Here is a 288358-nt window from a genome sequence, read left to right as displayed (position 1 = left end):
CAGCTCACCTGGGCCAAACAGTCAGGTATCAAGGGAATTTTGGGGACAGAAGTATCATTGACCAGCCCTACCTGCACTCCTCTTCCAAATTCATGGTACCAAGCTTAATGGTGGGTACAGAGTGGGAGTAGAATAAATATTGGGTGACAGAATGAACTTGGCATGGGAAGACCTTCTGAGTAAAGAGACAATGAGAACTTTCTGGGCCCTGGGTCTGAGAGGGATAATCAATTTCTTCTGGTCCAAAATCAGTGAACTAAAAATAACTTGATAAGAATCTAGACCCCTTGAAGTCCTGGTGATAATGAACTAAGGGATGCTATGTTAAAATAAAATCCTGTCCCAGATCTCCATTGGGAGAAGCCTGTGTTTTCTCCCTTGTGAGGTGTGATCACAGCAACATTTGGTATTTCTGCATTAGTATTAGAGTCACACCAGGCTTTTATAATGTTATTTTGCCAATGGAATAAAAGTGTTTTTATAAACTTATAAAGTAGTCAATGTGCTATCTAGAAAATAACATGAAAAGAACTCAAAGTTAGGAGAGAAAGCTACCAGCCTCGGAGAGGAAACTCACATGGGATATGGGAGTTCTGCCAAGCTGGGGCAAGATGCCTGGCTGCCCTGGGCAGGTTTGGATTGCCCATTGTGGTCCAGCCATGACCTTAGGCTGCATCCATGTGTTATTATTCTCCAGACACTGGGGTACTTCAGTCCATCAACAATCGATCAATGAGCATTTATTAAGTACCCACTGTGTACACAGCATTGAGTGCCTTTGACAGACATACAATTCAATTCATCAAAAATAAAGGGGGTTGTCTGGTGTTTAAAGCAGGAATGCTTGATAAGTGAGATCTAAACTGTTCCTGTTTGTATTTCTTTGCAGGAATTCTCTGATTGGTTGACTCTGAAATGGAGTTAAATGAATAGAGTGGGAAATTCACTAGGCTCATTGCTATCTGTGAGACCTGGGGTATGGATCTCTTAGGCCTCAGTTTCCTGATCTGAAGAATGAAATACATGTTTGTAATAGCAATCAATTTGGGTGTCTTTGATTGAGTCTTATCAGGTGCTAACCCCTGGCCCAGACCCCTGTCTACTAGGGGCTAAGCCTATGTGGGCGTGAAGCCTGCAGGGGCTTCAGGGGAGTTGTTAAGACCAGAGCCAATAGCAGGAGCCTGAGTTTTGGTGGCTCAGACGACTTTCCTTAGTAAAGCAGATCAAAAGAACCTGTGCTTGCATTTGGGCTTGCGTTGGTTTTTCACCCCCACAACAGCTGCTAGCCGAATTGTTACAACAATCTTTCAAGGCAGCATAGTTTAGTGAATGCAGTCCCGGACTTGAAGGCTGGAAGGTCTGAGTTAAATTTTGCCTCAGACACTTACTGGAAGTGTGACAAGGAACAAGTCACTTATCTTCTTTTGCCTTCAGTTTCTTTATTCATAAAATGAGGTGGTGGCTCCAGCGCCCTCTATGGTCTCTTCTACTTTTCAATTTATAATCCTGCAATAACTAAGAGGACTTCCAGCTCCACACCCCAGGACTGAGCAATACCTGCCTTTAGAGCTCTCCCTGTCTCTGTCTCTCTTTCCTTTCCTCCAGTTGCCCCCTTCCCATTTTCTCTCTCTCTCTCTCTGTCTCTCTGACTATCTCTGTCTCTGTCTCTGTTTCCTTTCCTCCAGTTGCCCCTTTCCCATTTCCTCTCTCTCCCTCTCTGTCTCTCTGACCGTCTCTGTCTCTGTCTCTCTTTCTCACATATTTATGCACATAGGTATGAGTTTATAGGGACTGGGGAAAATATCTTCCCTATTTTTCTTCTTCCTGAGGCTGATTAGATGTAAACTTTACTGTCCCATCTCTGATGGGTGTTGTCTGTGTCACCCTGGGCTAGTCACCTTACCTCTCAGCAACCCAGGCAAATCTCTAAGACAAGAGATTCTAGAGACGATGCTGGCTTGCCTTGGGAGAGGGAGAAGATCAATTGGAGCTTCCTACAATGATGAAATCATAGGTCCGCAGGACCAGTTCCTATCCCAATCTAGGTCTCTAGGTGGCGCAAGAAGTTGTTGAGCCGGGACTTGAGAAGACTTGAGCTGAAACCCAACCTCAGACACTTACTAGCTGTGTGACACCGGGCAAGTGTCCCTAACCTCTCTTTATCTCCATTTGCTCTTCTGTGAAAGGGAGATATTAGCACCTATCAGGGGAGTTTGAGGATCAGATGGAAGAACATGTACAACTCGCTTTGCACAGTTTATCTCACATAGTAGGCACTTAATACATGCACATTCCCTTCCCCCTTTTTCTTTTATGCTTAGCTCTATCCCTATTATTTTAGAAACAGTGCTTGTGATGATAGCACAATAGAACGGAGGCTGAGCAGAGCCTTGCAGGCTATCTGCTCTCACTCCATCATGTTAAAGATGAGGAAACTGAGTCAGCCACAAAGCTGGAACTAGAATGAGTCTCCTGACTGCCAGCCCCAAACTCCTTCCACTAAAAGCTCAAGTTGAGATAACGTATGTTTAAATGCAAGGCCTTGCTACTGTTAAGAACAGTCATTCCTCATGGTATTGCTGTTATTCAGATATTAAAACCCAAGGAGGCAAGAATTACAAAAACAAGGAAAGTTCCCCAATCAATGAGGAAACTGTTTCCTACGGTTCTGTCTACAAATGCTGGGGTTGAACTCAACTCAATTCCAGTTGGTTTTCAGGGAAGAGAGTATCATTTACTAGAATCAAAAGAACTTGGGAAAGTAACGCAATAAGCCAGCAAGGTATTGATTTTGTCATGGTTATTGTTTGTTTTCTTTTTTGTTCTTTCTTTTCTTTTTTAAAGCTTATCTGCACTGTGTGTATTTCCTGGTCTTATTCAGTCTTTTCCTAAACATGATGAAATGGATGGTAGCCACAGCACAGATCTGTGATCTCATTAGTATGGATGGTTCCTCTAGTGGGGCAGATCACAGTCTAATTACAGTTTCTCATCTGGTCCAACTCTGGGCTACATCCATGCGCACATTGTCCCCTTCTCCAGATCTCTCGAAGATGCCTAGGTATCAGTGGAGCAAGTCCAGGAGCTAGTCTGTGGCTTTTCCTACCAAGAGGATCTCTGCTTTGAGTCACAATCACCAGCCACCCCTCAGCATCCGTATCACCCCTCTCAAGTCATGTGATGGAGAGGGACAGATGAGGTTTATCTTACCACTAAAAGCTGCCCAGTAGGAATGACTTACCTCTTCACCCGACTCTCCTGACTACTGTGCCATCAGCCTTCATGGCTTCAGCCTGGGCAATTTTGGTACTGAGTAACAGCAAGTACCCAATCAACTGTTACTTCCTATTTTCTGCGGTTACTAAACAATTTCCTTCATTTCCTTTAAATCCTATGATTCACAATCACCTTCTGTTCCTTTTCCAACTCAGTTCTAATCTTCTCCAGTGTCTAGAATCCTCTTCTCTCCCTGCTGTTCCTTCCTGCTCCCAACTTGAATTATGTTACTAAGTCAACAAGTCAAAGCGAGTCAATGGGGTATTTAGCAAGCACATGGGGGGCAAAGTGGCAAACAACAACAACCACCCCAAAGACTTCTATAGAACACTTAATCCTGTGCCAGGTACTGTGCTACGTACTTTACAATGATTATCTCAGCTGATCCTCACAAAAACCCTGGGAGGCAGGTGCTGTGCACATCCCCATTTTACAGAGGAGGAAACTCATCTGTAGGCAGGCAGAGGTTAAGAGACTTGCCCAGGGTCACACAGCTAGTAAGACTGCTGAACTTGCAGTTAGGAAGACCTGAGTTCAAATCTGGCCTCAGACATACACACATATGTGTATATATAATCTACAAAATATAACATATATCATATTAATATGTATAATGTTATGTGTCATATATACATAAACATACGCATGTGTGTGTTTGTATCACTGTGTGCCAGGCATTGTGCTAAGTAACAGATATAAATACAAGGAAGAAGGACAGTCCCTTTCCTCTTAGATCTATTGGTCTAATGTCTTCCAGTGGCAGGATGTCATGAGAGAAACAATACCGACTTTGGAGTAAGAGGCCCTGAGTTTGAATCTTGGCTCTGCTACTTATTACCTATATAGCCCGGGCTAAGCCAATTGACATCTCTGGGCCTCAGTTTATTCATCTGTAAATTAAGCAGATTGTACCCAGGGGTCTAGAGGTCCTTTCCCGCTCTAGGCCTATGGTCCAAATAGCCTATAGTGCAAATTGCACTCAGGGCATCTCTACCTGCTCCAAGCCATGAGATAATAAACATTTTTGGAGAACGTTGTGCGACTGAGCCAACTGGATTCACCACAAATTCAGGTTATTGAAACTCAACCACACCCTTTCTGCCACATGGCAATCTTTTATTTTGCCTTAATTGACTCTTTCTGATATCTCCCTCACAGGAGCGGTTTTAATTATTTTCCTTCTCACTTCACACCTTTCTCTTTCCATAGATGACTATGGCTTCACCTATTTCACTGTTGAAAAAAAAAGAGTCTATCCCTCATCATCATCACCACAGTCTGTTCCTCTACTTCATCCGTTAAGACTCACCTCTATCTCCACCCATTCTCTCCTTTGATCCAGTCTCTGGAGAAGAAGGATATGGCGAGCCCTCTACTTGCTTCCTTGACCAAAATCCATCCCATTTCCTCCAGAAGCTTGACCCATCCATCATTACTTTGTTCTCTCATCTTCAATTCTATTTATTGAGACCTTTTCTCCATACCCCACCCCCCAACACGTGCTCTGCTCTCCACTATCCTCCAAAGCTTTCACTCTAGTCTGCCATCCTACAAACCATCAGCCTGTTCCAATCTCCTTTTTTCCTGCCAAACTCCTAGAAAGAGTTGCCTGCTCTCCCCATCTCTCCTTCCTTACTAACCACCCACACTGTCCTCTGCAATCTGGCTTCAGACCTCGTTGTCCAATGAAAACTCCTTCCTCAAAAGTGATTAATGATTTCCTAATTGGCAGATCCCCTCATCTCTTCTTTAGTCTGTGTCTTCCTCGACAACTCTGTTTTTGATGTTCAAAGCCCTTCATAACCAGGTTCCTGCTACTTTTCCAGTGTTCTTAAACCTTACTCCTCAATATGTACCTTTTTAATCCTGTGATATTGATCTCTTTTATCTTCCACAAACAAGCTCTAGAGAATTCTCTCTGGCTATCCCACCCCACCTGGAATGCCCTCCCTCCTCTGCAACAACTACTGACCTCCCTGGCTTCTGGTAAGTCCCAACTAAAAGCCTACCTTCTGTAGGAAGCATTCCTCGATGCCCTCAATTCCAGTACCTTACATCTGCTAATTAGTTCTGATTTATGCTGTACAGAGTTTCCTTTGTATATATTTATTTGTATGTTTTCTCCCCTATTAGATTGTGAGCTCCTTGAGGGTAGGGACTGTCTTTTGTCTATTGCAAGTATTTAAATGTTAATCAAATGAATGAATGAATGAATGACTGTCAAAGGTATATCTGTATGGTGGCATACTTCTTTTTGTTACATGGACAAGAGAAAAAAGAACTAATTTTTAATACAGTTTGGAAGAAATATCTATCTGGTGTTCTTTTTTCTTATTTTTACCTCTCTAAATGTAGCTGTCATGTGAGCTTTCTCTCCATGGAAATTTGAAATGGGAAAGTTTCCCAAATAATTTTAGATCAATCATAGCATCATATGGTTTTGACATCACAACTCTTGTCATGTTACCATGCCAACAGTCACTGAGGAGCTAAAAGCTTACCAAAGATATGGAAAATTACCGACTTAGATGGAATTCTATCTTCTGTCGGGTGAACAATGACAATATTGCAAAGCTAGAAATAATGAGGGTTACCACATCAACCTTTCTTACTCGTCCTCCCTCACTTTCATTCATCAAGAACTGAAAATTTTCTGTTCCGAAAATAAAATATCAAGATCCATCTACTAATGGATGTCTATAATGGCGACTCACAGCAACTCCTTCCTACTATTCTTGGTACAATTTAGGGTTTTTACACTCAGTGTAGTATTGAGGAGGCTGCCATCATCATCACTACCATCATCTGCATCACCATCAAGACCACCAGTTGTTCGAAGCCTTCCTGCTTCATTGTACTTGGCAATCCCATAATTATCATCAGATACCTTACCAACTACCTACATGGAATGGGGGCAAAGTAACTTACTCTTTGCCATTTCTTTTCAAACAGCTTGGAAAAACAAAGAATAATGGACTGCATGACCCACCTGGAGAAAGGTGATTTATGGTAGTTAAAAGGGCAGGAACTCCTTAATTCAGAACTAACTTGAAAAAGGCAACTCTTCTACAATCCCTTAGATAATAAACAACATTTGGAAAGTATGAGTTCATTCCCAATGTTCACAGAGGGCTGAGCAGTATAGATGCTTTAGCAAGAGTGAATATGATTGTACTCTACCTGGATAGAGTGGGAGCAATGGGAGATTTAAAGATGGCTATCTTCTAATTCTCATTTTCATTATCTCTCTGTTTCTGTCTCTGTCTCTCTGTCTCTTTCACTCTGGGTCTCTCTCTGTCTGTCTTTCTCTGTCTTTTTCTGCTTCTCTGTTTCTATCTCTGTGTCTCTGTGTTTCTTTCTGTATCTCTGTATCACAACAATCTCTCTGTGTCTCCCTCTCCGTCTCCTTCCCCCCCCTCCCCTCTCTCTCTCTGTCTCTCTCTCTCTCTTCACCAGACAAGCATCTTACAACACCCAGTTAAAAGATCTTGAGTGGATGTAGAGTCTAAAACGGCTGACTGGTCTTAACGTACAAGCAATGATGCCATCATTATACATATTTCCAGCATGGACCTCTCTCCCTCACTTCCAAGTTCATATGTGTTATGTATGCTTCCATATTTCTGGAGTCTCCTTATTTCAGCTACAAGAACGTTCCTTTTAGTAACTGAGATCAAGATCTCTTTGTGAAGACCTGATATGTTTGGCCATCACCCAATGGCCAACTTTTCTGATGAGCCATCATCAGACATACTCCATTGTTATGACCCTAACAGAAACATTGACACCTTGGTTGGCCCTACCAGGGTTAGTTCTCTCCTAGCAGAGCCTTTGAGCTCCCAGGGTCACACCCACACTGTGATGAAGGCAATGGAGAAAGTGGTTAGTGGAGAATGTTTCTTTATACAACTAAAAATGTTGGGCTTGAGACTAATGCCTTGGAGCTCCCTTCTGTGTTTGGAGGGGCAGGCATAGTCACTTGTCTGTGGGAGACAGGAACTCTGGGGATTGCAAAGTCATAAGCTATTGAATTTTAGAGCAAGAAAGGACTTGTAAGAAAGACAATGGTGGATATGGGTGATACCTTTAGCCCTGACACAGTGAAAGGACTGAGGTCCTAGGTCCATGAAAATCTGGGAGATCTAAATTCATTGTACTTTTTTGTTGATTATCTACCTCATGCCTAATAAAATTTTTATGGTAGACACATATTTCACACTGATGGAGGAATTTTTTTTCACATTTGCTATCACCTACATTTGCAATTTTTAAAAACTAGTGTATGATTGAAGGCTCACTAGGAACTGATGGTAGCAGTCCAAATTGAAAAGGATTTACACTGCATCCATGCAATCAGTGCGTATTTATTAAGTAACATACAGGGTACTATGTTGAGCACTGTAGTGAATACCAAAAATATAATGCACCTGCCCTCAAGGAGCTTATAATCTAAGATCATAAAAGGAAATGAACAATGGCTTACAAACTCTAGTGTCAGCTAAGTTAGACTCACATCACGTCTCTGGCTCCCAATACCTGATGAATTTTGTATAATAGGGAACATTTAGATAGTCTCTTAAAAGTTACAGAGTGCTTTACAAATAGCATCTCATTTTATGCTCACAATAACCCCGGGAGGCAGTGTTCTTGTTATGTTCACTTTACTTATTAAGAACCTGAGGCTGCCAGAGGTCAAGCCTATGGTCACACAGGTAGTGTCTTGAGGCACATTTGAACTCAGTTCTTCTTGACTCCACTTATTCTGCTGCCTCCCTCAGCCTCAGTTTTCTGATCTCTAAAATGGGTGGGCTTAATTTAATGGCCCCTGAAGACTCTTCTCATTCCAGTTCTATGATGCTCTTCAGGAAATGGGATGGATCGCTCTGAAGTTGGAAATTGAGCTTGGTTTCAGCCATGTTGGATTCAAGTAGATACGATCAGTAAGAAGACTAATGGGTAACTGGCACACATCACATGATCCTGCTGTTTTCTGAATATGCATATTGTTCTAGGTTGTTGTCTGTGTATAGATAAACCCGGGCCTCTCTAATTTTCCAAACTCATTAGGGAATGAGGGTTTTATTTCATTGTAAATCTGCATTGAGATGGAAGACACCTTTAATGTCACCCTCTCCACTTCCCTCATTTTTACAAATAAGGAAAGTGATGTGTGATATGGCTAAGTCACTTACCCAATATTATAAAGGTAATAGGCCATAGAGTCAGGATTTGAATCCAGTCCTCTGACTCCACACTCAATATTCTTCCACTGTACCATGATATGGTGTCCCGTATTTTGAAGATCAGATACAAGTTTTGGTCATATGACTGATTCCCTGACAGCAGAACTTACTTCTTCCAGTTATGCTGTCTCCTTTTAATGTAGGGGAAGCTCCTTGGTGCAGTGGAGAGAATGCTGGACCTGAAGTCAGGAAGACTCATCTTCCTGAGTTCAAATCTGGTCACAGACACTTACTAGCTGTGTGACCCTGGGCAAGTCACTTAACTCTGTTTCCTTCAGTTCCTCATCTGGACAATGATCCGGAGAAGGAAATGGTAAACCATTCCAGTATCTTTGCCAAGAAAACCCCAAATGGGGTCATGGACAGTCAGACATGACAGAAATGACTGAACAAGAAGCACAAGCCTTTAATGTACCTAGAATATTCTGTTATCATCATTCTATTTGCCTAAACAGAAGCAAGTAAGAGCAAGTGAACTGAGGAAATTTGGGGTTATTTTTTAGCATAGAAAGTGGGAGCAAAATCTCATTGTCCTCGTAGCTATTAAACCTCTGTTGCTTGGAACATAGCTATAGGGTCAAGATTGATGTTAAATGTCTCTACTTGATCCAGAGAAAACACATACAACCAGCAAAAAGATACACATAATTCTTGGAAACACTTAACACTTCATAAGGAGACATTCAGAATTGCCTAATCACTACATCAACTCTTGAAAAAGTTGGCAGGATTGCTAAGGCTGGCATATGATTAAATCTGGCTGCACATACGCTATCATGTTAAACACGGGATGGATGGATAAAGGTTAGGAGAAAGTTTGGGTCTTCCTTAAGGGAGTAATGAAGCTGATACTGGAGGGACTAAGTATCCTCTACTCTCGACTTCTTCACATCTCTTATTGTGAAAAGGGTATCCAAGTATAAATGGCTGGGCTTTCTAAAACCAATATAACTATGAACTGTGTAGGTTTCCTTTAAAAAAAAAAAAAAAGATCAGGTCCAGGAATAAAGCCAAAAATCTTTAGCTCAAAGACCTGTTTTGCTATTAAGTGTTTCCATTAATCTTGGAACAAAATAGAAATAATGCTTTCCAATTGGCCCATCACCTAGAGTTTTTCCCAAACTTCAATAGTTTTTGTTGCCACATCTCTAAGCCTTATCCATCCAAGGGTTACCTCCATTTTATATATATTTTTGCACTCAGATTTCACATTTAGCTTTGAGGAAAGGATTAAAGGATCTCAAATTGCTTTATAACACTAATTTACAGGAGCCCACAACAATCCAGCAACTGCTGCCACCTATTATTATCGTACCTAATACCTGGCAGAATGGAAAACCTGATTGCAAATGAGAGGGCTTCACAAATTGAAAGCAGATGTGGTTAAGCTAGGACTCAATTTGAAAACTTCTTTCCAAAAGAAGGAAAAGGGACAGCAATGGCTGCCTGGGTTCCTACAGGACTTTTCATAAAAGGTTTACTTTGGAGAAGTAGATGTGTTTGAGATGGATGTGCAAGTGGGAGACGTTTAAAAAATTGTTGCTGAAGTTTGTTATTCAGTTGCATCTGACACTTCAAGACCTCAATTGGGCTTTCCTTGGCAAAGATACTAGAACGGTTTGCTATTTGGAGGGTGTACGGATAAGAATGATTTATGTCAATGCGTTTCATCAAATTATGTTTAAACATATACCAGTTCCAAAGCATCCTGTTTTTGTTAGAGTTGAATAGATAGAAAATACATTCAAAAAGCTAGCCATCCTCCAAACTGTGACATAGCAGTCATCGAATTGAGGGGCTAAGAAAGAATTGTAGTGGTTTTCCAGTTCAGTGATTTCAGAACTCATCTGGGTTGGTCACAAACCTTTAGGACAATGGAGTTAAATTCAAATATATATGGATTCCAGCTGGCCACATTCAGACTTAGAAAAGCACAAATTAACAGTATGTTGTATTTTTCATTATTGTGTTAAGGACTTGGAGTCATGCTTGGGAGTTTTGCTGGCAGCAATTTGACACTTCTCTTTTAATACAAAAGTTAATAATTTGGATATGGGAACTTTAAAAATAATGATAAGTGTATTTAATTATTAGTTTTCTTTGTAATCATATGAATTTCTTTTTATGCATTTAAAAACATGATTCTGAGAAGTGGTCCATAGGCTTTACCAAACTGCCAAAAGGGTCCAGGATGTAAAAAAGTTTAAGAAGCCTGGAGATATCTATCTATCTATTTGTGTATGTACACACACACAGATATGTATGTATGTATGTATGTATGTATGTATGTGTGTGTGTATAACAAAAGCAGTTTTCCCTTTGTCCAGAGGAATGCATAACTGGTTTAACATTACCTTATAAAGAGGAGTGAATATTTAGGTAATAGTAGTTCAAACCGATATACCCTCAATTCTTTACTGATCTTGTGTCACCCTCTCAGACAATGGGGTTACTACATTTGGAGACTAACATGCCATATGCTATTTAAGAAAGTAAAAATGACACTCAAGAGCATTGTCAGGAGGACAGATGGACCTCACAAAATACACACAGTGAAATCTGTGCTCGAGATGACACAGTTTTCGGGGATCAACTTTTAAGATCCCTTAAACGGGAAGGAAGACTAAACAACAATGAGCATTCATGCACAACAGGAGGGTCTTAATATGTGGTTATTAGTATATTGGTTGATGATGTTCAACAACAACAACAAAACAAGTTAACTACTACCCTACAGACATGTTCTCTAATGTTTGTAAAGAGTTTTACGAGAATGATCTATGTACACATCGAGAGCCTCCTTGATGGAAAATAATGAGTCAATATAGAAGCTCACATATCTGCAATCATAACTAATAAGTTTTTATTACATAGAGAACCTCACTGTGTTTACTGTTTGTAAACTGCCCAGTAGAACAAAACACAGGCTTTAAGCTTCCTTCAGCAAGGTTTTTCCCATGAATATCCAGGTGGTTTCCAAGACTAGACCCAACAGTCCAAATGTGATCTAAGCCAAAATTGCAGGCTACCAAAAGGGCAAGGAAAAGATGCATGGTGGGCATAAATAGGGTACAGCTGATTACCAATAGTGACCCCAGTGTGGAAAATGGTATGAAAGACTTCTCCAAAGATGTGTATAAAGCAAGGGGATAGGCAATGATGCAGCAAGACCAAGCAAATGAAAGGGGAAAGCTTACTGTTGCAATGGTGCCCATTAAATAAACACAAGGCACAGAGGAATGCATTCAGTAAAATGGGCAGATTCCTTCTGGACCATTTGTAGAAGAACACGGACAAGAACAGTTTAAGATGAGGATGACATTCTTAAAGGGACTTTCCCCTTCCAACAGGGTCATGAATCCAGGGAAAGAATGAATCTATGGAAAATAGCTTAGGGATATAAATTGAAAACAAATTTGAAAGCTGTGTTTGAGCCCACTGATTGCTAGTCCTTTGCTCGATTTTCATCCATAAGGAGATTATGTACCAGATAAGCAAAGGGAATTTCTTGGGTCTCGCAGCAAGTCAGTGGCAAAACTTGGATCAGAATCCAAGTGTCCCAACTCACTGATTGGCAGATGAAACTGATCTCATCAGCACTGCCTCTTACTCATCTATATCGGGGATACTGTCACTGTGTCTTAGGATTCCGTTCCAGCATTATTACTCTTCAGGGGCTGCTGCCTAGTTATTCCCTACAAGAGGTGAGCTGATCAAGGTTTAAGTTATTAGTCTGCCCAAAGTATGGATCCCTTTTAGCAAGAAATTCAAGAAATCTGGGAATTAATTGATTAATGAAACATGACTTCTCAAGCCTTGGTGTTGCTAAAGGCAACTTGGAGTCAAGTGTTCACCTCTGATATATACTGGCTGGGTGACCTTGAGTAATTCTCTAGATAATGCTTCAAAGTTATAAGTTTCAGGTAAGGTTGACAGCCTGAGGTTCTTGAGGAGACGTCCTCATATCTCTTCGTACATTAGTAAAATCACCAAGTCAGTCCTACTGCTCTAACCCTATGTGCCAAGCATTGCAATTCACATGGAGTATTCAAATATAAAAAGGATGAGAGTACCTGCCCTCAAAGAACTTACCTTTTATTAGCAGTAGGCAGGGACAGCTAAGTAGTGCAGCTAGGTGGTGCAGTGAGTAGAGCACCAGCCCTGGAGTCAGGAGGAACTGAGTTCAAACTTGGTCTCAGGCACTTGACACACTTACTAGCGGTGTGACCTTGGGCAAGTCACTTAACTCCAATTGCCCTGTCCTCCCCCTCAAAAAAAATAAAAGAAATAGGAGTAGGCAGCACATATAGCCCAGTGTAGGACAAAGTTATTTTGCTTTTGAAAAGATGCTCCCTATCTAGGAGCAATGGAAATAATGATTTCATTAAAGCTTCAGATCTAGAATGGCAAATAGGTGGCGATACACTCGAGGATGTTTTGAAAAGGTGGTCAAGCAAGGGAGTGCCACATGGCTGGGAGCTCCAAGGTATTGTGGGCCAGTGAAGCACTGTGGTTGTTGTTGTGGACTCAAGTCTGTAGCAAACCCATTTGAGGTTTTCTTGGTAGAGACACTGGAATGGTTTGCCGTTTCCTAATCTATCTCATTTTATAGTTGAGGAAACTGAGGCAAGCAGGGTTTAGTGACTGGCTCAGGCTCACACAGCTAGTAAGTATCTGAGGCCAGACTTGAAATCTGGAAGATGAGTTATCCTGATTCCAGGTCCAGCCCTCTATTCCCTTTGCCACTTGACTAAGGCAGTTAACCATCGGGATACCTAAAACTCGTGTCAGGAGTTCCAGAACTGAAAGGGTTAAATCCTCCACTTTGTGGCCTCTTAAGGACCATCTTGAGTGATGGACTGACACCTTTAACCATTGTTTATTTTTTTTTCCATCTTTAACAGTCTGGTGAGTCCTAAAGATTCCTTCTCCATAAAATAAAACACATAATATTACAAAGGAAAACAAATTACGTTGAAATCCAATTAACCTTTTTTAAAAAAATTATAGATCCCTGTTAAGAGCCCCTGTCAGAGAGGATCTTAGGATCATAAATTTAAAGGTGGAAAAGATTTCAGAAGTTATCTAATTCAATCTTCTCTTTTTTTTTACAGATGAAGAAAGTACCCGAGGCCTTATAAACCTTATGGGTCATACAGGTAGGTGGGATTTTAACCGACGTTCTCTCACTACAAATCAAATGTTCGGTCATCTGTAAACCACCATCTCATATAACCTAAAATCTTTCCCCTCCTCCCTCTATGCTCATCCCCAATCTAGAGCAGTGCTATTTCAGGCTCTCTGACAGGTGGTGGGGAAGTTAGTTTTGAATTAGAGTCTCTGCCCAGCATTTCTCAAACAGTAACCAGTGAGGGAGGCAACCAAGTACTCTGCCTACTCATAAGCCTGGTGCTGTTCACCCAAGACAAGAACATTCTGACAACAATAATATTACAGCTTTACGTGGAGTATGTGCTCTTGAAAAATGTCAGACTGTAGAAAAGATTGGTTTTTTACTGCATCCTCAAATCTAATCAACATTATTACATCTCAGCTAGTCAAAAACACAAAGGCATATCAGAATGCCCAACTTTTGTTCACTGATCAGGATTTCCACTAAGACCAGAGGGAGCAGGAAGTGAATGAACCAGGATATAGGAGAGGGAGAATTCTTGTCATGTTTAGTGTTCTTGTTATCACTAGCTAAGGGTTAAAGGTGTAAGAAGTCAACAAAGGAATGTCCATTAGACCTACCTTCCTAAGCGTGAAGCACCAGTTAATTTAACTCTAGATATCTGACGATTTCTTTTGAATGTATTTCTGTGACTTGGGGGAAAAATTGAAAGAGAAGCCAGAAAATGGAAATCTATTTAGTCTTGACCCCTGATCTTTGTCAATGTCATTGGAAGATGTTGGATGAAGGTTTGTTCTAACCATCAGTGCCCCTTCTATGCAAATACTCACTGAATTAGCAGTCAAGAAGGCACAGAATGAAATTATATAAAGATATCTATTCATCTAGCAGTCATTATATTCATGCATTTACTGTATTTAGCACATGTTAATTCCATTACAAAAGTTTGAATTCTTTCAAAACTCTGGCTGCTGAGTCATTAACCCAACAAATAGCCTGAGGGAATAAATTAGATGCAACTGAATAGACTAAGAAGAGGATAATGGCTGGAGAGAAAAAAAGATGAGAGAATAGAAGCTGTTTGAGAATGGAGAGATTTTGTTCCTTAGGGAAAGAAAAAATAAATTTGTTACCCAACACCCACCCTCAGCCCACTACCAAAAAAAAAATAGTTACTCCAGGACAATTCATAGGAGCTCTGTTCAAGAGGACAAAAAAGAGAAAGGCTACCATTATAGATCCAGAGGCACCAAATTAGGTGAATGGGGCTGGATAATAGTGTGGGCAACAAATTCACACACACACACACACACACACACACACACACACACACACACACGTGCAATATTCAAGTACCAGAAAGGTATATACTTAAAATATATGCGAGGGCCCCTACTCTCCATTGTCATGTAGACATAGGACAAATTGATGGTTTCTATTTCTTTTTTGAAGGGAAAGAAACATGAGGTTTTCATTAAGGAAATTCCACTAACCCAACATTCCAGTGAGAGAAGTTTGTCACTCTAGGAGTACATATTGAATTCCAGACTTATAATATTACCATAATGACTTAGAAGGGAAATCCAAGATAGGAAAGTAGGTGAGACAGGCAAGCTCCTGCCATTCTGGTGAGTCCTATTAACACCCCATATACCCACAGGTAACCAGCTTTATGGTAGTACTCTGAAGACTTGGATTTCCTTAAAAAAGAAGTGTTACCAAGTATTATCCATTCCCTGTCTTATTTAGCTTTAATTATAAGTTCTAAGAGGGCAGAGAGTATAGCTTATCAAAACCGGGCATCTCCCTCAATGCCTACCCAAATACTCTATATCATAGATGTTTGGTGACCATCTGCTGAATTGAATTGAATGACAAAATACCCCAATAATGCAAATTATTATTCAGGGTATCCCAGAAGTCTTAGGGCAGTTTTAAACTATCAATGATTGCAACTGAATGATGATTTTTTTGGAAAACATTGTATATGTAGAGGAAGTTTCTTTGTCTGGCAACTAATCGTATGAATGAAATCACAGGTCCAGTCCTTATCTCTATTATTTTTTTAGAGTTATTATAGTAAACAATGATTCTTGGCAAATCCAGCAATTTCCACTAAATTTTGTAAAGGAGTCATCTTGTTGTTCATTCTTTTTTGTTTGTTTTTCAACTTTGAAGCCCAACATGCTAAAACTTTTCGCTGGGTACACCTGCTAAAATGCGAAGAGTGGCATATTCATGAGTACGCATCATTAAACACCGTGTCAATGTTATAAAGCCATTACTAAGATTATAAAATCAGGCTATGCATGTCGCAGATGGGGATAGTGATAAAAAATTACAGAAAATGTTACAGACTTGAAGCCACCTTTGGAAAATGTTGACCTATATATGGCCGTAGCAGCCTATAAGGAATAGTAAGCATTCCTGAAATTCAGTAGCTTAGCATATGTCAAGGCTTACTTAATGTCACAAAGCCTGACAGGACAAGGTGGCATTTCATATCCCAATGCCATTCAACTTGACTTTCCCTTTGGTGCGTGCCCTCCCACAATATGTTCCAGGGAGCGGTTGTCACTTGCTTGCCACAAGATCGTGAACAGTCAGACAAATGAAAGTGACTCTTCAAGTACTAATACACATATCAACTTGAGCACAGTGCAAACTACTTAGAATTAACCACACTTTCAAAAAGTCATTCAATCTATAGCTACTTCATTCTCCCATATTCAAAAAGTCATAATTGAGTTGAGGTTTCTTCAGAGACCAACCTCACCTGCCAGTTAGTTTTGTAGCACGGGGGGCAAATGTCTAGCAGTACAGTCCAACTGCCCATATGCCTTGTTAAGCCATGGGTTCCATCCAGATGCTGACCACTGACTACAAGATGCTTTGAAAACTGATCCTGCCCAATGGCTGTCTGCTCATCAGGGGGAAGGAGAAACTGCAGCAGCTCCAATTCATTTTTCTACCCCCTGGTGATCTCTCAGATGATCTTAGATCTTCCTGCTACCTGAAAGATCATCTATTCACTTTATTTCCCTAAATCTCAGCTTCCTCATTGTTCTAATTAAGAGAGTGGACTAGATAATCTCTAATTTCACTTCCAGATTTATATCTCGTAATCCTTGACCAAAGGATGAATTCTTTCTACAATATTCTCCAATGGAATATAAGTTTCTTGAGGTCAGCTTACTTCTTTTTTGTCTTTGTACCAGAATGTCTACCCCAGGGGTGGGGAACCTGTGCCCTGGATGTTACACGTGGCCCTCTATGTCCTCAAGTGTGGCTCTTTGACTAAATCCAAGCTTCGAAGAGCAAATCCCCTTAATAAAAGTATTTGTTCTGTAAAATTTGGATTCAGTCAAAGGATCACACCCAAGGACCTAGTATGGCCTCAAGGTCACAAGTTCCCCACCCCTGGACTCTAGCCTATAGTAAAAATTTATTAAACACTTGTTGATTGATTATAATAGCAAGGATTCATAGAGTCTTGGAAGAACCTCAGTGGTCAGGCATTCAGTCCACCAGTGTGGCAAATCCATTCCATTTGTGACAGCTCTAATCATCAGGAAGTTCTTTACATTGAGCTAAAATCACACTCCTTGTGATGTTTACTCATTAAGCTTCTTCCCTGCTTTTCAACAATTCCAATCCCTCTTCCATGGAACAGTCTGATAGTCATTCAATGAAGGTAAGCTCTTTGAGGGCAGGCACTAGATGTCTTACTTATATGTTTGTAACATCAATTATATAGTTGAACTTGATTCTTCCTGACTCCAGATCCAGCTGTCTTTAAGATGGCCTTGAAGATCTCTTCCAGTTCAAAATAATAGGATCCTAGTTACCTTAGGAAGTAAATCAATTACCTTCCCTAGACCCTGGTTTTCTCATATCTAATATGACAGACTATGATATGGAAATGAAAAGAGAGATAGTTTTTGTCCTCATGATTATGATCCAAGAGATAAGCTGAAAAGAGGATTTGGGGGGAGAAAGCGCATGGCATGGGACATGATGGAGGAGTCCAAAGAAATCCAAATGCAGTTCAGCTAATGAGAAGTAGGGAGAAGACTGTGCTGGGCCTCCTCCTCCTTAAACAAAGGTGTTAGAGCTCATGGCTCTGCCCTCTAGTCAGAGGGTTCAGACAGAGGATATCCATATCTATATTTCTAATTAATATATACTCTATCATGTATATAATGTTATATACACATGTATTTTTATAGATGTAGTCATATCTATAAATCTATATGTACAAATACATTTATACATATATGTATGTGTATATATATATATATATATATACATATACATATTTGTGTGATTTTATAGACATGGACACACTATATTATACTATGTTATGTTACATTATGTTATATTTTGTTATGCTATGTTAGTTATGTTTTATTATATTATTTCCTGTGCCAGGCAGAGAGTTAGGAAGATGCATCTTCCTAAGTCCAAAGCTGGTCTCTCAGGCACTTACTAGTGGTGTAACCCTGGGCAAGTTACTTAACCCTATTTGCCTCAGTTTCCTCTTCTGTCAAATGAGCTGGAGAAGAAGGTGGCAAATCACTCCAGTATCTTTGACAAGAAAACTCCAAACAGAGTGATGAAGAGTTGGATACAAATGAAACAACTGAATAAGGAAAGGAAGAATCAGTTTCTGTATATGTGTATGTGTGAGAATGTAAAAACTGAATATTGATGGCCTTATCAATAAAGACTTTATGTAAATGCTTTACAATAAACAATCTATCATAAATGCCTCTTCAACAAAACACTTTCAACTTTTAATCCCACGTGCAATGTTGGAGAAACTGACATGAATGATCCCTGATGGGGACCTCCTGAGATCAATAATTTAGAAGCAAAACTCAAACATTATGCTCCAGTTTTCTGCACTTGGGTCCATGTGTTGAATGATTCATGTTCTTTAACCATCAGACTAAAACTCTCAAGTCATGTTTCTCATCGGCTGGGCACCTAGTTTTATTCTGAATTCTACTCTATTTGTAGCCTGTTGTTATTCTTCTCAAAAGCTCAGTTATGAGAAAGATAGATGGATGGGCTGTGAGAAAGATGGAGAAAGAGGAATAGAACAGAACATTAATCAGACAGGGGCCTGTTAGCTGCTGACATTTGCAATCCCATTCTTGGGAGGCTTAGGGATGAACTGTTCATATCACAGTGGTCAGTCTAATATACAAAGTAAAGAGATGTTTAATATTTACTCTGTCATTTAGAAGTGAACTCAGAGGAAATTCTTTGTTGTTTGTCCTTCATACTTGAAGAGGACTATGACATCAGGAAGGTGATATCATGACTTGCAAGTGAAATGGATTTACGTGAGGGAGGTTGTGCAAAGACATCAGCCTCACTCTCTCTTCCAGAGCCATCTGGGTCCAGGGGCAAGGTATAGATCAGGACAACTGGAGATGATTGACCCCAGATACAGCAAGAGACCTTGGCCTCTTTCGGCTAAATTCTTTCCCAGGTCTCAGATTGACTGAGGTAACACCCAATCAATGATTAAGGCTAGGCAAGAAATGAGGCAAAGAATGACCTCTTTTACCCAGTCAAAAAAAATATATCTGGGAGGAGTAGACCCTCAGGGTTTCTGGCCAAAACAGAAACAATTCCTATTTACACTCACTATGAGCTATCAAAGCCCAAAAATGACCGAGTGAGGCTAAGGTTGGGATGTATTGTTGGCCAATAAATGAAAACCAGAGAGATTTAGGTTTAAGGCATGGTTCTTGAAAAAAGAAATCTAGCCAATAAACCCCAACATATCTTGCAAGGTTTCAGCAATCAAAATTTATATTCCTTTGGACAGAATACCTGCCTGTAAGGGTATTATTCCCTATGGGAACAGATGAAGGAAGGGAGGAAGGAGCTATGTTACCCAACTGGAACTGGCTAGTTGGGTCCCCAGTGGAGCAGCTACTACAACTCACAGATTGTTATTTGTCCTTTGTTCTCTAAGAGGACCATGATGACATCAAGAAGATGATGTCATGACTTGCAAGTGAATTGGATTTAAGTAGTGCATAGTCACCAGCCTTACTCTGTCCTCCAGAACCATCTGCATCAAGTGGCAAGATATAGATCAGGTTGGCTGGAGATGTACCCCCCCACCTTAGAGGAAATAGGCATTTAGTGACAGAAGGTCCAGGAATCCTCCTGCTGTGGTTAGAGGTAAGGGGAGAAGAATACTGTCAGACTTATGCTGAAGGTCATGTCTACATATTGGAATTCTGGGGTGGGAGTGAGATTTCCCTTGACTTCTTATACACAGCTATACTTGGTGACAGGCTAAAGAAATACAAGCCTGAAAGAGTGGAATTAGAATTCTCACTGGAGTCAAAGGACCTGGATTCATATCTCACTTCTGATGCTATCCATGTGACCTCATATAAGTCACAAACTCTCTGTCCCCCAGCTTCCTTCTCCTTAAAATGAGGAGGTTGGACTTGATGGCCTCTGAAGTCCCTTTGAGCTCTACAACAATCAGTTTACAATCCTGATAGCTGTGTGGTGCAATCTTTTCCCAGGCCTTACTGAAGAGGCAGATGTGACAAACATGTTAAGAGCTCTTCCATTGCCCCTTCTCTATCATGCTGTTTGAATTCCTCACCATCTCAAATTGAGGCTCTGGTAATGGCTGTCATCCTCTAGGCCGCTTCAGATTTGTTCAATTTTTCAAATTGTGGGCACAAAACAATCCCATTCTATGATTACTGGGAGCTAGAATGGTCTTTTCTTACCTGAATTTTCCCTATTAGGTAATTGTCCAATTACAGAAAGCAAATAAAAATAATATTTTACTCCACTGCTGAAAACAAATAAAAGAATCCCAGAGTTGGAAGAGACCCAGGAAGTGATCTAGTCCAAACCCTCCTTCAATAGGAATCCCATCTTATACAATCCTGCCTGGTAGATCTCCAGTCTTGGTTTGGAGACCTCCAACTAAGACAAAACAACTATCTCCTGAGCCAACTTATTCCATTTTGATATAGGTATAATAATTATAAGGTGGGTGTTTTTTTTCTTACCTACAGAAGTAATATATTTTCTTTTGCTACCACCCATTTTGCCTCAATTTGTCCTTTGTCATGAAGCACATGGCCATGCTTGCTTGACATTATTTTTATCTCCCTTCTGTGTCCAAGTGGAACAAATCCTTCTTCCATGTCACAATGTGATGACCCTTCAGCTCCTTAAAGATAGTTATCCTGTTTGCCAAAGATGAGGATGATGATGATGATGATGATCATCATCATCATCATCATCTTCTCTTTCCTCCTCCTCCTCCTCCTCCTCCTCCTCCTCCTCCTCCTCCTCCTCCTCCTCCTCCTCCTTCTTCTTCTTCTTCTTCTTCTTCTTCTTCTTCTTCTTCTCTTCTTCTTCTTCTTCTTCTTCTTCTTCTTCTTCTTCTTCTCCTCCTCCTCCTCCTCCTCCTCCTCCTCCTCCTCCTCCTCCTCCTCCTCCTCCTTCCTCCTCCTCCTTCTTCTTCTTCTTCTTCTTCTTCTTCTTCTTCTTCTTCTTCTTCTTCTTCTTCTTCTTCTTCTTCTTCTTCTCCTTCTTCTTCTCCTTCTTCTCCTCTTCTTCTTCTTCTTCTCCTTCTTCTCCTCTTCTTCTTCACCCTTAAAATGTCCCTCAAGTTATCCTCACGTGGCATGGTCACTGGTCCCCTCACTATCTTGGTGATATACCTTGATATTCATTTCAATTGATCTTTAATCTTTCTAAAATATAACATCCACAATTACACCCAGGACTCCAGATACAGCCAAAGTAGGAGCCAGTGTCTTTTTGTATCTCTATTTCCATCTATATAGCCTCTCTAACTCTTATCTGTTATGCATGTATATGTGAGTATATGTACATATATACTATGTCCATACACATATACAAATATAGTGCCCTGAATATCATATTGCAGTTCAAACTTTAATAAGCTTACAATGCACTAAGACTTTTGGGACATGATGTATACATGCGTATGTGTAGCTACATACATACACATGATATCTATATCCAGAGGTATGCTAGTAAATGTTTAACAACTGGCTGTCTGGGGTACATGTGTTCAGTATATGTTTTTAAGTTTAATCTACATTATAAATGCTTTCTCCATCACTATCTAGAGTCTAGACAATCACCAAAACAATGAATCAAGCCCTGATTTCTAGTCTTTGCCAATTCCTGATGTAAACGCTAGCAATGAAAATTTAATAATTGGCTCTACGCAGTGTGAGCTGGCTCTGCATGCCACTTTCTATATTTATCTACAACTTTATATCTCTATCTATACATATATCTATGGACATATATCTATGTCTATCTGTATCTATAGCTATAGCTATTTATCTGTCTATCTATCTATCTATCTATATGTGTCTATACCTGTCTTTCTCTGTCTCTATATCTATATATACATGTTCTGTCATCTCCTGGAGGGAAGGGTCTGTTTCACTTTTCTCTTTGTATCCCAGTACTTAACACAGTGCCTGATACTTAGATGCTCAATAAACACTTGCTCGACATTTTGCCTATCTTGCATTATCATTTTGGGCAAACTCCTATTAAGGAGGATGTCATACTCCTATTAAGCTTGTAGGTCACTACCACCAGATCCTTTGCTTAGCCTTGAGGTTGAAATCATTCACTTGTTAAGTTGCTTTTTAGAATCAAATTGTAGAACTTCACCTGTAGGAATGCTAAATTGTATTTTGATTGGCAGCCCAAAGTTCTGTTCTTCTCTTCTCTTCTCTTCTCTTCTCTTCTCTTCTCTTCTCTTCTCTTCTCTTCTCTCTCACCTCTCTCTATCCTTCCTTCCATCCCTCCCTTCATCCCGCCTTCTCCCTCTCCCTTTCTCCTACATTTTAGACGTAGCACAGCATAATCAAAATCAGGATTTTCCCATGTTTGATGCCCTACGACCTTGAGCAAGGAGCAAGAGACTTAAATTCAAATGCCTGATTGCCGATTGCCAATTGTGACTTTCAGCCAAATGTCTGATGATTTCATTTTCACATACATATAAATCTTTATATAGATAGATATAGATATGTGGATATAGATGTATAGATCTATTGACTGGCCACTACGTGGCACTGCAGTGTGTGGGAGGCCTGGAGTCGGGAAGGCTCATCTTCAGGATGAGTTCCACCATCATAATTTCCTCATCTGTAAAATGAGCTGGAGAAGGAAATGGAAAACCACTCCAGTGTTTTTGCCAAGAAAACACCAACTGGAGTCACAAAGAATAGGAAATGATTGAACAAAATAATATATGCATATTGACATGTATCTATCTATATCTATTTATCTTTAGCTATATCTATCTAATGTATATCTATATCCATCTATCTATCTATATCTCTATATCTATCTATCTATCTACCTATAGACAGAGAGAGAGAAAAAGGGGGGGGGAGAGAGAGAGAGAGCGTTCAGTCTTGATTGCCTCTTCTGATTTTGTATCTATGAACCTATGATTTAGTTATAGAACCTTGGAGCAAAATGAGTGATGATGATACAGGCGAGGGTCCCCTTCCAGGAGAAATTGCATTAGTACATGTTCAGGATAATAGAATGGTGGCACATGTTTATCTTAGGGGCTGGACTGAGTGACTATATCATTTAGTGAGTCATCTCCCCACCATATGTGGCATCAGTGGTGATCTTAGTACAGACAAGTATCTCTTCCTTGGGATGTTCAGGGGTCAAGAGCATCCAATTTTTAGTGACCATTGCTCTGTAGCCACTGTTAATAAATTTTGAGTTGATGCCTTGTGATTTGGGACAGGAGAGGGAAACAAGGTGAGAGTGTAGCAGTAACACTGGCTTTGGAGTCAGAGTATTTGGGTTGAGATTCTGCTTCTAATGCCAATCACCAGAATGACCCTGAACACATCGCTGAACTTCTCTGGGCTTCAGATTTCTCATTTTTCAAACAAGAGGATTGGATTTAGATAGCCCAGAGGTCCTTTTTAGTTCTAGATTTATGATCTTATGATCAAAGGGATGGGGTGCTTGTGGTGGCACCACAGGGGAGGGGGTTTACATGGGTACCAATAAAAGGACAGGGGTAGTATTAAGTCATCCACTTGTTATTACAGGGTCAGCCTAGCTAGACATCTGCAATGGGCAAAAATTCAGACTAAAACTCCATTTTTGCAAAGGTAATCTTTCTTGAGGCTTTAAAAACTACATATTCATCCCCACTTCTTCTCCTAAACTCAGAGTTAAATATCATTTAACTGCAACTTTAGAAGTTTCCACTTAAAATGCCTGATGTTGATTTGCTGATTCTAAAGAGCCCTTTGGTAGAGATCAGCATAGGAAAGGAAAGGTCATTGCATTACCCTGTAATTACCGAATCGGGAGTTTCTGCAAATACTCGCTTGTCCTTGAGAGCATGGCAAGTTGTATTTCAAGCTTATGGGGCAGGAAAATGGCTCCCTACCATTCAGGGTTCAAAGCCAAGTCTTGCCTTTGCACTCAAGGTAAACAATGGCATTTTTCTCCCCAGGTGCGAACAGTTGCATTTTTATGGATCCAGTGGGCATACTGAAATTTTATTACACTACAACACAAGAAGAAAAAAGCTGGGAAATCAAAAAATCAATATGGTGTTTAAGGTCTTTGTTACCTTTAGAACCTCTGGTGGTCCTTGACATAACAACCAATCCATCAACCTTTTAACCTAGGCTGAATTCCTTTGGGCTTACTGAACATGGAGGGCAGGGATATTATAGGAGGAACTGGGAAGTGCTGCATCGGCAGTCAGATTACCAGAGTTTGAACTCCAGCTCCGCCATGTAGTACCTCTATGACCTTGGGTAAGTCACCTAAACTATCTTGGCCTCAGTTTCTTCACCTGCAAAATGAGGGAGTTGGACTAGATACTCTCCACCTCTAAATCTATGACCCTATGAATTCTTTAGAAACAGCTAGTTGATGAGATACTCTTCCTGTACGTTGTTGTGTTGTTGTTGTTGTTGTTGTTGTTGTTGTGGTGGTGGTGGTGGTGGTGGTGGTGGTGGTGGTGGTGGTGGTGTTGTAGAGTCACTTCGGTCATGTCCAATTCTTCATGAATCCATTTGGGGTTTTCTTGGCAAAGATACTAGAGTGATTCCCATTTTCTTCTCCTACTCATTTTACATTTGAGGCAGAGTTAAGTGACTTGCTTAGGGTCACAAAGCTAGAAAATATTTGGGACTGGTTTGAACCCAGAAAAATGAGTCTTCCTGATTCCAAGCCTGATGCTCTATCTGCTGCATCACCCAGCTGCCTTTCTTCTGTGCCTTGCTTTTCCTTAAACAGTGTGCTCTAACTCTTGACTCGATGGATTTTCATGGGATGCTCCTCATTCCTCATTTCTTCCTCCTGGCTTCCATCACTTCCTTCAAGTTTTAGCTAAATTCCCACTGTTTGCAAGAAGTCTTTCCGAGTCTTTAATCTGGGTGAGGTCTTTCTGAGATTTTTTCCAATTTGTCCTGTATTAATCTTGTTGCTGCAGAGTCATTTGTGTGTTGCCCCACACAGATAGACTATAAACTGCTTGTGAGCAGGCTGTTTTATTTTTATTTGGTGGTGGGGGGGGTTGCTTAGCACAGTACTGGTCAAATAGTAGGTGCTTAATAAATGATTTTAGACTGACTGTTAAAATACCAAGTATACAGGCAGTAGGGTGGCTATCAAAATACCTGCTCCCAAGTCCTGCTTTGCCCATTAACTTTATGGGTCATCTTAGACTACTGCTGGCTCTCTCTGGTCTAGGTTTCTGTAAAATGAAAATTGTGTACTGGAATTTTAGACCAAAAGACTTGGGTTCAATTTCCATCTCTGCCACTAACTGTGTGACTTTGGACAAGTCACTACCCTTTTCTGGGAGTGTTACCTCATCTGAAAAATGAACAGGTCAGACTCGATGGCCCCTAAGGTTCCTTCCAGATCTAAACCTATGATCTCACCAGCAAAAATGCAGGGACAAAGACACCCTTAAAGGTCCTTGTTACTCTGCATGTCTTTGTTACAGTGAATTGATGATGAAATAACTCAAAACGCTGCATGCGTTTGCAAACTCATACTTAATTATCCTGCGTCTCTAAGTAACAATAGCATGGCCAACCTATTCCAAAAGGGCAGTGCTCAAACTGATCCTTTTGGAAGTGCCTCAGTGTGGTTGTCTGAGTAATTTCCTATTCTAGTCAGGGCACTTACTGAGCAATTGTCTCTAGCAACTTCTTCCAGGGAGAAACTTTTCTCTTTAGTTCAGGTCTTTGAAATATACTTGGCCTACAATCACCGAGGTGGATTTACCAGTGATCACTTAAAAAATGGTAAATATAAAGGCTACAAGACAACTCCATCATTCTCCACATTGCAGCTCTGTCCCACACACTTCTTCAACACGGCCCGCTGGGGAGGTTTAATCCAGCCTCAGACCATTATAAACATGAATTAGTGCCATGGAGTCACTTTGAATATTCCACGTTAAAATTCAATGAGAAACAGGCCAGAGAAAGGAGCTCACCTCCTTATTAAGTACTGAACTTTACAGCTTGCTATATAACACACTGAGTACCATTCAGCGGCCGAAACAAATTGATATGGACTCAATCCCAACCAAGCGCCTGGAGGAAAATGCAAGTCGTTGCATGAAAAAAATATATGGCCTAGTGGAACGAGCCTTACCTTATTTAACATCGTCTTCCTAGATGAGAAGGCAAAGAGGGCAAATGCAGGCTAATGTCCAAAGTGTGAAGGAACCGGTGGAAACCTCCAGAATGATCATATTTATACTAATAACAAGCTAATGGATTAACTAGCCTTTGGAAAGCTGCCTGACACAATTGAAAGGGTGCAGCATTTGGAGTTAGAAGACCCAGATTCAAAGCTAGATGTGTCATTACGACTCAGGTTATCTTATGAAAGCACATCTCTCTGGGCCTCTGTTTTCTCACCTGTAAAACGGGAGGTTAGACTAGATAACTTCTGAGGTTGCTTCCAATTTTAGATATGATTCTATGAGTTCTTCCTGCCACCTTGTAGAATTGAGGCAGTTTAAGATCTGAACTATGAAGGCCCAGGTTGATCCCTGGTTTTATCTTGATGAAGGCACATGCCCTTCCAGGGGCTAAATTTCCTGATTTGATAAGAGACAGAGCTGTGCCTGATATTCAATAAGATACCTTCCAGCTCTAAGTACAAGATCCCTTGATCCTATGACCCTTCAAGCTTTAAATCAGATTCATAAGCATTTATTTGGGGATCTCTTTCCAGAGGTGATCAATGGCTTCTTTAAATGTCTATTTTGCCTTCTAGGTCTGGGATATCACGGGAGTTTTCCTTGCTAATTTTTATAAGATGCTGTCCAGGTCCTGCCTTGATTATGGCTTTCAGGTAATCCAATGATTCAGACATTATCTCTCCTGGATTCATTTTTCAGGTGAGTTGATATTGCCATGGGATATTTTACATTTTCTTCTATTTTTTTCATTCTTTTAAATTTGTTCAGTTCTTTCTTGATGTCTCATGTAGTCATTAGCTTCCACTTGTCCGATTCTGACTTTTAAGGAGTTGTTTTCTTCAATCAGCTTTTTAAAATTTTTGTTGCATAAATTAACCCATTTATTGTTGGACTATGTGCTACAGATATTTGATAAGAAGATTTTACTGGCCTTTCCATTCCTTCAGTCTTCTGATGGCAGATTTGACTGTGACTGCAGAGGTGGTATTGTAGGTCCATGCACCACCGGCTACTGTTTTCATACAGAATCCACAATGCCAGATACCCAAGCCTGTCTCTTTATTTTTCTCTTGTCACAGAAGGAGCAGGTATACTTGGCATGCTGGCTAATTAGAATTTTCTTCACCATTTTTCTAAGGGATACACCATAACATGTGCCATATTTACCAACAGTTCCAACCTTCTTGGCACATTTAGCCATGTTGCCAGTTGCTGGGCTGGAGCTCTCAATTAGCCTTTCTACTTCCTTTTCTATTTCGCCAATCACACGTTTTAAGGAGTTGGTTTCTTCAGTGTTTTTTTTTAATCTCCTTTTGCATCTGGCCAATTCTACTTTTTAAGCGATTATTTTCTTTTTCTATGCTGTTGACTCATTTTTCATAATTCTCTTGCATAGCTCTCAATTATTTTCCCAGTTTTTCTTCTACCTCTCTTATATGATCTTTGAGCTCCTTTCTGAGCTCTTCCATGCGTTCTTTCTGGGCCTGAGACCACTTCCTGTTTTTCTTTGGGGTTTTGCACATAGGTATTTGGACACTGTTGTCCTCTTCTGAGTTTTCATTTCTTTTTTTTCCTTTCTTTTAAATCTGAGCTCTGTTCCTGTGGCAGAAGGTGTACTGTCTCAGGCTTCTGGTGCTGGGGGCTGTGGGCTTTACTGCTGGTGCTTACCTGGTGCTGCATTGGCGTTTCCCTGAAGCCCGCAGGGGACCTTCACGTCTGATGCTGTGCAGAGAGGGTGTGGACGGCTAGTGTTGCTAGAAGCCCTAGGTGTCTGACAGTTGACCCAGTGTTGAGCCAGAGTCTAATGGCGGTGTCTGGCACGTGCTAAGGTCAATGGGGTATTTCCTCATTTCCCCGGGATACACTGGAAGCATCTGGTGGTCTGGCTGCTGGTAGTTGCCTATTTGACCAGTATTATGCTAAAACACATGGCAGAGATTCAGTGCTGGTGGTTGACTGCCTCTTTGTCTACCTGTTTGCCTGGGCCTATATTGAAGCACAAGTCTGCCCATTCCCCTGGCATTGGCTTTCGCCTACTCTACTGAACTAGGGCTCACAACCTAGCCCTGGTGTGTTGAGGTGGGGCTTGCTGCTTGCTTAATGAAACACTTCCTTTACTGGACTGGGCCCCTCTTTTACCCAAGTGAGACAGAACTTTCCCACCAATCTTTTAAGTTTCTTGGGTTCAAATATTGTTTCACTCCATCTTTTTGCTGGTTCTGCTGTTCCAGGATTTGTTTTGGGGCACTATTTTATAGTTGTCTGGAGACGAATATGGGAGTGTTAAATGGATTTTCTGCTTATTCCACCATCTTGGCTACCAGAAGGCCTCAATAAGAATTCATTAAACATGCTATTATGTGCCAGAAACTGTGCCAAGGGCTATGACCTGTCAGAAAAACCTCAATCACTTATTAAGCGCCTACTAATTTCCAGGCCTTGTCTATAACCCACATTGAGAGGAAGCTTGGTGGGATAATTAGATAATTTCATTTGGAATGGGAGGACCTTTGTATAAACTCCCCAGACTTTGAATATCTCTGAGATTCTGGGCAAGTTAATTAACCTCTATGTGTCTCAATTTCTTCATATGAAAAATAGGGATGGGGTGGACTTGATAATTTCTTTCCATCTCTAAACCTCTGACATACAATTTTATGACAGTCAGTGGTAATGTTTTTCACTACCAAATTTTGATTTTTTTATTCTTTCATTTTATGCTCAAGGTATAGAAACAGATTATTTCTAGGGCACCTTTATAGTCATAGATCCTAACATCTTCATATTGTAAGAGCCATTGGAGGTCCCCTAAAGCAACCCATACTTAATCAAAAAATACACTTGTCATCAAGGTATCAATCATAACTTAAACAAGCTGATGCTGAGTAATTGGGCTAGAAATATCAGTAAGAAATATCAAAAAGATCACTGATTGGATGACCAATTGATCTTTAGATGTATCTAGTAAGAGTTTGGAGGTACTACTCAAAAACTCATTCGTTAGCTCCCTAATTAGTCAGACAGCTCTGCAAAAGGTAATCCTCCCACTTGTTCCACATTTGCCTTGTCTCCACCTTGCCTGCCTCATGTTCATGTCTCTCCATAAATAGCTAGTCTCACTAGCTCCTCACACTTTAAAAATATTCCTTAGCCATGGTCCATCATAGCATAGGGTCACCTCTGCTTCCAAAGAAGCTTCTTTTGCATACCTTCCTAACTAAGCTATTGGGGCTGTATTGTGAGGTAAATATAATGACCAAATCATCTTGTTATTTCTAAGAATACTCTGATATTATAGAAGAATAGAGTCAAGACTAAGTATAAGGCTGAAGAATGGAGCCTGATGGTTAAAAATCTCATTTCTGCTACTTACAAGATTTCTTACTCCAGACAAGTCTCAAGGCCTCAAATTCAATGCACTGATTGAAGAGAATTTACTAAGCACCTACTATATTCCAGGCACTATGCTAGGCATTGGAGACACCAAGACAAAAAGGAAAGATTCCTTGCTGTGAAGGAGATTATATTCTATCAGGAAGAAAATGTGTATACATACCAATGAAATAGATTCAAGGTGTGTTGAGGTGACAATATTTTAGTTAAGGTAAATATTATGTGTTAAAATTAAACCTTAAATACTAATAATTTTAATTATACAAATAAATAATGTACTAAAATAAAGTATCTGTGCCTCATAAGTTTTTGTGAATATCAATGAATGCATGAATGAGGGTGTGTTTATTAAGAACTTAACATTTTCAAATGACTGTTACATACTAGGATTACAAAGAGCAAAATAAGATGACATTTGATCTCTAGGATTTCATACTCTATTGGGGGAAGAGAAAACATGCAGAAGAACTTCACCTTTTCATTTCAATGGAACATGTACTATAACTCTGAGGCACAATATAAGGGTAAGTCATAACTTGAACACTAATTAATCACAATGGGAGTAAACCAAGAAATGGACCTTTCTGGTTCTTGCTAAAGCACTAAACTAAAGATTTACTTAAATTATATATGTTGCTTTAAGATTTCCTCTGAAGCACAGGTTCTTAACTATTTGTGGATACATATGCACATATACACATCTATATCTACGTGTCTACATAATACACATTTGTATATATTTATTCAAATATATTCATGTAGATAAAAAATAAGTTTACAGACCCCAGGTTAAGAACCTTAACATGAATTTCTGTTCTGTATGTCAAATCCCATTTCTTTTCGGGCTTCTGTTTCAAAGTCATGGTGTGGTCTGTTTTATGTGGCCCAAGATCTAATAAAATCTCATTTAAAAATTCAGTGACATTTCACAAACTGAATTTAAAAGAAAATCACTTTGATAAATGACTATCCTATCACTGAAACAAACCTTCGAACACAACTTAAAGGCACCTCAAGGTTGTTGATATCTTTGTTGTTTTTAATTTGGTGTGATTGTATAAAAAAAAAGCAACAAAAAATTCAACAGCAATGAAGCTGACATATTAGACTGTTACCCAAGCAGACACTGCCTCGATTTCCTTTGGCAAACAAACCACTTCCTTTGGTTTCTCAAACTCTGGGGAACATTGGGGAACTTGCCAGCTTTGGAAAATGACCACACTGCTGTGAGCCATAAGGAATAGGACTCAGGGTGAAACCCCAAATGTTTCCAAGTGAAGCAGTAAATTAAAAATGGAGAAGGATGTGTTCATGAACACATACTGTATGGGGTCTGAAAATTTGGGGAGAAAACAGACTCAACCATACCCTACCAATAATAAGGCAAAAAAAACTACAGTCCTAGATTTCAAAATAATTTTGTATATGCTGATGCGTAATATCACATCGATTCAGGGATATCAATCAATGGCAGTTGATGGACAGATTTGAAATGATGCCCAAGGCATAGTGAATTACAAAAGTATTTTTTTCTTCAGAAAAGTACAAGTTCCATGGGAAAGAAGGCAATTCTTCTAAAGTTCAGATGAAAAGAAGTGTGATGCCAATGCTACAACACTGGATTCAGTGATTAATAAACCAGAAATGTCACATCTCTTGACTGTCTCATGAATAGTATATGTTCCCCAGGCAATTAGAAAAGTCCCCGCAAAACCCTCAGAGACTCAGAACCAATGAATTCTTCTTAAAGACAGTGTTTGGTCCTGAATTGGCTTCTAACTCAGAGGGCCATAATCGGATGCTGAGTTTGAAAGAAAGCATTTGAAGTCAGCTATCATGTCCCCCTTGAACCAAATATATGAGGATTAGAGAAGCATGACTTGTTCTGCCAAAGCAGTAACTAAGCATTTATTAAGCACCTTCTATATGCACTAAAGACTACAGATATAAATTAAGGCAAAGGAATTTCACACTATAATGGGGGAGACAGCATGCAAAAATTATGTACAAATGATATATATATATATATATATATATACATGTATATATATAGGATAATCCAATAAACACTAGATAATTATCGAGTTTGTTGTGTTCTGAATTCCATCTTCTATGAGAAGTCTTTCCTGATTCTTTTTAGTGCTAGTGCCTTTAATTTGTTGATCATAAATAGCTGTTTGCATCTTGTCTCCTCCATTCAAACTGAAGCCACTTTGGGCAGGGACTGTTTCTGCCTTCCTTTGTTTTCTCAGCTTTATCACAGTGGCTGGCACATAGTAAATGCTCAGTGACTTAACTTGACTAGAATTTGTGAAGAGGTAAATTTAGACTGGAGGTCAGAACAACTTCATAAGCACCAGAGCTGTCCAGCAGTGGAATGGTCTCACTAGAGCAACAGGCTCCCCCCTTACAGGAGACTTTCAAGATTTTCAATGCCAATTTACCTGGGATGTTCTTGAGCGGACACTCCTCCAATCTCAGGTTGTATTAGGCATCCTTTCAATGTCTTTTACAACTCTAAGCTTCTGTGAGATTCAGAGGAGTCTGATTGAAATCTGTCTTTGACGACAGCTGCATGGGGTTGGCGCTGAACTCAACTGCCCTAAAGGCTTCTTCCCTTTCCCTTTTCATTGCTTCCACACCCCCACCGGGGAAAACACAACAACAAACACTGCAAAAAACTTGGAGCATAGAGTTATGCTCTTATCTTTCTGACTCATCAGAGTTTGAAGCCATCTCCTAGGGGAATGTCTCAATTGCAGCCAAGTTTAGTTCAGTGGGGTTCCGATAAAGCAGGACTTTTTTGTCAGATGACCCATAATGAAAACAGGAAGGAGGATTTTTCAAGGATATTGAAAAAAATCTGCTTCATTAACACAGACTAACCTGATAAAAGTTAAGAGAGCCAGTCTGAGGGCAACTGATTTTTCCACTTTAAGGCCTAGCACTGATTTTTGTTCCACATCTTTACTGGGTTTAATAATTGTTGATAATTTCCCCACATGAACATGTATGTGCAGGGCATATGCGTGTGTGTGCACATGTGTTTTTTCCCATTTGTTGTATAAGTGATTGATGACCCAAGAACTATCAGGATCAAGATCAAAGTGAAGCAACTGTGTGATAACCACTGGCTCTAGAGGCAGAGATCAAGGTTCAGATCTGTCCATTGACACTTAGGTGACTAGGGACTTCGGGGAAATCATTTAACTTCCCTAGTCCATGATTTTGATGAGGAAGTTGGGGTAGATAGCCTATGGAATCTGTTCTTTGTCTAATTTGCCTTACCATTCAATGCACCTAGTTTTATAGGGCCTCAAACAACTCAAAGTCTATGCCTTATCAAACTGATCTGTCACTCTCCTGAAATAATTACTACCTTGCAATAAGCAAAGATAGGTAGCAAAACAGAAGTGATCACATGAAAGAATTCCATTCCAACATGGTGTCTGCTGAGGCATTGACCCATGGGCTCAGAAAGAGAAAAAATTATCATCTGTGTAAGGAGGCTCTGATCATCAGCATCTTTCAAGAGCCATGAGCAAATCTGCCTCTGTTTACCACTAGGTTAGAAGGTATTCAAAGACACTTAAGTTCTGGCTAAAAGGTTTTGCAATCTAAGAATAAAAACCCTTATTTTATCCCAGCTTTGGACTATATCAATCAAAGCACATCACATTCCAACTCCCATCTCCACACCTTTTAATGGATGTTCCTCTTTCCAAAATGTTCTCTCTTATTTCTTCTTCCTCCTCGTCTCATCTCCTAGCTTTCTTTAAGACTCATATCACATCACTCATACACGCATTGCCTTCCCTCTGGGATGATTCCCATCAATGCTGTATATCCTCTATGCACATAGTGATTTACATGCTGTCTCCTCCATTAGAAGGTAAGCTCCTTGAAGGCAAGGATTGTTTTAACTTTTCCTTTAACCTCATGCTTACCACAGCACCTGGCCCACAAATGCTTGTTCCCTGACTGATTGGCATGCTTAGACTTTCACTAGAATGTTGGGGCAGGCAATTGAGAGCCATTTAGGCACAAGAAAGCAACTACATGCTCCATGCCCTTGAGGGAGCTCACACTCTAATTGGGAATAGAGAACGAACATAGGACACCTGTAAGTGACAAAGCAAAGCATAATATGATGAAGTACTGATTAGTGTGGCACAGACTCGGTGTTTGCCACTTGTTGGAGAGACTACTCCAATCAATCTTCATGGAGGAGGGGAGGTGGTGGGGATTGTGCTGAGCCTTGAGAGATAAGTTGGTTCTTGATAGAGAGACAGAGGCAAGGAGAATATTACCATTTGGAAGAGCAATAATCAGAGAGCACAGAGTAGGGGAAATATATCACATAAGAGGTGAGCAGTCAGGAATACAGCCTGGCTATAAGGAAAGCTTCCCACTAACCAATACTGACACATATAATTGGGAGGAATGTGGACTGAGGTCAGATCATGGAGGGCTTTGAAATCCAGGCAAAAGAATTTAGTCTTGATTTAGTACACATGGTGAAGCAATCATAAAGCTGGAAGAGCCCAGTGTATCCATTCTACAGATGATGGAAATGAGACCAAGAATATTAACCGTCTTTCCCAGGGTCCTGTGTATATGTGTGTGTGTGTGTGTGTATGCATATGTGCATGTGTATGTATATGTATGTGTATGTGTATATGTATGTGTGTATGATCTACTAGTTTTCCCCAAGTCTTCTTAATTCCAAGTCCAGCTCCCTATCCACATGCCACTCCCTGTCAATGAATACAGTAAACAAAAAAGGAAATCTCTTAGGGAAATCATGCTAACAGTTGGGTAAAGGATCAAACGAAGTTAGGAAGACCAGTTAGATACATTGAGCATAATTTCAAGAGAACATATATTAGAACCTTTTTTTTTTTTTGCAGGAATTGCTTGGGCCATAATGACTTTGCCCTTTCTTAGGACACACTTTATAATTATCAGAATCTCCAAAGCACCCCTCCCCCTCCACCATTCACCAATTATGGTAATGATATGCAGGTAGCTAGGTGGCATTGTTCATAAAGCACCTTAGCTTCGAATGAGGAAGACTCAGCTTCTTGAGTTCAAATCCAGCCTCAGAAAGTGTGACCTGTGTGACCCTAGGCAAGTCACTCAACCCTGTTTGCATCAGTTTCAACATCTGTAAAATGAGTTGGAGAAGGAAATGGAAAACCACTCCAGTATCTTTGCCAAGAAAGCCTCACAGGGGGCCACAAAACATCAGACATGACTGAAACAACTCAACAAAAGCTAAGAAGTCTGGAACAATGGATGATGATGTTTCCAGGCTAAGGTGCTGACTTTTGGGGAAACCATTTGCGAAGGCTCTGTGAACATTTTCCCAAAATAAATCCTCAAATCAAAGCCTGTTTTAAAGCTAGCTGAGCCATCCACCTTCTCTCAAGATACCTTGCCTGTGCAGCACTACCCAAACACCTGTATGTGCCGGCTAAATGTTAATGTATTCTGTCAAAAACAGATTACCTTCCATGGCTAAATTACTCAATGCCATTATCTGGATCAGCCATCTGCAGGCCTAATCCCCTCGAGTTCTCAAATTCCAAGCACTTGCCGTGCTATTTTTGTTTTACATTCCCGCATAAATCTGTTAAGCACAATATGTTACAGAAAATTCCCAAAATCAAAGGCAATCTGCTGCCCTATAAAATGCGGGTTACTGAAAATCGAAGGGCATAATATGGTAGGAGTGCAAGCTGTCTGGAAGTAATCTCTGCAAGGAGCAGGTTCAGATACTGGCTGGCTGAGCTTCCTTGCAAATGCAGACTGTAAAATCGGCTATGTATTTTTGATACACTTTGTGGGCTTGAACCCATTCATGTATTTCATATCTAATAAAAATCTGAACAGTTGGTCTGATTGGATTTTAAGTGATGCAAATTTGAAAATCAAATAGGCAAAGTCCCTTTAGACTTCGTCTATTTAGACCATAATTGTAAAGAACTACAAATTACATTTATGCTACTGTTGAATTCCCCAGAGATTCAATATGAAATTTACCAGAAAGGGACAAATATTTGCAGGTGTCTGTTCATAAAGCCCAATTTCCTGCACATAGGATGCTGTATCCTGCTGGCACTAAATTTTCCTTGATATAAATACTAAATCATGTTTGATTTTATGAAGCCTTTATTTTAAGGCAAGCCATCAATGTTGATTGGTATACCAAAATCCTAGGTCAACATTTTAGTTTCAATTACAATTCTCTTCCATCAACTCTGAGCCCAGTTTTATTTGCCTTTATGTTTTTATTTTCATCCAGACTTATAAATAGATCAATTGAAGATATAATCCAGACTTTATCCACTGGGAAATGACATTCTTGTGAAAATGGAGAAAGAGGTGGGGAGAAAAAGTAAGCTATGATGACTACATTTGGTTTTTTTCCCATGACATGTGGATGGTCACACAAAAATGTGTATTAAAAGAAAAAAAATTCTTGAAGGTGATAAAAAGCTCACACTTCATAGTCATGTTTCTGTTACAATTATCAAATGTTTTCAAGGCTAACTCATGCCTCCTGGTTTATTTTAAATGAAAGTTATTATCGCAAAATCTGAACAGACACCAATTCTCAAAGTAAAATGGTCTTTCCAACACCACATATGTAGCATTCACAGTTCCAGGATAAAACAATCTGTCTAGAACTTTCATATTTCATCACTTGACAGTGGTTTGCACATTCACTGAAGCAATATACTCACCCATATTGTTCTCTGATCAAATCTAAACAAGACCTAGGGGCTATGATGCACTTGCAACTTATATCATGAAATATAAATGGCACCCTCCTGTGGCTGGAAATGCAAAGTAAAGATTCTCTAATTGAGCACATTGTGTCTTTGGTCCATCTGTATGGTACGCTCTATACGGTACCTTTCCCTTTCTTATATATCACCAAATATTTTCCCTAGATTTTGGAAACTATTTAATAGGAATGAACTACATGATGTATTCAATTAAACATATCCTAACTAATCAAAAGGATTGACCTAGGAGAAGCCATTCAATGTGTTCTTGGAACAGCAATGTGGATGATTGCCTGTTGGACATCATTTCTCATGCCTGGCCTCTGACTAACTGCAATCAGCAATGCCCACCACCAACTATCTCATCGTCTCCTTTAACATAAACAAGAGCCATTATATTTCATATATGAAGACTCTGTTTCCTAACACTGTTACTCCATTACCTCTTTTAGCTTGACGAGGACACTCCGTGATATAGTAGCTGGCATTTCTACCCTTCTACCCACAGCCATTTAGTACAACCAAAAAGGAATTCCCACTCCAGCCCAGCAGACAAGCGTCTCTTTAGCCTCTGCGTGTAGACCTCCGTTACCAAGGTCTCTACTACCTGCCGAGGGGTATAACTCCCTTTTTGCACAGCTCTCATTGTCATGACATTTCCCACACATCTTGCCTAAATCTGCCCCTTTACCACTTCCACCCATTGCTTCTGGTTCTGCCTTCAGAAGGGATACAGACTGTCTAATCTCTCTTACATGATGGCTCTTCAAGGAACTAAGTATAGTTATCATATTCTCCCAATTCTATTTGATAAGTATATAGTAACCACCTAGCATATGTACCTGGAGGGTACTATGATGGAGAAAAAAGAATTTAGAAATCAATCCTGTTCCCAAGGAGTCCATAATCTTGTTGGAGACATATGCCTGATATACATGTACTTGGAGAACAAGGGAGGAATACAAAATACTGAAGGAAATGAAATCAATAGCATATCAGTGGGGAAGGTAGTCAACGTGAGACCTCGGTATAATGCTGAATACTACCAGCAGAGCACATGCCATATCGCCGCATCATGAGGATATGACTGAACTAGGTAAGACCGAGTGATTTGGGTATTTGAGTAAATCATTGTCCATCATTTGGGATTCTGCTGTGCAGTGAATAGTAAATGATCAAAGATCATATCTGTCCTTCCCTCTAATGACTGGTCCACTTTCCATAGATATTTATTTCAAAACGTAAACTTGGGGAATCTAGTTTCTGCATCAAAATATTAATCTGTTTCTGGGGAATTTGTGGTGTAATCTTGAACAATTTTCTAATTTAGATATATTTTACCTTTAATAAGTTTCCTGTATACCTACATATCATACCTAAGAGGGAGAAAAAAGAGGCAAGGAGGGAAGGAGAAAGGGAAGAAGGGAGGGAGAGAGGGAGAGAGAGAGAGAAAGAGAGAGAGAGAGAGAGAGAGAGAGAGAGAGAGAGAGAGAGAGAGAGGACAGAAAGACAGACAGAGAGAAACACAGAGTTAGAGACACAGAGATAAAGACGCAGAGAGAGAGATGGTTAGAGACAGAGAGAGAAAGATATAGACTAGGAATGATATGTGGCTGGTTGGTTGTTGTCCTTCATTCTCAAAGAGGACCAATATAACACGACTATAATGGGGTCAATGTCCAGTGCATCCAACTGTGGCTGATCAGACCAATACAAGCCTGGAATACTTTACCCCAGGTCAGGCACAAATAGCACGTATGAACATTTGGAGTGGAGATAGCTCTAAATTTGTGCTCCTCATGTTTCTTTTGAAATACTGCAATTTCTTCATATTCCATATGTATGATACGTAGAGATGGGTTTAGAGTATTTTAGTATGGGAAAAAATAAGCATGCATACATGTATACATAATGATGAAGGTTGCCATCACTTGGGCAATATATATGTATGTATGTATTATGTACTATGTATATACATATGCCTATAGGTACATATGTGTGTATAGTTATATATGGCTATATGTATGTAGTTAGGTATCTATTTAGTTATATTGTACCAGCTATTTCTCCTCTAGCATCATGTGATTTTATTGCTGGTCACCATGGCAAAGTGAATTCTTGTCTGGAAGAGACATAGATGGCAGGATAGTTAAAAGAAAGAAACTGTTTCTGTTGTCTGTGCATTTAACAAAGGCAAAATCCCTCCTGTGTACAGAAGGAAGAATTAAGTCAATCCTCACCCATGCTGGAATATATTAATGTGGTACTAACAAATTTATAACTCATGCTGCTAAGTGTATTTATCCAAGAATCCAATTTGGGAGTCAAGAGACCTGTATTCTGGTCTTGGTTCAGGCACATGTTAGCTGTGTGACCTTGGGAAGATTATGTAACTTCTCTGTGTGTGGTGAAGTTGTCATTAATCTAAAAATGGTCAGAAATACTGGAGAGGTAAGGGAGCAGGGTGGAAAGAACACAGGATACGGAATCCAAAGCCATGGATTTGAGCCTTACATCTACTACATTCTGGCTGGGTGGACCGTGGAGAAGTCATCACTTCTTTGCAATTGAGTTTCCTCATTTGGACAAATGAAAGGATTGGACTAGAAAATGGTCTCTAAGGTTCTTTGAAAGTATAAATTCTGTGGGTCATTTCTGAAGTCCCTTGAGGCCCAAAGTTGTAGGATTGCATCTGAGCATGGAGTATTACCTTCGCAGCATCTCATTAATATACATTCTCCTCTCCTCTAAAATTGCTCCTACTGTTGCACCGTCTTTCCTCACCTCACACCTTGATTATTGTCATAATCTATTGGTGGGTCTGCCTGCTTCAAATTTCTCCCCACTTCAATCCATTCTTTATTTAGCCACTTTTCCTAACACCCAGGTCTGATCATGTCACACCCCTACTCAATTAATACCTTTGCTTCCTATTGTCTTCAAGGTGAAATACAAAGTGCTCTCTTTGGTCTTTCATAGCTTTGTCTGGTCCCACTTTTCCAGCCTTTTTACACCTCATTCCCCAACTCTTTGATCCAATTACACTGGCCTCCTGGCCTTTCCAATAATAAGATACTCCATCTCTTGGCCCCAGGCATTTTCTCTGGCTATCCCCCCATGCTTGGAATGTTCACCCTCCTCTGCTCTGACTACTCATCTTCCTGGCTTCCTTTATGTCCCAACTAAAATCCTACCTTCTAGAGAAAGCTTTCTCCAAGCCCTCTTAATTCCTTTTCTTTTCCTCTTTTGCTTATTTTCTATTTATCCTATACATAGCTTGCTTTGTATATGTTTGTTTGCATAATGTCTCCTCTATTAAATTGTAAGGTCCTCGAGATGAAGGACTGTATTCCCAGCACTAAGCACAGTGCTTGGCACATAGTAGGTGTTTAATAAAGGTTTATTGAATTAATGAACACACAATACAACATTAACTAAAACAGCCTTAAGAGAAGGTGGAAACACTAGCAATTTCATTTTGGAAAACAAAGGAGAAAAATTTCGGTTTGATGCTAATTCAAAGTCCCACTGGCAACTTTCATTCTTTCTCGGTTACCTTATCTCCCTTCTGCTGACTGTAAACAACAGGAAAAATTTCTCCCTATCAATATCCCTTATGTAATTATACAGGGCTAAATTGATGCACAAAGATCGAATTGCTCAGCCCACAGTCCCTCAAATGTCTCAGTATAACTGTACTGTATTTATGAAATGCTGATGAAAAAACTGAAAACAAAACTGAATGACAATAAGTAGTTTCTTCCTGCACCTTTTATTTTTCAAAGCTATTCCTATCTGAATGATGTAATAAGACATGACAATTGGAAGAGACAAGTAATGAGACGATAGGGACTAGATGGAGATTTCACTGGTATAAAAACCTCATATGTGAGGAGTTTCCTAATGAAAATCAGCAAAACTCAGAGTCTGAGAGAGATACCTAAAAAGTTAAGTGACTCTTCCAGGGTCATGTAGTCAGTATGTATTTGACACAGCATTTGAATTTAGGTTTTTCTGGACATGATGTAAGCCCTCTAGCCACTACAGCAGGTTCTCTCTATATTTAGAAGAGGTTAAGAAACAGACACCTTTGAGATTTTTTTTAAAAGATACTTTATACAAATTTAATTTACATACAACTGTTCAGGTGTATAGCTACTGGGTAAAATGAGGTCATATTCATTAAGGTCATAAGGCAATCACTGAAATCAGTAGAGACCAAGTCCATCACTCAGATCGCTAGAACAAACTGCCACTGTGGAAAAACAAAAACACTCCCCTTAAAAAAGATTTTTTCTTTTCATCCTTCAATAATTTTGCTTATTTTAGGAGAAGAAGATTGGATCCTCACTCCTTTCTTTATCTGCATCAGGAACTAGTAGTATTCTTTTAAAAATCCAATATGGATTCAGCACTATAGGGGTGTTTTAGGGGTAGCATACTTGGTGTTTACTTTGTTTGGTTAATCTCTGACTTATCAGAACTGTATTTGTATCCCTTAAAATCCAGGGTAACCAATTCAAAGCACTGGAAATTAAATGAGAAGCCCCAAGCTCCAATATTTAGAAAACATGGAAAATAAATCTTCTAGGACCAATTGGACACATAATCTATTCAAATCTAACTAAGAATTGTGGTCCATGTAAGTGTTTAAAAAAACAAACAAATAACTTTCTAATCATTATCAGGGGGTTTCAGTTTTTTGTTTGTTTGCTTTTTCTAAGAACATTACAAGTGTCAGATTGTCCTTTGGAAAGAAACTGGCCATTTTTTTTTTCTTGAAGTGACTGTTAACATACTAAATGTCACCCTAGAATTCTGAAAGAAAAAATGGCTTTACCAGATGCTGGAAATATCATAAAGGAATAAAAGCATTAGGTGTCTCCTTTTAATCTGGTGTGAAAAGATATGAGCTCTTACATGATAAAACTTCACTTTACTGCATTGTCATGAACTGGAAATCAAGTCAAATCAATATTCTTATCAAATAAAGAAAGGAGGTATTTCAAAGATCCTTTTAGTTAAAACTCCTATTTTGGGAAATTTTCCGTAAATATCTGAACCTTTGAACACTAGAATTTCCATAGACTTGGAGTTGAGGATATACCCAAAGGACAATGGAGCAGAACACAGAAAGTAATAGTATGTTAAAGCTTTTCCAAATAGATTTTGTATCCCCAGAGCTTGGGACACTGCCTGGTCCATCGTAAGTGATGAATGAATGCGTGTTGACTAATGTTATAGGCAGATAGTGACACAGTGGCTAGACAAGTCACTTAATGTCTCCCTGCCTCAGTTTCCTCAATTGTAAATTAGGAATTATAACAGCACCTACCTCCCATGGTTATTGTGAGGATCAAATATTCAGAAAATAATATTCAGAAAAAAGTTCTTAGCAAAGTGCCTTGTAAATAGTGTGCCCTATATAAATGATCATTCCCTTCTCTTCCCACTTAAGGTGCCAGCACGTTGGATGGACCCTGAGTTTTTAAGCTCAGTGAGGGCATGGACAAGAGTCACCAAAGAGGGATGGCCATGAATGAGTTGTCATATGCATTATTTGAGGGGAGCCATGAATGAAGGAGATTGTGGATCTAATGGAATTGCTAATAGAGCTTGGTAGGCTTGGGCTAGTAAACAGAAGTGAATCTCTCCTTGACGATTAGTAGTATCTGAAAGGCATTCCAACAATTATTCTCATTATTGACATAGAAAGTTAACAAAAGGACCAAGTTGAATGTATATGGATTCTATGACATAATTGGCAAATTCTGAATCGTTTTCTGAATAATTCTTTGATCATACAGCACAACTTAAGACTCGAAGTGAAGCAGTAATATTTTCTCTCCTTCTGTACATCTGTTTGTTGGGCACGACAATGCCTTCTGACCTATTGTCTTATTTTGCTGATATCCTTTCTGTCCTAAAAACAGTCTTACTGAAGGTATTGTACGTAGATGTTGAGAGAACATAATAGTTGAGAGCTGAATAACTGTACTGTTATTTTAGGTGATTTCTGGATATGTCCAGGATATGAATATATGTGTGTGTGTGTGTGTGTGTATGTGTGTGTGAATCTATATATATATATATATATATATATATATATGTATATATATATATATATATATGTGTGTGTGTGTGTATGAATATGTAGATATAAGTACATACACACATATGTGCACATACCCATGCACACATATAGACAACATAAGCCTATACATCTGTTTATACATACATATATATATGCATATGTCTTTACGTTCACACATACACATCTATATGCACGTGTGTTCACAAAGCAATATATATATATATATATACATATATGGATATATCTATATGCATATATGTGCATATGTATGAATCTGTAACAAATGAAACTTGAAACATTTCTATCACTTGGCAAACTGACAGATTAACTGTTCAGATCTAATAACACTCAATTTCATATGATGCCATCTCACGTTACAGAAATTCTTGTTTTATTCCAGAAATTAATTAAATAAATAGAAATATAATGCTGAAGAGACAACTAATAGTTCTATTATTACCTCACATGTGTTTGATAAATATAGGATATGAGATGAGTCAATGACAAATTTGGAATTGGCACATATTTAATATAAAGAGCAGATTCATGTGCATGTTTCCCCCTTTCTGAACACAGCAAAATCCTGAATCAGAGGCCTGCATACATCAAATACTGGGCCTTTCAAACAGGAAGTGTTCAACTAGGAGGTGATCAACAAAGATTGGCTAATCTTTGGCCAGGTTAATAAAATCCTCAAAACAAAGTATGTCTTCTAGGGGACTAGCATCACCCAAGCCCATTATCCAAAAAGGAGCCAGCTTGACAAGAAGGCTTCTACCCAATCAGTTAATGCCTACACATAACACTTTGTCACTCCCTTTGATTTTTCTCTATAAATGTTGCTTAAGATGTTCCTAATTCAAATTTGCACTCGTGAATTCACTTAATGATTGTTCTTTTGTTGTAAACATTTTCAGAGTTTGAATTTCCAAATGGCAATTTGCTGAATCATAGCGTCTCTGAATAGGAAAGTACCTTAGAGTTTGTCTAATCCGTCTAAAGCAAGCATCATGGAAGAATGAATGGAAGGATAACTAGCTGTGGATGAAGGCTGCAGATCTGGCCTTGCAATTATCAATATGATCTGGAGAAAGTTATTTAATCTCTCTTGGCCTCAGATTTCTTCTAAGTTTTCAAATCTTATAAAGCTTGAATCACCACTAAAACACTGCCAGGGGGGTTAATGGCAAAGATACTGGGGCATTTGGAACTATACAGTTTGCAATGGTTGCTGTATGTTTTGTTTTTTTCAGTCATTTTTCAGTCATGTCCGAATCTTTGTGACCCCATTTGTAAATTTTGGCAAAAATACCAGACAGTTTTGCAATTTCCTTCTCCAGCTCATTTTACAGATGAGCATAACATGTTTTATTAGTCTTTGGATAGTGAAATGTAAATGTAAATACATTAATTTGCAGATAGAGGGCCTGCCTGCCCCAGAGTCAGGAAGAACTGTGTTCCAGTCCCAACTCTGATGTGTAACCCTTGGAAAAATAAATCAAGCTCTCAGTGCTCCAGTGGAATATCTGTGGCTATAAAATAGAGAATATTTGCTGATTTAAACTGATAGCGGAGATTCCTTCATGGGGGCTTTCCTATATCAATGGAAACATAAGCCTCGAGCCCTCTTAAACTCCCTCCCAAACTCTTCCTCATCCAAAAATAATCATATAATTAACTTGTCTCAATGGATATATATCCTTTCAGGAAAGCCAGATGTCTAATGAGCAGAGTTCTGGACTCGGCCTCAGGAAGGACCAAGTTTGAACCTTGCCTCAGACACTGCTGTAGTCTCATGAAAGCATCTGAATAAACTATTTCAGTCTCTGTTTCCTCCTCTGTAAAATGAAGGGGCATGTGCCTTACAGAGCTGATGTAAGTATCAAAAGAGATCATGTATATAAAGTGTTTTACCAAATTTAAAGTATTATGTCAATGCTACTGTTTTTATTGTTACTGTTCGAGGGTGGGGCGATGCCTACATTAAGCGTGTCACTTAAAAATATAAATTTCCAGAGCCCATATTGAGTGGACTTATGCAGATCTCCACTTTCAATGAGTTAACGAAAAAAAAATAATTCCAAAGTTGCCAGACATGCTAGGAGAGAGAAAGAGGTGGGCAGTGTAGAGATCATGCAGGTCCCTTGAGCAGAGCAGGCCAAAGGTCAGAATAAAGGTGACCAAAGGAGACACTGAGAAGCTTATAGTTAAAAACTGTTGGAGTAGCCAGAAGGTGCAAAGATCAAGGTTTTCATTCAATGGGTTATGCAATAAGAGCTCGTTGCTCCTGCCTGCTGCCATAATGCAATGAGAGATTGTTGCTGGAAGGGACATTGAACCCCACTGCGTCTGAGCCCCTCCCATTACAGAAAACATCCTCAACATTTCCAGCCATGCCGCCGGCTCTCTTCTTGGAATGTCATTTCCATTTCCTCCTGACCTGAGAATGGGGCCTAATCTCCAAGGCACGTGGCTTTTCAAGGCCAACTTTGGCCTTATTTTGCTTGGTTCCAAGCATCCATCTATCACCCTTGCTAGTGATCTCCAGCCATGCTCCTCCCTGCCCCCAGCCTTTACAGCTCCCCTTTACCTGCCATCTTCCCCCATCAGAATGTGTGATCCCTGCAGGGACTATCTCCTGGTTGTTGTTGTTGCTGTTTTCCCAGGATACAAGAAATCTAAAGCCCTATTGATGTGGGGAGAGAAGGTGTTAAATATGCGCAAATAGAAAGAAGTTGAAATATAAAGTTCTGAAATGTGCTTCATAATTACCTCCTGATGATGACTTCGTAGACGTCAATGAACAACTGTGGAGTGATTATAGTGTGCACTGTCTTGGTGTGAGCCATAGGACCTCTATCCTGAATTCTACTCCAAGGGGATAGAGAAGGAATTCTCAGATAAAGGAAATCCTAACATCAAGGGGAGGGTTCACAGAGTTTATGGAAAATGGGAAGGTCCAATAAGAGACCTAACACTAGCCTGAGATGACATCGCTCAGATACAAATACTGAGCAGTTCTAAGATGAATAAGCTTCCATCATTAGAGTCAGAGCCACATTGGCAGTATGTGTTCTCTCTTTAAGACAGAGAACATTTTACCTTAGGATGGAAATTGGGTTTTTTCCAAATGAAAGGATTTCATTCCCTCCAGATCTTTTCATAAGCCAGTAGCTTCCCCCAGCTCTTTCTGTGGTCTGTAGGATTTAGCTCAGATCTTACCTTCAGCCTCCATAGACTGGCTGGCCCTGCATCTCCTTGAACTAACACCTGGCTCATGCCCCTTTTTCTTGTTGAATGAAACAGCTGTCACTACTTTGATATCTATTTTTGTCAATCACATCTCCAGCTTTAGTCCTCAACCATCTGTGACCCCAACTCAGCGTCTTCATTTCAACTCAATTTCCCTGTCTTCCTTCAAGACTCAGCTCAAATATTGCCTTCCTCAGGAGGCCTTTCCTGGTTCACAGATGCTAATGACTTTCCTTCTAAGGTCACCTTTCATCTACACTGTATATATCTTATAGGTGCCTCATTATATACATATTGTCTCTCCCATAAGGCAAGGAGCCTTTTGTTTGTTTCCAAAATGCCATCCAGATAGTAAGCACTTAATAAATGTTTTTTATCTTACTGATCTCTACGTGTCCAGCAGTGCCTTTCTGTGATAATGCACTCTATCGAAAATGTCCCCTTACTTTATCTCCAAATTGCCTTCCTTCCTGGCTTGGGCAGATATCCTACTAAATAAAGGAACTTGTCCATTCTCTCATTATTTTCCCCTGTGCACTATGTTATAGGTCAATTTCTTGATGGAATTTATAATTTCATGCATATGGGCCATCTCTCCCACAGTGAGGTCACAAACCACTCAAGCCTACTGGTTCTGTGGGAACCTTGTATGGTCCTCACAGGAATTTAATCCTCCACAGGGAATTTTCTCAACATTTCCTTTAAGAATTTTCTTTAGGAGGCAGCTAGGTGGCACAGTGGATAAAGTGCTGGTTCTGGAGTCAAGAAAATGAATTCAAATCTGGGCTCAGATATATATTAGCACTCTGAAAAGTCACTGAAAAATCTATCTTTCCCAGTTAGCTTAACTCTAAAATGGGGATAATAAAAGCATCTACCTCATAAGGTTCTTTGAGGATCAAATGAAATAATATCTGTTAAATGCTTAGCACAAGGCTTGGCACGTGGTAAGTGTTACAGAAATTCCAACTATCACCATCATCATTGTCACCACCAACATGCTAGCAAATGGCTCTGGAAACATTGAAGTCATTTGGCAAAATGACAGATTCACTGTTCAGTTTGATGCCACTCAATTTAACATGGTGCTAACGAAACGGGGGATACTTCTGTTAATGCCTTAGGGCTGCTTGATAAGGTTGGGACTATGAGTCCTATGACTTGGTGACAAATGTGAAATTGTCACAGACCTAATATAAAAATTAAATTTTCAAAATGGCTGTATTTCTTTGGGTTTCAGAACATCATCTGAATACGAGCCGCATGCACAGCGCAGAATGAGGTTTATCCCTTATTCTAGTCATATGACCGACCTATATCCTTTTTCAGCCAAGCAACTCCCTTGCAATACTATTTAACTGCTTATCTACAGCTCGTTGATGTGGTTTGATGGCAACTTGTATAACCAAGACCGATGACTAAGCTTATAAGATTATCAAAATAATAAAATAAAACTGGTAAATGATGAGAACTGTCTTTAATGGGGATTCTATCAAAGATGGATTTGTTAATTTCATTTTTAACAATACTCTCCCTTCATTCTTGGTTAGAGAAACCTTTATGTTGCTGATTCCCCTAGACCAGTAGAATTCTTGACTTGAAGTCAGGAAGACCTGAATGCAAATTCTGCTGTGAACAATTACTAGATATGTGATCTATGGTAATCATTTCATTTCTTGTAGCTTCTCTTTCCTAGCTAAAAAATGAAGGCATTGAACTCAGCAGCCTCTATGTTGCCTTCTAGCCTTAATTCTATGATTTTGTGATGTTTTCTGTGAGTAGGGATTAGTTCACTATTTAAAGTTTTCGCACCAAACAGAATGTCTAAAACATAGTAGGTGTTTTAAAAAATACCTGTTGATTGGTTTTTGTTTTGCACTTGAGGGTTTGGACCTATAATTCCCTTATATAGGGAACTCCTGGTGGTCTAGCAACTTCTTCCAGGAACATAGATCCAGCAATCTGATGATAATATGTGGTTTTATGAAAGGGTTATTTTTAATCCTGGGATTTGTACACATTTGTGTTTAATACCTCTATTAAAATATAATTGCTTTCCTTTTTAATCCTATGTTTTTATTTTATTTTTTGTGCATTTAGAACATTTTGCTGAGATGAGGCAGTAGACTTTACCAGACTACCAAAGGGGTTCATGACTCCCAAGAGGTTAACAACAGTATTGCAAGACAATTAGTTGCCTTGGATAATGAGAACTGAGGTAAGTTGCACAGGGTCACTTAGATAATTATAGCAGCCCATAGTAGGATTTGAACCCTGGCCTTTCTAACTCCAAGGCTGGTCCTGAGTCAGCAACCAACTGATTGCTTCTTCTTTAGCGTCATCATTCAACGGACAACTCTTTATGTAATGGCCTCATCTCTTCTCAAAGTTTCTCATTTCCGTGGGTTCAGATATGAATATACTTTTATTTTTCATTTCATTCTCCTTGAATAATATTCAGAAGTGTTTTCAGCTATTTTAATTTTCTTCAAAAACTTATTAGAAATCATTTCCAATCTTTGGACCCTTGGCTGGGTTTGACTTGCTCTTAGTACCTTCAATTCCAGGATGATATATTATCAAAAATATTTTTAAATAGATTTTATAAGGCTAAGTTCTATTGGCCTAGGTGATACCCTATGTTCAGAAATGGAACCATTTACTGTCAAAATACAAATACTTGCTAATGTCAGATATGCTTCACCATTTTCTTTTATTTTCCAAGTGAAAAGACAAAGTTTGTTAAGGGTTTGCCATAATGGGTTGTCTTAAGAAATCCCACCCTTTGTGATGCCTGTTTTCACAAGCGGGCCAAATGAAGTAGTACATTTTTAAGCTTTTTTGTTGGAGGGGGAAAGGCAGGGCAGTTGGGGTTAAGTGACTTTCCCAAGGTCACATAGCTAGTAAGTGTGTCAAGTGTCTGAGGCCAGATTTGAACTCAGGTCCTCCTGACTCTAAGGCTGGTGCTCTACTCACTGCACTGCCTAGCTGCCCCTTCACCATTTTCTTACTGCTTTCCTTAACCTTTCTCTTCTTTATACTATCCCTATTTCATATGCAGAGTATGCAGATCCCTACTTATCTCCATATCTATTATAACTGGCAGAGCTAGGTTGCAGAAAGTGAGGACGACAAAAAACACGCTGAGTCCTATGACTGATACATCCTTTCAGATTCATTTCTACTACATCCTGCATCATGACCTCTTTCCCAGATTTGATGGATAGAATATATGGTGATATTCTTCAGCTCCATCGGACCTGTTCCGGGAAGGCTTCCCTCAACTTGCCAATCGTTATCGTTTATTTTCTCTTGTTTATTTTCTTTGCCTTAAATCTATTTGGGTATATTGTAGTAACTCAGAAGACTTAAGCTCATTGAGGGCACCTAGCACAATGCATGATACATAGTAGGTGTTTAATATGCACTTGCTGAATGGAATTTAATTTTATCCACCAGCAGCATTGACTCAGGGCATATTTCTGTGTTGATGATAAGAACTGGTTTCCCCTCGTTCACCAACTTTTCGACTCCAACATAGAGAATTATGGTATCTCATCTTTTTAAATTCCTATCTAGTGACACTATGACTAATGCTTCTTAAGAAAAAAAAGTTACTATGTCTCAAGCATCCAAAATGAGTATTCTCAATCATTAACATGGTTTGCGTGTATGCTGTTTTCAATGATGTTGTTGATTATTATTTGCAATAAATTAAATTAATTAAAGCTAGGAAAATAGATCATTATAGAACAAGGGATTAAATTAATAAGGCCAAAGACCAGCATGATATAGTGGAAAGTGAATTGGATCAGAAGTGATGAAGTTTGGTCCTTGGGCTGGGGCTCCACCATTCATCGGCCATGTCATCTTAGAAAAAAGTCACTTAAATTTTTTTAATCTTACCCACCTCATCTTCAAATAAAAGACTTGAAGTGGGTAACAGGACCATGTGCAGGAGTATATGTAATATAGCAGGTATACCAGAAATAGGGATGGACAATAAAAAAAGGTATGAAGAGAATGGGAAACCTGCACGGACTTCTCCAAGGGCACACCATGGTCAATGACTCAGTGAGATTATGACTTGCTCACTTTTGGTTCTTAAAGAGATCTCAATCTCCTCAAATTTCTCTGTCTTGGAGAATACCAAGTGATTATTTTTTGTCCATATCTGCAAGTTTAATCTCTGTAAGGGCTTCCCAGTGTGGAAATTCCTTTCACCAACATAGATCTGCAGCTAGAGGTTAAATGACTGACCTCAAGGTTTTATGTGTCAGAGGCAGGATGTGAGTGTCATCTTCTTGACTTCCAAGTCAGGTTTTATCCACTATAACAAGCTGGTGATAAGGAGACGCAGACCACATGCGCTAGTGACAGTGGGAACTAATAAGAACACATTGTCTCCTTAATGAATTTTGCAGATGTAACAGATGCTTCAAATGTCCACAAACAGTGCACGTGTCTCAGAGCTGGAGGGCTCACTAGGTAAAGAGCTCAGTTTTGATCAGTGCTGATAAAAAGCTGCCTTTATGCCTGGCCACTGGCTGCTCTCGGTTTTCTGGAAAGTAATTTGCCTAAAGATCTAAATCACAGTGATGCAGTTACACTGGTCCAGGGTTAGCCATCTGGCTTAGTGGCTCATTAGTAAAGAAATGACCCCTTTGCAGGCAACACAGCTGGGTCATTCTAAGTTAATGAACCTCTCTATTGTCGGGTACATCTACAAATGTCTTGATATGGGCCCCTTTTATCAGGCTTCCCTTTTTTACATGAGAACAATAGACTGTGAAATTTGGGTGGAGGGGACTCCAAAACAATTAATGCTTAATATCTGGCTATCGTTGCTGAGACTTGCATTTATAGAGTGTAAACATATTTGCTTCTAAAGCGAACTCTAGTAGACCTGATTCTTTGTCTTTCAAATACCGGAGGCTTTCATGAAAAATTAGGCAGTCTTGTGCCATCCTATATATATATATATATATCAATGATGTCTCTTAATCAACATTCCGAAATCCACCTTCACAATTTGATTCTCCAAGCCCGGAGATAAATCATAGGATCTCAGGTTATAATGGGAATTCAGAAGATACGTGTTCATCCATAGCATCCCTAAACATGGATCCTCTCTCCAGTGTCCCTGACAAGGGGTGATCCAGCATCTACTGAAATACTTCCAATATAGAGAGTTGGTAACCGTCTCATTTCAATTTTGGTCACTCCATGCTTCAGGATATTTTCCCTTTCATTAAGCTGAGGACAAATCTGCCTGCCATCAGCCACCAGTCTAACACTTCCCCTACTTCTGGTCTTGGGGGCCAAGCCAAACAAGCATGGCCATTCTACTACATGAAAGCCCTTTGCTTATTGGAAGACCATCCACCAATATTCTCCCCCTGGCCCTGCTTGGAAGCAATGGCCAGATATGTTGGCTGGCTGGTCAAGGTTAGGAACATGTGGTCAGTGACATTAAATGATATGATATGAGCTGATAGGCAGAATGGAAATCAAAACTACATTTTTGGCTGAGGAATTATTGGGCCTTAAACATATGTGCTAACCATGCTTATACTATCTAGCATGACCAGTGTACATTTTCAGGAGAGTTGAGGAATATATTGTTCTTAGACCTAAATAAAACAAAAGGCCTCTTGATTACAATTCGTTCATCGACTGAAATGGGGGAAGGGGTAAGCTGATGGTATAACATTAGGTGATGGAAAATTCACTGGCCTGGGTTCTCCTGAGAACATCCTACTGTCACATGAACTTGACCACACCCACTGAGGATTTTTCGCTTCATCCAAATATAAACGAACTTGAGTCAGGTTAGGGAAGAAATTTCCAGGAGGTGGCAGAGAGAACACTGTTTCTGCATCCAGGGAACAACTCTTCCCTGAGAGGAAGAGTAAAATCTTCCCTGAGAGGAAGAGTAAAATCAGGCAGAGAAAGTGATAAATCAAATGCTTATTTACCTGAAAATTTACATTTCTAATGAGCACTTTAGAATTGCTTTTAATAAACCTCCTGCCAGGAAACTTTCGTCCATTTCTAGAAGAATCTGCTTTTGCATTGGGCTTCTTAATTTCTCTGCGTGCGAACTTGCTCTTTCTTTGGCAAAGCACAAATGGAATGTGTAACCAATGATAATGAAAAATATGTGAGTGAAAGTTCAACCCTTCTCTCTCTCCATTTCAAACAGACTCTGGAGCCTCCAGTGTGTGTGCAGCAAACAGTATTTAGAAACAGGTGTTCAGGCCTCTAATATCATTTAATTTGTGACCAGCAAGAAAGACGGTGGCAGAGGGAAAAGATGTTTTAAGATTCAATTTTGTTCAAAGGCATTAGGGAGTTAAGGGCTTGGGATTTTCCCAAAGGCTGATTTTTCTGAAGAGAAAAGATGATAATTCATTTTCTTATAAAATTTACCAGATTAGTCTGTTAAGAAAATGCTCAAGTACCTTTTCTATATTAAGAATTAAAAGCAAACTTTAAAAATGACACCTAATACTTTACCCCAGAGCCTATGCATGTCTTAAAGAAGAGATTCTGACAAAGGGCATGAATTTCATTGTTTATAAACATATTTAAATTCCAATCATGAGCATCTCCAGAGTAAAGCATATAGGAAGTCAAAATAAGGGATTTTTTTAAGGAAATCTGACACATCTGCATGAAAAATTAAATCTTAAGAAAAACCTCAAGATTTTTTGATATGAAATCAGTACCCATGGGCTACTCCAAAAACACCTCCGGAACAATCACTGTGTGGCACTGTGTCTTGTAGCACTCTTTTTTAACAGTAAATTCTATGCTTGATTACTCCTATCATCCTGGCAAAACTCAATTTCTTTCCTTCTACAGATTTCTATAATAAAGCTAACATAGCCTATGCCAGGGCCCTTGGTTTCTACTGCTTGAGATAATATGATTATATTGGATATCCCTGTTTACTCTACCTATCATTGTCAATCTTTCCTGACTCCTCTATGACATTCTCTATCAACGATAGATTGCATGGCCTTTAATACAATAGCCTAAGAGAACCAAGGATTTCATTACATTAATATGTCTCTGGTTAATTCTACCTTATCTCCTTATTCAGCTTAGCCTTAAAACCCAATTAAAATCTAATTTATCTGATCCCTTGATTCTGAATACTATTTGGCAATGAATCTAATGGCCTTATAGTAACTACATTACTACACATTGTTCCCTAAGGTATTCAGTATGATGTTTTAAAAAAATTCAATAAGTGCTCTTTAAAGCTACCAAATTCTCTATGGGGCCTCCTCTATTTCATACTTGAGAACAAATACTGTGGATTAATGTATAAAGCCTGTTATCTTGGTGAAATGCACATTGTTAAAATATGGGATAAGCAGCACATATTTGAATTCTAACACACGTCCGGTCACGTGAATACCTCAGCCACTCGCTTCCAATTTTGATTTAGTTTGCTTTCTAAAAGTGAAGGCAGGCCATGGATTTTCAAAAGCTGCAAACCCAAGAACATTTCACAATAGTTTTAGAAGTGTTAGAGTACTTGGAATATATGAAGGACCCACTACTGGCATTTTAAGGAATGTATCTGTGCCTCAGAGAAATTGCTCTATGGGATGTCTCAGTCCAATGCATCAGCATTTGGGTATTTCATCGGCTCTGCCTCCTCTATATACAGCATTTTGCATGAACTGTGAAAGAGTATGTGATGCAAAGGTTTGTAACAAGTTCAGTACTCTAAAACAAGCTTTTGAAATAAAAATACATACTGCGGCCTGATTTTCCTTTCTGGAAGGTTTAAGTATCAATCCTGAAATAAGACCATGGTCTCTCATCCTTTCTCTACTCCTTGCTTGTGACAAATACAAAATACGAGCTCATTTAATAAGTGAGAGGCACCGAGCGAGACAGTGATAGATCATATAAACCATCTGCCCCACAGTGCTTTCTTCTGAAAAATGGGGGAATGATAATGGTCACACTATGCACCCATACACAGCTGTTGGGAGGATCAAGAGACAGAATGTATACATGGTAACTACAGAGCCCTATAGAAATGAGCTCATAATATGAAAATGTCTCCTTTATCATTTTATATGGCACAGCAGGATTCCATTATATCCATATACTGTGGTCTGTTCAGCAATTTGATGGACACCACTTTGGTTCTCAGTTCTTCGACAATAAAAAAGATATTTTATGTTTATGTATGTATGTGTGTATATGTATGTACATATGTGTATGTGTTTATGTATAGAGATAGATACGACTTGTTCTTTCTTTGATTCCTTTGGGTTATAGGCAGAGTAGCTCTGTCACTTGGTCAATATTTAATAACTTTGGGGTGGCGCATGGTTTCAAAATTCTTTCCATAATGGTTAGTGCAATTCATAGCACGAACCATTTGGCATTTGCTTTTTGAAGAGCAGGTGGTGATGATGATATGTTGATTATACTGGGACAGTTGATTTTTCAGGTATTTTATACTTGTTTCAAAGAGATGGCAAAGCTGTTTAATTATAAAGAAATATAGGACCCTGAAGAAGAGCGGAGAAAATCCACCTCCCTCCCTTCTTCCCTTCTTTTCAGAGAGGAGTGATTGCAGGTGTGCAAAATCGCATACACTTGATGACGGACTGTTGTGTTGGGAGACTTTGCTGAAATACTTTTATTTTCCACTTTGTAATCTTTATTATAATGGCTGGCTTACTGGGGAAGGAGAAAATAATACATAAGAAAGTAAAGATGATGTAAAAACAAAGACCATCAATAAAACAGAGGCAAAGATGGAGAGACACACCGAGACAGAAAGAATCCATGCACATTTGTAAAACTGTATTTCAAAAATGAATTTCTTTGCCTAGGACCCTAGAATAATGCTTAAAGTTTCCATGGTGATAATGATGGAAATGCAAGGTGTATTATGGCACATGTCATGGGACAGAAATACCATGTCAATTCTAGTGAATTCACTAAGTCATGTCACATACGAGGTTACTGTATAGAAAGTAACTGAGGGTATTGATAATCCTCAAATTTATAAATAGATTGGATTTTCAAAGTTAATTTGCAAGTTGGCAGACCTCAGTTTTTCCTAGGTAGCTTTGTCTCGATCTGTCCTTTCCCTCAATGATGCTTGACCTCAGTGTTTTACATCCTCTTGCCCAAGCCACTGATAATACAGGGCAACATAAGACAAAGAATAAAACACTAGATGGAAGAATAGTACTAAAAGATATGATGAAAGTATGAAAGGGAATAGGCTAGCAATGTAGTCAGAGTTAGGAAGGTTGACATGCTCTACTAGAATCCACTGGGATCAATATTGAAAGACGTGGAGGAAGGTCCATAGCTCATTAGATGGATCTGGGGGAAGTGGGAGGGGGGAGTTATAGGAGGACATAGACAAGAGTTGTCGAGAATGACACTTCGAAGATTGGTTTAATCTAGACTTTTGGGGACAAGGAATAGACAAATCAATGAGAGATGACAGATCCATTGATGTCTGTGTTTTGTAAAACTGTACATACCAGAGCATCTTTTGTACAATGAAATGAAACTGTTTGGAATTCGGATTGCACTTTTGCATCACACAGCTGAGTGGGGAGGTGGGAGGAAACAGGATGGAGAGGCTAGAGAGCTAGACTTGGACAGAGGAAATATGGCTTTAAATTCTGCCTTCGACATTTACATAAACCTGGGGAAGTCATTTAACTTCTCTCAACCTCAGTTTCCCCACCTGTCTTTTGGGGATAACAATAGTATTTATCTCACAGAATTGCTGTGAGGATGAAATCAGATGAGATTATATTTGCAAAGCATTTTGAAAGCCTTAAAAGTTTGTATGCATATGAATTATTAGTCATCCACTACCACTATCACCACCACCACCACTGCCACTAGTAGTAGTAGTAGCAGCAGTAGTGCCATTGCTTTTGTCCACAAAATTTATTTCACCATTGAGGTAGTTGTAATAATTTTTTGTGCTGAGAATTAGTTTTAAAACCAAATACTATTACAAAAATCATCATAAAAAGAAACTGAAAATAGAATAGAAACCAAGGCTCACATGTGTCTTGATGACTTGAATCAAAGTAGAATTAATTAAAGGTCATTGAAGAGGTCAAGGGACACTTTAAAGGGCTTTAGGACAGATGACACTTATTCTTCATTATGTCTAGTTCTGTCTAACGACTCATGGCCCTCCCTTTCCTTGATGGAGGCTATCAATAGCACAAATTTTATGTTTGTCAGCCATTATTAGGGTTGACTTTTGGTTCAAAGAAATAACAAATGGGTTCACCATAAAAGTGGTTTTCTGGTCATAACATGAAAAGAGTGGACAAAAATGGGCAAACAGAAGGAAATTTTTGTTGGTGCACAGAAACATAAAAAAAAAAGCTATCATGTGACTTAGAATGAACTGAGCTACAAACAGTTAAATGATGGTGGCTGTAGGGACAGAAAGCATCAATGTGATTTCTCCTTGAGGAGAAAGGAAGTGGGATGGCAGAAATGTTGTGTGTGTCCTGCTTCTAGCCATCAGTTACTGCCATGAGGCAGGATTGTCACTGATTGAGGAAGGAAAAAGCAGGATAGGTGGGGGAAGGGAAGGCAGCATGGAACTAGGTTTTTGAGTATTCAAAATTTGGCAATTTATCACGGATGGCAATACAACCTGTAACCTGAAGATAAGCTTGTGACCTCGATGAGCTCTTTGCCTTTGAAAGCATATGCCAGTGATCATTTCTTGCATATTTAGACAAATCTAAATTAAAAAAAAACACTCATCATAGCATGGAAAAATTCCACATGCATATGTTGTCATGTTAATACATATCCTCAGTACCTTCTCAGAAAGGCAAATGTGATGAAATCCATAATATTTTACTTTATTGTTTCTGCACTTAAAATACACTGAATTTAGAATATTTCACTTGTTCTCACAAACCTTTTGAATCTGGTGCCTTGTTAGAGATCCTGTACCAAATGAAAATAAGCCTTGTGTTTTGTTTATTGTTGAATGTCTTTTATTACAAATGTACAACATCAGAATGCAGATCTCTTAATTATGCAGAAGATATTTGCAGCATCCAAGTCTGCCCTCTTCTGGGCATAGCCTGTTTCTTAAGAAAAAAATAAAATAAAATAAAGTCTAGATTCTGAAATTTAAGTTTGATTTCAGTTAGGATTAAGGAAAGTGAAAGCCTAAATCAAGCCAGAAAATCCACATTCTAAGGGAAGCATTTGCCTTGGAAAACTGGCCTTCCCTGCCCCAAGCATCATGGACAAACAATCAGCAAACTGAGCCACTTCCAAACAATATTTGTCAAAAAAAATGATATCCTTGTCCACCATTCCCCGCTTGAGCTTGCCTCATTTATCTAGGATGCATAAAATAGTAGTCCAAGGCATGTGCACATGATAATGCCATCAGGTCCCTATAAAAGAAATGCCACACTGAAATATCCACAAGACCCAGGGTGCATACTTGGATGACAGTGACACAAAAGTGATGGTTTATGGCAGGAGGCCACTTCACCTCCATGAGAGCAACACATAAAGGTTGGGGATGTACATCCTTTGGTAGGCTAGATTCCCTTAATGATCTGCTCTGAAGCTTTAAATTTAGCGAAACCTTCCGCTAATCTCTTTATACATCTGTCCTTAGCACCTTTCCAAGTAACAAATCGTCTTTTCCTCCTCATTGTGCCAAACAAATATTAAATCTACCTCTTTCAAAAATATTTTTTTTAAATCACAGTGGAATGCTTTATAATTGTAATGACCAAATGTGTTCCCCAACAAGGATTGAAAATGCACTGGCCTCCCTTCTCTGCAGAAGAGGCAGAATAGTGATGTGGGATCCTGTAGATATTGTCACAGGCAATTTTGTTCACCTGCTTCCCCCACCTTTTGTTATAGCAGATGGTCTCTGGGGAGGGGTGTATGTGTGTGCATACATGTACATATATACACACGTGTATATGTATGTGTGTGTATCTATCTATCTATTATGTATGTGTAGGGGTAGAGAGATACATAGATACATAGATGGATATACACACATCTCCATGTATACATAAGCACATACACATATGTGGAAATGAAGATGATGAAAAACAGATTATATATATATATTTATATGTATGTATGTGTGTATATATATATATATATATATATATATATATATAATATGTACTTTTAATTGCCTCTTTCTATGTTCAAGGAGGATTGTTTCTCAGTATTTAAGGATCTAACTGAAAATATTGAGTCAAATCGATCCATTCCAAGTATAAAAATACGCTGCTATTTGTCATGATATATGAAAACAAAAAAACCCTTCTATAACCTCATCTCTACCAGGAATAAAAATTCATTTTGAGAAATTATTTTTTAAAATCTCAGGGATTTTGTTGACGTTTATAACATGCTTACTCTTTTCAACAATACTGAGCCAGCTCAATACTAGCCTTGTTAATTAAAATGCTTTGTGATTCTTGACCTAAGGTAAAATAATCCAAGCCATTAGAAGCCGTTACGATTATTTAAAGAATCATGAGGGCTTCAATACATCTCTAACATGTCTGTCCACATTTATAACCAAAGCCACGGGGTCTCTGGGGAATGTTGGGGTACCTAGAGAATTCACTCTGGGCTTGCTCAATAAGCACTAATTGATGATGGTGATGGTGATGATGCTGATGATAACATGGAAATCAAAAGTCCTGCAAGGCAAGAAAAGACATTCATAATTATTCAAAATACGCACTAACAAAATTTTCTTATTATTGTTATCCCAGCCTGGGGCTTGACAGATTAAGTGAATTACCTAGGGTCACAAAGATTTGAACTCAAGTCTTCTTCAGGCCAAGGCCAAGTTTTCTAGCCACTATGTTGTATACTTTTCTAATTAACTAAAAATCCGGTTCCAAAATCCATCTTTTATATCCCTATTAAACAGAGTATACAGTGGGCAGGGAATGCCCCCTAAAACACAGTGAAAGGCAATGACTTTTGCCGACACAATACAACACATGTAACTCTAACAGTTCCTAGCACCTAACAATACAATGTATATAAAATATTTTTTAAAGTCCTTATGGAAGCAATGAGGTCAGTATGATGAAAATAGAGGGGGAAAGCCTTTTCCAAATCCATCCCACTGCTCTGATGGGAAGATGAACATGGAGACTTATTCTAAATAGTTTAATGGAAGGTCACAATTGCCAAAAAGGGCATGTTTCAAAGGCCAAGGAACCCCCAAGAACCTACTGCCCTACATTCTTTGACTCAACCAATGTCTACTTTGAATCAAAGCAGAAGTCCATTGTCCAAAGGTTATATGAGGACTACTGATCTCTAATGATCCAAAGTCATCTCAGGTGAGGTATTTATTGCTTTGTTGGTTTTTGCTTAGAATATAATCTACATTCCAATGGCACTTGGGGGAAAAATACAGCAATCTCTGGAGAACTGGCATGACATCCTTGCCAACTATCACAGGGAAACAAAAGTTTCTACAGTAAAATAGTTGGTTTTGTTTTGTTGATGTTTCTTTTGGGAGGAAGACAGTGAAATTGTAAGTGCAATGCCAAAATCCAAAATGGGCATCCTGCCAGGCCATGATGAAGTTCATTTTAGAGAACAGGTGATATTTCCAATCTCACCTCAGATGAAATGTTTGCTGAGTGCTGGATGAATAGACGAATTGGTAAAGGTGCAGCTGTCACTGGACGCTCCACGAATAAGGGCCAATCTAGGAGAATCCCAAAGTTGTGAAAAACAACAGCAAAAGCAAAGCCTTCTTCCTTCCCAAAAGGAGGAGCTGGCCACTCTCTCTAGCTGTCTTTTGTTTCATATCAGCATCACTTTCATCTTACTTACCTGAATTTCATTCCTTTTACCTATCCCCTAATTCAGTCAGCTGCTTGTAAACTATTAAATTGATCTGTCAAGATCTAAAAAGAAAGAAATGTGGTGCTAAGCATTATTTCTATCTGTGTAATGACAGAGTTCCAAATTTCCAATCATTTTTTTTCCCAGAATAGCCACGCACATTGATTGACCTGAGGGAACAACAGATGTGAGTCCCGCAAAAATGCTTTATAGAGAAATAAATGGAGCTCTTGGTGAGCCCAATGCCTTCATTTAATCCCAACATGACAAAAATCCCAATGTGACTATTCCATGGCCAAATTTATAGGGTAGATTGAATGCTGACAGCTTTATCAGTAGGAGCATGGGTGCTCTACCAATATGAACCCAGGTAACATGGAAGGACTAGTTTCCCATGTAGAGATCAGACTAAACTTAAAAGAGCCAAGGAAGCTGTCAATCTGTATAGATTGACAGCTGCTTGTGACTCTTTCTCTTTCTCATACCAAGAAGAATGGATAATGGCTAGGCATACTATCATTATGGTAGCAAGAAGTATGCACAGTAATACTTTGAGGCCCGAAGTCTTTCTGACAGGAATGGATGCAAGAAGCAAAAACTTCAGGAACTACCTAGCTGAACAAAGAGATCACACCTGCTTCTTCCACAATGTTATAATACCTTTAAATTAAATTCAAGTTGAAATAATGAATCATGTTCAAGACACTATATACTTAAAGGTCCCTAAAAGCAGGGACTGCTTCCCATTTGTCTTTGTCTGTCTCATATCACCCAAACTTTCACCCTACACACATGAAATACCTTGTTGTGAAATAATGAGGTGATTCCCCTGTTTAGCTCAACAAATCACCTGGCAATTTAAAGAGTGGATATTTTAGGATAAGGGTATTTTAAAATCTCTTCAAGAAAAGACACAAATTATGTTTAAATAATTGGTGGCCATATGCAATCAAACATTATGCAAAAGTCTTAATCTTCCATCTCACAATAACATTTATTTTGCTTTCAAGGGAACTGCTTAGTACTACTAGAGCCATGGTTATTCAAAAACATTCATAGCGAATGGGCTTTATCCTCTCATAGGTTCAAGAATACGCTTGCCCCACTAAGTAGTCAACAGAGATAGAACAGTCATAATGCTGCCAGTCCTTGAGGTGCCACATTAAGGAATACATACTGCTCTCCATTGCGGCAAGATTGCCCACTGAAAAGTTATACAGTTGGTGTGTGGTAACATGTGATGGTGGCCCCAGATACGATGTTATTAGTCTACTATCAAGAGAAAATGTGCTTCTAGTAGGGTTTCTAGTAGCAATGGCAGATTTTCCCATATGGGTCTATGCACCTCCACGTAGCTTCTCCTTTCTGACTGATGGATGTCATAATGATTATTGGTGGGTCCGAAAGGAGGTCATCGGAAGGCAGTGAAACTAGCTGGGCAAGGTGCACATGCACCAATTACTTTGAATTTAATAACATTTTGCTCAAACTAACTGATTCAATGACCATAGAGAAATATTTAGAATCCATATAAATCACCGTGACAGTCTAGTTTCTTATAATGCGACTGTAAATAACCTGCTGCACTACCCTTCAGGCTACGGATAATCACCATTATCATCATCATCATCATCATCGCCATCAAATAGTGATTTGTTCAGTCTAAAATTGTGATTTCCTTGGTATGAGGAACTCCCAGTGAGGAAACTCCCTTGTACCAATGCAAATATGTACCTTCTCTGTACCTTACAGTACTAGAGCATTGCTAGGGACAAAGAGAAGTTATGTGACCTGCCGGGGTCACAGAGCCTTTATGTTCCAGAATTGGGATTAAATGCAGGCTTTCTGACTCCTCTATCTATGGCACCATGATACTTCCTATTATATATATTAATGAATTATCAAACTACCACCGCAACTCTCTCACAACTAAGTCCATGTAGCCCATCAACAATCTTTACGTATGTTATATTTTTATAAATATTTACAAGGATCCTATAAGAACAGGTTGAGTATTATCAAAGAGGAAGCTGGGCACTAAGAAGTTAAGAGACTTGTCTAGAGAGACACTAACTGAGTGGCAGAGCTGAAGTAAGAAGCCAGAGCTCCTAACTCTGGCCCAGGCTGCTTCTACTGCAACAATCAAGCTCATAATTGGACTCATGTGAAGTGATCTGGACATTTAATTCAAGAAGCCAGCAAAGCACTTAATTTCCAGCCTGTATTTTAGATAATGCTATTACTAGTGCCTAGTCAACCAATGACCTCCTAATTTCCAAATCTAATGGACTTTCCCTGTATTCCTTCTCATTTAATTATTATCAACTATCCCATCCTTCTTAAATTCCTCTTGTACCTTGGTTTCTTACATTCTGGACTCCTATTTCCTTGGAGCCTGTTCATCCACGTTCTTACATATTCTAAATGGGAATATGATGCTCTAAATTCAGTCCTCAGTCCTTAGTCATTCAATGTACACACACACACACACACACACGCACACACACACGTGTGCGCACACGCACAATGTTTGTATGTAAATTTTTGTCATTATTATTGAGTCATTTCAGTCATGTCTGACTCTTCCTAATCCCATCTGGGATTTTCTTGGCAGATACTGAAGCGATTTGCAATCTCCTTCTCAGCTCACTTTATAGATGAGGAAACTGTGGAAAAACAGTGTGAAGTGACTTGTTCAAGGTCACATAGCTAGGGTCTAATGACAGATTTGAATTCATGTTTTCTTGACTCCAGGCTGGCACTCTAACCATTGTGTCCTCTAGCTGTCCTAGATATAATTCAGCCCCGCACTTCCCACGTATGAGCAGACATATTCCCTCTCAGAGGTATGTCTTACATTTACTTCACACTCAGCATCTGTGTAATCATTCACCTATCCATCCAGCCAAATCCTTGGAGTCATCTTTGACTCCTCCCCTTCTTTGCCTATTAACCATCAAAATCCTCCATTAAGTCTCATCTATTTTTCTTTTGAAATAGATCACCTGTGCATCCTTTCCATTTCATTCTGGCAATTATTCCCTCAATATGAGTCATAGAATTTATAGCTGAAGGAAAATTAGAGTTCATTTAGTCCTCCCTTGTCATGTCAAAAGTGAGGGGCTAGATGCAGTAAAAGAGTTCTTAACTTTTTTTCCATGACTTAGTCTCTTTTGTGAGTCTAGGAGAACCTACAGATTCCTCATAAAAATGTTTTTAGATGAATTAAGTAAAATCCATAGGATCACAAAGGACTAAAAATGTTTTTCAAAATATAATTTTCAAATTATAGAATTCAGGTTAAGAAGCCCAAGTATAATAGGAAAACCAACAAATAGCTTTCTTTGACCAGAGTCAAGAAGTGGGTCAGGGGTCAGGAGACCTCAGTTCCAACTCAAGGTAGGGAACATGCAAGCTCTGTTGCCCTGGGCAAATCACTGAAGCTTGCTCAACTTTATTTGAACATCTGGAAAAATGAAGATAATGCTGCTTGTACTATCTATCTCCTAGGGCTGTTGTGAGAAACATATTTTCTAAAGGTTAAAATAGGAAAACTTAAGAAAGTGAGACCTAGAAAGCTGGGGTCATTTGGCCAGTACCCACAAGTGGGAAAATCATAATTTCACTCTAGGTCTTCTGACCTCAAATCCAATAGCCTTTCTATGGATTATCTCAGTCCTAGAATACAAGAAGAGCACATCCCCAAATCGCTTCTATGTTCTCTGATAGCCCTTCTTCTCCTCCTCTTAAAAATATCCATCCTTCAGATTACAGCCAGACTCATCTTCCCTAAAGCATGTGTTGATCATATCACCCTCCTGTTCAAAAAAGACAAGCTGATCCATTATTGCTTATGGGGTTCAATTTAATTAATGAGTTAATCATCACCTGCATAGCCCCGCCCCCAGCCTCATCGCACCAGCACTGGTGGAAATATGTCCCACAATTTCTTCTATCGTAAGTTATTTTTCCTTTTCTTGGTCAGGGCCGTTGGCATTGTTCCAGAGTGGGTGGCTTCTGGTCTTCTAGTCCCATGGAGAATAGGGTTCTCTTGTGGAAACTCACTGCTCTAATATTTATGAGAGCCTGGAAGGAACTGAAGTCTGGGTTTCACTGAGTTCAACTACAACTGCAGCAGTGCTTTATGATGAAAACTTGCATTTGGCAGAGAGAAGTCTGCCACCACAATAAACTACTTTCTGCCCATGCTTTTCCCTACACGCAAGCTTGAATTGCTATCTCGGAGACATGTAGTATAGTAGATAGAGATTTGACCTTGGAATAATGAGATCAGATTTCAAATTCACAGAATCTGAAGTTTAGAACAAGCTGGAAAAGCTGTCAGAGGCAAAGTCCCAACTACTACCCTGCTCCTTTTAAAGGTAAGGATATTCAGGTCCTGAGAAGTTGTGACTTGCCCAAGATCACATTTTTGTTGTCATTTCAGTCATGTTCAACTCTTTGTGACCATATTTGGGGTTTTCTTGGCAAAGATATTGGAGTGTTTTGCAATTTCCTTCTCCAGCTCATCTTTCAGGTGAGAGAACTGAGGCAGACAAAGTTCAGTGATTTATCCAGGGTCACACAGCTAGTAAGTATCTGAGGCTGCATTTCCATTCAGCTCTTCATGACTCCAAGCCTGACACTCTATCCACTGTGCCACCTGGCTGACCCAACGGTGACATAAGATGTAAGTATGAGAGATGAGATTTGAACTTATTTCCTCTGTGTCTAAAACCAGACCCTTTCCATTGTATCACACTTAGCTAGACTGATCATGCATAAGTAACTTAACTTTTCCAAACCTCTATTTTCTCAGCCACAAATTCAATATAATAATGTCTACACTTTCTACCTCAAATCATCATAAGGAAAATGCTTGGGAAGTTGTGAAGTGTTAGATACATGCCATTATTCTATTATTCATTATTGTATTACAGATCCTAGCTTGATAAAAGCAGAATCTGCATCGCTTCTCGCAATGCAGTTCACCTACTATGTATTCAATAAACGTTTATTGAAAAGCTGCATATACCCCAATTTTATTTCTCACCATGAAATTATGCTGATAGTAAGAAAGTTGCATTAGTCTTTGTCATCAAAGTGCAACATTACAAGTATTTCTCTTACTTCAATGATTTTTGATAATGCCAACTTTATAATAACACATCTCCCTTGAACTCCCATCCATCTATTATTTCCATCGATGTGTTGTTGAAGGAAGTTACTTCCTTTATGACCATCTGTACTAAGCCAACCAATAAGCAAGCATTATTTCTGCTCAGTGGCAAAGATGAATAGCATGGGGTGAGGCGGGGAGGGGGGAAGAGACAACAAAAACCCTTGATTAATCTCAAGCCTACAGAGAAGATAATGATGAACACAAGAAGAAAAAAAAAGGTTCAGAGTCTTCAACATGATCAGATCTATTTCTCCCATGATGTATATTCTTTACATTACTTCTAGATCCAGAGATTATGACAAAACTGAGAAAGGATGGTGGTATTAATGTGGGAAATTCTGCTGATTCCATGTTTCAAAGAAATTTGTTGTTCCAGGTTGGAATCAAAAGGTTCTATACATAGTTATGTTGAGTTGTATTGGCCTCAGATACATGATGGGTCAACACAAATATTTTGCAAGTGTGTGAAGTCCAAATTATGATTGCTAAAAATGTTGGAAATGAAAAAAAGGATAGGGCAACAGAAAAATTAGCCCCTAAATTAAGAAGCCTGTATTAGCACTAAGTGTTTCTCTAACTAGTTAAGACACTTGGTGCTCAACCAGAGTGCACAGCTCAGATTTTTTTTAAAGGCCATAAAAGATTCTCTCACTGCAGACAGAGAGAGATGGACTCTTGAGGATAAATGAACTGACCTTCACGTGATTAGGAATTATTCATATAAAGATCAAGGGATGGATTAGAAGGTATTTAATCTTTTTCAGTACAGTGAAGGGGTACAGTGCTGGGCCTGGATTCAGGAAGATCATGTTTAACTCCAACCTCAGACATTTACTCTGTGTGTGCCCTGGGTCAATCTCTGCCCATTTGCCTCAGTTTGCTCAGTTGTAAATTGAGGATAAAAATACCACCTACTCTTAGAGTTGTTGTAGGATCAAATGAGATAATTTCTCTAAAACATTGATTTTTTTTTATTTTGGGGGTCTCCTTTAGCAAATCATTGACTTGTTTTTCATGATTTTCTTGCATCACTCTCATTTCTCTTCCCAATTTTTCCTCTACTTCTCTTACTTGCCTTTCCAAATCCTTTTCGAGCTCTTCCATGTCCTGAAACCAATTTATATTTTTCTTGGTCTCTAAAATATTTAGCATTTATTAAATAGCATTTAGCATTCCTTCCTTCCTTCCTTCCTTCCTTCCTTCCTTCCTTCCTTCCTTCCTTCCTTCCTTCCTTCCTTCTTTCCTTCCTTCCATTCTTTTTCTTTCTGTCTGTCTTTTTTTCTCTCTCTCCCTCCCTCCCTCCATTCCTTCCTTCCTTCTTTGTATTTCATGTGTGTGAATGCACATATATTATATTGTACAGTTCTAAAAAGAATAATTTTGGTATTTTGATTGGCATTATAATAGATACTTTGTCTCTGTCTCTGTCTGTCTGTCTTTTGGTCTGTCTGTCTCTCCATCTGTCTCTGTCTCTGTCTCTCTCCCCATCTCCTGTGTGTGTGTGAGTGTGTGTGTGTGTGTGTGTGTGTATACATATGTATAGGAAGATAGATATAGATATATCTATAGAGATAGATTAGATAGATAGATATAGATACCCATACAACTTTGATGTACTACTGCCATTTTTATTATATTAATATCACCCTTATTCCTCCCATTTTCTTAAAGCAGGAAAAAATAGAATCTCACTATTGAAGCCACTGGCCTTATATATAAACAAGAATTATGCATAAGGAAGGGAATCTTGAGTACCATAAGGCCTTGAGGGAGGGTGGAGAATAAACTACCTCCTGAGGCAGCCAGTGCATTTTTGGATATCTCCTTAAATATAGTCTACGATTTATCTTGAAGTTTTTCACTCAATGTACCTAGTTCTGCAATCTGGGCCAAACAGGGAAAACAAATCTAATCAGATATCCATGTGACGGTTTTTAGAGTATTGAAGAAAATGGTCATGTCCTCTCTTAAGCATTTTTTCCCCTCCAAGATAAATATAATTGGGACATGCCAAATTTTCCTAGTACTAGACTTAGAATCAAGAATATTTAGATTCAAATCTCACCTAAGATACTTCCTAGTTATGTGATACTGGCCAAGTCACCCTTTGCCTCAGCTTCCCCACCTTTAAAATGAAGGGTTGGACTGCTTGGCCTATTACGGGATTCCTTCCAGGGTTTAGCAACAACACCAACAGACAGCATTTATATAGACCTTTAAGATTTGCAAAGTACTTTCCATATCCACTGAGAATGCATTTATAAGGTGTTTTTCAATCTGAAAGCACTAGGTAATGCTACTGTTACAGTTATAGTCACTTTATCTTGACTACTTCACAGAGCAGCACTGTTCCTGGGTACTATTCTCATCCCTGTTTTATAGATGCATAAACTCAGATGAGAGAGATTACCTGACTTGCTTAAGATCATAAAGCAAATATCTGAGGCAAGATTCCAACTCAGGTCTTCCTTATTCAGGAAAACCACCTTTCTGTCCTCCATGGCACACATGCCCCATGCCTCCCGGAATCTATTATCTAAATGATGCATAGTGAAGAAAGCAGAACAAGACAAACACTCTACATGAACACAAAAATGAGATGGAAAAAAAATCACATTAGAATGAGCTGAACTCAAATTAATTTCAATAATCAAGATGATTTTAGGTCAACAGAGGATGAAACATACTTGTCTTCTTTTGGCAGAAAAATAGAGAGACTACAGGGACAGAATGCTACTTACACCATTTCACAAAAATGGCTTTATCAGTCAGCTTTGCACAACTGCTATTGTTTACGGTTATAAGAAATAAGTTTTTGACTCTGTGTGTGTGTGTGTGTGTGTGTGTGTGTGTGTGTGTGTGTTGGGAGCATCAGTATATCAGAAAATGCCTGAGATATAAAAAGAAGGGCACTAGAATGTAATTTCTTAGAATTATGTTTAGAGGACTAAATATGTAAAATAGGATAGACTATATTCCAAATCTAGGCTCAGGTATAACTTATCTGTGTAATGCTAGACAAATCACTTAACTTCTCTTTGCCTGTTTCCTCAACTTTAAAATAACAGCACCTACCTTGAAAGGTTATTGCGTGGATCAAATGAGGTCATAGTTGTTAAAAAAAATCTCTTAGCACAGTGCCTATCATATAACTGCTTCTATATAAATGCTTATTCCTTCCTCTTCCCTGCTATTCCTGGAAAGAAGCAATGTCAATCAGAAGGCAAAAATGTTGATGAATCTGGCTGAAAAAAATATGAGAATATGCAGGCCTAAGTACTGGGAGTTCACAGATCAAATGGTCTGATTTCGGTGTGAAATAATGCTGTGCTAATGTTGTGAATTCCTGGAAGCTGCAAACTCTGATCACCAATTAAAAAAGAAAAAGAAAAGAAGAAATATGTAAGAGATATTGGCATAGTATGGCTTAGGAGCAGGACAAGGGCTCCAAGGATGGACAGCAGCAGTACCTTGGAAAGGGGTCAGAGTTAGGAGCTTTGACAACATTTGCTGTCATACCTAGCTAGATGCTGTCTCATGATTTCTATGACTTCTTCAAAGGACTAAGAAGTGGGATTAGTGGCTGCTATTTAGCAATCTCCTCTGATATACAACATTTGCAGACAGAATAATACCTTTTTCAGAACTGCTTCCCAGGACATACTTCACTTGGTTTTCCCTTCCCAAAGTATGAATTGTCATTTACAAAAAGAGAATCCATTTTAACCCATGTTGTATTAAATCCATTTAAACCAGCCCAGCTGTCTTCTTTATTGATTTGATCCCCTGAGTTTTCAGGTAATACTTTATAAACTGTTTTGCTAAAATCCAGTTAGAGTATGTCTATTTTCTCTTGAATCACTCACATTCTAAACTGTCTCTGAGAAACATCTTTAGTTTCTAACTGGCAACATTTGTTTAAAGGAGGATATAAAATCTGGTTAAGATTCAATGCTTCAAAAGAATTACAGAAAAAGAGAGGACAGTGACAGAAAGAAAATATAAATAAGCAATTTTATATGCCTAAGTTTCCACCTCTAACCTTTATGAGCATGATTTTCACATCGTGAAGTCATTCTCAATGGAGATATGAAAAGAAAACAGACAGATTTTCCCAAAGGCAATGTAGAGGTGCATGGTGGGTGTAACTAGAAGACAAGATTCCCAATGAGCAATTTTGTGGGAGTAGTGTCATTAGTATCTCATCTCAGAAATGTATGGCAAGAAAAGGAACTGGGCATCTTATATAGTCAGAAGTTGGCACAATTGTTGAACAGTCCATGGAGTCAGTTCTCTGAGTTGTATTTACAGGATGAGTGGTAATCTTCATTCCCGCCTTGATGAGATCATAGATCTACCAAAGGATCAAAGAAAGTCTTTTTTAAGAAAGGGTTACTTATCAATGTCTTTTCTTCTATGCTTCCATCCTGATTCTTCCTTTTAGGATTCATTTGAGCAACACACATTTATTGAAGACCTATTATATGTTAGGCACACTGGTCAAGGAGGGTGGCAAGAAAATAAGCAGTGAACACCCTTAAGGAGATTCCAAATTTTGCTCACCCAGTTGCAAAAGTATGTAAATTGTTACTTCTATCTCCTTAACATCTCCTATATTTGTCTTTTCTCCAGTCAAATGATCCCTATCTAGTTCAGACTCTTATCACCCATACCTGGAATGATATCCCCACTTCTAGTCTCTCCTGTTTCAAATTCATCCTTAATATAGCTGTCCCATCAGTCTTTCTAAGTTACAAGTATGGCTATGCCCATTGATCAACAACCTTACAGGAATGGTTTGTGTTTTTTTAGAATAAAATAGAAACCATTAGCCTAGAATAAACCATCTTCTCTAGTCTGGATTGTACCAACCTTTCTAGCCTTGTTTCATATTAATCCTCTTCCTGCTTTTTATACTCCACACAAACTGGGCCATCCCCCACTTCCAGCCAGGTACAATATTATCCACGAATATTTGTCTTTATTATCTGTCCCTTTTTCAGCATCCTTCTCTCCATCTAAGAATCTTAGTCTGGAGCTACCAATTTCATGTATTTTCCCTGATACACCCATACCCCAGCTAAACTTCCTCTTTCTTCTCAAATTTTCTTTAGCAAATTACTTGAAACTTAGTATTATGGTTGGTTATGGCCATGTCATATACCTTCCTATACTAACTCTGATTAGGTCTGCCACTATCTGATGGAACGTGAAATCCTCAAAGACAGGAGATATGTTTATTTATTTTGGTTTTTGTCTCCAATGCCTAGGCTACAGCATAGTGGGAAATTAAGAAATATTTTTTGTATGGAATCTTATTTGATATTTACAACTCTAAAAATAGGTAGGGCACATATTATTATCCCCATTTCCAGAGGAATTAGCCAAGATTCAGACAAGCAGCCAGTCACTAATAAAGCACCTAGAAAATGTCAAACATGACCTGAAATAAGGTCATCGGGCTTAGAGCCAGAAAGAAGCTCAGAGGTCTTCTGAGTAGCTAGAGGGCATAGTGGGAGTACTTGATTTGGAGTCAGGGAGACCTGAATTCAAATTCTGTCTCAAATACCTAGTCACTTAGTGCAGGGGTAGGGACTCTGTGGGCTCAAGGCCATATGTGGCCCTCTAGGTCCTCAAGTGTGGACCTTTGACTGAATCCAACCTTCACAGAACAAATCCCCCTAGCCACCTCAGCTTACTCCACTGGAAAATGGGGATAATAACAGCACCTGCTATGATTGTTGTGAAGACCAATGAGATGATAAATGTAAAGTGCTTCGCAAACCTTTGAGTACAATGTAAATGTGCGCTTTTTTCACTGCTGGTGCTGCTGCTGTTATTGAGTCTGACCCTCAGTTTTTATAGATGGGGAAGGTGAAGGAACACTGCCAAAGTAATCACCAGCAGCCGATGCACACCTGGGGTTTGTGCCTCCACGTCCTCTGACACAAACCCAGTGTCCTTTCCATCTCATAGTAACTAAAGATATTAGACCTGCTGTTAGTGACGGTTCCATGCATTGGTGTCTTGTCACCACCAGGAATTCCACGTGTCCTCAATGCGCAGTGTCAGGTCTTCCTGAAATTCCCTGCAATGCTCAATCTAGAGCTCAGCCCATTCCCTCATGGGAAACAAAAGGAAACCACACATGGGTAAGAGCACCAGTCCTCAGCTTTGCTCAGGAAGAGCCCCCCTCAGCTTAGCTCCTGTAGACAGAGACATGTTTGAATCATCAGGGAATCCATGCTGCCTCAATGAATAATACAAGCCCTGGCTGGACATTTCCTTCTCAACAAATAACAGACCAGCTCTTTAGCAGACCAAGAATGTGATTTTAAACAGGCTAATCTTATAATCAAATCCCCCCATTCCCATTCATCTTTCTCACAAGCTGTCCTACTCATTTCCCAAAGAACAGAACCATTTGTAGCTGTCTAATGTGGATTTTATTAATAATAATAAGAACAAAAACAGAATAATAGCCAGCATTTTTATAGCATAGCAATGTTTGCAAAATATTTTGCATATATTAACTCATTTGCTCTTCACCAAAACCCTGTGAGGCAGGCACTATTAATATCCCCACTTTATAGAAGAGGAAACTGAAATAGAAAATCTGTGACTTGTCCAGGTTCACAAATCTAATGAGAGTTTGAGACAGAATTCAAACTCAAATCTTCCTGATTCCAAGTCCACCACACAGTTCTGTGGAGTTGGTCAAAAGCCAGCCCAGCCAAGGACTGAAAGATCTTCTGAAGCCTTTCCACAAAGAGTGATTCAGGTGGTACAGTAAAATCCATCTTTGCTAAGCATCTGTATTGAGAAGGTCCAGACATACTCTTTCCCCACCAATAGGCTCTATATAACAAGGGGTCCAAGATGTGAAGGACAATGAGATATGTTCTCTTAGGCATAATAGCTGATGGTAAGCGTGTTTTGAAGCCAAGAGGGTGGCAATGACAAGTGGAGAGGGAGATCTTGCCATATGGATCAAGTCATTGTTAGGACTGGGCTTCCACTCTGTATAGGTCAGAATGCCTGAAAGGTTGGTATGAAAGTGAAGAAAGAAAGAGTGCACTGATGTGTCTCAAGAGGTCAGAGGAGCATGCTTTCACTGTTGTCATTATTTAGTGTTGTATATCTGTTGTGTTTTCACTTGGGGGATGTCTAGAAAAGAAGCATTTAATTTCAAATTCTATAGAAACTCATGTACGAAATGTGAAATGAAACAGTTGGCTTTGTCTTTACTCAAGCATTGTGTGGGTGTGTAGGTGTGCATATGTAGGTGTCAATGTATAGGCATATACATATGTATAATATGTCTGTAATATATATACATGTATTTTTATTTGCCTCATCATTGCTACCATAGAAACCATCAGTTCTTGAAGCTTCAGTGCTTTCCTTGAAATCCTCAGCCATTTTTGATAGGAAAGTGACCGAACATCCTATTTGGGGTGGCCCCCAGGCTCCAAGCAGCAAAGATGCCTAAGTCTTCGACTTCAAAGACTTAAATGTAAAGTTCTTGGTTTGCTATCTGCTTAGAGGAAGGTGAGATCCATGCTTTGTCCCCATACATCTAAGTCTCCTGCTGAGGGCCACCTTGAAATGCCAGGAATGAAAGAGTGAGGCAATCAATGACCAGATAGATCTGTCTCTGCTGCCTTTACGAAAGCCACCGAAACCCAACCCCTGTCACCGATCATGACTGTCTGACAAATTCATACACTTGCATTTTCCTAGTTCATGAATGCAATTTACTATTTTCTGTCACACTGATTAACCTTGTATGATTCACAGCCACCTTTTCAGAGGGGGGTGAGTTTTTTTTATGAAGAAAAAAAGTTTGAAAGCTAAATATGGAACTTCGTGTTGCCTTAAGAATAGACTGCCCTTTTTAAGTTCCTGTATTGCTTTAATTCAATAGTTTTCTTTTTTTGCCACCAGGATTAGTGGCCTATATAAAATCTCAGTATAGAAACTGCCATTTTCAGGATAGTTTTTATATCTACATATACATACATACATGTGTGTGTGTGTGTGTTTATTTGGCAGCATGTTTTCCTTTGAGGAAAAAAATCCAGTGGTGTCACCTGTATTTTACTATTTACTTGGAATGGCCTTTATCGAGGGACTGGAATTTGCTATGTTGACTACAGTTTGATAAAACAAGTGACACAATAACTGATACTAGAAAGGTCAAGGGGAAGGAGAGCAAGATGAGGGGTCAGGTGCTTCTCTGTTCTAGTAGTTAGCTCTAAGAAAGTTTACTCAGTGAAATTGGAAAAGGACAGACACCAGATGCCTCCATTTTCACATGGCAGAATCTAAGAGCAGAAACATTTAATAATCACTAAAAGAAGATACTGAATTACATTGCCCTGCCCAGATTTCAAAGGCTAGAAGATTAATTTTTTTATTCCAGATCAATTAAAATTCAATTCACTCAATATTTATTAAGTTTCTATTGCATGTGAGGATAGAAAAAATACCAAAGAGAATATGTGGGTCCTTGAAGACGCAATGATGAAATCGTAAACTTCCTTGCCTCCGAGGAACCTGCATTGCAGTGAGAGGTCATATTATGAACTCAAAGAAGTCTAGTACAAGACAAATTGAAGACAGAGGGGGCACTAAGTAGGGAAAGAAAGAAAGGTTTTATAAGATAGGTGGCATATGAGTAAGACAAGGATTCTGGGAGGAAGAGATGAAGAGAGATTGTGATCTAAACCTGAAGTACAAATTGTACAAATGTACAGTGGTCGTAGATGAAATGGTAAATTTAGAGAAAAACTAAAATCCAGTTTGGCCACAATATAGAGATTGTGAACAAGGAATTATAGGAAATAACATTTGAAAGGTCAATAGACACCAACTTCTAGAGGCTTATAAATGTCAAGATAAGAAGTTTGCATTTCATGCAACGAGTAATGGGGAGTGTAACATGAGAATCTGGAGTGGGAGAGTAGCAATCACTAGAGGTAATAACTGTTACCAGAGGAGAGAATGAGTAAGAATTGTACAGAGTGGGTGCTACAGTAGATAGAAAATTCGAACGTGGAATCAAGTGGACCTAAGTTTTAATCCTGTTTTAGATATTTACTAGTTATGTGACCCCTGGCAAATCAATTAACTTCTATTAGCCTCCATTTCTTCATCTGTAACACAGAGATAATAGCATCTTCCTCCCACAAAGGCTGTTTGGAGGATCAAATGAGGTAACATTAGCCAAACACTCTGTAAGCCTTAAAGCAATATTTAAATGTTAGCTATTATTCCTGCTGTTAATAAAGTTGACCTCAAAGACTGATTTCGTGGAGATAAACCTCCTTAGGGGAAAAAGGAGCAATTTGCTGTCCTACAGGGATGGTCTCATATTTATCTACAGAAGAGTTTTGCTAAATACAGAATGAGACACAGGAAGTAGCAGAAGGTGAGGAGGAAGAAGTAACAAGTTGGTAGGTGAGTGGACAGTGAGCTTAACTTGCCCAGGCTAAACAGTGAACTTACACGCTTCCCTTGGCTGGTGGATTTGAAGTGCCAATTAGCGGTTTGTGAAAACAGAAGGATGAATAATAAGCCAAATGGAATCCACAGGCTACATCACCTGTTTTAATATCTCTTTAATCAGACAGTGGCAAACAAGTATGGGAACCTTTCTTATCTTTCTCTTTCTTATCTTATCTTCCTTATCTTTATCACACTGCCTCCCACAACCTATCCATTTAAAAGGTTGGAAAGCAAGAGTGGAAAAGAAAGTGTCTTTGGAGAGAGGGAAGGAGAGTAAACTAAGTATGGCAGAGAGAAGAGAATCCATGTGAAACCTCCGTCTGCTGTCTTGTTAACAGCCGTAACACAGAGCCAAAGATTCACAGGTGGTCCTGGATGCTTTTGTTGTAGAGGAGAGAGGAAAGAGAGTGGGCATATAAGTAGCAGTCTTTGTAGGTAGGCAGTAAAAACCCTTTTGGAGCACAAATTCCAGACATACCACAGGAGCAGAGATGACAGTGCATTGGATTAATCTGGATTTCCTCTAGCCTTTACCATTTGGTATCCTGGGTTTTGTAGAGATGAGATGGAATTAATCAGGTTTGGGGGAGAAAAGGCAAGAAGTTGCACTCACCATGCACACACTCATCTATTGCATTTACTAAGCGGGGCTGAGATGATACATCCTGTGATGCCTTTGAAGAACCTGTCTTATATTTACCACCTGGGCTGTAATTAGAAACTCTGGCAGTAGATGCAAACACAATCAGAGGGGATGGGGAGATCTCATACTGGGACACAGTGGTAACATACTTTGGGGAGGAACCCTGAAACCCAAATATTCTGACCCCACGGTATTATAGCAAAAGACTCCTGGACCCAGTCCTGGGATTGGGCACGACTGAGAGAGATAGATGTTGGATATTATCTTAGGATATCACCAATGTTGCTGTTGAGGAAGCTGCCATGGACAAAAGGCACAGGACGGAGTTGATCCAGGGAGCAATTCCCTGAGAGGAGGAACTTGGACTTTTTTGTCTTTGCATACTTATTGCCTAGCCCAGGGCTTCTTAACCCTTTTCCACTCACAGCTCCTTCAGTGCTTCTTAAATTGTGGGTCCTGATGGGGTCCTGACTCACAGTTTAAGAAGCGCTAGCTAGCCCAGTGTCTTACAGGAGCAGGTGAACACAACTCAATTCAATTTAGTTTACCTGGGATGCCACAGGCAGGGGCATGTATACGTGTTAGGAGTGTGTGTGTATGTTTGTACGTGGTGTAGAACATCTGAGAGTTTCCTAAGTTTACTAATTATCCTTGTTAACAAGATACTAACGTCAGTTGTTTCTCCCTACTGCAGAAGTACAAATTCCTGTATCCTGGGGCAGACCCTAAGTTATGGCTTTGCTCGTGACATTTCTGAGTAATTATATTATAAAAAACCTGAAAGCCTCAAGTTACTTGTAGACATGGAGTCTTATCACTCTAGGTGCTGGGTGAAAATGGGACACATCATAATCACTTAGATAAATAGTCGATGGGAAGTTGATGGGATGATGTATTACTGACAATCCGCTCAAGATCTGGTCCAAATGTCAGAAGTAAAGGCCTTTAGAAACCACACTTAACGGTCACAAGACTAATGTAAGTTTCACCGTCTTTCTTCCTTTAGCTTCTGGTGGAAAAGAGCAGGGAAGGAGAGGAGAGGAAAGGGCCTAGACGAGTCTTACCCTCAAGCCAATGTATAAACAAGGGTCACTGTATATTGGGGGGAGGTGTTCATCTGTTTCTTTCTTTTGTTCTCATCTGTTGGAAACTCAGAAGTATGATAATTGTCACAAAGAAATCCTACCAGGATCCCTTCCTTTCAGAAGCATGAAATACCTCTTCTGTCTCTTTCCCTTCCTTTTCCTCCCCAATCCCAACTAAAAATTCATTTTGGAAAATCTACACTTAACTACTCCCATATAGTTCTTACCTTATCACTTAAACTCGTAGGATTTATTATCCATTTTTTTTGCCTTGGGTACCTTTGACAGTAAATGTGGTGAAGCTTATGGACCACCCCTTCACATAATCATATTCTTAATAATTGAAGAGAATACTAAATTCCAATTACAGGTTAATGAAAATAAAGATATAACTTTTCCCCCTGTAAGTACATGGCTCCCCTAAAATCTATCCACAGAAACCTTGGGCAGTCTGTGGGACCCCAGTTTAAGAATCTCTGCTATAGACTTATACTGCTCAGTAGTTGTATTATTTTATCCCATGCTCTGGAGTCGAGTGGTGGGTTAGGCAGGTGGCTACTTGCTGTGGAGTTGCCTTAAAATAGAGTCCTTTCGATACGTCAGTAATTGAATCCACATACATAGCAACAACTCGCATGACCCATATTGTACCAAATTTACATCCATAGTGAAAAGTCACATAGTAAGGTTTGGGATTAATTTGTTTTCCCTTATTCATAAGTACATTTCTTTTAAATATCCATTCTTTCTGTGCTTTAAAAACTACTTGAATACAAACTTCCAAGAGTTTGGAGTCTGCCTTTAGCTTGAAAGGAACTCTTCATAGCATCCAGCATTTTGTACCCATAGTCAGTCTTTTTTTTTTTTGCGTATCGATTGATGAAGATGGATTCAAGAAGGAAAATAACTCTAAGGTATATATTCCCTTTTGAGCATATTCCCCACCCACCCTCTATTCTTCTTCTAAGAACAGTAAATAAATGATGCTCCTCAGAGGACAAAAGCCTTCAACTAATTAGACTAGAGGCTGGCAATTTCTTGGAGAAATCACAATGATATAATTCCAAAAGGAAACAAATGCCCTGCTCACACATGAAATATATTTCTAAGAAGAAGCCAACCTAAGGACTGAACAGTTTCTGAGAGATGGCAGAAACGGTCATCATTCATTAGCAATCTGAAATTTTAATTTACACCTCACTCCTCACACAAAAGTGGGCTAACTCTTGGGCATCATAGCTGTTCTGCAGGTAGAGACACTATTCTGAAACGCTGTCCAGGTGACAGTGCTCTTTAGGATTCTAGTCTGTCTGGGCTGCTCCAATCTTGAATCAGGTTTAAAGGCTGTGTTAGGCTAAGTGAGGTGCCAAGGGCTAAGTGGGGTGAACAAAGCTTGAATTAAGTGGCAAATTTTAGAGAGAAGAGAGATGACTATGTCCTTTGTCCCTACCTTCAATAAACAACATAAGCCCAACTCTACTGTAAGTCAGGAATGCAAATGGAAAGGCATGTTGGGCAAAGATGGGAGCTGGGCTTACCAGCTTCCAATCTGAATATTCCATGGAATGTGGGGAAACCAGTTTAAATATACTTTCCCTTCCACATATATCTCCAAACTGACTGAAAATGAATCTAAATATTCTGTGGAATATGGTGAAACCATTCCTAAATATAGTTTCACTTGCACAGTCTTCAAACTGATTCTGTGAATTTAGATGGGACAGTTTTCATGTCTCTTCTAGTGATCCTCTCCGTCATAATTCTCCAATAATGGAGAAAACCTGGAACTTGAGACACCCAATATGCTTCTTTCTTCAGAATGCCACTCCATGCCAGCTATTGTATTCTCTTTCACAGGCCCTATTTCTAGTTTATTTCCTTAAAAACATCTTCAGTTTGCATATTGGCTCAGTAATTTGTGTTAAGTATACATATATTATATGTGGAGAGAAATACAAACACACAACAGGCAATCAGCTCTGTTATATTGGTCTGAATTAAGAATAGTCATAATTTTATCTACAATTGGCTTCTACTCTTGCAGAGCACACAACATTCAGCCCAAGTGTACTTAATAGAGGTGGCAAATGGAATGTACTCCCACACAAAATAAATAATTGTCTATTACTTCTCGTTTGTCCATTACCTCTCCTTTGAAAGAATACCTGAGGGCGGCTGCATATTAGTGAGAATGTCCATCCATGCTAAGGCCACTGCCAGTGTTTATGTAGGCATTTTCTCAGTTTGATGACTTCGATGATGGCTACAGGCCTCATTGAGGATGCTTAGAATATTAAGATGAAAATGTTATTGGATGGCCTTGTGTTTATATTTTCATTTGCAAGACTTACCACAAAATGAACTTTCCTGAATCAGCATCATCACAATTAAATATTTTGCTGATCATTTATCTACATTTGCCACCAATACATTCTTATCATCTCCTTAAACTAATGACATTGGTAAGACCACTCCACATTGTACTTAGAAAAGACTAGAAAGATGTGGCGTATAGGTTTTATGCCACTTATTTGAATCAGAATTTTCTTTTCTTTTCCAAAGAAATAAATTTGTTTACACACAGTGAATAGAATTTGATCTTATCTTGTGCACTTGGGTGCTTTAACATGAAAGCTCCTTCTGCCTTAACTGAGAATGAGGTAATGTTTCCAAAGTAAGGACCAACACAATCTCCCCTAGTATGGCTTTGAACATTGAAGTGAAATTCACAAGATGAGAGAATTCCAAAGTCCGTCATCTCTGCAAAAATCTAAGTCTCTCAACATATCAAGTCAAAACCTTCATGCCACTACATGCTGTAAATATTGATCTGGAAACCACGTTCCCCAAAATCAGTCCTACTTTTACTCAGGTACTCAGAGGAAAAAGGCAGTAACATTGTCTGCTTGCCTCCAATTTACACACACACACACACACACACTCGCACACACACACATGCATGCACGCACACACACACACACACATGCATGCACGCACACACACGCACACACGCACACACACACACACACACGCGTGCACAAACATGCACAAACACATAACTTACACTGAAATTGTTTCACCTTGGGGCAAATAAATAAATGAAAATTCCAGTTTCTTCTTTGCCAATGATTATTGTCTCAAAGACAAGAAATTGTTTACTTGTCAGAGAGTTGGAAATGAAGATTCTGTTTCCCCGAGAAGGAGGCCAGCTCTCATCTTTAATACATATACAGTTTTGAAATTAAGCTGCTATTATCATAAATAGCCCTTTTGTGATAAACCTGTGAAATCAGAAAGAGGAGTAGACACCTATATCAATCTCTTTAACTGTTTATGAAGAGCCCTTGCAGACGTAAAGCAGAGGAAAAATAAATATCCCAAACAGCTAGGGATAAAGCAGCCCAGATGAATGGTCCACCATTGCCAAGATCTGAATTGCCATCCCATCCTTTGACCACTAAAATTGGAAGCAGCTTTAAAGTACCCATGCCTTCTAACAGTTCAGTATCTGAAGGAAATTCCAAGGGGAAAAGCCAGTACTGTGACTCAGGAAGCTAACTTATTTTATATTCATTCATGTCCTATGACTTGTCTCAGAAGAACTCTTTTGTTGACTTGGCAAGAATGCTGTTTCTCCTTAAGCATTATACACAGTCTTAACACTATCCTTTCCCATAGTTTTCCTCTCCTCGCCTTAGAAGTAGGAAAAACAATACTGACATTAGAAACTTGCTGTGGTAATGAGAGTAGTATCTGTTTGGTACAAAGGTTCTTAAACTCTGAAGAGTGAGAATTTGTGAGGGTAGAGCTCAGCGCCTGTTCTCAGGGACATAAGTCAGCCATGTGCTTGCTATTCCAGTCACTACTCTCCTGTACCATGAAGAGAGGGGAGCGCATCTTCCCCTTCTATTTGTTTTCTTAGCCCATCGAGGTTAGACCCCGAGAAAGGAGAGTGCATGGACCCTGAAAGACCTTGAGATTGGAGGCAGTGAGCTCCATCAGCCTAAGCTGGCCACCCTTATAACAGCAAGTCAGAGGACCCAACCCCACTCCAGTGTTTCTCAAAGACATCTCAATATGCCTGTGCTATCACTCTTTAGCCTATAACCTTATGATTTTCTCTGCAGATATATGAGCACCATCTTTAAATTACTATATTTTAGAGCGATTGTGTGCAGTACAAGACTACTAGATTCAGCCAATATCTATTTGAAAGTGTGAGTCATCTCAGACACACACATCAAATTACACAATATAAAAAGCCCTTCTGAGAAGAATGCCAGCTAGACACCTACCAGACTCTACAAAAGACCACAACTACTCAAACCTTAAATGTATTTTAATTATTAAAATATATAATGATTCTTCAAGGATGAATGGAAAAACTCTGATCATTCTAAACAACATTGACTTTGAAAAATTTTGTATTTTTGTGACAATGACCTAGTATACCCAGGTATTTAGTGCAACCACCTATGATGATTACTTCAAGACTATAAATTTCCACATTTCACTGATCAAAGTCACAGGGAGACAATTAAGTCAAATGCACTAGAGTGGAATCCAACTTCTATCCAGCACATTTACAAGCACAACCAATATATGAAACTCTCAGAGCTCTCCCTTGTTTTCTAATGCTTTGTATCACACGGCAATATCAGCTTTGTGGTGGATCCTGTTTTTTCTGTTTTGTTTAGCTTTAAATCCAATAAGAACACTTTAAGAAGTTCCATGAGACTGCCACCAAAAAGAAAAAAATAAACCAGATCCATGAAGAAAAGCAATATAAAATAGTTGGCTTACATTATTCATGTATTCACTGAGCAGGTCCTGGAGGGCCTGTCGGACTGCATTACACTCGGCTACGATTCTCTCCCGACGGTCATCACGAGTACAAGAAGAATCTGCCATCAGCGCCGCACCACTGATGATGCTCTCTAGCCTTTCTTCTAGAGATGGTCTGAATCGAGCCTCACTGAATGTCATAGGGTCTAAAATAATCTTGTTCTGAAAAAAAGAAAATTAGAATGAGAGAGGAAAGAAGCCTGCCTTCATACCTTGGAATCTAGGTAATAAAATGGTTCTTCCATCGCATAGAAAAATTTTGTGGCAAGTAAATTTGTGACTTCTCTGGTTTTTAGAAAACTAAAGGAGAAAACACCCACATTTTTGAGACAGTATGCCTTAAGTACATGTCTATAGAACCAAACAATACAAAGTATTTTTAACAATACATTATTTGCAAAATCTCTATAAACAGATGGGTTTTCACATGAGAAAGTAACACTGAAAACATATTAAATATTTTTAAAAATTAAAAAATGTTTTATTTAATAATTCTATAAATCTTTGAGAGATTAAGATGGTGAACCACCAAAGTAACTTTAAACTGGACATGATTAACAGACTGATATAATAATTCTTAATCTCTTTTAAGGTTTAATTTACAAAATGGCAATCTCATTTATGTGTGTGCCCAATAAGAAATTGTACACATTGATTTATGTGTACCTTGTATTCAGGCATTCAGGTATTCTCTCTCTCTCTCTCTCTCTCTCTCTCTCTCTCTCTCTCTCTCTCTCTCTCTCTCTCTCCCCTCTAACTCTCCCTCTCTCATTAACTTTCTATACACGAGGATTATATCACATGGTCCAGTTGGATTTCTTTAAGTTCACTGCAACGATCAAGGTCCTAAAACTATATACCCTGAAAATAAAAGGAAAAAAACCCTCCTTCAACCTTAACATACCTCCAAGCCAAAGTAATAAGAGAATGAAAGTACCATGGTTTGAAACTTGGTCAACATGTCTTCAAATGACTAACCCAAAAAGGGAATCACCAAGGTCATTTGTGTTAACTGGAGAGAATGATGAGATTTCAGACTTTCATCTCAAGTGAAAACTAGAGAGGTTCAAATGAAACATAACCCTTTTTGATTCCATTGCAACCTAATGGTGCATTCCAGACTCTCCCTACATGGTTACTGCCGTAGTTGTTTTATATTTGCTTAGTTGTTTTTTTCGTATAAAAGGAAAGAAGTAACACAGTTTTGACTGAAAAAATGGTGAGGCCATGGTCTGGTTCTAACCTGGACAGAAAAGATCTAAGTTCTAAATCAATGTTACCACCTATTACCTGTGATTTCAGGAATCCAATTATTTGGTTCAGTTTCTTTACCTGAAACCAGGAGGCAATGATATCAACCTTGCCTAGCTCAAAGGGTTGCTGTGGAGCTCAAGTAATTAGTCTAAGTTAATTAGAAAGCTATAAGACATTATGCAAACGTGAACTCATATTTTGTTTTTGTTCGGCCATTTCAGTGGTGTCCACCTCTTCATGACCCCATTCAGGGTCTTCTTGGGAGAGACGCTGGAGGGATTTGCCATTTCCTTCTCTGGCTCATTTTATAGATGAGGAAATTGAGGTAAACAGGTTAAGTGACTGGCCCAGGGTAACACTGCTAGTAAGTGTCTGAGGCCAGACTGGAACTCAGGAAGATAAGTCTTCCTGACTCCAGGCCCAGCAGGCTCTCTGCTGTACCAGGACTTTAATGACTATAATCTCATTGAAAAGTGTATCTCCTCTATCAGCATAGAATCCAACTTACCCAGGGATTCTTAGCAAAAGCGATTGTTGTACACACGCTTTCATAACTCCCCTATTTCCCATCAATCTTTCCCTCTTTCAAACTTCCTAATTTCTGTTAAAGGCACCACCATCCTACCAGCTTTCCCGGTCCATAACCTCAATGTCACCTTCAACTTCTCACTATTCTTCCTCCCACAAATTCAACCAGTTACAAAAATCTAGCTGTTTCTTCCTCCATGACATCTCTAGTATTGGACCTCCTCTTCTCCCCACTCATAGAGCCATCACGGTAGTTCAGGCCCTCAGAAACTTGAACCAAGATAAATACAGCTGTTTCTTAATTGTTCTCCCCATTTTCCTTAAGAAACAATGTGACTCCCATAAACATTCAACTCCAGTAACATTTTATTGCTTCTGAGATGAAATATTAACTACTCTGTTTTGCTTTTAAAGCCCTTTGCTACCTGTTGTTAACCTCTGTTTTCAGGCTTATCAGAAATTATTTCCACTCTGTGACACAACCAAACTTTCTTTTTCTCTAGTCCTAATACGAAGAATTATGTCTTTCATTTTCTCACCTTTGCACTGAGCATAGCCCATTCCTGGAAGGCATTCCTTCTCTGCCCTACAGTGGCCCTCTCACAGACCAAACACCAATTTCTTCATGAAGCCTTTCCTGATATTCATAATTTCTAGTACCTTCCCTCCTAAATTAACAAGTATTTCACCAGTTTGTATAGATCATTCATTCAATTTATATTTATGACATAGATATATATGTAAATATACCATGTGTAATGTAATCATATATAAATCTAAATAAATATACTATGTATAATGCAAGTAATTGCAAATAGGAATTGTTTTGCTTCTTTCTTTGCAGTTGAATTTCTAATGCCTCATCTACTCCCCTGCACTTAGTAGACACTTATAAGACAGTTGATTGATAGAAAATTTACATATTGTTTTTGCTTTTATATCCCAATATTTGGGCATGGTAGGTATTTAATCATCATAATCAGTTGAATGTGTCACAGATATTTCCCTAAGATTCTGCAAAAAAAAATGATTCATGTGCAATCGTGTAGACCTCTGCTTGTCTATTTGAGTATTGGGATTAGAGTCAGGAAGACCTGAATTCAAATATGGATCGAGATACTCACTAGATGTGTGATCCTGAGAAAGTTACCTAACCTCTGTTTGCCTCAGTTTGCTTATTTGTAAAACGGAAGTAAGAATAGTGCCTAGCTCAGATAGTTGTTGTGATAATCAAATGAGATAACTGTAAACACTTAACACAGTTCTGGGCACTTAGTAATTCCTATATAACTGTTAGATATTACAGTTGTTCTCTATGCATTAACAGTCTCTTCTGATGTTCCATTATTTTCCTCTTATAGCAGAGTGAGACCACTAAAGCTCTATTATGATGTACAACCATGGTGGAGTGGTTAAGCCTCGGTTCTCAAAGGCCATTAAACCTTGGTACTTCCTGAATCTTGGAAAAGACTTCCTTTAGATAAACAGGAATTGTCAAAGGGGTAACATAGAGACATAGACAAAAATGTCAAGACTTCTGGTCTTAGAGAGTTGCCTCAATAGGAAACAAATTAGGTAGATGGCCCTATTTCTGTAAAATGGTCAGTGAGTCAACAAGGATTTATTTAATACCTCCGATGTTCCAGACTTGAGGCTAAGTGTCAAGAATACAAAATCAAGCACAAAGAGAAAGGATCCCTGCCCTCATACTTTTCAAGGGGAAAGACAAAACATAAAGGAAACTGAATGGGGGTAAGAGGGAAGTAAGGTACCAGCACAGGGGCATGTTCCAGGTCCAGAATGCAGCAGGATTAGAAATCAGGAGATGGCTGGCCTGGGTATCTACTTTAAGTGGAGGATCCCAGAAGAACCATCTAATCAGAGGCAGTAGCTACAGGGGCACAGGGTACTGCTGAGAGATGAGTTTCAAGGTTAAAGTAATCTTGGAGGTTAAAGAGATTTCAGGAGCATGCTCAGGAGTATAGCCAGAGGAGTGAGGCCTGGTGACAGATGTGTCTAGATAATAACGAATTAGGAAAACACGCCTCTATACCGTGATGGATAGTAGGGACTTTTTTTCTCTTATCTCTGCTTTTTTGTCAAGAAATCAGAATTATTTGAGGAGAAGGGTAGGATAAAATGAATTAATAGTAAATGAAAACCCCAATCAGAGAAATCAGAGAGCAGCAAGATGACTAGAGTTCAAATTCCTAGGGTCTTATGAACCACATCCCAGGGACTAAAAGACAGGGAAAAGTAGATTTAAGGCAGGTCAACAAAGGAACTAGTCTGGCAAGGACCAAGCTCCTACAGGGGGCAGGAGTGAGCAGGTGAAGAAGGGCTTGGTGGTATTTTTGGACAAAAAACCTTGAATAGGCCCTGGAGAATGGTTCAAAGTCAGTAGAGGGGAGGCTGAACAAGTTGTGGTATGCAATTGTGATGGAATGCCACTGTGCTGTAAGAAACGATGAGTTCGATGATTTTAGAAAACCATGGATAGACTTACATGAAGTAAGAAGAGTAAAATAGGGGGGCGGAGCCAAGATGGCGGCTGGTAAGCACGGACTAGAGTGAGCTCCGTACCCGAGTCCCTCCAAAAACCTATAAAAATGGCTCTGAACCAATTCTAGAACGGCAGAACCCACAGAACAGCAGAGGGAAGCAGGGCTCCAGCCCAGGACAGCCCGGATAGTCTCTGGGTGAGCTCTATTCCACACGGAGCTGGGAGCTGGGAGCTAGGAACGGAGTGGAGCAGAGCCCAGCCTGAGTGGCGTGGACGATCCAGTCCAGAAGCCGGGCGGAGGGGGCCCTAGCGCCCTGAATACGTGAGCAGTTACCAGACCCCTCGACCCACAAACACCAAAGACTGCGGAGAAGGTTAGTGGGAAAAGCTGCAGGAGTGGAAGGAGTTCGCGGTTCGGCTTCCAGCCCCGGGGGCAGCGGAGGTGGGGCAGCTACAGCTGTTGTTACTTCCGGCTCCAGGCCCACCTGGTGGGGGGAATTAAGTGGCGGATCACAGCAGGGGTGCACAGCCTGCCGAAGATCTGAGCCCAGTCTGGACTGGGGGTCCTTGGGGAAGGAGGAGTGCGGCTCTGACAGAGCTGGCACCTCCCCCCCAAACGTAGAACATAGAACTCTGTAATCTACAAGCAGTCATACCCCACTGAAAAACTCAAGGGTCAAGTTAGTTGGTTGGGAATATGGCCAGGACGCGAAAACGCGCCCAGATTCAGTCTCAGACTTTGGATTCTTTCTTTGGTGACAAAGAAGACCAAAACATACAGCCTAAAGAAGACAGCAAAGTCATAGAGCCTACAACCAAAGCCTCCAAGAAAAACATGAACTGGCCCCAGACCATAGAAGAACTCAAAAAGGATTTGGAAAAGCAAGTTAGAGAAGTAGAGGAAAAATTGGGAAGAGAAATAAGAAGGATGCGAGAAAACCATGAAAAACAAGTCAATGACTTGCTAAAGGAGACCCAAAAAAATACTGAAAAATACACTGAAGAAAACAACACCTTACAAAATAGACTAACTCAAATGGCAAAAGAGCTCCAAAAAGCCAATGAGGAGAAGAATGCCTTGAAAGGCAGAATTAGCCAAATGGAAAAGGAGGTCCAAAAGACCACTGAAGAAAATACTACTTTAAAAATTAGATTGGAGCAAGTGGAAGCTAGTGACTTTATGAGAAATCAGGATATTATAAAACAGAACCAGAGGAATGAAAAAATGGAAGACAATGTGAAATATCTCCTTGGAAAAACCACTGACCTGGAAAATAGATCCAGGAGAGATAATTTAAAAATTATTGGACTACCTGAAAGCCATGATCAAAAAAAGAGCCTAGATACCATCTTTCAGGAAATTATCAAGGAGAACTGCCCTGATATTCTAGAGCCACAGGGCAAAATAGAAATTGAAAGAATCCATCGATCGCCTCCGCAAATAGATCCCAAAAAGAAATCTCCTAGGAATATTGTTGCCAAATTCCAGAGCTCCCAAATCAAGGAGAAAATACTGCAAGCAGCCAGAAAGAAACAATTTGAATATTGTGGAAACCCAATCAGAATAACCCAAGATCTGGCAGCTTCTACATTAAGAGATCGAAGGGCTTGGAATGCGATATTCCGGAGGTCAATGGAGCTAGGATTAAAACCTAGAATCACCTACCCAGCAAAACTAAGTATGATGTTCCAAGGCAAAATATGGACTTTCAATAAAATGGAGGACTTTCAAGCTTTCTCAGTGAAAAGACCAGAACTGAATAGAAAATTTGAATTCCAAACACAAGAATCAAGAGAAGCATGAAAAGGTAATCAAGAAACGGAAATTGCAAGGGACTTACTAAAGTTGAACTGTTTTGTTTACATTCCTACATGGAAAGATGATGAGTATGATTCATGAGACCTCAGTATTAGGGTAGTTGAAGGGAATATGCATATATATATGCATATATATGTTTATGTATATATATAAGTGAATGTGTATGTATGCATGTATCTATGTGTATATGTATGTATGTGTATGTATGTGTATATATATATATATATGTAAAAGAGAGAGAGCAGACACAGGATGAGTTGAGGATGAAGGGAAGATAGCTAAAAGAAATAAAATGAAATTAAGGGATGAGAGAGTAACTTACTGAGAGAGGGAGATAGGGAGAGATAGAATGGGGTGGATTATCTCCCATAAAGGTGGTAAGAGGAAGCAGTTCTAGGAGAGGAGGGGAGTGGGCAGGTGAGGGGGGAATGAGTGAACCTTGCTCTCATCAGATTTGGCCTGAGGGGGAATACCATACATACTCAGTTGGGTATCTTACCCCACAGGAAAGAAGAGGGAGGAAGATAAAAAAAAAAATAAAAGGCAGGGGGATGATGGAGTGGAGGGCAGATGGGGGTGGAGGTAATCAAAACAAACACTTTGGAAAGGGGACAGGGTCAAGGAAGAAAATTCAATAAAGCGGGATGGGTTGGGAAGGAGCAAAATGTAGTTAGCCTTTCACAACATGAATATTGTGGAAGGGTTATACATAATAATACAGGTGTGGCCTAGGTTGAATTGCTCAACTTCTTAGGGAGGGTGGGTGGGAAGGGAAGAGGGAAGGGAATTTGGAACTCAAAGTTTTAAAATCAGATGTTCAAAAACAAAAAAACTTTTTGTATGCAACTAAAAAATAAGATACACAGGCAATGGGGCGTAGAAATTTATCTTGCCCTACAAGAAAGGAAGGGAAAAGGGGATGAGAGGGGAGGGGGGTGATAGAGGGGAGGGCTGACTGGGGAACAGGGCAACCAGAATATACGCCATCTTGGAGTGGGGGGGAGGGCAGAAATGGGGAGAAAATTTGTAATCCAAACTGTTGTGAAAATCAATGCTGAAAACCAAATATGTTAAATAAATAAATTGCATTAAAAAAAAAAAAAGAAGAGTAAAATAAGCAGAAACAAGAGAATATGGAAAATGGTAGCAGCAACATTATTTTAAGAATGACTTTGAGCGAATAAGTCATTTTGGCTGTTATAAATATCTGAAATAACTACAAAGCACATATGAGGGAAGATGCCATCTGCATCCAGAGAAAGAACTGATAAATAGAAGTATGTATAATTTACGTCTAATGATAGTCATCTCTAGGGAGGATTAAAAAAAGGAAAAAAGAAAATTACATGATAACTTTATTATGTATTTATTATATTATAATATATATTATATTTATATTGTTTCTTTTTAATTGTATATCATAATGTTGATTATAATTTATTATATACATATTAAATACTTAAAAGGAATATAAAGTTGTACATAATAGATTTAGAATCATCTCTTTTTTATCAAATTATTTTACAGAAATGCTCGTTTTATTCCATAAGTTAAAAATTTAAAAAATAAAAAATATCAAAATCAGTATAAGGAAGGAAGTAAAATCTGAACCATCAGTGAAGGAAGAGGAGAAGTAGTGTCCTGTGCTTGGTGTTCATTGATGGAAAGAGTAACCAATCAACATTTATTAAGTACCTACTATGTGTTAGGCATTGTGCTAAGTGCTAGGGATAAAAATTAAAAAAAAAATAGATGAGAACAGCTCCTACCTTTGAGGATAACACAATTTAGTGGGGGAGACAATACGTAAACATATATATACAAAGCAGACTATATACAGGATAAATAGGAAATAATTAACAAAGGGAATGAACTGGAAGCAGGAAAGGTTGGGGGAAGGCTTCCTGTAAAAAGTAGGATTTTGGTTGGGACTTAAAGGAAGCCAAGAGAAATCAGTATGCAAAGCTGAGGAGGGAGAACTCTCTAGGAATGGGAGAGCCAGAGAAATGGACAGAGCTGAGAGATGAATTGTCTTGTTTGTGCATTAGTCAGGAGACCACTGTCACTGGATCAAAGAGTATGTGTCAAGGAGTCAGGTATAAAAAGACTGCAAAGGTAGAAGAGCTCAGATTCTGAAGAGCTTCCAATGTCAAACAGAACATTTTGCATATGATCCTGGAGATGATTGGGAGCCACCAGAGTTTACTGAGTGGGGGTGAAGGATTGTGGCACGGTCAGGCCTTCACGTTAGGAAGATGACCTTAGTAGCTGAATGGAGAATGGATTGTAGCGGGGAGAGACTTGAAGCAGGCAAGACCCATTAGCAAGTGTTTTCAATAGTCCAAGGGGATGCAGAGCTGTGTCAAGGCCAGAAGACAGAAGGGAATGCATTTGAGAGATGTTTCAAAGGAGAAATTGATAGGTCTTGGCAAAACATTGGATATGGAGGGAGGGGTTAGATAGTGAGGAATTGAGAATATCACCTAGACTGTGAGCCTGAGTGATTGAGAGGATGGTGTTACCCTCAGGAGTAATAGGGGAGCTAGAAGGGAGGGAGCATTGGTGGAGGGGAGGGATGATGAGTTTAATTTCAGACAGGAGTTTAAATTGTCTTCTGAATATCCATGGTAGCAGCTAATGGCTTAGTGGATAGAGTGGGCTTGGAGTCAAGAAGACTTATCTTTCTGAGTTCAAATCTGGCTTCATGCACCTATTAGCTGTGTGATCCTCGGCAAGTCACTTAACCCTATCTGCTTCAGTTTTTTCATCAATAAAATGAGCTGGAAAAGGAAATGGAGAACCATCCCAATAGATTTACCCTCAAAACCCCAGATGGGGTCACAAAGAACCGGACATGATTGAAATGACTGAATGACAATAACACAACAGGATATCCATTTGAGATTTCTGAGTTAAGCACAGAGATTAGGGCAGGATAGGCAGACTTGAGAATCATAAACTTAGAGATGATAATTAAACCCAAGGGGGCTGATGAGGTCACCAAGTGAAGTAGAATAGAGGAAGAAGAGAAAAAGGCCCCATGAGAGAATGCTTAGCTCTAACCTCTGTCATTTACTACCTCAGTGACATTAGGCAAGTCTGGGCCTCAGTCTGGTCCTCAGTTTCTTCATCATAGAATGAGGAAACTGGATGAGATCGACTCTAAATGTTCTTTCAGCTAGGGATCTATGTCTCTATGATGTATATTCTAATTATATGAGTCTCTGGTGTTATGCTTAATTTGAATTATAATCTATTTAGTACTTAAATACTTGACTGATTTATCATATGATCTTATGCATAATTAATGATCTAATTAGCATTTAAATGTTTATTCAATAGTTATGTGATTTTATATTCCTATGTGTTATTAGATTTAATATCTAATTATTTGATTCCATGTGTAAAGCAATCATATAGGTTGAAGTGTCCTTAAGTATGTTACAACATTGCACTGGACTAGGCAGCATGGTAATTACAAAGCGACAGAAGAGCTACCTCTTGTCATCAATGAAATTCCATTCAAATTGGGGTAGGAGGATGAACAGTCATCAAAGCATCAGAGAAGGCTGTGTGACTGTTTAAGGATCAATGCCAAATGATGAGGCCAAAAATACCATAGGAGATTGAGGAAAGAGAGACCAGAGTGGGTCAAAGTGTGGTCCATCAACACCAATGGTGCAAGAACATGAACTTGGTCTGATGGATTTGGATGGCAGGAGAGGCAAAGGAGGACAGTATTTATAAATGGAGCACTTCTTTGCAAACTATGGTCTGTGCTCCAAGACTGTCAGGAAGCCGTTAAGGTCAAAACTATTTTCATAATAATGCTAAGACAATGCTTGATGAATAAAATGTTGTTTCTTTTCCAACTACATATCTGTGTGAGGCTGGATTTTCTTTATAGACTTCAACCAAAACAGTATATCTCAATAGATTAAATGCAGAAGCAGATATGAGGATCCAGTTGTTTTCTAATAAGCCAGGCATTAGAGAGATTTGCTATAGATGGATAAATAGAGAGATAGATAGAAAGATAGATAGATAGATAGATAGATAGATAGATAGAGATAGAGACAGAGATATATCTCAAACCATTCCACTTCTATTGTAATTTTTGTGCTCTGGAGAATAGAGCTATTTTTCATAAATTATGTCACAATAATACAATATTATTATTTGAGATGAATTAATAAATATTTTAATTAATGTTTTTACTTCTAATATGGAAAATATCAATAGATATAATATACATGCAAAATAAATTTGGGAGTCTTCAATAATTTTCAAGAGTGCAAAAGGGTCCTGGAACCAAAAAGCTTGAGACTTCTTAGAAGAGGGGGAAAAAGAAATACATGAAGAAAGGCGAACGGGGAAAAAAGGAAATGTGTGTTTACTGAAGGAGGATAGAAAGGTAGTGATGCTCACTTTTTTGGTGGATGGTTTTAGGGAGAAGATAAGGGATAGGGTTCCCCAACCAAGATTACATGGGACCTGAATCTGAGAATCCTGCTCTTATTGTTTCTTGAAAACATATAAAATCTAAAAGAATGTATTTTCCAATAATTTTTGAATTTATAAACTGGAAACCAGTAAATGGAAATTTTCAAAATTTCCAGTAAAATGTTCATGTTTCCATGTAGATGGGATCTTTCTTTAGGGGTGTGGCATGTCATTAAGTCATATCTTTATCTTCACTATAAAAAAATCTCCTCTATAAAATTCATGAGGATATGTACATGCATATGTAAATTTGATGCATGCATATAATTATATGTATAGATACATGCACATGTGTGTGTTGGTATAGCCTTCAGTATCGTTATCTATAAAAGGAAAGAAGTAGGTTGTCTGACCCATCAAACTCTAAATCACGTCCAAGGGCACATGTTTGGTGAAATTAAGTACTGGATCTCAAAACCAGATTAGTGGAACACTTTCACTACTTAACCCTTCCTCTAGAGTTCTTAGGACATAAGATAGTGATGCACTGCCATCATTTGTTAATAAAATACAAAGATAGGAGAAAATTTGAAAGATCAATATTAATCAGGTTGTAATACAAATTGAAGATGAGGACCAAAACAAGTTTTCTGAGAAACATTTAAATAAGTCATCAGCCGCAAAGCTGTACATTGAGAGATGATTCAATGATTCTCTAAGTAAAGACGAAATGCAGTTCAGAAAAAATAAATAAATAAAAGCACAGAAAAGACAAATCTCAGGTAAGGCTCAAGTTCCTGGAGAATATATCAACAAGAGATGCAAGCATAGACCAGCATGTAAGGATGAAACTAGGTTTGAGAAAGTATTCATATCCGAAATATGAAGCAAATTCAAATTTATTAGTTATCTATTTAATTAAAAATAAAAGAAAATCTTAGTTTATGGATTTCCTTCCTGTTTTAGAAAAGCAGTATACTTACATAGATATGTTGCAAAGAAAAGATCTAAGTAACTTAGTTTGTATTAATTTTAATGGATTGTTTTTCATTTGGACAAGAAGCATTTAATTTGCACCCACTGAGTATGGTAGGTGTGTATTGTGCCGGGGGGTACAAAGGCACAAACCAAAATCATCACTTACTCCAAAGGATTTACATACTATTTGGGAGTGAGGAAAGATGAACAGTTATACATTAAGTCAATATAAATTGTATTTAAAGTAGATTTGAAATAATAGGCTTTACTATGGCAATAAAACTGGGGGTGGAGAACAGATGGATAATTCAAATTTCTGCATAATAACTGATGTTGACCCAATGACACTATTATCATAAGATTTTCCAATTGTGAAATTTCATTGCTTTGCTTCTTATTCCCTCAGAATGATCTTCATGTAAATGGCTATTCACATAGAGAAGAAGAAAAGACTAAAATAAATATGAGTAACTGTACTTATACACACATGACAATGTGAAAAGACTCATTTTTGTATGTGCTTATGAACATGTTAATTTCTTCCTTTCATTCTTTTTCTTTCCTCCTTTTCTTCCTCTTTCCTTCCTTTCTTCCTCCTTTCCTTCCTTCTTCCCTCCCTCCATCTTTCCCTTTCTCTCTCTCTCTTTCTCTCTCTCTCTCTCTCTCTCTCTCTCTCTCTCTCTCTCTCTCTCTCCCTCTCTCCCTCTTTCTCTCTCTTTCATTCATATTTTCTTTTACTCTCTTTTTTCTCTTTATTTCTTCTCCCTCGCTTTGGTAGGATAATGATACATATCCAAGAAGAATCTTCCCAGAACAATCAAATGGAATGCCTTCTTTGCTGTTTTCTCCACTGACCATTTTGTCATAAATGTTGACATTTGGTATGAGTAGGGGAAGTGTTATCTAATACTCAAAAACTCTGATGTAATGGCTTGTTTCCAAAAAACCCAAAGATAACATATTTTCAAATATCATGACACAATAAAACAGATAATGCCAACACTGTACTAAAAATAATTGGACCTATCTGAGGGCTCAGAAGGCATGTAAGAATTTTGTATAGCAACAAGGTCATCTTTAAACTTAAGTATAAAGGAATGTCAAGTTTACTACAGACCATAAAGTCCTATTTCATTTGTACCTCCACTCCAAACTGATGATACAGTTAGTTCTAAGTGAGCGAGGAAAATACAGTAAAAGGAAGATCAAAAAAGTAAATTGAGTATAATGTAGAGAAACATATTTGTAGAGCCAGTTTAGAATAGCTCTCTTATTTCACCCTGAGAGTACTTATAAGCATTGTGCTGATGAAACTCTGGATGAAAGCAACACTGCCACTCCATCATATCTGTACTAGAAGTATTTATTATTTATAATCAAATAGGGAAAACATTTTAAATGTATAAAAAAGATGCATCCTGGAAATCAAACACTAAATTAACAAAAAATAGAATTTGCTTGTAGGAAAGTGACTACTATCACCATGATAGATACAAAGGAAGCCTTGTGTGAATTGATTCATGGCAAAGACGGATGCTTGAGAACAAGATCAAAGATGTCAAAGTCCAAACAGGGATTGGAAGTGAACCAGTATCAGGGGATCAGATGTCACTACAAGGTTTTAGGAGGTTAGCAGAAGAAAAGACAAGCAGAATGTAATATTGACTAGAGGCAGATGCCTCAGGACTGATGCAGAAGGTGTTGGTCTTTCCCTCTCCTAACTTCCTAAGACCTCGTGGTGATATCTGAACCCCTATATTCACTCCTTATAGCCAAACTGTTGCAAAAGCCTGTTCCTTTCACCTTTGCAACATCTCTTAAATATACCTCCTTCTTGCCCCCGACACTCCCACCAATTAGTGAAAGCCCTCATCAATTCGTAACTTGATTACTTCAATAGAGTGCTGGTGGATCTTCCTGCCTCAAGTCTCTCGCCAATCCAATCCATCCTCCCATTTAGTCACTCAAGGGATTTTCCTAAAACACAGGTCTGATCATGTCATCATGTTACCATCAACTTCACCCCACCTGCCCCCAGCTCCACACAGTACAGCGGCAAACACAAAATGCTCTTATTTGGCATTCAACCCCGTTCATTCAACCCCTCCTTACATCTTGCTTCCCAACATGTACTCTTTGATCTGGTGACACTGGCCTCCTGACTGTTCTACAAATAAGCCACTCTATTATTCCTCAGCTACAGGAATTTTCTCCCACTTGTCTGGGATGCTCTCCCTCCTCAGCTCTAACTACTGACCTCCTTGGCTTCCTTTGTGTCCCTAGTAAAATCTTACTTTCTACAATAAGCCTTCCTTAACTCCTCTTAATTCCAGTAGTTTCCTCCTTTTGAATTAATTCCATTTAATGTCATATATGGCTTGGTGAATCTGTGTGTGTCTGTGTATGTGTATATATGTTGTCTCCCCCATTAGAACATAAGTTCCCTGAGGGAAGGGATGATCTTTTGCCTCTTTTTGTATCCTTGGCACTTAGCACAGTGCCAGGAACATAGGGGAGACTTAATAAATGTTTACTGAATGAATGAATGGGTAAATGCTTCAACTTAACATCACCAAATGTTCATTAGGCATTTCCAAATTGGTATCTCATATATCACTCAAACTCAGCATGCACCAACTCAAATTTGTTATTTTTCCCCCTAATTCCACCACCTACTAAACTTCCCCCATTCTGTTACCTACCATTCTTCCAGCCTCCCATGACCATAAAAATTGCATCATCTTCTTTTTAAACAACCTCAGCTTCTCGTATTCAAGCATGTTCCAACCCTAGCGATGTGAATCAATACTCATATCAACATCCTTTTACTTCACCATCTCTTCCCAGGGTTATTACAATGATCCCCCAAAGAGAATCATCCAAGAACCTTTCCCTAGTGTAATCTATCCACCACACAGCTGCCAAGTGATTTTCCTTAAATCTAATCAGTCAATAAGCATTTATTATTTCCAGATACTAAGCTAAGTGCGCTATTTGAATAAATAATTATTTTTTGCCTCAAGAAACTGAGGCAAACAGGGTTAAGTGATTTGCCCAGGGTCACACAGATAGTGAGTGTATGAGGCCAACTTCCAGCCTGCAAAAGCCCCATTTAAATGATAGCTATTGTTTTTATTGTTAAGTCTAAATCTAAAAGCCAATCAATTCTGTAAAATGTGTTATCTGCTCAGATAATGGGAACTCATTCTCAGAGGCAGTTTTGAATTCTACATGCACTACCTCCTACTCCCTTTCCCACCTTCTCTAGGTGACTGTCTCCTTGTTAAAAAATTAGTTTATGGGACTTCCGGGGCCGGAGCCAAGATGGTGGCTAGAAAGCAGGGACTAGAGTGAGCTCCCCTCAGAGTCCCTCCAAAAACCTATAAAAAATGGCTTTGAACCAATTCTAGAATTGCAGAACCCACAAAACAGCAGAGGGAAGCAGGGCTCCAGCCCAGGACAGCCTGGATGGTCTCTGGCTGAGGTCTATCCCACCCGGAGCTGGGAGCTGGGAGCTGGGAGCGGAGTGGAGCAGAGCCCATCATGAGCGGCTGGGACCAACCAGTCCAGGAGCCGGGCTGAGCGGGCCCTAGCACCCTGAATCAGTGAGCTGCAGCAGTTACCAGACTTCCCAACCCACAAACACCAAAGACAGCGGAGAAGGTTAGTGGGAAAAGCTGCAGGAGTAGAAGGAGTTTGCAGTTCAGCTACCAGCCCGGGGGCAGGGGAGGTGGGGCAGCTACAGCTGCAGTTGCTTCTGGCCCCAGGCCCACCTGGTGGGAGGGATTAAGTGGCGGATCAGAGCAGGAGTTCACAGCCTGCTGAAGATCTAAGCCCAGTTCAGGTTGGGGGTTCTTGGGGAAGGAGGAATGCTGGTGTGGCAGAGCTGGTGCATCCCCCCCCACCAAAGTCAACAAAGTGCAAGAGCCTACACCAAATGCCTCCAAGAAAAACACGAACTGGTCCCAGGCCATGGAAGAGCTCAAAAAGGATTTGGAAAAGCAAGTTAGAGAAGTAGAGGAAAAATTGGGAAGAGAAATGAGAAGGATGTGAGAAAACCAATAAAAAACAAGTCAATGACTTGCTAAAGGAGACCCAAAAAAATACTGAAAAATACACTGAAGAAAACAACACCTTAAAAAACAGACTAACTCAAATGGCAAAAGAGCTCCAAAAAGCCAATGAGGAGAAGAATGCCTTGAAAGGCAGAATTAGCCAAATGGAAAAGGAGGTCCAATGGATCACTGAAGAAAATGCTACCTTAAAAATTAGATTGGAGCAAGTGGAAGCCAGTGACTTTATGAAAAATCAAGATATTATAAAACAGAACCAAAGGAATGAAAAAATGGAAGACAATGTGAAATATCTCACTGGAAAAACCACTGACCTGGAAAATGGATCCGGGAGAGACAATTTAAAAATTATTGGACTACCTGAAAGCCATAATCAAAAAAAAGAGCCTAGATATCATCTTTCAAGAAATTATCAAGGAGAACTGTCCTGATATTCTAGAGCCACAGGGCAAAATAGAAATTGAAAGAATCCACCAATCGCCTCCTCAAATAGATCCAAAAAGAAATCTCCTAGGAATATTGTCGCCAAATTCCAGAGCTCCCAGATCAAGGAAAAATATTGCAAGCAGCCAGAAAGAAACAATTTGAATATTGTGGAAACACAATCAGAATAATCCAAGATCTGGCAGCTTCTACATTAAGAGATTGAAAGGCTTGGAATACGATATTCCGGAGGTCAATGGAGCTAGGATTAAAACCCAGAATCACCTACCGGGCAAAACTGAGGATCATGCTCCAAGGCAAAATATGGATTTTTAATAAAATAGAGGACTTTCAAGCTTTCTCAGTGAAAATACCAGAGCTGAATAGAAAATTTGACTTTCAAACACAAGAATCAAGAGAAGCATGAAAAGGTAAACAAGAAAGAGAAATCATAAGTGACTTACTAAAGTTGAACTGTTTTGTTTACATTCCTACATGGAGAGATGATATGTATGATTCATGAGACTTCAATATCATAGTAACTGAAATGAATATGCATATATATATATATGCTTATGTATATATGTATAAGTGAATGTGCATGTATGTATATATGTATGTGTATATATATACATATATATACATATATATATATATATATATATATATATATATACAGAGAGAGAGAGAGAGAGCAGACACAGGGTGAGTTGGAGATGAAGGGAAGATATCTAAAAGAAATAAAATCAAATTAAGGGATGAGAGAGGAATATATTGAGAGAGGGAGATAGGGAGAGATAGAATGGGGTAGATTATCTCGCATAAAGTTGGCAAGAGGAAGCAGTTCTGTGGGAGGAGGGGAGAGGGCAGGTGAGGGGGGAATGAGTGAATCTTGCTCTCATCAAATTTGGCCTGAGGAGGGAACACCATACATACTCAATTGGGTATTTTACCCACAGGAAAGAAGAGGGAAGAAGATAAAATAAAAGCAGGGGATGATGGAGGGGAGGGCAGATGGGGGTGGAGGTAATCAAAAACAAACACTTTGGAAAGGGGACAGGGTCAAAGGAGAAAGTTCAATAAAGGGGGATGGGTTGGGAAGGAGCAAAATATAGTCTTTCACAACATGAGTATTGTGGAAGAGTTATACATAATGATACACATGTGGCCTATGTTGAATTGCTTGACTTCTTAGGGAGGGTGGGTGGGAAGGGAAGAGGGGAGAGAATTTGGAACTCAAAGTTTTAAAAACAGATGTTCAAAAACAAAAAAAAAGTTTTTGCATGCAACTAGAAAATAAGATACACAGGCAATGGGGCGTAGAAATTTATCTTGCCCTAAAAGAAAGGAAGGGAAAAGGGGATGGGAGGGGAGTGGGGTGACAGAAGGGAGGGCTGAATGGGGAACAGAGCAATCAGAATATATGTCATCTTGGAGGGGGGGAGGATACAAATGGGGAGAAAATTTGTAATTCAAACTCTTGTGAAAATCAATGCTGAAAACTAAATATGTTAAATAAATAAATTTAAAAAAAATATTAGTTTATCCAGGCATTGTCAAACTTTCTTAATAGCTCAGGCTTGAAAAAGTTAATGGTAATGTAAAGCTACTGGATAAAACCCATAATGCTTTCTCAAAACAAATATCAATGCTTTCAGAGTATCTGTTGTGCAGTTGGCTAACATTCCTCTCCGATACAAGAGATAATTGAGATTTTTTTTTTGTTTGTTTTGTTTTGTGTTATTTTAGTTATACTCTACTTTGATCTTGATATGTATATTTTACAAGTCCCAGCTGTCTCTGTCATCTCAATCATTACCAAAAGGAGACCACCAATGGTTTAGAATCATGTGAAAGTAAGTCAGAGGAACTGCCAAGGTGTAGACTCAGTCTGGCCCATAAAGGTTATTTTACATGAATGATATTGATGGAGATTGATGTTTTTAATGTGCCCTAAATAGAAACTCCTTAACTTCAGCAGTTTCAGGATCATTAAAATCTGTTCTCTTCATGTACAACGGGGTTATCAATATGAATGTGAACACAGGACAAGAACAAAGTATAGAGTGCTTTTGATGCCTAGAAACACATGCACAAATAATGAGCTAGGAGGGCCCTTGGAGCTCATCAAGGTACAAAGGAAAGAGCACTGGCTTTGGAGTCAAGGAACTTGAGTCCAAATTCCAGCTCTTTCCTTCCTCCGTTGTAGGACCTTGGATGAGGCAATCTACTTTTTTGAGATCTCAAATTGCTCCACCCCAAAATGAGGGGAAGGGGAATAAATGACCTCTTATGACCTTATATCATGGATCCTGGACATATAGCCAAAAGAAAAGTCAGCTATTATCTAGCCCAAAATAGACATTTTAGGGTTGAGGAAAAGGATCCAGTAAAGAGACTTTGCCCAAGTCGCGTAGATAGAAAGTGTCGGAAGAGTTGAATACACATCCTCTGACTCTGAGGTGTTTTCTACTCTGTAGTGCTGCTTCCCATGTTCCTCTGATGTGATCTAACCCCCTAATTTTACAGATGATAAAGCACAGAGTTTCTGTCCAGATCCAGTGCTTCATACAGACAATTACGATGACGACCTTCAGCACCAATGTGAGTTCATGAACGTGGTGCTTCCCTAAACAATGTAGATCTGCTCTGCTCCTCCTGGGTGACTTTAGTTGGTCTCCTTCCCCGTAACATATGCATTTTCAGTCTCCCTAGAATACTGTAAACATTTCACTACCAAACATGGCATTCATCGATCAAAATACTTTGTACTGCCAGTTGTCCCATGAGTTTCCTTAGAGGCCACCTCTTTTCCCAAGGCTCAATTATCTCTTGGATGTGTTCTTTTATGCCACTTCAGGTGGGCAATCCTCTTTTGTAATAGATTGTTGCCTCCATGAACCCACCATTGCCCTCTCATTGATCTTTTACTTTAGTTTTAAAGACCATGATATGCCATGATTCCTAGTCATAGCACATTTCTATAGTGCTTAAAGTTTCTAAAATGCATTGATTACAACCACCCCTTGAGGTAGATATTGCACATATTTTATACCCACATTACAGATGACAAAGTTAAAGTTCTCTGAATTTAAGTGACTTGCCCATGGTCACACAGTTAGAGTAAGTGGTGAGATTGAAACCTAGGATTCAGCACTCTTTCTACTATTCCCTAATGTTTTTTCCATAACCAACTCTTTCTGGTATGTATGTAACCAAACTTAAACACGGGGCCTCCTATTTGCAAGTTATCTGGTTAGACCCTGAAGAGAATAACAAAGAATAAGATAAACTCTCCATTCTAGTGAAGATTATATTCTAGAGAGGGAAATAAGAAAAAATATTCAACTATAACATAATGTAATCTAAGAAAATGAAATAACAGAATTTGAAAATCCTAACTAGATTTGTTAACAGACAGTTTGACTTTGATTTAGAGGATCATAGATTAAGAGTAACACAGGGCTACTTAGAGATCGTTGAGTCCAACTCCTTTATGTGTAAGATGAAAAGAAAACCACAAACAGAAAAACAAAAGAAAACAAAAACAACAACCACCCAAAAGCTCAGGTCCAAGGAGGCATAATGTCTTATCCCAGGTAACACAGATAGAAAGGAGCAGAATCCGGATTCAATAATTGTGACCTCAAATCCAGTACTTTTTCTCATATACCAAACAGATGCCTAAAATTTGGCAACATTATTGAATGGATGGTTCATAGAGTTTAGGAATGGAAGCAGTGACCATTAAAAGTGACTATGACTTCATCATACTAATGCCAGACTATTGTTTTCTTTTTTGACGGTCACTGGAAAAGGGGAAAACTAGGAGTAATTAGTAGATCTCTAAGGCAAAAAATGTACATTCTCATGAAATCTTCACGACGTACATGGCAATAGAATTTCTAAATAGGTTGTTTTGAAACTGATTAAGTGAGTAGATCCCAACAATAAAAAATAAATGAGTCACTATGTATTTGGAGAGAAGGGTGTAGAGGAATTCCCCAAAGACCTTGGTCATGGGTTATGCCATCATTTTTCTCTCTGATTTGGAGGGGAATGTGGATATCATGAGTGCCAAATTACGAGATGGAGAGGGACAACTACCAAGAACATTGTAACAGAATCAAAAGCCAAAAAAATGTTGACAGGCAAGACCAATGGGCCCAATCTAGCAGGACAGCATTCAGTAGGGCCACACAAAATCCTCCAACTCAGATCAAAGAATCAAGTTCACGAGTACAGTTAGTGTGGAAAACAGGAGCAGTGGCAATAAATCTTAGAGCTCTAATGGAGGACAAGATAAAAATGAGTCCGCAGTGTGACATGGCAGCCCCCAAAGCCCATAAATCCCTTGGTTTCATTGGAAAGGGAGAGTCTCATTGTAGTCTCTCTTGGTCATTTCATATTGGGAGCACCATATCCAATGCTGGGTGCCACATACTTGGAAGGGCCCTGGCAAGCAAGGATAAGTCTGGAGGAGCTTGAGCAAGATACATGGAAGCAGAGGGGGCTGGATAGCAGGCCTTATGAGGATCAGTGGAAGGAATGGGGGATGTTTTAAGACAAATAGCTAACATAGTAGATTAGTGCTAGACTTGAAGTCAGGAGACCTGAATTCAGATGCTGCCACAGACACTAGCTATGTGAGTGAGAAGTCACCCAAGCTCTATTAGCCTTAGGTTCCCCCTCTGTAAATTGCATATAATAATATTTTCCTTACAGAACTGTTATGAGGGTCAAATGAGATAATATGTGTGAAGAACTTTGTAAATTTTTAAAGTGCTATATGAAATTATAGTTATTATTTATAGCTTGGGAAAAGAAGTACCTGGTCCATTAGAACCGATTTTAAGTATTTGAAAGTCTTTCATGGGGAAGAGAAATTTAACTAGTTTTGCTTTGGAACAAGATGGAAGAACAAAGACACATGAGTGAAAGATGGGAAAAGGCAGGTTTCAGTTTAGCGTAAAGACATTTAAAAAAAATTCTAAAAATCCCAAGTGTTCCAAAGTAAAATGATTCACCTGAGGTGGTCCAATTCACTGGACATTTTCATGTGTAAGCTACATATATATAACAACATATTAACAGTATTATAGAAAGGTTGCTTTGTCCAAACTAAATAGACCCTGAAGTCCTTTTTATGTTTGAGATTCGATAAATAATTGTATATTTTTAGTATTAATTGAAGAAATCGGTATGGTGGAATCAGTAAGATCCTCTCAGAAGGCATTATCGAATGGCCTCCTTCCATTAATCCTTACTCTTTCTTTTCTCCTCCTTCACAATTTCTGTGGAACTTCCCAGGCTTCTCTCAGGGCATAACTCACTCTCTACTCATACTTCCCAGATTCAAAAAGGTGACTAAATTTTGAAACCGGAGTTCTAGAAATGAGGAGTTTGATTGATAACACTTGGATCCAACTGAGAAGAGGGAGCAAACATCCCTGCACTAAGACTTTGGCGAGGCAACACAACAAGTCAGTAATCACTCAAGTTTCCCCTAGATCCACACGTTTGGCTTCTATCTCCAGTCTCCAACTGGCTGGAAGTAATAACACATGACTTTTATCTATCAAGAAATGGAAGCCGTGTGTCCCAGGCTCCTTTTGCCTGGGGAGGAAGAGTCCTAGGGCTGCTGCCTTCAAAGTCAGGTTGGCTACTATGTGCCTGAGGCAAGAGTTGGAAAAAGATTAGAGAAGCCAGCATGATCTGGAAATAACATCTAATCACTCATATGCAGATTAGCCAATGAAAAAATCTCCAAAAGCTAGAAGGCATGAATAGTGTATTGGATAACCACAGATACATTTCCACAATTAGCGCCCAATTAGTGGTAGTGGTGATTCATTTCCTTGAATGCCCCCAAAGGCAGCTTGTAACAGAGTAAAAGAAGACTTGTGTTTTTAAGTCTGCTTCTCCTTTTAATACTAGTTAAGCTAGCCAGGGCACTGCTTTGGTCATGTCAAATAGTCATAGGGATCTAGGACCTCAGTGATTAACAATCTCTCTATGGATACAGTTCATACCCCATCTCTGCCTGTCTACCCTGTGAGACTGCCATCCTTGTTCTCTCAATATGTACTAAATTATCCAAATGCCAAAAAAGGCACTGGGGGAAAATGACTGGACAGTACTACGCAGGCTGAACTGATTTTTATCATGTTCTTTTCAAAGCTCATCTCTTGGGTTTGGGAAAGGCAAATGCTAGTAGGCTGTATGTGATTCATCAGTCCCTTGTTTGTGCAATCCCTGCTAGAGAGATATGCTGTGGCTTTGACTGCCTTCAGAGTTCAAAGGAACAACAGCGAATAAAACCAACCAATTGTGTTCTTCCTCACAGAAAACTGGCCTGCCCACCTGTGGCCAAGCAGAGCTATTTTGGAGCAAAATGCACAAGAAATAAATAAATGTCTACAGACTCTTATTCAGGTGTTCACTTCGATTTTAAAATGAAACCTATAATATAAGGACTACTTTAGCTTAATATGTGTATTTCTAAAGCAACTGATGCTCCAACAGAGTCATTAAAGCAGAATTTGAATTGCAAATCACAATATTTGTTTATTCAAAAAATGACTACCGCAATATGCTAGGTTCTATTTTCAACCTCACTCCTGTTTTTTCTTCTTTTTTTGTTATGGTATTTCAGAAAACTTCCTCTTTTTGTGCTATTTGAGTCTTCTGCCCTCTCCCATCATACACACACACACACACACACACACACACACACACAAACACACATACACATGCACACATACACAAGCAAACACACACACACACTTTAAGTTACTTGGTATCTTTCTTCAGTGTACAGAGGGTGCGTCTTCTCTACAATTTCCCCTGACCTTTAACTCCAACCTCATTTTAATAAACCACACCATTTCTTCTTAAAACTGGTTCCACTAGTCATGTTCTCTACCTCACAATGCGACTAAGTAATCTTTCTATTTATCTTTAAGTCACCTTCTATCAAATTCCCCAAAAGATTTCACCACTCTTGAGTATCCCACATCCACCCTCACCCACCAACTCTGTCACAAGATCACAGTGCTCCTTGCTTTATTGAAAAGATGGAGTCCACGAACTGTGAGGATAGTCCACTCCTTTCCTTTGTTATTCAAAATGTCTCAATATTACACCCCCTCTTCTCTTTCACCTCCCTCTTGTACCATCAGTCTCTATCTGCACTGACTCCTTTTCTGCTTACAAATCTGCCTATGACTGCACTATTCTCAAAATCAACCAACCAATAAATCTATGTAGACTTCAAGACCCTCTTATGACTCTCTTTCTCTCCCTTTCCACCCCGCCCCCGTCTGTCGTTATCTGTCTCTGTCTCTCTGCCTCTGTTTCTCCCTGCCACTGTCTCTCTGTCTCTCTGTCCCTGTCTGTCTCTATCTCTCTGTATCTCTGGCTCTGTCTCTCTATCTCTATCTTCCTGTCTCTGTTTCTGTCTCTGTGTTTCTGTCTCCCTGTCCCCTGTATCTTTCTGTCTCTGTGTCTCTCTCTTTTTACTATTAAGCATTTCAAAGGACACATATAGGTTTAATAACTCCACTTTTATCACCCTCCTCTGCTCTTTGTAGTTTGACACCACTGCCCCGCCCCCCAAACTGAAATTGCTCTTTCAAAGGTCATTACAAACATCCTCATAGCTAGGATACGTGGCCATTTCTAACTTCTCCGGCATCTTAGTCTTCTACTCATTTGAAGCTCTTGGCTACCGTTTGGCTTTCCAGAGATCTCACTCATGGATGACCTTCTTCCCTCTGTCCACTCTGCCTTGTTAAGTGGATTCTTTTTCTCCTCCTGGCTAGGGAGGAGAGTAACTGTTAAGTCCATTTCTATCCTTGTGTGCCCTCTCTCCTGTCACTTGTTCCATCCATCCATTCATTTAATTGTTATTAACTAAATGCCCACTATGTACAAAACCTTGCCCTTGGCACTTGTATCTGCTCTCCTCATTTTTTCAAGTAGCCCTTTTATGAGATGCTTGTTCAACTCCTGAGCCCTAACCTTTACTGCCACGCTTCGCATTCTATGTAGCTTCCATTTTATATCCTACTAAAAGCCGCCTGAAACTCCGTGAGCCCCCAAAACTGTTTGTTTTCCCCTAAGCACAGTTATTTCCTTTCCCTGAGCTTTCTATTTCTGTTACTGACACTAACATCTTTCCTGTCACTCAAAGTAAAACTCCCAGGCTCATCTTTGACTCTTCCATTTTCTTCTCCCCCTTTCAGTTAGTTAGTTAGTAAAATCTGTGAATTTTATGTCTATAAAACCTCTTTCCAATCTCATTTGGGTTATCACTGCCTCTTATCTAAATTTCTGTAATTACCCTTAATATCATCTCCTTGCCTTCAGATAATCCCTCATACAATCCATTCTACAAATATTCTAAAGCATAACCTGAATTATGTCACAGACCCTCCTGACCCATCCCAACCTCCCAAGAGATCACAGTGCTACTTACAATTACATAGTACTCTGTCTACAGTGTGTATGAGAAGATGGAGTCCGTCAGCAGGGATGGACATCACCAAAAATATTCACCACCAGATCAAGATAAAATTCTTTCACATGACGTTCCACTTCCCCTGCCTCTCCATAATGATCTGACTACAATCTCCTTATGGATCTATCTGATACACACAAGCTGGTTCTACCAAAACAATGTCATCAAAACTAAAAACAACAAAGCTCATCTCATGATCACATGTACTAATGTGTCCTTATAAAATCATTATGGTTTCTTGAGAACTTTTAGATATATTGTCTAAATTGATGCACGCCACAATTTGGAGAGGGATGTCTATGGCAAGTACTTCATAGGCCATTGGAATCATCATTGGAAAGCAGACATAAAGCTACAAGAGGCTTCAGAGGCCATACGATTCAACCACCTCACTTTCCAGATGAGGTAACTGAGGCTCACACAGATAGGAAGTAGCAGAGCCAGGAAGAGTTCAAATCAGGCATCAGAAACTTACTAACTGTATGATCCCAGGGAAGTTACTTCACCCTGTTTGCCTCAGTTTCCTTCTCTATACAATGAGCAGGAGAAGAACATGACAAATGAATCCAGTATATTTGCCAAGACAACCCCAAATGGGGTCATGAAGAGTCAGACAAGACTAATTGACAACCTATATTTTTTACAAGCATCAAAGCCAAGCTCACTGATTTATACTTTATACTCTCTTTCTTTCCAGTTCATTTATCATACCATTATGCTTCTTCCTTCTTTTACTCAAGAGGAAACTTCGCTTTACCTAAAGGCACATTGCAAAAAAATGAGGAATACAGTTGAAAACACAGTTTTCTATTAGGTCTAAATGGAGGCCTCTTTCTTCTATAAAACAATGATATGTGTACCATCAAAATTTGAAGACATGGGATTTAATATCACCATCTTTATCTTCAAATATCTGATCTTGAGTTCTGCTCATTCTCAAAACTTCCTTGTTGATGGAGTCAAAACAGAGCCCCTGGCTAAGTCCTTGTCCAATTCTACCTGGATTGCTAGTCTCTTGGTTGACCTACCTTTCCTTAGCTTTATACTTCCTCTAGCTAATTTTTACTAGAATTAGAAAGAATGCTGGATTTGAATGACAGTACCTGGTCTTGAATTGCATTTCTGTGTAACCTGGATGACTTTGGCTAAGCCACTCCATCTCTCTGTGCATCAGTTTCCTCATCTACAAAATGAGAGGTCTCTGCCAGATGATCTCTAAAGACCCTTCCATCAGAAATACAGATCCTGCCACTGATGTCTTAAAAAAAAAAACTATTTCTCTGAGTACACTAAACCAATAAGCACCTATTAAGGGCCTATTACAGGCCTGGGAGACAAAGACCACAGCAATCCTTGCTCTGAAGTAGATTCTATGGGCAGGGAGGTGGAAGAGGGAAGCAACAACATGTAAGTAAATAGAGGCAAGATACACATAAAGCACTTACAGGGGAGATTAGTAGCTGGAATGATCAAGATAATCCTTCGTAGAGACTGATATGTTCATTTTACATTATAATAGTTTAGAGAGTTTCACTGTAATGATTCTGTGAACATAGAAAGTGGCTGATATTAGAACTGGGCCAGTAAAAAGAAATCATGGTAAAGGTCAGTTCCATGTCAGAAGGATATTTTACTATCAAACAAGAAATATTGTGAAGATATAATTTTTGTAAACCGTACTGTGGGCATTATGTTTCTTTTTATTTTAGATCTATAGACCAATAGAATGAAGTAGACACCATTTAATGATGTCCCTTCATTTAACAGATGAGGAAATGGAGGTCCCTAAGCATTAATTGGCACCATTATTATCTTAGACAACTTACAGACCCCTCTTCCTCCTCCTGCCTTTGATGGTAGATTTATGCCATCAATGTGACCTCAGTTGGTAGATTCCTTCTACATACTGCTTTTCTCTTTCTAGAGTAATTTTAGCAGAAACATTAAATGATAAGGAGGATATTGATTCCAGTATTGATGGTTCCTGTCTTCTTCAACCATGGGATTACCAATGAATCTCATAGAAATCCCACATAGAACAAATCACTGTTGCTCCACAAAGGAACAGCTGGATTGCATCCATTTTGCCTGAGTTTTGTCTGAGGACTTTCCAGAGGAATGAGGGGTGGGGTGGGGGAAGGCCTTGCTTTATTAGCTTTATTCAAATTCCATTTGGCTTTGACATCACTTGACACAAGTGCAGAGAAACCGAACATCAGAACTGACTATCTTGTGTCATTTGTGTAAGCATCCGTGTCTGCTAACAATGTGAGTACATTTCACATTAAAAGTGATTGTGCTTGCTGTTGTAATTCTAATAAGAAAGACCCTGAAGGACAAAATCAAACACAGGCAGTATGGCCTAGTAAATAGGGCTTCAGATGTGAAGTCAAGTTAAAATCCTGTCTCAGATATTTACTAGCCATGAGACTATCAGTGAGCCTTACCCTCTCTGTTCCTCAGTTATTTTATCTGTAAAATGAAGGGGTTGCTATCAATGACCTCTTAGGTGTCTTCTAGCTCTAAAAACATAATTCTCTCATCCCATGACTTGAAGCCAGCATACTTCCTGCCCTATCGAAGCTTATAAAATTCTGAATGGACCAATACATGTAACATTGACCATTGGAACATTGGACCACTGGAGGAAGGGATCCGTCCTACACTGTGAGTTGGTGCTATAGACAAGGGATGCTTGTATTTCTGCCAGTTATTCTCTTCTGGGGTTGAAATTCAAGAAGGACATGTAAAATGATAGCAATTATTTATGTTCTGAAGGCTTTCAACCTTCTTCTTTTGGTGACTAGAAGTTTAAATGAAGGCTATAAAGCATGCTTATTATAATAAATTCACTTTGGTGCCTAAATCAAAAGGCAAGTCATTTGTTCCATTTTCACCACTTACTATCTTAACATTCAAGTATCAAAAATTAACACATCCTCCCTCATTATGGACCAAGTTTTCTGGGCGCTTATTTTGTCATCTTTACATGAAAAGTTCTTCTAGACTTAATTGGAGAAACGTGTATGGAGTGGGAAAAATACTTTAATCATTTATTTTCTGATTAAACTACAGAGAACCTCTAACCACCATTTTAGATTTGACTTAGTTTTTAAATTGCTTAGTGTTTTATTGATACCTTACAGTTCCTTCACAGAAAACATACTTAAAATTAACCTAAATGTTCTTTTAATCTCCTTAAAATGTTGCTTGTAATTAAACTCTTTGATTCAAACCAAATTAGGTAATAACAAAAAATGTTTTCTGCTTCCCCAGCCCTTTGTTTTTTCTTTCTTTCTTTTTAACATGTTGTTTATAAAGCTTGGTAAGATGGCCTTACAGCATTTGATGAAAGAAAATAAAACAGTGAAGCTTTAAGATGGGGAATGATTCAACAAAAGCCATTAGGGAAATGTGTAGATGAGAAACGCCAGTTAGGGATGTTTTCAGTGGACTATATGAAATTGGTGATGATGGCTAACATAAAGATAGCAGCAGTTGGAGTGTGTTAGGATGCATATTGTAGTCATTGCTTCAGCTAGGACAAATTGGGATTTAACAAAAGCACTGGTTTAGATGCAAAGGAGCATTATATATGCACCTTTGTGTTCCAGATCACTTCGAAACCAGTTTTCTAGCAATCCAGATGCTAGTATCCAGATGTGAACAGCTGTAATAAAAGTAACCATTGTCTTTTTCTAAAGGCTCATATGGTCCTTCTCCTGTCCAGCATTTGATGTTGTTGACATCCCTTTCCCTCTTTAAATATTTTCCTCCTTTTGTAGTGTTGGACTTGAAGTCTGGAAGACAAGTTCAGACTCTGCCTCTGTCACTTATTGGTTGTGTTTTCATGGGCAAAATTCACAAGTACAAGACAGCAGGAGTATTTCTGAAAAAGGATCTTGGAGTTTTGGTGAAATTTTGGTTGTGTCATTTTCAGTTGTATCTGAATCTCAGTGATCCCATTTACATTTTTTTGCAAAGATAATGGGGTGCTTGGCCATTCCCTTCTCCAGCTCATTTTGCAGATGAGGAAACTGAGGCAAGCAAGGCTGAGTGACTTGCCCAGGGTCACATAGCTAGTATGTATCTGAGGCCAGATTTGGACTCAGTTATTCCTGACTCCAGACTGGGCATTGAACTACTTAGCTGCCTACCTCAATATGAGTCTAGACTGTGATATTTCTGGCAAAAAAATGAATAAAAAGTTAATATGCTTTTAGACATCATTAAGAAACTATTCAAAATTAAGGAGAGTTTTGCCCTGCTGTATTCGGTCATGGTAAAGCTGCATCTGGCATGCTGTGTTCAGTTCCGCATTTTAGGAAATACACTGAGGATGTGAAGAGTTTCAATAGGCATGTGTCCGAGATAGTCAAAACTTCCAGTTCATGCCCTTGACAGATCTGTGGAAAAGACTAGAGATCTTTAGGCTGGAAAACCATGACTCGGGGGAGCCAGGAAAACTGTCTCCAAGGTTCTGAAATATTTTCATATAAAAGCAAGAATGATTTGTTCTGTTAGTTTTCACAGGTCAGTAATATAAGCAATGAGTATAAGTTTAAAAGAGGCAAATTTGCCTTGATATAAGAAGTTTGGAGGTTATTGCATAGTTCCAATAGGAGGGGGATAAGGCTCTGAATAAGGATGGTGACTAGGTGGGTCAGTGGATAGCTCTCTGGGCCTGGAGTCAAAAAATTTCATCCTCCTGAGTTCAAATCCAGCCTCATACATTTATGAGCTATATGACCCTGGGCAAGTCACTTCACCTTTTTTGCCTCAGTTTCCATATCTGTAAAATGAGCTGGAGAAAGAAATGGAATAGCATGTTTTTTTTGCCAAGAAAACCCCAAATGGTGCCATGAAGAGTCAGACAGGACTGAAATGACTAAATGAAATCAAGTACGGCACCTAGAATAGAAAGGAGCTGTGTGAGAGAGAACTTGAGGGAGTGGAAACAGGATTTAGCAACTAAATGGATTACATTGAGTGAGTGAGAGTTGATTTTAATATTAAGGTGGTAAAACTCAGGTGGCAGCAAAGAAAGTGATGCTTTTGACCAGAAAAGGGGAAGTTCAAGGATGGGGCTTAGGAGGAAAGATATCTGTGTCCTATATATTTAGAAAATTAAAAAGAAAATAGCCAGCAGATAGGCAATTAAGAGGTCATTGGCACCTAGACAAAGCAGTTTCATTTGAGTGGCAAGGTCAGAAGGAAGATTTGAGGAGTGAGGAAAGCTGAATGAAGGAATCCAGTGTGGACTTTTTTTCTAGTGTAGCTGAGAAGAATAGGAAAACTTTAAGTCAGTCACTAGAGGGAATGGTAGGGCCTAAGGAGAAAACAAGATTTCTGAGAGTCAAAGTCATGGCCTTACGTCATCTGGCATTTTCTAAGGTTCACTGGTGTTGACTTTGCTGACTGACAGAGGTAGGACTGGGTTCCTGGAAAAACCTATTTTTTTTAACATTTTTACTAAATATCTTCTGGTGCCACAACAGGTATATGATCTAGGAACAAATGACTGTACATTTCTCCTCATTTAGGCTTAGCAATCATATAACCATGGGTATTGTGGTTGAAAGATGGAGATGTTCTGATGTACTCCTTAAATGATCCCCAAGGAGTAGGGTTAGTTTTGCCAATCCTTTACTCTTTGGATTGCCATTACCCCCCCAAAAAAAGTTTGGGGATTTGGCTTATTAATGCCTAATATCTTGTTTATATTGAACTCTTCCCCATATGAAGAAGCATGGATACCCTGGCTAGCTGGGGTCTCAGGTTTTCACAGAAGAATCAGAAGCACAGCAAAAGGCCAACTAGTCAAGTACCATCTATTGTAAGATGAACCAATAGGGAAGGGTGGGGAACATGTGGCCCTTGAGGCCACGTGTGGCCTTCTAGATCCTTAGGTGCAGCCTTTTGACTGAGTTCAAGTTTTACAGAACAAATCCTTTTATTAAGGGGATTTGTTTTGTGAAGTTTGGATTTAGTCAAAGGGCCACACTTGAAGACAAAGAGAGCCACATGTGGCCTCAAGGCCATAGGTTCCTTGCCCCTGAAATAAGGCATGAACAAATCATAAAATGTCAGGAGTATAAGGAATTTTTTCTTAATTTTTTTTTTATTTTTAGTTTAGAACATTCAGTTCCACAAGTTTTTGCATCCCAAATTTTCTCCCCCTTTCTCCCTTTCCCCCTCCCCACCCCAAGATGGCATGTAATTCAATATAGGCTCTACATATACCTTCACACTAAACTTATTTACACAATAGTTAAGTTGTAAAGAAGAATTATGACTTATGGAATGAATCATGAGAAAGAAGAAACAAAACCAACAAAGAAGATAAAAAAGGAGAGCAAATAGTTGGCCTCAATCTGCACTCAGGCTCCGGAATTCTTTCTCTGGATATAGATAGCTCTTTCCACCATGAGTCCTTTGGAGCTGACTTTGAACCTTGTATTCCTGAGAAGAGCTAGGTCTATCAAAGTTGATCATCACAGAATTGATATATCTGTGGTTGTGTACAATGTTCTCCTGGTTCTGCTCCCCTCACTCAGCATCAGATCATGAAGGTCTTTTAAATGAATGTAATGGAATACTATTGTGCTATAAGAAATAGGGACACATGGTAAAAGGAATTTTAATTACTGTCTAGTCTAGCCACGGTATTTTACAGATTAAGAAACCGAGCCTCTGAAAAGTCTGCTCCTTTAGAAAAGGTTTCTCTCTTCTCAAATTCTTTTTCATTAAATCTGTTTCTCAGTAATAAACACAGAGTGTTTGTAAGTTTGCTTCTGTCTCTGAGCCTTCTCATCCTTGTGAATAAAATAAATAAATAAATGGGCAAGTAAATAATTAATGTGTCAGAACTAGGCTGGTAAAAGAGGGAAGACCAGACAATCCATAAACTGGATCATCAGTCCCTGGGACACTGAAATGCTGAATATATTTTGAATGGAAATTTCATAGTAGAGACACATACACTTTATCAGAGAAATTACTTAAGATCTACATTCTGTAACTTGAGACCACAAGTTATCTGCTCAAATTGAGGAGGCAATTTATATTCTTCAGATGGAATTGTGACTTAATTGTTATTATCAACCTAATAAATTAGCAGGTGATTTCCACTACCTGGTAATATACTTAAATTTCTTGTCTCATAAATGAGTAATTATATCAATATTCAACAAATATGAAAAGGAAATTGGTTCATTGCCCAGAAGGAAAATACATGCTACCTTGACAGTAAACTCATTTATCTTTTGTTCTTTTTTTTTTTTTTTTTTTTTTTTTTTTTTTGCGGGGAGGAATTAAGATTAGGAAAGAATACTTTGCCTTGAAGAGGTATAATGTGAGACATATTAATTGCTCTTTAAGATACTTAGTGTAGTGACCTAGGGGGAAAAATCTTTCATGTTGAGAAAGATGGAATATTTCATTTTGCCGGTGGAACATATAAAGTAATCGGCAGTGTTCTTTTTACATAGGTTGTCCAGTGACTTCCTACGCCACATGGCCTCCATTCTGAAAGATAAGGGCAGAACTCAGGGCCTAAGCCAGGGGTGAGGAATCTGTGGCCTTCTAGGTCCTTGGATGTGACCTTTTGGCTGAGTCCAAGTTTTACATAACAAATATTTTATTATGGGGATTTGTTCTGTGAAGACTGTGATCAGTCAAAGGGGCTGCTCTTGAGGAGCTAAGGAGTCACGTGTGGCCCCGAGGCCACAGATTCCACAACCATTGTCTAAGCCAATCCAACTTCAGAGGAAGAAAGTAATGGTGTAGGCTCATTCTCAAAAGATGACGAACATTCAAAGTTAGCACCTCATGAATGCTGACAGGCTGTAAGAGAGGAGTCCAGCTTGCTAATAAAAAAAAAATGACATGTGATGCAAAGAAGTTTGTCCAGTCTGTGGCCCCAACTTCATCACTTTATGCTCATTAATGCCAAAATATTCAAAATAAAATGGAGAGTTTAATTCATTTAACAATTTTTTTTTCTTTCTCCATGATAACCAAGATTCAGATGCAGTCATATCTCAATTAGCAGCAGGGAAACTTTTTTCAGATTGCCTGAATCTATGCTTCCTGAATAATTGCCTACATGACATCTTCCTCTCATTCTATTTATTCTTAATTCAGTTAAAGCCCAAATCACAGTGTGATCTAATGGTTAGAGCACTAAAATTGGAATCCAGAAGATGTGGATTGTAATTCTACCTTAGTGTCCTACTCGCTGCATAACCGGGTACAAGTCACTTCCGCACTTTGTGATTCATTTTCCTCAGACATAAAATGAGTGGGTTGGGCTGGATGGTCTTGCAGATTCATATCAGCTCTAAATATATGATCTATCAACACATTCAGTAATCCTTAACAGTCTCTACACACTTTCTGTCCTGTCCTCTTTCTAGTTACAAAGGAACTACTGTCAGCATGGTTTGAAGAAGGAATTAAACAGTAAAACAGGGTTGGCAAACTACTTGACTGCTTAACTCGGCCTGAGTTGGGTCTTGAACATATAGTTTTGGTTTATTTCATTTAAAGTGAATTCCCAAAAAGCCAAGATTCACTAAGACACATAGTAAAGTCACACTTATATGTTTTATTATTAATTATGAATAGCAATACCAATCATTTTGCATTACTCATGAATTGGTTTTGATTCCTCTTTATGAATGGAACCATTAAAGAAAGATTGACGCATCTTTGTTAAGACCCATGTAATGGAAATCTTTTCACTTAGCCCTTATTTTGGCATTACACATGTATGGCACTCATGACATAGAAGTGGGTAGGATCCCAGATCTGGTGCAGAAGGTCAGCTCTGGTTGGTCGTGGGATGATCCAAGAGTCAGAAGGGACATCAGAAGCCATCTAATCTAAACCCTGCATGAAGAGAGTCCCCATGATAACATACCTGACAAGCGGCCGCAAGGCTCCTGCTTGAAGACAGCCAAGCAAAGAGAAGCCACCACCTCTCAAGGCAGGCTATCCCTCTCTTGGACTGCAGTCGGCTTTAGCAAGTTATGTCTGATGTAAAGTCAAAATTTTCTTTACATCAACGCATTTAGTGAATGCTTAACTCTGTCTCTCTGTCTCTCTCTCTCTCTTTCTCTCTCTCTCTCTCTCTCTCTCTCTCTCTCTCTCTCTCTCTCTCTCTCTCTCCGCCCTCCCCCGTTGGTCTCTGTCTCTTTCTTATCTATTTATCTAAATTTTCCTTGGCAACTTCTAGACAATTCAGACCTTTGGGTACCAATGGAACAAGTATAATCCCTTCCCTACATGAAAGACTTTCAAATGATTGAAGACAGCTATCACACCCTTGGTTCTCCCCTCTACTTCAATATCCGATTTTCTCTACTGTTGGATAAATATGCTAGAATGTAATACTTCTAAATTATAAATGTGTTATGGACTGAAGGTCCTTCATCATTCTATTCACCGTGCTCTAGATACTCTCCAGTTTATCCACATCCTTCTTGAACACCGGGAAACCAAGCTGTAGAGCCCCAGGAAGAGCAGCAACTTCCCCCCTTATACCACCCACCCTGCTTCCAGCCTGCCCTACATACCCCACCATCCTTGCCATGTTTGGCTCTGGGGCTGCCATACCTGACCCCTCTGCCACCACAGCTACGAAAGACCCGGAAAGGAGTTTTATTACCAAAGTCCATGGCACTGTCAAACAGCTCATGAGCAAAATGTATGGTGTTATTAATGGAAAAGTTAGTAAAGGACGTGTATTATAATCTGCCTTATCGCCACCTGAGTGACCATGGGGCCTTTCTATGTGACTTGTACCTACATTCCCTAAGATGGTTTATCTCCCTCTTGAGAAATTGAGCTCCTTCAGAGTAAGGAATGTTTTGCCTTTCTGTTTATAAACAGTGCTTTTCAATAGTAAGCAATTGATATTTTTTTCAACATTCATTCAACGGCGGCACTCAGAAATGAGCATAATACTCCAGCTGAGGCCTCAAATCCCTTTTCATGGGGGTGGCCTAGATGGATCAAATAGGAAGATGATAGTTATGGAGCTATAGCTTCATTTCCAGGCAGTCGCCAAGGGGTTTCTGTCTCTATCTTTGTCTCTGTGTCTGTGTCTGTGTCTCTGTCTGTGTCTCTGTCTCTTCCTCTCCCTGCCCCTATCACTATCTCTCCATGCAGTCAATTTTGTTTTTGGCTCTGTAATACCATGCTAATATGAGCCTTCCTCCTGCCTACTAGAGAGAAGCTTTCTGACTAGCATTTCCCTATTGGGGAAGAGGAAGAAGGCATATGAATAGGATGTTGTAAACCCCAATCTTCCTCTTCATGTTTAGACTGAATCCCTTTTTAATTTCCAATAGCTTGCCATTCAGACCTGTTATTTCTTAGATAAAATGATATTGCTCATCATTCTCTTTTTGGTATTTCTTAAACTCATGTGAGGTAAAGAAGTGGCTAAGTAACAACAGTTGAATTTTTCACAAAGCTTTGATACAGACACACACACATACACACACACACACATCACATTATTGATTTCAGCTTGCCAAATCCAATGAATCTTCAAGAATAGATTATAGACATAGATATAAGATATATATTAATTATAATTTAATATATGATGGAATATATATATAAGAATATTCAAGAACAGAATACACACACACACACACACACACATTACCTTATTGATTTCGGCTTGCCAAATCCAATGAATCTTCAAGAATAGATTATATAGATATAAGATATATATTAATTATAATTTAATATATAATAGAATATATATGAATATTCAAGAACAGAATATATATACACACATGCATAAACACACACAAACATATATGCATGTATGTTTCTCTGCATACGTAGACACATCTCTATATATTTATATGTATATATGTATACGCACACACGTATATTCTGTTATTGAAGATTCTTTGGATTTGGCAAGCTGAAATCAATACGGTAGCAAGCATGTATTAAATGCCTCCTCTGTGCCAGGCACTGTGATAAGCACTAAGGTGGCAAAGAAAAGGCCCCCCAGATGTCCCCCCCGCCACACACACACCAAAACAAAAAAAGAAGCATTCCCTGTTCTCTGAAAAGGATGTCTTTGCTGTCTAGGTGAAGAGTTACTTCTGGTTGGAACAGTGTCTAAGTCATAAACCAAGTAAAACTTCTGTGATATTGGTATTTGTCACTGGACTGCTTGAAACCAACATCTTCCAGCCAACCTAGCACTTTCACTATCTTTTCCACATGCTATTTCCAGATGCACTTAAAGACCATATATGCATTCCCCCTCCCTAGCCCAATTTGTTTATTTCTTCAACTATGTTTTCCAAACAGATGGCTAATATCAAGATACATCTTAGGGGATATGTTCAAATTGGTAGGATTCTACTGAGTAGATGAAGGCTATATTTCCCTTATCTTCTGTCTGTGTTGGTAGGCAAAATGGGCTCTTAGCACTCAGTTCAACCAAGTGCCCTTGAAGAGTTTGGCTTTTGTTTCCTTTGATTAATTTAGTGTATTTCATTGAGTCTTACTAGGTGCTAAGCCTCAGGCCCAAACCTCTATTAGGTGCTAAGCCTATGTGATTGTGAAGCTCCCAGGGTACTAAGGGGAGGTGCTAACTCAAGAGCCAATCATAGGAGCCTAAGTTCTGGTTATTCAGATGACATTTGATGATGTCTGAAATGGTATAAGAAGAGAAGGCAGAGCTATTTGCTCAGGGCTCTCACTCTTGGTGGCATGCGGAGACTCCTGGCAGCTGTAGCTAAGAGCCCTCCAGCTCGTAAACCCGAATGCTGGGACTTTGTTAAACTCTGGTAACCACGTATTGGGATTTGAATCAGACAAGGTCTGTCTGTTGATGTTTGTACTTTGTTTGTATTTTGCTCTGAATTTCAGGGTGCTGGCTTTTTCCCTGGAACTAAGTGAGTGATATTTGTATGTCGAATTAAAGTAAACTTGTCAACCCCTTAACATTGCTTTCCTTACTAAAGCAGATCAAAAGAACCTGGGCTTTGGCAGCATTCTTGTTGTTGGGCTTGTGTTGGGCTTTTACTCCCACAACAGCTGCTAGCTGGATGGTTGAAACACTGTCCTGTGAATCTAATAATATTCACCATGTGTGTCCAGTACTGAAAACCATTGATTGTTTGGGGAGGGAAGTTCACATTGATTTCCTTGCTCAATATCTGATAGAATAGAGAGATTCAAATATTCACAGTCCTCTTCCGTGGCCCATTCATGGGGGCACATGGTCTTGGGATCTCAAACTTGCCATACTAACAAGTCCTTCAGATTGTTTCTGACATCTTTCATTTCTTTTTCTTTTTTAATTTTCATATTAGGTACATTGCAAAAGAAAACACACACACACACACACACACAAACAAGAAAAATGAAGAAAGGTTTTTTTTTAAGTAAGTTTCAATCTGCATGCAGAGTTCATCAGTTCTCTCTCTGGAGGTGAGTCATATTTTTCATAACAAATTCTTTGGAATTGTCTTGGATCATTGTATTGCTGAGAAGAGCTATGTCAATCCCAGTTGGTCATTGCACAATGTTGTTGTTACTGTATACAATATTCTCCTGGTTCTGCTCACTTCACTCAGCATCAGTTCATATAAGTCTTTTCAGGTTTTTTTTTGAAATCTGCCTGCTGATCCTTTCTTATAGCACAATAGTATACCGTTTGTATTGATAATTAAGGTAGGATATTTTACTGTTTTAGAATGCTAAATTAATTAAGTGTCTTTGAATCTTATTAGGTTCAAAGCTCCAGGCACCTACCCTTTTGCTAACTAGGTGCTAAATCCCAGGCCCATCCCCTTTTACTAATTATATGTGATGCCCCAGGCTGGTTAGAAAACTAGTCCACTAGTTTGAGAGAAGCAAGGAGACGTAAGCAGAGTTGCTAAGACCAGAGCCAATGGTATTAGCCTAAGTTCTGGTCCATCATATGATGTTCTAGCAGATCAGATGAGGTCTAAGGACTGTATAAAAAGAGAGAACAGAGTTGTTTGCTTGGGAGCTCTCAGTCACTGGAAGGGTGGCATGTGGCTCTGGACAAGCTGTTGTTAAGAGCTCCCTGGCTTGTCTATCCAGATGTTGATGCTTTCCTGGTGACTATGAATTGTGACTTGGTCTTTTTACATTGTGTATGTTTGTAATTTGTTTGTATTTGCTCTGAAGTTCAGGTTGCTGTCTTTTCCTCCTGAATTAAGTGAATGGTATTTGTATGTTAGATTAAAGTCAGATTGTTAACCCCTTAACATTGCTTTCCTTAGCAAAGCAGATCAAAAGAATCTGTGCTGGCAGAGTTCTTGTTGTTGGGCTTGTATTGGTCTTTCACCCCCACAGCAGCTGCTAGCCAGACTGTTGCTACACCGTTACATTCATATGTCACAACTTGTTCAGCCATTCTCCAATGGATAGTTATCGTCTCACTTTTCAGTTTTTTGCCACCACAAAAAAGCTGCTATAAATATTTTTGTACAAATATGTCCTTTCCTTTTTCCTTCGATCTCTTTGGAAAACAAGCCTAGTAGTCACATTGTTTTAAAACACAGTTTTATAGCCCTTTGTGCATGGATCCAAATTGTTCTCCAGAATGTTTGGACCAAATCACAACTCCATCAACAATGCATTAGTGTCCCAATTCTCCAATATTCCCTCCAGTGCTTGTCATTTTCCTTTTCTGTCATGTTAGCCAATCTGATAGATGTAAAGTGGTATCTCAGAGTTCTTTTAATTTGTATTTCTCAAATCAGTCATGATTTAGAACATTTTTATGACACCTTTCATTGCAAAGAGGACAATTTTCTGATGTCAGTCTCCAAAAGGTTAAGACTTATTGCGGTGGATGTGGGCATTTTTCCAAGCACACCAGCAACAATCTTATTTATACAGTGAGACACAGCAGTCCTAGTTTCTTAATGATTCTTCTGTTGCTCAGGCACTAGAGCATCAAGTGGGATTTCTCTGGGCCTCCTTTTGGAGTACATGAGATCATGGACTATTAATTCTCCCCAACACAACTGCTTCCTAACTAACTGTTAACTTCAATACAAGGCCATAGATGGTGTGGTTCCAAAGAAGAGCCATGGATTTCATGGTTCCTTCTTCTGGCTGTGGGATTCTTCTAATGCTTTAAAAGGATGACCCACATGAATGCTGAGACACCAAAAATATCTCCCGCATTTGGTCATTCCAAGCTTATGGTGTCTGCATAGAGACATTCTAGACTTCCTTAGGTGATATCAGTTCTATGCTGAATTAGCCTAAGGCTGGGTAACCATTTATACCCAGCATACAATAGTGTACTACCAATTTCATGGATAAAGTTACCATTTGGAAGTTTCTTTTCCCTTGAAATTCAATTTCTAGCAGAGCAAATCTTCAATGCTCTCTATTATACTTTCAGGAAAACCTTTTCAAGTGCACTGATGAGGTATACAGCTTGGCTTCGTCCACTTCTGTGGTGATCTCTTCTCCCAATCCTGTGTTGGTTTCTTGAAGGTAGTCAAGTCTCCTTGAGCTTTTGGCACATTGATTATGCATTTCTCTGTCTCTGCCTCTGTCTTTCTCTGTCTCTGTCACTCTGTCTCTGTCTCTCTCTGTCTGTCTGTTTCTCTCCATCTATCTCTTTCTCTGTCTCTCTCTCTATCTCTCTGTGTCTTTCTGTCTTTGTCTCTGTGTCTCTGTCTCTCTGTCTCTCTCTCCATCTATCTCTCTCTGTGTGTCTCTGTGTCTCTGTCTCTTTCTTTCCATCTATCTGTCTCTGTCTCTCTCTTTCCATCTCTCTCTCTCTCTCTCTGTCTCTCTGTCTCTCTCTATCTCTGTCTCTCTGTCTCTGTCTGTCCATATGTCTGTTTGTCTCTCTCTCTCTCTGTCTCTCCCTCCCTCCCTTTCTGTCTCTATCTCTCTCTTTCTGTTGCTGTCTCTTTCTGTCTGTTCCTGTCTCTCTCTGTTGGTATCTGTCTATCTGACTTAGTTTGATCACTGATCCTCCAAAAATTTAATAGCAATTCTGCTAATTGTAGTTTGATTAATTATCACGGTGTACAGGACAATGTAACAGCACTTAAGGACACAGTCAGAGCAAAGTAATAATTCTCAGCTAGGTCCTGATCAGTGAGAATAAGAATCTCTCTAAGAGGCCATACTATTAAAATTCACTTGGAATTGAATTTCCTGGGATTGAATTCAAATTCAAAGGCCTATTTCCTTTGGGCTGGGACAAACGGCCATATTTTACATAATTACAGGTTCAAATAGTACAAATTCAAATGCATGAAAATACTTTCAGGAATTCACGATTTGTACTAATTAGGATGTAGCAGACAGCATTAGCATAAAACTGTTGGCTTTGGGAAATAGTACAGTTCCATTTAAAAAGGGAGATCCAGCATAAAACAAATGCAACATTAACTAAAATAAAGGCCAAAAATCTAAGAAAATCTGCCTAGATTCAGCCTTCTAAACCTGTTCCTCATGACCTGACCCATAGTTTTAGCGCTGAAAGTGTCGCTAGTGGAAAAAGTTTAAAGCCCTGAAACAGACTTGAAAAAAACAAACCTGCCTTTGAAAAAAAAAATACTAGATGAGATCTCACATGTAACCACTAGGAGGCGTTGAGTCTCTATAGAATAGATGCTTGTATCACCAGCCACAGACTGCTCTAAGGTAGTGAACATCCAAAGAGTTTTGGTCACATCCTTTCATTAGTCATAAAAAACACGACTAATCTATGTACTATCATAAATGATGTATGTGTCATGCCCTGCATTAATAGGTACATTATGTAAAATACCAAAATATAAATTAAATAAAAATAAGATAAAGAAAAAATAAACAATATTTGAAAAGCATATTTTAGAGCTACAAAAAGATACACCTTTTGCTCACACTAAGAATAATGTAGTTATTGCAAGGTACATTGTAGTGGGGATTCCCTTTGCTTATGGCTTGGGCAAGATGGTCACTCAAACCCCTTCCAAAATTCAAATTGTGTAATCCTGAGAAGATACTACATTTTTGGCTTATCGAATAGTGATATAGTAATTCAAAAATCTGCTTTTCATGGCTGTTATCTCTGAAAAAGTTATCTCCAAATAGATGAGGATCCACATGGAATAAATACATTACTGGCATCACTTACAATATTTTGTTTTACTATCCCACCTACCAATTGCACCAAGGGTTTTGTTAAAATTTGGCTAGGAAAATTCCCTCTTAGAGTCATGGGATTTGGGTTCAAGGAGACCTTAGAGCTCACCTGGTACAGTTCCTTTGTGTTTCAGTGTTTTTTTAAAAAAAATAAATTAAGATTTTCTGGTAGAGGTTGGGAGAGGAATATAATGAAGGTGGTTTTTGTCCTTCATGCTCAAAGAGGACCGAAATGACATCTCCATGTGGGGATCAAGGCATGTTGTGTCTAACTGTGGCTGATCAGACCAATACAAGCTTGGAAGGCTCTACCAGAGACGAGACACAAATAGTCTGTGTGAACATTTGGAATCTCTAAATTTGTGCATCTCAGATTTCCTTTGAACTACAAAAAAGAGAGGTAAATTTGGAAATGAATGTAATATCAGAAGTATTAATAAAAAATTCAAAATTAAAAAAAAAAATTGAATGGCTCTTTGTCTTCCTATGGCATCTGGAATCAAACTTTCTCCATCACGCTGTCTACTAATTATGAAAAAGGTGACAAATCCCCCTCATTTTACAGCTGAGGGCACCAGAATGTATATGATTTATGGGGTCAACGATGAGAGGATTCAGAACTGAAAGGGGTCTACAGATAAACCAGCCAAATTTCATTTTACAAATTAAACAAAACAACAACAGAGTCCTAGAAAAGGAAGCAATTTAGACAGATCACACAAGTAGTAGCCCAGCCAGGATTAGAATCCAAATATTCTGATTCAAAATCCAGTGTTCAGGAGATTGTACCACTCTCCTTCAATTTCCTAAGTAAATTGTTCTAACTTTTAGTCAACCTGCCTCAGAAGGATCTCCCCCTGATGTGAAACCTAAACTCCAGGAGCCTAAGTTGGAATTGCCTGGTGCTGCTGGTTTCCCATTGATCGCGGCTTTCTTAGACTCTTTGAGGATGGCCTTATCGGTATGCATTTTAAAATTTACTGATTATTTGGCTAGCCTCACTCTGCATTCCCTCAAGGATGATCCACCTTCTTCTCCTTGTGGGAATGACTGGCTCAACAATCTCACCTCTTATCTCCCCTATGCACATGGGGCTTTGTTTGAGACTGGAGCCCACATGACAGCAGGAGTGGACCATACAGGTTTAAATTTGTAATGATGTGTGAGGATTTGAGATAGCTGTTTATCTCCTGGAGTGCTCAACTCCACAGGTGGCAGCAATTAGCTGATGAGAAAATTATCCTTTCTCTACCCTACTTACAGTATTGTGTATAGCTTAATTAACCAGTGTTTGGTGATGGTGAGACAGTCGCTATATAATTGCAACTATCATTAATGTGATGTTCTCTGAGCTGTCAGATGAAGATGCTCCCCTCAGTTCTTGCTCTAAATTACTCCTTAAATGGAGTTGGAACCGTAGTCTCTAAGGGATGAACATTGTGCATGATGTAGAAGAGAGTCTTAGGTATGTGTTAATCCATGCACAAAGAGTAACAAGTGTAAATCAAAGATAAAAAAGGACTGAAGAGTTAAAACAAGAGAATAAAGGCAAAGCTGGAGAAATGAAGTCCTAAGAGCTTTGTCAATCAGACAGACTTACTTGTGTTGACAAAGGACCTGAAGCAATAACTGAAGAATAATGTTCAGGGCCAGTGACATGAAAAGGGATTCAAATCAAGTCCATTTTTGAAATATGCTTCAGCAGATTGAAGAAATCAAGGATTTAGCTTTGTTTAGAAAGCACTGTGACTGCACAGCCCACGGGCCAAAATCTGGCTGCATCACCTCAAGAATTCTTCTGTTGACAGAATGTTCAAGGACTTGTCTGATGCATTCCTTATGACTGAATTGGATACAGTCTCATTGGAGGATCCAATGCCGGTGTCACCCGTTTTAACTAAACTACAACAGGGATTTCTTAAAGTGGGCTCCAACAGAATTGACAATGCCATAATGACTTTTTTTTTCTCCACAAGAGTGGAGGACAGGGATAACTTTCCTTAATAGGGTTTTGTCACAGAAAACACTTAAAGTGCTGTCGTTATTGGGTATATATTGTTGCTTGTCCTTCATTTTCAAAGGAACCACTGGTGCCTTGACGTGCAGGGAATTCAGTTTGTGAGACGGAGCTGCACGAAGTCATCAGCCTCACTCTTCCACAGTCAACAAAGTCCAGCGACAAGACAAAAGTCAAGATGAGTGGAGATGGCCCAGGAGGCAGGGGATTGCTTTAGTGTCCTCGATGTCTGACCAAGCTCCACGCACGCCACAGCACTTGAAACAAATGGAATAAATTGCTGGGACAAATCGTTCTCATCTGCCTATTCCATTGGGGAAGTCTTCACACGCTTGAATAGACATCCCCCAACTCACCAATGGCTTTGAGATCTGTCGGTTACCTTCAATGTGCTTTAACCATGTGCCATGACAGTTTTACTAGGTGTGGCTTTTGTGTAGGCTATAGCTTCTTAAAGCCACAGGTGACAGTTGGGTGACAGGTGGACACCAAAGGTAGATGCTCATCCACCTTGGGATGTACATGAAGTAGTTATTGAATAAATCATTTAAATATTTGACTATTGTGCTGTTCTTCGGGAGTATATGTTAATCCCCCCCAAAAATACAGAACAGCTTAAATCATCATTAAGATTCATTTCTGTGGTTAAATAAGTAATCATAGACATATAAGGCTTTCAGCAAACTATTGAGATAGAGGAGAAAATGAAAGGCTGCCCATTAATGTTACTTTTCTTATCTATTTGTGATACTGTGTGGTCCAGAGTTTTATGCATTCAGAGAATACTACTGTGCTCCTAGGGAAGTATAGTCTCCTCCAAACAACAAAAGCAAATTGGGAAATGGCACCCCCTGTGGGGTGAGATATAATGGAGGTGGGGGATGTACCAAAAAGGAAAAAAAAAAACAAAAGAAAAATTTTGATGGAAATCTGAAACTGATGATGTTATGTGCTAAGGGAAATCATGCTCTAGCACATACAGAGGAAAAAAAATGGACAATCTAGTGCAGCATGTTACTCACTCTCCCCAGCTGCAGGCCTTTGTTCACAAATGAGGATGCTTACCTCTACCCACCCAAGCCTATGTTTCCTGAAATTCATTTTTCTAGATGTAACTGGACCCCCAGCTTCTACATGATCCCCTCAAGTGGAAACACTCCTTCCTCCCTGAGATCTCTCCCAGGTCTTCTCAGATATATCTCCTATGATCTACTTTATATTATAGTCATCTGTGACCATTTTGCAAACTTTGTTGTTGCAAGAATGGTATTACTCATCTTTGAATATTCTGTACACAACTGGCCCATAATCAGTATCTCTTAAATGTCATTGACCAAAATGATATCATTGGATTCAAGGTCCCTGTAGTCAAGGCACATTAGCAGGGAGCACATCAGAAAATTCTATGGCTGTAAGATTAGGGGCCACGAGGATGTCATGTGGTTATATTGGAAGTTTCTATGGGAATTATTATCTTTGAAGGATGTGGCTAATGCTTCTTAAATATCCACTGCTGTGCATTCTGGGATTGCTATACTTTGGAATAAAAATGCTTGAATAAAAATGCTAAAATGTCCCGCTCATCCTAAGCCTATTACTGCCTCTAAGCATATCAGAAATGGATGAGGGTTTTTTTTGTATTTGGTTTTCTGAAAGAAATTAAGCATAATGTCGATAGTAATAGTTGGAACTTGTTTAATGTAAAAGATGTAGTAGTCACGGAAATGAGTAGGCTAGGTTCATCTGAGATACTATGAAGAGCTTTCCATGACCCAGAGCAGCTCTCTGATACAACCTCTTTAAACACACACACACACACACACCCTTCCAGAGATGCTACGTGGCTGTGTACAATATAGAATGCCAGAGTATATGACGAATCAAAATGATGGACAATGGAGTGAAAAATGGTGAGAATAAGTAGGCTGAGACATGTTGCCAACAACGACTCATGCAAAAGGTGATGCAAAAGATATTAATCTATAGTGGGAAAGTAAGTGAATCAATCACGTTGTGAGATAAAGAGGTACAAGAAAGTTCTGGGACAAGATAAGGGTGAGAACAGTATTAAAAAAAAAAAACACTAGGATGGCCAGTGACCTGCACTGACCAGAACTTTAGAGATGCAATTAAATGACTCCAATGAAGGATAAATGTTGGAACTGTGTGTGTTTGCATTCCTTTAGACAAAGTGAATATGATTATGAATATAGATTATTCAATAATTTCCATATCAATCATAATCCACTATTTTCACAATGATAAGCGAAATTAAAAAGCTATGCAATGCTACATAATGAATAAATATGAATTGTTCATTTGGATTTTGTTCAAAAAAAGTAAATTATTCGATTTACTTTTATCTCTAAATTAAAAATTCATTGGTGTAATAAGGTGGGATATAATACTCAGGTTGTATGACTAGTTGGTTCACTATTGCTTTACTGATAAATATAAAATAGAACCGAAAGTGATCTTTCTAAATTAGTTAAAATACTGTATTGGCAACCAAAAATGGGCTCCTTAGCACTTAGTCAACAAGTGCCCTTGACTAGTTTGGCTTTTTCCCCTGAACTGAATGCTGTTTGTATGTTGGACTGGAGTAAGCTTGTCGGCCCCTTCACCTTGCTTCCCTTGCTTAAGCTGATGGAAAGAACCTGTGCTTTCCCAGTCAACCCCTTCACCTTGCTTAAGCAGATTGAAAGAACCTGTGCTTTCCCCGGCGTACCTTACACCCCCGCAGAAGCTGGATGGTTAAAAGCAGCTCCCGTTGGAGCCAGAGGCTGCCACAGCTACAGCCACAGCTGAAGCAGGAGCTGCCAGTAGCAGAGCTGACCTACGGGAGGAAGCTGAACAAAGACTTCAGGCCATTGGGTAATCTTTTTACCATAGAGAGGGAAGCATGATTTTGCTTTATGCAATCATGCTTCTCTGTAGCCTCCTGGTTACTCTTTCAAGGAGTACTTATTGGGCCTGGAAGCTTTTGATCAATATATCAAAATGGGGTTGCTGGTTCATGGGTTGGTTACTGTGGAGCCTAAATATATGTTTTGATTCTTCTGCCTTCTACTTTGAGAGTTTCTTATATCCGGCGGTTCCGAACCTTTCAGACATGTTTATGATCCTCTTTGAGATTATAAACTCTGCCCTCCTAATACAAATACTTACAGTCAAATGGATCTTTAATGTCACTGATGCTGATGCTACCTCTGCTCAGGGAGGTTACTACCCTTCTACATCGTCTCATACTTTGAGACTTTCCATAAATAAGCTACATGGGATCCATCCTACATTGTGGTCCTCCCTCAGATATCTTGATGCTATATGAGGGCACCAATGGAGTCTAATTGCTCTCTCTTAGTCTGGCCTCAGGGCCATCCACTCTTCTTTTTTTGAAGATTTTATTACCTTTTCATAGTTCTTTATTATGTGTTACAGCATACCTGTACCCACAATGCATGTCTCCCTTGTCTTAAAAATTAAATTCAGTTTTCATTCTTTAAAGGCTGGCCTGCCTCATCAGCCACAAACATCAACCACCATTGGTTTAATATTGCTGTCAAAGTCTTAAGTTTCAGGGAGAAAACCTCTATCTATCTATGTCTATCTATCTATCTATCTATCTATCTATCTATCTATCTGTCTGTCTGTCTGTCTGTCTGTCTGTCTGTCTGTCTATCTATCTATCTATCTGTCTGTCTGTCTGTCTATCTATCTGTCTATCTATCTATCTATCTATCTAGGTAGAGAGAGACCAAGAGAGAGAGCAGGCTTAGTGTATTGCTTCAAAGGTACACAGAGGCATCTAGGTGATGCAGTGGATAGAGCACTAGGCCTGGAGTCAGGGAGACATGAAGGCAGATCCTGCCTTCTACTGCCTTACTAGCTGTGTGACCCTGGACAAATCATCAAAAAAAATGCTCTCAGGTTCCTCTTTTGAAAATAGGGATTATTGTAACACCTACATCCCACGGCTGCTTAAGAGACTAAAAGGAGATAATAGATGCAAAATTCTCTGCAAAGCTTAAAGTGATATATAAAGGCTAGCTATTGTCATCATCATTATTGTTATTAATTACTATTCCTTTCTAGCAAAGCAGAAATCCCATGTTTGTGCTTTGTTAGCATACAGGGTTACCTCCAATATGGGATAAGGCATCAAAGCAGGATTGTGTGGAACTTGTTGTGAACTAATTGTACACAAATGCCACCTTGTTTATTTAACATTAAAATGCAAGTTCCTGGCAAATGCCTCCAAATTAAGGAACCAAATAAAATTATCTCTATGAGCAATATTTTGATGATACATTCAACAAGTGGAAAACAATCTGTAAGCTTTGAAAACAAAAACACAATAAAAAGGAAAAGATATAAATATATAAAATATAAAAATACAATATTCTCAAAGCAACTTGTATTTATATCTTTCTCTAGCAAAAGACGATGCGTGCCGAACAAAAAGCCCCCTCTCCCATTCTAACTAAAAAGACAAAATGGCTTTATCAATAAAATATTTATCATCATCATCATCATTAGAGAAACAGCATGGTATAACAGAGAGATTTAATGGATTTTTAGGTCCCCTCTGACATATGCTAGCTCTATGATCCTGGGCCTCCTATTTAATCTTTCAGCATCCCAAGCAATTCTCTAACACTGTGAAAGATACCAATCTGCATCGATAGAAGTTTCCTCTAATTCTGATACTGACACAGATTCTAACTAACTCCAATTCTTCATCCTTTAAACAATGAAATCAAACATCTGGAACAACACACAAACATACATACATACATACATACATATATGCATACACTCCACATAATTTCCAGCTACTAGTCCTAGTTCAAATGACCATCATAAAAATTAACTGAATTTTAGAGTTAAAAGGAACCTTAGAGACCACTTAATATAATCATCTTATTGCACAGAGAAGGAAACTGAGAGTCAGAGAGAAAAGGTCTATTACATAGGGTCATACAGGGACCTAGCGGCTGGTCGGGCTTGGATTTAAACCAAGCTGTCTTGATTGCTAGTAGAGTACTCCTCCTGCTGTATAATGCAGTCTGGAGGTACAGTGAGTGGTGGAGTCAGGAAGATCTGAGTTCAAATTCTACCTTGGATACTTATCTGTGTGACCCTGGACAAATCAATAACTTCTCCCAGCCTCAGTTTTTTTTCTGCTGTAAAATGAGGATAATGATAGCATCTACCTCACAGGGCTCTTGTAGAGATAAATTGAGACAATAATTGTCTGGCACTGTGCAAACCTTAAGGCAATTCTGGGTATTATTATCATTCCACCACAATTGCCATTAGCATTATAAAATAATGCTCATAACAGTAACTGATTGGATGACTTGATTTATTGTTCACTAAGTAGGTGACACAAAACGTTCTCATTTGATGCTCAAAGGTCCCCAAAGAAGTCAGTACTACAGACACCTCTATACAAAGAAAAGCAGATGCTTAGAGATATCAACCAACTTGTCCATGTTCATTCTCCTAACTGTCAAGAGCAGAATTTGAATCCAGACCTTTGTTTTACTCCAATTCCCATTCAATCCTCTTTTTTTGCCTGAAAGCACTGAGCTGTACATGAGTAAAGATACTGAAGCTGAGGCTGTCTAATCAACGTTTAGGGAAATTATAGAAAAGTGACTTGTTATTTAGATTATTTAGAGCAGTACCTGATATACAGCAGGAGCTTAATGTGGATTGATTTAATGTCATAAAATAGGAGTAAATATATGTTGACATAAGATGTTCTAAAATGAAAGAATTAGACAAAATTGTAGTCTCAATGCCCAGGAGAAAGGCCATTTTTGTTTCTTTTTTCTTATGCCTCTGTTCATTATGTTGATTTCATTGTAAGTAATTTTCCATTCCATTTCATTTGAATGGATGTATAAATAACATAGCCCTCAAAGCCTCACTGTAGTTGTAGAAAAAGTAGTTCTAAGAAACTCTGAAATTTATGAGATAATTTTAAACACATTAATCTTTTCCAATCATCCTTAGGAATGAATAGGACTCTCATTATTATTTCTCAAAATGTCTTTCTCAGAAGTATGGGATGTAAGATAAACTAAAATGACATTCCTGTAGGCCCAGGCCCATAGCTCTGGAATGAATGCTTCTCCACCACTAGAGACTTCTCTGTTTCAGTGCGTACCTGGAGTAAAACTTGACTCTTTTTGCCTCTTTGAGTTTACAGATGTTTTGCTATAAGAAGTCCCACCTTTCCACTCCCCCTTCACACACAACATACTAGGGATTCTTTTAATGAAATTACCTCACTTGGATGAAAAACTCATTAGATTTCATTTAGCGCTTTTGTGTGCATGTTTAAACATATCAGAAATTATTTTAGAAGCCAAATCACGGCTGGGATTTAGGTAAGTTGTCCCTTATCTTATCAGAAGTTTTCCTTTATCTGCACAGAAATAAAAAGTAAACCAATATATTTAAGCATTAAAATGATTACTATTAATAATGGTACAGGGCTTATCACTGTTCTTGGCACATAACAGACCTGGAAAAATCCTTGTTTATTTGATTCAGTAGTGATCATTAGCATCCTCATCCTCATCACCATTATCGGTAATGTCAATTTTGAAATGATATGAAGGGAGTCTATTTTAAATCCGTTTGTCCATATCCATATACAGCAGCCTAGGCACAGACTGGAGTGATGGATTTTGGGAGAACTCAAGTAGTTGCCCAGATATGAAATGTAAAGTAGGTCTGGCTTTAACCTCTTGTCATTTCTGATTTGTTTTTGAGTGACTGATGTTGATACAATAATTCTGATAGGACATCTTGTGGGGAAAAGAAAACAACTTGTTGAAATTTAGCTTGCCCTACAAAAAAGGAAGGGAAAAGGGGATGGGAGGGGAGTGGGGTGACAGAAGGGAGGGCTGACTGGGGAACAGGGCAACCAGAATATACGCCATCTGGGAGTGGGGGGGAGGGTAGAAATGGGGAGAAAATTTGTAATTCAAACTCTTGTGAAAATCAATGCTGAAAACTAAATACATTAAATAAATAAATTAAATTTAGATATGAGCAAAAAAAAAAAAGGTCAGCAGTTTTCAGTGGGGCAATGTTAAGTAAGGTGTGTGATCTTCAGGGCCTCAAGAACTCTTTCACCTTTTGCCAGACATCTAGAAATGTCATTTTTCCTAAAAGATGGGGAAATTCTTTAAAAACCAAGTGCTGTAGAAATTTGGTCCACTAGTTTGTAGGCTGTTATGTTTAAAGGTTTCTCTTAAGTGCTTAGCACAGTGCCTGGCTCATAGTAGGTCCTCAATAAATGGTGACCGATCAATTGATCAATTAAATGATTGGTCTAGGAAACAGAAATAGAGCATCAGAATCCACTGGTTTGTATTGAAAGTATCTCCCTTCTTCTGGTAGAATTCCCTGTCTAATTAGAGAGGGGAGAGATAGCAAAAACGCTGTTGTTCTTTAGAACAGCATCTGAGAGGAGTACCCCATATTACTGTCCAGATGAGTGATTTGGAGAAATGTTTTAACTCCTGTAAGAAACAAATCAAATTTGTTTGCTAGTGGAACCAAGAATGAAGGAAATCTACAATTCAAATATCTAAGGCAGCAAATCTATCTGAATTATCCTCAGAAACCTCATCTCTAACCATCTATCACTGTGTTTGTGAATCTCACCAGTGCACATATTTGTTATAAAAGTTATGAGGAAAAATGAATATTTTATATAAAATTGTGTATATGAGAGAGATGGGGGAGAAAGAGAGGATGAGACAAAAGGAGAGGAAAAGGGAAAGGGAGAGGGAGAAGGAGAGGAAGAGGGAGAGGGAGAGGAAGAGGGAGAGGGAGAGGGAGTCAGAGACAGAGAGACACAGAGACAGAGACAGAGTGAGGAGAAGCAAGGCAAAGGGAGGGAGAAGGAGGAAGACTCTCTCCCTCTCCCTCTCTCTCTCTCTCTCTCCCTCTCTCTCTCTCTCTCTCCCTCTCTCTCTCTGTCTCTCCCACACACAAACACACATATAAACACATACACATATGCATGTACATATGGCTGCATGGAGGAGTATGTAATGTGTGCAAACAGCCCAGTAAGGTGTTAGCACTGATCTAGAGGAAGGAGAAGCACATTTGAAATGGACAATATCCACAAAATCCTAGAGATTCCAGAACACTTTTTGTGGGATTTTCTGGGATTTGGGAATTCAGGTCTTCCGAACTCTAGGTCTAGGGCTCTATCCACTGCATGACCTAGATGCTTCTGTCTTATACAGAAATGTTGGTGTTTCTAGATGATACATTAATTTGAAAATCAATTTAAAATAGATCTTGTAGAGAGGAGTAATATGAGATAATTCTAGAAGGGGAGGAGCTATAGGATTTGAAGGACACTGAATGACCTGGAAAGGAGTTTGAACTTTACTTGGTAGGTGATGAGGAGCCAATGAAGAAATGTCAGCAGAGGATTAAGATGATCAAATCCACCCCCAAGAAAGGTTAGTTTGGCAGGAGTAGGCAGAATGGAGTGAGGAAGGGAAAGAATCATGATAGAAAGACCTTTTATAAATGTATTTCAGTCAGCTAGGTGAGTAATAATGAACCATTTTTTCTAAGGTGCTAGCAGCAATTAAATAAGAAAGTCATTCATTCAGTGAACATTTTTTATGAAGCACTTAAACAGAAATCGGAAAGAATCTTGTGTTACTATGTTGTGGTGGGAAAAAAAGTATTTTTTTCAATATATGGATTCCTTATCAGGAGCCACTTTCTTCAAAGTAGAGATTTTGAAAGCAATCTAATAAAACAAATGTTGGCCTCAGCAATTCTAGACCAAAACATCTAGAACTATCCTTTATCATTCATACAGAGACCCACAGACAGAAGGTATTAAACTACCTGTTTTGAAGACATTGAGAATGTTGAGAACTGTACAGGACATTGAGTGGAGTCAGCATGTGTAATATGTAGCACAATTCCAGCAGGAATAATGCAAACATCTTCCCATCGTCGTAGTTCATGTTTGGACAACAACCATGCCTGCTTATTGACTTGGGCTTTGATAGCTCCAGTGAAAGAGGCAATGGCATTTACCGTACCCTGTACAATTCCCTATTGAGGAATGGTTGGAGTGATGCATACCAGCTAGCTGCAACTTCTGCTCAGAAGAGCTGGGACAGAAACAAAACATAGAGACTAGAGGATATTGTTGAGTCTTTCAAATTTGAGAAAATAATTGTGAGAAAAATGGGTATTCAAGAGACTTACAATTTAGTTGAGCAATAAAAGGTCAATTGATATGAAGTTTTTAAGAAAGTAAGCAACTCACCTTTTTTATAAACTATTCTCAGAGAATGAGAAGGGAACCTATCAGGACTGCTACCCACAATTACTTAATGTCCTCGGAAGAATCGAGAGGGCTGCCTAATGAGCAGGGAGAGAAGTGGTGGCCACTGAAGGCCTCAAATAACAGGCTATGTATAAAATGCACAATATATTTCTGATGGAGATGTGGCAGTGAAAGTGAGGCTGCAAGTCTATTAAGAAACTCATGGTAAGCGCATGTCAATTACCAGCTCAATTTTAGGAGCAATTCACTAACGTAGTTATCTGGACAATTTCTTTTTCACAAACTATGGGCCCTCTATGTTTCTTCTCTCCAGAGCTACCTCTTCATATCCTTAAACCATTTATCAATTGGGGAATGGCTCTTTTTCTAATAAATTTGAATGAGTTTCTTATATATTTTGGAAATGAGACATCTATCAAACGAACTTGAAACAACAATTTTCCCATACCTTTTTTTCCCTTTATAATCTTAGCCATATTGGATTTGCTTTTGGAAAATACAAAAAAAAAAACACCAAAAACCCAAAGTTTTTAATTTTATGTAATTCCAAATACCTATTTTCTCTCTTGCAATCCTCTCAATCTCTTGTTTGATCATGAGCGTTTCTTCTAGCTGCAGATCTGATAGGTAATTCCCTCCACCATATTTTCTGATTTGTTTATGATGTGATCATGTCGGCATTTGGAGCTACCATGAGATTATTTTTTTTGGAACTGGGAAACATAATAATGAAATTCATATGCAGGCACCCCTGGATGTTGTTGTTGTTAGAGATCATTATATACTTTACAAATATCACTTCATTTGATCCTTGTAACAATGCTGTGCAGTAGCTACTCTTAGGATCCCCAGCTAAGACAAAGAGAAAGCAAGTGAGTTGCCAGGGCTACAAAGCAAAGCAATGTCTGAGGCTGGATCTGAACTCATCGTCCTCTCTACAGGGCCGATGCTCTATTTTCTGCTCTACATCATTGCCTCAAATTCCCGTCTAACTTCTTTGGCTACAATCTAGGTTCCCCTTTTAGAACTAAAAGCATGAATAAAAGGTTTCATGATTATTTTTTGTAGTCTGATATTACTCAGTTTCCCCAAACTGGATATTTCTATGTAGAAAGAAGATAAGAGAATTCTACAGGGCTGCACTTTGAGGTGCTCTACAAGCTGGTGTATTGGGGTCATCACAAAAGGTAAACCTGGAGCTAGGAAATCTTGAGTTCAAATCAGATGCTTCAGAGCTCTGTGACCCTGGGCAAGTCTTTTATCCTCTGTCCACCTCAGTTCCCAGTCCTTTCCTCTATTAAATATGGCTGATAACAGTACCTACCTCCAGGATTGTTGTAAGAATAAAATGAGATAATATTTGAATAGCCCTTTGTAAACCTTAGAGGCGGCTGGTGATCCAGCGTAAAGCACTGGGCCAGGAGTCTGGAAGACGTGTTGAAATCTAGCCTCAGACACTACTTAGGTGTGTGGCCCTGGGCAAGTCACTTAACCCTTTTTGCCTCAGTTCCTCACCTACAAAATGAACTGAAGAAGGAAATGCCAAACCATTCCTGTATCTCCTCCAAGAAAACCCCAAATGAGGTCACAAAGAGTTGGGCATGACCGAAATGACTGAACAACAAATCGTAAAGTGGAATATAAATGCAAACTATTGATGGTGAGGAGGATCATATTGGAAAAGCAAAATCCTCTGAATAGGAGAATTTAAGTAATAGTAAGAGATGTTTCTACCAGGTAGTATATAGGCATTTCAACCCAGCATAGGTAAGAACGTCCAGCCTTGAAGTCAAGAAGTTTTGGGTTCTAGGCCTACTTTTGAAACTGACTAGTTTGTACCTATGGATGATTTATTTAACCCCTCAGTGCCGCCACCCAGATAACTCTCTGAGGATATAAATGATAGAGTTACTAAATTAAATCCCTAGAGAGATTTTTTCACATTGCTGAGCTCTCCATGATAAAGAAATCATAGATCTTTTAATGGTTATCTAATAACTGATAGAATCAAAGGTCTGCCTTCCCTCTGCCACTACCACACACACACACACACACACACACACACACACACACACACACACAGATATAAATAAGTTTATCGTGATGTTCTGTGATGCTAAGTTCAATTGAAGCCTTTTTTATTTTTGCTGTTGTTACACTCCTGATTTATTGGAACAGCCTCCTGGCCAGGATTTGGAATTACAAAGCAGAGAAAAAGCAATCCATGTCTGAGGCCAGGTAATTAGACCATCATCTCTGTATGACATGCAGTGCATTGCAAAGCATCCTTAGTCTGAGCAATCCACTCTTTGGCCCATAAAGGAACTGTAATGCTTAAATGTCCCTAGATAAAGGTTCATGAACTCAGTCAATCAATGACACCTCAGGTTTCCAATAGAAATGCTGCAGGTTTCTAAAAAAGGACACAGATGGCTAATTGTCCTTCCCTGCTTGATGCTTTTCCACATGCGTCTCATGAATGGTGAGGTTTGTGTCAGTGTGGCATCAGTTGGCATGGGACAAGAAGCTCTCAAGGCCTGGAAGAAACATATTCCTTTCTTGGAAACACTTGAATCATCTCATCAGAGGCCATGTTCCCTGTACTCACTTATCTGAGCCAGAGTGTGCAAAGGCATATTCTCCTTTGGATATTAATTGTCCCTCTTTCACATCCCTGGGACGGCCACACGCTTACCAAACAGAGATCTGAACAATGGGAAATGGGCAGAGGAGGTTACTCATCTCTCTGGCCCTAGATTACTACCCATGTCCCACCCTAGCCTTTCTCAGAGGGTCTCTGATTGGGACTCAGGCCTTCTTTTGTGAATTCTAGTACAGCTCTGGGGTGGTGCCTACTATCAGATTCCACTTGATATTAACTAGAGAACAGTGACTTAGGGCATAGTAGGATGCCTAGGTGCTAAGTCTATTCATGTATTTTTTACGCTCTGAAAAGAATCTGTGTAGAATTACAAAGATCAGAGCTCAACTCCTGCACCTACTACTTCCTGGGTATGTCATCTCACAGCCTCAGTGTACCAGAAGCATACCTAAGACATTAGCTGGCTAGGTATTATTACTAGTGTTAGTACTGTATTTTTATTTGAAGAAGGAAAGTGATCAGGCAGCTGGCACCAATAATAACAATCACATTATATAGCACCTCTGAGGTTTGCCTAACACTTACACATGCCATTTCATTTTATCTTTACAAACTCCCTGAAGGTAGATGCTATTACCATCCTCATTCTCCATGACCAAACTGAAGCACAGAGATATTCATGGTTTTACTCAGGGTCACACAGCTGATATGTGTCTGAGGTTGGATATGAACTTAGCTCTTACTCATACCAGGTCCAACATTCTGGATAGTAAGTAAGTCTCAAAATTAAGGGTGAATGAAAGCAAAAATAAAATAGAAAAAAATCTAATACATTTGTAAACAAGGCATATCTTTATTCATTAAGTAGTACGATAGGGCAAAAAGTGGTGGGGTAGTATTGTCCTCTGTTTTAAAGAACGTGAAATCATGGAAATGGAAATGGACAAAAAGTTAATAAAAGTATACTTGGTATCGGGTCATTAAAGAATTGGGGACTTTTGTTGCCAATTGCATCTGTTTTCAATGTTATTTTTAGTAGTAACTAGATGAGATAAAGATGAAACCTCTCTAATTCAGCTGTCAATTTTCTATGAAGAGAAAATCATTCTTTTTTTAAAAGCATACATATAAATATATATACGCACACATGCATATATTCTGTTAGAAGAAGTAAATATCTGAAAAAGTAATAATCTCAATTAAGCCCTGATGAGACATATAAGAAGAAGGACTTGAGTTAGAATTCTTGGAGATAATATCACAATCTGATAAAATGTAAGTCTGTGTAGAGGGGGGATATCTTCCCCATTCATTAATTCCAAATTCTCTTCTCCTAGCAACCTATTCAATGCAGAAATTGTAAAAAGAAAATGGGTGAGGCCCAATGCTATTCTTTCAGTAGGGAGCATTATAAGTGGGTTTATTTTTATTCTTTTTAAATTCTTATCACTATGATGATTCAATTAAATTCACGAAGCATTCACAATGTGCCTATGATTGCCCAGCACTGTGCTATACATTGGGACTAAAAGACAAAAGAGGAAACAGCCCCTTACTCTATGAACTTCATTCTAATAGCAACATTAGGATTCAGTAAACTATATCCTACCTGGTCAGGAAATAGATTATTCTGGTTACGGTAAAGTAATTATATGTGCTATGAACAGTTTACCTCAATATTATAGCAAAACACATGTGACACTTGGCATCAAGGGACCTGAGCGTGATTTTCAAATCCATTACACACATTAGCTGTGGGATTTGGGACAATTTATCCAGTTTCTCTGAGCCTTTGCTTCTTCTTTGTATGTTTTGGGAAAGCTTTATAAAATTTAAAGCTCTAGAGAGAGAGAGACATATTTATTTTTATATTCTTTATTTATTTCTTTATTTTTATTTTTTTTTGTCTTTTTTTTAAATTTAATATATTAGGTTTTCACCATTGATTTTCACAAGAGTTTGAATTACAAATTTTCTCCCCATTTCTACTCTCCCCCCCACTCCAAGATGACATATATTCTGGTTGCCCTGTTCCCCAGTCAGCCCTCCCTTCTGTCACCCCACTTCCCTCCCATCCCCTTTTCCCTTTCTTTCTTTTACAGCAAGATAAATTTCTACGCCCCATTGCCTGTGTATCTTACTTTCTAGTTGCATGCAAAAACTTTTTTTTTTGTTTTTGAACATCTGATTTTAAAACTTTGAGTTCCAAATTCTCTCCCCTCTTCCCTTCCCACCCACTCTCCCTAAGAAGTCAAGCAATTCAACATAGGCCACATGTCTATCATTATGTGTAACCCTTCCACAATACTCATGTTGTGAAAGACTAACTATATTTTGCTCCTTCCTAACCTATCCCCCTTTATTGAATTTTCTCCCTTGACCCTGTCCCCTTTCCAAAGTGTTTGTTTTTGATTACCTCCACCCCCATCTGCCCTCCGTTTTATCAGCCCCCTCTTTTCTTTTATCTTCTTCCTTCTTCTTTCCTGTGGGGTAAGATACCCAATTGAGTATGTATGGTATTCCCTCCTCAGGTCAAATCTGATGAGAGCAAGATTCACTCATTCCCCCCTCACCTGCCTTCTCTTCTCTTCCTACAGAACTGCTTTTTCTTGCCACTTTTATGTGAGATAATTTACCCCATTCTATCTCTCCCTATCTCCCTCTCTCAATATATTCCTTTCTCATCCCTTAATTTGATTTTATTTCTTTTAAATATCTTCCCTTCATCTTCAACTCACCCTATGTTTGCGCTCTCTCTCTCTCTCTCTCTCTCTATATATATATATATATATATATATATATATATAGATAGATAGATAGATACACACACACATACATACACTTTCACTTATACATATATATACATAAACATATGTATATATGTATATTCTCTTCAGCTACCCTAATACTAAGGTCTCATGAATCATACATATCATTTTTCCATGTAGGAATGTAAACAAAACAGTTCAACTTTAGTAAGTTCCTGGCAATTTCTTTTTCTTGGTCTTTTTCTTGATTATCTTTTCATGCTTCTCTTGATTCTTGTGTTTGAAAGTCAAATTTTCTATTCAGTTCTGGTCTTTTCACTGAGAAAGCTTGAAAGTCCTCTATTTTATTGAAAATCCATATTTTGCCTTGGAGCATGATACTCAGTTTTGCTGGGTAGGTGATTCTTGGTTTTAATCATAGCTCCATTGACCTCCGGAATATTGTATTCCAAGCCCTTCGATCTCTTAATGTAGAAGCTGCTAGATCTTTGGTTATTCTGATTGGGTTTCCACAATACTCAAATTGTTTCTTTCTGGCTGCTTGCAGTATTTTCTCCTTGATCTGGGAGCTCTGGAATTTGGTGACAATATTCCTTGGAGATTTCTTTTTGGGATCTATTTGAGGAGGCGATCTGTGGATTCTTTCAATTTCTATTTTGCCCTGTGACTCTATAATATTACGGCAATTCTCCTTGATAATTTCTTGAAAGATGATATCTAGGCTCTTTTTTTGATCATGGCTTTCAGGTAGTCCAATAATTTTTAAATTATCTCTCCTGGATCTATTTTCCAGGTCAGTGGTTTTTCCAATGAGATATTTGACATTGTCTTCCATTTTCTCGTTCCTTTGGTTCTGTTTTATAATATCTTGATTTCTCATAAAATCACTAGCTTCCACTTGCTCCAATCTAATTTTTAAGGTGGTATTTTCTTCAGTGGTCTTTTGGACCTCTGTGTCCATTTGGCTAATTCTGCCTTTCAAGGCATTCTTCTTCTCATTGGCTTTTTGGAGCTCTTTTGCCATTTGAGTTAGTCTATTTTTTAAGGTGTTGTTTTCTTCAGTATATTTTTCAGTATTTTTTGGGTCTCATTTAGCAAGTCATTGACTTGTTTTTCATGGTTTTCTTGCATCCTTTTCATTTCTCTTCCCAATTTTTCCTCTACTTCTCTAACTTGCTTTTCCAAATCCTTTTTGAGCTCTTCCATGGCCTGAGACCAGTTCATGTTTTTCTTGGAGGCTTTTGGTGTAGGCTCTTTGACTTTATTAATTTCTTCTGTCTGTATGTTTTGGTCTTCTTTGTCACCAAAGAAAGAATCCAAAGTCTGAGACTGAATCTGAGTGTGTTTTCGCTGCCTGGCCATGTTCCCAGCCAACTAACTTGACCCTTGAGTTTCTCAGTGGGGTATGACTGCTTGTAGACTAAAGAGTTCTATGTTTCACGCTTGGGGGGATGTGCCAGCTCTGCTACACCAGCACTCCTCCTTCCCCAAGAACCCCCAACCCGGACTGTTCTTAGATCTTCAGCAGGCTTTTCACTCCTGCTCTGATCCACCACTTAATTCCTCCCACCAGGTGGGCCTGGGGCTGGAAGCAACTGCAGCTGTACTTCTGTAGCTTCCCCACCTCCGCTGCCCCCTGGGACAAACTCCTTTTTTCACTCTGTCGCCAGCAGCTTTTCCCACTAACGTTCTCTGTTGTCTTTGGTGTTTGTGGGTTGAGAAGTCTGGTAACTGCCGCAGCTCGCTGATTCAGGGCGCTAGGGCCCGCTCCGCCTGGCTCCTGGTCTGGTTGGTCTGCGCCACTCATGCTGGCTCTGCTCTGCTCTCCTCCCAGCTCTGTGTGGGATAGACCTCACCCAGAGACCATCCAGGCTGTCCTGGGCTGGAACCCTGCTTCCCCCTGCTTTTTTGTGAGTTCTGCAGTTCTGCAATTGGTTCAGTGCCATTTTTATAGGTTTTTGGAGGGACTTGGCGGGGAGCTCACGCTAGTCCCTGCTTTCCAGCCACCATCTTGGCTCTTCTGAGAGAGAGACATATTGTGGTATGGAACTAGAATGAGGCAGAGTTGGGTTCATATCCTGACTCTGACACATCATAGTTGTATTGCCCTGAGCAAGTCACTTAATGGTGCTGCTAAGTTTCTTCATCCTAAAAGGCAAAAACACTATCTCTCTCTCTCTCTCTCTCTCTCTCTCTCTCTCTCTCCTCTCTCTCTCTCTCCCTCTCTCTCCCTCTCTCTCTCTCTCTCTCTCTCTCTCTCTCTCTCTCTCTCTCTCTCCCTCTCTCCCCCCTACCTATCTGTGTGTGTATACATATACATACATACACATACATGCATGTGTGTCTATATACATACTTATGTATGTGTGTATGTAAGTATGCATGTCTACCTTACAGGGTTGTTGTGGGAAATAAATGAAATAATGTAATTTAAAGGGCTTTACAATTCTTAAAATAATGGGTAAAGGCAAACTTTTCCTAGCTTTATTATTATTAAAATGAATAATTATTAGTCTTGGAAGACAGAATATAGTTATATACATATGTATACACGTACCTATATATACATATATATATGAGTGTATGTATGTATACATGTATGTGAGTATTCCTCAAGGATGTTCAATCGTGTATGTGTACACACTCATACATAATACATATATGTATAATATATACATGTATAATATAATATACACATGTATATATGCATAACGTGCTAAAGGACATAATTGAACTTTTCTTTGAGGATTCAGAGCAGCCCAAGATCTTGTAGAACCTCGAGGTTACCATAATGATCCTCAAATTACCATCATGCCATCATCATACAAGATCTTCAGTGGATATAGTGGCTGATAAATATACATTTGACCTCTATTATACTTTCTTTGTGTTTTATCTTTTTTCTCCCAAAAGTCACTAACCTACATTTGATTATTACAACCACTTCTATGTAGGGCAAGATCAGTGTTTCTGTCCCTATTTTCCATAAGAGGAGACTGAAGCTCAGACACATTAAAGACTTTTCACGCTCATAAAAGTAACTAGTGGCGAGGCTAGATCATTATCCTTAGGGTCACTCTTCCTGTATTCTTTCCATTAATAACAAAATCTCAGAAATTTGGATAAAACATAATCCTCATTTTATAGATGAGAAATGTGAGACCAAGGGAGATGACAGGAATTGCTTAAGCTTCATGGTTACTCAGCAGAATCGGGACTGAAACCCAGTGATCTTGTTCCTAACATAGTGTTCATTTTTCCACTATGCTATAGATCTATACATAAATGAAAGAAAATATATTTATCAGAAATCCACATCAGTAATGATAAGTGAAGTTATTATTCCAAAAGAATAATCTTAAAAAGAAGTAGGGAAGCAAAATGGTGAAGTGGAAAGAGTGGTAGATTGAGATTTAAAAGGACTTGGCTTGGCCACTTCTTATGCAGAACCTTGGACAGTTCCTCAACACTCATAGATCTCAAGTTTCTCAAGAGTCAAATGGAGCGGTGAGACTATTGATCTCAAACATCTCTTCCATGTCTAAAATCTATAATCCCTTGATATATGAACAGTACAAAAATATTGGCTTTCTTTTTTAAATGTTATGATTGTCCACCAGATGTCACTGTAAGGCAAAGAATGCTATGCCTTATCTGTGTTAAAATTCATTCACTGAGAGTGGTTTAAATGGAGGACATTTATCAAGTATTCCAACGTATATAAGCATGTATGTTTATTGATATGACGTGACAGGAGGCAAATTCACAGGAAGCAGATGAATAATGACCAACATGGCTGACTCACACTGTCAGGATAATGCAAAAATCTGTTTCCATAAAACTTGTACAAAATGCCTGATCAATGGATAATTTATCATTTAAAGAAGAAAAGTCAAATGGGAATATATATCACTAGCACTGGTACATTTCTCTTTTTTCATCCAAATGGAATCCCTGTCTGCTTTGGGATTCTAGTAAATGAACATTTCAGGAGCTAATAGAGAGAAATGGCTGATTTGGGGCTTCTCATGTTGGAAATTTGATTTATTATTGTTTAGCACATAGAATTGAACTTGTTATAGAAAAGACAGTAAGGAAAATAGGCAATAAATGAAAGGCCATAAATAGTGAATTTTAATTCTGCATGAGAAATATGGATGAGAAAATAGCATCACAACATTTTTTTAAGAATATCAGCACCCCAGAGCAGTGACTGCATCCCTCTTTGTTTTATATCTCTAGCACCTATTAATTTCTGGCAAACAGTAGGAGCCAAATGAACTCTTTGAGATCAATTTGTTAATTCTAATGTTGTGTTCTAATATATTAATTTTTATCAGTGTGGTAAATGGTCAACTTACAGGAGTATAGGAGCTCCAACATTGACACATCATCAAGCTAGTATCCACGACCTTGCTAGTGCTCATCTTTGCTAGATATTCACTCCTATTCTACCTCAAAACCAATGCAATGCTCACCTTCCCCCAGCAAGAACTGATCTGAAATGTGCTGGCAAACATGGCACATTACTAACCACAAACTAATGAGTATCACTAACAGCATGATTGTTTTATCCCCCTCCCTAAAAAATTCTCAATCTATAGGTCTTTTGATGATAAAGACAATTCTTCTAACACTCTCACAAAGCAGTTCTGGTTAAGAACCAATTGATGATCCTCTTTTAAAATTCCGGAAGCCTGGATTCAGGTGCACTTGTATCACTACTAAGTAGCTCAAAATTCTATGAGAACATTTATTCCCTCTTTTTATGACAGCCATGAAAATGCTGGTAAAAGAAATTATGTGTTTAGAATTTTTTTGCTTCATTTTCTTTTTAGAAGATTCATTTGACTTCTCTTCTTCTAAGGGTAATCTAATAAGAAATGACAGAAGTATCCACATTAAAGAAAAGAAACTGAAGATATGGCGTTAATAAAAAGCTATCCTAAATGAGGAAAGTTAACTTCCTGAGATTTCTTTGGAAACAGAATAATTACCCTTTTGTAGGAATGGTAGTAATGTAATTAGCACACAAAGCAATGTTTGCACCCTCATAGAAGCTTGAATACATAAGGTCCATGTGTTATTCATTTGTGAAAACTGGATGTTTCACTTCTTGGAAAAATGACCAGATGAGAGCATTGTATAATCTTGGGGGTTGTGAAGGAAACAAAGATATATAACTCTGAGGACTTTTGGAGAGAATCAAAACAATTAAATACTTAATTTATACCTATAATTACAGCAATAGTGGTGGCAATGTTACCTTTAATGCAATCTTGAGCTTATGAATACATTTAAACTAGTTGTAGGCATTTTCTAATACCCTCATATCATCCTTCCTCATGGTCTCCATACCATTATCTCTTTCTCAAGAATTTTTCTGGGTACCTGGCTTACAATCTTTCTTTCCTTTGTATTCCAGTACTTCCATTTATATGGTGATATCTCCTCAAATGTTCTGACTTCTCAGTTCATGAATCTCTTTAGCACCAACAATATTCACCTTCAATCCACCCCAGAAACCCATTCCCCCAGAGACTCACTCTTTGTGATCTCACCATCTCCCATGGGTGCAACTATCACATTGTATGCAATTTACTCCTACATCTATAGATCTCGCTAGCTTTTCTTTTCTGAGTTGTAGCTCTCCATCAATAATTGCCTATTGGGAATCTCTAACCAGATGTACTGAGAATAGGCATCTGAAACACAACATCTACAAAGCAGAATTGATTTTCCTTTCCCTAAAGCCAACCAGTCTTCCATACACAATTTCTATGAGGGCAACATCATCCCTCCAGTTACTCAAGATTTGGAAATATCTTCTGTTTTTCCTTCTCTGTCATTCTTCTCAAACAACCAGTTGTTAAATTCTGTTAATCCTCCTTTCACAATATATCTTCTCTTCACTCACACATCTACCACCCTAGGTCAGGCCCCCCCCCTTCACCTCTTAGCTAGATTATTGAAATTGCCTCTTAAACAATTTCTCTGCCTTCAGTCTCTCCCCTTTCTAGTCCATCCTCCATAAACCTGCCAAAGTAAAAGGTTCCTAAAGCACAGATTTGACCATCCCACTTCACTATGAAATAAAATAAAATAAAATAAAACAAAACAACATACTCCAGTGACTATCTCTCAACTCTAAGATAAAACACAAACCCTTTGCTTCAGCTTCTAAAGCCCTACACAATCACTACAGCACACATTCCTAGGCCCATTATGTAATAGTCTGTCTTATGCCTACCATAGTGTTGTCAAACTGGCCTTTTTGAGATGCCTTTTATACAACATTCCACTTTCTTTCTCAGGATCTTTGCACAGATTGCCCTCATAAATCAAATACGTTCTCTCCTCACTTCTTTTTCAAAGAATCCCCAACAGAGTTTGAATTCTCTTACTGCCACCCCGCCACACCCCATGGTCTCTCAGCAGAAATTACATATTTAAAATTATATAATTATAAAGTATTATATATTATATTTATGCATCATAATGTCACATGCAAAAGTTATGTAATATACAAACACATGTCATTGGTATATACTATACACTGTCACATTATATAATTGTTTTATAATAATATAATTGTGTGTGTTTGTGTATTGCATTTTGTGTCTTCATGTTGCCTCCTCCCCTCCCTCCAATACAATGAAATCTCCTTGAGTGCAAGGACCATTCCATTTTTCCCTTTGTATTTTAAGCACTTCCTCTACTGACTGATGTATTGCAAGTATTAAATCCTTACAGAATTGTATCCTTAGATACAGAGGGCAGGTTTGTTTTATCTTATAATAGAGAAGGGGACAAGCTATCATCATTCTCTCAAGCTTCTCTATAAAGGCTCACATCAGATGGGACAGTGGAAAATGAAGCTGGCTTCTGATCTCCAAATAACGAAATCTGTAATGTTTTGGCAGTGTAGTGAGGATCTGTAATGAGAAAATTTGTGACTGCGACATGTCTGATTTTCCCAGGGGTCTCCATCTGGGAAAGAATTTTCTGGAAATGAGATCTGCTGAAATCTGTTCTAACGTTCTTTCTGATGGCTTAAAGTAAAGTATGTAAGAACGCACTACTCCTCATTACCAGTTTCTAGTTTCTTAAATATATATTAATATAAGTTTCACTTTGGTAGGTTAGTCATCCTCTCCCTTCCCATCCCCACATCATTTCAGAAGCTGCAAACACACTGGACCGAAATGAACAATTTTCAGCCGCCACATTTTTGACAGTGTCTGATTTTTCATTTGATTACCAATCATTTTCCTTTTTGCTATTTTAGCACCAGGCTCTCATATGACAGTTCCCAGTCATTAAACCACTGCTTTTTCTCATTCTTTCACTTCAGAAATCACTATATTGAATTTAGATGTCTAGCCATAATAAGTGTCAGAAAACAGGTCACTAAGTCCAAATTACATTGAGATTACCAGGCTGCAAACAAAGCCAATGTTTCAGAAAAATAGATGGTAACAATGAGCCTTTACTTGGATTGTGATGTGTAACTAGCAAGCTAGAAATCAGTCAGTGGCATTATACCCCAGAAGGTCACAATTTTATGCATTTTGGACTGCTGATGTATCTTTTTTCCACATTTAATTTGGGAGCATCTTACACAATTATGACTAATTTGAAGGGAAACAGATCAAAGATAAATTGTCATTTTTAATAGATAGAAATTACTCTGTCTCTATTTGTAGTACATTACACATTGTCTGCCATGACATTTAAAATATTTTCACTTTTGAAATACAGTATTTTAGAGATATGCTTAATTTATTGATGCTATTGGTGCTTTTTACACTTTGCAATTGACTGGTCTCTTTCATTTGGAGATCTCAAAGCATTCTACTCATTTGAATATTAATTATATTTATGTCGTTAACATGCATAAAATGTCTATTCAGTAGAACAATAGAATATGTGAAAAAGTGATCATAGGAAGCTTAATGCATTTCAACCCAGGAAAAGAAAGCAAGTTAATAGTAGCCCTAGGAACAGCACTCAGAAATTGAGCCTAAGGTATGTGCATTCCAATTTAATGCTAGACGAGCAAGATTGATAGAGCACATCAAAGAATCCCTAATGTGGTTATGTGGCACTAGTGAATTACAGGTCTCCTATAAACTGAAGAAAGTTGGTAGTTTTATTTTTCTGTGAGGGAAATGTTCAGAAAACCACAGATAAGGATCTTCTAGGATATCTGTTAGTATGGTAAGTATGTGTAAGGGAAGAGCTTGAATGGGTTAATTATATCCTACCTATGGCATTCTAATATTTAACTATTGCTTGTGAGAAAGGGTATGAATTCAGTTGGATCTATTTAGTGAGGGTAACTGCATGGATTCACGTCAACTAGAATAAATCACTCTTTGACTCTGTGACAGTACAACTGGGAATGAGAAAGGGAGACAAAATGTTAAACTGGATAACAATTAAAAGCAAAAAAAGTTCCCTAGAGGAATCATATGGTCTGAAACTCCCATTTCTTTATATGCATGCTTATATAGGCATTGTTAATTCACATATGGTTTTATTCCCAGAATTAACTCTAATTTAAGGTAAAGTACATTTTCTCATATTGAAGAAAAAAATGGCTCTGACTATATCTTCAGGTTAGGAAGACCTGGGTTGAAATTCTATGTCAGAAACTTACTAGATGAGTTACCCTGGGCAAGTTAATCCCTTAGCTTTAATTATCATCTCAATGTAGATGATTCCAAGATCTATATTACTATCCACTGAATAGTCTACTATGTATAAAGTAAAGGCAGCTTGCTGGTGTACTTCAGGGTAGCCCACTGGGTTGGGAAGACCTGCATTTATGGCCTACCTACGACATATACTAGTGGGTTACTGTTTCAACAATTTGGCTAGCAGCTACTTTGGGGGTGAAAAACCAACACAAGCCCAATAACAAGAATGCGGCAAGCCCACGTTCTTTTGATCTGCTTTACTAAGGAAAGCAATGTTAATGGGTTAACAATCTTACTTTAATCCAACATACAAATATCATTCACTTGGCTCAGAGGAAAAAGCCAGAATCCTGAACTTCAGAGCAAATACAAACAACTTACAAACATACATTTACGAACAGAACAAATACAATTCATAGTTACCAAGGAACCATCAACATCTGAGTTCAGCTGGGAGCTCAACAAGGCTGGCTCAGAGTCATGTGCCACTCCTGCTGTGACTCAGAGCTCCAAAAGAGAAAGCCAACCTATGCGTTTATAAATCTTGTTCAGGGTCAAAGGTGAGTCACACATGAAACTCACCCATGTGACCTAAAATCATCACAAAAATGCAACTTAAACTCACATGGTCTAAAACCTCTGATGTCACAAACATGTCACTCAAATCCATGTAAACTAGGTTTTACCTTGAGTCAAGGAGGTCATCAAGTACTCCTAATTTAATCAAGGAAATAAAGGCCAAACTCTTCAAGGTCACTTGGTTGAATTAAGTGCTAAGAGCCCATCTTGATTCCCAATACAGTTACTCAACCTTTCAATGTGATTATGTGAACCCATTTTTGCAAGTGAGATCATGGACAAAAAGTGCTTCACGATCCTTACCACTCCATATAAATTGCAAAATCATTTTTTTCCCTTTCTGTTTCCACTGCCATCATCTTGATTAAATTCTTCATTACTTTGGGCTAAGATGACCACAATAGCAAAATAATTTGATCTACCCACCCATAGATTTTTCCAAGATTTAAATCTATTCCACAGAGTGCAGCCATATTAATCTCCTCAAGGCACAGAGGAGACCAAGTTACTCCGTTATGAGATAGCTTCCAAACTCTCTTCCAGTCTAGTATTCAAGAGGAGATGTGTGTGTGTGTGTGTGTGTGTGTGTGTGTGTGTGTGTGTGTGTGTCTGAAATTGTGGGAATCCTACTAAACTCTCCTTCCAACTCTATTTTTATACCATAGTCAAATAAGATTTCTCAGCAATCTCCAAAAACCATGACCTTCTTCCACACCTAGATCTTTATTCATGCTGTTCCCTTCTTCTGAAGGAAATGACCTCTTCACTCTGGTCCATCCCTATATCTTTAAGACTTAGAGGAGCACAGAATTTAGGTCTGGAGATTTCAGAAATATAAAAATTGCAGAAATTCACAATTCAAATACATAGGCAACAAGGTGGCACAGTGGATGGAATCCTGAACTATAAGTCAGGAAGACACGAGTTCAAATCTAGCCTCAGACTCATATTAGCTGTATGACTCTGGGCAATTTAAATCTCTTTAGGTCTCAGTTTCCTCACCTGTAAAGTGAGGATAACAAGAGCTCCTAACTCTCAGGACTGTGGTGGGGATAAAACAAATATATGCAAACCATAAAGTACTATATAAATGGTAGCTACGATTACTCCCAAAGCATTCTACACTATGAGATATTCAACTGACCATTTAGACTCTACTTTAACACCTCCAGTGAAAAGTAACCAACTATATATCAGAACAGTTCACTCTTCTTCTGGCTAGTTGAATTATTAGAAAGTTTCCCACCTTCATCACCACTCATTTAAGGTCTTCATTTATCCATCTCCAGCTTTAGTCTACTGCTCCAAGTTTTACCCGCAGGGCCGAGCCGAGCAGATCAGTGTAATAGCCTTTTCAACATTTAAAGATGGCTAAGATGATTTCTCTTTTCTGGACTCTACATTCCCAGTTCCATCAACTAATCCTCCTATTACATGGATTCAAGGCTCTTCACTAGCCTGGGTATTCTGCAGTTTATCCAATCTATTGCTAAATTGCAGGATCTGGAAGGAGTACAGCCTTAGAAAGGAAGAGTACTGAAGGATTTTTTTGCCTCCTTATTCCTGGAAGCTATTTTTTCCATGTAGACCAACACTACCTTAAAATTTTGGCAGCCACAGCATTCTGCTCACAAATATTGAGCTTTTGGTTCATTAAAACTCCTGGATCTTCCTCACACAACTATGCTTTCCCTCTCTGGTACTAGTAACACTGAATATTTGAACCCAACTGTGAGACTTTGCATTTCTTCCCATTGAAATTTCATTTTATTATTAGATTCAACCAAATGTTCTTGGTGATCAAGGCCACATGGGCATTAAACAACAACTGCAACTCAAACCAGGTCCTCTGAGAAAAATGATTATTTCTCTCTTGTATTAATAACAATTATTGAATTAGAAACAAGGTTTCCCTCCTTCTATTCCCTCATCCCCTATAGGCTATTCAGTCAGCCTTTCAAAGGCAGGGCTGATAAAGAAATGAAATATTGGGCAGACACACCCTACTGGTAAAAATCGGATCTGTTCAAAAGGTAAAGAAACTTTAGTTCAGGTGAATTGATGGATCCTGGCCCATTGTGTTTTACTCAGACAGGTCTGTGTAGAAATAGATTCCCTTTTGCCTGTATTACCCTAGATAAGGTGATATGGGTAGAGACAAGTCTGTTTTACCAAGACTGAGTGATGAGAATAATGTCTTCCAGACCCTCATACAAGCATTGACCCAAAGACCCATGAGGGGTCTTTGGTATCTGAGGGTGCCACTCACCCCTTTTATTAATTAGCCACTAGCATGATTAGTAAAATCACTAATTACCCAGAAACTTTTTTGAGCTTTTTTATATGTCACACCCCAGAATAAAAGGCCACTGCAACTCCCATTAAACCTCCATTTCTTTAATGAGCCCTGCCTGAATGTCCCTCCTCTAAGCCCCAGAAGTATTTTATTTATAATATGTATTATTACTTTTTTATTTCTTATTACTTTAGTCTTGGATGTATAATTATCTGTGTGGCTCTTTTATTCCATTTCTTATGCGTTAAGGTTGTATACAGCAGAGATCGTGCTTAGTACTCCTTTGTAGTCCCCACAACACCTACCATGGTACAATTACTGCAGACTGGAACTGACTGTACATTTTTAGCCTTGCAAATAGATAGGTAACTAACTAGATTTGGACACAGTAGATTTGCAAAGCAAATTCTCATGTATGGTGTTTTCACATAACAACACAGCAAATGTCTAGTGAATTAAAGTGAAGACAGGCCTTTAAGTGTCAATTCACGGCCAAGTTAAGAGAGGGTCATCTTTCCTTGAGGTTCTCATTGCCAGACAACTGGGAATGAGAGAGGCACATCCCTGAGTCATGACTGCCCTTGACTTCAGTATCACTTGGTTAAAAACAAAAAAACAAAACAAAAAAGAACATCCTGATTGAAGGTGAGGAGTCTTCTCTGCAGTCTAAAATGATCAGGTATCCACAGCATGAAAACAATGAAGAGAATCCTTCACCTTGGTGCCAACTCCTGGTATACCTCTTTATATCCTCTCATGTCATTTCAGACCATGGGACATACCCCTAGAACATTAGCTCTTCACTAAGTAAGGGAGCATCATATAAGATTTCTGTTGGGCTATGATTATGGCCCATTGAGGGTCATTATTTCAAAGTAAGCTAGAGTACATAAATCCTTCCTTAGTGCTCTGGTGTTTTATAAAACCAGAAATAGTGTTGATAAAATTTTGCCTTGCAGAGATGTTGCAAATAATACCAGTATTAATTGAAAAGAAATGTTTTGATATTATTTTGTTCCAATTCCCCCCCTGCCAAGTTTCCCAGTGGACGGTAGGATTTCGTGTGCACACCATGTGATACTCACGTCAAACTCATTGAGGGCAGCAGCCAGCTCCCCAATGCCAGTGTGCCCTTTGTTTTCATCAGTGGGCGAAGTAGCCTGAGCTGCATTTGAAATGCCAGCGATAGCTTCCTGGACTTGTTTGAACACATAGTCCCGGTTGGCCCTTGTGGCAGCCACATCTGGGTGACGGAGAAATGCTTGCGACGCTGTGTATAGCATAGTGGCATTCTTCTTTAGAGCCCCTCGGGCAGCGGCCATCTCATCCCTACAGTGAGGGTCCTTCAGTTCCTGAACAAAGGAAGCATGGAGACACACCATAAATATACACGTTTGTCTTCAAAATCACTTGGAACCACAGAGTGAAAAGGAATCTTAGGGATCATGAACTCAATTAGCTGTTATGTTACAGATGAGAAAACAAAGGCCCAGACATGTAGTCACATCCTTAGCATCACACAGGCAGACAGTGGCAGAAATGGGACTCCCTACTGATCTATACATGCACCTTCAAAACTGGGTGCAGAGTAATAGATATTGAGTTTATGGCAGGCCCCTCATAGCCACCTGGCCTCCTCTTTTAAATAGTTTTCCTTTCAGAAAGACTTGGCATCTCTGACAGATCAATTCTTAGATTTTTTGACCAAAAAAAAGAGCCCAATGATTAAGAAATCAATGTCACTCTGGAGCCAATAGAAAAGCTATTTGTGAGTAACCCTTAAGAGAGTGATTAAATCTCCAGAAAATATTCTCTTCATTTGAAGAGATAATGTTGATGGAAAGGTGGTCCCTACTCACCAGTTGGGTTTAGGAAGCAAAATCACCTCTGTGGGGGAGGGGATGGAGGTGGAAGGCAGAGGTGTTCCTGCTGTAAAAAGGGCATGGGTTTCGAAGTTTTAACAATTTAAAACTGTGGAGTCTCAGAGTTGGAAGGGACATCTATACCTGATAAATTCACTTAAGAAATAAATAATTCACATACTGGAAAAAACAATCCCCTATTAAAACACACAATCATTCAGCCTTTATTTAAAGACCTCCGGCACTGGGCTCAGTGACCTGGCCGAAAGTGCATGCCTACTGAGGTGAACTGAACTTTTCTAGGGCTAATCCATTCCACTCCGGGACAGGTGGGGTTGTTAGGAAATGTTGTGTCCCTAAATCTATGCCTCTGCAGCTTCCAACAAAGACTCCTTATTCAATACCTTGGGACTGAACAAGGCAAGTCTAATCCTTTATCTAGGTGGCATCATAAAGTGCTCAGTCTTGAGTCAGGAAGACCCAAGTTCAAAATCAGCCTTAGACATTTAATAGTTGTGTGACCCTGGGCAAGTTGCTTATCCCCTTAGTTTCATTTTTCTAATCTGTAAAGTTGAGATAATGATAACGCATTCCCCCAGTGTTGCCAAGATCAAATGAGATAACATTTGTAAAGTGATTTGCAAAACTTAAAGTGCTATATAAATGCTTCTGCCACCACCACCGCCAAGACCACCACCACCGGTACCACCACCACTAACAGCACCCCCACTACCACCATCATCATCACCATCAATAATAAATCAAAAAGATCCTTCAAACACTTTAAGTCTACTTCCATGCCCCCACCCATGTTTTCTCTTTTGCAAACTAACAATTCTCAGGCCTTTCAATTAAAATATTCAGAAAGCTGTCCCATGCTAGAGCTTTTTCTAGTGGCATGCCCTTATCTGGTGAGTGACAGGACAGGGATGTGCTGAAATGATTTCTAGGCATCAAACTCAGTCTGAGAAATTCACATGAGATCTGCTGACTGTGCTAGGGGTTTCTGACTGTGACAATAGATGATTATCAAATGATCAAGCATCTGCTTGCCTGTCTTTGATCACCAAGTCCAAATGGATGGCATCCAGCAGGAAACGCAAACTTGAACTGTATATTTGAGCTCAAGAAATGGATGGATGGAAAGCAAGGCACAGTCTCACACTTACCATACATAATGAATTCTCAAGTAGCTGAGAAAGGGATATGAAAGGAGATCCTGAACAATTGCATCACCACCATCACTATCACACCTAAATTTTAACCCACATTGGTCTGATTAAGAGTGAGGGAGGTGGGTCAGGGAAGAGAATGTGGGCACATATATGTGTCTGAATGGCTCTCTCTGAAAGCATCCCACTGGGGGATGTTCTTAGCCTCTGCGAGTGATGTAGAAGAAGACAATGCTATGTACTCTTCCACAACACATTGGTTTTCTGTTTGTTTCTTTGTGAGAAAGGAAACTGAGGTGAAACCACTATATTTTCTGAGCCAGCCTGGAAATTCTTAGAGCCTTGGGTTATCATATAAAATGGTTAGCTATTTCTTTTTTACCTGTGACATCCAAAGCTCTATTAGGCGTGCATGATATAAAACAACCATGACCACCACCATCATCAAACTACCATGATTGACTTTTTTCCCATCTGTTTCTCTACTGATGTTAATGCGGAAGGGAGGAAGAAACTCTTCTCTACAAGAAATCTTTGGAAAGTAATGTCATCTTTCAGAGCCTCATCATCCTCATTGGCAAAATTGAGGGGCCTGGAATAAATGATCACCCAGAAGTGTAGAATCTTAGAGCTGACTAGTCTCAAAGTCCATCTAATCCAAACCATGTCTGTGAAAGAATCCACACTAAAATGAAGCCAACAAGGGTGCATCCCACCTCTGTTTGAAGACCTCTGACATATCAACAAAACATTCACTTTGTATGGATTATATAAAAGTACAAAGAAAGCCAATGAAAACTGTACTAACGCTAACTTCTATTCTTAGTTTTCAAGGCACACCTTATGTTTAAGAAAAATAACCTCAGACTAACATTAACATACCCAGGGTCCACAACTAACCAAGACACATCCATTAAGTACTCACTATGTGCCAAGCACCAGGCAAGGTGCTGGGAATACACATACAAAAATGACACACCCCCTACATTCAAGGACCTTATACTCCAGGAGCAGGATATAACACCCATAAGTGAGCAGTGACCAGGGAAGGGAGTGGTGGTCTTGACAGTCACCAAGAATTTGAATGGAGCCAGAGACAAGGATTGGCCCATCCTTTCAGGAGCATTGGTAGTATTCATTTAATTATTCTTCTTAGAGCAAGAGTTAAGAATTGGGAAGAGGGGAGGGCTTAAAATCTGAAGGCAAGGTACATTCCATGATTTCTTAGTGGGTGTCAGGATGTGATGTAAATATGATCTGGTGTTGCTTAAATATAATGGGCTAACATGAGTTTTCTTTCACTTATATATTAAGATTGATCATCTAAGTTATGGGTCATCATCCTAGATTTTTATGGAACATGTAGTTGGCTAAGAAGAAAGGTATTTTTCACTTGTATCAGAATATAATTATTTTCTTTTGAAACTGCATTGGATCACAGTTGAGAAACTACGGTCTCAAAAATAAAAATTCCTCCCGAAACTGACATAAGGAATTGGCTTAAATTCAAGAAAAAATATGGCAAATCTTAAGTAGTGTGCCAAATAAAAAAATAACCACTATGATTCCATGAAATTTAGCAGTTCTTCCTCTCCTCTGGAATCCCACAGGTTTCCTCACCTGCTGTCTTCTGGCAGCTACATAGTTCAATTTCACCATCTCTTTTCCAAACTCCTTAAAACGATTTGCAAGGTCTTGCTCATTTGTAGCATTTTTCACAGCTTCCAGAGCTTCTTCAACCTAAAATAAAAAAAGGCAAAAGCATTAAAGCTGAAAGATGTTTAAGGTAAAATAACATTATTTAAGATCATGCTGTTATAACATTTTGAATTGACTTTCCACAGTCATGTAAATGTTCAGAATATATGCGTGTGTAAATCTTCCCTGACTACCACAAGAAGGAGGAGGAATCACTGTTGAACTTTTATTAAATATCAAAGGAATTTGAGAGAAAAAAATAAAGTCACCCAACTGAATTCAACCAGCATTTATTAAGTCCAAAGTGGGGTGATACAGGTATCCTCTGTCATTCTAGGTACCAGCATCTCATCCCAACAGTCCCCAAATCTGGTCTATTCTTGTGTTAATACCTCATAGAATGTCCCCTCAACTCTGTGCTCATGGCCATGAATCTGGAACAAGGAAATATGAGCTCTTCTCAGGAATACTAAAATGGCTGCTTAACTGCTGGCATTTAAGGTCTTCTATAATCTGATTCTAACACTGTTCACACAGCGAGTGGTCAGTCAGTATTATTCAGGAGAGGAACAATGCTCCAAACAGTAGAAATTAATTCTCGAACCACCAAACTGACATCAACAAGTCAATTTCTTACTTGAATAGAGTCAAGATATGGAATGGTCAGGTCAAGTCATTGCTATGAAACTTACAAATCACTTAAGCCTTCTCCATTTTTTGAAGTGTATAAAATGTGGATTATTATATGTATACCACATTTCTCACAGCGTTGTAGTGATTTTTTTTAATTGTGAAGGAATTTAGACATTTGAATTAGCATTACTATGAAATTATTGTAAAATGAATTGGCCCGTTGGTTACTTTCACCACAAAAAGATAAGAGTAGCCAAGAGTGTGCCGCACTCAGATTGGACAGCATTGTTAAATTTTCCAGGGAGCAATGACTTCTCAGGAATCAGTGGAGGCTACATATTGGGGCTTGATTTATTGTTTTGTTGATTGTCTCTCCTTTTGAAAGAGATGGAGAAAATGTTAATAGTACAAAATAAAATTAAAAGTGTATCTTGTGCATATTTTTTTTCCTGGAGAGCAAGTTATTAAACATTTTTCAGCATCCCGTGGTTAGTTGTCTTCATTTGAATAGGTCCAGACATATAGAGAGATCACAATCAAGTGCTGAGACAGAAGAAAACATCTACTCCAACCACTATCCCCATACCACACACTCATATCCAAATGCATTCACATCTGCACCTACGTGCATACACACCTATGCCTATCTGCATAAGCACCTGGAAACATACAAACACACATGCACACTGCATTTTGTGGAGCTCTTGAAGCAATAAGATACAGGCCACATAGGCTTTGTGGGAAAGAAGGGGTGATCTGAATGGAAATCAGTGTAGGGAAGAGCAGACTAAGACAAGGCGTCAGATTTCTGTACAGCAAGAACTTCTGGATGCTCTGGGGGGAAGGTGCTGAAAGGGATTGAAAGATCTGAAAACTTGCAAGAGACAGAGGCAGGAAATGAGCCATGAATATGTCTGAATTTCACGTAGAATTTACTATATTGGTTTGCGTCTTATTAACATTCAAGTTATGCCTAACTGCTTGCATGAAATGTCTCAGTCTGAAGTTGTCACTAAAGTAGGCCAAACAGACATAGGGAAGTCCAATTACTTCAGTTATTTAAATAAAATACATTAAAATTTGACCAACTCATCCAAAAGCAGCAATATAAATTACTAATATCATTCATTTACATTGCATAATGTGAAAGTACAGTGTAGAAAAGACAGTGATTGCTATCATTAAATCTTTTATCCAATAATGCAGTTTAGTTTCATTTATTGGTTCATTTAAAAAGACTAATTCATTGTGGGAAGAAAACAATTTTAATATGAACTAAGCTATTTATTGCAGTATATTCTTTTCAAAGAGCCTCAAACTACACATAACTTTTCATTTTAATTGTTCACGCTGAACCTCTCTATAATTTCTATATTTAATTAGGGAAATTATTAAAAGGCAAATATGCAGCCCAACATAAGTCTGCTCCAATGGTCATTGAAGCAACATTGACTACAATGAATCTACACACTTAGAAAAGCAGTTAAATCATTGTTTTGTTGGTGGTAGGTGATTTGTTTTGTTTTATAAAGGCAAAGGAGGCAATCCTGCTGTATCTTTCAATAGAATGTAAGCTCTTTGAGGGGAGGATTCTTTTTAATTTGTCATTTTAAAAATTCTATCCCCTAGTATTAACCCTTGCAAACAGCAGGCCCTTATAAGCTTATATAATAGGTGATTACTGCACACCCCTTCTCTTAATACAAGGGGAAATTATTATGAGGCTATTTCAAAAGCATTTTTGATCTTACGAAGATTTGGAAAAGTGATATTCCTCAGGCATCATGGGGGATCAATGAACAGAGACAGCCTATGACACTTGAATGGAGAAAGGTCTCCAGAATGTTGCATCCTGTCAGCTTAAATATGTTTGCTCTCAGCACATCACAGGCTCAGTGCATTGCAATTCAACAAACATTTACCACTGAGCCATAAGCCAACATCAAAAATAAACAAACAAATAAAATTCCAGAGTTTGCCCTCCAGAGCTATCATTCTACTTGAAGCATACAAGAATACTGACATATGTAAACATGAATTAACACGAGAAGAGGAAAAAGCACCTGCGGGGAGGGGCAGATTAGAGAGTATTTCTTGAAATAGGAGACTTCACACAATAATCTGGGCTTTAACCTGGAAGGGAGAGATCACTGCAGGACTGCAGAATGGTAGGATTAAGGAGATAAATTGGGGTGAAAAATAATCACCTGTATGCATAGCAATGAAGCTAGGCATCGACGCTTGCCAGAGAGCATGGTAGATCAAGGGGAGAACCTGACCTAAACTGGGTGTTGGCAAAGTCATAACTGTTTGAAGTGAAAAATAGGGTCGAGGCAAGAGTCTATATCAGCCAAACCAATCTACGGCAAGACAAGATATATACATATACACACACATATATACATATATATATATATATATACATATACATATATTTTTTTTTCTTAAAATTAATAGTATCTTATTTTTCCCAATTACACAGAAAGGCCATTTTCAAGACTAGATTTAGGATGGATTTTCATGTGCCTATAAACTCACCGACTCAATGGTTTTAAGGATTAACTTTGCTTTATCTTTCCTTTAGTTGGAGCAATTTTGTAAAAGATCTCTTGTCTATATTCTTATAGTCAGTAACATGTGTATATATATATATATACATACATACACATATATACATATGTATATATAAACATATATATATATTATATATACATATATATATAAACATATACATATATATGTAACCATAATATGTGGGCAGTAGTTGAGGAAGAAAGAAAGACTATAAGCTGGGCACTGAACTCATTAAGGAAAGAAAAGGAGAGAGACCTGGATGTCAGTGGACAACAGCTAATAGAATTTTGACTGGCTGTTAGATACAGATTGAATGACCCTCAAAGGAGAAGAGGATAGTAAGTGATGGAGGTAGACAGAGAATTGCAACGCGGCTATGGGGAGCACAGAGTATTACACACATTCCCCATTTTGGCCAGTGAGAAAGGGAGAGGGAGTTAAAAAAACAGAACTGGAAAGGGTGGCCTGGGAGGCTGAGTCATCAGGAAAGAGTCAGGTCACAGTGAGAACTACAAAATGAAAGACATGAGAGAGGAAAATGGTTTAATATGAAAGCAAGGTGTTTGTTTAGGGAGCAAATTGTACAGAGTACTGTGGAAAGGAGGTGTAATTTTTAGGGTATGATGCTGGAAGTTTTGAGTTGAGGAGGAGGGGAATCAGAGAGCAATCAGTGGGGGATGAAGAAAATCATTTGTAAAACGTAATCCAGAGATTCCAGATCACTGGGATGGGGAGACTTAGAAAAATTTGTTAATCATTCCCAAATGGGTTCACCAGAAACATTAACATCACTAGGGGTTTGGCCTCAGGATGGTGTCCTCTCAAGGTGTTAGGCAGCTCAGGCCAGGGGTCTAGTGGTTGGAGATGATTAACATTCATTTCTCTCCTATTCCTGAAAGCTGACTCCAGGTCAGGAACTAGGAGGAGGAAGCAGGAAGGGTGTTTCTCCCTTTCCTTTGCAGGCAAGGAAGATACTCTTGTAGTTGGGAAAAGATCAGCCCAGAAGACTACCTCCTCACAAAAAGATGCTGAAACTGTGTCTCTCTGATCCCCTGCTGGAAGGAAGAGGCCAGATCAGGAGATGACAGTCATTGGAATGGCATCTCTCTGATCTCCCTCTGGTGGAGGATGGAAGACTTGCCCCTACTTTGGAAAAGAGAACCAGAGGGAAATACATACACAGTCAAGTGTCCCTCACCTTGGTCTATCCATCTGGAATGGCAGGCTTAAGGAGATTTGGACAGCACCAGCAAGGGCTGTTTTCTTCCTGCTCAGAGTTACCTCCTACCCATTCCATGCTATCATGCCCCTGAAGAGCTTGCTAAAAACCATATCCTATTCTGGAAAGGGATTTCATAACCTTAGAAAGAAAACAGAAGAAAGCATGGTTTCTATTTCCACTCAATCTGTGAAGACAATGCTTAGCTTTCTATTGGGTCAATACTAGAGAGAGAGAGTCCCGTACTGTTAATGAGATCATGATGGTTATTTGAGTATTAATTCTCTCCTTGGAATGTAACAATTGGTTTCAAGGAAAACAGAAATAATTATTTCTCAAAGGCCCATAATAACGCCTATTTTTATATAACAACATGTTCTACTGCTCGTTAATGAGAATGAATTTTAGGACTTTGTTTCATTGTGATGCTCATAACTTACTGTTCTCATTAGTTTTCACTAAAGAAACCAGATGCTGGCTTTGCATTTATGTTGGTTTATCCAAGCCCCTTTTGAAAAGAGAATACTAACAATGATTTTCTGTTTATATAAAAATATAGTCATAGTCTTAGAAACCTTTGACCGGGAGGGAACCCTTACTCCAATCTATTTCTTTGACAGGAAAGGAAACTGAGAGCTCAGAAGATTCAATGGCCCCCCTGCCCCCCAAAGTCACACAGATAGTATCTGTTAGACTCAGTCATCTAAAATGAGTGCTTTGCCATAATACCCATGATCCTCTCTTGTTACAGGGATATCACAGATCTTTGGTAAAGTAATTTTGAGGAAAGACAGCTCTTTAGAGAGTTTTTTGGGACAGATATCATTTCTCAATAACAACAAGGCAGCACAAAACTCACTGCTCTCATTTCACTCAAAAGTGGATCTTCTGTTCTTTGGGAGGGAGTGTCTGTGTGTTGGGTGCTATTGAGGCAACTAGTCAGTATATTAACCAGAGGGCTGGACAATCCCTAGAATCCCACTTCCTGCATTTACTAACTGTGTCACCCTGGGCAAGTCATCTAACCTTTTTCAGTTTTAGTTTCCTTCTCTGCAAAGTGGGGATAAGTATAGTCCCCACCTTACAGAATGATTGGAAGGATCAAGTGTAAAGCATATGTGTAAAGCATTCTCTGAACCTGAAAGTGTGATATAAATGTGAGCTAAGACACTCAGGATTTAATCATGTGACCTGTTTTGTTCTCTATATCTCCACCACCTTGGGCTTGTAATTTTTTTGAACTAGGAATTTGTCCCTATACATTTAATTTCATTCATAAGGGTCTATTGCTTTGGATGCTGACTTTCTTAGTCATATTAATTATGCCCTCATTGCTTTTATCTGCAAATCTGAGAAGGTTCCCTGTGGCTTTTTGCAAGGTATTCATAAAATTGGTGGACAGCTCAGGACAATGGGCAGGCCCTTAAAACATTCCAGTAGAGACTGCCCTCCAAGTTGGCATTAACCAAATGAAGTCTTTTGCTCTAGCCATTTGACCAGTTTTGAGCCTGCTTAATCAAGCTATCATAGATCCCATCCCTCTCCATGTTATCCATACTTACTGAATTTCTACCAGTCTAAATACTTTATCAAAAGAAGGATATGAGGTGAATCTAGAATTATGAGTTCTGGATGAAGCCATGGGGGCTTTCATTGATTACACTTCAACTCTATAAGAACTGGGAAACCACAGCCTGAAAAATGAACTCCAGAGTACTGCCAGGAGGAAAAGTCAATTTTACTGACCTTTGCTTTATAGACTCCACCCTCTTCCTTTTTGATTTTGAATGAGACACTTGCCCATTCTAGTTCTTTGCTGCTTCTTTTATTCTCTGAGATGTGTTGAAGACTATTGCCATTGGATCACTAAGCACATCCTCCACTTCTGTACCCCTGGCTGTAGTTTGCCTTAACCTGGTGATTTGTGAAAGGCATACTAAATTAAGAGTCATATCCAGTCTCTGACATTCATTCCCTATGTGACCTTGGACAAGTGACTTACATTTCTCTGGGTTCTCATCTGCTCATCTTATTGCACATTTGAAGCTATAAAAATTTATCAAAGCTTAGTGCAACCTTGGAGTTACTACACCTCTAAAAAGAAAGACTTGACCTTAGTTTAAAGACGTTGTGTGAAACCCTCTGAGACTGGAAACCATTATGAGTAACATACAAAGAACTCAAGAGCCTGAGGCCTTAGACAATAGGTCTGGTAAAAAGCCAAGTAGAAGCCAGATATATGGACAATTTCAGAGGGTGCTTCATACCCAACAAGTCGGGATTTTTCCACTGAGCTCGTGTGCATTGTGAAAGTTCAATCCCTTGCCTTCAGACTGAAAATTAATGCCATTTAATAGAGCTAAAGATAAACCCTTAGACTTCAGTTCAGAGTCCCTCAATAATATGGAGAGGTGTCTGTTTGTCAGAGTTTTATTGAACCAAAAGCTCAATATAGCGTTCAACAAACAAGAAACACCCCTTGGAAACTTGTCCTGCATTAAGAGGTAATAAGATGCCAGGAAAAAGAAGCTGATAGTCCTCCTGTACTCTGTCCTAATTAGGCCACATCTATGGCATTCAATTCTAGGAACCCTGTTTTAGGAAAGGCTCAAGTGTGTGTGGGTGTAGGCAAGCACAGTGTAAAGGGTATAGAAGCTCTTTCATATGAGAATAAGCCAATGGTTTGGGCAATTTTTAGGGTGGAGAAGAGAAGACTCAGGGGGAGATGATAGCTGGGTTTAAGTACTTGGAAGGCTGCAATGTGGAACAGAGAATAGACTTGTTCTCTTAGTATACAAAGAGAGAAGTAAGAACTAGGAGGAAAAGCTACAATGAGGTACATTTAGTATAGATGCTGGGAAAAAATTAAAAATCACTTTGAGCTATCAGAAAATGGGGCAGCCTCCCTAAACAGGAGGTAGTGGGCTGTCTTTCACTGGAGATTGTTAAGTACCAGTTTGGCGACTTCCTGTGAGGGTAATATTGCTTTGCATATTGATTCTCAGGGGGGAGTTGATTTAGAAGACCACTAAAACCCATTCTAATTTGAAAAGTTTGGGATTGGAGCATGTTCTTTCAAAAATGATACAAGTAGAATATGGAGGATCAGGGAAATGACCTCAAGTCCTTTCTTGCCTAAACCAGGCTGCTTCTCACAAAACATAGAACTTCACAGTCTTTTTTGCTGTATTTTTCTCTAGTACAGCAATCTTTCTCCTTGTGAGAGGAAAAAAAAGAATGCATCTAAAGCATTTTAGGCATCTGGACTTTGTTATATAGTCACATATGAAAGTTGGTGAGGATATGTATATGCAAGGAGATAACATATGGAAAAGAGGGTAAAGTATGTGAAACTTCACAACCCTTAAAGCAAATAATAATAATGATGATAAGTATATTACACTTAGATTTTCATAACAATAAACATATTATTACTAAGTAACAGTAACATTAAAACAAATGATGATAACAAATGCATTCTTATTATTGTAATTAGTACATTTGCTGGCTTCTGCCTCTCTGGTGCCAGTGCTGCTTGGCAATATATTCCTAATAGACTTAGCTGACCTCATCAGGGACCTGGCAGATTTTTCTGCAGCTATGCTATGCCCAAATATTTGACCAGTTTGTGTTTCATAAGAATAACAATAATTAATAACTATTAAAATGAAACAAAATATAAACAGGAGAAGGAAGAGGAAGGAAGGATGAGAAAGATGATGATGACGATGATTAGGAGGGGGAGGAGGAGGAGGAACATGATGATGATGAGGATGTAAACTCTATGAAACAAGAACCAGCCAAAAGCTTGGGTATGGCACAGTTAAGAGTTTTGAGGGTATACTGCCAAACGACACTGGAATCCTAGGGAGGCAGCTAGACAATGCAGTAGATAGATTCATGGACAAGGAGTCCAGAGCAATTTGAGTTCAAATCCAGCCTCAGACACTTGTCAGTCATATGATGCTGGGCAATTCACTTAACAGCCCTGGGCCTCAGTTTTCCTCATCTGTAAGATGTAGATAATGATAATATCTACTTCTGGGATTGTCGGGAAGACCAAATGACATAACATGTGTAAAGATCTTTTCAATCCTCAAAGTGCTATAGAAATGTTAGTTATAATTATTAGTGATCTGACACATAGTTATTACTTGTGGAAATTGAATTCCATCATAGGAGTTTAGCCAAGCTTAATAAAATCCAGATGTTAGCCAGGGCTCCTTGATATTCTCTTTTATAGAAACTGTGACTTCCTGTAGTAAATAGAGTCATGAAATGGATATTTCCTGAAGAATAAATCATGTCCTGCTATAGAGACCAATAAGATTAGGCATTGAGTTACAATGACTATTATTGAAAACAAGGGAAAGAAAAATGCTATATTAAAAGTCTGGGTTGAGCCACATTAATTACCAGGACAATTTCTAAGTAGCAAAGATGATGTTAACATATGGCCTTGAAGGCAAGGTAGGGTGGCCACACCTCAGTCACCACCAGAGTCACCCATCCACTGAAATAATCCCATTCACAATAGACAGAAGGAAGGAGGATGTGATTTTGCTGATGGCATTCCAGCTTCTGTAGAAGTCAGCACCGCTACGGTCACAGTCATCTGGTCCCTTAGAGCCTCAGAAAGATCCTCCTGAGATCGACAAGCAATGTGAAAAAAGAGCTGCAGAGATGTTTCCTTTGGCATATGGAGCACTGAACAAACACCACCAGTCTCCTGAAACAGCCTTCCAAAAACGTGTGAGAGCTGGGATCCTGGTAAATATTATGGCACCTCCTGTCACTCACTGCTGGCAGTCTGCTGGCCAACATCCATAGGAATCTACCATCTCGTGTCGTTAATGGTAAACCACTGAAAGAGCAAAGAGCTTGTCATAACTTCTTAGAAAGGTCATTAAAGGTATAACTTTGTGACACCCCAAAAGATATATGACAGCTGCACTGGGCTTGGGATCTGGTAGATTAAAAGCAAGCATGTTTTCATGGAAAAAGTCATGAAATCTGGAAATACTGGATATATGATTGATCCCTTCACCTCTCTGAGTCGTAGCTTCCTCATCATGTTTTCATCCATTTATTCATTCATTCATTCATTCAACAAACACTTACTAAAGACCTAGAAAGGCACCATGCTAACAAGGAAAAGTCACATTCGGCACGGGCCACTCACTGAAGCAGTTTATAGGATGGAGTATGTGGATAGGACACTAGATCTAGAATTAGGAAACCTGAATCCTCATACTACCTCTGACACTTGATGGCTGTGTGACCCTGTTCATGTCACTTAACTGTTTTGTGGCTCAGTTTCCTCAGCTGCAAAATTAGGGAAATGTCCTTCTAAGGTCTTTCCAGATACAAATCTAAGATATTATAATTCTAGGACAACTTAATGAGGGCAAAAGGTTTGCAATTAATTGTGATGTCTGGAATAATGATATAAGTGAAAGGCAGGAGCCCTGTAAAATACTATAAGATAAGGAGGCAGAAGTCACCTTTGCTTAGGGTGGGGGAAAGAATAGTAGAATGTTTCATGGAAGGGACAGTATCTGAGTCAGGTCATAAAGGAAGCAAAAGACTTTGGGAGACCAAGATGAAGGTGGAAGGGCATTCACTTCAAAGAAAGGGGGATGATAAGAGATAGAACATGGAAAAATGATAACAGGAGCCAAAGAGTGGTCCATTTTGGTTGAATGCGAAATAGCGGAGGGTAAATGATACGAGATTAAAAAGGTAAATTGGGGAGAAGAGTATGAGGGACCTAGAATGCAAGGATCTGGAGAAAAACATGAAATCCTGAATAGTCAGAGATAGGTGAAAAAGGTTTACTACAGGGAGCAAGACTGCAGAGGTCTTTAAATGCCTGGATCTGGAGGAAAACAAAGCGTATCCCCCAATCACTTTTCAGAGTCATTTTAAGGATCTCATTACACACTTCTACCCAAATGTGATATCCACATTTTATTTTTATTTTGCAAAATGGACATGAAGTATTTGCATTCTCTTCCTCACAGGGCTGTTGTGTGGCAAGCACTTGGGGAAAATCACAGGCATGTATGTGTGATAGGTATTACCATTCCAAACCTGTTCAGCAAAATGTCTCTGTTTTCTACTGTGGTGTGCTTGAAGGGAATCTCCAGGAGGAGTCCACATCCTTAGCACTGTCTAGCACAACACTTTTCATGTCGATGCTTAATGTATGTTTTGGAACAATGAAATGAGGGCAGTGTTATTTGTAGGATAAACCATATGTATATTTACTATGGAATACGTAAGTGCCAATATGCACTGCCTTTATGGTGGCTAAAATTAACGATATAATCTGATTACAATAATTCAGAGCAGGCAGAATGCACAAAGATCTGGGGTCATGGCTGCTAATTGAAATGCAGAATTGCTCAAAATGCCTGAATTATGACATATCAACAGAGAATCCTCAGAAAGTCAACTGATTGTGACACACACCAGGTGGCTAGTGCGTAAATTATTGTGGCACAACTCGGAAAATACAAAATGATTACAATTCCATATCTGGGGAGGTATTTCACATGAAATCGCTACTGTGGTATTTTACTGGAGGGTGAAACATGGAATTTGCCTTGTGAAACTGATTCTGCTCTGTGGCTCCCATTTATTGTTTTGGCATGCTCTGTATGAGTTTTCTACCTAGGACAAAAAAAAAGCACTTCAAGTCTCATTAAACCCAAACCCCAAATTCATTTACTCAACAAAGAAACAACATAACCTCCCCACCCCAAAAAAACCATAAAAAACACATGGAGATTCAGACAGTTATTAAGGTAGTTCAAATGCCCACTTGTTGGGGGAAAAGGAGCATAAAGCTCTTAGCCTGAAATAATACCTTCCAAATGGGAATTTGAAAAAAAAAAGTCCAAGAAGGTACCCAGAGGCTAGCAGTGGCATGTGACTGTCAGACAAACATTTTGATGATGGTTCAGAAATCCTAAAGAACATGTGTGTGAGTAGAAGAAATTAGGAAACCATAGTGACGAGTGATTTTTTAAAAGGAATTGGGAATGAAAAATGATGAATGATATTAGATTTTGAGGTTACTGGCTAATAAAAAATATTGGTTGTAAAATACACAAATAGACTCTAGCTTAGATAACAGTCTATATTGGAGAGCCTCAAGGATTTCCCCTGCTTAAAGGAAGTTTTAACATTTTTATCAGTGTCTTGAAAACATAGACGTCACACTTATGAAATTTCCAGATGATATTACATTGCGATGTTAGATCCAGGATCCAAATACACCAGATGCTAGAGTGGGGATTCACCCATTAGAACCCTAGACTGAAAGAGATAAGAGTAAAATTATATATAATTAGGCTTCCAAATTCCTAAGCATAAGATAAGGGAATCTGTATAGGCAACATATATTATATAATTTTTGTGTAATGAATATCTCATGATTTTAGAAAATGTATTATGAAATCAATCATGAGAGAGAAGTGCTTTCTAAAATGTAATGCGATTTTAGGCACATACTAGGCACTATATAGTGTTTGCTACGTGCCGGGCATTGAGTGAAGCACCTTACAAATATTATTTCATTGGAATCTTATAACAACCCTGTGAGATAGGGGCTGTTACTATCTCTATTGTACAGATGAGGAAAACGAGGCAAAAAGAAGTTAAAGGACTTGCCCAGTCTCACCCAACTTGTAAGTATATGAGGGTAAAATTGAAGGCAGGTCTTCCCAAGTACAAATCTAGTGCGCCATCCACTGTGCCACCTACCTGCCCCAGACACAGAAATAATTCACTGTTGCTGTACTTTATCACTGCCAGAACAGAAGTGGAATGCTCTACTAGGGACTGGGCACCAACTTTTAGGAAAGACATTGATAAGTAGAAGTATCCGGGGGAGAAAAATCAGTATGGCGAAGGACAACACAAGTATCTGTTGAGGAAACTAAGGACACCTAGCCTGAAGACCGGAAGATTTGGGGGAGATATGACGATCACTGTCACACGCTTCAGGGATTTGAAGGCTCACATAAAAGAAGAGAGACTTGATTCATCTGTCATTAAAGGACATAATTAGTAGCAGGGGCGAAAGTTGCTGCAAGACAGATTTTGATTTGATGTAAGAAAAAAAATATGCTAATGATATTCTGACCAAAATAGAATGGGTAGTGTGTGTGTGTGTGTGTGTGTGTGTGTGTGTGTGTGTGTGATAGAATGGGTAGTGTGTGTGTGTGTGTGTGTGTGTGTGTGTGTGTGATAGAATGGGTAGTGTGTGTGTGTGTGTGTGTGTGTGTGTGTGTGCATGCCCTGCAAAGTCTATTGCCATTCAACTATCTCTATTCCCAAAGTTCCAATAGATATGATGCTGATGCAGTTTCTTCATAGCCACCTGTAGTTCTGGAATTTAGTCACTAGATGGTGCTACTCTACTAGAGCTCTGTTACTCCTGCTCAGCATCCAGCCTCACAAAGGTGCTATCTAATCCATGCTGGTACTTAATTACAGAATTGACAGCCTGACAGGGCTTCTTAGTATGGCTGAGCTGACCTTTCTGTGCCTTGGCAATAAGTACATTCTCCCAAGCTTTTGCATTTGGGCAGATGATACAAGTGACTCAATGTACCCTAGACAGGACAGTCCAAATTGGGCAAATTCCGAAGCAGACTGACAGTCAGTAATAACCTCTATACTTCTAATTCAAGGGAGGGATAAGTTTAAAAGGCAGTCTCCAAATCTGGGCCATGAGCACAGGGAAGCTGGCCTTTTCATTCAGCCTCCCTCTCCACTCCATGATTGTCCCCCAAATACACACACACACACACACACACACACACACACACTGACACCAGCTACCAATCTTAGCAGAGTCAGACACAAAGCAATTCCATTAATACATTAATATTCAACTGTAGATTCCTGCCCATCCTCCCCGCTGTTGGGCTAAGGCGGGGTTGGTGGGGATGGGCACAGGTGACAAGCCCATGAGGGGAGGAAGAGAATAATCCTTACATTCTCCATGAAAGGGTTAAGTGGACGTACATCCAGGATGGTACTGTGAGCCTGACTCCCACAAAACATGGACACTGAACTCATGTGGAAGTGAGGATCATTAGGGAGCAAATCACACTCCACATTCTACTAGGTTCAGTCCTTCGACTCCCCATGCCCGTAATAAGGACCATTTCTGCCATCAGGGGATCCAGCACCTTGACCTGGGTGAGATTTTATTGAATGAGGAATTTAGCCAGACATGTGTTCTGAAAAAAAAATGCAACAAACGTGAGGAAATATTAAATCCATGATAAAGTTGGTTTTATTTTGTTTTCAATACCTGAAACTGTGCTTTTATCTGTTCTATGAACTCCCTGAGTCGAAACTCCCTGCACCAATGTCAATATTTAACTTATAGCATTAGAGCATTTGTAGAAGAAGGGGAGCAGGCTTGACAGTGAGGGGCTAAAAGAATTGCTAAGACCCAGGCAGCTAAAATGTGTCAGGAGACAAGATTTAAACCCACACCTTCCTGTCTCTAAGGCTGGCAATCTACCCTGGATGGCATTCTTCCTCTCTAAGATAGGTCAAAAAGTCTTTCCCACTGACTGAGAGGCAGATGGGATCAACAGAGAGTGTGTAAACTTGGAATCAGGAAGAGCCATATTTGGTTCCTGCTGTAGATACCAGCTGCATTCCTTTTCTGACTAGTGGTGTGAGCCTAGGCCATCTCCCAGTGCCTCTTAGAGATATAAAATGTGTATGCCTCACAGTATCATTGGTAGGCTTCAATGGACAAGATGTGTATAACATACTTGGCAAGCCTTAAAGACCTATATAAATGTTAGCTATAACTCTTACTGTCATCAGTCATTATTTTTAACTGCCCCCTCTCCTAGAACTAAGATATGGTCCATTAAAAGATACCCCTTTATCACTGAATCTGAAAATATTTAGGTTAAAGCAAGTTCTCTTTCCTGCCCAGATGCATTCATTCTCACGGCTAAGGTGAATTTCTCACTGGAGGTTCACTATGACAATGCAGGGAAGCAAGTCTTCTCTGACTTAGGATCAAGAGTTGCCTGGAATACTAAGAGGTTACATAACTCATCCATGACCATAGGTTGGACTTGACCCTATGCCTTTTGGACTCTGATGGTATTGCCCACCTCCATGTAGTCTGCCTTTCTCTCTAATAACCCTCTGATTTTGCAATAAGAAAAAAAAAAAGAAACCAAGGCTAAGAAAGTTGAAGAAATCTGTCCAAGGTTTGTAAGCAGCAGAATCTAGGTTTGAACCCAGGTCCTTGAATTACAAATTGGGATGTCCATGTCAGAAATCTAGGCTTTCAGGGCTTTTTGTCAGTGTCCCTAAAACATGGACTAGAGGAGGTCCAGGAAAAAACAACTGAGGCAAACTTTTTTAGGAAGAAGCCCAGTCCTAGGGAATGTTTCACTTCCTAGGTTTGCCTACAGAAAAGAGAAAGGTTCTAGCTTCTTTCATTTCTAATACTTAATTCCAATTCAGTCTGAGCTTAGCTAAAATCAACTCAGAACAGGGAGCCACTAGGCAAGTCAGCAGGAACAATTGAAAGTCTAACCACCAGCATCAAGGAGCTAACTTTGAATGTAAATCTAAGAATGAGATAAAGGAAGTCTCTGGTTCCCCTTCTTCCCTAGAAAATGCTCTTAAAAATGAAGTGAAAAATTTGGTGGTGTTACCCTGGATGCCAAGGGAAGGCTGAGCTGGGTTTCCTTGAAAATGAAAGTGGTCGTCTTTTGTTGCTGTGTATTTAACAAACAACAAAATCTTGAAAAATTAATACTGACAGATTTAGAGAAAATAACACAAAACCAATGGGACAAATTAGATGATAACCATGTGCATCTCCAGAAGGCAGTCATTGCATGTTTAATTGCCTTTATATGGCTCAAAACTGTCCCCCACACAAGAGAGATTTTCAAGTCATACGCACAATCTTCAAGTGAGATAAAAGTCTCATGACATCGGCCATGTCAGCTAAAATGAGCAAACGAGTAACGGCTGAGAGCAAGGCTCGGGCAGCTCGCACCATGGTGCCACGCTTCACTGATGAACATGGGTCGTCAGCAAATTCTGAAGAGGCAATTCTCATAGTTTCACCTGCAAGACAAAAGAGAAAACAAAGATTCATCAGGACCTGATTACGCTGACATCTAAAATGCTGATGCTGATAATAACAATATTAATAAGAATTATTATTCCAAAGATCAATGAAAAATACATTGCTGCTGATAGAACAATGTTGAAGATCCTCCTTGAGCCGTGACCATCAGGAAATCTGTATAAGGAGCTAATCCCCATTCAATACAGACCTTCAAACCTACTTATTTGGAGTTACCATCAGCCACACTTTGGGGATTTCCTAGATTGAATTCATTCATAAAAGGTACTACTTGTCTAACTACACAACTAAAGGGAATCTTAGAAGTGACAAAGCTACAGAATCATAGCATCTGAAAGAAGTATGGGATGTCAGCAGCGATCTAAGTCCAAGCCATATGCAAAAGGAAATGTCTACAATATATCTTAGAAGTGACTATCAAACCAATGCTTGTAGACCTCAGAAGAAAAGGAACCTACTGCCTCCTGAGGCAGCTCATTGCCCTCTGGGACAGCTTGAAAAGTCAGAAAATTATATCTGACATTGGGTCCAAATTGGCCTCTGTGTAACTTCTACCCATTACTCATGGGGTAACCCATTGATCCTCTGGGGACAAAAAAAAATCTAATCCTTTGTCCACTTGATATCCATTCTAATAATGTAAGACAGTTGACATATCCACAGACTCTTTTCTTCTCCAGGGTAAAAATACCTTTTTTTCCCTTTCCTTTTCTATTTTCTATTTTCTCTTTCTTTCTTTCTTCTTTTCCTTCTTTCTCTTTTTCTTTCTCTCTCTTTTCCTTTCTTTCTCTCTCTCTCTTTTTTCTTTCTCCCTTTCTTTCTCTTTCTCTCTCTCTTTCTCCCTTTCTCTCTCTCTCTCTCTCTCACTCTCTCTCTCTCTCTCTCTCTCTTTCTTTCTCTCTCTCTCTATTTCTTTCTTTCTACAGCTCATACACATATGATATAATTTCAAGGTCTTCATCATTCTGGTTATTTTTCTCTGAGAATTCTCTACCTTTTTAAAATCCTTATTAAACTATAGTATCAAGAACTAAATGAAATAATTCACATGAGAGTTGAACAGGGTGGACTCTCCATTCCTATTACTGGAAGTTCTAGCTATCAATACAGTCCCTGCTTCCTTTTAGCTTGTTGGTTGCTACATCAAACTGTGGATTCATATTAAGATCGCCATCTACTAAAACAAAAGCAAACATAAAATAGATCGTTTTCAGAACACCTTTTATAGAGCCATGCCTCTTCCATCTTGTTCCAGTAAAGCTGATTTTTGGTACCTAAGTATGAGATTTTACATTGATCTGTATTGATTTATGTCTCCTTAGATTCAGCCCAACACTCCAGTCTGTCAAGACTATGCAAATTTGATGAACATTTCACTCATATGGTTATTCATGTGACTGATAAGAAAGCACATTGCCAAGAACAGATACCTAGGGTACTCTGCTGGAGACCTCCTGCCACTTTGATCTGCATGATTAATAACCATTACCTGAATGAAAGCTGTCTTCGAATTAGGTCTGAATCCATCTAATTGTCTTATTGTCTAGTACAGCCATGTCAAGCCAGCAGCCCCTAAACCCCTACCTTGAACCAGATAAAAAAAGTGATAAATAAGAAACATAAGGAAATAATACATACAAAATAACTAAACCATATTGATTTTATGTTAACTAAAATGTCAATTTGTTATTTTTCCAAGTCAAAATATGGTCTTCAAGGAGCCAATTCTGTTTGAGTTGGAAACCATTGGTGTAGTATGCATCTCTCCATCTTCTGTAAGAGAACAGTATGCGATATTTGAACAAGGTCCTAGCTAAAGTTTTGACCAACTAACCTCTCAGGATCCCTTCATTTCCTAGGTTAGTAATAATGTCAAAATCAAAAAAGGATCCTAATCTGACATGATCCAGTTCTGATAGTGCTCTGCTGGATCTTGGCAATTACTCCTTCCAGTTCCAGATGTCCCATAACCATCTCTTTGATGATCAAGTTTCTCAGGAATTGAAAAAAAATCTTACTATACTTTTACTTGTAGTCTCTCGTATTGTGTCCCTCCTTCTTCAGGGTATTAATTCCCTATTAGTCATGTTTAAACTGTCATCCAATCATCCCATTTAAGACAAGAATCTTGGGGTGCACATAGGGAGAAGTGAAGTGACTTGCCTGCCCCAGTTCACATGGGCATAAAATGCTAGGGTCAACCAAGGGTTTCAGATAACAAGCCCAGAGTTTTCCCATTGTATTATGATGCTGCCAGTCCAACAGGAACAAAGAATTCATTTACATCATTTTGCCATTAATGTGGATGAATGATCATTTTCTCTCTCTCTGTCTTTGCCTCTTCTTTGTCTCTCTCAGTGCTCTGGCTTCTCTTTCTCTCTGTTCTCTCTGTCTCTCTCTCTCTGTGTCTCTGTCTCTCTTTCCCTGTCTCTGCTCCACCCCCTTACACACACACACACACACACACACATACACACACTACATCTTGACTAATGAGTCCTACTTATTTGCATCTGGGCATAGTGGTGGTGATAAGGAAAAATTAATGAGGCAGCTGTGAACAGTGGAGTAAACTAAAACTAACTGATTGAGAAGCAGATGAAACACAAGACATTGACTTTATCAAGATTGTATTCTATCCAAAATGAATTAACTGGACAAATCTACTTATTCAAATTTTCTTGTTAGTTAAGAATGGAAATTCCTCAACAATATAACATTAGGAATACACCAATTCCAAATAAGCTATAACTTTAAAAAAATACGAGAAATTAATATCTTTCTTTGGTTAATGCATAGGTTTTGAATGAAATTTGTTATCATCACATAGCTCATTTTTGTGGTGTATTCCTATGCAAAACTTTTGACATTTTGCAGTGCATCTGGATGCAATGAAACAATTTTAGCGTGTGCTTAAAAGAAAACACTCATCCCCGTGATGATGCTATTTTAGATCCAGGAAATGTGTCGATGTATATGAAATATATTACACTGTTGGATTCAAAAGGAAGCTGCCATCTACAATGGCCACATTAGACTTGCAGATTGGCTCAGTCTTTATGCTCAACACAAACAACCTCAAGTTTTACAGCCCATACGAAACTTAAACATTCATTACTGTGCTGTCAAAAAGGCACATTGGCAAGATTTATCTGGTCCTAAAGGACCAGATAAACTTTAAAGGGAAGGCAGGTAACTTGGAAATATAGATTTAAACCGACAGCAGTCCCATGTATCAGACCAATTTTGCAGATATTCAAATAAAGCCTTGCACAGAAAAGCAATAAAAACACCTCCCACCAAAACCCTAACACACAGGTACGCTCTCTGTCTCTTTCTGGGCATATCTCTTTGTCTCTGTATTCCTGTTTCTTTCTTTCTCTGTCTGTCTCTGTCCATCTCTCTCTGTCTCTCTCCATATGTGTGTCTCTCTCTGTCTCTCTGTGTGTCTCTGTCTATCTCTATGTTTCAGTCTGTCTTTCTCTGCCTCTGTGTCTCTGTCTCCATCTCTTCTGTCTCTGTCTCCATCTCTTTTGTCTGTCTGTCTCTCTCTCTCTCTCTCTCTCTCTCTCTCTCTCTTTCTCTCTCTCTCTCTCGTAGTTATTTGGCATAAAATCACCAACTGGGAAGGAAGGTCATGCTGAAGTGTGGCCACAGAATAGCGTAATGTAAAAGTCTGAAGGAAGTTCATAGGAGCCAACTCATCTAAATTGCACTGGAATAGCAAAGAAAACAATCTATCACACCCCTCAACAAGGAGTTGTCCATTCTTTCCTCAAAGTCCTCCAGTGAAGGGGGGAGGGAAGACTGATTTCCTGAGGCAGCCTATCGAATCTTTGAAAGATAGTTATAATTTTTAAGGAAGATTTTGTTTACATTAAACTAAAACCTGTTGTTTTTTATGTTTACATTAATTGGTCATTTTCTGTACTATGGGAAGGTATTTAGAATTCATTAAATAGCTATTAACCACCTATTATGAGTAAGATGCTGTGTTGGATACAGCCCATGTCTAATCTGTCTTTGGTTTGATAGCTCTGAGGAAGGCCATCATATCTCTTGTAAATATTCTGCTCTCCAGATTAAGTATCTCCAGTTCCTTAGCTTTAGTCCAAGCTTTGCCAAGAAATAACATAATTACCTTGAGATTAGGAATTGCTTCATTTTTGTCTTTTTTTTTCTCCAGTGCTAAGTACACAGTAGGTACCTGATATTTAAAAATGTCAGTTGATTGAATGGCAATTCCAAAAAGCATGGTATCCATGCCATCAGTTGAAACATTGAAAAAGATTCTTGAAGAGCTGTCTGAAAGACTCTCTCCAAGCTGCCATTGACTTACAAATGACTACTCCTTGAGTCTTATTAGTCTATTCAAAAGCTACCTAACTGCATGACCACAAAACCCATAGAGCTCCACTTTAGCTCAAGGCATAACATAAGAGACTTTGCTAAATGCTTTGCTGAAATCCAAATCCTATAATCTAAAGCCTTTCTTTAATCTGGTAATCTTGTTTCTTTGTCAAAAAAAGTAAATTGGATGAGTCTAGCACTAGCCATTCTACTTTTTATGAACACTACTTTCCTCATGTTTGTACAAGCCACCCACTTGAATTTTGTCAGGAATAGAATTCAAGCTCACTGCTTTTAGTTTATGGAATTCATTCATTTTCCCCTTGAAAACTAAGACATATGCCTCTCTCTAATTTTGTATAAACTCTCCTCATCTCCAAATTCTTTTCAAGCTCACCAACAATGGCCTGGAAATCAAATTGTCCACTTCTTTCAGGGCTATAGGACTTTGTTAACTTAAGAATCATAAATGGAACTCATTTCTTGCAGCTACCTGAAGAGCTCAGCTGGTTCCTTGGGCTTCCACAAAATACAAACATTTTTTTTTCTTAATTTATACTTCCCAATTAAAAATCATTTTAAGAAAAAAAGAAAGAAAATAAGGAATAGAACAGATTAGCTTTTGCAGCACTGTTCATTGTCACCAGCACACTCATCCCTGGTAAAAAAAAAAATACTATATCTTCTTTGATACACATTTTGTCCCCTAATATGGGCTAACCCCCAACTCTTTCCCCTTTTCTTGTCCTTTATACTTATTGTCACCTTCTGGTCATTCTTAACTTATTGTTTCTGAAAAAAAAAAAAAAAAACATCCTTAAGTTACTGGCTATGGTTTTGATCTTTTTTTAATTCCTCCTTAGGTATTCATTTTTGCTCCATCTTCTATACATTTACAAGAATGTCGTTGTAGCTAAAATTATGTGATCTGATCCTTACTTTTCAATAAAATTTAGTTGCTAAAAAATGGTCCTATATGTTAAGGATAGTCAAAGATTCTTTTGGAAAAATCAATGCAAATGTTGACTTGTTATAGACCAATCCCAAGAGAAAACATTGATGTTAATTTTAAATTTAGGGTCTGTGTCGGCAAACAAAATGGGCTCTTAGCACTCAGGTCAACCAAGTGTTCTTGAAGAGTTTGGCCTTTGTTTCCTTGATTAGATTTGGGAGTCCTAGGTGACCTCCTTGCCTCAGGGGAGGGCCTAGTTTACACATGAGTTTGAGTGACATGTTTGGGACTTCAGAGGCTTTTAGACCACATAGGTTTAAGTCGCCTCTTTGTGATGATTTTAGGTCATGTGGGTGAGTCAGGCATGTGTAACTCACCCTTGACCCTGAAAAAGATATAAAACCAGGGATTGGCTTTCTCTTTTTTGGAGCGCTTACCCACAGCAGTGGTGGTGTGAGACTCTGGGCTAGCCCTTGTTATGAGCTCCCAGGCTGAACCTAGATGTTGGTAACTATGAATTGTATTTGGTCTGTCTGTTGATGTTTGTAATTTGTTTGTATTTGCTCTGAAGTTCAGAGTGCTGGCTTTTTCCCCTGAACTAAGTGAATGGTATTTGTATGCTGGATTAAAGTAAACTTGTTAACCCCTTAACGTTGCTTTCCTTGGTAAAGCAGATCAAAAGAAGGTAGGCTTTGGCAGCATTCTAGTTGTTGGGCTTGTGTTGGTCTTTCAACCCCACAACAGCTGCTAGCTGGATTGTTGAAACAGGGTCCCTTCCCCTCCCCCACCCTGCCCCTTACTACAAGGAGCAGTCAGCCACTACTATAAGTGCTTGCAACTCTGAATATGTGTTAATGCATGAAACAAGATTAATAAGAATATAATTTATATCCAAAAGAATAATACCGATGCAATGAAAGATCACAGCCTATGTAAAGTGCTCTTCAAATTAAAGTAGTACATGAATATAAACTACCATGTCCAGGTGCAGGCCCCTAAGCTTTGATTACTCTTCCCTCAGCTCCAGTTCTTGGTGTCTTTGGCTTCCTTCAGGTCTCTGCTAAAACCCCACCTTCAATAAGAAGCCTTTCTTGATTCCTCTTTAATGCTAGGACTTTTTTCTTTGTTGATTATCTCCAATATATTGTGTATATAGTTTATTTGTGACAAGTTACCTACAGGTCGTCACCCTCATTAGACTGTGAATGTTTTGAAGGTCGACTCTATCTTTTGGCTTTCTTTGTGTTCCCATAACAGTGCCTAGAATATAAGAGCTGCTTAATAAATGGTTATTGGTATAATGATCACAATAACGGTAGCATTCAATAGGAGCATCTATGCTATAGTGAAGTTTCACAACATTATAACATAGCAGAGAGACCTTGGTTAGCATCTACTAATGATGATATTAGAACTTTTCAATTTTGAGGGAAATTTTGTGTTGAATACACTGGATTTCAGGAAGAGACCAGGCTTTTTGCCCCCCCCCCCCAAACAAATATAGCAAAAAAGCAAGCTAATCTAATCCTACTGCCCCCAAGGAATAAAAGGCTGAAGCAGATCTAATGAGCCAGGAGAACATCCATTTCACTGGGAACCAATTTTTTCAACCTCCCTTATAAAACAGATAAAATGCTCACATTTACAGAAACATGGCCCTGGAAATGGAAATACCATGTTCAATATAGAAATACCATGCTAGACATCAGTGATTACTTTCAGATATATATGAGGATGATTTGATTTAATTAAGCTTAAAAAATATTGGTTCTATATATATAGGAAATATATTCTATAAAGCTGAGTTTTCTGAAACCAATAAAATTTCAAGCTGACCAAGATATTAATGGTTCTTGTATTCTTAGAGGCTTGGAAATGAGCAATAAAAAAGAGAAGTGCGATTTTTAAAGCAAATTTAATAGCTATAACACTATACTCAGTCAGTCAACAAGCATTTATGAAGTGCTCACTATATGCCCAGGCACATTTGGATGGAGGGTGGGGGATGATGTTCAAACAACCATGTATGTTCAACTTGTTTTGCCTGTATACGATATATGTGATTACAGACCAAAAATTAGAGCAAATTTCTGCCAAAGAAGTAGTCATTTATATGGAAATATTTGGAAACTTGGCGAGAGAGAGAGAGAGACAGAGAGAGACAGAGACAGAGACAGAGACAGAGAGAGTTCATACTCAAGCGATGAGAGCTCATCAAAAAGGGAAGGCCATTCTCTACTCATCCCAAAGCCTCTCCACCACCAGCCCCAACCACAGGAAGCATTACTTTCATTTACAACCTAGCAAGTGAGAGAATATGGTTGGCGTGTTTCAAGTATGCATATGGGCTTTCAGCTAGCGCTGTTCTCTGTCGCTATGATAATTTAGATTTGGTAATAAAACTGATCAAAAGAGCTAACTTATTATAAGAAAGTGAACACAGTGTTTCCAAAACTAGCCAGATTTTATACTGATATTTCTATTCTTTATAATTCTTTTCATTTTCAATAGGAATAATTCAGATATATCTATACCATTGTTGAGTTTTAATATGGTGTTTATTATCAAACTAATCGGGAGGGAGGGTGTTTGTGAGCATACATAAGCAAAAGAGAGACAATGAAAAGCTTATAATTCTGACAGTCCAGATATCAACAGGAAACAAAGAACTATAAAACTTTAGGACAGTGGCTAATCAAAATCTCTCATTTGAGAAATGGGGAAACTGAGCCCAAGAAAGTAGCTTAAGAGTTCCAAATGTTGTAAAGCCTTTTGGTGGAAGACTCAATAGTAGATAATTAGGATACAATGGATAGAAACTCTCTTCTGCTTCTTGTATATAGTCAATATGTTGAATTCAATTTAATTACATAAGCTTTTATTAAATGCCTACTACATACCTGGTACTACATAGGGAGCCTGGGATTTGCAGACAAAAATTAATTAAATTGAAATGAGATAGATAAGAATCAACCTCCATTTTTTTCTTGTATCCTCATGGTATCCAACAGAGTTCAGAGCATATAGTAAATATCATGGGAATGACTGAAAATCAGGTTGTGAAAAGTGTAGAAAACTCAGCTTTCCTCATTCTGATGAAAATCACAAGTAAAGATACCTTCATCAGAGATCACACTGAAGGAACGATTTATTTAGCAGACTGGAATACTTATCATTCTGTAGCCAGGACTGGTACTTGCATTCTGTTAGTTAGAAAATAAGTAATAAAATACTGAAAGAAAAGATGAGCCAACTAGTTGACTCAATGGGTCATGAGGTTCACTGGGCACGGGGTTGGGAAGATCTGAGTTCAAATCCAGCCTCAGACACTTACCAGTTATGTAACCCTGGACAAGTCACTTAGCCTCTGTTTTTCTTTATCCACTGGAGAAGAAAATGGCTAATCACTCCAGTGCCATGGACAAGAAAACACCATGGAGATCATGGATGTGCACTCGCCAAACACAATTGAATAACTGAGCAACAACAAAAAGTAAAGATAGAGATGATGAAAATCTCTTTGTTTTTTTAAGCAAAGGGAACACAAAAGATAATCAGAGAAAAAGGCAGAAAAAAGAAAGGGTGGAAATCATGAGTAGAATGAAGTAAAAAAAAAAAGAAAAAAAAAAGCCCTGGTTGGCAATTTATTCCCTATACTAAATCCATATATTGGACTTAATTCCAACCCAGTAATTCATCATTAGACACATTGGAAAGTTCAGCTATCAGATAATTCACCATGCTGTAGTATTTCCTCATAGGATTACAGATTTAGAGCTGGAAGACTTATTAAAAACTCCCATACTTCACAGATGAGGAAAATGAGGCACAGGGAAGGGAACTGACTTGTCCAAGGCACTGTGGATATTTGAATGAATGAATGAATGGGTAAAAGCTTGCCCTTTGACCAAGGAGCTAACAATTTGGAAAAGGGGATAAAACAAATAAATACATAAGTATTATGCAATAACTATAATACAAATTAGATCAAGATTGGGTGGATAAGAGGAGAAAGACAGTGGCAGGAGAAAGTTAAGAAAGGAGGAACAGATTCTAACAGAAAGTAGTCAGGGAAGGCTTCAAAGAAAAGGTGGCCACTGAACTTGGCCTGGAAGAAAGATTTCAGAAAGTAGAGTAATGGATGGAGGAGATTCCTGGGATGGGATTTGGCCTCTGCAAATAACAATAAAAGACAGGACGAAATGAGGTACTGGCAAGCTCTCCATTGGGCTTGAAGTTTTCCATGTACAGTATGTTAAGGGGAGTGGTATAAAATTAGATACTTGGGAGTCTGAGTAGGAGAGACCTCAACTCTTGGTTAACATTATTTTTTAATTTTCTTTGACAGACTATGAGGAAACCACTAAATAAAAACTCTGAATAAGGGACAAACTAGATGTAATGGTGATCAGGGCAGGATTTTTTGCTTTTCTTCCCTTTTGGGATGCTAAAGCCATCAAGTACCATTAATGAGTCTGGTCTTTGTTTGAATGGGGCAGGTAAAGTGGGATCTTTTTTGTCTTGGAGTGTTTCTCAGCACTAAGACAATCAGGAGTCATTGATTTGTATATGACGTGGTGCTGGTAGTTGAGGAACTTCCCCACACCCTGGTTGTTCACACCCTAAATGATAAGTTGGCCCCAACCCTTAGGGTCCTGAACAGCTTTATATGTACTGGAAGGTTAGCATTTGACTTTTGGTGGCACACTAATCAAAACAGTGGTGAGACTCTGAGCAAGCCGTTGAAACAGCCCCCAACCTGTCTTTGATAACCCAGATGTTGGTGCTACTCTGATAACTATGTATTGCTACAGATAGACTGGTTTGTGTTATTTGCTCTTTATATAATATATGCTTGTAATTTCTGTTTGTATTTGGCCTGAAGTTCAGGGAGCTGATCTTTTTCCCCTCAACAAAGTGAATGATATTTGCATGTGTGATTAAAGTGAGATTGTTAACCCTTTAAAGTTACTTTCCTTAGTAAAGCAGATCAAAGAACCTGTGCTGGCAGTTCTGTGTGCTGGCGTCATTGGTCTTACACAGCCACAGCGGCTGCTAGCAACATTGTTGTTAAACTAGATCAGAACCTCAGAAGGATTTCTCTGATAGTGAGTGGTATGAAACACGAATTAAGGGACAAAAGAATAGAGACAGGAAGGCGATAATCACAAAATGAGAAGTTATGATATCTCTATTTTTCTCTTCCTAATCTCTCTCCAAGGATAGAAGGAGATGGGTCTGCAGGAATATGGCGGTGCGGAGGTCAAGGCAGACTATTCTGGATTTGACCTTGGTCTAAATTCTCACAATTAGGCTCTGCTTTTTTCACGTGCTTTCCAGAGATACTCTTATATACCCGGCTGAAATAGACTCTCTTCCCCACGGTAAAATTCCTGAGAGCAAAGAGCTGATCTGTGTAAGTCAAAGGAAAGAAGCTGTATTAAAGAAGGGATCAAGGTTGCCTGAGGTGTCATGCCTGGCTGCCCTACCGCAAAATGCCATGTTCATCCATGTTCCTTGTAATCATATTATGTCCTGTCAGCAGTAGAGATAGAACCCTCATTTGGGAGAAATAAACCCTGTCTCAAAACTTTTGAAAGGCCAATTCAATACTTGACAGTTGTCATTTTCAGAGCTGTTTATCATTATGATTAATATTTGGACTCTATAAGCCAAGGAAAATGGCTGATAGCCATTTACAGTCACGGTTATCTAATCCTCAAAGTATGCTTAAAGCAGTGTTCATTCTCATTTCAGCCATAAAAATTATTGAATTTTAGAGCTGTAAAAAACCTACCAAATCCTCTAACCAGACACCTTCATTTTGCAGATGAGAAAACCAAGGCCTGGAGCAGCAACACGACATATCTATGGTTATGTCTCTAGGGTCTTACAGACCACAATCATGATCTCTTGATTCTCATTTTAGTCATATCTCCACTATGAGAAGGGCAGCTAGAGCCCTGGGCTTGGAGTCAGGAAGATAAATCTTCCTGAGTTCAAATCCAGTCTCAGACATTTACTAGCTGTGTGACCCTAGGCAAGTCAGTTAAATCTGTTTGCTTCAGTTTCCTTACCTGAAAAAAAATGAGTTGGAGAAGGAAATGGCAAACCAGCCAGAGATCTTTGCCAAGAAAAACTCAAAATGGGGTCAAGAAGGGTTGGATCAGGTAGGCAGTACAGTGGATAGAGCTCTGGCCTTGGAGTCAAGAAGACTCATCTTTATGAGTTCAAATCTGGCATCAGACATTAGCTGTATGACCCCGAGCAAGTCACTCAAATCTGTTTGCTTTGGTTTCCTCGTCTGTAAAATGAGCTGGAGAAGGAAAGGCAAACCGCTACTGTATCTTTTACAAGAAAAACCCAAAATGGGGTCACAAAGCGTCACACACAAGTCAGAAATGGTTGAATAACCTCCATAGCACAAATACAAGGGCACTCTTCTCCTAAGCCATTCACATTTGTAAGAAGGCAAGTAGAATTACTTCAATCTGTCAGGAATACTTGATTTCATCTTTGTGGGTACTCTTTTCTCTGACGTACACCACAACTTGGTGGTCTTCAGGAACTGAGGTTACGGAAAAAAGCAAATCTTGAGTGGCAACCAAACATCCATTGATATATTTCTCCAAGTTATGCTTGGATAGAATTATCACATCAATTGTCTCATGCTTGGTAGGGATCATCCTCATTAAGTGCAATTCACTTGTATGTCATGGAATCATGGTCCTCCTTGAGAATGAAGGACATACAACAACCTCTGTGAGTAGTAGGAGAAGCTGCCAACTAAGGACCCAACTGGAACTGGCCAGCTAGGCAACACAGATTGATTCCTTCCTTCCTTCCTTCCTTCCTTCCTTCCTTCCTTCCTTCCTTTTTTCCTTCCTTCCTTCCTTCCTTCCTTCCTTCCTTCCTTCCTTCCTTCCTTCCTTCCTTCCTCCTTCCCTCCCTCCATCCCTCCCTCTCTTCCTTCCTTCCCCTTCTCTCTAACCACATAAGATATCATACCTTTACCTGTGAGGGCTCTGTTCAAAGGAATATAAGATATCTTGGGGTTTATAGAATAGATTTTTTTTTCTTACGGACCATGCCTTAAATCCAAATCACTCTGTCTCTCATGGACTGGCCAACAATAGATCCAAGGCCAAGTCCCACTTGGTCATTGTCTGGGCATTAATTGGGTCAGAGTGAATACATATAACAATCATTTCTGTTCTGGCCAGCAACCATGAGGGTCTTCCCCATACAGATGGACTTTTTTTGACTAGGTAAAAGAGGTCATTCTCTGCCCTCTTTCTTACCTAGCCTTAATCACTGAATGAGGCATTGCCTCAGCCAAACTAAGACCTATTAGAGATCTTAGCTTAAAAAGGCCAAGGTCTTCCACTGCATCCTAGGCCATCTCCAGTCATCCTGGTCAATATCTTGCCACTGGATCCAAATGGCTCTAGAGGAAAAAGTGAGGCTAGTGAGTTTTCACAGTCCTCCCTCACTTAAATCCAATTCACTTGCATGACAAGGCATCACCTCCTTGATTTTATGATTATCTTCCAGACTGAAGGACAAACAACAAAAGACATTGTACAGATGACATAAGGCTTTCACATTTGGCAAGGTCATAAAATACATTTCAAACTTCCTGAAATCCATGACAGCAAAGTGGAAGGAGAAGCAAATCTGGCTTTAAAGCCAGGCTTGCCTACTCACTACTTGTGTGACAACAAGCAATGCAGTAAGTTAAACTGGGCTCGGTTTCATTTCCTCTCCCTGGGTTGTTGTGAGACTAAAATAAAATAATGTATGTAAATTGCTTCATTACTAAAAAGCGCTAAAATTGGACCTATTGTTATTCTCAGCTTCCCTCTTTTAAGAGCATGTCAATTTGACATGGAAACTGACCCAAACCCAAGAATCAAGTTAAAGTCTGACTAAGATTTGTCAAGCTACAAAGTCCTGAGATCCAGAAAGCCTCTGAGATAGCCCTCCATGGAACAATGACTGCATGAAACCTACTGGCTTGTTGATTCTATCCCCCAGCTACTGTTGGGTTTGTACCGGCAAGAAGATGAGTCCTATTTTTTTTTTTTCAGAAGCAATAACTCAGAATAGAAAGCAAATCTATTTTGCCACCATTTGGAGTCACCCACACCCATGATGAGTAGGAAAGTTTGAACAGCACAATTTCCCTCTCATTTGATTTGTGTTGGGGGGGAGAGGGGAAGGGTAAGAGTCAAAGACAAACTGTTAATAAGGCTCTGTCAAAACACCCATTGAAACATGCAGCTTTCTAGTGCTCCTGTCATCTCAGGCAATAAGACGGCTGTAGGGGGCCTTGGTCCCCCAGCTGCTTATCACCTAAGAAAGAACTTTATATCACTTGCCATAATCTAGGTTAATGAACAAAATCTGCTTTACATCCTTATCACAAACTTAATGCCACCAGAGAATTCAAAAGTTGTAATTCCATTTCTTTTTATGCTGAAAATACCTAGCCTCTGGGCACTTATTTCTTATGGCTCGTCTCAAAGTTAGCTTTTCCAAAGATGGTTGTCTGGGTTCCATGGCAGAAAGGAGACAGGATCTGGAAGATCTTGTATCCTAGAGGATGGGTGCTCAAGGCCCAGTTCTAGCAATCATATCTATGTGACCTTGCACAAATCATTTCCTTTTTTGGGCCTCACTTTGCACAGCTTTAAAATAAATGTAGATGAGAGGTAACAAACTCATAACCCCCAAACTCCTGAGTGCTACCTGAATCAAATACAAACGTAATCGGGAAATGTTTGACAAAATAAATAAAAGTACAATACAACATATAAAATAGGAATCTGTGTTTTTCTATATTGGCATCCTTTTCTATTTGAGTTTGACTCCACTGGACAACATGACCTCCAAGAACTCTTTCATTTGTCAATCTAGGATCCCATGTTTTCTTCTGCTTGAGAAAATTAGAGAGATAGTTCAAAAATGACAGAAGTGTATCACAAGCCATTGCTATTTTAAATGTATGCCAGATCATACCATTTTTGAGCCAGAAGGACCTTGAGGGTCCAGTCACCTGGTCCAATAAAGAGGCTAAGACCCAGAGGCATTGTGCTGCAATGCTACTTACTTTAGATTTCATATTGGAAAACCTGGTTGAGACTCTATTCAACCATATGCCAGCTGTTTGTGGCCTTGGGCAAATGATTTAATCTCTCCAAGACTCATTTTATTCCTCTTTAAAAGTAGACAAAAATTCATGCCTTGTCTAGCTCAGAAAGCTATTAGGAATATTTAATGATATTATGTATGCAAAGGGCTTTGGAACTGAGGACTTTACAACTAACCTGTTTTTACTTCATGAGACAGAATTTGAACCCAGGCCATCAGAAATACCCCCAACCCCATTCACACAATGTCTAATAATCCATTACAATTAGGGAAGTCAAACAAAGCTCTTTTCCCTAACCAAGTCCCAGCACTGCAGTTGGTCGGCCTTGACAAGCTTTTGTGCAAGGACATGACAATTTCAAAGGACAATTTCATCTTCCCCAATTAGTGAGATCTAATGTTCTTCACTACAGCAGATAAGTGGGTACATGAAGGTGGCAATGCCAACATCCCCAACCCCCATCTTACTGAAGACATGCTAAGTTTGGGGGAAAATAAGCAAAATAATACAAATGTCAGTGGCTGGTGATTAAATGCACTGAATATTATGAGCGATCAAACATTGTTAGAATCAGTAATGCACCACCTTGCAGAAGGCACACCTCATTAAGCATATGGATTTTAATTATTTCACTGTAGCCTATTCTGGGAAAAGGAGAGAGAAGAATTTCATTCTTATTGTAGCCACAAAACGTAGCAAGACACAAGATGCCGTGCTTTGTAACTGATATGTTTGAAGAGAACCTGCTAGGTGCCCATCTCCTGTCAGGGAGTTGATGAACTTCACACACTGAATGAGACATATGCTTTGAGACATGGGCACTGAGGAGATTGGGTTTGTTGAACTATGCATAAATATTAGGAGTATTTTTAAAATTATTGAACCAGGGTCATAGAGAAAGAGGTAATAAATGCTTGTAAAAATAAATAAATCAATAAATAAATTTAAGGGGGAATAAACCTTGTTAACCATAGTGGTGACACAGAAATATATAAAGAAAAGAACACTGTTATAGGCTGAATGAGGCCATAAACTAATAAAAATGAATATATAGAATTTAATTATGAAAAAATAAATTCAAAGGAATCAATATTAAGTTTAGGTTTAATTAACTTTTTTAAATAAAATATAGAGAAGAAAGTCATGAGCAGGTGAACCATACATTGTGCCATATATAGGTACTTGAAAATATATTAATACAGTCAAATATTTGAATATATTCAATTATTTTCTACATAAAAAGTTTATTTTGAATTCCTTTGTAAATGAGATATTCACTGACTGCCATTTTGTACAAATTCAGACTCTCAGCTTTGTCTTTTTTTTTTTTGCTTTTTTTTGGCAAAGCAATTAGGGTGAAGTGACTTGCCCAAGGTCACACAGCTAGTACATGTGTCAAGTGTCTGAGGTCAGATTTGAACTCAGGTCCTCCTGACTCCAGGGCCAGTGCTCTACTCACTGCACCACCTAGCTGCCCCATTTCAGTCTTTCTTATATAAGATACACCTTCCAACCTTATTTTTGTGGTATCAGCTTTTGATAACTAATTTAATTCATGCTTATAGCAGCTTATTTATACCATGTGTCATCATTTAAAACTGATTTGTACGCATGTTCTCATTTAATCATAGAGCAGAAAAGGGAGGTGGAAAGCACAGGACAGAGAGAGGCATCATTTTTTTTTTTATTTAAGGAAAATGAGATTAAATGATGTGCCCAAGGTCACACTAAGTATACAGAAGAAGTTAAATGTGAACCCAAGTGTTTTACATCCAAAGATACTATTTTTCTCCCATGTCTGAAGGAGAGAAGCCTTTTTTTCCCCTGAGGAGTATCTCTTTTCCTCTCTAATTATACAGATTATTCAAAATTTTCTGGGCCTTTTGGTATTCGCTCACAAGATTGAACAGTTGAATTCTGCTAATTTAAAGGACCTCAGCATCTTTAGCCTGAAGAAGAGAAAATTCAAGGACATGATAGCTGTCTTGAAGTATTTTAAAAGCTTTCATGTGATGGAGAGAATCAAGCTATTCTGTTTTAGGTCAGAGGGCAGAACCAGGGAAAATGGTAGAAATTGCAAAAAGACCAATTTAGGCTTGCCATTAGTAAGGAGGGGAAGCTTCCTAATATAATAATTAGAGATGTGCCAAAATGGAGATGGCAACCTCGAAAGGGAGTGGGTTCCCCTTCTTTGGAAGTCTTCACATTGAAACTAGATAGTGATTCACTGTGCAGATTAGAATGAAGATTCCTTTTGTTTTGGAGTTAGAGGACATGGACCCAGTGGAGTCCTCTTCAGATCTCAAATTCTGTGATCTGACTACAAGTCCCTTTTGATATGAAAAGGAGAGAAAGAACCTGCTACCATTGGACCATATTATAATTAGTTTATAAATGAGCACATAGCTCTTGGCCCATGGTGGTAATCTGAGTGACAGAAATGTCAATTTCTTAGTGTGAATTAAGAGAGATAGAACATATCCTTAAATGACATCTTGAGCTAGCAGCTAAGACTCTATCTAAGTGTTTGCAAGAGATTCTAGGAACTCTGTGCCAAATTTATACAGCAAATGTAATTAAGACATAAGTTTGCCTTTGGTGCCTTATCTTTGGATGGGAGTGGCCCTGCACTCTTAGATTCTTTTTACAATAGAATTCTAAACACAGGTAGGTCCTGCTAAGCTAAAGAGGTTTCAGTTATGTGCTTAGTAGACTTCTGTGGTGAGATGATCAGCTTCACTAAGTTTATAGAGGACCGTGATGTTAGGTTTGGCCAAGAAGGTGGTGATAGTCCTCTCCCACAACGCACATTTGACCAATTGAAAAAAAAAAAAACAGAACGCATGGTCCTCATGAGTATAGAGTGTCCTATGGTGTCTGTATTGGAGGACAAGGTAATCTCACAAAATCGCTTAAATTTTAAGTTGGGGAGTAATGTTATAGAGCAAGAAAAGATTGAAAAAATAATCTTTTTCTGTAAGGAGATGTAAGATGTCAACATAACCTCAACTTCTCCCCACTCATCAAGATTATGTGTGGATTATTAAAGCCAAATCACATTTAGTGGTATCCTTTCTCTTGAACCAGATTCTGAAAAGTCAAGTACATATCTTGCAAATAATGGTACACTATAATACAGTAAGTTGTCATTAATTCATACTCCACTGTTTTAAAACGTAGTAACTGATCAATTTTACAAGGGTAGGTTGAAATTTGCTATTGCATTATTTATTAAAGGAAGGTTTCCTAAGCAAAATAGAAACATGGCAGGGGTGAGTTTAACCTGCTTAAAAGATAAGGTTCTTTTCAGGGACTTCTGAAAAACTCATTTGCTCTTCTCTCTAGACACTCTCTTTCAGAGATCATACCAGGTCCCAGGAGGTCAATTATCATCTCAATGCAGATGACTACCAAATCTATATATCCATTCCTAATTTCTCTGCTGTGTTCTAGCACAGCATCATAAGATGATAGGTTTAAAGCCTGAATCCAGTGCCCTCATTTTATACATGAGGATACTGAAACACAGAGTTGTTAAGTGACTTGCACAGAGTCCACAACTAACAACTATTCAGAGAAGGATTTAAAACAAAATTCTTATAGAAGTTTAGCTCATAAAGGCCAAAGATTTAAAAAGCAGATAAATTATAAAGTACAAAAAATCAAACACTAGCAAATTATGTAAAATTTTACCTAATTAACTAAGAAAATAAGCTAAAGTTCTATTTGCTATATGGAAATTAACAAATCACCTTAAATTTTCTTGAGTGAATTTGACTAAATCGAACTAAGAAACAATTCCAAATAATGAGTAGGGTTCACTCAAGAATCAAAGCTCAGCTACGCATTTCACAAAATTAGAAAGAAACCAAATAAACAAGAAATTATCATCCTAAATATGGAAACCATTTTAAAAGCTTGTAGTCTGTTTGAATTATAATCAAATTTGAGACATATGATTTAACAACTAATACCTTTTGCAGAGTCCCAGAAAAAAGCAAGTTGTTAAGGGATCTGATTTTAGGCCATAAATTCAAGAATCTTAGTTTCATTGTGTCCTGTGCACTTTACTGGAGATTGAGTAAGGGCAAACCATGCCTTATCCAGTAGGGATCTCCATTCCGGCCTCAAGCCCTAGGCTATGCTTCCTTCTACATCTAAAGCAGCCAATACCCTTTTCTCTTATCACCAGATCTAATGGTCTTTTGTCAGTTCTTAGCTGGGATCTCCATCCTGGCCTCAAGCCCTAGGCCATGCTTCCCTCTACATCTGAGGCAGCCAATACCCTTTTCTCTCATTGCCAGATCTAATGGTCTTTTCTCAGTTCTCAGCCTTCTTGAGCTCTGTGCAGACTTTCACAATGCCAATCACCCTCCTTTCTTGATATTTTATTTTCTTTAGATCTTGGGTTCACTATTCAATCCTGGTTGTCCTCCTATGTACCTGATTTCTCCTCAGTATCTTTTCCTAGATCTTCATCGAGATCATGCCTGCTAACAGGGGGTGTCCCATAGGATTCTGTCCTGAGTCCTCTTCTCTTCTCTCCCTATATACTATTCCATTTGATGATCTCATCAGTTCCCATGGATTCAATGATTATCTCTGTGCTGATGTTTCTTAAATCTATTTGTTTAGTGTTAGATTCTCTACTAACTTCAAATGTCACATTTCCAATTGCCTATTCGAAATCTTGAGCTGGATATCCTATAGTATACATGTCTTAAATTCAATGTGTCCAAAACTGAAGTCATTATCTTTCCTCTCAAACCTTGCCTCTTCTAAGTTTCCTTTTTATTGACAAGGGGCTTATGAACCTCCCAGCTAACCAGGCCCACAATTAAGTGTCCATCTCACTTCCTCATTCTCTCTCACCTTTCATATCTGACATGCTGCCAAGGCATGCCGATTTTTACCTTTTTAACATCTCACATCAAAGAGCTCTGATTCTTGAAGCAACTCGACCCATTATTTGGAATTTTTCCTGAGTTCAATTTGGTCAAATTGGACCAATGCCCCCTCCTGAAACTGTACCATGGCAGACTCTCATCATCTCACACCTGGACTATTGCAATAGATTTCTGGTGGGTGTGCCTGCCTAATGTGTTTTCCCACTCCAGTCCATCCTGCACTCAGGTGTCAAAGTCCTGATCATGTCACTCCACATTTAATAAATTTGACTGCTTTCCTATCACCTTGAGGATCAAATATAAAATCCTCTGTTTAGTATTCAAAATGCTATAACCTTTCCAGCTTCTTATATCTACCCCCTCCCCCATACTCTGAGATCCAGCAATGCTGGCCTTCTTCAACAAGACACTCCACCTAACCTCTCTGGGCATTTTTGTTGGCTGTCCCCCATGTCCTGAATTCTCTCTCTCCTCATCTCTACCCCCTGGCTTCCTTCAAGTCCAAAATTCCACCTTAAAAAGGCTACCTTTCCAAACCTCTCTTAATTCTAGTGCCTTCCCTCTGTTGAGGTCTGTATGTTACCCTCTCTATTAGACTGTGAACTCCTTTAGAACAGGGACTGTTTTTTACCTTTCTTTATATCCCCAGCACTTCGGACAGAGCCTGGAACATAATAGTCAAAATAAATGCATACTAATAGGGGGCAGCTAGGTGGCACAGTGTCTAGAGCACCAGCCCTGGAGTCAGAAGAACTTGAGTTTAAATCCAGCCTCAGACACTTGACACTTAGTAGCTGTGTGACCCTGGGCAAGTCACTTAACCCTGATTGTTTCATAATGATAATGATGATAATAATAATAAATGTATACTGACAGCCCCCCCACCCCGAATGCTTTCTATCTCTTACCGTGGACATAATCAGATTAGTACAACACTAACTTCTACAAAAGGAATGCTTTCCATATTCAATAATTCACCTTCCCTTTGATTCCTAAAACCAAAACTCCTTTCCCTTCCTACTTCATGTGTTGTTTACTTTAATGAAAGCTTCTTGAGAGCAGGACTTTTCTCTCTTTCATTTTGTTTCTCCAGAGGTTAGCAGAAGGCTTGGCAAATAGCCCTTAATGAACTTTTTCACAATTCAGTCATTCAATATCTTCAGAAGTCATGCTTCATTTTTAGTAGTTTCCTAAATGCTGTCATTAAAATCATGCAGGTGCATAGTATCGCGTACATGTATGGTCTTACATGGTATTACATTACAACATGGTAATTACATGTGGCAATTAAAAGGAGGTATACCTATACCCATACATATACTGTACCATGCCCACATGCAAGGTTTTATTATCCCTTATCTCCATGGCCTTGATGGGTCCCATGCCTGGAATGACCTCTTTCCTCATTTCTGCCCTTTCTGGATGCCCGTCACTATTCAGGGTTTACCATAGCTGTCACCTCCTATGTGATGCCGTCAGGTGTTAGAATCCCCCAAATTACTTTGTATTTACTTTGTATATATTTTATTTTGAGGTGTGTGTGTGTGTGTGTGTGTGTGTGTGTGTGTGCGTGTGTGTGTGTGTAAATGGTATAACTCCCTCTTCCCCATTGCTCACAAAGTGAACTTTTGGCTTTACACTCCAAAGTTCTCCTCTCATAGGACTTCTTAATGATTCCAAGCCTCCCCCTGAAACTAAGGCTCAGCTTTGAATGCCAATATTCTACCAGATATATTTTACTGCTAAGAGATATGGGACACAACAATCAGAAACTGAAGTTGATAATCACCCAGGAGCAATTGGAAAGGAGAATGGTGGGCACAAAAAGGCTGAAATAGAGTAAAAAAATACTCAGGAGAAGGAGGGGCAGGGGAGGAGATGTTGTCAAATAAGTGAATGATGAAAACAGAGGATGGGCAATGTCTAGAGACTATAAAGAAGACTTCAGCACTCTGAGTGCTGAACGTTGGGAACCTCTTGTGGCCCACTTAGAGTCAGATATATGGACAAGAGTGCTTGAAAACAAATTGGATCGCTGAAATTATTTGTAGAATAATCCTGATGGAAGGGGAAGACCACTGTTGTTAGTGTCTGGAAGCTGGGATTTTAGAATGTGCTCTTATAATAATGGAAGGTGCCACACTGGACACAACTTCACCACTCTATCACAATGTCCTCATTTATAAAATGAGGAGGCAGAGCTCGATGGTCTTTAAGGCCCTGGTTGGCTGGAGCACTCCATGAACCAACAGTCTACGCTGTGACATTTTGCAATGCATTTATACTGACCTATAGTTACGCTAATGCCATGAACACAACAATGAAAATTTACATCACTGCAATCTCATGGGCATGTGCACTCATCCAGAAAGGAGTTAAAGCAACAGTGTTTTAAATTCTTTGGAGTTCTAGAGAATAATATATGAAAGATTGAGAAGAGAAGAAAAATCCCTATTAGGTTTAACTTACTTTCCAAATTGCAAATAATAAGAAAAATGCAAATTAAAACAACTCTGAGGTTTCACCTTGCACCTTGCAAATTGGCAAAAATAATGAAATATGGAATAGTCAGTGTTACAGAGGCATTAAAGAGATATGCTCATGAATACGCTATTAGCAGTGATGAAAAATTACTCTAATAGTTCAGGGCCTCAATCGGGAATTCTGTGATAAAGGAAGACCAAACTTTCTGTGCCCTTTAAATTGGCAATCCTGCTAGTAGGCATACACCCAAAGGAAGCACAAGCAGACAGAAATGGCCCATGTATGCCAAAGTATTCACAGTGTCACATTTTGGTTAAGCGAATAAATAGAAATAAATTAGATTCCTATTCACTACAGAATGGCTAAAAATAGTTATGTCAGTGTTGCATTGAGGATATATAGAATGGGCCTCAGAGTCAGTAAAAACTCCATTCTAGTCCCATATCTTTCACAAACAGGGTTGGTGAGACCAGGTAAGTCACTTGAGAAGACCGCAGATAGCACAATGGTCTGATTTTAGGGAGACCTTAGGTCAAATCCAGTCTCAGACACATACTATCCTTGTAAACTTGTACAAGTCATTTAACCTCCAATTTACTCAGTTTCCTCAACTGTAAAATAGGGATATTAATACCACTGACCTCCCAGGGTTGCAATAATCAAACGAGATGCTTGTGCATCACTTTGAACAGTATCTGTCTATGTAAATATTAGTTATTATTATCATTATATGCCTTAGTGAAGGAGGAGGAGAATAAAGAGGAAGAAAAAAGAACAGGAAGAAGGGGAATTCTGAACTGGAAATCTCAGCAAGGAGGAAAATATTGCAGAATTGGAAATGAAGAGTGAAATGGAAAAGTGACAATGCCCTCCTAGAGCTTGTGATAGAGGAGAGGAAATCTGGGTAGTCTGACAGGTATCTTAGATTTGGGGAACATGCATTATAGAAGGTTCAGAGGAAAGAAACACATAGGATCCAATAGACTAAAATGCTACTGGGGAAGTCAGCCCAGGACAGATTAGGGATGTGCAAGAATGAAATTCTAAGGACACAAAGGGAAACGTTTCCAATGAAGAGGTAAAATGGCATTTTCTGAAAAGACCAATGAAAAATGTAAGCAACTGAAGAACCAACTTAGATTAAAAAAAAAAAAAAGAATTGTACGGAAAGCAAGCTCAGATAACAGATGGATACAATAGAGTGGCCCTGTCCTGTAAAAATAGAATAGGGAGCACTAAATCTCAGAATAAGCTGAGGCTGAGGAGGAGGCTAAGGCCAATGAAAAGCTTTGCTTACTAGTTATTTTAAACTAGATTCCCAGCAAAGAAGAAAATGGAGCTTGAGATGAATGGGAGTATGATAATTTGCAATGGAGAGAGCAAGACTGCTAATTTGGCTTCTGACTTCTCTAGCAGAAAGAATTACCTTTACAATCCAAAGGAAAGATCAACTAACAAAATCTGATAGACGAGATAAATAAGGAGACAACAAGAGAGGACTTAATTACTCTTTGTAAATTCAAGTCACCTGGCCCATAGGAACTATGTCCGTGGGTACTGAAAGGACTTTGAGGGCTATGGCTGAGCCACCGTAATATCTGTAAGATCATTGAAAATGGGAGGAGTATAATGAGACTGGAGAAAGGCAAATGTTTATTGGAATTTTCAAAAAGAGAAGTTGTCATTCACACTGCATGTCAGAGAGTTGGACTTTGACTTCTGGGAAAATTCAAAAAGAGATCATTAAAGAGATGCTTGATGAACACTAAGACAGGGAAGTATTGATTTACAGATTACAATAAGTGTATGTTTTTTTTTCAGTAACAGGTCACACCAAGTTATCCTGATTTCACCTTCTGACAAGGTTAATAAACAAATAGATTGTAACACCAATGCTGCTGGCAGCGGCTGTGGAAGTGTAAGACCAATGACCAGACCAACAATACCAGCACACAGGAAGGCTGCCAGCACAAGTTCTTTGATCTGCTTTTCTAAGGAAAGCAACTTTAAGGGGCTTATAATCTCACTTTAATTAAACATACATATCTCATTCACTTAGGGAAGAAGTCAGCAAATTGAAATTCAGAGAAAACACAAACAGAAATTATATAAACAGAGCAAATAACACGCATCAGCAGACAATACAAACATAGTTACCAGAGAGACAAGTGCCAACATCTGGGTTTTCAAAGCCAGGGGGCTCCTTAATGCCCACCCAGAGTCTCATCTATCTGACCAAATCACATGAACATTCTTTCAATGAGTGAGACCCAAAGTAAAATGCTAACCTTGGAGTATATACACCCTTCTTCAGGGTCAGCCCACAGAGGGCTGACTCAAACTCATGTGACTTAGGCTTTCTTGTAGCTTAATCAGGTCATCAAAGAGTCTTAATTCAATCAAAGACTCTTGATTCAAACAAAAGGAAGACTCAATCAAAGGCATTTAACTGCCCCGGGGCTGAGGAACACTCCAAAAGAAAAACAGCAAAAGTCCCAACTTGCTTGCCCTTACACAGATGTGGGGAATATGGGTGCTAAGTTGTTCTAGTAGATAGAAGGCCAGCCCCGGAGTTAGGAAGACCTGAGCACAAATCTAGCCTCAGACACTTACTAGCTGTGTGATTCAAATGTGTTTGTTTCCCCCTCTGTAAAATGAGCTGGAGAAGGAAATGGCAAACCAGTCCATTATCTTTGCCAAGGAAACCCAAACGGGGTCATGGAGAGTCAAACAATTATAACAACACAACAACAACATGTGAGGAATACTTTGGATACAATTTACCTAGAGTTTTGCCAGGCTTTTGATACAGTATCCCTTGCTAATCCACTTGAGAGTATGGAGAGATGAGTCCCACATAATAATATAATTAGATGGACTTAGAAATGGATGGATGTTGGAACTCAGAGTCATTGTTATTGATTTAAGACCGATATGAGAGTCTCCAATTGAAATACCCAGGGAACTGTGGCAAACAGAGATTAAGTGACTTGCCCAGGGTCACACGGCTGTTAAGTATCTAAGATTTTAACTCAGGTTTCCTGACTCCAGGTCCAGCTCTCTAACCCACTGTGCCACTTAGCTGCCCCAGCTAGGGGTTTATTCAGCTGTAAAACTAGGGAATGTCCAGAGGAGGGCAGTAGGGATGGTGAGGAGCTTTGTATCTGTATTATATGGAGATCAACTGAAGAAGTTGGTCCTTCAGATGAGTTGAAAGAATTGGTGTCTAGTCTTCTAGAAAAAACCTAAGTGGGACATTATAATCATCTTCATGTATCTGAGGGCTGTGGCTCAGAGAAGAGATAAGACAGAGAGAAGTGATTAATCACATGCTCTTTGTCTCTGGAGAAGAGTAAGAGGCACCAATTAGATGATATGATAAATAGGGCATTAAAGTCAGGACAACCAGAGTTCAAATTCTGCTTGAGACCAGTATTTCTCAGCCTCAGTTTCCTAATCTGTAAGAATAGGCAGTTGGACTTAATAGTCTTTACATGTTCAAAATCGATGATTGATTCTTTGGTAAAATAAGTGAACGTTACAAAGAAGCAAATTTGGGCACTATCTGAGGGGAAAACAAAAAACAAAACTGCCCAACAAAAAGACCTTCCTAACAATTAGTTTTATGAGGCAGAAGTAAGGAGATCATGCATTTATACACATGGAAGAGGAGGCAGTGCAAACTAAAGGAGGAAACGGATCCCTGTGGGCCACATATTGCCTTAGAGAACCACAAATTAGCATAATCTTTGTTGCATTTTTTTATATATTTTGTTAAGCATTTCCCAATTACATTTTAGTTTGTTCAAGGCATTTTCCATGCCTTCTTGCTGCTTGGAGGCCATGAAATTGCAGGCCAAAATCTGACACTTTTGTAGGTTTTTTAGCTCAGTTGGAGAATCCAGGAAGAGGAGCGTTGAATAGGAAGACTGAAAAGTAGAATGGGGCCAGACTGTGAAGGGCATTAGAGGCCAAAAGGAGGAATTTATATTTTGGCCTAGAGGTAATAGGAAGCCAAAGGAGTTTATTGAATAGGAAAATTACAAGGGCAGATCGATTCACTTCGGCAGCTGTGTGGGGGATGGATTAGAGTGGATCGGAATGGTAGAAGATGGAATGTCTTCTACCTAAAGGCCCAGCTAGGAGGCCAGTTCTACAGGAACACAAAAGAGTAAAGTACAGACTATAAATTAAGACTGGAAAGGCAGATTGGAGGACATCAGATGAAAGACTTTGAGAATTTTCTCCTTTACCCTACAATGATAGGGATCCACAAAAATGTTCAGAACTGGGTTATAAGAGTATCAGTCTGTACCTTTCTTAGGACTTATGATCAAAAATGCTGCGTCCACAGAAACAACTAATGGAATCTGTGAGCAGATCAAACTACACATTTTTGTTTGTTTGTTTTTTACTTTACATTTCTTGTTGTTTTGGTGTTTTGTTTCACAACATGACTAATACAGAAATGTATTTTACATCACCACACATATGTGACCTTTATCAAATTGCTTGCCATCTCAAAGAGGGGAGAGGAGAGGGAAAGGATTTGGAACTCAACATTTTTTTCAAAAAGAATGTTTAAAATTGCTTTTACATGTAATTGCAGAAAAATAAAATATTAAATAAATATTTTTTTGTAAAATACCGGTTTATGAGCTGTGAGTTTGTGTAGTCATTTAGAATGTCTCACTAAATGGAATCCATTTTGTTGAAGGGTATAATTTGTCATTTCATAGCATTTAGAATAATATGGGACTTAGCACTAAACATATGTCTCTTGGATGACTGGGAGAAAGGATGGATCAGACGCTACAGTAATTCCTTGTTCTTCTTGTAATATTTTTTATTCAATTGACTCCTACATTTTCAGTGGTTCTTAACCTGGGGACTGTGAACTTAAAAAAAGATAGATAGATAGATAGATAGATAGATAGATAGATAGATAGGGTATTTCAATAGAATTGATTTCCATGTAATCCTGCGTATTTTACTTGATGTATTTAAAAACTTTGTGAAAAGGGTCCATAGGCTTCAGGCTTCACCAGATGAACGGAACATAACATATGTGCATGCAGTCACACACACACACACACACACACACACACACACACAGAGAGAGAGAGAGAGAGAGAGAGAGAGAGAGAGAGAGAGAGAAAGGGAGAGAGCATGTATTTAGGAATATTCAGATTCTCTAGGCACTGAGTGAGAACAATGGCAGCTGAGTGGAATTCCTAGATACCACCAGGAGTGAACTCTTTGCCTGTAAGATTCTTGGTTAAACTGAAAGAAAATGTGTTCTTCTCCTTGAAGGACTTCTTTCACATTGGGTGATGTGTCACTCTGATTGTCCAAGACTTTTTACCTATTAAGACTGGTGCATTGTGTTTATTTTCTATCCTCTACAACATTTTTTCAAGCCCAGAGGTGGGCATTTATTAGTGCAATACTATGGCACTCTTTGGAAATATTAGGTCACTGAGTGTTCACTGTTATTTAGCTAAAAAAAGAAACATTGCTTTTTACCCTTTATACAAATCATAAATGACCATTGAAAATAATGTAATATAATCCTGAAAACTTTTAAGCAAAGTGTATGAAAGACTGTGATCACTAGGAAATTCAACCTTAAATTTAATAATGTACTATTTTTAAAAAGACTGACAACTTTAATGTCAGCATTCATTTTGGCTACTTGCATTTTGACCCAAGTTTAGTTGCCATTTAAAAGTGATTTGGGGGCACAGCTAGGTGGCACTGGCCCTGGGGTCAGGAGGACTTGAGTTCAATTCCAGCCTCAGATATTTACTAGTAATGTGATCCTGGGCTAAACACTCAATGCCTATTACCTCCAAAAAAATTGTTTCTACAATCATAGTTATCATACATACCCTGCTTTGGGTTGCGTTTTCTTCACTCTACATCATTTTATATATGCCTTCCCATATTTCTTTTAATTCTTCTTACTAATCGGTCCACAGGGTGAAAAATATTTAATTATATTCAAATATAAAATTTCATTCATTTACCAATCTTTGGGACACACAGTTTGCTTCTACCTTGTTATTATAACCAGGGAGACTATGAACATTTTTGTACGTCGAAATCTTTTTCTTTCCATTAGGAACCTACTTGGGATATGAACCCAATAGGAATTACTGGGTCAAAAATCATTGGGTTAAAAGTCCTGAACTATATTATAATTTGTCTTGTCTTGTTCCAAACATCACAGCCAAACTACCCTAAAGCCAAGTCGCAATTCCACAAATAGTAAATTAGGGTGCCTGCTCTTCCACATCAAAACCAAAGATGGACTTTTCCATCATAAATCATCTTTCCCAATTTCATGGGTATTAGGTGATACATTACAGTTGTCATACATTTTCTGACTATTAATAATTGTTAGCATGTGTCAAGTGATTATTAATATTTTGCATTTGTTCCTTAAAATCTCTTTCTTGATACCTGGACCAAAACTTTATTAGGACTTTTAATCTTATAGAATTATGAAAAAAACCTTATTCATTTTGGATATTAGAATTTATCAGAGATTATAAATATATTTTTCCAGTCTAAATTGTTTGATCTTCTTCTATCTGCATTATTTTGTTTCTCCAAAACAACTTTTTTTTAAAACCAAAAAAGTATGTAATTAAATTTATCTGTTTTGTATTACATAATATTAACATAATATAATATATATAATATTACATAATATTAACTATTTTCCATTTCAAGTTCTCAATGATATCACTTTCCATCCTGTTCCATTTTTCACAGTGTGATTTTAACATTTACCTAACTATTCATTCTGAATTCACTATAAAATATGGTTTAGATAGATACTTGTCAGGTATGGCACATTGGGAAATGACTTCTGTGTATGAGTTCAGCTAGATGTCCATTGAGTTACTTTCAAATTTCAAATTCTTGGATTCTGTTTAAGATGTTGACCTAAAGGTATATTCTCTCTTTTTCAATTTATTCATTTTAGTTTGCAACATTCATTTCCACATGATTTGGAGTTCCAAATTTTCTTGCCCATCTCTCCCCTCCCCCCCACCCGATGACAGCATGCATTCCGATTGCCCGTTTCTCTAATCTGCCCTCCCTTGTATCACTCTCGCTTCTCTTATCCCCTTCCGCTTCTATTTTCCTGAAGGGTAAGTTAGATTTCTATACCCCATTGCTTGTGTATCCTATTTCCCAGGTGCTTGTAAAAACAATATTTAACATTCATTTTTAAAATTTTGAGTTCCACATTCTCTCCCTTCCTCCCTCCCCACCCACCCTCATTAAGAGCTTAAGCAATTTGATAGATATTATAGATATATATTCCTGCAAAATATTTTCATAGTAGTCATGTTGTGAAAGGCTGACTATATTTGTCTCCATCCTATCACAATCCCCATTTATTCCATTCTCTCTTTGGATCCTATCCCTCCTCAAAACTGTTTGCTTCTGATTACCCTCTCCTCCAATCTGCCCTCCCTTCTATTACTCCCCCATCTCTTATCCCCTTCACCCTACATTCCTCTAGGGTAAGTTAGATTTTCATACCCAATTGAGTGAGTATATTATTCCCTCCATAAGCCAAATACTATGAGAGTAAGGTTCACTCATTCCCTCTCACCTCCCCATTCTTCCCCTCCATTGTTAAAATTCTTTCTTGTCTATTTTATGTGAGATAATTTACTCCATTGTATATCTCCCTTTCTCCTTCTCTCAGTACATTTCTCTCGCACCCCTTACTTTTATGTTTTTAGATATCATTCTTTCATATCCAACTCACCCTGTGCCCTCTGTCTGTGTGTATATATATATATATATATATATATATATGTATATATATATATATATATATATATATATATATATGTGTGTGTGTGTGTGTGTGTGTGTGTGTATGCCCTCCAACTACCCTAATAACGAGAGATGTCTCATGAGTTACAAATATCAATTTTCCTCATAGGAGTGTTAACACTTCAACTTTAATAAGTACCTTATGATTTTTCTGTCCTGTTTAACTTCTCATGCTTCTCTTGAGTCTTGTATTTGAAAGTCAAATTATCTATTTAGCTCTGGCTTCTCAAGAATGCATGAAATTCCTCTATGTCATTGAATACCAATTTTCCACCATCATTGATTACACTCAGTTCTGCAGGATAGGTGATTCTTGGTTTGAATCTTAGCTCCTTTGACCTCTGGAAGATCATATTCCAAGACTTCCAATCCCTTAATGTACATGCTGCTAAATCTTGTGTTATACTGATTGCATTTTGATAATACTTGAATTGTTTCCTTCTGGCTGCTTTCAAAACACTTTCTTCTTGAGGTGAGAACTCTGGAATTTGGCTATTCCTGGGAATTTTTCTTTTGGAATTTCTTTCAGGAGGTAATCAACAGATTCTTTCCATTTCTATTTTCCCTTCTGATTCTAGAATATCAGGGCATTTTTCCTTTATAATTTCATTTCTTTTTAAAAATTTATTTATTTAGTTTTAGCTTAAAACATTCAGTTCCATAAACTTTTGAGTTTTAAATTCTCCCCCTTCCCTCCCACCTTCTCAAGACAGCATGCAATCTGATATAGGCTTTACATATACATTAGTCATGTTGTAAAGAAGAATGATAACAATGGAACAAACCATGAGAAAGAAAAAACAAAACAAAAAAGAGAGAGAGAGCAAATAGCATGCTTCAATCTGCATTCCAAATCTGCAGTTCTTTCTCTGGATGTGGATGCTATTTTCCATCATGAGCCTTCTGGAGATGTCTTAGAACCTTGCATTACTGAGAAAAGCCAAGTCTATCAAAATTAGTCATAGAACAATGTGGCTGCAACTCTGTACAATGTTCTTCTGTTTCTGCTCCCCTCACTCAGCATCAGTTCATATAAGTTTTGCCAGGTTTTTTCTGAAGTCAGCTTGTTCATAATTTCTTACAGCACAGTCATATTCCACTACATTCATATACCACAACTTTTTCAGCCATTCCCCAACTGATGGGCATCCCCTCAATTGCCAATTTCTTTTCCACCACCAAAAGAGCTGCTATAAATATTTTTGTACATGTGAGTCCCTTTCCCACGTCTATGATCTCTTTGGGATACAGCTCTAGAAGTGGTATTGCTGGGTCAAAGATTCTGCACAGTTTTATAGCCCTTTGGGCAAAGTTCTAAATTGTTCTCCAGAATGTTTGGATCAGTTCACAACACCATGAATAATACACTAATGTTCCAATTTTCCAAAATCTTCTCCAGGATATATAGTTTTTCTGTATTGTCACAATAGCCAATCTGATAGATGTGAGAGGGGGTAACTAAGAGATGTTTTGATTTATATTTCAATAGTGATTTAGAGCATTTTTATATGAATATAGGCATCTTCAATTTCTTCCTCTGAAAAATGCCTCATATATTTTGACCATTTGTTAATTGGAGAATGACTTATATTCTTACAAATTTGACCCAGTTCTCTATATGTCTTAGAAATGAGGCCTTTATCAGAGACACTGGCTATATTTTTTTTTTTATCAATTTTCTCTTTCCTTCCTAATCATGGTTGCATTGGCTTTGTCTGTACAAAAAAACTTTTCAATTGAATGTCATCAAAATTGACCATTTTTCACTTCATAAGGTTCTCTATCACTTCTTTGGTAATAAGTTCTTCTGTTCTCCATAAATCTGATGGGTAAACTATTCCTTGCTCTTCCACTTTCCTTATAGTATCAGCCCTTATATGTAAATCACGGACCCATTTTAACTTTATTTTGGTATACAGCATAAGATCTTGGTCTATGTACAGTTTCTGCCATACTATTTTCCAATTTTTCCAGAAGTTTTTGAGAAATAGTGAGTTCTCACCCCAGAAGCTGGAGTCTTTGGATTTATCAAACAGAAAACAGTATGTTTTCTTCTGTTTTTCCACTCTTTCAAATTTGCTTGACTGATTCTTTATGTCTCATAGAATCATTAGCTCCCACTTGACCAATTCTAATTTTTAACAAATTATTTTCTTCAGTTAGCTTTTGTGCCTCCTTTTCCATTTGGCCAATTCTAGTTTGTAAGGAGTTGTTTTCTTCAGTGTACTTTTTTCCATTTTGTCAGTTGCATTTTCAATTTTTTTCTTTTTTCTCTCTTATTTGTCTTTTAAAAATCCTTCTTGAGCTCTTCCAAGGAGACTCTTTGGGCTTGAGACCAGTTCATATTCCCCTCTGAAGTTTTGGTTGTGGGCATATTGACCATGTTGTCCTCTTCTGGATTTGTGCTTTGATCTTCCCTGTCACCAAGATATTTTTCCTATGGTCACTGTTTTTCTTTGATTCTTCTGGCTTTGTTTCCATGTTGTTCATCTTTCTTCTGGATTTTAAATTTGATCTCTGCTGCTGGGGCCAAGGGGGCACTGCCCCAGATTTCTTGTACTGAGGACTGGAGGCATAGTTACTGGCCTTCTGTGCTGGGTCCTCAGATGCTGACAGCTGGATGCTGTAGCGGTATGTTAGTTTACCTGGTGCTGAACTGGAGCTGCTGGTGGTGGTTGGTGAGTGTCTGGTGTTGGCATTTGCCTGTTCCTCCACCCTGGGGCTCAGGATCAGGATCCTGCTGGTTTGCTAAGGTGGGGCTTGCCACTGGTTTGCTGGGACACTTCCCATCTTGTACAGGTCTCCTTCAGCCACAGTGAGAGGGACCTTTCCTGATAATCCTCCTAGCCTCCTGAGCTAAAAGACTGTTGTACTACATCTTTCTGTTGGCTTCACTATTCCAGGATTTTTCTTGTGGCAATATTCTCTGGGTTTTTCCAAGTCTATAAGGGAGGGTGAGAGTGACTTACTGCCTACTCTACCATCGCGGCTCCTGGAATTTTAAATAGGTGATTTCAAACCTTTAGTTTGTGGGGTGATAGCCCCAGTAGCAGCTGCTGCCACAGACCCTGTGCAGGATTGTGCCTCTCTCTCACCCACTTCTGACAAACTCCTTCCTATGCTGAGAGGTCTGGAAATTGCCACTGCTACCATCAATTCAGTCCCTTGGAATCTGTTCTGGCCTTTCTATGGTTGGGTCTCAATAATTTCTTGAAAGATGATATCGATGCTCTTTTTTTGATCATGGCTTTCAGGTAGTTCAATAATTCTTAAATTATCTCTCCTGCATCTATTTTCCAAGTCAGTGTTCTTTCCAATGAGATATTTCACATTGTCTTCTATTTTTTTCATTCCTTTGGTTTTGTTTTATTTCTTGATTTTTCATAGAGTTATTAGCTTCCATTTACTCCATTCTAATTTTTTAGGAATTATTTTCTTCAGTGAGCTTTTGGACCTCTTTTTAATTTGGCTCATGCTGCTTCTTAAGTCAATTTTTCTCTTCATTGGCTTTTTGGATATCTTTTGACATTTGGTCTAGTTTATTTTTAAGGTGCTATTTTCTTCTTTATTTTTTGGGTCTCCTTTAGCAATCTGTTGACTTGTTTTTCATTATTTTCTTTCATCATTCTCATTTTTCTTCCCAATTTTTCCTTGACTTTTCTTACCTGATTGTTGAAATACTTTTTGAGCTCTCCCATGGCCTGAGACCAAGTCATATTTATCTTGGAGGTTTTGAATGTAGGAGCTTAGTCTTTGTTGTTTTCTTCTAGTTGTATGTTTTGATTTTCTTTATCAACAAAGTAAGATTCTATAGTCTGATTTTTTTATCCACTGCTTGCTCATTTTCCCAGCCAATTACTTGACTTTTCAACTCTGTTTTAAGGTAGGACTCTGCTTCCAGGCTGGAGGGAATACTGTCTCATGTTTCAGGGTTTTGTGCAACTGTTTTCAAAGATACTTCTAAGGACCTGTAAATTTTCAGTTCTTCCAAGGTGGTATGTATGAAAGAGAGATGTTTACTCCTCTCCTGGCCTGTGCTCTGGCCTGTGAACATCCACAAGCACTCTTTTCTGCCCTGGAACTATGAGGAGGGTCCCACCTCCACTGGTGCCACAAGCTCCAATGTGCTAATGCTCTTCCTCACTGTCACCAGGACTGTGACCCAGATCAAAGTATGGACAAACCAAGAATCCTGCCTTAGTGCCAGCAAAGAGATCCCTATAAAACCCTTCTGATCTGTTGTGCAGTCCCTTACTATGGGATGAGAGCTCTGGAAGTAGCTGTTGTCACTGCCACCACCACTTCCTGGGGCTGTGCTGGGGCTACAGTGGGGCTGCACTCCTCTCTCACCCAGATCTGACAGACGTTTCCCATTGACCCTCTAAGTTGTCTTCAGCATTTGTGGGTTGAGAAGTCTTGAATGCAGCTCAGTCACCAGTGATTGTCCCTTGAGGCCTGCTCCAGATTGCTGGGGCCCTGTCTGTGCTGGCTTATTTTGAGCTAGACCTGTGCTCCTCTCCCAGCCCGGGATGACAGACCTTTCCCATCAACATTCCAGGTAGTCTTAGACTGGAAATTTGTTTCATTCAATCTTTTTCATGGGTTCTGCTGCTCTAGAATTTGTTTAGAGTCACTTTTGTATTTATATTTTATATTTGGAGGAGTTTGGGGAGAGCTCAAATGAGTCCCAGCTTTTACTCCTCTGCCCCTTCTAAAAGTATTTTTTTTTTCCAAACTACAATTGTGTTTCTTAATAGCTGTTGCTCTCTATTAAATCTGGAACAGTTTTGGCTATGCAATAAGTGGCATGTAAACAAACTTCCTAAATAAATTAATGAATGAATCCAGATTTTAGTCATTCTTCATTGTTTATTGATCAAAAACTTGTTATTTTAATTGGCTGATATCTTTGGGTAATAAACTTCTTCTTCAATGTACTGTGTCCAAGACTTCTCTTGTCCACAAGGGCTGATTTGCAGCCTTGTCACTACATCTCAGGAATTTTAATTAGCTATTTCTCTATTTTTCTTTGACAGTGTTATCCCTTTCTAGGTATAATTTACTTTGGTTCTCAAATACCAGTTGACCTATCTGGCACTCACTATTCCTTTGTTGTTTCAATTTTTTTTGAAGGGAAAATCAGAAATCTGATCATGACTTTAGGACACACACAAGGTAGGAAAGACATTTCCACTTATAAGTCCAAATTTTAATCCTCCCATTTGTCAACTGATATTTATGTAGTTATAGCTAGTTTCCCAAAAAAAGGATTGATCCTACAACATTGCTTTTGGCCTCAAATGTGCCCAGGCATCTTGCTTGTTAATTAACACCACTCCCTCTTTCCTGTTTGTCATGCTCTATAACTATATCCATATCTATTTATACATACAAAAATATCTATTTTTATACACCTATGCCCTATCTATCCTGTATAATTTAAGCTCCCAGAAGGTAAGAACAGTTTTCATTTTTCTCTTTGGCACCTAGTGTGTTTTTAATAAATGCTAGATGAATTGACTGTTACTTGCCCATGTTCCTCATGGTTCATGGTTGGTTGGTATGTTGTCCTTCATTCTCAAAAAGGACCAAAATGATGTCACTACACCACAGGCAAGTCAGTGTGTCTGACTTTGGGTTAGCAGACCAATATGAGCTTGGATTGCTCTACCATGGATGGGACATAAACAGTCCATGTGAACATTGCAAATATAGCCCTTCCTTTGAGATATTTCAATTCAGCTTTGCTCATAGAGCACAGCACCTTCTCTGATGTGGGCATGCCATGCTGGGCGGTCCTCTACCAGCATCTCTCATGTCAGACAATCAATCCCATCTTCCTCATATCAGTCCCTACAGTACATTCTCCTGCTAATATAGGCTCCCATGGAAATAAAGGAAAAAAGGATACAGAAAGAAGAAGAAGAGCAGAGGAGATCTTTGTGGTCTAATTCCTATTCAATGTGCTGGGCATTCCCTCCTTTAAAACACCCTTCGAAGAGTGCTTATGTCCAGGGTTGCACAAACCCCTGCCAGTTTCCCAGTACGTGTTACAAATGGACCATCAGTGTGGCCATTATCCTATTCTTGTTGCTGCTTTTGTTGCAAAATCAGAGCAACAAAAACAGGAGGACAATGACAACAGCCATTGGAAATGGCCACATTCAATAGCTGCTTTTCCCTCTGTCTTTGGAAAACAACTTTTACAACAAATCTGGTAGTCAAAGAAACACACTTCTGTGCAAATTTAAGCCTCAGGCATTAGTGCCTAAAAGAAGCCCAAACGAGTCACTGGGACAGACAAATTACAGGGGTAAAAACACAACAGACCAAAGGGCCTTTTATTAAAAAGACAAAGAAAACGTAGGCTTTAGAGGCTGTGATGAGCTAGGAAAAAGTGCCACAGTAGGAGCCCTGGGAATGAGATCCGCGTGATACTTTGGGCAAGTGAGTTAGCCTCTCCAAGCCTCAGTTTCTTCATCTGTAAAATAGATATAATATGATCTACAAGACACTACAGAAAAGAAGATGCTGTCACAGCTAGCACGTTAGACTACCTGTTTTTACGTTCAGACCCCCAAACACAGATCTTCAAATGTCTTGGACAAGTTGATGAGCTTTTACAATAAATTATCCTTGATATTTTTTACATTGCCTACATTTCTTCCAGTGGTCGTCCCTCAGTCATGATTTTTCGGTGCCACTGAGTGCTGCGAAGTTTTCTTTAAACTGAAAATGAGCAACAGCATGGGAATGAGCTGACTGAGATAGCTGGGATGGTTTTTTTTTTTTTTTGGCTTTTGGATGCCAGTTCAGACACCCTGATTAATGGATAAAATGTAATTATTCATTCCAGGCCTTCTAGTTCAATGCACTCTAGGAGCTCCTATTGTATTAGCAGTGAGGGTAAAGACATATCCGAGGAGGAGCTGGGATTCTGCAAAGATCAGGCATTGTTCTCCAAGGTAATCATGCCCGTGATTAAAAAAGGTTGCACCGCTAAGTGTCTAAAGAGTTTGTCACCTGCTCTCTGCCCAGATATTTGTAGTTATAATAAAGAAAAGAGAGGAGAGAGAGAGAGAGAGAGAGAGAGAGAGAGAGAGAGAGAGAGAGAAAGAAAGAGAGAGAGACAGAGACAGAGATTGAGACAGAGAGACAGAGACTGACACAGACAGACTGACACAGACACAGAGTGAGACATAGTGAGAGACAGAGACACAGAAAGAGAAAGAGAGATAGAGACACAGAGAGAGAAAGACAGAGAGGAGTTTAAAAAATTAATGCTCACAATGCAGGCGTTTATTGACCATTCTTAAACCACTGCATTCATAAAGAATACATTCTATGCATGTCCCCCTAGTTATCAAAAATGGAAACTCATCGGCTTCTTCAAGGTGTAATGTTAACAGAAGGTCAAGGGGCTTCCCCAAAATTTTAATAGCTCATCCAAAACAAATACAATAAAAGCTATTGGTAAACTAAATTAGAACACTGACATAATCAGATGTGGGTTTGAATCCCATCTCTGCCGCTTACCATCTACATGACCATGGGCAAGTCATCTAACATCACTATGCCTCAGGTTCCAACTCTGTTAAATGAGGCAGTTGGACTAAATTAGGTTCATTCCCTAACTGAGTCTATAATCCTATCATAAAACCACAATGTTTACCTTTAGCTCTGCGCATGCACACACATACACACTCACCCCTCATACACACACACACACACACACACACACACACATACACACGGTCACTTGCAAAAGCCTGGATTCAAACTGGCCATCTGACTCCCAATTCACCATGCTTTCTACTGCACCATGCACACTCATAAAGTTAACAATGTTTAACACCAAGATTCCCATCTTCACAGTAATGCCCATTTTAATGTGTTGTTACCAATGGAGGCCATCCTTTCAGAAGCCCGTACTTCTCAAAATTAAAATCTTTTTCAGCCCTTCCCTTTTGGCAAACAGATGAAGTCCACTTTGAAGTCATGCTGATTTTTAATCCCCAGTACTTCGAGGAATTTTCCCTCCCTTCACATTTCCACAGACACATCATCCTTCTAAATTTGAACCACTTTGCACCTGAGACCCTGTGATGTATTTCTTAATGTGGGCTTCTCTTTTTTCTCTCTACCTTAAAAAAGCATGAAAAAAGTTTCCTTCCCAAATGCCGTTGAGATCATGTAACTCTTGAGGCCAAAATGATTCTCAATAACTTCTTTTTTATAAAAATCTGGGCCTGTGATTGTATAGAATCTCTCTCCACAGGTAAAATTTAGCAACGGAAAGAGAAAGTTTTAGCATGTTCTGTGTGGCCCCAAGAGATAAAGGAACTGCCTATGAACACACAAGTCATAAATCCGTCAGATGGAGGAAGGACTTTTTGAGTCTTTCTGATTCCCAGGCTAGCCCCCAACTATGTCTCACTCATCTCATAATAAAATGCACAAACATTGGTTTTAAGGTCTTCCTCATTCTTTTTGTTGTTGCTAACACCATTATCATATTATTATAAACTTTTAATAAGAAGTACAAAGTTCCAAAAATGAAAATAACAACTAGCTTTCATATAGCACCTTAAGTTATGCAAAGTATTTTATGTATGCTATCTAATTTATTATAGATACACCATCTCAAGAGTTTTGCTGGGATTCTCTTCCCTTTACTACCCATGAACAAGGTAAAAGAGGTAGGCAGTAAGGTGGCACAGTGGACCGAGTGTGGGGCTTGACTCAGGAAAATCTGAGTTCAAATCCTGCCTCTAATACTTACTAGGTCTATGAGACTTGGCAAGTCACAGAACCTCTGCCTGCCTCAGTTTCTTAATGTGTAAAATGGGGATAATAACAATACCTAGCTCCCAGGGTTGTTGTGAGGATAATATGAGATAAAATTTATAAATTGTTATATAAATGTTAGCCATTTACTAGTAATAGTAGTAGCAGTAGTAGTAGGAGCAGACGATAATGAAGCAACTATTCATCGTTATTTCAGACACTGAGTTTAGGGTCCATACCTTTCAGCTCCCTCTATTCATGCAACTTGGTATATTTTTTTTTTCTACCTTCTGTCTTAGAGGGTTGGCCAGACCCTAGGAGGTTTACCCAGGATTTGTCAGGCCTTCCTGACTCCAAGGTCATTCTATCTGCCACAACACGCTGCCTTCCATGAAAAAATCCTCTGTGTTTTATTAAGGGCTATAAATTGGTAAACCGTATGCACCATAATGAGCATGATGCTTTAAAATATGAGGAAAAAACCCCACTTTGGGTTCAATGACAACTTCATTAGACTCCGAATCGCAATTCATTTTGCAGAAAGGCAGCTGTCTTGCCCTGCTGAGGGCATCATGGAACCATATATTCACATTTTATCTTTAGGACAAAATAGTAAATGATTAAAAAGTAAAATGTCATGGGTGGCTTTTACTAGACCGAGTCTGACACTGCTACTCCAAGTTCCATCTCTAAAACCAACAAAAGGGGAGTAGTTCTTTCTATCTAGGGCCTCAAATTCTCCTGGTTGAAAACAAATTGAGACAGTTAAACCAATACAAATGAGCACCAAGTATGCACAAAGGAACTTCCAAAGGAATGGTAGGGTATGATTGGAAGACTTAAGAAAAACCTCTTTTAGGCAGTTGGGCTGAGAAGAAAACTGGGAATTCTAAAAGGCTGTGGTAAGACATTTCAAGTATGGCTGACATTCTGTGTAAAAACTAAGAAATAATTTTGTTTATGGAGAGCAACAAGAAGGATATCTAGTTTGAATATCAAGAGTCAGTAATATAAAATCAGCTGGATAGGTAGGTTGGAGTCAGATTATGGAGGGCTTCAAATGACAGAGGACTTAGTGTTTTACCCACAAACACCAGGTAGCTATTCAGGCTTCTTTAGTAGTGAGCTGATAGGGTTAGTTCTCAGGAAAATCAAGGTGAAGGGGTTGGCAAACTTACTTTAATTCAGCACGCAAATATCATTCACTTAGTTCAGAGGAAAAAGCCAGCACCCTGAACTTCAAAGCAAATACAAACAAATTACAAACATCAACAGACAGGCCTTGTCTGATTCAAATCCCAATACACAGTTACCAGAGTTCAATGAAGTCTCAGCACCCGGGTTTACAAGCTGGAGGGCTCCTTAGCTACAGCTGCCCGGAGCCTCCTCATCAACACCATCTTGAGAGCCCTGAACAAATGGCTCTGTCCTCCCTTCTTATAGGGCCTCAGATGTCATCAAACATCATCTGAATGACCAGAGCTTAGGTTCTGGTGATTGGTTCTTGAGTTGGCCCCTCCCCTTAGGACCTGGGAGGTTCACATCCACATAGATTAGGTTAACACCTAATAGGGCATGGCTCTGGAGTTAGCACCTCCCTTTAGCCAGCCCCACCTTGGGCCCCACCCCAGTCACCAATCCACACCCACATAGGCTTAGCACCTAATAGATAGGGGTTTGGGCCTGGGCCTAGTTTACATGTCTGGGACAGCAGAGGCTCTTAGACCACAGTGGGTTTAAGTCCGCCTCTTTGTGACGATTCTAGGTCACATGTGTGACTCACCCCTGATGCTGAAAAAGATATAAAAACCAGGGGTTGGCTTGTCTCTTCCTTGGAGCTCATTCCTGCAGCAGTTGTGGTGCGTGTGACTCTGGGCCAGCCCTTGCTCTGAACTCCCGGGCTGAGCCTAGATGTTGGTAACTATGAATCTGTATTTTGTCTGTCTGTTGATATTTGTAATTTGTTTGTCTTTTATTCTGAAGATCAGGGTGCTGGTTTTTTCCCCTGAAGTAAGTGAATGCTGTCTGTATGCTGGATTAAAGTAAGCTTGTCAACCGCTTCACATTGCTTTCCTTAGTTAAGCAGATCAAAAGAACCTGTGCTGTTGGCAGCTTTCTGGGTGCTGGCTGTGGGTGGATCTTACACCCCCACAGAAGCTGCTAGCCAGACTGTGGAAACAGTTAGGAAGAGGGATAAGTTAGGGAGGAAAACATTAAGTCCTACTTTGGACATGTTGAGTTTGAGATGCCTGTAGCACCCCCAGTTGGAAATGTCTTAAAAGTGGTTGGTTTTCTCCCTTGACCCTGTCCCCTTTCCAAAGTGTTTGTTTTGATTACCTCCACCCCCATCTGCCCTCCCCTCCATCATCCCCCTGCCTTTTATTTTTTATTTTTTTATCTTCCTCCCTCTTCTTTCCTGTGGGGTAAGATACCCAACTGAGTATGTATGGTATTCCCCCTCAGGCCACATCTGATGAGAGCAAGGTTCACTCATTCCCCCCTCACCTGTCCTCTCCCCTCCTCCCATAGAACTGCTTCCTCTTGCCACCTTTATGCGAGATCATCCACCCCATTCTATCTCTCCCTATCTCCCTCTCTCAGTATTTATCTTGCCCTACAAGAAAGGAAGGGAAAAGAGGATGAGAGGGGAGGGGAGTGATAGAGGGGAGGGCTGACTGGGGAACAGGGCAACCAGAATATAAGCCATCTTGGAGTGGGGGGGAGGGTAGAAATGGGGAGAAAATTTGTAATTCAAAATGTTGTGAAAATCAATGCTGAAAACCAAATATGTTAAATAAATAAATTGCATTTAAAAAAAAAAAGTGGTTGGTGAAGCAGGAATAGAGTTTAGAAAAGAGAATAGGGCTGGCATTGATTTGTAGGAATTGCCTGCAAATGAATCAATCAATGGATGTTTATTAAGTACATTTATTAAGCACTGCTATATTTTAGGCACCATATTAAGCAGAGAGTATACAAAAGAGGCAAAAGACAACCCTTGCCCTCAAGGAGCTCACTATCTAATGGAGGAGACATGAACAAATACATACAAATCAAAGTACATACAGCTAAATACAGGGGAAAAACAGAGGAAAAGGATTAGAATTAAGGAGGATTGAGTAAATCAGTGAAAGAAAGGTTATTAAGAAAGAACAAAAGTCTTGGGAGAGAGACCTAGAGAACACTCGTGTACAGGGACAGAATATTAACGATGACCTAGCTCACACCTAGGACAACGAGAAAGGGTAGTCAGGTAGAAAGAAAACCAGGAGACGATGTGATGGAAACCCAGGAACAATGTTCCAAAAAACAAATAGCTGTCAATCAACGTATAGCTTTGCTGAAAACTGCACTAAGACTTTGGGGACACGTTGTATCATCGTCATCACCATCGTGTTTCTATAGTGCTTTAAAGTTTTCAAAGCACTTTACATGTGTTGCCTCAGTAAACTTTCACAACATCCTTGTGATCTACTTTTATTGCCTCCGTTTTACAGATGAAGCAACTGAGTCCAAGAAAGTAGTAGTGATTCAGTGATTTACCAAAGGTCTGTCACATACCTTCTGAGGCAGGATTTGAACTTGGTTCTTCCTAGAACCAAGTGTAGTTCTCTATGCTTTGTGTCACCTAGTGGCCTATACATCTATACATGCATATATACATATTCATATGTGTGTATATATGTATATGTACATGTATATGTGTGTGTATATATATATATATCTCCAAATCACTAATAACCTGAGAAAAAAAGATTACCCTAATTCTGAGGTTCCACCTCCCAACCATCAGACTTCTGAGGATGATAACAGAGGACATTAGTGATTGCTGTAAGAGTGATGGGAAGACAGCCACACAAATGCACTGTTTTGGTCCAGATTTCTGGAAATCCATTTGGAGCGATATTCACCCCCCTCCCCTCCCAAAGTCACCAAACTATTCATAGCTTATGATCTAGTAACATCAGTACTAGCCACTCTTTCACAATCATTCCAGTAGCAGGCTAGGCTAACAGTACAGCATCTCCTGCCAAGCCCCAGAGAGGGCATTGTCTGGGGGTAGATGTCTCTCTCTCTCTCTCTCTCTCTCTCTCTCTCTCTCTCACCCCACCCTCATCTTGCTACTGACCATTTTATCAGAGGAAAATGGCAATAAGAAAGGAAACAAGTTACCCAGAGAAGAGAGATACATGAAGGACAAACATGGCCATAGACAGAGACACAGAAAGACACCCAAGGAGGGGAGCAACTTCAAGGCACATGACCTCTTGAGCTAGAATATGATGCTGGTTACAGACCCAAGAAAGACTCTCTAGCTATTACAAACTGTAGTTTCTCCTTTGATCAAACACATGTCCTCCACATGTATGCCTTATTGCTAGCATATTCTCAGTTTCAGCCTAATCTATTCCTGTGAAATACTATGTGAAAAACTATGCCTTAGATTTTTGGAGGAGACATGCTTTATTTCAAGCATTTTAACCATATCACCATGGTAAAATACATTTTCTAAAATTGAATCGAGGCTACTGGTTGATAATCAATGGGAAATAAACCAATAGGCACTTGTGAGTAATAGTACAATAAACTCCAGGTCCTTAGGGTTACCCCCAGAAACATCAGGAGAGAGATATCCATTCCCTTCTGGAGACTCAATGTGCCAGGGTGGTGAATGGGAGTTGGGCAAGAAGGATGTTTGAGGGAGCTGTATATAGACAACATAATTGTGCTTAATCTCAGAGTTCAATGTACCTATTTAAAGGAAGGATGGATTTGTGGCCTCCATTTACAGGCAAAACAGAGGTAAAGTAGCATTACCCTAAAAACACGAAGTCGATTCTTTCTAGAACTACTCATCTTTCCTCTCCTCTCTCCTCTCCCTAAATGTGAAGTCTCTCTAAATATGAAACGTCAGCCTGGAAACAGTGACAACAGCACAAAAGATAAGGCAGTGCAAAGTCTAATAATAATAATAATAAATCAATGGCCCTGGCTCATAAGAGAGAGTGGATTTTTTTTTCTTTTTTCGGGAAAAATTGCATTTGTAGATTGGTGGCCTTGTTAAAACTGATTTTACAACATTTGGTTCAGAGTAAAAGGACGCTATAGAAAACATGTTATTCATTTGAATGAACTCAAAGTGAAACTTCTTGCTGACACTTGGCTCTTTTGTGTTGGAAATAGGGTACATGACATTGATTAATTCCTTCTAGAATGCTAACTACTGAAAGACCATGTGACTGGCCAGATCTGGAAAAAACAAACAAAATTAGAGGAACTCTGAGCTCAAAGACAAGAAATATGATCTCTTTCACCCTCTAAGAGGTTTTGTGTTACACATTGTGAGTCTTAAGTAATAAAAGTTGTGATTTTCTTTGGTTCATGGCCTATCTTCTCCAAACCCAAGTAGCCGAAGGGCTGCAGTACAGCTACATCCCCTTACCGAGCCAAAAAAAATCTATAGAAACAGACTTGGTGCTTGAAGAGATCTCAGAGGTCACAGTGGACTAACAACCTTCCCCTGAAAAATGAATCTCGTGTATGTTGAAATAATTCTGAGCAGTGATTATTAAGCTGGAGTATATGAATCTGTTCTTTTTAAAATATTCTGATGACTACACTTTCATGTAATTGGCTTCTTTGGTAATCCTATGGATTTTATTTTATGCATTTGAAGACACGATCCTGGGAAGGGGTCCTTAGACCTCCCCAGACTGAGTGCCAAAGGAATATGGAAAAAGGTTGTCATCCATGAATGAATCAATCAACTTTTATTAAGTGCGTGCTATGAGTCAGGCAGTATGCTATGTGCTAGAGATACAGAAAGAGGAAATAGACAGGCCCTAACCTCAAGGATCTTTCAATCTAATGGGGATGGAGGAGAAAACATGCCAACAAATATACAAAAAGCAAGCTAATTACAGAATAAATAGGAAATAATTAATAGAGGGAAGACACTAGAATCAGGGGAGGTTAGGGAAGGCTGGCAGTAAAAGAAGAGATTTAAGTTGGGACTTATGGGTCAGCAGGAGGAGAGGAGAGAAGAGGGGCATTCTAGGCATGGGGGACAGCAAGGGAAAATGGCTGAAGTTAAGAGATGGAGTGTTTTTTTTTTTTTTCCCATGGAACAGACAGACAGTGTCACTGGATCAAAAATACGTATGTAAAAAGGTTGGAAGGATAAGAGAGAGGTAAATCATGAAGGACTTTGAATGCCAGAGCATTTTCTCTTGGATCCTAGAAGCACCAGGCAGACACTGAGTTTATTGATTGGTGAGGATCGGAAGGGAGGTATGTGATATTGTAGAACCTGTGCTTTAGGAAAGTCACTTTAGGGGCTGAATTGAGAATGAACTGGATTGGGGAGAGGCTTGGGGCAGCAGACCCACCAGCAGGCTATTGCAGTGGTCCAGGCATGAGGTGATGAAGTCCTACTCTAGAGTCAGAGGAAAGAAGGGGGAATAAAGGAGAGAGATCTTGGATATGGGGGGGCAGGGAGAGAGATGGTGAGGATCCTAGGTTGGGAGCCTGATAGTCTGGGAGATTGGAGTTGCCCTCTGCAGTAATAGGAAATTTGGGAGGCAGGAGCAAGGCCAATCAGTAAGTGAAAGAGCTTTGCAGACCATTGAATAGGCCTCAGGTGGGTCCTGATTGGAGGCAGGCCCACACCCTTTCACTAACTAGGTGTGAGGCCCCAGGCCCACATCCTTTTGCTAATTTCGCAGATGTGGGCATGAAGCCCTCAGGGCCATAAGAGGAGTTGCTAAGACCAGAGCCAATGGTATGTGCATTGAGTTCTAGTCAATCAGCTATCAGCTAGGACTGTATAAAAAGAGAGCCCAGAACTGAGACCAGCAGCAGAACGGAGAGCGGCAGAATTCAGAAGCAGACATCAAGAGGACATTGAGGCAGTGAGAGCTACAGGAATCAGAATTCAGCCTAAAGAGAAGGAGCAGGAAATCAGAATCTACAGAGCTGCAGAAGAGAGTGCTGAGTGGAGAGTTAGGATTCGTGAGTGACTGTTAACAGTAAGGCCCTAGCAGGAGAGAAGGTAACAGGATGACTTGGCTCTTTGCTATAATATTGTGTCACAATTTCCTTGTTGCTACATGGAGGTGGGCTTACTGGCTTTGGGATATTATTACTACTATATGGAACTGGAATGACTGGATTGGATCCTCTCGTGTCTAAATAAATGTTATACTTCCTCTGCCTTCTACATAGAGAATTTCTTATACTTCATGATTCCAAACCATTCAAGGCATGTTCATGGTCACCTTCAAGGTCGTGACTCATGCCTTTCTGATATAGCAGAAGAGTTTAGATGGAAAGATATGTTACATACTACTGTACATACTACTGTATATCCAATTTAAGATTCCTAAAAGTCAGCAGGAGATGAGAGTTTGGAATTTAGCAGAGAGTTTCTGGCAGGATAGATGGATTTGAGGCTCAGCAGTATAGAGATGGTAATTAAATCCATGGGAGTTGATGAAATCCCCAAGTGAAGCAGTCTAGAGGGAGAAGAGGGCCTAGAGTAGGCCCCCAGAAGACACCTTTGGTTAGAAGGCATGATCTGGAAGGGGATCCAACACAGGAGACAGAGAAGGAGCAGTCAGACAGGTGGGGAAGAACTAGGGGAGAGAAGTGTCCTGAAAACCTGGAGAGAAGAGAGAATCTGGGAGGACAGTGATCAACAGAATCAAAGGCTGCAGAGAGGGTAAGGAGAATGAGGATGGAGGAAAGACCATGGGATTTGGCAACTAAGAGATCATCAGTAACTTGGGAGGGAGCAGCCTCTGTGGAATAAGAATATCAGAAGCCAGATTGTAAGCTGTTAAGAAGAGAATCAGGGGAGACACCTATTGTAGACATCCTTTCTTGGATCTTAGCTACAAAGAGCAGAAGCCCTATAGCACAATATAGTTATTGGGGAGGGCAGGATCAAGTGAGGTTGGTTTTGTTTTCAGGATTGGGGTGACGTCGGCATGCTTCTAAGCAGGAGGGAATGAGCCAGGAGACAGAGATTGAAAATAACTGAAAGAGTAGAAATGACAGAAGGGACAATCTGTTCCAGGAGATGGGATAGAATCTGGTCACTTGAAAAAATAGAATTGTTAGGCTTGGTAAGGAGTAAGTTCACTTCATCATATGAGACAGAGGTGAAGGAGAACATAATGGTAGAATGCATATGAGTGATAGAAGATGAGGAACAGGGGAGAAGAGGGAGCTCACAGGGAAAGAAGGGCCTCAATTTGTTCTGAGACTGTACCTAGACCAGACGTGTCGAATTCCTGCCTTATCTATGGATTTAGGTTACATTGAACCAGATTAAGTGTAGCTGGGAAATGTTTAACAACAGTAACAAATACAAATGTAATACATCATGGATAATGTTATTTTGTGGTTTTCTAAGTTAGTAAGTGACCTGTAGGGATTGGTTTCTATTTGACTTTGACAAAACTGGTCCAGACTGCCTCAGACAACTGAATTACTATTATTAGAATCTTGATATACCATACAAATTCCTGCTCTCCATCTTCAACTTCAGGATACAGCAGAAGGTTGGGACAAGTTATGATTTATTTGTTTGGTTTTGGGTTTTGATTTGTTCTAGGTGAGAAGAAACCTGTTCTGCAACCTGAGAATGAATAGTGCTAGTTAAGCAGAAAAGTGGAAAAGAGGACATATAACAAAGAATTCTGCAAGGATTACAATTTCTAAAAAATGGTGAGCTTTTAGTAATAAAAAGGAAAAGGAAGCAAGTACTTAATGTGCTTAGGTAAGGACCTCACCCTCCAACTGCAAAGACCACCATGATGGTTGAAATTCCAATGCCATAGAAACAACACCAATGACAACTGACATTAACATTAAATACTTGCCATATAACAGGCACTACACTAAGTGCTTTACCATTATTATCTTGTTGGGATCTCACAGCAACCTGGGGAGGTGGGTGCTATCATTATGCCCATTTTACTAAGGAGGAAACTGAACAGTGGTTAAATGATGTGTCCAGGTTCACACAGCTAGGAGGTGTCTGATGCCGGATGTAAACTCAGCTATTCCTGACTCCAGGCCAGCGCTCAACTCATTGCACCACCTAGCCGCCCTGATAATGTTTTGTATATTAAGGTAAGGCATTATTAACTAGGGAGATGAGTGATCTGCTTTAAATTCTTACAGAGAACTAGGAAAGTAAAACTATAAGAAGACAGGAAGAGATGGATGGGAAGTCTATAAGAATGAGAGCTAAATCCCCAAAGCGAAGGGTGAAGAGATCACGATTGAGCAGAAGGTAAACTAAAATGAAAAGTTTAAGGCACAGAAGGCCAAAGGCATTTGAGATGGATGCGCTCCCCTTATGACCAAGTCAAGCTTTAACAGGCTTGGCCGTTAGGTACTACTTCTAACCAACAGCTTTCTAAAGAACCACTCAGCTATGTATTAGACACTGAACAGACTGGGGACCAAATTACCATGGACCCGTAAATATCAGAAAAGTAATTGGAACCAGGAAGTAGCTTAACTATGCCTTAACTATATCTATCTCAGTCACTGTGGTTTGGTTTATAAATTTATCTTTCTCCCTTAGTATTTCTTCACTATATTTTAACTTTCCTTATTATTTTTTTCTTTAGCTAATACTTAGATTAATCTCATTCTCTGAGCATTTGCTAGGTGGGGAAAATGAGGAAGGTGGTGTCAAAAGAGATTGAGCACAGTAAGGCAGCACAGAATTAAGTATTTCCTCACAAAAAAGCAAACTTGGCTGACTGAAAGAGGAGTAAGTGCTATCAGTATTTTCATATCATGCGGATGATGATAACAATAATAGCTGTTATTTACACAATATTTAAGGCAGCAGGTATCAAAATGTGCTCCAAGACTTACTGAGGGTCACAAGACCCATTTAATGGGGTCAGCGAAATCAAAACTTTTCAGAATAATATGAAGATATTATTCACTTATTTCAAATACTCCTCCATTTTCCAACTCAATATCAGTGTGAGGTTGGGCTTTCTTCTTCTATTTCAAACAAAACAACATTTCACAACAGATTGAATATAGAAGCAGAGAGGGGATTCCAGCTGTCTTCTTTTAAATCAGACATTTAAGAGATTTGCAAAAATATGTAAAGTAATTATAACTTCTCCATAATTTTTATTAGGGGAACTACATTTTTATTGAAATATGCTATTTATGTTAACATATAATGGGTTTATTGCTGTTATTTTAAATGAATCAAATATTTTTAAATATAGCCATTTTAATTTTGAGCACGGTAAATATTAATCGATATAACCAACATCTTTGTGATCCTCATAGAATTTTTAAGAGTGTAAAGAGCTTCTAAGTCCAAAAAGCTTAGTTCTGCATTAAAGTTTGTAAGGTATTTCATCTTTATTATTTTATTTCATACTCATCATAACCCTGTGGGATAGATGCTATGTTGTCCCTAATTTACAAATAAAGAAACTGTTTTGTCTAGCCTCACACTGCTAAGTGTTTGGAGCAGGATTTGCATCTGGGTCTTCCCTGCTACAGGTATAGAATCCCTTACCATATCACCTAGATGCTCTAGGATGCCTGGAGTAACCAAATAGGGACCCTCTTTTAGGCACATAGATAAATGATTTATGAATGAATGGATGAATTTTAGATAGTGACTATACATATACTGTGATTAAATTTTTAAAATGAAAGAGGAGGGAACAGAATGTTGGTGGGCAGTTGACTGTGTGTACATTTGTAGGTGTTTATTCAGCCAGAGCAGATGCTTTCTAAAAGTCCTTTCCAGCTGGGTGATACTTTGCTCACCACGTGGGATAAAACTGAGGGTCATTCAGAAGCTAGATATGCATTACAATGAAATTCTGGACATGGTGGTTGTTGTTATTTGTCCTTCATTCTCTAAGAGGACCGTGACATCAGGAAAGTGATGCCATGACTTGCAAGTGAATTGGATTTAAGTGAGGGAGGGCTGTGCAAAGTCACCAGCCTCACTTTCTCCTCTGGACCCACCTAGGTCCAGTGGCAAGATGTAGATCAGGATGACTGGAGATGGCCACTCTGGAAATGATAGGGTGAGGAAGAAAGGCATTCAGAAAGCTGGCCAAGATCACCTCTTCTTTCCAGATCTTCACTAAATCTGATCAAACCTCTATGTCTTAACTCTAAATAAAGACAGTGGACAGAAAGTGCAAAGCGCTAAACCACAAAGTGGAGTTTATAGGTAGGAATGGACAAGCAAAGAGGTGGAATGGGTAAAATGGAATGCTATTTCTGAGTAAAAAAACACACACACATTCATAAAGCAATAGCCAGGAGAAGGACCATTTTCAGATTTAAGTGAAGGATAAAACCATAAGCAGCCATTCCTGTTTAATGCTATCGATCTCTTGGGGAGTTGAAAAAGGGAGATTGGTAAATGTTTGTTAAAAATCAGGGAGGCTTGTACCAGCATCAGGACACTCACCCTGGGGGATTCATCATTTATGGTTTCAGATAATAGCCATGGAACAAATGCTAGTTCCTCTAAGTAATTCAGGATTGCTTCCTGCCACAGTTTGTTGCATATCGAACACGGCCACAGGCAATTCTGGCGGCCTCCTTTTGAAATGAGACTAGTGCTATAAATGAGATTGATGTTGGGGGAAGTATCCAAAAATATCATCTGGTCTGAAAAGCTCACCAGGAAGATGACCTACAGGCATTGAAATTGGAGAGTCAGAACCTGAAATAAGGCAAAATGCCTTAAGGAATAGGTGGATGCCAATTCCATTTTATACATGCGGGGATTATTGAAGGGAATGGGAAACATTCAAGAATCAAAAAAGGAAAAAAAATGTGACAGGAGGAGGAAATCATCTCAGTAGAATTCGTTGGCGGTATTTATAAGGAATTAAAGGCAAAATAATTAAGTTGGGAAAGAAAAAGGAATTCAAAAAATGGGGAAGGGAAGTGAGAAAGTATAGAAATTCTTCTAGTAAAGATTTTTTTTAAAAAGGGTAAAATTCACAGTGAGTAAACCCTAAACAAAAGCAGTAGCCAGGCCAAGTGACAATCAGAATTGGAAATGAGGCATGCTGAAATAGTGGAATTACCAATTACTTCGCAGCTACCTTCACAGAGGAAGATGCTGGAGAACTGCCCAAATCAGATATCCCATTTCTCAACACGGTTTAGAAGTTAAATGGTGTTAAGAGAAAATTTTCCGAGAGAAGTGCAAAGCTCTCCAATCTCCACAATGTAAAATGTCAGAGAAGCACACCGAGCAGGGGGGACCACTCTGAAAGAAGACAGGTTTAAAAAGGAAGTCTTGGTCGGTATTGTTGAAGTCGTTGATTAATGAAAACTTGTAGAACTAAAATGTTACAAAACAAGATCATACAAGAGGAAGCCTTTGAAAAGCTCAGTACTAGGTCTGAAGGAGGGTATAGGGCAAGCAGGGTACAGAGGGAAGGATGTTTCACCAAGTAATGGAGTCATTTGAATCTTTTTAGTCTTAGGATGGAAACCAAGGCTTCAAAGCCATTTATGATTGCTCTAATTTCCTAAGGCTTTATAAAACTTTTTAGACGAGAAAAAAATTATTTAAAATGCTTATATCAAAAGTTCAAAATGGATGCTTGTCATTAAATAGCCTGGGACAGTATTTTGAACTCTTTTAAGTGCATATAAGTCAGAAACAGAGGGTTTACATTTCTGGAAATTATATGTTTTTTTTAAAGAAAAAGAAACAAGGTGTGGAGGAGGCATGTGAAAAATTCTGTGTTACATTTAATAATAAGGCTCTTTTCTTACTTTCAACAGATTATTAGAACTATTTTTTATTTATAAGGATTACCTACAAGTACTGACCGGGACATAATAACTAATGTAAAATCCACCGAGAGCTAACGACAAAGTTTCTGGGCATTGTGCCACTTGCTTGGGGAAGGGAGGGCAGAGAAATTCAGCTGCATCATGGGACTGAGCATGAGGTCAACACTGAGCAGGCGGTATTGAATTGGTGGGCTCTATATATCACAACCACCAGTTAGGACTTGTTTTTATCATTGGTAACCAAACCCCAGAAATGCAGCTTTTTACTTCAAACTCCAGCTTCCAATGATTAACTCCGAGGGGCCACAAGTTCTTTAGTCATTCTGCGGTGGATGGTGCTCTAGACTGTCAAGCGGAAGCTGGTATTTACTAAATATTTTTTGAAGGTGATTGCCCAGGCAAGTCTTGGATAATTCACTTCAGATCAACAATGTTAGGTTAGGAATTTACACCATTAACAGGTGGAGAATACGGAAAGACCTTCTGCAGAAGGTAACTCTTGAGGTGAGTTTTGAAAGAAAAGAGATTGAGAGAAGCTGAAGAGTGTTCCAGTCATGATGTGTTAATGCACATCACATGATGCTAGTGCAAAGTCCTACAGACAGGAAATGAAGTGTTTTGTTCAAGGAACAAGAAATCCTATGCTTGGGGATCTGAAAGGGCACAAAAGGATCTTCTGTGTCTAAAAAAAAGAAACATAGGAATGGGGTAGCTAGATAGCTCAGTGTATAGAGAACTGGGCCTGGACTCAGGGAGGCCTGAGTTCAAGTCCAGCCTTAGACACTTACTATCTGTGTGATCCTGGGAAAGTCACTTAACCTCTTCTTGCCTAGGAGGCAGCTAGGTGGCTCAGTGGACAGAGTGCTAGGGCTAGAGTCAGGAAAACTGGAATTCAAATCTGCCTCAGACACTTACTAGCTATGTGACCTTATGGCAAGTCACTGAAACCTGTTTGTCTTAGTCCACTGGAGAAGGAAATGGCAAACCAGTGTCTTTGCCAAGAAAATGCCAAATGAGGTTACTTAGAATGAAAAGACTGAACAACAGCAAAAGGAACGACGTATGAGATGGTGTGAATTTCTGTGAAAGTCGCTCAGCAAACACAAGACTAATCTTCATTGATTTGACTGTTTAAGATTTTGTTGTTCAGTCATTTCTTCAGTTGTGTCTGACTCTTTGTGACCTTATTTGAGATTTTCTTCACAGAGATACTGCAGTGGTTTGCCTCTTCCTTCTTCAGTACATTTTACAGATGAGGAAACTGAGGCAAATAGGGTGAAGGGACTTGCCCAGGGTCACACAGCTAGTAATCGTCTGAGGCCAGATTTCAACTCGAGAGGGTGAGTCTTCCTGACTTCAGGCCCAACAATCTACCCACTGTGCCACCTGGCAATCCACATTTAAGATTTACTAAGTATTTTTTTAAAGTTACCATATAAACAAAAACACATCACTTGGTCTAGCAATGTAAAAGCCACTCCCAAGTTGGTGGCCAATTTTGAAGTCATGAAAACATAAAATAAATAAAAAGAAGAAGAAGGTCGGTCTCTAGATGATTCAAAGTAATTTATAATTGAAAGCAGCAGACTGTGCCAACGACATTTGTCAGGATCAAAACTGCAGAATGAGGGAGACATATGACCAACAATATTATCTGGTCTCTTGGATGCTCAAAAATGGACTCTTGTCTGGAAAGAAACACTGAAGTCTGGGGCAACTACCACATCTCTGGTGAATGAGATTTTGGCTTCCATTCCTATATAAGGGATTTCTCATGCCAAATGTTTCAAATAGAATTTAATTTTCTGGGATTATATTCATATTTTATTTGGGGAGGTTTGTTTTTTTTTTTTAAATCAATTATAGATGAAGCAGGAAGGTTGAGCAAACTAATGACTATGATGACACAAGCCCATTCCTACTGGATGAGCCATAGCTTGAATCTCAGAATTAGGAAAGGGAAAGGACCTTTGAAATTGCTTAATATAACACATTAAGTTTATTGATGAAGAAAGTGAACCCAGAAATGTTGTCATTTTCCCTTTACCTGGGTAAAATATGGTGGATCAAGGACTGCATAATTCAAGTCTTTTGACTCCACTGTTCTTTCCTTTCCTCAATAAGCTTATGTCAAGCTGTGCCCAAATATTCCTGATAATAATTGTGTGACCCTAAAGAATATGCCTAATGATTGGATAGAATTGGATTATCTCCATTCTAGAGACAGTGAAGCTTTTTAATCATCCCTATAATTCTCTGATTCTGACCTTTTAAAATGATAGATCCATATGAGAAGTGTTAACCATTCCATAAATGTGGCTTTTTCTTCCCTGCTAAATACAAAGACATTTTAATCATTTTACAAAGGAACAAAATGGTATGCTTACACACTAGCAATATAAGTAATCTTACATATTAATAATATGAGGGAGTCCTTATATTACTTACATAAATAGTATAATACAGTGGATAAAAAGTGGATAGAGAATGGAGTCAGGAGGACCTCAGTATGAGTCCCACTTTATGTGATTCTGTGCCACAGATATCTCTCTCAGGATTTAATTAGTAAGGAAGTTGCCAACTTGCATTGGTAGTGGGCATTTTCTTAACTGGGAATCCTCTATATCAATAAAGCCAAAATTCTAGTTGTTGGTCCCTCAGATCACCTTACACATTAATGATAAAACATAGCCTGTGCTTGCGTGGGAGTTTTGGACTTGAAACAAGGAGAGAATTAGGTGTGAATCACATTTGTCTCTCTTAATGTATGAACCTTTTGCACCTTTATTTTCCTTATCTGTAAAGTGGGAATAAGATTATCTGCATCATATCATATGAGAGATGGACAAATAAAGAAGTAAGCTGCTCAGGTGGTGAGAATGAGGGATTGCCATTGGGCAGCTCCTGTGTGCCACTGGAATATAGGCAACACAATGAAGTTTACAAAAAAGGCCATAACAGGCCCTGGAGAGTCGAATAAGCCCCCATGGAAGATTTGTAGGAGGACATGGAAAGAAACTTCGCAGGATAAGAAGACACAAGAGGGTTGTCACTTTTATCAGAGGAGGAAATGCCTTCATGATCACTGATGAGATCATGGCTCTTTCAAAGTAAGAAAATATCATATATTTTAAAGGTTCAGAAAGACCACAACGGCCATTTATCTAATCCATGATTGAAAGGAATGCCCATTTTAATCCACCCAACAAAATGATTGTCATGTCAATCTTTATCTTGAAAACCTCCAGTGAGGGGAGCCTATCCTGTCTGGAGGCAGGCCATTCCACTTTAGGAGATCTGCCTTCAACACAGGTTTATTATAAGAATGAGCGGGAAGTTGGTGAAATACTTTGCAAAACTTTAAATCCAACATTAATTTGAAATATTGATATTGGTTGCAAAGAGTGACAGGGCTAGGAGGGACCTTAGAAATCATGTAGTATAACCCTTTAATTTTACAGAGAAGGAAACTGAAGTGGATGGACCTCTTCAAGGTTCCAGAAAAAGGAGATGGTGCTCTTCTTGCACCAATGACTCCAGAAATGGGTCCGCTTTTTACATTATACCATAGTGTGTTCCCTTCATTCATTTAAAAAAAAAAATCATCCAAAGTGCCTTCTGTGTACAGGACATGTCTAACTGCTGAAAGGGACACAGAGATGAATAAGATGTAGTCCTTACTGATAGAACTATGCATAGAAACAAGATTCTTTTTAGATTTGGGAGCATATAACACCCATTCAATGAAGGACTACTCTCTGCAGTACCTGTGACAGAAGATGATCTACCAGGGCTAGGAAACTTGCAGTCTCGAGGCCACATGTGGCCCTCTAGGTCCTCAAGTGGGGCTTTTTGACTGAATCCAAACTTCTCACAACAAATCCTTTTATTAAGGGGATTGGTCCTGTGAAGTTTGGATTCAGTCAAAGGGCTGCACTTGGGGACCTAGAGGGCCACATGTGGCCTCGAGGCCACAGGTTCCCCACCCCTTGATAGACTTTCTTGCACATTGCCAATAGTGGCCATCTTAGTGTTTCACTAGATAGTCCGTTTCTTCTGGGGAGACCTTGACTTGTTAGAAATTTGTTATATACTAACCTAAAATCTTTCTCTAGTAAATTTTGATTCATTTCAATTTGTGTCTGGACTATAAGTCTGTGGCATTTTTCTCACAAGGCATCTCAATAGTTGAAGAAATAGTTCTGATGTCCTCCTAAGCTTGTCTCCAGCAGAGAAAAAAAAATTGATTTCTTTAACTATTCGTCATGTGACCATTTTCAGATGAATCCCTGTTCTGGCTCCCCTCCTCAGGTGCTATTTCCATTCATCAGTAACTCATCTGCAGTACATTTCAAAGACTAGGATACAATCCCCCAGGTAAAGGTAACTTCTGATGAATCCATGACAGATAGAGATAAAAAAAAATGGAGGATTCAAACAAAGACGTTATACCACTTACTGATGAATGAAGACTGGGTTAATGTGGATATTATTTCAGAAATTTAGTTATGAACAGAAGATGTTATGCTTAAAAAGGTATGAAATAAAAAGGGTGTTGGATAAAAGAACCGTCATTTTCTTTTTGCTAGACTTTAACTTAAACAAAAAATTTATTTCTATAAATAGTGCTTGGGTGGGCACGAGAAAGGTTTACTTTTAAGATTGTTATAGGACTCATCCAAGGGTCAAGAAGACCTCAGTTCATATCTGACCTCAGACACTTCCTAGCTGTTTGACCATGGCCAAGTCATCTAGCATCTTTCTACCTCAGTTTCCTTATATGTAAAATGGAGATAAAAATAGCATTTACCTCCCAGAGCTATTGTGAGGATTAAATGCAATACAATTTTTAAGTGCTTTCAAACCCTAAAGTGCTATATCAGGGCAGCTATGATACTGATGGTGCTGATGAAGAAGAAGAATTTGATTATTCCAACACTTGTGTAACCTCAGAATAACTAGGTTTCCTGGTCTTCCAACAATTACCTTCCTTTCCAAATATCAAAGCTCTTGTCTAGTTAGTTTCCAACACAGCCTCCCTGCTCCAGCAAGGTTTGATCATGGTGTGGACATAAATGGCTAATGTTCTTACTTCAGTGCCTTTTCTTCCTGTTCACTCTATTTAGAAAGGCCTTCTTCCTTCTTTCTTCCAATTCACACCTGCATCTTCCTTCAAAATGGCTCTTGCCCTCAAAGCTTTCTCTAACACTGATTCACTTGTATGATTTTCTTCTTCAGTGTTGTGTGTGTGTGTGTGTGTGTGTGTGTGTGTGTGTGTGTGTGTGTGTGTGCGCTAGGTCACACAGGATATTGCACTGGCTTTTGTTGTCTGTTTATATCATGTATCCATGGCACACCCAACAAACATAGCTGTCTACTGCATGTAAGGTATTTTACCACAAAGATAATGTGAGAAATGGTCTCTCAACTATAAGCAAGTTTCACCCTTACTGCCACTTCATTTGCATCCCTTAATCCCCCTCCCAAAGCACTGAGAGAAGTGATTATTAAATAACAAATTATTGGGGAGATCCCTGACCTTCCCCCAAATTTCTCCCACCTAGAATACCTTACCTAGGTAGAGTTGTTGTCCCGCCCAACTAGGAAACCTTACAAAGAATTTAATATAAGGTAAATTCCAGCCCATTGTGTTCTACTCAGGCAGGTTTGGGCAGGGAAGTAGATTCTTTGTGTACATTACCCATGGCTGGGGGTGATTTGGAAGTAAAAGACAAATTCCAGGTCACATTCCCCTAGCACCTCATTAGACTAGGTCCACCTCAAATTATAATATTTATTCTTCTCATTAATTGGTAACCAATCAGAGTTGAATTCTACCCCTAGGAAAATGTACTCTTCCAAAGACATATTAAGTGTTGAGTGGGACCCATTAGGGCTCTTTGGCATTCCGGAGTGTCACTTATCTCTTTTATTAATTAAATACTAGCATGCTTAATAAAATTATTAATTACCCAGAAATTGTCTCTCAATTTTTTTATATGTTACAGTATCATACACACAAGAAGCCCCCCATTACAACAACAACAACAAAACCCTCTAAATTTATGAATAAATAGATAAATTCCATCACCCTTGCAAAATAGGCATGGAAAAAGTTATTGTCGTTTGTAGTTGATAAAGTACTTTCCACAAATTGGCTATGTAGCATGAATACTATTTTGGTTGTTAAGGTGTTTTTCAGTCATGTCCAATTCTCTGTGAGCTCATTTGGGATTTTCTTGGCAAAGATAGTGGAGTGGTCTCTCATTTCTTTTTTCTAGCTCATTTTAGAGATGAGGATCTGAAGCAAAGAGGTGAAGTGATATGCCCAGGGTCACACAGCGAGCAAATATCTGAGGCTGGATTTGAACTCATGAAGATGAATCCTTCTGGTTCTAAGTCCAGTGTTCTATCCACTGTACCACCTAGCTGCCTCTGAGTACTGCTAAATCCATTTCATAGATGAGACAGCAGACAATGGAGGTTAAGTTCTCTGCCCAGTGTCATGAAGTTAGTAAGAAACAAGACTCAAACATGCTTCATGTTTTTCCCCCCCATAATCCACTGCTAGGTAGGTATGGAAACAGGAAAATTCATCTTCCTGAGTTCAAATCCTACCTCAGACACTTAGTAGCTATGTGACTTTGGACAAGTCACTTAACTGCTTTTGCCTCAGTTAAGTGATGTGTACAATGAGCTGGAGAAGGAAATGGCAAAGCACTCCCAGTATCCCTGCAAAGAAAACGCCAACTCATGAAAACGCATGAATTGTTGGACGTGGCTGAAATCACTGAACGATGATAACAACACCAACAAACTACACTTCCTGTCATCAAAGAAAGAATACTAAAGAATGAACATTTATTCAAAGGTCAGTGGAAATGTGATGGCATTCTTAAGTGAAAATAAGGTTTAGGAAAAACTGAATGTTAGGTAGAATTTGTCCCATAACATTTTTCTATTAAAAATATTTTCATTGTTGTGATGTTTATGACCTTGCTGGGGTCAAACTGTTGTGAAAGAAATGTCAGAAAAGATGAGCCAATGCAGCTCCCAGGTGATATACGAATGATGCCTAGAAAAAGCAAATCAAAGTAGATTTCTTTAGCTCTTAACGGATTTTTCACTGATGGCAACACCATAATAGCTCACATTTTTTATAGTGCTTAACTATGGCAAAGCAAACACATAAAAGAACCAGAGTGCAGAGGGGTAGAAGTAGGAGGGGATGTAAAGGCCATCTGGTCCAACAAAGGAAGACAAAGACTCCCACAGAGGTTAAGTGACTTGCCCAAGGTCATCTGACTTCAGCAATAGCTCTCATGTGACTGTCCTAAGCATCTTCCCATCATCTCACTTCACTGATAGTGACAGCCAGGCTTGTTGCTCAGAATTTCAAAGTGAGTCTCATTTTTGGTCTCAAAAAGAAGAAGAAATGTACTTCTGGTCACACAGCTAATAAATGATGGAGCCATGACTCAGACCCAGTTCTTCAGACTTTAAATCCAGCATGATCAAATATTTTTTTTAATTTTTAAAAATATGAGAATGCTCTACTCAAAAGTAATTAAGAATACTGCCATGAGTGAAGTACACACATTCATTGTACCGTACAAGAGACATATCACAGAAAAATTACATAAAACGAAATAGTTTTTTTTTTCCAATTGAAGTCCAATTTCAGACATACTTTGTCTTAACTTTGAAATTGTCTTCAGTTATGCCACTCCTATAAATTACCAAAGTTTCCAATTCCATTCCCCCTTACCTGTTTCTTTGCTATATCAGAAATATACATCTGAAATTTTGCAGTCAGGAACGCTCATAATTTAAAAACATCTTAGGGCAAATAATTTTTTTTTTGTTTTGGCAAGCAATTGGAAATTCTATTTTTTAATTGCATGTGGAAATCTATCCTTTCTTGCGTGGGGGGAGGAAAGAAAAATGTAATGTAAGCCCAGGTACCCTACCCTAATGATTCACAGCTGATCCAGATACCTGGAGGGAATCAATCAATAAACCAACTAAAAGTGTAAAACAGGTGAGAATAACTGCTTAATCAACCTGAGAAGATCAAAGTATTTTGAAAATTGGATCAAAACAGATGGGACAGGGTACACAGGAAACATCTCAAAATTGGCTCAATGAATCAGATACCCCTCTGGGCTTATGTATAAAAATAATAATCCAGCATTAAGCTTTGGAAAGCAGGGGACCAGAAGAGAGGCAAAGAGAACATTGATTCAGATTCTCACCCTCACTGGAATGAAATAAGCACTTAGTGGAAGTACAGAGTTTTTCTCTCCCTCTCCTCTCTCTTCTCCTTCTTCCCCCGAGAGGTCTTGAGAACTCATGTGAGTGTGTCTGATTCTTTGAACTTAAATGTTTGGTCTTTCTGTGATTAACTGGGAATGGAACTCCTTCCTCACAATGTCAGAAGTTTTAATGGAAATAAGTGATCAGAATCCCAATAGAAACCCTCAGATAATGGGATTTTTTTCTTCTACAAAAGGTGTGGAAAGAACTGGTTTTTAGGTTGTGCCCCATTCCACTAAGCTTGTCCTGTAATGGACCATTGTGTTCATCTTTGTTACCACTTATTTCTTATTCCATAAAATGTAGGGGCTGGTTGGGGCACTAAAATATATCAGAGCCACTAAAAGAAACCTTAGAATACAGAATGTCAGAGATTGGAAGGATTTTAGGACAAAAGCAGAAGGGATCTTAAAACATGGAACGTTAGAGCAGAGAAGGACTTTAGAACAGAGAACATCAGTGCCACTGCAAAGGCCCATAAAACACAGAGTGTCAGAACTAAGGAAGATCTGAAGGAAGGACCTTAGAACATAGGATACTAGAGATCGAAGGACCCTATAACAACAGGTAAGGCGTAGGTGGGACCTTGGAGCAAAGCTCTTTCATTCAGACAAATTGCTATCGAAGCATAACTCCACAATCATATTCTTGTTGACTTTTTTCTTTTTTAAAATTTAGAATATATGTGTATATACATATATGCTAAATTCTAAATATATTCTAAATTCTAGTATATATATTCTAAAATTCTATAAATTCATGGAACAAAACAAGTATTTCCATAACTCACTACAATAAAAAAGATGATTGAACACTGCAAAACTACCGTGTACAACTTGTTCTTCCCTTCAAATACATGACAGATGTCCATTTCTTTTTTTTCCTTTTATTTCCCCCCACCCCCCACAGATGGCTACCATTAGATACAAATAGGTATATCTATCTATCTATCTGTCTGTCTGTCTGTCTGTCTATCTATGTCTGTCTGTCCACTCATCATCTATCTATCTATCTAATCTATCTATCTATCTATCTATCTATCTATCTATCTATCTATCTATCCATCTATCTATCCATCTATCTGTCTGTCTGTCTGTCTATCTATGTCTGTCTGTCTGTCCACTCATCATCTATCTATCTATCTAATCTATCTATCTATCTATCCATCTATCTATCCATCTATCTGTCTGTCTGTCTGTCTGTCTGTCTGTCTATCTATGTCTGTCTGTCCACCCATCATCTATCTATCGATCTATCTATCATTTATCTCTCTATCATCTATTTATCTATCAATAAAATTATTCTATACATATATCTATTTATCAGTTCTTTCTCTGATTGCAGATAGTGTCTTTCTTCATGTGTCTTTTATTTTTAATTTGTGTATTTATAATAGTCAAGATGACTTAGTTCCTCAAGGTCATTCTCAAAACATTGCTATTCCTGTATACACTGTTATTTTGGTTCTGTTTACTTCATTCTTCATCATTTTGGTTTTTTAAACCTGTGTGTTAAAGAGCAGAAATTAAGCATAGATTCCTGGGGCATTGCACTGGAGACTTCCTACCAAGCTGATGCTGAACCATTAACACCTACTATTTAGTGTCTGTGCCATCCCTCTAACCCTCCCCCAGGACACACAAACACACAGTGAACTTTAATCCAATAAGCTGAACTTCATTCTACCATCTAGTATGACTATGTCATGGTCCAGGTGTACATTCACATTTTTTTCCAATGATTTGCAGCTCCTGTTCCAACAAATTTAAATACTGCATTACTGGATGACATTCCATAAGCTTATGTCATTCTATCTACCCAAACTTATTTAATCTGTTTCCCTTTGTTGAGGTTATGGTCACTGTCCCTTTAACACTTCAGTGACTTTCTTTTATTGTTCAAAGCATGGACCAAAGTGAAGCTTGGCCTTTCTCACCATTATTTCATATAGCCTAGGTGAGTCTGTTATCTTTGGTTTATCCTGCAAGATTTAGAGCTGGAAGGGACCATAAGGCTTCACATCTTTGTATTTTTTTTTTCTTTTATAGGTGAGGAATCTGTGGAACAGAGAAATGAAATGTATTGCCCAAGTTCACAAAGGTAGTAAAGCAGCAGAGCTGAGAGTCGAACCCTGATCTTCTCATTGTAAATTCCAATGTTCTTTCAACAACAAGAAAACATGATGCATATAATCACAACATATTCTCTCTCCCTCTCCCTTTCTCTCTCTCTCTCCCCCTCTCTCTCTCCCTCTCTGTCTCTCTCTGTCTCTCTCTCCGTCTCTCTGTCTGTCTCTCTGTCTCTGTCTCTGTCTCTCTCTCTCTCTCCCTCTCTCTCTCCCTCTCTCTGTCTCTCTCTCTGTCTCTCTGTCTGTCTCTCTGTCTCTCTCTGTCTCTCTCCCTCTCTCCCTCTCTCTCTCTCTCCTGGGTCTTTTCATCAGAATAGGAGTGTACCAGTCATTCATCCCACTAATAATCCAAATCCAGTACCTTTGAACTGACCCATTTCCAGCCTGGGCCACTTAGCACATCCTTATGCAGCACAACAGCAGTTATAGGGGATTTACCATAATGGTGCCAAAGCCACCCCTAATCTAATCTCAACCTAATTAACTTAACCCATTGCAGTTCAGAACTCTAGAACTCAGGTGACTCATCAGCCTCAGGTTAACAGGGATCATAGGTGGGTGCCAAGACACTCTGTGTGTGTGTGTATGTTATATATGTGTATGTGTATGTGTAAGTATATGTATGTATAAGTGTGCATGTGTGTTTATCTATGTGTATATGCATATGTGTATGTATATTTGTGTTTGTATGTGTGTATGTGCATATGCATGTGTGAATGCATACGTGTATGCCTATGTATATAGTGTGTATATGTGTATATGTATGTGTGTATGTATTTGTATATGTATGTGCGCATGTGTATCTGTATGTATGTATGTATGTGTGTATGCATACATATGTACATACACACATTTGGAGACATCAAATTTACATTGTAGACATCAGAAGTATTACTTTGACAATGCTTTGCAATGCCTTAAATTGTATTTATTAGCATTTTAAGCATGACAATGCTTTACTAGTTGACTGGCACTTATAAAGGCCAGTTATATGCTAAATACATCATATTTAGGATCATTATTATTCATTTTCCATGATCAAAAGGAGAAGTTCCGATGTGATTAATTAGCCATCAAATACTAAATGTAACATGCTTTACCAATTTGGCTGCCCCTGAGTTCCCAGGGATATCAAAGAAGAAAGCTCTCTGAATCTGAAAGAATTGAAAATTATGGGCTGCCATTTCTAGATGAAGACACAGAGCCTGGGCTGCAGCTTCACCTTCTCCAGGAATGCTACTGTAACACATTCACTGTGTACAATGTAAAGCAAAAGGGACCACTACACGTTAAATAAAGATCGCCCTAGAACGTGGTTTCTTTAGGTTTATGGTGTGATCCAAATCTTCCAACATAAGCCCTTTCATTCATTTCTGAAAAGAAAATGTAACAATTGCCAAGAAATGACGATATTGTTTAAACACTTAGCGAAACAGAAGGGATTCAATATGGCCCGAAATAATTAACAATTTCTGATGTGCAGAGTGTGACATTTAAAAAAAAATATTCCACAGGTAGATACCAGGAATAATTAATAAACCCTCCAAAAAGTAAAACAAAGATGGGATAAAATTGTCTTTAATACTCAAATATGGATTTATCTCTCAGCTGCTTGGGTATCTCACTATACATCGGTGACCCTGGGGTTTCAATATTCCCCAAATGGAAAGTCTGTATGCACAGGCAAAGCAATGGGTTAAGACATGGCTTCTGGCCCAGGATCAGCCAGAGGCAGTTTGCAGGGTCAGCTTCAGAAGCTGGGCAGAGATCGTGATCTGATTTAGCTACATCTTACTGAAGTCATGGAGACCATTCCTAAGGGGGGAATGGACTGGGGATATCCACAGGGACGGGCCCACGGTGCTTGGAGATCCTTATTAAAGTAAGTGCAAAAATGAACGAATGAATGGATGCGTGGATGCATAAACAAATCATAAGCAAACAAAGATTTAATTCACACTTCATGCAAAAAGCTGTGCTGAGGATACAGATAGAAAAGTAAGACAGTAGCTTCTGTCATGAGAGCAACTGTCTCACATGTGCGGGCACACACACACACACACACATACACACACATACACAAACACATTTCTTCTTGAGTCTAAATCTTTGCTCTATCTACTATTCAAAGTAGGATAGAAGGAAGAGATTTGATAGATTTTATAGAGAAATAACCAATCAGATGTGATTTAAATTGAATGTCGCAGGAGGAACTGATGACGTCTCTGGCTTTAGGAGTCACTGTTGGCGATAGGACGCGACCTGGGAAAGTTTCACTAATGCTCTGTCTATCTGGGCCCCCGTAATCCTGTGTTGGAAGGCAGAAACAACCATTCATCAAACACCCAGGATGTGCCATTCACTGTACTAAATGCTTTACAGGTTAATCCTCACCAGAATTCTGGGAGATAGGCGCTGGTTTTGTCCCCATTTTACAGTGGTGGAAACTGGGATAGAAGTGCAATGACTTTTACAAGGTGACACAAAGTTTTCCTGACTACCAGGCCTAGCACTCTTTCTGCTATGCTGTGGGTCAGTTTATACTCCAAAACATGCTAAGAGAATCAGAGAAACCCACAGGACAGGAGGAAAGGTTTTCCTCTCCTCGTATCCCAGAGGAAATACAATGGATATCATCTAGGTTTAAAAAGCAAACAAAAACCAGAACTCAGCCTGGCATCAACTAGCCTTTATTAAGCACCTACTATGCACTCCAAAGTGTGCTAAGCACAAGGGATACAGAGAAAGGCCAATGACAATCCGTGCCATCAAAGAGTTCACATTCTAATGGTGGAGACAATAGGAAAACACTTATGTACAAACAAGATATACATGACATAGATTAGAGATAATCAACCAAAGGAAAGCAAAAGCAAACGGTTTTGTCCTAGTCAAATTTTGTGTGTTAGTGTTCATATGGTTGTATACAATGCTCTGTTCAACAGCCAGACAAAATTCAAATTTGAGTACAAACATGAAGTTATGTTATAGTGTACTTCTGACTTCAAGAAAGAATTTGTGTTTTGTACTGAATACTTGTGTGTATATGTCTGTATATGTGTGTATGAATGTATATGTATATAGTTAGACAGATATAGAGATAAGTGTATGTATACATATATGCACATGTACATATATGTATATATGTCTTTGTGTGTGTGTGTGTGTGTGTGTGTGTGTGTGTGTGTGTGTAAGTGTATCTGAGGACGACAAAACACACCTCATTCTAGTGTCCAATGACAGTCAGTAATTTAATCTTTAAGGTCCAAAAGAACCTTCTTCTATCTGCAATTTTCTAACGCCTATTTTATTCTTCTACAGAGACAGAAAACATTTGGTTTCTCATTCTCACCTTCTCATAATAATCCCTATCATACCTGAAGGCCCCGGCTAAGCCATCCTGGAGACCCAGTTGATTTAGGCCTACTCTATCATTTAACCTTTCAGTTTTCTTGAACTTTGAATTCCAGGAACAAACTAACCACAGCCCTAGAGAAATCTAACATTTCTGCAGCATAGAAACCATTTGCTTTGATTCTTGTCTCCATTACTTTAAAAAGTGTACCTTTGCCATAAAAAAAAAAAAAATCCTCCCAGGGGTTAAAGCAAAACAAAGTATAAGTGGATATCTGCAATTATAGTCACGTAGCCAGCAAATTCAGCCAATGTTTTACTTTATCTAGTAGTCTTATCTGACAGTTCACTATATGGAAAAGAGCAGATATAGAGCAAAGAATACTAATGATTGGTACAGGGATTCTGCAGAGCTGGACATCAAGAAGGAGAGAGTACAACGAATGATTTTACTTAATTGAAGCCTAAAAGACTATATAGTAATATGAGGCATTTTTTTTTTTTTGCAGGGGGTAGTGGGGAGGAGTATTTCTTTTGAGATATTGTAACAGTAATGCTGCTTGCAGCTGCTGTGGAGGTGTAAGACCAACAACCAGACCAACAATACCAACACACAGGAGGGTTGCTAGCATAGGTTCTTCGATCTGCTTTTCTAAGGAAAGAAACCTTAAGGGGTTTACAATTTCACTTTAATTACACATACAGATATCATTCACTTAATTCAAGGGAAAAAGTCAACACCCTGAACTTCAGAGAAAACAAACAGAAATTACAAGCAGAAATTACATAAACACAGCAAATAACACAAATCAGCAGACAGGGCTTCTAACCATCTGTCCGTAGCAATACATACATAGTCACCAGAGAGAGAAACACCAACATCTGGGTTTTCAAAGCCACGGGGCTCCTTAACAGACACCCAGAGTCTCATCTGGCCAAATCACACAGTGTTCCAATGAGTGAACCCCCAAAGCAAAATGCTAAACTTGGAGTATATATACACTTTTTCAGGGTCAGCCCACAGAGGGTGTCACAACCATGTTACACAAACTCATGTGACTTGGGCTTTCTTGGACTTAAGCAGGTCATCAAAGACTCTTGATTAATCCAAGACTCTTGATTCAAACAAAGGCAAGTCTCAGTCAAAGGTGCTTGATTACCTTATTGCTCAGAAGAACTAGAAATCCAAAAGAAAAAAAGGCAAAACAAAAAGTCCCACTTTGCTTGCCATTACAAATATACAGTGGAGAAAGGAAATAGACAAGGAGCTACATGGAGTCAAATTTCTATAAGAAAATTTAACACTTTGCAGAAAAATATCAACCCCATTTAAGATACAAAACGCTTCAAGCAATCAAAAGACAAAATACGTGAGCAGGTTATTATCAATAGTTTACTCATCATTATTTTATTGTTAATAATCAACCAACCAATGTTAATAACTTTTAGCATGTGTCAGAAACCACCACTTTGATACCTCATTGTGGAATGAAAATTATCCTGGGTTCACCAAACATGGAAACGTTGTACCATACTGAAAAATACAATCCTGGAAAAAGACCGCAATATGAAGACCGGTCTTGAATACGGGCTTGTGACTGATAGGCCAGGGCCAAAATCACTGTCCCTAGCAATCTGAAGAATAAGTGCAATGCAACGTGGATTTCAGTCCTATGAAGGATGCATAGACTTCTACATTGATAGTAATAAAGCGATATAGAAGTAGAAAGAGGATGCTAGTAACAGAACTGTTAGGACAGAGTTTGGGGATTCCTAACGTTAAATTTTGTTATGTTTAAGTCTATATATTTACAAATTCAACCACACTGGCCTACTTCCTGCTCTTCACACATGCTTCATTGCTCAACTCCATGCCTTTGCACTGGCCGATACCCCATCTGAAATGCCCTCCCACGTCGCTCTGGGCTCTGAATATCCTCAGCTTTTTTTTTCAAGAGAAAGCTCAAGCCTCAGCTTTTGCAAGATGCCTTTTCTCTCCTCCCGAGATGCGAGCACCCTCCCCTCTGAGATTATCCGTATGGACTCTGTTCATATCTTCTATAGATCTAGTTATTCGTCCTGTCTCCATTGTTAGAATGGAAGCTCCTTGAGGGCAGGGGATTTATTTATTTTTCCTTCTTAGGATCATACACTTAGAGCTGGAAGGCACTTTAGAAGACATTGAGTCCAACCATCTCATTTTACAGATAAGTGTAAACTGAAGCTTGAAGAGTTTAAGTGACTTTCCCAGGGTCACAATGCCATTCATGAGCTGAGGCAGTATTTGAACTCAGGTCTTTCTGACTCCAAGGCCAGGCTTCTCTGCATTGCTCCATCCAGCTCTTATCGATGCAATGTCAGCTTCATAATGAGTACTTAACGATGGTTTCTTAACTGATTAAATCTAATAAGATGAAATTCATTTGAGATAAAAATAAAGACTTCTTGTATTGACAATATCAACTTCATAAGTATAGGATGGGGGAGACATGATCTGATAGCAATGGTCTGAAAAAGGATCTGGGGGTCTTAGTGGCCTATAAACTCAAAATATTTCAGCAATATTAAAAAAAGAAAAATTTACATGCATTTGGGCTACATGAAAGGGAGGTATAGCTTACCTCTGTACTGAGCCCTCATCAGCCCTTATCAGGGTTTACTGACTGACTGACTGACTGGAGTGTCTTGTTCAATTATGGGCACCTTTTTATTGTGAGGATATCAATAAGATGGAGAGTGTCCAGAGGAGTATGATCAGGATGGTGAAGGAACTTGTCATATGAAGATCAAATGAAGGAACTGGAGATGTGTAGTCTGGACAAGAAAAGATGCAAGGGGCACAAAATATCTGTGTTCGAGTATTTGATGGTTATAATACTTGCTCTGTCTGACCAGGAATAACAAGTAAAAGTCGGAAAGAAGCAATCTTACACTTGACATCAGGAGTTATTTTTCCCTCAAAATTAGATATTTAAAAGTGGAATGTGATTATTTAGTTTTAATATTGCACTACCCCATATCTGAAGTCTTCAAACAGATGTCGCGCATTAAACATAATATCATAATAGAGATTTCTCGTTTTTGTGCGTTGGACTAGATGCTGCTTAGATATCTTCCAAGTCTAAAATTTTATCATTTGGTGAAAAAACTAGCATAACGAATTAGTTATCTTTATTTAACTACTTTAATCAATTGTTCTCATTCATTAGATATTAGTTTGTCCATGTGTGCCTAGTCCTGGATACCTTGTTTGGGTGTAGGGAAGCGTGACCCTTTTTCTACCCAGTTATATATTCTTGCCAATGCCATAATCCCTACTAGAATATGACTCCAGAGTGCATCTCTCCTCCTTCTTGATAGGGGTGGTCCTAGGCCTGGGTGGGGACTTTCATGAGATTGGAAGCAGTGAGAGCTCGTTATGGCAGTGACAGGATGCCCTTTCCCGTTTAACCTCTAAGTGATGAGGATGCAGGGTGCTGCTTCTTCAAAGATATTCCATTCCTGGATCATTCTTTTTTCATGTTTTTTTTTTTTTCCATTATGATCTATTTCTTCTTTCACAACTGTGACTAATATGGATTTTTTTACATGATAGCACCTGTAAAACCTATATCAAATTGCCTACCATTTCAGGAAAGGGGGGAAGGAGAAAAATTTGGAACTCAAAATCTTGTAAAAATAAATGCTCAAAATTGTCTTGACATGCAATTGGTTAAAAAAGATAAAACATTGTTAAAATAAAATAAAATGAAAAAGAAAATGACCTATCCAAACAGAAATGTCCAGTAGGCAATAGGATCTATGGGTTGGGAACTCTAGTGAGAAATCAGGATTTGCGATATCATTTTGTGAGTTTTTGATGTAACACTACATAGTAGAGAAAACCAATGCACTAAAAAGTTGGAAAACCTGAGTTCTAATCCAGGCCTTGGCTCTAATCAACTCGGTGGCCTATGGCCATTTGCCCCTGATCCCCAGCCCTCTATTCACACTTTTGTAAAATCAGGGGTTTCCAACAATTCCATTCAACAAAGAGTAATTGAAGGAGGCTACGTATACAAATGCTTCATATGCCACTGTCAAGTTAGGCCTGTTTATTTTCAAATATTAAATTGATCTTGATTTATGCATCCCTTTCGTTCTCTTCCTGCCAAGAAAAAATAAGCAAGTTATCATTATTTTACAGAATAAGTTATTTTCAGGACTGCTGACCTCCATCAGCTTCTAGACATTGAATTCCATATGACAGAATAAACAAAATATGTTGTCATAATAATCACTACCAGAAGCCTGTGGAAAAAGTAAATTAAATCCAGTTTACTAAATGAAAAGAATATGCTAATGTGACATTAAGACTGTGAATTTACAAGCCCTCTTAGTTCTGATTTTTTATATTGCTTTCAGGAAATTTCAAAAAGAAAGGCTTGGTTCTCCCTTCTGTGAATATACAAACTTTCTGAGGAGGAGACTGGGCTGAGATGAAGAAGTCCCAGCCTGACTAAGAACTGAATGTTGGGGTGGGGGTGGGGGAGGAAGCTCAGCACACTGGCAGAGGCTTAAAGTATCTGTGGAATTCCCTAGTATGTGCCCGGCATCTCTTCCAACAAAATAAGCACATTGTGATTTCCAGAAACACTATGCTAGGAAGGCAGTCCCAAAAGCTTTCCTCAGGTCTGTTCTTCTCCCAGATCCAGCAACACTGGTGCCTGTCAGAGAGGAAAAAGCATCCCTTCCCATCATGCTTTGTAGCCTGGTTTGGGGTACGGGATGGCTAAGGGAGGGAAACTCCAGGCCCACTAAGTATCTTTACAGCTCATGTCTCACTGTGGCTGAGGGCAGCTGTGACTGAAATTGTGGACAGAAAGAAGGAAGAATCACAATTCCAGTATGCCCAGTCTCCAAAGGGGATCCAAATGAAAACCACTGCCACAGCCTTTGAAACAGACTCTGCCTATCCACCAGGACACATTTATTTCCAAACAGAGAGATAGTAGACACAAGAAGGATGTCAAACAAAGGAACATAGATGCCACAGTCGGAAAACAGCAATGAGGCGGAAAATTAAGGAAGGCCAACAAGGATACTAGAGGAAACAACACTCAGAGGAATGAGACCAGGCAAAGCGAATTCAAAGAGAGTGGCTCAGAAGGAACAGAGGAGATTGTGGGCAACTGGGAATGAACCATGAAGAAACAGACATGGATTTGTTAAAGAATATGAACCAATGATGTGTTAGACACAGAGAGAGGGATAGGAAGAAGCAGACAGCACTCCTCACGGTCTCAAGGGAGATGATATAGAGAAATAGGGGAGTTAATCAGAAAGTATTCTAATGCCTACCATGTGCTCAGTGCTGCCTGTTATTAAGTGGTGGCAGGGATAGAGAGCCCAAGTAAGTCTGTGAATGCTAGGCCATTTCAAATGTTCTCGACAGACAATAGAAGCACTGAAGATTTTTGAGCAGAAGAAAGATATGCCAAGATCTATGCATGAGATACATTATTCTGATGGAGGTATATAGGATGAATTGGATGGAGAAGACATAGGTGGGACAGGAAAATCTGTCTGCAAACTCAGCAAGGTGGGTAGATGTCAGTGAAGGCTAATTAACAGATGGAGAGAGAGAGAGAGACAGAGAGAAAGAGAGAGACAGAGAGACAGAGAGAGAGAGAGACAGAGAGAAAGAGAGACAGAGAGAGAGAGAGAGAAGAGAGAGAGAGAAAGAGAGAGAGAGAGAGAGAGAGAGAGAGAGAGAGAGAGAGAGAGAGAGAGAGAGAGAGAGAGAAGAGAGGCTTTATGGGGGGGGTAGTGAGTTGACTTGTAACCCATTGGATATGAGAGGTGAAGGGAAAGTTGGTAAGTCAGGCATTAAATGTGTATCAGCTGCCTACTCTCTGCCAGGCACTGCCCTAAGCACCAGGGATACAAAGAAAGGTGAAAGACAGCCCCTGTTCTCAAGGAGCTCACAGTTTAATGGTGGAGACAATATGGAAAGAAATTATTAATTCAACATAATCCTAAGGTAATAAACATAGCAGGCTAGGCCAGTGGTGTCTGCAAGGACAGATATACTGCGATCAGAAGGATCAGTGAATACTGAAGGCCCCGATGCTGTAGAAGCCATGAAAAGAGGAGAATCAGGTAGGACCAAACAGTCAGAGGAAAGATGTTGAGGATGGGGGAGAGGTGAAGCTGACTCATGAAAAATAGTAAGGAGGGAAGCACAGGCATTCTAGGCCAGGGAACAACTCCAGGGAAGACACAGAGACACACGCACAGCTTGGTGAAGTTCCACAGTATGATATTAAAGAGATTGTTTGTGAAGTCCTAGAGAAGGAAGAGAGCATCCATACACGTTATCCTAAAGTTAAATGAGAAGTCATGAGGAACCCCTACCATTTCCATTGATCAATGGGTTACCAGTTCACTCGATGAATATGACAATGAACAGAGGAGGGAGCAAAATACCGAACAATATCCCTCCTCATGTTGCAGACAAAATAGTACCACATGCACTTAATGAGAGGATACTTAGATGAGAGACCACCTTGGTGGGTTTAGCAATGGTTGCTTGACTGGGCTCTAAAGAGGGATGTGAAATCTGAAAAGAGACGTCTACTCGAGGGGCATGGCTGTGCCCCTCTCCATGGTTTGTTGGCCATTTTCATCAACAATTTCAAGGAAGCACACATAGGTGGCTTATCCAATTAGCAAGTACTGCAGTGATGGAAGGAAGAGCAGATACGGTAGAATATGAAGCTGAGGTCTCAAATTATCTCAGTAGGCTCACACCGTGTGCCGAAGTAACAAAAGAAAAATAGGGAGAGATGATGAATCTTGCCCTTGAGTCAAGATAATGACAATAACAACAACACACACACACACAATAGACCAGCAATACTCAAGCCATCATCAGAGTATGGCAGAGCGGAAATTCCCTGAGGACCAGGATGGTACATTGCCTGGAGACATTTAATAAATTTTTGTAAGGAGACACAATAAATATATAGAATTTAAATTGAATCAAGAAAGAAAAGAAATGAATCTGGTATTAAAAAGAAATTCTAGGGATTTTAGTAGACTAAAAATGAACTAGGATTGGGATAATTTAGTAAAACTGAAAAAAAAAAAGCCTCATGATCTTAGGTTGTGTTAGTACCAGTATGTTGTGGTATGAAGTCTGAGAAAGATTCAACTGATCTAGTCAGAAAATTCCTTTATTCTTTGATTACACTTTAGTTCCTGCCATGAATAAATGCTAATCACTCTTTTTTGTTTGTTTGGTTTGGTTTTTATTTGGGCGGGGTGGGAGGGGGGAGGAGGGATGATGGATATGGGCTCTGAGATTTCATTGCTCTTTGGAATTCCTAGTGAAGAAAAACTCTCAACGCTGACAACCAAAGATTCAATTTGTAGTTACTTAAGGCGAAGAGATTGGTAGGAGGCTGTAATCTTAATTCTAACTTGAGTGTCATAGAAAAGCCGTTCTAGCCCAGTTGAGCGAGTAGGAGTGCCTAGGAAGGAAGGCATTCCGTGGCCTTTCCATGATACCTGTCAGCTTCCTTGCACACAAGCTGTTGTGGTTTAGTTGTTTTTCAGTCACGTCTGACTCTTCACAACATCATTTGTGGTTTTATTGGCAAAGATAATGGAGTGGTTTGCCATTTCCTTCTTCAGCTCATTTTATACATGAGGTCACTGAGGCAAACAGGGTTAAGTGATTTGACCTGGGTCATATGACTAATAAGGCCAGATTTGAACTCAGGAAGATGAGTCTTCTTAACTTTAGGCCTGGCCCTCTATCCACTGTACTGTTATTGGCTTTATGAAATGGATACTGAGAAAGCTTTGAAATACTAGCAAAAGATCACCTTTGCTCTTCAGAAACATTCCTTATTCTGCCGTGGAAGCCTCAATGGTGCCTGTCATCGCTGCCCATAAAGGATAGAGCATGATCACTATTCCATATTCAACTCTTGCTTTGCCTCATTTACTTCACTTTAGTTGGATTTAAGGCTGCTGAGGGTTCTTCCCATTCTCATTCAAGATCTCATATCACTCAAATATTCAAATGGGTCTGTGATAATAGCAGTTTGGTAGTACCTGATAAAACAATCTATGCCTACCTATTCCACTGTGAGAGAAAAGATTAGTAATAACCAATTGTTAATGTTGGGGGATTCAGGGTTTTTCCCCTTTCCGTTTCCTCGTCCAGAGACTAGTCTTTGAAGTCTCTGGGCTGATGATGAGATTGGCCTAATCCTCCCAGAACATTTTTGGACAGGACCCCACCCAATTGGGGAGCTTATTTGTGATTAAAGTATAAAGAGAATCTAATCTCAGTGAATTCCTGCCCATTGTGTTCAACTTAAGTTGTCTGGGTGGAAATGAGTTTCTTTGTCCAAGAGCATAGACAAGATCAAAGTCACTATGCAGCCTCTTAGTATAATATTCCTTCTCTCATTAATTGTTCACTAACCAGAGTTGATTTTCCCTCTCAGGGATACCCCTAAATGTTCAAAACCTCCATGCAGGGTCTTTGGTTTCCAAGAGAACCACTGACCTCAATTTACCGATTATCTGCTAGCCTGATCAATAAATTGATTATTAATTACCCAGAAACTCTGTCTCAGGGATTTTTCATTCATCTCAGTTGTTCATATTGCCCTGAATATCTATAAGAAATCCACCTAAGATGCTAGAGGCCTTCCTTGTTTGTTCAGTGCATTGAGCACTTGAGCAATCTTGTTTGCCACCTGTCAGCCTTCTCTTTTGTCATGTGATCCACCCATCTTCTCTTCCTTTCACAAAATTCTGTGTTGACATCCTTTACGCATGTTCAGCTTTGGACTTCCTCATTGGTTAAATGTCACAATGCCCTTACACTCCCCACACACCTCATCATTTTTCTCTGTGATGAACACATTAATCAGTAGAGAATGATGATTTCTAAGATCTCCACCATGTCAAAAACTCACATTAATCTTAAAACAGTCTGATTGTGTTCTGCCATTCTACCATTATCTTTTATTTGTATGTATGTGTCTTAGTATATGGTGATGAGCACTTAGGGATAGATTGGAGAGGGGGGATTCAAAATCAATTAACCTTCTGTTCTTAGCAGTCCCCAAACTGGGTGAGATATATCAGCCAATGGCCTGCTAGTTTTCCCATCTGTGCACTGCCAGATCAAAAAGAGATTTCATTGAAGACAGGAGCTCCAACTCCCTCTCACTTCCCATTTAGGGGTGGTGGTATGAGGAGGGAAGAACAACTGACATCTCCCTCTCTCCCTCCTTCCCCAGGGAAGAGTCAGTTCCATAAATCTATAATGTGATAGCCCAGGCTGACATCCCCAAAGTCTCCTTTTAAATTCCCATCTTCAAGGACTACATTTTAATGATTTCACATTTGCTCTCATTTCAGAATCTTCAAATGTTTATAGCCTTGCATTAGTGTTGCCAAGTTCTCTTTAAGTTGGCTTCAAACTTTTATTTGGTTCACAATATAACTTCTGAGGGTCTCACATCGACAGACTTCTTACAAGCGTTAATTTTTCATTTCCATGATAGCTTTGCCTCATCATACAAATTATGTGACACAAATAAATGACACAATGGATACAGGGACTCATCTTTCTGACTCCAAATCTGGCCTCAGACACTTACTAGCTGTGTGACCCTGGGCAAGTCACTTAACCCTATTTGCCTTAGTTTCCTCAATGTAAAAGGAGCCGGAGAAGGAAATGGCAAACCACTCTAGTAACTTTGCAAGAAAACCCAAATGTGGTCACAGAGTCAGACACAACTGAAACGAATGAACAACAACACTTGTCTTTGACCAGAATTTACTGTCTACATATGATTTCACTCCCTCTTCTTCACATGGATAAAAGAATGAAAAATCCCAAAACGTTATGGGAAAAATGACAAAATCCTTTACAGAAATAATAATAATTGCAAAAAAACAAACCCCTTTTCTGTTGTGATTTGTGAATTCCAAAACACTTTCTTATCAAGGACTTTCTGAGTTTTTAATGTCTTAATTATGTGAATATGGCAATAAAAAAGAAGCTATCATAGCACCAGAATGCAGTTATACAGGTGCTGAAGTTACAAACCAGCTAAGGAACCAGGGCAATTAAGAGAGGCACATGATTTAGGCAGAGAGCTCTGGAGCAGGGGTCTACAGACTGAGGATTCTCTGTCCCTTCCTGACACTCTAAGCAAGGCATCGTCTCTCCTGGAGACCCAGATTCTTAATCATTCTCTCTCTGACACCTCTTCCTGCTCTCACATTTAATCCTCTTTCTGGAGTCTAAGTAGAGTCAATGACTATTAGTGGAACAGTCACATTGGAGAATTCCATGTAAAATGAATATCTGAATAAACAATGTGAAAAAGCATAGTAGCAGAGGGAAAGAATAACGGAACCTGTAAAATACGAAGCCTGCCAGAGGCTTAAGATATCTTAACTACTAATTTGAATAGGTTTCCGAGGTCTGATTGGAACTCAGGAAGATGAGTCTTCCCGACTCTAGGCCTGGCACTCTATCCACTGTACTGCTATTGGCTTTGGGAGTCAAGGGATGGCCCCTTTAATTAGAAAAAAAATAAAAAAAATCAAGCTGGGAGGGGAAGACCCTCAAGGTTGCTTTTTCAAAGAGAAACAGTTACCCTTGACATTCCCTCTAAACCTAGGCGGCCCAAAATATAGCCATTAAGTGGAGCTTAGGCAGGGACCTATTGTGGTCCAATCTATGAGCTTCAGAGTGAACTGGGTTTGAGGTTTTGAGAAAGAAGGAAGAAAAGATGGTTGGGTGGGGTGGGATGGGGTGGGGAGGGGAGGGGAGGAAAGGGATCTAGTCAGTAAACCCCAAGGTAAGTGGGCAGCTTATGGCTATCAAAATTTACCTTCCTTTGGAGAGAAGAAGGAGAAAGAGAGGGAGAGGGAGAAGGAGATGATGAGCTGAGTTACCCAATTAGCTCGGTCCCCATTCAGGCAACTCAGTCTACTCACAGGTTGTGTCTGTCCTTCATTTAAGAGGACCATGATATCAGGGAGATGATGACAGGACTTGCAGTTGACTTTGATTTGAGTGAGGGAGGGCTGTGCAAGGTCACCAGCCTCCCTTTCTCCTCCAGAGCCATCGGGATCCAGTGACCAGATATTCAACAACATGACTGGAGATGTCTTAAAACGGCCAGGGTCTCCCATTGCATCCTGGGTCTTCTCCAGTCATCCTGGTAACCATCTGGTCACTGGACCCAGATGGCTCTGGAGGAGAAAGTGAGACAAGTGATCTTACACAGCCCTCCCTCACTCAAATCAATGTCAACTGCAAGTCATGTCATCATCTCCCTGATGTCATGGTCCTCTTTGAAAACGAAGGACAAACACAATTGGTTTTGCAGAAATGGATATTGAGAAAGCTTTGAAATACTAGCAAAATGCCACCTTTGCTACTCAGAAACATCTCATATTGTGCTGTGGGAGCCTCAATAGTGCCTGTCATCGCTTTACATAAAGAATAGAACATGAGCATTACTGATTATGCAACTCTTAAAGCTTCCTGTGCCTCATTTACTCCATATGTATAAAGAACAGTTGAACTTAATGGCCTCTGAGGGTTCTTCCCATTGTCATTCCATGATCTCATATCACTTAAATATTCAAATACATCTGTGATATAAATTCATTAATTATTTACCTCCAAATTGCCTCATTCTATTCCTCTCTTCCGTTAAGACATAGCTCACGTGACACCTGCTTGAACTGCCTGTACCTTCCCTCCCTAGCTACTTTATATTTAAGTACCTGATATATTATAATTTGTATTCATTCTGTGTATACATGTTTTGTATCTACTCCTACTGTGGGTGCCAAAAGCGTTAGTCCAGTTTTAATCTAGTAAAGCGTTAAATTTTGAGCTTAAAACTGCACTAAGACTTTAGGGACATGATTTATGTGTGTATATTGCTTCCCCTATTCTAATGTAAGCCTGTTGTGGGATGTTAGTGGCATATAGTAAGTGCTTAAGTAGAGTATATAACAGGTACTTCATAAATACAATAAAATAAATTCATTGATTCATTCATTTTTAGAAAATCAAGGACATTCTGAAACCTAATTTCATTTAAAAAAATGCATCATTGCTCTAAAAAACACTACGAATAATCTGTTTTGCTGAATTATAACCATATCCAAAAAGGTAATAATTATTATTAGTATTAGATGACTTTGATTTGAGTGGGGGAGGGCTGTGCGAGGTCACCAGCCTCCCTCTATCCTCCCTAGCCATCTGGGTGCAGTGGCCTGATCTTCACCAGGATGGTGAAGATGGAGATGACCCAGGATGCAAATCAGCATCAACTGCAAGTCACGTCATCACTCGTATCTAAACCTGAATTTGATTCCACAAGTTTTAGTGCCACGCTGGGTGGGGGTTTAAACCGGAGAAGATAATTTTCATAATCCGCTCCCCCGCTGTTCTGTACTCGGGTATATGGGAATCTAGAGCTGACAGACCGCGTGAGTTAACTTCTGCATGGCTAGGACAAGAGTACGTGCTTCAGGAGGTATCACCCTCACTCCTGTTGGTCTCATCCTCACAAATCTTGTGAGATGATCAGAATGAGCGCTGACGTTCACGAGGCACTCAGAAGTTTACAAAGAGAAGGCTGCTGTACAGGGATTTCCTTATGTGAGTCTCACAATAACTCTTGGACACAAGAACTGAAAAGACTCAGCGCTTCGATGTATAAAGGCACAGCAAAGTGCTCTCTAAATACCAGTTGTCGTTTGTGCTTTTAGCGTCATTTTGCTGTACCCTGAGGCTCAGGGACATTAACTGGCTTGCAGTAGTCACATGCCCAGTACGGTGTTAAGAGGCAGGATGTGGTCCCATCTCTCAGCGGACCAATGTTCTTTCCATTGCTGTGTAATATCTCTAGAATAGGAGGGTGAGTTGAGGTACGACCCCCGTACTGCCGACCTTGTAGTTGAGGGGAGGTAGGAAGGTCCAGAGCACCAGGAAATGAACACCCGGTAGACATGGTGTTCTCTCCATATAAATTGCTGTAAGTTCTACAGAGCTCCTTCCTCCCACCCATCGACCGAGGTGAGTAGTTTTTGTTATTTAGTTGTTTTCAGTCATGTCTGACTCTCCATGACTCTATTTAGGATTTTCTTGGCAAAGATACTAATGTAGTTTGCCATTTCCTTCTCCAGCTCATTTTACAGATGAGGAAACTAAGGCAAACAGGGTTAAGTGACTTACCCAGGGTCACACAGCTAGTAAGTGTTTGAGGTTGGATTTGAACTCAGGTCTTCCTGACTCCAGGCACAGCACCCTATCCACTCTACAACCTAGCTTCCTCCAAATCCCGACTATAGACCGAGTACTCTATTTTTTATCCCCTTCTTCAGCTAAGGAAAGCCACATTCAGAGGTGAAGATACTTGTTCATAATCCCGGAGCAAGGAAATCTCAGAGATAGGAAAGGGTAGAAAGTCCTTGCCTTCTCTATTCCATTACTGGCCCTTCTTTCAAATCTGCACCCCTATTCCATCCAGGCTCGGCCCCCTTTACTTGACAATAGAATGGGCCAGGCACAGATGGATTTTCATCTGAATTGTTCTAAGGAATGCTCACATCAATAGAACTATAGAAATTAAGTAGAGACCAGAAGAAAAAAAGCAGCCCAGGCTGTTTAGCGTCCCTGGGAGCAACATTGTGAACAGCAGTCATGTGACCTCACAGACAACCGTGTGCTGGAGCCAGCTCTAATGTTTTCCAAGAACTGACTGTTAAATTTTTAGTGTAAGCATTTAGACCTTAGCAAGTAGCCACCACTACAAACTGGGGTTTGGTTTATTGTTTAAAAAGAGTGGTAGAGAAAACGATAATGCTGCAGATTAAATGTAAAGTGTATGGATCTCCTTCCACCACCCCCTACCCCAGGCAGAGTTGTTGAGAATTTATCAGCATCCTATAAACTTTGCTTGAGCCCAGCAAGAGTTTAGTAGAAGGGTTAGGGAAGGAAGTCATCGTCAACCTGCAGGCCTGGTAACTGTAGGATGAGGAGGAGGAGGAGGAGGAGAAAGAGGATGAGGAGGATGAAGAGGAGGAAGAGGAGGAAAATGACAGTAATAAAAAATAATAAACATTTTGCTTTTATACAGCACTTAAGGTTGGCAGAGCACTCCACATGAACTGTCATCTGAGTCTCATAATACCCCTACTTATAAGTTGTGTAACATTACTCTCCCATTTCTAATACTTTATCTCAAAAAAATAAATCTTAAAACCAAAATGAAATTAAATTGTTATTTTTTAAAAAAAGATAAATATAAAGAGTATAGTCACAAGTGAAGTTTGACGGGTTAATTTTGAATGCTATTCCTAAAGCAGATTTTATAAGAAATTGACCGAATTAGAGTAGGTTTCAAAAGATTTGGGGGGTCTTTTAATGCTAGAAATTGAAGATTTCCATCTAGTTGTTCCAGGAAGTGTCATCTAAAACCTATTTCCTCTGGACTTTAAGTGAACCATGGCGTATTTCATGACTTTCTCCAGTTATCCTAGTGGGAATGTGTTCAAGAAAAGCCATCATATTCCCTTTTATTTCTGGCTTGGCCTGAAGAGGTCAATGTTTCTCTTTAAGCGTCTAACTTTAATACTCAGAAGTGACAGTTGCTGGGGCCACTCCAGGCCATGATTTTCTTTTACTTCCAACATCAGAGAAAGAAGCACAAGGGAGTGAATAAAAAATTATTAATAGGAAAGAGAAAGAAGATACAAGACCATATAATCCAAGAAATGGCTGTTAGTTGTCTTGTAGGGGTGGGAAACTTGCAGCTTCAAGGCTTTATGTGGCCCTCCAGGTCCTTTGACTGAAATCAGATGGCACTTTGAGGACCTGGAGGGCCACATGCGGCCTCGAGGCCATAGGTTGCCCACCCCGCTAGAGCATCAGCTCAATGTTTTCATCAGGGAAACTTTAGGACAGATCTCCTCAAACCCACCACAATATCCCATAACATCATAGCCTTACACATAACAGGTTCACATCTATAACCACAGCCCATGGGGCAATCTTGCTACCAGAGGGAACTTAGGGACACAGTGCACAGAGTACTGGGCTTGGTGTCAGGAACACCTGAGTTCAAATCCATCCTCAGATGCTTACTAGCTCTGTAACCCTGTAACCCTTTAAAAAAGATAAACAAAACAAGTACCTACAGCCACGATCGAAGGTTAACAAGTAAGTGTGGAGTGCTAGCCCTGTAGTTGACTTTGTAAGAAATTAATCTAATGCCTTTATCTGCCTCAGTTTCCTCACCTGTAAAATAATAGCGCCTACCTCCCAGGATCATTGTGAGGCTCAGATGAGATCATCTATGGGCTTTGCAAACTTTAAAGTTCTATACAAATGCTAGCTTTCACCAAAGTGCTCCTTCATGGTCCCTCAACAAGTAAGACTTGTTAGTGTCATTTCATGGGTGTTCACGGTGTCTCCCCACAGAAAATGGGGAGGAACCCTGGTGGATATTTCTTTGTGTGTCTCATAGATATAATACAATAGAGGCTAAAGACAAACCAACCAAAAACCCCAAACATGTATTACTCACATGGATGCTACTGAGCAACTACTTCTAGTTGTCATCCATCTTTTTAAAAAAAGAAAGAACTCTCCCCCCATAATGAAGGTTATTAATGAGCCCAGGCTTCTCCTTAGCTTTTTAATCACAACATTCTTTCTATGGATGTGCTGTGCTCTCATGCTTCAGACTCCTAGTCTCTAAAGAATGACTATGTGGGTGTCATTCAAAGGGGCAATGCAGAAGAACATGGTTGTTCAGTCACTCATTTATTAAGAACACAGTGTTTAGTGCCTGGCACTGTGCTAGGTGCTGGGCATACAAAGTAAGGAAAAGAAAATCCCTGCTCTCCAGGATCTCAAAGTTAAATGGGCAAGATAATTAAAAATGCAACCTTTGTACACATAGCTATTTATAGGATAATTTGGAAATAATCAACAGAAGGGAAGGCATTTGAATTAAGGGGGTTAGGAAAGGCTTTCCATAGGAGGTGGGACTTTAGCTGGGACCAGAAGGATGTGAGGGAACCCAGGAGGGGCCAATGTAGATGGTTTGCCTTCCAGGCATGGAGGACAGCCAGTGAAAATACCAAGGTAAGAAGATGAGATGTATTGTTAGAGGCACAGTGAGGTGCCAGGGAAGCCAGGAGGGGCCAGTGAGGGTGGTTTGCCTCTCAGGCATGGAGGACAGTCAATGAAGATGCCAAAGGCAAGAAGATGAGATGTCTTGTTAGAGGCACAGTAAAGATGCCAGTGTCACCAGATTGAATGGGGCTATAATGTAAATGAAGACTGGAAAGGTTGTGAAAGGGGCAAGTTATTCAAGTCTTTGAAAACCAAATAGGGGATTTTATGTTTGATACTGAAGGGGAAAGGAAGTCATTTGTTTTTATTTAGTAGAAGGGAGTGACCAGAATGGGGTAGGAAGAGGATTGTGATAGCAGAAAATCCAATAGTCTATTTCAATGATCGAAGTGTGAGGTGATGCAGGTCCACACCATGATGGTAGTAGTGTTAGAAGAAACAAGAGGTCATTTGCAAGAGATGTTATGAAGATAAAATCAATCAGTCATTGTAGTTTAAGGGGCATAAGAAGATTCAGGGATGATATCGAGACTGCAAGCCTGGGTGATTGGGAGCATGGTGGTTCCCTCAGTAGATATCATTTGGTTGTTGTCCTTCATTGTCAAAGAGGACTCAAATGACATCACTATAATGGGATCAAGGTACAGTGTGTCTGACTGTGGCTGATCCAATCCATATGAGCTTAGAAGGCTCTGCCATAGGTCATGCACAAAATAGTTCACATGAACATCTGGAGTGGAGATGTCTCTAAATCTGTGCATCTCAAGTATCTTTTGAGCTATTGTGATTCTGTTTTGCTCAGAGAGTACAGAGCCTTCTTTGATGTGGCCATGCCATACTGGCTGGGCCTGTGCCAGCATCTCCCAGGTCTCCCAATCCATACTACAGTTCTTCAAAGAGACCTTGAGAGCGTCCTTGGGTCACTTCTTCTAACCTCCACCTAAGCACTCACCTTTGTGTGATTTCTTTTAGGTAAACATGCATTTGGCATTCCAACAACATGGCCAGCCCATCAGAAATATGCTCTCTGAAGTGAAGTTTGAATGCTTGGCTTATCCACTCAGGAGAGGACCTCAGTGTCCAGTACCTTCTCCTGCTAGGTGATCTACAGAATCTTCCTAAAACAATTCAAATGGAAGTGATTCAATTTTCTGGCATGGCACTGGTATACTGTCCAAGTTTCATTCAATGAAGTCAGCACAATGGCTCTGTAGACCCTCAGTTTGGTAGGCAGTCAAATACTTCTTCTCTCCCATACATACCTTCAGAGGCTCCCAAACACTGAGTTAGTTCTTGCAATGCATGTGTCAGCCTCACCATCTATGTGTACATCCCTAGAAAGCATACTACAAAGGTAGATGGTTTTATCCACAACATTCAACATTTCTCCATTTGCTATAACCATGTTCCATGTATGGATAGTGTGGTGTTGGGGGGCAGAGAAAATCTGTTTTCCTCATATGAATTTTAAAGCAAAATTAGCACAGGCAGCAGAGAATCAATCTATATTTCCTTGCATCTCAGCCTCAGAGGCTGCATCGAGTGGACAATCATCTGCAAACAAAAAGTGGCTCCCCAATTCTCCCTCCATGAAAGAAGGTGAAGCTCCCAACAGTCACAGTGCAGTTAGGAAGTTTGGGGGTGGAAAAGATAATGAATTCTGTTTTGGAAATGTTAAGTTTAAGACTACAATGTTCAAGATTGCAAAATCCTTTCATCTGACCATGATCTATTGGCTTTCCCCCTCTTCTTCTGTCTTCCCTTACCAAATCCTTCTCTTCAACTGCACCATGACCTTTACTTCCTTGGCTCCTCAATTATTTTCCAGTTAACCTTTCTACACTAACCACTCTTTCTTCTTTTCCTCATCTTGACCCCTGGTGAACTAATTCAACATTTCATTGTCCTCCTGGCTCGAATCCTTATTTCCCTTATAATATCAAAAAATTATACTGGATATCAACTCCAAACATCAAATATCTTTATACTGACTACTCTCAAGTTTACCTATCCCATCCTCACCTTCCCACTGACTTCCAATCTCACATGCTCGAATTCTTCTCAGCCATCTCAAACTGGATGCCCAGCAGACAATTCATTATGTTTATACCCCCCAAACCATTTCCGTCCTTTCAACTTTCCTGTTACTTTAGATGATAACCCCATCCTCCCCGTAGCTCAGGTTCACAACCTATGTGTCATTTCAGCTGCTCACTATGTCTTATCCCCTATGTCCAATAGATTGCCAAGACATATATATTTTACCTTTGTAGCATCTCTCAAATGCACCCCTTTCTGTCCTTTGATGCTCCTTACTTTTCTGATGCAAGCCCTCATCCTTCAGGCTTGTACAATCACAATGGCCTGGGGAGGGTCTGCCTGCTTAAATCACCCCCTACACCAAACCTCCTTTCAGCCACTAGAGTTATTTTCATAAAATACCGGTTCACCTATGTCATACTCCTACTCAATAAACTCCAGTGACTCCCTATTTCCTGTAGGATCAAATAGAAAATCCTTTATTTGCTATTAAAAGCCTTTCAATTCCTACCTTTACAGTCTTCTTAGACTTCAGTCCCTACCATGTAGTCTTTAATGCAGTGATTCTGGCTTCCTTCCTGCTTCTCAAATAATAAACTCCATCTCTTGGCTCTGGGCGTTTTCTCTGGCTGTTCCCCAAGACTGGAATGCTCCCCCTCCTCATGTCTGCCTACTGGATTCTCTGCTTTCCTTTAAATTGCACGTAAAACCTCACTATCTACAAGAATCTTTTTCTAACCCTTCTTAATTCAATTGCCTTCCGTCTCTTAATTGTTTTCCATTTACCCTGTGCATAGCTTGTTTGGACATATATTTGTTTGCTTATTGTCTGCCCTTTAGACTGTGAACTCTTTGAGGGAAAGAACTAGCTTCTGCCTCTTTAGCACAGAGTATTTATGTGCTACAGACTTTTAATGTTCCATAAACAATGAGTGTTTATTGACTGACTAAGATGTCAACAGCCAGTTCAAGATGTCCAGTAGGCCATTGGAAACAGTAGTTTGGTGATCAGGAGAGAGATTACGAATGGATACGTAGATGTGACAATCATCAGCATAGAGATGATAGCTGAATCTTTGGAACTTAATGAAGTCACAAAGTAAAATGATTTATTGGAAGAATAGATGAGAGTCCAGGGCAGAGTCCTTTTGGACACCCAGGATGGACAAGCATGACCTGGATGAAAATCTAGTACAAGAAACTAAGGGGAAATAGGTAGGATGAGAGCCAGGAGAGGGTACTGGGAGGGTACTGGCTTGAAAACCTAGAGTAAAGAGAATATCAGGGAAGCTGTAGGGTGGTCCAGAAGGATGAGGAATGAGAAAAGGGCATTAGATTTGGCAATTAAGAAGTTTTTAGTAACTTCAGAGAGAACAGTTTCAGCTGAATGATAGTGTTGGAAGTGAGACCATGGAGAGTTAAAGAGACAGTGAAACGGTGCAGAATGCTCAAGTAGCACAGTGAGATACTATCAAACTGTGAATATCTGTTGGAGTCTGGACTACACAGGGGGTAGAATACAGCAGTGGGTGAAACGAGGATGGTTTCAATTTTTACAGGTCTTGCCATCCTGAGTTCAAATGTGACCTCAGACACTTACTAGCTGTATGACCCCAGGTAAGTCACTTAACCCTGTTTGCCTCAGTTTCCCCACTTATTAAATAAATTGGAGAAGGAAATGGGAAAGCATTCTAGTATCATTGCTAAGAAAATCCCAAACTGGGTCACAAAGAGTTGAGCATGATGGAAAAAAACTGAACAAAAATATGGTGTGTCATTTGCTTGCTCCTTGTTATAGAAGAAATTTTCATGGAAGAAGTGGTATAAAGGACATAAGCAAAGATACATATAAGATATCCTAGTCAAATAGCAAAAATGAGTTGTAATTAAGCTTGCATAATACATTGGAAACCACTCAACATCAAGAGATCTTTTGAAAGACCCTTGGTCTTGTTAATGAACCACTTATGGCAGATTGCAGGCAGAGAGTGATAAGTGTCAAAGAAGATGTCCAGATATATAAAGCCTATGGTTTACACTGTTAGAAAGAGTGCCTACATTGATGGATCTCCAGACTGAAACACATAAAATGTTAAGGGAATGTAAAATAAGGAAGTAATCAATAAATAAATCTGTAAGTAAAAAGCTGGATCTCCTGAGAACCTCCTTGGAGGAGTTTGGTTTAGAACCAGGTTTTTAAAGAAGGAATGCATATTATTTGATTGAAAGGAATTAGATGTGGTCCTAGGCTAGGTGAAAAAAAAAGTGAAGGCAGGCAATGCCAGTACAGTGGAAATAGGCTTTGGAGTCAGAGTGTAAAGCCCTCCACCAACACGAACTACCTAGGTGAGTCTTTTACCTTCCCTCAGCTCTCAGTTAACTCCTATGTAAAATAAGGGATTTTGGACTGGATCCCTAAAAAGTCCAACACAGCTTTAGGTTTTGGAACATAAGTGGGGCTTAGCAATGGCTATCATGGAACACTTAGATAGGATTAGAAATGGTTTCGGGAATTAAGAAGAACATATGAATGCCAAGTTGAAGAGGTCTTGGAAAAAAACAACTTGATTTCTGTCCCAATTCTATTAATAGGTATGGAAATTAAACATTTATGGGATTCCATTTGTGAATGAAGCACTCTAGCATTGGTTTCGACAGTGAAGGCTGCACTGGTACACTAAGACAGCCAAAGGAATCTATTGCTTTCAATAATTAAGGTGTAGGCCCAGATCATCAGAACTTCCTGTGGTTATCCTACTTAGACATAGCTAGAAGAAAACCAAGATGACTTCTCTTCACTTAACTGTGAGCTCTCTGAAGACCTCAAAAAGTTTAGACCACCAATGGTTAGATCTTTAATTTGCTCTGGGAGATATTCAGCCACCCAGCTTATCTTTTAAAATTTTACAACAGTACTGTTAGTTGTTTTTAGATGAAAAATGTTACAATGGAAAATCTATCCTCTGGGCTTCAAAAAGGACAAAACCTAGTTATTTAAGAGCACAGTACCCTGTATGTGCCTCCAGTTAAACCTGAGTGTGCTTTCCCCACATTTGGTGGAGGGGGAAAGAAACACATATAACTGCCAGTCAGTAGCCAAATGGTAGGCAAGAAATGAAAGATTTAGTGTGGGATGCTGCCTGCAGAAGCCCTGATAAGGCTGCCCTTCATACACTTATAATATCAGAAAAAAAAATAAGTATTAGAAAAAAGAAAGTCAAGGTGTCTCCATTATTCATATAGTCAAGAGGAATGATCAGGTATTAATTGCATTTTAAAGTATCTTACAATATAATATATAAATATATAATATATTTAATGTGAATTAAAATTTAAATAATTGTTTTACAGTTAAATATAATTAATTATCATGTATTTCCTACATAATAGGTGCAGTGGATACAGGGGCAAGTTTGCAGTCAGGAAGACCTGCATTCAAATCCAGCCACAGACACTTATTAGCTGCGGGACCCTGGATAAGTCACTGAACCTTGTTTGCCTCAGTTGCCTCACCTGTAAAATGAGCTGGAGAGGGAAATGGCAAACTACTCCAGGATCTTTGCCAAGAAAACCCCAAAAGGAATCATGACTGAAAATGGCTAAAGAACGACATTTTGTACTTGTTGCCGGAATGTAGAAGACTTTCCAAGGGAAAGAAAGCTCACTGTCTATGGGGTCTTGAGCAAGTCATTTAATCGACGTCTCATGGTCTCAGTTTCGTCATCTGCAAAGTGAGGCAGTTGGACTAGATAATCATCCAAGATCCATTTCCAGCTGAATCTTCCTGCTCTAAATCTCGGATGCTTAGGTACAGTCTAAGCTCCTTGCTCGTAAGGACTTTACTCTGATACAGGAGACGGGACAGATATACAGACACATCCGATCAGTCCTCAAGTATTACTAAGGACCTATTTTGTGCCAGGCACTGGGCCAAGCACTGCATATTCATAGAGTTATAGTAAGATTTAAACAACATTAAACATCCACATTTTAAAGAGTACAAAATTCAAACAACACTGAAAAGATGCCACAGGTATAAATCACCACTCTTTGGGAACAAAGAGGGAAGGAGCATGACAAGTGGATGAAGGCTTTCCTGAAGGCTCCATCAAGTACTGAGCCAGGCCTGGAAATCCCAGGTGATCTTGAGACGGTATTTTTATCGATGAAAATCTCAGTATAATGTTTCCTTTCTAGGAACACCTGAATAATCATCCCCAGGTAAATGGCCAGATCACAGTGTCCACCTGACAAAATCTAATTAACTAGAAGGCACACACGAGGCTGTGTATTCCATTCCCAATTTCCCCAGGTTTCCAAACAAGGGAAATGCCAGTTGTTTCCATGTGCTTTTCCTTTTCCCTCTGGCACGTTCCTCTGCTCCCTTCACTGCACTCAGAGAAACATAAAAACAGAACCTCGTTTCAAATATTCAAGGGAGAACATTTACTGACAGCTGACAAAACAGAAAGTGGCTGTACAAGATAGCAGCCAATTAAAGAAGCAGGGCAGTGGGAGGAATCTGGCAAAAGAACCAAGAATTCACACCTATAGAGACCCACCTATTGATACTTAGAAGCACAGAAAGGGGTGATTTGGACTTGCTTACTTTACTGGCAGAATTAAAAACCCCAAAATATGCTTTGCAGAAATTAAAATGGTCACCTTTTCACTGGCTGAATTCCAGCAGGGACAGGTCTACTTTGGTGCTTCCAAAAATGGCCCCAGACACAATGTGCGGCTCATGTGACTACTCTAATCAATTCAGCTGGCCGCATTCCTTCTGTGCTTTGATCTGTATAAGCAATTATTTTCCAATCCATGTCTGTCCCTAATACTGTTGAGTAGCAATGCTTTTAAAACTACTGCACTTTGCCCTAAAGGTGGTTTGATTTCATTGCAGCAAAAAGATTTCTACATAGAGATTAAACAATTGTAAGTATTCAGGGGCATAGATAGCTAAATGTGAGAACGTCTAGCCACATCATTACCCAGGAAGAAAGAGAAACATGGAAAGCATTTAAAAAATTAAGAATTAAAAAAAAAATAAACAAATACCCGGATGTTAGGAACACATTCTAAGCTAACAAAATAATGCTTCTTTAAGACAGTTTGTTTTGGAGAAAGTCATGGCATCTCACTCCATGTATTTATCAATGTGACAAGAAACCATGACTGACTATTACCAAAAAAATAATGATGACGATGATACTCTGATGAATCCATCATTTCAGTGATGTGGGCACCCTTCCATCAATACCAATCACAAACTACTCAAGCCTCACCCCCCTTACCCTGTTGGATTCTCATTCACTTGTTCCCATGAATGCCCCCTTGGAGAATCTAGACAGAAAACCACAGATCTGTGCACTGGAACACTTTAGACAGGTCTGTAGCACTTTCACATACATTATTTCCTTTATTTTTAATGACAATCCTGAAAGGTTAAGAGAGGACAAATATTGGTATCTGTATTTCGTAGTTCAAGAACATAAAGAGTTAGTGAAGTGAATTGAGTTTGTCAAGGTCACAGACTCTAATCTAGACTTTCTGGTTCCTGGTCCAGTGTATTTTCCATAATGCTCAGTTTCCTGCTGTTCTCTCATTTTATTTGTAGCAGAATTGGCACTGTTGGGGGGAGAAATGATTTCCAAGAGCCCTTTATGGGCTGTAAAACCATCAGCACATTAACCAAAATTCCCTAAGATAATATTGTCATGAGGAAATGAGAGCTGAAAAACAAGCCTTAAATGTCTACCTCTGATTATTTACATGATCACACTTGGCAGTTGTCACATGAGGCTTTTGGTAAGCTCTAGAAGAGAAAAGTATCCAGGCTATCTTATTGGGAATGAGGTTTAAATTAAATGAATAAATTGGGGCTTCAAGTTCAGCATCCATTGAACAATGCCCTCACTAATGTGGGCAATAGTATGTCTCACAGGTGCCTCCAAATGAACACATCTTAAAGATATTCCTGACAGTCCTTGGCTCTTTGAAATTCAGATCACTTATACTCATGGCTGGCCCAGATTCAGCAGTCAGAATTATGAAGAATACTGATTCCATTTTTTTTTCTTATCCTTCACCTAACATTGTAGGAGCAGTTACAAGAAAGTTGAAACAAAAGCTTCTTAGCTATGAGTATATTTGTTACATTTAGACAACCAGTGATGAACAAAATATTCTTTTTTTCAAGGGGAAAAATTTCAGTTCATTACGTGCATTCCAAAAATTGCTTTTGTGAATACTTTAGTGTATAGACAACCTTCGTTTCTGTCTTTTGCTCTCTTGAACATATGCTTAGCAGTGGGATTACTGTGGCAAAAAATATGGATATTGTAAGTTAGTTCTAACTTTGTTCAGAATAGTTGGAGCAAGTTACAGGTGGTATCATCCCCTACCTAGAAAACCATGCTTTGGGACAAATATTCAAAAAAAGGAAAGAAAACAAAAAAGCAGATCAGAAAGCATCTAATATATAAAACATGTTGGATCATTTTAATGGTATTCCACATTAATAGTATGCCACCGATGCAATGAAAAGAAGGCCATCCATTTTCTCAATTGTTCTCTAGGGCCACTATAAATACCCATCACCAAGTTTGTGTTACGGTTCTTTCTGATTCCATTGTTATAGTCATCATATAGATTGCTTTCTTGGTTCTGTTTATTTCATTCTGAATCAGTTCATTCGAATCTTTCTATCCCTCTTTGAATTTTTTCATACTTATTGCTTCTTACTGTGCAAGAATATTTCATTACACATTATTTTGCCCTCCAGTTGATAAGCCTACACTTTGCTTCTCAGACCTTGTTGGCACAAAATGTGCTAATTTTGTTGTATCTGGGACCTATCTGTCATTGACATTCTGGGGACAACTATCTAGCAGTATGGTTTGATTGTTAAAGGAGATGTCCATTGAAGTAACTTCTTTACTATAATTTTAATTTGTTTTCTAGAATTGTTGGACCCAGGTAGAGCTTATCTTAATAAGTTGATCCTCATCAAAAACAGCTCCATCAAGCAATTCCATCTTTTGTCAACTTTGCCAATGTGCTGGATTTGAGGAGAAACCTCAATGTTGCTTGGGTTTTTATTTCTCTTATTTGTTATTTGAAGAAATTCCTCTTGTGATTGTTACAAGTTTATAATTTCTGTACTGAAATCAATTCCTTCAGTTATTTTAACCACTCTTCCATTGGGGAATGTGTTGTTGTTCTTGATGTTTCATTAATCCTATATATTCAAGTTAGTTTCCTATATATCTTGGATAGCATATTCTTGTCAGAGATATGGGATACAAAGCCCCACCCCACTCCCAGTTGATCACTTCCCTTCTTATTTGATATTGGTGCATTGATTTTGTTCATCCAACTTTTTTTTCAATTCTGTGTAATCAAAAATTTCTGTTTTATCAATTATGATGTCCTCTATCTAGTGTTTGGTTAAGAATTTTCCCCATAGCTATACTTGTGAGGGTACCTTATGTATTATTTTCTTCCTTCCTTTTTCTCTTCCTCCCTCCCTTGCTCTTTCCTTCCTTCCTCTCTCTCTCCCTACTTCTTTCCTTCTTTTATTCCTCCCTCCCTCCCTTCCTTGCTTCCTTTCTTTTTTTTACTTTCTCTCTCTCTACCTCCCTATTTTCTTCCTCTTCTTTCCTCCCTTCCTTTCTCCCTCACCACCCTTCCTTTCTTTTTTCCTTCCTTCCTCTTGTATCTTCTTTCTCTCTCCTTCCCTATTTCCTTCCTTCCTTCCTTCTTTTCTTCTTTCCTTCTTTTCTTCCTTCCTTCCTTTCTTCCTTCCTCTTTTTTTCTTTCTTAGTTTGCATAGAATCATGATAGAATCATGATGGAAAGGGGCCTCTTTAATAATCAGGATAGCTGATTCTGACTCTTTCCTCTGCTAATTCCTATGCATGTGACCTGGGGCAAGTTACTTAAGCTCTCTGGGGCTCAGGTTCCCCATTGATAAAAGGAGGCAGTTGTGTTCTCTGCTTTCTAATATCCCTTCCCAACTCTAACATTCTGAGAAATCTCTCAGGCCTTCATTAAGGAGCACACAGTGAAATGCTATCTATAAATTATAACAAGAGAAACTGACTAGTGTGACATGGTGCTGCTCAATTCAGTAGGACAGAAAGAAGCCTGACTACTGCCATTCAAGACACATCATCTTCAGGAAATCTTTGAGGGATCTCAAAAGATTATTCACCTCAAGGCAGGCCTGAACTCCTGAAGTCTGGGCCTATTCATTGTCAAAGCAATCTGTCAGCCAAGTTGCTTTTTTAATTCAGGATAGAAGGATAGGAGAACAAACAAACAAACAAATTCAAATTCTTTGAATAAATTATCTTTGCCAAGAAATCCCCAAATGGGGTCAGGAAGAATGAGACACAACTGAAAAAGAAATAAATGACAAATACAGTCCCTAAAACCTCTGGCTGGGGCACCCACAGTGGAAGCTATCCAAGGGCTGTTGGCAAAATTACCTTTCCCTCCTTGTCACTCCCCTCCTCCACAAGAGAGATTCTAAATGTTTGGCTCTGTGCTTTGGAGCAATGACTGGGATACAAGATCCCTGTCTTTGCTTTCATTGAGACAAAATTAGTTCCTCGTTAACATGCATCCTTATTTATTTGTAAATAAATACTTGCATGTATATTAGGGACGTAGGTCCAAAAAGTTTTATGAAATAGATATGTGATCAAAATATTTGCAGATTTTCTTTTTTTTTTAATTTCATTTTGAAATTAAAAGTATAAAACAAGATCATTTCCATATACACAGAAAAGAGAGGATTTTATGTTGACATGGATTTCCCATTTAGAGCATATGGTTTTCAAAAAAGTATATAATGAACTCAGTAAGTTACTTTCAAAACTGTCTAGTTTCTCTGTGCTTCCTTCTGAATATCTTTCTGTCTTCTGTTCATTATTAAGTGTTTAAATAGCTACTTTTGAGGTGAGGGTATCACTAATTTTAACTTTTGCTTTTATTTGGTTTTTTGGCCTCGAATTACATTTTCTTCAAATTTTTTCCATCTTTTAATCACTATTTCATGGAGTTACTGATTTCTCTTTTGTACATTCTAGATTTCACAGACACTATCCAGGAGTGGAGAACCTGTGGTCTCAAGGCCACATGTGGCCCTCTAGGTCCTCAAGCACAACCCTTTGAATCCAAACTTCACAGAATAACCCTGCCAAAGGGCTTCATTCGAGGATCTAGAAGGTCATGTGACCTCGAGGCCACAGGTTCTCCACCCTGCTGACCATACTTTGGGTAAGGTTTACCAGTTTATTTGCCAAGGGAATTGTTTTCCTAATTATTTTGTCAAAATTGTTTCATTTTTAAAAATTACTTCATTTCTTCTAGGTATCCATGCAGTTTTTGAAGAGAGAGATAGAGCATTTATTAAATGCTTACTATGTGCCAGGCCCAATACTAAGCACAGGGAATATAAATATAATCTCAAGGGGTTTCTATTCTATCCTTTATTATTGCATCCTGCCTCACAACAGGACATCTATGCCCTAAGCCTTGATGTGGAAGGCCCATCTAAGTCTTCACAGGACCACATTGGTCGCTGCCTTTTTCAGTCACTTCCAAGGTTCTCTCTGTGTATTTATGACTTTTCTGGCACCTTTGGGGGGCTCCTCTCACCGCCTCTGAATTTTGAGTCCTAAAGGCTGCACATGTCTCTGGCCCATCTCTGGTTTTGTGCAGTGAAGCTGTAGACTTGTTTGCCTAAAATGGTGCTGGTTTTTCTGCCTGGATTTTTTTCTGAATTTCTAGAATGGATGGAGTTACTCGTTCTGGTTTTTCATTTGAGTTCTTGATTATTGTTCAGTGTGAATTTTAGGTATTTGACAGAGTAGAAATATGGGATCCAGGCACTCTGCCTTGCTCCAGAATCCATCTGGGCAGGAAGTGAGACACTCACACATTTGATCATATTAAATATAACTTCAAATTTTCATTTATAATTCTGGGTTACAATTAGGAACATTAATAAGACAGCGTGATACAATGCCAAAATGATGGATCTGGAGTCAGAAAATTTGGGATGAGATATAAATGCTGCTTCCATTTTCAGCTTAGTCTTTTTCCTCCTTTGGCCTCAGTTGGGTCAGACCAGACAACTCTAAAGTCGATTCTAAATCCAAATTCTATTATCTTATGAACTTTGGTCTAATAGATGACTCTATGGAAGTACATGAGCCATGTGTGTGTACATAATTCCTGATAAGTAAATTGTCTTGCTGGATTTTGTTCTAAACTGGACCCCATCTCTAGTACTGCACTCAGTTCTGGGTGCCACATATTGGTCACATTGAGAAGCTGTAGAACATTCAGAGAAGAAATTTCAGGATGCTGGAGGATTTGAAGATCATGCTATAAGGGGACTGGTTGAAGAAGCTGGGGATGTTTATCCTTGAGAAAAGAGAACTGGGGTGGGTGGGTGGGTGGTGGGTGGCATTATGCAGCGAGATACCAAAGTAAATGCGATGTTGGACTGGAACTCAAATCCTCCCTCACATACAAGCCACATGACCCATGGATAGTCATTTAATCTATCATGGCCACTGTTTCCTCATCTGTAAAATGGACATAATAATAACACCCATCTCACAGGTTTGTTGTGACAATCAAAGGAGATATTTGTGTAGCACATTGCAAACCTTAAAGCAGGGCCTAAATGGGAGCTGCTGCTATGATCATTAATAATTATGATTTTTAATTCTGGCTTATTTAAAGGAACTTCCCACACTGAAGATCTCCAAGCCAAGGTTGGATGACCAGCATGCTAAGGAAGAGGTTTTATTTGCGCATGGGTTAACATCAGGCAGCTCCAAAGGTCCTTTCCAATTCTGAGTTATCACACTGTTCACTAAAGAAACAGAATTTTAAGTAGCCTAATACTATATGCCATTTCAATTAAGTGACCTTCCTCATATGACTGTCCCATGTCATTAGCAAGCACTGCTCATTCTTTGACCTACATTGTGCCATGATTGAAAAGCTTATTGTCCCCATCTGATGCTGACTACTAGATACATGCTGACCATGGTTGGACAAAACAATGACCTATGTCTCAGCCCCCAAAGTCCAGGCTTTAGAGTGGTGCCATGATTATATATATGTATGTATGTGTGTATGCACACACACACACACACACACACACACACACACACACACACACATATATATATATATATATATATATATATATATATATATATATATATATATATATGTACGATATCTGTTAATATTTACCATGCTGTGTTCCAGGGCAACCTACAAAACAAGATGCAATGCTTGCCCATGAGGATCAATGTAAAACATTTTATCCATTTATATTGCTCATCTCCCCCCACTCAACCCCCTAGGAAATCACAGAAAATGTAATGGTTATCAGCTCAAAGTACTGGGCCTTCCAGGGCATCAGATTTCATTGTAGTAATGGCCGCTTAAGCCTTGTTTTTTTCATTTGGTTTCTGTTAGACTATATAAGGTACTCATTTGAATAAAAGTCTGAGCTAAATTCCAAGGAAGCTATTTCATTACATTCATGCAATGTTACTCAGAGAGGGGAGAAAGAGAGAGAGAGAGAGAGAGAGAGAGAGAGAGAGAGAGAGAGAGAGAGAGAGGGAGGGAGGTAGTTGGAAACTCTACCAGCTCTACCAGTTGTCTCCTGGACTCTCCAACAAAACGGGTGTAACTTTAGCTCCAATGCCTGGCAAGGGAGGAAATCAGACTAATTCTTTCATCTCCTAGGCTACCAAATCATGAGATTTAATTATCATTGGATTAGAAGAACAGACATCTGTTTCCTAGTCATGGTAATATTTATGTGTTCACACATATATACAAGTATACATATACTTACACATATAAATATGTTTATATACATATGTGTATATAGAAATGTCTGTATGTAACATTATAACTTTGGTCTACTAAAACAAGATGCTAGGTAAGCACTTGGAATTTATTTTAGTTGTCATTAGTGTGGCCAAATTCTATTGTGTATAAGCGCTTTTGTCAGTGAATCATTCCTATTTTCAACTGATCTTCTGTGAGATTATATCTTCTACTTGTCTGGATGACTGTCTCACATTAAAAGTCTGTTTACTTTAACTAATTAATTTGTTTGCTTGTTTGTTTGGCCTATTCTGGATCTAAGTTCCCTTTCAGGGTTAGCTGGGCAGCTAAGTGGTGTGGTGAATAGAGCGCCAGCCCTAGAGTCAGGAGGACCTGAGTTTAAACCCAGCTTCAGACACTTAATAGGTGTGTAATCCTGGGCAAGTCACTTAACGGGTTTGACTCAGTATCCTCATCTGTACGAATGAGCTAGATTAGAAGGAAATGGCAAACCACTCTAGTATCTTTGCCAAGAAAACCCCAAATGGGGTCACAGAGAGTCAGATTCAATTGAAACAACTCAACGATAATAAAACATTGTTAGTTGAGGCTAAGTACTGATTAAAAGAACTTTGAAACTAAAAAAAAAGAAAAAGAAAAAGAAAGAAAATCCTCACAGAGCGAAGTACATGTTGCCAGTGTTGCCCATGGAAGAGGTAGATGGGGAAAGGGTTGGCTCTGGGTGCATTTTTCAAGGGCACAGCTGCTTCTTCTTACCCTTTCTCAACAATTTTAGTAGCAGAAGGGTAAAATGACCATTAAAGGAATAATAAAAGGGTGGCATCGAAATGATGGGAATGCAGAAGAGGCCACACCATATGATTTCCTCAGAGAGGAGGAAACCTTCAGAGTATACAGTCTTGCCCTCTTGCTGTACCAGGACCCCAACATTAGTGCCTACTCAGCAGCACTTCAGGTACCTCCCAAAGTGCCAGGCCCAAATCAACTGCCCTGAATTCACTAGGCTCCAGGAGCCATTTTGCATATTAAAGAGGTTTTTTTTTTTTTTCAAATGAAGATAAACAAAATTGGAGGATTCTCCACAGACAACAATTATCACTGGGAATCCACATTTGCTGTAGCTGAAAGGTCTCCTTCCTAAACCTTACTAACTGGCTTTGCTTCTTCTCTCCCATTCTGCCCACCTGCTCTATTCTGCTAAATGCCTGGAGCTCTGCGATGAATAAGCCTGCCCTTCTCTCTTTCCATTTGGCCTCATCGCCTGCGAGAGAAGCTCATCTTCTACTAGCGATGGTGAGAAACCACAGCTGGCTTGTCATTTCCAAAAAGTACCTATGAATGTGATATACATTTATCATTTTAGGAGCCAGTTCTTATTTATTACTTGATGCATGACTTATCCAAAAGAGGGCAACTCCCACTGGAAAGACCAACAGGCTTATGAGTTGGAAAGGACATCGATAATTATCTAGTCCAGTACTCTCAAAAAACCTGTAAAAGCATTTTTAAAAACTTAAAGAAATATATACACACCCCAGATGCATATATGAATATACGTGTGTATGTGTATGTGTGAGTATGTATATGTATATACACACACACCCCTACATATGTACATAGACACACACACACACACACACCCCTATACACATGTAGATCTCCATCTATCTATGTGTATACACACACAAACACGTGCACACGTGCACACACACAAACACTTTTCCAGGGTCAGTTGTCATTGCTGTGGTGCTGTTGTTATGTTGGTTTGCTGGTTTCTGAGGGGGCTCAAATAGGAATGGCAGCCCTGGGCCAAACCAAGGCCACGCTCTGCTCCTTTATCTTTGATGGTCTACGCAGAGTACTGCACGAGTGAGTAAAATTGCTGCTTTTTTCCAGGTTAAAAAGAGTATTGTATTTGAACTTCTCCTCCCCAGGCTCCTCGAGTCACTGACAGAAGAGCTAACGCAGCAGAAAGGACAAAAGTGACGATGCATATCTCATCCTCTTCCCACAATCTTTTGAAGTCAAGGAAATATCCAGCCTCTGAAAGCATTAGAATCCATGTGATTTGGAGACAGTGATAAGGATGTAACATCTTGAAAACATGTCCCTAATTTTTATCGATCAATTTTATATGCAGACCATCCATTGTGGGTTTGGGGAGGCCTCTTTGGGGTGTGTGTGTGTGTGTGTGCGTGTGTTTAAACCTTAAGTAAATGAGTATCTATCTTGAGAGGGGCACATCCAGACTTTAAGGACACCTTCATGTGAAAGAAAGTCTCAGAGTTTCCACCAGCCTAAGTACTCTAGCTCCAGCACTTCTAGAGAAGATAACTGCAAAAAGAAGGTGGACTGAGGCATGGTCCATTTTACTAGATGACATAGACTGCGAGTGATTTGGACAGTGCAAAAATGAGCTGAAATATAATAATGGGTGCAGTAAAAACTGCTTTATTCCCTAAACTGTTTTATCCACTGTTTCAAAAATCTGGCTAGCAGCTGCTGGGGAGGGGGATGGGGGGGGTGGTGGTGGTGAAAGACCAACACAAGCCCAACAACAAGCATGCTGCCAAAGTCCAGGGTCTTTTGATCTGCTTCAGTAAGGAAAGAAATGTTAAGGGGTTAACAAGCTTACTTTAATCCAGCATACAAATATCACTCACTTAGTTCAGGGGAAAAAGCCAGCACCCTGAACTTCAGAGAAAAATACAAAGTACAAACATGGACAGACGGACCTCATCTGATTCAAATCCCAATATCCCAACATCCGGGTTTATTAGCTGCAGGGCTGTTAGCTACAGCTGCCCGGAGTGCATGCCACCACAAGTGAGAGCCCTGAGCAAATAGTTCTGTCTTCTTTTCTTATACCGTTTCAGACCTCATCAAACGTCATCTGAATGACCAGAACTTAGGCTCCTATGATTGGCTCTTGAGTTAGCAGCTCCCCTTAGTACCCTGGGAGCTTCACACCCACATAGGCTTAGCACCTAATAGGGGTTTGGGCCTGGGGCTTAGCACCTAGTAACACTCAATGGAATACACTGAATTAATCAAAGGAAATGAAAGCCAAACTCTTCAAGGGCACCTGGTTGAACTGAGTGCTAAGAGTCCATTTTGCTTACCAACACATCCTCTGATAAGGAGTAAGTATCAGTCTTCCAGGAGAGTATAATTGTTGCCTAACTTGTTAGTGAATCTTATCTGAGGAATTTTTTTTTCCTCTGTGTCTCGGTCAGTGAATCTTTTGTGTGTGTGCAACTGTTTTGTGAGTAGAAATTAGACGTCTGCCCCATACTGGACTTAAATTATACCCAGTAACTGAGCCCAGTGTCTGGTACACAGGAGGCAGTTAATAAAGGCTTGCTGATTTCAACTGGCTTTATGGGGAAGCTTCCGTATGAACCAAAACTTCAGCTTTAAATAACTTGTCCACAGGGGGTCATGGTAGGAGGATGTAATGATCCAATGAGCGTAAAAGAGAGACTCACCCTACTCGTTATAGCCCAGGCTCCCCCAGGACAGAAAGCAGTATGGACCAAATTCATGCCAAGAACTCTGAGAAGCCTCTTGCTAAAGAAGAAAATGAATGTAGTAACTCAGCCCCTGGATCTAGCAGGATCTTAATGGTATGTAAATATAAATATTCATATGCATGTATAAGCACAGGCATGAGCGTACAAACAAAATATATGTGTATATATGTCTAGCTCTAATGTCATTTTTTATATCTCTCTATCTAGTCACCTTTTAGAAGTCTCTCCAAAATTCAAAATAAGTAATTTATCCTTAGGATCTCCATTCAGTTGGTAGCACCCTGCTTCATGTTCACCATTGAATGAGGCCTTTAAAACTATTCTTCTCTGAGTAGCATATATTTGTGAGTTTTCATATCTATATCTATATATATATATATACATACATGCATACAGACATGCATGCATACATACATACACACATACATAAACATACACACATATTCAATAAAACTGAAGTCATTTATTTGGATTCATGCTTGGGGTAACTCAGAGAAAAGACCTGACATTAGTAGCAAGAGTTGACAGATGGACAGATCTGTGCTTCCACCATTTGCTCCGGTTGACAGGCTATGAATGACAGTTGGTGTGGTAAAAGAAACTAATGTTTGAATCTTTTTTTTTTCTTTTCTGCCCTAACGAGTGCATGGCTTTGTAGCTTTTTATTTTTTATTTTAAATTTGTAACAAAGTGAAAGGAGAGTCACTTATTTAATTTCTTCCTACTACTTTTTTGATGCCATTAAATTCTTTGGTATTATTTTCTATAGAATTGTTGTGTTTTTTTTTTTATTAACACTGGTACTAATAAATTATTTTTAACACAAGTCGGGTCATTTAGAGATCATGACATTTAGCTGTGAAAGTTTATAAAAGAATTACACTAAAGCAACAAATTTTTTCAAATCACTGAAACCATAGAAACCACCTAATCCAGCTCATTTACTCCTCAAATGAGGAAAACTTAGCCCGAGTGAAATGAAGTATCTTCCCCAAGTTTACATAACAGGTAAATGGACGTAGGGGACTGTTCCATCATGAGTCATGTGCTGTACAGAGATATTTGTCTTATGCAGTTCATTGTTTAGTCTTTATCATTCAGTCTAGAAGAAAGAGATACATGTCACATATATTTATTAAAGGATCTAGAGATAACACAAGACTGACTGTCAATCTGGTATTTTATGAACGGCAGATTTGTCTTGAAGTCATGAAGATCTGAGTTCTAATACTGTCTCGGATTCTTTTGTCACCACCTTGAAATCAAATCAATTAATCTCTCAGAGATTCATTTTCCTCACCTGCAAAATGGAGAAAACAATGCCTGAATTGCCTACCTCAGAAGATGAATGTGGGGATCTAAGGAGATTATCGATGTGTATTGAGAAGGAGAAGGGAGGGAGGGAGGAAGGGAGGGAGACACAGAGAGAGAGAGACAGAGAGAGAGAGACAGAGAGAGAGAGAGACAGAGAGAGAGACAGAGAGACAGAGTCAGAGACAGAGAGAGTCAGAGACAGACAGAGAGAGAGACAGAGAGACAGAGAGAGGCAGAGACAGAGAGAGGCAGAGACAGAGAGAGGCAGAGACAGAGAGAGGCAGAGACAGAGAGATTGCTTGATAAACATTCAATGACACAATTATCATGTCAGGTGGCATTGAGAACCATATTCTAGGTCAGAGGCTCGTTCCGGTGCTTTGTCCATGTCACCCTGGGGTGGAAGTGTTCAGCAATGTTAGGATTTCTGTGGTTCTCAGAAGGTTCTTACCTTTCCCTTCCCCAGCTCCACTTATCTTAAGAAGGCAAAGCCTTCTCATTGTCTGAGGATGTGTGGATTTGTGGGCAGACTGGATAAAAATGAGCTCTGAGCGTCTGTCCACTTACAAAACCCCACTCCCATTCTTAAGCAGAACACATACACTCTTGGTATATCTTGTCATATCTGGGCGTGTCTATGCTGATTTGCTCACCATACTAGTGGATATACCTGCTTGGATCGTGAGTGCACAGTTTATTCATCAAATAATCAAAAAGCGAGCAAAATGGACATAATAACCAGAAAATGGTGCATTATAAACATTCTAAAAGTCTACCACAGGCAAAGAACTGGAAATCAGGTGATGACCATCAACTGGGAAATGAATGAGCAAATTGTCGTATATGATTATGACGGAATACTATTGTGCTGTAAGAAATGAGGCAAGGAGAGGATTCTGGGAAGGTGGCAGAGTAGATCAGAAAATTCTAAGCTCTCAAGATTTTCCCCCACGAAAGAGGTAAAATAGCACCTTAGGTCAAACAAAGGGTGGGTGGAGACAAAGCAGAATAGGGGCCCCACCAGGATCTTCCTGGAATTATTTGAGAAGATTTGAAGAAAATTCCCAGGATACGGTTTGGTCCCTGCTAAGAGCAAACAGTTCCAGGCAAGGTTCCATTTTAACAAGCAGAAAGTCCTGGGGTTAGTTGGTTTGAGAGGTTGCCCCAGTCCCAGGCACAGGAACTTTTCATCCCAGGATAGTGAGGGGAGTTGTGCATTTGACCCCAGGAAGATTGAGAGAACCTCTGCTGATAAGGAATGCCAGACCAGCTGTGCTGTGAAGAGCTGTGGGGATGAGAAGGAACCAGCACAAGCCCAGTGAGTGCAGAAGCAGTGGGGAAGATAGCCCCTGGCTGTGGGCACATACAGGAGGGTGAAGATTTGGCTTTGGTTCCAAGTTAGAAGGGAGAACTGAAGATCTGGGGCAAGATGAGACATTTCCCATATGACAGGGCTAGAGGTGATTACAAAAATCAAGCTATTATCACAAAAAATGCACAGGCAAAGGAGAAAGCATCCAACCCTAGAAAGTTATTATGGGAATAAAGACGACTGGGTAACGTCAAATGGTCACCTGCCCAAAAAGAATTTATAGAAGATCTTAAAATAAGACTTTGTAAATCAAATGACAGAGATGAAGGAAAAACTAGAAAAAAAATAGAATAATCCAAGAAAAACAAGAAGGTTATGAAAGGAAAGTCAACCAATTTGAAAAGAAGATCCAGAATCTTAAGGAGGAAAATTCCACCTTGGATATTAGAATTTGGCAAAGTAAAGCCAGTGAAATTATAAGAGATCAAGAAATAATTAAACAAAACATGAACAATGAAAAAATAGAAGAGAAAATGAAATATCTTATAAGAAAATTGTAAGAAACATCTTATAATTATTTCTTGTATGATTGTATCACAATTCTGTTTTTGATTATGATGTTCAGTCTATATTTTTTCTTCTTGATCTATTCCCCCCAAAATATTAAAATAATCAGACTAACTGAAAGTCATGATTGAAAACAGAATCTTGATACAATAACGCAAGAAATAATTAAAGAAAATTGTCCTGAAGCATTAGAGCAAGGCAGGGAAGTAGAGATAGAAAAAAATCCATCAATCACCACTTATGAGATCCTAGGAAGAAAACTCACAGGAATATCACAGTCAAATTCTGAAAAGCCCAGATTAAGGATAAAATATTAAAAGCATCAAGATTATGACAATTTAAATATGAGGGTGCCACATTTAGAATTACACAAGACCTAGCAGCAGAGACATTAAAGGACCGCAGGTCTTGGAACACAATATATGGGAGAGCAAAAGACCTGGGGCTCCGGCCAAGAATATCACACCCTGCAAAGTTAAGTACTATCTTGAATGAAAAAAAGGATATTTGATAAGTTTTCAGACTTTAAAGACTTTGTTAAAAAAAATCATGAATTTAATAGAAGATTCAACATACAAGAACCAAGAGAAACATAAGGTACATACCAAAGACTGATTTTAAGGGATTCATAAGGACAGACTGTTTACCTTTTATATAATGTAAAATATAAAATGTATGTCTAAGATTCTTATTAATAATTGGCAAGCTGGTAAGAAAGATTGGGGTAAATCTGGCTCTGGCATGAATTTAAAAGTAAAATCATTTAGGAATAGCCAAAAAGAGTAACTATTTTATACAAATGAAGTACAAGAGGAATAAAGGAAAGTGAGGAATTAGATGGGGGAGGAGGGCAGGTAGTTTTGATTATCTACTTTCATCAAGGATGGGTTTAAGAATAATACATATATATTTAGTGGCATACAAAAGTCCTCTAAATTTAGAAGAAATAAAATGTTAGGGGCATAGAGAGGGGGGAGAGGACAAGGAAGGGATTTTTAGAGGGGAGAATGAGGGAATAGGGAAAAAGGGGGTATAGAAGGGAGTTTGGATTTATGGGAATGGGAGGATAGAGGAGGGATCCTTGGAGGAGGGTATACAAGTAATAGGAGGGTAAGGTAGTGGGTAGAAGTAAAGTAAAGGAGTCAGGAGGGATAGGAAAAAGAGATATGCTTAAACATAAAAACAAAGGTCAGGAGTACAGTATGTTTGGAAAGGTACATGTCTACATATGAATTTATATATATGTATATGTGTATGTATATATATATGTGTATATATATATATATATATATATATATATATATATATATATATATAGAGAGAGAGAGAGAGAGAGAGAGAGAGAGAGAGAGAGAGAGAGAGAGAGAGAGAGAGAGAAATATATCTAAACTTTGTTGTAGCCTTCTGGGGGAGTTGGGGGGAGGTAAAAAAGAACAAAGTAAAAAAAAAAAGTGTACAGCAGAGAATAAAAGAAAACTCACAAGGAAGCAAAGATGGACAACTCTCAACACATGTATTATTCATCATACAGGCTTTCTTGAAATGAAAATTTATTGTTATATATTTTGAATCCTCTCTTACATTCTGCAATGCTGTATCAGTAATTAAGATGGGATGGTTTGAGGTTCTTTTCTTAAGTGCCTTTAATGATTCTGGCCTTTGTCTGAAAGGGGCAGGTAAAATGGGATCTTTTTGTCTTGGAGTACTTTTCAGCACTAAGACAATGTAATGGTAATCAGGACAGGACTTTTGGTTGTCTTCTCCTTTGGAATGCTGAGGTAGTTAAGTACTTTTGATGAGTCTTGCCTTTCAAATGCAATGCCCAGCAAAATGGGATTTTCCACTGTCCTTTGTTTGAGTGTTTCTCAGCACTGAGGTAATCAAGTGCCCCAGGGCCCAGAGACAGGTATATAAGATCTGAGGTTGGTGTTTGACTTTTGGGGCTCTCACTCACTGGAAGAGTGGTGCAGAACTCTGGGCAAGCTGTTGTAATTGCCCCCCCCCAGCTTTGCTAACCCAGACTCATTGGTTCTTTGGTGACTATGAATTGTGATTTGGTCTGTTTATGTTGTCTCTGTTTGTATTTGTTTTGACATTCAGGGTGTTGTCTTTTCCTCCTGAACTAAGTGAATGATACTTGTATGTTTAATTAAAGTGAGATTGTTAAACCCTTAAAGTTGCTTTCCTTAGTAAAGCAGATCAAAAGAACCTGTGTCAGTAGCCCTCTGTGTGCTGGTCATTGTTGGTTTTACATAGCCACAGTAACATCTAGCAAGATTGTTGCTACAAATGCATACAACTCGCTTTTCTTTTTTTTCTTACTTTGCATTTAAGTTTCAACATTTAAATTTATGATATCTTTTGTTTCTTTTCTCTGTTCTGTATTTGAGTTCTGGCCCTTGAGTCTAAAATAAAATTAAAAAACAAATGAGTAGGGGCAGGGTTTCAGAAAAACCTTGGACATTTTTCATGATCTGATGCAAAGCGAAGTGAGCAGAACCAGGAGAGCACTGCACACACAATAGCAATAGTATGAGGATGACCAAATGTGAAAGACAGCTACTATAATCAATACAATGATCTGAAACAATTCCAAAGGACCCGTGATGAAAAATGCTAGCCGCTTCCAGAGAGGGGACTGATGAACTCTAAATGGAGAACGAAGCATACTTTTTTCACTTTGTTTATTTTCCTTGTGTTGTCTGTGGCTAATATTTTATACGACTTCACATTTATAATTGGTATTATATTGCTTGCCTTCTTAAAGGGTGGGGGAGGGACAGGAAAGAAGAGAATTTGGAATTCAGAATTTAAATAATATGTTAAAATTTTAAATATAATTGGGAAATATTTAATGAAATAAATAAAAATATATTTTTTAAAAAGTCTGACAAGCAGTAGCACTGTGAGACAAATGGTCTTCCAGATATGATATCCCTTGCTCACAGAATCAAACTGGACCCAGGAGTACTATGACATGAATTTTGATTAGTTGCTTTCATTGCTAATGACTGTGCACCCCTGTGTGTGGAAAAAGGAATTTACAAAAGGAGGTCCCTCAACATAGTCCCTTTCTGCTTTGGCTAGTAGTAGGTCTTCAGAAGCTTAGGCAGACATGTTCAAAAAACACTGGACCTGAGAATTGGGCACATGTAATTCTGGATCCCATGTAAAGTACAACTCAGAGGAGTTATTTCTCTCTTTTGTCTCTGCTGCCTAGTTATGGATATAGAATTCTGACTGCATCTAGCCATGGCTAGGCAATTATGGGTCTTGGTCAGTAGACTCAGTGACTAGCCTCACGACAAGATAGGTCTGCCACTGGAAATCCTGCCATTTCTTTCTCTTCAACTATGAGCATGAGAACAACACTTCTCTACCCCAGCCATCTTTCTCATCACTTCCTATTTCTAGACATTTCCCCAGCCAAATTCTTGAAGCATTGGGCAGGAGTTTGGTGGGAAGGTAGAAAAAAAAAAAACGTAGGGATGGCATTCCTTTTTAAAATTGATTTTAAAATATTCACCTCTTGTATTTCCACTTGTATTATATTTGAACAAGTATTTATTTAGTACCTTTGGTTTGCTCTATCCAGATTGACCTTGTAGTTCCTTACCCATGACACCCCATTTTTATCTGTCTACCTCTGTATCTTTGTATTGTATGTTCCTTCACACCTAGGATTCAGGGTCCCTTGATGCTGTTCCTTGGCATCCCTGGTTGCTCTTCAAATGCTACCTTTGGCATGAGGTCTTTCCTGGTGCCCCCAACTTCTCATGCCTTCTCCCCATGGTTACCTTGCATCTGATGTGAACATGTTTTACATATATTTCAATATGTACTTATTCCCTCCCCCATTGAAATAGAAGCTCCTTGAGGGCAGGGATTGTTTTGCTTTTAAAGTATTGGCATCTCCAGCATCTCAGGACAGATCTGGCACATGTCTGGCACTTAAAACTTTGATTAGTTGCCTGAGTGGGCCAATAGAAACATGTCTGAGATGCCTGTTCATTTGAACCTAATAATCCTCAACATAACAATAATAAGTAGGCTGTATGGGTCTCCTAAACAGATATATCTAACTTATTAATGGAATATAATCTTTCCGCCTTGGTTAACTACCTAAATAGCCTGGTGCCCTTTCCAGTGAAGGATAAATTCCTTGGCTGTAACCCAGAGATAGAGAGTTGGGTTTTGGGAAAAGGTAATGAGTAGTGAGTTGGATATGCCAAATTTTAGGTGTCTGCTGTACATGTAGTTCAAAATCTCCCACAGTCAGCTGGAGATGCTTAGGTGGCGCTCAGTAGATAGACTTGGTTCAGATATATAGATTAGGGCTTCACGTGCATAAGAAGAAGGATAGGGACTGAACCTGTGATTTCATCAGAACAGGAGAATACCAGATAAAGAACTATCTCTATTTACAAATGGAGGCCACCAAATTTTCTACAAGCTATAGAATTATGTGGGACACTGAGAGTTTAAATGATTTGCCCAGGGTCACACAGCCAGAATATGTTTAGCGGCAAGGTTGGCACTCAGTTCTTTCCGGCTCTGATGCTAACTTGAACCATTTCACTGCAATACCTGTCTTTATATGCAAGGAGATGATAGTAAAATCTACGAGAACTGACAAGGTCACCAAGTGAGAGTCTGTAGTGAGAACAAGAGGACTCATGACAGAATCCTGAAAAGTAAACCCATAGTTAATCAATCTGACATGGATGAAAAACCAGTGAAAGAAACTGATAAAGAAGTCATACAGGTCAGAGAAGAATGAAGAGAGATAAATATCATGAAAACCCATAGAGAATTGGATATCCTTGAGGTGGTCAACAGGATAAAATAAAACCAAGGGATGAAAAGGGATAAGGATATAGAATGGTACTCAGCAGGGATGGTAGGGTCTGGTAAGCTTTGTTTTTTTTTTCTTGTTTTCTTTTTTTTGAGGGGGGGGGAAGAGACTGGAGTATGTTTGTAGGTAGCAGGAAACAATAGAACTATTTCAGATAATAATGAAGATGGGGTCATCTTTGTTTTACACATGTTTTTATTGGGAAAACTTCCAGGGTTTCTTTGCAAATAAAGTCAGTTTTGGGTTTTAGATTGATCTTTCAATAAGAAGCATTTTTAGGATTTTTAACATAAATAAGTGCTACATTTTGTACAAGGCATTATAGGAATCTGCTAAAATAATATCATGACTTCTCCCCACCCTCAGAAAATTATCACTCAGTTGTTTGGCTTCTGATAGAACATAATAATTCATTAACAAATATCAAAGTTCCATAAGTTACGATTTTAATCCCATCCTAATGGAAATAAATACTTGGCCCTAATGAGTAGACTATCTCACCTGAGTATCTTGGACATATCATAAGCATTTCTAAGTCTTGGGAGAATCCATAATTGACACATAGGCAAATACACTTTCTCTGCCAAAGAATGTTAGCTCCATATGCATCCAAAGTTATTTCACTTCAATCAAGAGAGGTTGTTCAAGGGTCTAGAAATAGAGATATGTGACCTGGAGATGATGACGATAGATAGACTCAAATAAGAATCAGACAGCAAAGAAACTGTTCAAGGATAAAAAAGACTAAAAAAAGTGGAGGAAGTTGACGGTGAATTAAAAAAAAAAGAATTTAAACAATGATTAGATATTTTCTATGGATCTATTTTTAAAGCAATTCCTGGCAGAAAACAGCATTGGTGTTAATGAAGGGTTTACTATCAATATTAAAACTCAAATGGAAGAAAAGAAAGCTCATTTTAAAGCTGTCATTCCAAAGTAGGGACAAAGAAGAAGATTAATTATAAAGACTTAAAGTAAAACAATATAGCTGTGCAAATAAAAGGATATTTGAAAAAAATTGAAGATGAAAAATTCAACTAATTTAGATGTTCTACAATGAGTGCTTTTGGAGGAAGTGGCTATTGAATCATTTTTCTATAAATGTCTGATAAACTGAGAAGATGCCCTTGTTTTCCTTTCTCTTTGTATATTTTTTCCCTTGCAAATGTACAATATTTCAGTGATACTACAGGTTAAGTGGATTTCTGTGGACGAACCTATGAACCTAATCAGTATTTGTGACATTTTTCTATATAAAACTGTTGCTTGTATTATTTATTTAGTGTTTATGATATGACTAATTCAAAAATGACACTGAAGTGGGATATCAATTTTCAAACGCTCATCTTGAAAATATGATTTTGGGCCACAATGTACTTTTCAGCTGGTGGACCACTGCTGTTAAAACTTTTGCTATATCATTGAACAAAAGGAATGATGGCACCTGAAATGACTTTGTTTCTGATTACTGTCTCTCTTAATAAATCCCCTCTTATTATTCCTCTCCTCTTTCTCCTAACTTATTTCTCTTCCACTTCCCTGTTGGGTAAGACCAATTTCTGTACTGAACAGTGTGTAGTTTATTCTTCCCTCCTTGAACCAGTTCAGGTGAGAGTGATATTCAATGTTGAATGTCCCACCCGTGTCTACCCCCACCCCCACCCCCACCTCTCCATTGTATCAACTTTTTCTTTCATGCTCTCTTTATGTAAGGTCATTTCTCTCATTCTTCCTTTCCTAGTACATTCTTCTTCTTTGCCTTTCCATCATTTTTCTGAGGTGATTCCAACACAATAGAATTATACCATGGTGTTCTGTCTCTCTGCTTAATTAGACTCCTTCTGAGCACTTTAATGATAATAAAGTACTAAGAGGATACACACATATGTGTACATATATGTATATATATGCACATATACATAAACACACACACATATATATGTATTCTCTTCTCCATAAGAATGTAAACAGTTTAACCTTATTTAGTCCTTTATAATTTCTCCTATATTTACTTTTTTTTTTTTTCTTGAGTCCTGTGTTTGAAGTTAAATTTTCAACTCAGATCAGGTCTTCTCAATGAGAATGCTTGTAAGTACTCTATTTCTTTAAATCTGTTTTCCTAAGATTATATTCAGTTTTGTTGGACAGGTTATTCTTAGCTTTAATTCTAGCTCCTCTGACTTCTGGAATATCATACTGCAAACCTTCCACTCCTTTATTGTAGTAGATGCTAAATCTTGTGTTATCCTGACAACAGTTTCATGAAACTTGAATTTTTTCTTTCTTTCTTGCTATGTGCAATATTTTCTCCTTGACCTGGGAGTTCTGGATTTTGGCAATAATATTCCTTGGAGTTTTCACTTGTCATTTTCAAATAGGAAATGACTGATGGATTCTTTCAATTTCTACTTTTTCCAATGATTCAATGATATCTGGGCAGATTTCTTTTATAATTTCTTTAAATATGATGACTACGCTGTTCTTTAGTTCATGGCATTTAGGCAATCCAAAGATTCTTAAATTATCTTTGCTCACTCTATTTTCCAGGTCATTTTTTTCCTATGGCACATGTCACATTTTCTTTCATTTTCCGCTCTTTTCACTTCATTTTAGTATTTTTTGATGTTTAGTGGATTCATTAGCTTCAATTTGCTCAATTATAAGATTTAAGAAGTCATTTGCTACAATAATGTCTTGTTCCTTTTTGTTTTTACTGTTTAGTCCATTATAATTTTTAAGGAATCATTTTCTTCAGTAATGTTTTATACCTGTCTTACAAAGCTGTTAATTCTCCTTTCACAATCTGCTTGCACAGCTTTAATTTCTTTCCCTGTTTATTTCCTCTACCACTTTTATTTAGTTTTGTTTTTTTTTAAAAATTGCTTTTTTTATTCTTTAACTCTTCTAAGAATTCTTGTTGCATCAATGTCCAATCTGCATTTTCTTTGAGGCTCTTCTTGTAGATGTTTTCAAGCCATTGTAATCATGTGAGTTTGTGTCTTGAGTGCCTTGTCAGCAGAGTACCTGTTTATGGTTGGGTTCTTCCTTTTTTTTTTTTGTTTACTCATTCTTCCAGCCTCTTTCGGTACTTTGCACTTTATGTTAGTGTTGGTCTTTGCTTACTTGATGGGGGGGTGGTCCCCCTCCATGGGCCTGCAAGATTTTAGTGCTCCCAAAATAGTGTGGTATTTGGGGACAGATTTGTCTCATTCTCCTGGCATGAGCTCTGCAAGTTCCTGATTGAGATTTCAGTATTTTGGATTGTGTGTGGATGAACTTCAGTAAACTAGACTGCTGCTAGACTCAGTTAACATTATCCCACTGGGAAGTTCTTCAGGTTCAAGGCAACTGAACAGTTTGATTTCCCTTTGTTCATGCTTTCCTGCCCTGGCTATTTTATTTCAGGCTTGTATGTGCTTGGCTAAATATTTGAACTTAGTCCCTCTCCCTGCTCCTGGGCTCAGAGCCATACAGCTAAATTTTTGGAACTTATCCCTTGCTTGATACACATCTAGGACTTTTCTGCTTATAACTGTTACTATTCCTCTCTGCCCTTGAAATATGATTCCAAAGTGAGCAATGGGCAACAGAACTTCACCTGTGCCTATTCCCAGGACTATTTCAGGGGTCTCCTGGGAGACTATTTCTACGGCTGATGTTCAGTTTCTGCCTCCTTACAGTATTTAGGTACTAGAATGCTCCCCACCATTGCAGCTACCTTTCTTGACACTGCACTGTATTCCTGGTCAGTCCCAAACCCAGCATTCGCAGGTAGCTATGTCCATTTTCCTAAGCTGCCTAAGGCTGGAGAAGTGACTCACTGTGAATTTTCTAGTCTTTTTTAAACAAAATTCAGTTTGGCACACTTTCTAGATTGTTGTGGGGAAGATACATTGGGTGAACTGGGCAAAAATGCTGACTCACTCCATCATCTTGTCTCCTATGCACCCACAATAATGATAATAATTATTATTAGTTTGAAGACTAATAAAAACAATATAAGGGAAACTGATGCTGCTAATCAAAGGGGCTAGAAATATAAGCACAAAAATATACAGGTGAGTTTTTAATTTATCTTAATAGACTTTAGGAGAGCTGAGAGTCACTCTCTTATAACTTACATGCCTGAGGGAAGCGGAGGAGGAAGTTTAACTGGAATGGGACTCAACGGAAAAGCAATAATACCAAGAGGTATCTTAAGGAAGAAGAAGGAGTCTGTGGAATGAGGCTTCCATATTTGCGTCAGGAGTAAGACAGGGTAGGAAATGTTCACCGACTCATGCTACCTACATCCTTTAAGTGACAAAGCCCGAGTCAACTAGCCTAGTTATGCCTCTCAGTTTTGGTGTTAGAGCTTCTCTGAGAGTCAAATTTAAAGAAGAGCGATAGAATGAGACCTAACGTTGGCTTAAAATAAGAAAACGTTGTGAGAGCCAATTTATATTTGGAAGCTGTGTAGAAGAAATAGATATCCAGAAGGAGGGGAAAAGTAACAGCAAAAACAACCACAACTAATATGACAATGGAGTCGGAGGATCAGGGAGCCCGCCTGAGGGTTTTTTTTTTCTTTTTTTTCCAATTATAAGAAAAAAAAATAATTTGACTTACATTTTTAAAAAACTGTTGAGCTCCAAACCATCTCCCTGAGGTTTGTCTCTTTGTTTTATGGGCCTCTAAAATTTTAGAAATAACTTCAGTAGCTGTAATTTATTTTTAAATGGCCAGAATTTGACCTTGCTACTCCTCTGATCTTTCAGATGAATAGATTTTCTCTCTTCCTTTCTTCCTTCCTCCCTCTTTCTTTCTTTCTTTCCTCCTTTCTTCCTTTCTTCCTTCCTTCCTTTCTTTCTTTTTTCCTTCTTTGTTTTGTTCTGTCTTTCCCTCATTCTTCCCTTCCCTCCTTCCTTCCTTCCTTCCTTCCTTCCTTCCTTCCTTCCTTCCTTCCTTCTTTCCTTCCTTCCTGTTATTGGTGAGCATACTACCTTGTAATTACTATACTGCTCGCTGGCATCAAGGATGTGGAGGGTTCATTACATGACCACTACATGGCTCAGTGGGTAGAGTGTTGGAACTGGAGTCTTTCAGCCAATGATTAGCTATAAGACCTGGGGCTAGTCATTTAACAACTACCTGTCTCAGTTAATAGCACCTATCTTCCAGGGTTTTGGTGATGATAATATGAGTTAATATTTGCAAAGTGATTTATCAACCTCAAAGTCCTATGATGTCGCAGTAATGGTAAACAACTCTTGAGGCGGTGAATGTAGGACAATCTAGTAGGATTTGGAAAAGTCAAGGGAGGATTAAGGCTTGTGCACTTCATGAGGATGGGAGAAAGGATGGAGAGATGGATCTTGGTGGATATGAAAGTTTACGCTTCAAGGAGAAGGGAAATTCAGCTTCAGGTGAGCTCTGGCAATCTAGTGCCCCCAAGGTCTTTGTGAGTCAAGAAAGCATTTAGATATATCAGGTCTCTTCCATGTTATCAGTGACCAGAAAATGGCCAAGAGCAAAAGAAGAAACTTTATAAACATTCTAGCCAATCCCCTCATTTTGCAGATGAAGAAATCCAAACCTTCAACACATAGCACAGTGACGGGCACGTAGTAGATGCTTAAAAACACTTCTTGACCTAAGTTGAGGAGAACAGTCATACAGCTAGCACGTAAAGTGTGTAAAGTGTGAAGTCACACAGCTAGCGAACAACAGGCCTCAGGGCCTCTAACTCCATTCGGATCCAGGCTGCATGCCAGGCTTTCACCCTCTGGCATAACATGCTCTTGATCATTCACTAATTTGGTGGGTTGGGCATCCTTTGTGAAGGTGATAGAAGGGTACAGTGTAAAAAAATACCAAAGTTAAACATTAAAAAACCGAGGGATTGGATTAAATTTTATGAGATATGGCAGCACAACTTCAGTGCTTTCACAGGATGAACACAAGGTTAAACTTTCCCAAAATAGGAGAAGAGATACAGCTACGTCTTTCTGATTAAAGAGCACATGGAAAATAGTATTCAGCTTAGCACAACATTTTACATTGAGGTGCAAATTAGAATATGTGATGGGCAACCCCCCCCCCCCGCCTATATCAGTGGCGCTGGATTTAGAAGGAATGATAAAAAGATGATATTTATTGACTATGTTGCCACTACCAAAACATATTAAATAAGTAGGCCTGTCTGGATGTATGAAAGACATAAAAAGTACAGTTATTAAATATAAGGACAGGGTAACCTTTATTAATGTAAATTGACAAGTGAAAGAGAGAGATTATCGGTTCAATGAAATAAACATTCATTTAATACCTGTTTCGTCTGTGTGAGGGCAGGGGAGGTATAATAGCTAGCTAGAATTTATATAGTAGGTAAAGAAACAGATAGGGCACGGAGCCTGGAGTCAGGAAGACATGAGTTCATATCCAGCTTCACACGCTCAGTAGCTGTGTGACCCTGGGCAAGTCACAATCCCTTCCTCAGTTTCCCCATTTGTAAAATCGGGATAATAATAGCACCTACTACACAGATCGGTGAGCATTATGAGGATTAAGTGAAATAACATTTGTAAAGGCTTAGCAAAAAGTATCTGGCACATAGTAGACACAACAGAAAAGTTAATTATCATTACTGTTATTACTTTATCTCATTGGCTTTGGTGCTATGATTATATCCATCCTACGCATGAACAACCAGAGTCAAACAGAGGTGAAGTGACTTGCCGAAGGTCACACCGCTAGTAAGCATCTGAGGGAGGGTTCGAACTCAGGTCTTCTTGATTCCAAGTCTAGCACTTTCTCACCACATGCGTCGCTGCCTGGGCATTCTGGAATAGCAGATGAAACCGATGTAGCCTTGAAGGTTTCAGGCTCTGACTCTGACACATACCAGCTCTCCGGACAGTGGTAAATTGCTTTAGCTTCAATGCCTTCAGCAGTTCTTTAAGATTACAAATGGGGGCGGAGCCAAGATGGCGTTTGGTAAGCACGGACTAGAGTGAGCTCCGTACCCGAGTCCCTCCAAAAACCTATAAAAATGGCTCTGAACCAATTCTAGAACGGCAGAACTCACAGAACAGCAGAGGAAAGCAGGGCTCCAGCCCAGGACAGCCCGGATGGTCTCTGGGTGAGCTCTATTCCACACGGAGCTGGGAGCTGGGAGCTGGGAACGGAGTGGAGCAGAGCCCAGCCTGAGCGGTGTGGACCATCCAGTCCAGAAGCCGGGCGGAGGGGGCCCTAGCGCCCTGAATATGTGAGCTGCAGCAGTTACCAGACCCCTCGACCCACAAACACCAAAGACTGCGGAGAAGGTTAGTGGGAAAAGCTGCGGGAGTGGAAGGAGTTCACGGTTCGGCTTCCAGCCCCGGGGGCAGCGGAGGTGGGGCAGCTACAGCTGTTGTTACTTCCGGCTCCAGGCCCACCTGGTGGGAGGAATTAAGTGGCGGATCACAGCAGGGGTGCACAGCCTGCCGAAGATCTGAGCCCAGTCTGGACTGGGGGTCCTTGGGGAAGGAGGAGTGCGGCTCTGACAGAGCTGGCACCTCCCCCCCAAACGTAGAACATAGAACTCTGTAATCTACAAGCAGTCATACCCCACTGAAAAACTCAAGGGTCAAGTTAGTTGGTTGGGAATATGGCCAGGCAGCGAAAACGCGCCCAGATTCAGTCTCAGACTTTGGATTCTTTCTTTGGTGACAAAGAAGACCAAAACATACAGCCTAAAGAAGACAACAAAGTCATAGAGCCTACAACCAAAGCCTCCAAGAAAAACATGAACTGGCCCCAGGCCATAGAAGAACTCAAAAAGGATTTGGAAAAGCAAGTTAGAGAAGTAGAGGAAAAATTGGGAAGAGAAATAAGAAGGATGCGAGAAAACCATGAAAAACAAGTCAATGACTTGCTAAAGGAGACCCAAAAAAATACTGAAAAATACACTGAAGAAAACAACACCTTAAAAAATAGACTAACTCAAATGGCAAAAGAGCTCCAAAAAGCCAATGAGGAGAAGAATTCCTTGAAAGGCAGAATTAGCCAAATGGAAAAGGAGGTCCAAAAGACCACTGAAGAAAATACTACTTTAAAAATTAGATTGGAGCAAGTGGAAGCTAGTGACTTTATGAGAAATCAGGATATTATAAAACAGAACCAGAGGAATGAAAAAATGGAAGACAATGTGAAATATCTCCTTGGAAAAACCACTGACCTGGAAAATAGATCCAGGAGAGATAATTTAAAAATTATTGGACTACCTGAAAGCCATGATCAAAAAAAGAGCCTAGATACCATCTTTCAGGAAATTATCAAGGAGAACTGCCCTGATATTCTAGAGCCACAGGGCAAAATAGAAATTGAAAGAATCCATCGATCGCCTCCGCAAATAGATCCCAAAAAGATTACAAATTATAGAGGAGTTGGAGATCTGCACAGGTGGAGGGATTTTCCACACCAGGAAAGAAGGAAGGAACCAAACATTTATTATGAGCTTACTATGTGTCAGGTACTGTGCTAAGTGAGTTACTATCATCATCACCTTTGAGTTTCATAATGTGAAATGTCAGATGCTATTTCTCCCAATTTTGCAGATGGGGAAACTGAGGCAGGGAGTGGTGAAGTGATTGTGTGACCAGGATCATTCAGCTAGTTAGGAGCTGTGGCCAGATTTGAACTTTGGTGTTATTAATTCCAAACCCACTACATCAAGAGTATAGACAAAAAGCAAAAATTGTAAAGTATTGATTTAGGTGCCAGAGATAAAAAAGTAAGACTTTAAAAAAATATGATATTGTCTCTGCCCACAGAGATCCGTATTATACTTAGAAAGGCCAGACAGTGTAAAAACAGGGGAAGTTTTTTTTTTAAATTATTTTTTTAATTAAAGTTAAGTTAGAGAGGAAGAAAACATTAACAGAAAACCTGAATGATCAGAGTATCGAGTAACTAATCTAAAAGTTGTCAACATGAATTAAGTTTCTCCTGAGGCAGCTAGGTGATACAAGATGTGAAGTACCGGACCTGGAGTAAGGAAGGCCTGAGTTCGAATCTGGCCTCAGACATTCACTAGCTGTTTCACCCTAGGCAAGTGACAAACTCTTCCTTAATTTCCTCATCTGTAAAGGGGGGCTAATAATGGCATGTATGTCTTGGGGTAACCGAGAGGATCAAACAGGATAGGATTTGTAAAAAGCGCCCAGCACAGCACGTGACACAGGGTAAGCACTAGATTGATACTTACTCCCTACCTTCCATCCCCTTGCCCCTCACTGTATGTTCAGTGCTATCCTCAGCTCTGAGTATTCAAAGACAAAACTGAACCAGCTCCTTCCCTCAAGAAGCTTATTCTACCACAGGGACAACACGTCCGCATAGCAATATACAACAAAGAGAGAAAGGGTCAATACAAAGTGATTTCAGATGACCCTGATGGCTGAGGGGATTAGGAAAAATCTCATGTAGAATGTGGCATTTGCACTGGGCATGTAAGGAAACCAAAACATAGCTGAAGATGGAGTGTGCTCCAATCGTGAGGGAAGGCCTTTTATGTTGGAATGAAGATACCTGGAAGGAGAATAACATATAATAATCTGGAAAAGTGAACCAGTGCCAGTTTATGAAGTGCCAAATGGTGGAGGTGGATTGAGAAAACCATTGGAATTTCATGAGGAATTGAGAATCATCAGATTTCTACTTAAGAAATACCACTTCTTCTATCTGTGTAGAGGACAGAATGGAGAAGGAAGAAACTTGAAGCAAGAGACCAATTAGGAGGCTATTGTGATAGTCCACATGAGACAGGATGAGGGCCTGAACCAAGGAAGACTTCACGGAAGAGGTGGCAGTTGAGCTGATCATTGAAGACAATAGCAAAGATGGAAGCAAACCCATTTAGGACATGGGAATGGCTAAATTTAATACAGTGAGACAGAAGCTGGATTATTAGTCAGAGAAATGCAAGTCATCTGGTTTCGCTGCAATGGATACCATATGAAGGGGACTCATGTGAAATAATGATTGAAAGATGAATGCGTAGGAAATTATGGGACACCTTGAATATAAGAAACTTGTAGCTTATCTTCAAATTGACCAAGAATCATTTAAGGTTTGTGAAGCAGATGAAGGCATGAGGCAGATGATTTTCCTAGTGTTGAAGTGCAGAGATACAAGATGAAGTTACAATCATTAAAACCTTTAATAATGGTTCAGGAAAGAGGTGACATATAACTCAGCCAGGATGGTTTTTCTGTGACTGGGCCACAGGTGAGGAAAATGTTGGATGTCAAAATGAGATTTCAACACTGACATATATGGCGAGAGAGAAGAAAGAGTTAAAAATGACTTCAAAGTTACAAACAGGTGTGCTTCCCATCAACAGAAATGGGGAAGCATGGAGAATTTTGAGCAGTTTAAGGGATAATTGGATGAACTCTTTTTAAGATTTACTGAGCTGTCCATGAGCTGGAAATGTTCAAGAAGTAACAATATAAGATAACAATTTAAGAAGGTGATTAAAATTGGACCAAGAGATTACAGGGAGTCATCTAGACAGAAATGGTCATTGACTATGAAAGCTGATAAGGTCACTAAAAGAGAGAGGGCATAGAGAAAGGGGCAGATGGTCCAGGATGGAACTAAAGTGGGGCACACCTAAAGTGCAGAGAAATAGAAGATGATCCAATAAAGGAGGCTGAGCAAAAATATTCTTTAAAAAAATAATTAATTAATTTTTAGTTTTATTTTACAACATTCAGTTCTTCAAGTTATTCAGTTTCAAATTTTCTCCCCCTCCCACTCCTCCCCTCTTCCCACCTAAGAGAGCATGCAATCTGACATAGGCACTACATATACCTTCACGCTAAACATATTTTCACAATAGTCAAGTTGCAAAAAAGAACTACAACCAATGGGATGAACCATGAGAAAGAAGAAACCAAAACCAAAACAACAACAAAATAAAAAAAAAAAAGAGAGAGAGAAAGCAAACGGTTTGCCTCAATCTGCATCCACATTCCGTAATTCTGTCTCTGGATGTGCATAGCTCTTTCCATCATGAGTGTTTTGGAGCTATCTTTGAAC

At 39.1% G+C, this 288358-nt stretch overlaps 1 protein-coding gene across 1 annotated transcript; it reads right to left on the bottom strand.

The window, feature by feature from the left end:
• Positions 1–58634: 58634 nt before the first annotated feature.
• Positions 58635–248707, bottom strand: LOC118842851 (catenin alpha-2-like). The gene is made up of 8 exons (XM_036750154.1): positions 248425–248707; positions 170281–170447; positions 154811–154930; positions 151242–151508; positions 81084–81287; positions 75166–75358; positions 73535–73601; positions 58635–58689 (listed from the first exon to the last, which is right to left on the bottom strand). The coding sequence occupies exons 1-8, from the start codon at positions 248705–248707 to the stop codon at positions 58635–58637; spliced, it is 1356 nt and encodes a 451-aa protein (XP_036606049.1).
• Between the last annotated feature and the right edge of the window lie 39651 nt (positions 248708–288358).

The sequence above is a fragment of the Trichosurus vulpecula genome, chromosome 3 (genome assembly GCF_011100635.1).
Source record: "Trichosurus vulpecula isolate mTriVul1 chromosome 3, mTriVul1.pri, whole genome shotgun sequence".
NCBI lineage: Eukaryota > Metazoa > Chordata > Mammalia > Diprotodontia > Phalangeridae > Trichosurus > Trichosurus vulpecula.
This window is presented reverse-complemented; position numbering and strand designations above follow the sequence as displayed.

Bases quoted from the DNA above. Each gene is read 5' to 3' on its own strand.
- LOC118842851 (XM_036750154.1), bottom strand. From the start codon at position 248,707: ATGGGTGGGAGGAAGGAGCTCTGTAGAACTTACAGCAATTTATATGGA. The intron at 154,931-170,280 runs GTGCGTATGACT...TTTTTATTTTAG, and splicing joins TTTTATCTCACTTGAAGATT to GTTGAAGAAGCTCTGGAAGC. The intron at 73,602-75,165 runs GTGAGTGCAACT...ACTGCAATGCAG, and splicing joins AATAGATGAGTGTGTGCATG to GTTCCTCGGAGGCAAGGAAG.